This window comes from Bactrocera dorsalis, chromosome 5 (assembly GCF_023373825.1).
Source record: "Bactrocera dorsalis isolate Fly_Bdor chromosome 5, ASM2337382v1, whole genome shotgun sequence".
NCBI classification, from domain to species: Eukaryota; Metazoa; Arthropoda; class Insecta; order Diptera; family Tephritidae; genus Bactrocera; species Bactrocera dorsalis.
The window spans coordinates 48,836,868-49,085,297 of NC_064307.1; the positions used below are offsets into that span (position 1 = coordinate 48,836,868).

A 248,430-nucleotide genomic window follows, 5' to 3' on the forward strand; every position below is an offset into this window, starting at 1 on the left:
GACAAGACGCCCGAGACAGTCATTGGCAAAAACGGCAAAGGCAGTAAATGTCCAGGCGACAACAAGTATAAACAGAAGAGGAGGGTAGGCGGTCAGGCATGAATGCATTATAGTGTTTTTTGATATACTGCTGGAGAGCTGAGGTAACTGTATTGATAATGCAAGAGCCTGCAACCAACTATGCCAACTGAGAAAGCTTGAAGCCACTAGCAGGTATTTATTTATGGGCATCCACACGACCCAGCGAGTAAGGGTAAATTATGGCAGAAGGAAGTTCTGGTTGTTAGTGGCAACTAAATTGCAATAGTGCTTTAAAAATGGCTGAGTGCTTATTATGTGGACTGTGCTTGCTAAACAGAATATTCGAGCATCGTAAATGTAAAAATTATATATGGCATTTCTGTGATCTTAAAATGCTGGTATTAAAGAGTTTAATGCAAAAACTCGTTCGTTCGCCAAAAAATTGCTTGCTCAATTTTTTTAGAGATTAGGGTTTAAAACCAGACTAAAGTAAAAATTACCACGTTTACTGCGTCTGCAATTACTTTTTTATAGTTCATTGACAATTGAATAATGTATCAGGCACTCGGAAATAGTGATTGCATAACAGTTGGCTAAAACAATAAGAAATAAATCTTTACAAGACATGGGCGAGATTAATTCTAAGCCACGCATAATTTATAGTAGCTGTCTTCACGAATCGTACAGAGTATCGAACAAATGAACGTCCAAAGATAACAAGCGCAGAAATTACCAATCGAAGGTTCGCAATATATATTCCGAAAGAGAGGAGTTATAAGAACGAGTTACTCATGAATTTTATTGCAGTTGTTGGTACTTTTAATTATATAAACAGTTAAATTAAATACTAAGCTAACAAAATTTAATATGTTGCCTCTAAGCCTGTTAGTATTCTTACTTATATACATACATTGCTTAAGGGAAAATATATCACCAATAACGTGAATCAGTAAAATTTGTCATTTAAATCGTGAGATTTTTAGTGCCGCTTGGTTCAGAAATCAGCCATTCGACGCAAAGTATTTCATAGTTTTGCTGAATTCAATTGACATCGGATGTGTAGGATCAGATTTCATGAAAGTTATTCAATAACGATTCGGTGTTTTGTGAAAAGTGATCACCGAAGATTCATATCCGTGAGTTCGGGGTTCTATCTTCATAACTTAAATATTCTGAGAATGTTTGGACGTCATGAAGTATATTCTAATTGATATAATAGGTTTCCATGATAAAAGATATCTAAGAAAAGTTATTCGGACAATGTAGACTTATAAGTAAAGAGTTAGATTTGGGTATATTTGGAATACAATTCAAGCAACGTACCATGATCACTTCTGAGCCTGTAAAAGAGATTTTCTCGCGGAAGTGTTAGTTCAAACAAAGTTTTTTCAACTTTCAGATCAACAAACTGAAAGATTACTCGTCGTACAATATGTATTTTTATAAGATGCGTTCCAAAGTAAACAGGACTTTTTTAAACTAGCGTCCTCTGGTGACGCCATCTATATGCCGACTGGTGCGTTAGAATCTGCTATCTTTATCAATTGTCCAGTGCGATGTGATTTCATGACGTTTCATCAATTGGAATTGAAGTCATTGCGTTTTAAGTGTCAGTATGTCTGTGTTATCGGTGCGAAAATGAGCTCCGAACAAAGAGCCAACAGTAAATTTTGTTTAAAAATTGGTAAAACTTAACCGAAACGTTTCAATTGATGAAACACGTTATTGGCGATGATTGCCTATCCCGTAGCAGTGCGCACGACCACTCGTATATATATATGGGCCAATCAAAATCCGTGTTAAGCGGAAATTCCATGGAAACTGTGCGTGAATTCATCAGCCGAAATCATCATTGAAATTCATAGAAATGGATTAAAATATCTCCAAAACATCGATTTATCGCATGTTCACTGAACGGTTTGCGCACGGTTTTGTTCCGCATAAATTGACTGACGACCAAAAATTGTTCAGAATCCAACATTCGAAGGACATCATTAAAGAGGTTTATTTGACAAAAAATCACAATTTAACCATTAACCACTCCCCGTATTCACCTGATATGGCACCATGCGACTTCTTCCTTTTCGGAAAAATGCATTTGATTATGGAAGGAAATCGTTAGGCAGACGTAGAGGCCATTCAAAAGGCTTGCACCGGAATCCTGGCAGCCATACCGGCCAACGGGCTAAAACACTCGTTCGACATGCTTTTGGACAGTGCAAAAAGCTGTATTGAAAAAGAAGGAAGAAGTTTTTTTTTAAGTCCTGTTTACTTTGGAACGCATCTTGTAATTCAATGACTTTTTCGGGCGATGTGCCCATAACATAATTTTTAAAGACGTTTATTAGGACCTAAAAAATTATATAGAAAATAGCTTAAAAAACAACGATAAGCCAATAAAAGTTACAAAGATTTTGATACATTAATAAAGGGTGATTTTTTAAGAGCTTGATAACTTTTTAAAAAAAAAAAACGCATAAAATTTGCAAAATCTCATCGGTTCTTTATTTGAAACGTTAGATTGGTTCATGACATTTACTTTTTGAAGATAATTTCATTTAAATGTTGACCGCGGCTGCGTCTTAGGTGGTCCATTCGGAAAGTCCAATTTTGGGCAACTTTTTCGAGCATTTCGGCCGGAATAGCCCGAATTTCTTCGGAAATGTTGTCTTCCAAAGCTGGAATAGTTGCTGGCTTATTTCTGTAGACTTTAGACTTGACGTAGCCCCACAAAAAATAGTCTAAAGGCGTTAAATCGCATGATCTTGGTGGCCAACTTACGGGTCCATTTCTTGAGATGAATTGTTGTCCGAAGTTTTCCCTCAAAATGGCCATAGAATCGCGAGCTGTGTGGCATGTAGCGCCATCTTGTTGAAACCACATGTCAACCAAGTTCAGTTCTTCCATTTTTGGCAACAAAAAGTTTGTTAGCATCGAACGATAGCGATCGCCATTCACCGTAACGTTGCGTCCAACAGCATCTTTGAAAAAATACGGTCCAATGATTCCACCAGCGTACAAACCACACCAAACAGTGCATTTTTCGGGATGCATGGGCAGTTCTTGAACGGCTTCTGGTTGCTCTTCACCCCAAATGCGGCAATTTTGCTTATTTACGTAGCCATTCAACCAGAAATGAGCCTCATCGCTGAACAAAACACGCGCGCGAAACACATTTCGAACCGAACACTGATTTTGGTAATAAAATTCAATGATTTGCAAGCGTTGCTCGTTAGTAAGTCTATTCATGATGAAATGTCAAAGCATACTGAGCATCTTTCTCTTTGACACCATGTCTGAAATCCCACGTGATCTGTCAAATACTAATGCATGAAAATCCTAACCTCAAAAAATCACCCGTTATAAAGGAACGTGTTTTTCAATTATAAGGATTTCAATCCATTTGATCCAAGTTGAACCTAGGTCGATCAACCTAAAAATATTGTACTGTATACTTGTTAGGTGTGCTAGCAAATGCAACTTATTCTCATAATTTCTGGCTTCGTATGAGATACCTAGCACTAATAATATAAAAACTAAGCACCTGAAAAAATTCAAAACTAATGGAAGATGGAGCCATGTGTAAAAGTTCACGCAAGTGAGGAAAGTTCTCTGAGCGTCTTTCACTTGGGAGTGGCCAGAAATTATTATTTTACATATGGCTTAAGCAGCTCACGACTTCCGGCCTTTGACCAAGTATCCTCTGGGTAGCCAAAAAACAGCCGTTTGAAGACGAGCTAAAGTGTAAAGGCGACACATCTCTCCCCAGGGTTGTGTGCCGGGCTTGGGACCTTGCACGGAACACAAAACAGCCTCGGATGAGAGACCCCCTTTCGGGTCATTATTTTAGGACATGGATTGGAATGTCCGGTCCATTAATTAGGAAGGTACCGCTGCCCAGCTGGCTGATATCCTCATAAAGATTGGAAGAAATACATTTCAGAGTTATTTCGAAGATTGTTAGACGGGGAATAACTTTAAATTGGTCAATATTAGTGAAAGTATATTCAATTGCGGAATATTTGACGTTGAATTTTTGAGACAAAATATCTAATTTTCGATTTCGTTCAAAGTGAATCTTCGTCCAAAGCAGCACTGATTCAAACACAATTGACTTTCCCGGAGGGTATCCATTACACTTTTGAGTGCCGCTAGCGGTACAATGCTAGCAGATAAATTTGAAGAAGCAATGCAAATGTTGAGAATGCCAAAATGTCTCCACAAAAATGGCACAGAAGCCACGTGTACCTACGCTAGTTCATACATGCAACGTCTGTTTTCACTGTCTGTTAACTTGAATTGGCTGTGAGCAATATAAGACGTCGGAGTACTAGAGGGCACAGCGGGTACAGAGGAACAAAGTGTGCAATGAGATTTCTGCAATGCAAATATTCATTTTGGCAACTTGCCATATGTATTTCCATTCCCAAAATGAATGGGGATCACCGACTGACTGCACAATGACAAAGGAGAGAGAAATTCCGAAAATAAAAGTAAAACACGAAGTATATTCAAATTAATGTAGTAGTTGTCAATTGTGTTGTTGTTAAGTTTGACATTGCATTTTGTTGAAAATTGCGCACACATGCTTGTGCTGAACGAGGTTGATGTGCATCCTGTTAAAGCCGTCCATTACTTGCTGGCTCTGTACATGCATGCATACGTAGACAAGCTTAAATGTGTTTGCTCCGTGTGGTGGCTGCGTTTGTTCCATTTTCCACTCAAAACATTAATGCCACATGTGTACATACGGGTGCTTCTCATGAGGTTTTGCATGTGAATACGTCGTGGTTTCCCAAACTTTTGTATTCGACTAAGGAGTGCGCGGGTTTTTGCAGGTTAAGTGTACGGCCGATTTGTCGGTTCAATGGTTTGACAACAAATACCATTGAATCTGGCTTAGTGAAAATCGCGCTGGAGAAAAGGGATGCCTGAGTAAAAATACAGGTGTATTCCGCAATGTTCGCATTTGAAGAAGTGAAGAGAGAATTGAACTTCCTTGGCAGGTTTGTAATATTAATCGTTGTCTGTAGTTGTTATACATTTGCAATATGTTGTTACAATATATTAGTTTTGTTAACCTAACGGTTCTTTGTATCACCTGAAACTAAGCGATAATATATATAAATGATCAGGATGACGAAATTATAACGGTAAAATGAAAGTGTAATTAAGCACAGGGCATCGCAATAGCTAGGATTCCTGTGGACTAAAACTAAAATGAAAATAGGTAAATTCGGATGATAGTTCCGCCCATGGCCCATATAATGGTACTGTTAAAAACTATTTAAAGCGCGATAAATCAATAACTGAATACTTAAAGATTTTCGAACTTCCCGGCGACTTTATATATCGGCTAATATGTGAGTTGTCTCAATGAAAAGATAGCGTGTTTTAGAGTCATCTTTGTACCTAAAAAGGATAAAATTGGCCGAAAGATTGATCTAGCCCCCAATATAACAGACACATAACATCCGGGTGACTTTATCCTATATCATGGGAAATGGTATGCGATGCACCTTAATGAGTCTCAGGGAACATACTCATGGTATATAGTATGCCACAGATAGATAAAATCTGGTCGATACTAAGTACTCCTAACACCTATGTATGTAAAGGGTGATTTTTTAAGAGCTTGATAACTTTTTTTAAAAAAAAAAACGCATAAAATTTGCAAAATCTCATCGGTTCTTTATTTGAAACGTTAGATTGGTTCATGACATTTACTTTTTGAAGATAATTTCATTTAAATGTTGACCGCGGCTGCGTCTTAGGTGGTCCATTCGGAAAGTCCAATTTTGGGCAACTTTTTCGAGCATTTCGGCCGGAATAGCCCGAATTTCTTCGGAAATGTTGTCTTCCAAAGCTGGAATAGTTGCTGGCTTATTTCTGTAGACTTTAGACTTGACGTAGCCCCACAAAAAATAGTCTAAAGGCGTTAAATCGCATGATCTTGGTGGCCAACTTACGGGTCCATTTCTTGAGATGAATTGTTGTCCGAAGTTTTCCCTCAAAATGGCCATAGAATCGCGATCTGTGTGGCATGTAGCGCCATCTTGTTGAAACCACATGTCAACCAAGTTCAGTTCTTCCATTTTTGGCAACAAAAAGTTTGTTAGCATCGAACGATAGCGATCGCCATTCACCGTAACGTTGCGTCCAACAGCATCTTTGAAAAAATACGGTCCAATGATTCCACCAGCGTACAAACCACACCAAACAGTGCATTTTTCGGGATGCATGGGCAGTTCTTGAACGGCTTCTGGTTGCTCTTCACCCCAAATGCGGCAATTTTGCTTATTTACGTAGCCATTCAACCAGAAATGAGCCTCATCGCTGAACAAAACACGCGCGCGAAACACATTTCGAACCGAACACTGATTTTGGTAATAAAATTCAATGATTTGCAAGCGTTGCTCGTTAGTAAGTCTATTCATGATAAAATGTCAAAGCATACTGAGCATCTTTCTCTTTGACACCATGTCTGAAATCCCACGTGATCTGTCAAATACTAATGCATGAAAATCCTAACCTCAAAAAAATCACCCGTTATATACTAAATATGAATGTATAATGTTTTTCGTTTTCCTAACAAACCTTTTGTCGAATATATCGGCCAGTGTATATATAATTAGTAGCCGGGAGTCCGATCCTCTGGTTGACGGTGCAAGTTGCAGAGTACAAAATGTTCGGTTGCACCCGAACTTAGCCCTTCCATACTTGTTTCAGTTGATACAAGAACACATATTGTATTATTGAACAATAACATGGTCCTCATTTTTATATTCCACGTGTTTACTCCCTCTTTTTGGCTTGTCATCTACGTTTCCAGTTTCTTCGTAATGGACAGGAGACTTTGCAGTTTTTAATGGTCCATTTGGATCCTGCTTCATTAGAAAGGCTGCTTCAAAACGTTTATTATACTGAGTACACATTTTTCTTATTTCTTGGCGCGACGTGACACATTAAAAAGATCGAAAAAATGACTGGTTTGTACGCGTCAGTGATCGCACTGCTATAAGATATTCAAATTTAGCCGAAAACAAAATAGCACTGTGTATATAGAGGATTGTCAAATATCTCCCGCTGTTTTGCTCTTTATTAAATGCTTTATAAAAGTGTTACAGCGATCGGACTTAGTTCAAATATGCGCCGTTCCATCTAGACGAAAACTTCATAATACCCCCCTCGTAGAAGCCTTCTCCTTATATGCGAAGAACTCGGACAGCTACTTTTCAGAAGCCTCTTTTGAGTTCAATTTTACACCAACAAGGTCGTTCGCCATTGACAGGAAAAGGTGGTAATCACTTGACACTATGTCCGGGCTATATGGTGGATGCGATAAAGCCTCAAATCCGTGCTCCCTTAGCTTCTGACGTGGTCTGGCGCTGTCCTGGTAAAATACGACACCCTTCCTGTTGGCCATTTCTGGACGCTGCTGGTTGATCGCCTGCTTCAAGTGGTCCAGTTGTTAGATGGTAGATGGAGTGGATATTTCTCTTCCAATCCCACCAAACACACAGCATAGAATTTCTGACCGTCAATCGGCCTTCGAACACGATCGTTTTCACTTGACATTGCCATATGTGATCCATTTTTTGTCGCCAGTCACCATCCGCTTGAAAAGTGGGTCGAGTTCATTCCGTTTCAGCACCACATCGCAGACATTGAATCGGTCCAGAAGGTTTTTTTTCGTCAAGTTATGCGGCACCCAAACATTTAGCTTTTTTGTGTATCCAGCCTTCTACAGATAGTTTAAAATGGTTTGGTGCCCAACTCCCATCTTCTGGACGATCTCACAAGATGCCACAAGCCAGTGGCCAAGTGCCAAGTTTTCCAAGAAAATAGAAAGTAAATGAACGTAACTCTTTCATTACTTTATCCTTTGCATATAACAATATTTGAATACTGAAAAATGTCTTCTTTAACATCAATGACTATCGACGGTATGATGGAAGCAAGCTTAGCAATGTGGTTAGAGGGTGAAAATTAAAAGTCAGCAGAAAGTAATTTTTTCGAAGACGACGATTATACAGATTCAGATTCTGCGCCGCATTATGCTTCCGATGCTCAAACAGACTTAGCTATTGAAACGGAGAGTTTATTTGAGGATAGTGAGGAGCTGGAAGCTTTTCATGAAGGTGCTGTATCCATCCCTGAACTGTTTGGAGTCTCTGAATAAACGAAGAGCCGCGTTCCTTTACTATATCGGCTCTGCGAGTGGAGGCACCTTATCGTGATGCAGGGGCTAAAGTCGCAAGGCATATTCGGCTCCACCCAATAGAATAGACAAATAGGCCCAGCTAGCTGAGCTGATGGTCGAAAGAACAGTATGAGCAAACTATCTACAAAAACAACAAAAACTGACTTAAACTTGCAAATTGCGGGTAAGAGCAGCGAGCTGCATGTTTAGCTGCCTGGACGCTCTTTCGCGAACCCCTTAACAACAACCCCCCACCTGCAACGAGGTGGGTGAATTCAAAAAAGTTGAATCCAGGGATGAACGTAGAAGGAGGAGGAAGCGGTAAGTCGCCAGAGGTAGCAGAGAGGCTGTCATCGAGGAGATTCGACTCGGATGACTTGGATATTATTTTGATCCATGGATCTTGCATCGGCCTACTTTCCAGGGGAGACAGCCGCAGCAAAACCAAAATCACAATACATGATCTCGCAGTAGCAGATGTCGCAAGAACCCTCAGTGTCACATCATAAGATCATTCGATTTGCACTGAAGGTAAAAGTCAGGACCGACCTTCGATTCGTATCCTTAGAAGTATAAACTGGGCTGTAGCACTCGCAACTTGGAGGAATATAAGCAACACCTAACAACATATAACAAGCAGATTAAGTCCGCGAAGACAAACTATTTCAGTAAATTCTGTGAGAGTGTTTAGCGGTTCTGGTCAAGCAATATATGCTGATAATTTTGGTTTTGTCATATGCTGACTTTAGTAATTAATTAACAGTATTATTGATTCAAATTTTTATAAGATACATCGACTCCATTGACTTTTGTGGCTAGTTTAGCCAACATCTTAAAATAATTCCGAATAAATGCAATTACCCGGCTCTCTTGAAAACCACACATAATTGACACGAGGTTTATCCTCCATACTATGTTTCCTCCGACCGCTAAGCATGTAACCGCCAGCACGTAGGTTTGCTTTAATAAACGTGAGGTTACCAAAGGGGAAGTACGTACTGCAGCATACTCCGCAACAATTTCACACAAGAGTAGGTATTTACCACATGAAGGTATACAATTTATACACACATTTACATGTTATTTAAATAGGTATGTGGAAGCCTGTATTCTGCTTACAACTGAATCCGGCTGGGTGGAGTGATTGTAAGAGGGCTGGTACCTGTCTTGTGGTGAATTACTAACTTTTCTTGCAACCAGTGGAGCCTTGAAGCATTGTAAGCAGATTCTGGGTAGTAAAAATAATTAAAAATGTGTAAATTGTATCCAACATTATTTAAACATGTTCATTTAATTAAAGCATCATATAATTTTATCCTGAAATTAAAGTAGAAATTTTAATACGCTTTAAACTGCAGTAAACACGTTGGTATTTGTGAAAGACTATGCTCATATGTATTCATATCCGAATATACTTGCACTTATACATTCAAACTCACACACTTCCGGCAAGCACGTTTTGCGAAAAACCGCATTGTAAATATTTGCAGAACTCTTTCAAGCGTGTGCACTCACACATACCTTAATACTCATATATACATATATATGGTATGTATATAATATGTATATTCGAAGTAAATAATTTGCACATAGCTTCCCAACCCAGCGCACAATTTCCATATGCGTATACCTGGAATCGGAAGAATGTAGGGTCCCCTTCAGGCATGGGTTTGGTTATTTATTCTCTGGCTGCAACTTTTATTTACGCGATGGCCACAAAAGTTGTTTGTTGTGGCATTTTCATGCAAATCAAATATATATATACATATGGTATAAATATTTAAGTATCTATTTTATCTACGTTAATGAGAATTAGTGGTTTTTGTGGTAGAGTGGATGACAATTATTGCACAGTTGTCAAGTACAAACTTTTAATCTTGAATACTTTTTCATTTATATTCCACCATTCTTTTCAGTTTTAAGTGGAAGGAGAACATGTGGTTTTAAAAGAGTACAGAGGATATGGCCTCTGAAAATAGTATTGGGCTAACACCGGATAATCTTTTCCAAAGGAACTCCAAAACTATGAGAACGCCGTCCAATGGTTAAAATGAGGAGTCCGTCGCTGCTGGACCAAATAAGTGAGGAGATACTGCTGGCCAAGAAAGCAAAAGGGGCAAACCAAAGGAGCTTGAAAAAGATGAAACGGTTAGCATCTTTTGCAACCTGAGCAAAAAAATGAAAGAATTAGAAATGATAATGGCCGGCCAAAGGCATATTAATCAAGCTATGCGCGAACTAGTAAGCAGCATAGTGACATTACGTGCCGAAACGGAAAAATTGGGAAATCAAGCGAGAAGAGTTATGATAGGGAAACCAGCGTAACTACCCACCATTGGAAGAGATGATAATACCCCTAAAAGAATGCGAGAGGCACCAGGCTATCTACCACCTACCAAAAAGCAAAAAAATGTAAACGAAAAGTAGCAATTGTCGTACAGTGGAGCAGCAAAATGAGCCCAAGAGGATAATATGACTAGTCTAAACCCAAGTTAAAGATGGGTAGACGTTGTAAAAAAGAAGAAACTTTCGAAAAGGAAAATTAGAACAAAACCAGTAAGGAAGGGATAAGTTCGGGTGTCACCGAACATTTTATACTCTCGCATTATAAAGTGATAATCGAATCATAATAATTATCTGTCATTTAAATATTTTTTTTATATTGCTGTAAAATTAATTAGATTAGTAGTTCCTGAGATATGGTTTTTGGTCCACAAGTGGGCGACGCCACGCCCATTTTCAATTTTTAAAAGCGTACGGAAGATTTCCTTTTAAGACTTTCATTAGAAACCAGAGGCAAAACACCGATTGTAATAGCGGGTGATTACAATGCTTGGTCAATTGCATGGGCAGCAGATGTACAAATCATCGAGGGCGGGTAATTCAAGAATACCTGAGTCAAACGCACCTAACAATATTGAGCACCGGAACACAAAATACGTACCAAAAAGGGAATAAAGGGAACAAATCTCGTACTCCCGAGAGCCCGAACTTCTTAGCAGAAATACTTCCCGAAAGCGAAGCTGGAAGTAACAGGAGCTCGACTCAGATTTGTTTGAGCTAGTCTGGAGTGCATCAAAGGCAAAAGGTGACGACGCCGCACACTTAGTATCGACAGTGCGAAGGGAACTGGTCGTAGCATGTGATGCAACAAAGCGTAGAACACCACATCACAATAAGCGGCGGCCTGTGTAATGGTGGAATGAGTAAATGTCCGCGCTTAGAAAGCTTTGTCACTCAGCCAGACGGCGTAACCGGAGTGAAACAAACGAAAATCACCTTAGAGATGAATATAAACGCCACAAAGAGCTCCTGAAGCCGGCAATTACCCGGAGCAAAAAATCCTGTTTTGAGAAGCTCTGTGAGGAAGCAAAACATTGACTCTTGGGCAACTGCTTACAAAATCTGTATGTTGAGATTTAAAAATAAGCCGCAGCAACCTGAAGATGCCTCTTTAATGGGAAAAGTCGTCGAAACATTGTTCTCGAGACACGACCGGATTTCCTATGCTAAGCGACGAAACAAAGCTGCAGTTTTACCCCCGTTAGTCACGGAAGAAGAGCTATTGGCCATAGCAAAGAAAATTAAAAAACACCAAAGCGCCTGCGTTGGATGGTATACCAAACAGGACCCTCAAGGAAGCTATAAGCTCAAAACCTCAACTATTCGCTAAAATGTGCAACGCGTGCATAAAGGAAGAGGTGTTCCCCGACGCGTGGTAAGTACAGAATATAATAAGAAACCGCTTGGAGTTAGCAATCCAATCCGGCTTTATAAAAAAGAGATCCACTATTGACGCACTAAGAGAAGTCGTTGATACTGCGAAATGTGCAGTAAGTGGCAAAAGATGGAAAGGTGGCAAAAAAAAGTACTGCGCGCCGATTACCCTGGATGTCAAGAATGCGCTCAACTCGGCAAAATGGGCCCACATAATCAAAGCCCTGGATGAAATACGCGCCCTGAATACCTCATAAACATTATATTGAGCTATTTTTAAAACAGAAGGTTGATTTTTGATACAGACGAAGGTACCAAGAGCTACTCTATCTCGAGTGGAGTACCCCAAGGGTCAGTGTTAGGCCCACTATTATGGAACCTCATGTATGACGGGGTGCTGAAGGGTGCTAAAAACACAGCAACCAACAGAGGTAAAACTAATAGCGTATGCGGACGATCTCAGTGGTAGCAGTGGCCAAACAATTAGCCGACCTAAGAAACAATCGCAATGAGTGCTAAAATGGTCTACGCCATTGGTTCTCTTCTGTGAGCCTCAAACTGGCGGAGCAAAAAGCTGAAGTTTTGCTTTTAAGCACCAGGAAGGTAGAAGAACAAATAGAGCGCACCATAGGGGAGTGCGAGATTACTTCGCAGCCGCAGCTGAAGTATCTGGGAGATTCTAAATTAATATTTAAAGAACACCTGGAACATTCCTCCAGTAAAGCAAACAAAATTTACAATGCTCTATCGAGAATGATGACCAATACAGGCTGTGTGCGTTCCAGCCGGCGATTCTTAATAGCGAAAGCAATGAGTTCCGTAATACTGTACGTAGCACCAGTATGAATTCAGGCAATGAATATAAAAGCGGATGCTAAACAAATAATTGCAGTGCATAGTTTTGCTAGCTTGCTAGCATGCCGCCCATTGACATCCAGGGAGATGAACCCGAGGGTTTATATCATCAATCAGCGCCTAAAACCGTCTCGCCAAAGACAGAGCAGAGGAACAAAAGCATTAGAATGTGGCAGGAGCGTTGGAATTCCTCATCCAAAGGGCTTTGGATCCACCGACTTATACCGGACAGCTTTTATCTGACCCAAATACATAGTGGACATGAGTGCTTTAGAAGCTACCTTTTCAAATTCCACAATGACATTAGTCCGAACTCTTTCTATATGAAGGCTCTGAACATGTACATATTATTTTATTGCCCTCGTTTTTCAAGTACAAGGAAAGAACTAAAAACCACACTCGGTGGTAACTTTACGGTCGATAATTTAACGACACTCATATGCCAGTCGATTGATAAATGGAAACCTGTCTGAGAAGCATCAGAATTCATAATGACAAAACTGAGACTTTTTGAACAGATTAGGCATCCGTCAGTCCGTACATTAGAGGATACTTAAATATCCCACGAAGTAATACTAAATAGTGATTCCATAGGAGAGCCTTGAGTGGGAGTAGGTTAGGTTTAGCCGGACTGCGGCTATAAAAAAAAAAAAAAGGTGCGAGAAAATTTTGAGAACAATCTCTGCGACATAGTTCAAAGGGGCTTAAGCCTAGGGATGGTGCACCACGGTAAGGTTAGTTATCCACCTAGAAAAAACAACCGTGGTATCGAATCTGCAAAGGCTCGCCTGACTTTCTTCCGCCGCGACTGTTCTTCGGAGCGTGCGTGCACTGACTGATCAGTTATCTCAGAGCACCAGGAGAGTCAGGACAAACATTTTTACGCTATTAAATTCTGTGTTAAACTCGGTAAATCTGCAGCAGAAGCGTTTGATATGACCAAGCAGGCTTTCCCAGATGTTGCTGTGAAAATAAGGGGTTTATTGCGGTGGCACCAGGCGTTCTTGGAGGACCGGGTAGAGGCCGCTGATGAAGATCATGCGGGGACACCTGCGACTTCGACAAACACCGACATTATGACTCATGGGCGCAAAGTTTCGGGCTTACCTGAAAACGCCGATGAAAGGCAAGCGTTTTGAGACAACAGAGGGGATCCAAGCAGCATGAACCTCGACTCTCAAGGCTATTCCGAAGAATGTCCTCCGTGACGCTTTCAATGCTTGAAAATCGTGCTAGCAGCACCGCAAAGACGCAGAAAGAGCCTATTTTGAAAGTTTTTAAAGAGTCTGGAGAGTCTGGACAATCCCTGTATGTCTGCAAATATGTATAATTAACGATTACTTGTTTCAGTAGGAGGAGTCTCATGTCACTATGCGATTCAGGGATCACACAGATCTCCAGATATGACTTTTTGACTCCTTTTTCAAGGATTATTTGAAAACCTGCCAATAGTAAAGTTTTTAGGTTGGATATAATACAATACGAAAATATATTTAGGAGAATGTATTAATTCTCTTATTTAAGCGTCTTTAATACCTTTTAGATATATGATTTCGATTGCGTTGTTTAACCAGAAAAAAATTCGACTTTATCATGACTTTACTCGAACTAAATATTTTTTTTCTATCTCGCGTGAAATATTTTCGCAGTTAGCAACAAATCATATTTTGTTTGTGTACAAAAGTTTTCAAGAACACATATTTTCACCATTACAGCATTTTTTATGATTATCTACCAGGTAGTTATGCCGTCCGGCTATGTCCTCAATGTGCATCCTTGCACTTTTGTGAAGGCCAAGTGCATTCTTTTTCGTTGACAAAGCGCACTTTTGCTGTACTCGTACCCTTGAGCAAAGTAACGCTTCACCGCACAAACAAGCGCTGAGCGCAATATATATGTAGCGCCACTCAAGGGAGAGTTTTGCTTTCGCTCGTCCTAAGCACGCGCAAGCATTTTGTCATTGATCGACTGGAGTGGATGAATCAAAGTATAAAAGAATGGATAAGCAATGGAGTGGCTGCAATAAATATTCTCCCACTCTCGTCTTTGTTCAAAGTGCCCGAATGGATTGCAGATTTCAAGCGTTGTCTCTGCTATTCACCCTGCTCATCCATTACTCGTACTTTTGATATTTCTGTGTGTTTTTTGTTACATCTTCCATGGAAGTCATGTTGCCGGTTATTATTGCTATTGTTGTCGGCCGACTGTGTTGCATTATTGTCATTTTTCAAGCGTCAAATACAATCAACAGTCCAACACGTGAGAGTACAATGGCCGCAACATGGAATAACCGGCCAATGGACCACATTGCTCATTGCACATTCACCGCTCGTTGTGGCATTTATCAAGTTGGCAGCTTAATAAATGCAGATTGTCGCATTGCTTAGCTTATATGTGTGAGTGTGTACATCGTCGTATGTTTCGTGATGCACAGCGAAGATGGCAGCTGTCCTCCAAAACCGACACAAGTTTAGTCGCTGTGGTTTCATGCGTCCACTGCAAGTCCGCTAATCATTGTTGTTGTCTGTGCTGCATTGTGGGAGTGCACATATGCTCGTATGTGTTGCTTAGGTGCATAGAAAGCCTTTCCGAATGTGTAAAAATGAGCAATTGCGCTTTTCCCAAAATTATGGTAAAAGACAACACATTGTGGCTGTGAGGACGTTGCAACATGAGTTTACATGCCGCATGAGCAACCAAACAGCATGAACGGGAGAAACATTCTTTGTTGATTTGCATGAAAATCTCAATGTAATGCCACCTTTAAATACAAATGAAGAGAGAATATTAATGAAAAATATAAAGTAAAAGTTGAAATATTGCTGTGCTTGGACATTTAATCATGTGTTTATACAAAATAGGGAAACTATCGCATTTTCAAAGAGAAATACTCATAATCTAAAATATGCTCCTAAAGGAATTACATGAGTTTCAAGCCTTCAAAATTTCGATTTTTTTAATCTTACTTAATTTAATGGCACCTCTAGAATACTGTCTCAGCAACTCAAGTTGATTCTTGCAATAGTGTTGGAGATACAGCCTTGAAAATGTGTACGCTCGAGGTAAGCTATACTCGTATAGGCACTTAAAGCTCTAAGCGCGTTTTCTCGAAACTGTGTCGGTTCTAAAATTATAATTGACCAGGTCTAGAATCAAGGGTTTTTTCAAGTAAAAATATTAAAAAAATCTTGACAATTTTTTTGAATTTTGTTTTGTAAAAAAGGCTGTCAAAAATCAATTTTTTACATTTTTGCCTCCCTCCAATATTTAGTTTATGGTTCTAATTAAAACACGTATATTTTTCTTTTGACTTCATATGATCCTGTAAGTAGTTCTGCTATAAACGCGGGGCACCTTTTTTGCAAGAACCTGTCGTAGTCATGTTAACCGAGTTTTGAATACTTACCGTTTAAATACTATTTTAAATTAAAAGTTTGAATAAAATATTTTATTATGCGAAATTACCGTGTATGGAGTGAAATAAATCCAGAAATAATCCACGAGACGGAACTTCATCCAGAAAGAGTCACTATGTGGTGCGCATTACTTCTTTGAAGAAAACGGTGTAAACGTAGGTATGCTTTTCAATAATGTGTGGTTCCAACAAGAAGGAGAAACAACATACATGGCTGATCGGTTATTGCGGAGCTATAACGAAAATTGAAAACAAATTAGTATCAAGAAACACCACTTCCCGATGGCCACCAAAGTCACCTGACTTGACTGAACCGGACTCTTATTTTAAGGGGTCCTCCTAGCAAGATGTGTACAAAAAGTAGCATTATTCATGCACACCCCACAGTTATATAATGTTTTTAAGTTAGGTCTAATCTCACTATTGTCTCAAATTGATGTCATTTAACATGGACTTAGGCACATTTGTCTTTATGGCCAAACATCCAAGATTTCTTCGAAAGAAATACATGGAAAACACTACTCGTATGTTGTATGAATCTAGATTGTGTTGACGGTATTCAAAAATTATTTGATAATAAAATTCTATTGCACTCTATCGTTTATAAAAATTATATTAGAGAAAATCGATCTTGTGATGATATGCGATCATATCCCACAGACTGTACAATTGTTTTCACAAAACTAATTCAAAAATCTTCATGATACATTCAATTGAAGGAAATATGTTTAATTGCACAGATTTTGTTAAAAAGAAATTAGTAAACATTTTATGATAAATACGGACAATATGTTGTAACTTGGCGGGATGAAGATTTCTAAAATTCGTATACAAATTTCCGATTGTGATTCAAAATTTTCCTTTTTGAATTCTACCGAAGGATTCAGCATTGTTGTTGCTAATAAGGATCTTTTTTGTCTGTGACTGCTTATTCCTTTCCTGAAATGCTGGCTAAATTTAATCATTTGTTGAGGTGGTAGCGCGTTAGATTTTATCACCAAAAATTTAATGCTAAAAACCAAAGCATGATAAAAAAAGATCCAAAAGTTTTTGCTAACAAAATAGAAAAAATAGAAATGTCTTGAGAAGAAGGATGAAAAAAGATACGGGCCTATATAGAGATTACTTTCACAAGGTAAAGGAAAGGGCTCGGAAACGCTCAGAAACTAATTAGGCAACCAACGCAAACGAAAATCTTGATTTCAACAAAACCACCAAAGATGGACAAACAGTCAAAAAGAAAAACAAAAACAACATCCAAAATACCTACTAATTTCACCGAAAAAAACAAAAAATTATTGAAGCCTGTAAAAAATTGCAAAATTTTTGCAAACTAAACAAATCTAAAGTACATTTTTTTGTAAAAATCATCCAAAGCAAGGAATTCTGTTAACTGCGGTTGCAGATATACCCTTCAGAAAAACAAAATATTCCTTACACGAACTTTATTTGGATCAGTCAAGTTGGCATGGAAATTATATGCGATAATGACTAAATCTGAATAACTACTTTCGGGATTGCACCATTGCCTTAGACAATAAACTATTCTAAATTCCCTTGAGGGGATAGCTTATATTTCCATAAATATCCTGTGATATCGCGAAGTTCGTATCTTGAATAGTTTTTGAAAGGCAGCGTTCTAAAGAGCGATCACTCGGAGGTGCAAACATATGTATATAAATGAAACTTTAAACGCGTTTTTCTCGAAAGGACATTTTTCAAAATTGCTGACATCATAACTCAACGAGAAGTTAACCGATTGACTGCAAATTAAAACTTAATATTGTTGAATACATTTGCTATACAATGACCATTTTATACCTAAAAAAAACATTTTTTTTTTTCAAAACTACGCCATTTTGGTAGTTTTTGATATTTTTCAAAGATCGTAGGTCATTGTATAGAAAATATCTTTAAGTTTCATAAACTTTTCAAATTCCTTTGTTTTAGCTACTCATTCGGCCGGAATCATGCCAGCATTTCGGACACGTTTTTTTTGGCACCTCCAAAGAGAGCCCATTTTTCAACATTTTTGTAAAAAAAACTTAAAATATAGCTGAAAATATACCTTATTACTTTCAAAGAAGTTTGAAATATTCAATCGGGTACTTTCTCTTAATAAAATTCACGAAAATCGCCAAATTTTTCATGCACTGGTATAGCCCCTTAAGAGATTACGTCAAATACAGAATATTCCATACAAGCACTTCTGCTTTAGTGGTCCGCTATCGGAAGTTTGAACAAATAGAAAGCTTTTTGAAAATTTCAGATCAATATCATAAATTCTGAGGGAAACGTTCGCGTATACTATATACAGACAGAGAGATGAATGGACATGGCTCGTCCTGCTGATAATATATGAATATACTTAATAAGGTCCCCGACGTTTTCTTTTAGGTATTACAAACTTCTTGCCAAACTTTATATTCCCTGTTCATGTTCGTGTACATCAAAAATCATATGATATCTACATACATATACTCGTATATACAAGGTGCGTTCCAAAGTAAACAGGACTTTTTTGAACTAGCGTCCACTGGTGGCACCATATATATGTCGACCGGTGCGTTATCTGCTATCTCTATCGATTATCCAGAGAGATTTTCATGACATTTTATTAATTGGAAGTGAAGTTATTGCGTTTTAAGTGTCAGTATATTTGTGTTATCGGTGCGAAAATGAGCTTCGACAAAGAGACAACATTAAATTTTGTTTAAAAATTGGTAAAACTTTTACCGAAACGTTTCAGTTGATGAAACAAGCGATGATTACCTATCCCGTAGCAGAGTACACGAGCGGTTTCACTCAAAATCAGTGATCACCGGAAATTCCATCGAAACTGTGCGTGAATTCATCAGCCGAAATCATCATTGAAATTCATGGAAATGGAATTAAACATATCCAAAACATCGATTTATCGCATTTTGACCGAACATTTGGGCTTACGAAAGGTGTGGGAACGGTTTGTTCCGCACAAATTGACTAACGACCAAAAATTTTTCAGAATCCAACATTCGAAGGACGCTTGTGACCGATTATTTGACCAAAAATCACATTTTAATCATTGACCACTCCCTGTATTCACCTGACACCGTGCGACTTCTTCCTTTTCGGAAGGATGCATTTTCCCATGAAAAGAAAGCGTTAGTCAGACGTAGAGGCCATTCAAAGGGTTTGCACCGGCATACTGGTGGTAATACCTGCCAACGAGCTAAAACACTCGTTCGACATGCTTTTGGACCGTCAAAAAAGCTGTATTGAAAAAGAAGGAGACTATTTTGAATAGGATAATTTGATTTTGCCCAAAAAAAAAAACATTTGTTCTGTGTTATTTTAAGTCCTGTTTACTTGGGAACGAACCTTGTACTAATGTTTAGGTTCATTGTAATGAAAATTCCATTCGTTTGTATGTGAATAGCAAAGTTCAACAGTTTTTCAAGAAAAACAATATCATTGATCTTTACGATAAATTTTCCAAGGAAAATTCTCTTCGTTTGAATTTCTCAACATTCGCTTTACTTCAAACAGCTTAAGGCGTTTCACCAAAAGTTTTACATTGTGACACTTGAGCTTGTTTCTTATTTGAAATTTTATTTTTTATTTTTGATTGCTGCTTTATTCCAAGAAAACTGATCTGAAGATTGTCGAAGCAGAACCTGTTGTACATCCAAAGAAAAGGCAGTGCAGTTTAGTTGGGATCACTGATGAAAAAGTTTAGTACGCACTATGGCGCATATTTGTGCCCTTTCAACTCTAGACGGCACTTTACGTGCAATCGACTACTTTCGGTATTAGTTGCGAAAATGTGATAACATCTATTGTAAACGTATATACTCGTATAGGGTAGTCGAAAAAGTATTTTAGTATTTCTAATCAAACTTCAACTTACTTTTTATATTTATAATGAACTCTATTGAACCAAATATGTACCATTTAGGTCCACCACTTTTTGCCATTTTTCCGCTAAAGACATTAGTCCATCAGTGTAAAACTTGTCTGGTTTCTCTGCGAAAAAGTGCGACAAGTAATTTGCACAGGCTTCTCTTGAAGTCAACTTTACTTCATTAAGGGAGTTTTGCTTTGACCGAAACAAATTACCGATGGTGCAAGGTTAGGGCTATATCTTTCATCAAATCTTCCCAGCCGAGCTCTCCCAGTTTTTTCCGAGTTATGAAGGATGCGTGTGGGCTAGCGTTGTGTGATGGAAGACGAAGCCCTTTCCGTTGATCAGTTCTGGTCGATTGCTTGCTTCAATCTCATCAGTTGTTGACAGTAAAATGTAGAGTCAATCGTTTGATCAGGCTGGAGCAGCTCATAGTGGATGATTCCTTTCCAATTCCACCAAACTCTCAGCATAACCGTACGAGGCGTCAATCTTGGCTTTGCGACCATTTTTGAGCTTCACCACACTTGGACCATGATTTTTTTCGCACATTATTGTCATATTGATCCACTTTTCGTTTCCTGTTACTATTCATTTTAGAAACCCCGAATTTAATTGTTTTTGGTTAAATGAAGCTTATAATCTCATCTTTCCAACAATACAATACGAAAAGACTACCCAATACTATACCCTAAAGAACTGATTACAGTCATTGACTTGAGCAAAAAATCTCGTGCAAATATGAAACCGAGGTGCGTTTTGAGTCAAGCAGAGCTTTGTGTACTCTTTGTACAGGAATGTTTCATACTTCTGGGCATTCTCAAAAACTTTCTACGTCAGAATCACTTAGACATCCAGCAGCTATTATAGCTCACAATACTTCCCCTTTTGCTTTCCACAATTTTATAAAATTTTATCGAAGAACATGGAATACATTATATCCCTGATTTTTAAACATTTGTCTTAACTCATCGCCCCAAGTCAAAAATATATGGCATATCTCGACACCATTATAAAATGTGATATTGAAATTGTCGAAACCCTAAATATCATCTTTTTAGGCATTATGAAAGCGCACCAATATATATACATGTTCAAAAAATGAATCCAATTCGCAATAAGAAAAATAAAATCCACCAACCAGCTACGAAACAGTATAATAAGAGTAAAACAGAAATACCAAAAACCCGGCATAGCAATTTCAATTTCAAACTATATGCCACTGAGAAAGAGTTTACGTTAGGTAATTTGTATGTAAGACCAATGAAGTCTATTTCTGAATTTAAAAACGCAACAAAAACTGATAATAACTGAAGTAATTTGAATTGATTTTGACGAAAAAACTTTCAACTTATAAGTTCACTTAATAATTTCGAAAGTTTGATTGATTTGTGTATGCATATGTGAACATAATTGTTCACGATGATCAATTTACATGTGGTTTCGAGATTAAAGAGGCGTCATTTTGACCTCCTAATTCTCTTGAAACGGAATAAATTGATTAACATCAGATTGGAAGAATAATTTGAATTTGGCTCCATATTATTTAACTTTAAGAGAATATAGAGTGAAGAACTACGTTATGTTTGTCTTCTAATGTATTTTTTGGCCTTAACAGGGTCTTATAACTATCTACTTTCCCTACAACGGTTACCAAAGTGACAACGAATTTCAGATATTTACATTACAATTGTAAAAGTTTGTACTTGACCACTTAGACAATGTCTTAATAATATTATGAACTGGGTATGTATTATCAAGTTTGACACAAAATGTATAACAGTCAAAATTAAATGTGGGTAACCATATTAAATATATGTATATCGTATGTATATTACCGATCATCATGACGAGTCCGTTTAGCCAACTTTCAACATAACCTTGATTTTTTACCTGTTTTGACGTGCTTTTTCGGCTTTGACTCATCTTTGCCACGATATTCGGCGGAACGATCATTTGTTTTCGGGTCGTAAGCATAGATCCAAGACTTATCCTCATCAAAATGGTCGATATTCGAACGATGCCAGAAAAATCTCTGATCGTCGATTCTCAAGCACTAATTCCTTTATTTTATTGACGTGTTGATCACCACATTGATAGTGATGGCCGTCCTAGACGTGGTTCGTCCTCAACACGTTCTCGACCCTCTTTGAATAATTTGCAACAATTAAAAACACTCGCTCAATATGCTTAACGTTTCGGCACCAGGAAATTGATTCCACACACAAAATTTAATGAAACTTCTTTCTTGAACGAGTGAAAACTCGTCGTAAAAGACACCGAATGCACTTTACGTAATTCAGAAAGACAAGGATATACTCGTACTAATTAATAATAATTTGATTGGACATTTGGCACCAACGTCACTGACAGTTAAATCAAGAAAAAAAATATTGTGATTAATGTGTTTCCCGGAAAATTTAAATTAACTTCTTTGGTACTAACGGGGTGTGTTAGGTGACTCTATATACCTAAGGCACCATTACAATTATTTAACTTCTTTCAATGCCAAAAAAAGTGCAGAAAATATTAAGGTAAAAATATACTAATGAATTTTGGCCTGAGACGTGACCTGCCTCGCGACGTGTAATTCAATTTGGTTGCATGCTATTGTCTGCCAAATAAAAAAAGTTGAATAATAAAACCTTGAAAAGTTCACACAATATGATTTTGTTTACCGTATGTTGGCAAAGAATGGCAATCGAAAAAAGTGGGGATTTGGTGCGTACGACGGCAGCCGTTCGTTATTCAATTTAACATTTATTTGATAATTTCCGAAAAAAGTTGTAACAAATTGAATTCTTTGCAGGCGGCCTTTACACGTTTTGTTGACGAACATGAAACCCACATCAACACGGCGGGGTCAACAACCACCCACAAACACTAACTGTATGAGCTGTGGGAACTGACCGTCAGTGGCCACAATATCGCGAAACGCTCATGCAGCCATTCGGATCCGTTTAGTCTTAAAATTATTTAAATATTTTATATATCTATGGTAAGTCAATTTTTATATTTATTTGTGACGATTTACAAGAAATCTGTGGCAAAAAATTTACCACATGAATAGTAATTTTTGGTCCATTCGTAATTTCGAATTCGAAAAACGTATGCATATTCTGGTTTATTTAATTTCAGCGCGCCACGAATTTTTTTTGCGCTTTTTTGCTTTCGATCTGGAGAAAATAAACTCGTTTATACTTAATATTTTTATTGAGCAAACTTTTTCATTGAACTCTTCGGAATTCATTTGCTGCCTTTTTGTCGCACTTTCTGAATTCATTTTTGGCTTTCGTTTATTCTGTATTGAATTCCAATATGTAAGCCGGCAGACACAAGAATGGAAATGCAAATCTCCATGCTGTTGGCGATGTTAAAATGAAGCTATGGACTGTGATTGCAAACCGGATTGCATTTTCTGTTTTACATTCCTTTTTTGGCTTGCAACAATTGAGTTGTCCAAGGACAAATGATCAGTTGATCCGATTTTGTCCGCATGAAAAGTTAAGAATATTTGCCCAGAGGATGCTCCAACGCGATGCATAAATATGTTTTGTTAAAAGTGAACTGAAATGGTTTTTTTGGTGGCTATTTTATGTTTGCGACGAAGAGGTGAGGTCAAAAGTGATAACACGGCGAAGAACTGTATTTAACATGCATCAGCTTCTTTGTAGAATATAGTCGGACGAAAGAATGCCCTCCGAATGGAATTTTAGTGTCCTCTGTCCAATCCACAAATAGGGAGAAAGATTAAAGCCCACCGTCAACAAACTGGTTGGGCCTTATCAGTGTGGCTTTAGTCGTGGAAAATCAACAACCAGATATTCACAATGCGCCAAATCTTGGAACCAGTATTAAGTCCGACAACAGTATCAAGCTCGAAATCCAATACAGAATAATTCCAGCTCTAAAAATATTTGACAAAGTGCCCGCCCGAAGAAGCAGAGGAAGACGTCCTTTCCGTTGGAAAAACTAGGTGGAGAAGGATCTGAACTTTGAATCTCCAATTGGCGCAACCTAGCGAAAAGAAGAAACGCTTGGTCCTCCATAATTTTATTATGCTCTGGGCATCAGTCACTATATCACTTTTGAGGGTTCTATAATAGTATGCTCCGGTCTTCAAACAATCTTTTAATCGCCGCATTTTTTCGTAGCATTACTCTTGTCGGCCAGCTTGTCACGCTCTTCATACTCACGCATTTCGGCCTCTTTTTTTATGTCTGCAAATGCAAGCCGAGTAGAAAATTGTTCGGCTGTCTGTTGTGATTGCAGCTTCTCGACGTCGAATCTTCCTTGTGTTTGTTAACATATAGAACACTGGAGACGTATCTTTCGTCTTTCACAACATGATCGATCTGGTTGGTGGCTTTTCGATCCAGAGACAACTGAAATCTAGTACCCCAGATAACCATATTTCGGGGCCTCAACCCATTTGGCGATGTTTCCTAGTGGAGGCTGAATTTACCGACTGTTGTGCCAAAGATATGTACTTTCCTTGCCCACTCTGGCGGTAAAGTCGCCAAGCACGATTTTGACATTGTGGTGGGGGCAGCTCTCATAGGTGCGTTCCAAGCGCTCATGGAAGGCATATTTATGTTGAATAACCTCACTTTGACGCGAATTGCTAGACGTTCCTCGACAGGGGTGAATTCACAGTACTCGGTGATGGAGTCTCTCTCCCACCACGAATCCCACAACGATTTTGCGCTCCTTTATGTGGCCACTGTAGTAAATGCCACATGGGCCTACTCGCATCATTTTGAGAAAGGATTTGGGACTTGCATTGATATAAAATTGTTATCACCCAAGAACTGAAGTCATTGGAGTACTGTTAACATCCTGAATTTGAGTATTTTGCCTTGAAACAACTTTAAACAATAACGGTTTTTTTAAGAAAATCTTCTTCTCCGATGAGGCTTACTTTCGTCTGAGTGGTGCGGTAAACAAACAAAAATATCGATTCTGGTGCGAATAAAATCTACAAATTATTCATGCTACCATTACATTCACCTAATAACTGACAGTTCGGTGTGGTTTTTGGTCTGGAGGCTTCATCGGTCCGCACTTCTATCGTAATGGAGCTGGTGACACCGTTACTGTCAATGGAGAGCGGTATAAGTAGATCAATGATAACCAACTTTTTATGCCCGCAATTCGAAGAAGATGATCTTGACAACATCTGGTTCCAACAATACTTGACTACAGTGTGCCACTGCACGTGCAACAACCAAATTATTGCGAGAAAAGTTGGGAGATTATTTCAAGAAATTTCGACATTGAATTGTCTCCAAGAAGTTGTGATTTAACACCATTAGACTACTTCTTGTGGGGTTATTTAAGTTATTTTGTAATATACCAGACCTTTTCCAAGCCGTAAAAGTCAATATTGAACTGTTATTCATGAGGTATGACTTGATTTAGTGGGAAAACAGGTCGAAGGGGCCATTTGTATGAGATTATTTCCAGAAATTAATTGTATTAATTGCCCTTCATATTAAATAAAAAACATTTGAAGAAAGAATTTTTTTTCTAGATATTATACACTCTTATTGGGAACTCGTGTATAAACTCATAGAAGTGTTGTTCAGCCCCTGGAGGAACACACGAAACATGTGACCCCAATTCAACAAGTATCCATTACTAAGAAATTTTCGTTTAAATTTTTATTTTAAAATGTAAATCCTTAAACTCAAGTCTAATGAGGGTAGGAGTTTAACTTTGTCTAAAGACAATTTCAAATGAATATTAAATTTCGCACAATACTGTAATACGCATTTGCATATAAAGAGCAAAATATACTTTCATCTTTCTAGTTTGACATTAAAGTTGCTATTAAAAACATAGAAAAGCCAAGAAAATATTAAAATAATGGTTCATTATTACTTACTACAGGAGAGAGTTTTAAATTTATAGAACCGTAGAAAACGCTGGCATGAACAGTCTTTAATGTCAACGTGCTTGATTGATAAGGGTTAAAGCATGCAAATAATGTAAGTAATATCCGTCTTTACGCAGCGGCGATTTAGTGCCATCGCATAGCCGCATATAACGGCATAAAAGGTGCTTAAGCGCGTCAGAGTGAAGCTCTAGAAAATATAACGGGTGATTTTTTTGAGGTTAGGATTTTCATGCATTAGTATTTGACAGATCACGTGGGATTTCAGACATGGTGTCAAAGAGAAAGATGCTCAGTATGCTTTGACATTTCATCATGAATAGACTTACTCACGAGCAACGCTTGCAAATCATTGAATTTTATTACCAAAATCAGTGTTCGGTTCGAAATGTGTTTCGCGCGCGTGTTTTGTTCAGCGATGAGGCTCATTTCTGGTTGAATGGCTACGTAAATAAGCAAAATTGCCGCATTTGGGGTGAAGAGCAACCAGAAGCCGTTCAAGAACTGCCCATGCATCCCGAAAAATGCACTGTTTGGTGTGGTTTGTACGCTGGTGGAATCATTAGACCGTATTTTTTCAAAGATGCTGTTGGACGCAACGTTACGGAGAATGGCGATCGCTATCGTTCGATGCTAACAAACTTTTTGTTGCCAAAAATGGAAGAACTGAACTTGGTTGACATGTGGTTTCAACAAGATGGCGCTACATGCCACACAGCTCGCGATTCTATGGCCATTTTGAGGGAAAACTTCGGACAACAATTCATCTCAAGAAATGGACCCGTAAGTTGGCCACCAAGATCATGCGATTTAACGCCTTTAGACTATTTTTTGTGGGGCTACGTCAAGTCTAAAGTCTACAGAAATAAGCCAGCAACTATTCCAGCTTTGGAAGACAACATTTCCGAAGAAATTCGGGCTATTCCGGCCGAAATGCTCGAAAAAGTTGCCCAAAATTGGACTTTCCGAATGGACCACCTAAGACGCAGCCGCGGTCAACATTTAAATGAAATTATCTTCAAAAAGTAAATGTCATGAACCAATCTAACGTTTCAAATAAAGAACCGATGAGATTTTGCAAATTTTATGCGTTTTTTTTTTTTAAAAAGTTATCAAGCTCTTAAAAAATCACCCTTTATTAGCATTTCTTGAAGTTTCAAAGCAAGAATTTTGAAAAGCGGAAAAGTGAGGAATGAGTGAACAAAGAAGGAAATATGAACTGCTTCGTAAGTGCGCAATATTTCCTTGATGAGGGATGTTAAAATTGATTATAAACTCTGCCAGCACTAAATCAATCAAAATCAATGAAAAGCCGCAATTTGCAAAGCTGTTTCGCTAATGGACTTTATTTTCATCGTGGCGTTTGGTTTGGTGTTAAATGCTAAACGTTCGATTCATGAAAATTTTGTTTGGGGTCTTTTAATTGCTCAAGTTGGTTTATGCGATAGATTTATTAGATGCATTTTTGTTCATTCTTTTTTGTGTCCTCAGCATTACCCAACTCATGTGTTCAAACTTCCGATAATTGGCAGCTGTCCGTAGGATCACGTTTCTACTACCATTGAGGTCTATTAGATGTTACCTTCGCCCAGCTTATTGATGTTCACGTCCGACTGTAAAAGGTGACATTGTAGCCATCCCTAAAATCGCTTTGTTAGCGAACCCAAATCATTCGTGGAGGTAGAGAGCGTTTGCCGTCTAGTACTGTCGGTCGCTCTATGAATAAAAGTCTTATGACACACCATGAGTTTGATGAACTATCCTCTAACTCTAAAACTATCTATTATCACAAAATTGTTTACTCCAAAAAATCGCTTCACGTACTTTATTAACAGAAATTTTTTTATTTTAATCATCGTAGTAATAAACATATTTTTTTAACAAACATAATGTAGTACAAATTTTGATTATTAAGTCGTGCGATTTTAGAAAAAGCGATCCAAGTACATTAATATGTTTGTTTTCTTTCAAGTTGATTTTATCGTCCGATTTATCCAACTGTCAAGAAATTGTGGAAATATAAAACCGTAAAATATTACCAATCAAAGTCTTTAGTAATTTAAGTAAATTAAGTCTGTGATGAAGCCAGACAAATTTCATACTCTCTTGCTACAGAGTACAATGGTTTTATTCACCTATCGGTTGTTTGTAATACTAAAACTATATACTAGATATGGAGCTTGTAATGAGCAGAAGCGATAAGTTGAGTGAAAATTGCGATGTTTTGATGGAACATGGTACATGGACTCCTTGGCAACCATGGCAGGCGAAAATACAAAACGCCATTATTTTAAAATTTCTATGGTTTAAATCCTTTTTAAAAATGGGGCTTCAAATATTTTTCGCACAAATCACTAAATCTAAAAATGATGAAAGCTTGTTTAGAACAACTCTTTCAGTTTAATGAACTCAGACGATAACCACTCCTACCTTCGTGGTTGTGACAGCACCCACTTTTAAATGGCATTTCATATCTCAAGAAAGAGAAAGAGCGAAATCGTACTAGAAGCACGCCTTATTTCAATTAATCACAATTTTAGTGTAATTTTCAAATGCCCATATATCACTAGCCGACAATTTTGACATTTTTTTTCTGCTCTGAAACCAAACTTGTTTTTTTATGTTGCTTTGATAAGGTACATATATAATTTGAATATAAAAAAAATTGCTAGGTCCAGGTTAAGAGAAAAATAAAAGTAAAGTTTTTGCAAAAAATATATTGAATATTACAAATTTTTATCCCTCAATTTATATTTTCTTGTACTTTTTTGAACTTCTGCTGTATTGGTAGTCAGGATTATCACGTAAACATATCCAGCAATAGTCTGCCAGCATGCTAGGAGTCCATTTGCCTTGATACCTTTTCTCCATACTCAATATGTCTTGGTGAAATCTCTCCCCATGTTCATCACTGACTGCACCTAAATTGGGAGGAAAGAAATCCAAGTGCGAATGTAGGAAATGTATTTTCAGGGACATGTTACACCCTAAAGCCTGAAAATCCGTCAATAGGCTTGATATGAGTTCTTTATAATCGGGTGATTTGGTGTTACCCAAAAAATTTTTTACAACCTCAACAAATGAAAGCCATGCTTTTTTTTCTAGCGTATTTAGTTTAGAGACAAAGTTTTGATCCTTCATAACTCGTCGTATGTCTGACCCCACAAAAATCCCTTCTTTTAATTTCGCATCACGAAGTCTCGGAAATATACTTTTAAGGTATTGAAAACCTTCTCCCGTTTTATCCATTGCTTTTACAAAATTTTTCATTAAGCCTAATTTTATATGAAGGGGTGGCAATACAATATTCTCGGGTTCAACAAGACGAAGATTGGACACACTTTTCTGATTAGGTACATAGTCTGTTCTTTTTGGCCACTCTTTTTGGATATAGTGTTTGCTTCGAGCTCTGCTATCCCATTCGCACATAAAACAGCAAAATTTTGTGTAACCAGCTTGCATACCTAGTAACATCCCAACTACTTTTAAATCAGAACAAATTTTCCAAGAATGTTTAGCATTTTTTGTAGTAGATTTTTGATATTTTCATAGGTTTCTTTGATATGTACTCCATGCGCTAGAGGTACAGATGGAAGTTCGTTACCATTATGTAACGAACCCGCCTTCAAACTTATTTTCGATGAATCAATAAATAGTCTCCACTGATCAGGTGAATAGGTACAAAACATTTTTTTCATAAGCCCATATACATCTTTGCAATAGACTAGATCGTTTTCTTTTTCAAAGAAATCCACAACACTAATATGTCGTTTCCGATAAGTACAGATTCTTGTCTCTGGATGCAACAAATTCCATTGTTTTAGTCTAGAAGCTAAAAGTTCTGATTTCTCTTTTGGTAAATCAAGGTCACGAATCAGATCATTAAGTTCGCTTTGAGTTATCAGATGTAGCTATGTTGTTGACCTTGTTGGTGGTGGCTCGTAGTCATCGTCGTCAAAATCGGTGGGTCGGAAGCATAAACATCAACACTACTTTCGAAGCTACTACAGCGGCAAGGGGTGACAATCGGCGGCCATTACTTTACTTATGCCCTAGAACTTCTATTGCTACGAATATGGAAATGGCAAATTTGGTAGAAAAGCCGAGCTGTGCCGAACGAACCGAACAAACGATCGCCGATTGTCACCGCTTCGCTTACTACTCGAACAAGGTTGCGTAGATTCATATTGAGCAAGGTTGCGCAACCTGAGTCTATGGCAACCTTTTCCGAACTCGTATAAGAAGTATAACTTCAATAATATTATCGTAATTGGACCTAAGGATTTTTTTTTTATTATTTTTCTAATGATATACATACTAACAGGAACCAAAATATATAATTTTTATTTCAGAGCAAAATCCATTGTCGGCTAGTGTATCTAATACAAAAAATTTCAAACTTCCGGTTGACTTTATAAGCAAATATCCGCCAACGTGTGGTTATGTTAATTACATTTAGGAAGAGTATTTGTGGCTATAATGGTTATTATTGAGTAGTTTCCTCTATTTAAAGAGTTATGTATATCAATATAATAATATAATGAATATCTTATATTAGATCGAACCGTAACATAAGTATGCTCACGTCCATTTACTTTTCTCCTTGTTCCCAATATCTTAAATTTTGCCCCTTTGGTTGATTTTGTATCTCATATATTTCAATGAAGAATATTTCTATTAAATTAGGCAATAATAGAATTCATAGCATATGTCACTAAGCTTGTTTGAGGAATATCAAGCTACTTTTATTAGTTACATTGAACTAATAATGAACGGTTACTGGTTACTCGTGAAATTAGCCTTCCTTATATGTTATTAAGGCTGATCCATTTCGAGATTCGTAACTTTTTTAAAGAAAAGATTTTTTTTGAAGATTTTCTCTTTCAAATATTGGCCGCTGCTACGTTTCAGATGGTCCATCCGTTGACTCAGTTGAGCATTTCGAATGGTAACTGGGGAATAACACGCGTGATGTGTTGCTCGAAGACCTGTATCGCAGCTGGATTGACCGCATAGACTTTCGACCGGCCCAAAACGTGAAGTTATCTGCTCACCGAAATGTACTCTTAATATCTCAATTAATTAATGCGTTATGTGGAAAGTGGCACCGTCTTGTGGAATTCGTCGGGACAATGAGATTCAATTTCAAGCACTAAATAGTCGGTTTTCACAGCATCATTTTAGCCCATAAAGCCCAGCGATGTCGGGGGAAGATAGATTACTACTCAAATTGAAAATGGAAGGTGAATGTCCATTTAATTTCCTTCAAAGTAATCTCCTACCGTTGCAATACACTTATGCCAAGTGTCTTCCAGTCATCATAGCACTTGGAAAAATCCTCCGTCGTGATGGCCATCAGAGCCTTTTTCGATTCAGCTTTTTTATCCTCAATTGAGTCCTCGGAGTGGTCAGGTGAATTTACCGATTCGAAAAACTCGTATATAAAGTATAAGTATACGAGTATATTAAAAATTCACCTTTCAATTTGATCGCAGTAGTATATGCTCTATTCGGTCAAATATTATCCAATAGTGAATGCAGGGTCTCAAGCTGTGTGATGGTGTCGCGAATAGTATGCTGAGTAGGCCGATTATTTGACTATAAGTAAATCGAAGGCTGCGAAATACATTCTTTGCAGAAAGTGAATTTTCGTAGTAAAGTTGAAGGATTTGTAAGCAATGCTCAGGCGTTAGACTTTCCATGATGGAATGACAAACAATACTGAACAAAAATAGCATGACAGCTTGTCACTACTCACGTGTGATCGGTCAACAGAAGGCTGTTGAAAAAACTACTTCTACTTGGATCACCCGTAATATCTCACTTATAGGTTATTGTTTTTTTCCAACTTTTTTTAACACGTTGTCTGCCATGTGGTTTCGATGAAGTCCTTCATCTTGGTAACCCGTATTGTTAAATCCATAACTATCCTCACATTTTTTCTCATAAACCTTGCGGTGCCTTGAAAATTATACTAAATATAATCAAAATCAAATTTTATCGCACAATAAACATGGCAACAATGACATTATTGAAAGTCAAGCAATTTGCAAGATGGCAATAAATGTGACGATATAAAGTTTTGGGAACGCCTTAAAGTTTCTTTTGATTTTTGGTCTTCGAAAATTGCCATAGCATAAAATGTTCGGTTACACGCGAAATTAGGTTCCTTACATGTTATATGTGTATATAACTGTACATTTGCATATCTCGATTAATACTGCGAGAATGGAAATATGAACCACTGCTTTGTAAGACCGTAGGAACAAAAGTTATTATTATTTAATCGTGTATCTACAAACGTATGTATCAAACAGTTCGTCCAATTTTTGATGTTTTGCCTTAACTCTTCTATCCATTTTCATCACGTCTCCGCATTCGCTTTCATTTATTGCCTTGCATGCACCATTCAAGCAGCAAAAGTTACACACTTTACGCAGAAGGAAATTTGTTTCGACGTTGACAAAGCGCTTGCGCTGAGTATCCTCGTTTTTATGTATGTACACATGTATGTATGTATACTCCCATGAAATGGCGCTTGTACCCGACTAATGCGTGTTACTCATACGCCCTGATACCCTGGCCCCATATATCATAGTGCTCATTGCAATAAAGTTTAGCAAAGTTCATTTCTACACATGTTTTTCGCACTTTTACTCGCCTGCACTTTATTTTATGATTATTATATACTTTGTAACCAGTTTTTTGTTGTTGCGAATGTTGCCAGCACTTTGTACATATAATCTTGTTTATCTTTTGTTGCCTTTTGCGTTGTTGTGTTGATGTTTGCACCGCCTCTTCACTAAACACCACATGATTTACTCAACGCTGCACGCTCGTAATGTAATGTTGCGCGGTGATGTAAAGTAATGTAATCAATGTGCAACGTGCCACACAGAAACATGTTGTACGGAATTCTGCTCAAAGCTGTGGCGCTGAGTTCGAGCGTGCAAGCGTTGAAAATGCTCTGTTATACAATGCTATTCCACACCCGCAAATTTTAGTATTGCCATTGTTGTTGTTGCTGTTTCTGTTGCTGTTTGCGCTGTGTAAACAGTGTTTTAGTTTTTTGGGGGCACATGCTTATCACGTTTCAATAGTTTCAGATTAGAGACGCGTGTCCGAACGCTTAATGATGCTATAAAGTGATGTACACAAACAAGTGCCTCCTTTCCCCTTCTTTCGTATATCCATTTGGTGTGCAACACATAGGCTAGTAGAAGGCTAATGGTGTTGCTGCAGGTACAAACGATTCTGTGTTTTTGCAAACACTAAAGTAAACACAGTTTGAACTGTACTTACATAAATATAAGCTCTTGTGTACAGTGGTGTGCAAACATATAGCCAACTCGATAAGATCGTCTAAATTCTACTGATGCCCTGGCAATATCTATTTCAAACCTAAATTTGTATTAGACTGACATTGAAAGTACTTTCATGTTCTCCAATTCATATTTGATAAAGAATTTATCCAAAAGCAATTTTCTATGAGCTAAATTCCGGAGCTTTATAATCGCCGTTATTTAGCAGTAAAGAGCCTATTTGTAAACAGAAGAGGGTAAAATTGCTTTACCAAACTTCAATAGTTTTAAGCAACAAATAAAGCTTACGGAAATAGAGCCTTTCTTCCGACTTTTCTCCAACAATATCTCCTCGAAAAAAAAATGATGATTTCCAATTTCACGATAAATGATATCCTTGACAACAAGAAGCGAGCGGAGCCGCGGGTTTAGACTAGTTTCTTATAAAAAATGAAAGGCAAAAATGCTGTCAGAAACGAATGGGATAATAATGTATAGTGCCTAATAGCTAAGAGCTATAAATCTTAGTTTAAATGTAATATTCGATAACCATTTTATATAAAAAACAAGTAAGGAAGGGCTAAGTTCGGGTGTGACCGAACATTTTATACTCTCGCATGATAAAGTGATAATCGAGATTTCATTATACGTCATTTACATATTTTTTTATTTTGCTGTAAAATTAATTAGAATTAAATTCTGAGAGATTTACCGATATTTTCGATGAAAAATTAGGTTAGGTTAGGTTAGCCACTGAGTTCTTCGTGTTCGATATTAGGGACCTTGAAAAGTTATAGTCCGATCACGACAATTTTTCCACAAGGGATACCTCAGCTCAAATACCGTATTTGTGTAAAGTTTTATTCCGCTATCATCATTGGTTCCTAATGTATATACTCGTATTATACAGAGAAGGCATCAGATGGAATTCAAATAGCGTTATATTGGAAGAAGGCGTGGTTGTGAACCGATTTCACCCATATTTCGTACATGCCATCACGGTGTTAAGAAAATATTATATACCGGATTTCATTGAAATCGGGTGAGTAGTTCCTGAGATATGGTTTTTGGTCCATAAGTGGGCGACGCCACGCCCATTTTCAATTTTTTAAAAAAGTCTGGGTGCAGCTTCCTTCTGCCATTTCTTCCGGAAAATTTAGTGTTTCTGACGTTTTTTGTTAGTCGGTTAACGCACTTTTAGTGATTTTCAACATAACCTTTGTATGGGAGGTGGGCGTGGTTATTATCCGATTTCTTCCATTTTTGAACTGTATATGAAAATACCTAAAAGAAACGACCCTGTAGAGTTTTGTTGACATAGCTATAGTAGTTTCCGAGATATGTACAAAAAACTTAGTGGGGGGCGCGGCCACGCCCACTTTCCAAAAAATTACGTCCAAATATGCCCCTCCCTAATGCGATCCTTTGTGCCAAATTTCACTTTAATATCTTTATTTATGGCTTAGTTATGACACTTTATAGGTTTTCGGTTTCCGCCATTTTGTGGGCGTGGCAGTGGGCCGATTTTGCCCATCTTCGAACTTAACCTTCTCATGGAGCCAAGAAATACGTGTACCAAGTTTCATCACGATATCTCAATTTTTACTCAAGTTACAGCTTGCACGGACGGACGGACAGACAGACATCCGGATTTCAACTCTACTCGTCACCCTGATCACTTTGGTATATATAACCCTATATCTGACTCTTTTAGTTTTAGGACTTATAAACAACCGTTATGTGAACAAAACTATAATACTCTCTTTAGCAACTTTGTTGCGAGAGTATAACTAGCTGACCCCGCAGCCGTTGACCTGCGTGAAATTACATATCGTCACCTGAAATGCAAAATAACGTAACATCAAAAAATTCGAACTTGAGTGTCTTATTGATTACACTTCACTACTTCAAATTACATACAATACGAGGGCTGTCCGATAAATAACCGACCTCAACGTGAAGCTAGCGGCACATCTGAAAAAAAAGTTTCTACTTCAAATTGTGCATATTATAATAACTACTCGCCAAAATTTCAGAAATTTATCTTGCGCAATTATATGTTGACAGTCGTTTTTGTGAGTCTATTTCGGTGGTTTCCCCAAAATGGAAAAAATTGAATTAGCTGTAATTAAATTTTTATTTTTGAAAGGCAATACGCCTTCACAAATCAAAGATGAGTTGGACTCTGTGTATGGTGACTCTGCACCATCGTTTACCACCGTAAAATTTTGGGTAGCTGAATTTAAACGTGGTCGCAGGAGCTTGTAAGATGATGAAGGTCCTGGGCGTCCAAAAACTGTAACCACTAGCGATAACATCGCTAAAGTTCATCAATTGGTACTAGACGACCGTCGGATTAAAGTTAGGGAAATAGCTGACATTATGAAGATGTCAAAAGAAACTGTTTGTCACATATTAAACCCAGATTTGGGCATGAGAAAGCCGTCCGCGCGTTGGGTGCCGCGTTTGCTTACGCTAGACCACAAACGTGCGCGCATAAACATTTCCAGCGCTCTGTTGGCTCAGTTTAGAGGCAATAAGACCGAGTTTTGGCGCCGATTGATAACTGTAGACGAAACTTGGATTCATCATTATACGCCCGAAACAAAAATCCAATCTAAACAGTGGATTGAAAAGGGGGAACCAGCCCCAAAAAAACCTAAAGCTGTGTATTCGTTTGGGAAAGTGATGGCGAGTGTTTTTTGGGACAGCCATGGAATTATTTTTATCGGCTATCTTGAAAAAGGAAAAACTATAACAGGAGCATACTACGCATCATTATTGGACAAGCTAAAGGAAGAAATTTCGAAAAATCGGCCACATTTGCAAAAAAAGAAAGTCTTGTTCCACCAAGACAACGCACCATCTCACACCTCAACAGTCGCCATGGCGAAAATCCACGAATTGCGGTTCGAACTGCTTGACCATCCACCTTATTCACCGGATCTAGCACCAAGCGACTTTTTTTTGTTTCCTCAACTTAAAACTGCGCTCGGCGGCCAGAGATTTTCGTCAAATGAGGAGGCAATCTCTTTCGTGAACTCGTATTTTGTAGACAAAGGCGCCAAGTACTATTTGGAAGGGTTGCAGAGATGGGAGCATCGCTGGGAGATGTGTGTGGAGTTAAAAGCAGACTTCTTATAAAAAAAAAAAAAAAATTGAAAAAGTCGCGTGCATCATGATTAGGTCGGTTATTAATCGGACAGCCCTCGTATATTAAATATGTATGTTCGACATTTTCAAGTTCTGCGGTCAGATATAAACAAGTTTTAACCAATATTAAAATTTTGTTTCACACATGTTCCATTTTATTTCGTGTTTCATTCAAGACACTTTAAATTTCCGAAAATGTTGTTATGTTATTTTGCATTTCAGGTGACGATATGTGTTTTGAAATGAAGAGAAAGTTAAATTTATCATTTCTTTTTTTTTCAATGTAACGCAGCTTGGTTTCTGTTCCGGTGCGTAAATGTACAGAGAAAATAGTTTTCCAACTCGTGAACACGCCAAGTATTTTTGGCCGTGCAAAAACATAGCAGTTCCAAATTTGTGCCATAAATTTCTAGCGACTATCCTTGTGTAATGATGATTGTCATCTCAAATGCAATTTTTACTGGAAACTGAATCCGTTTGAGTTAAAATGGCAAATCAATAGAACTCAAAGGAACTCGTAGAATCAAGCATTCTGCCCCTTGTATTCGATAGGTGCATCATAATCAGTCGGGTTCCATTACACAATTTCGGCGCATGACAGACCCAACTTTGAGACGCAAATAATGCGGTGGCATAATCCACGGCGTCGTCTTTTGAATTTTCCAGTTTAAGTCAACAACATCGGTATTTTTGGCAGCTAACATTGCGCGTACACTTAAGGAATCGCAGTTACGATAATTTGGCCAATATTCGGATACACATTCGTGATGAGTTCATCTTTCGTGAATCGATAAACGGCGGATTGAATTGATATCAAACCATCGGAAGTATCAACCGTAATTGATCCCTTTCCAATTTTTAGTGAAGACGATGTAAAATGTCTTCGGCAATGTCATTTTTGTTCGTATCCCATAAAAGACGCGGATTAAAAGGCTGATATGTCGAAATAATTATCGCGAAAAGCGTGCGAACTTCATTTGCATTCCAGTGATTATCGTTTTCCAGCAATTGTAATTGCTGGCTTGCTTTTCAAAAAGTTGCATATACCATATCATTCACAGTACGCAATGACTCAAATGATGTGGAACCACGTACATTAATCAATAGCAACCGAAGGTAGAAACAATCGTCATTTTTCGGGTGGATTGTGTAAATTCGTCCTAATGCGTTAGATGGTAGCACACCTGGATGTCCATCTACTGGTTGGCCTTGCTTTCTGCGTAAGTATTTCTTCGACGATGCTTTCCATGTACAATATCACGATATTTCCGAATAGAGCAATGTTCTCGCAAATGGATCACTGACGAAAGTTGAGCAAAAACTCGTCAATGTTAATTTTGTTGCTGGCGGTGTTTCCACCAGCTGTATTGTATTCTCTGGGTTGAAATACACTATTTGGCCATTCTCCAAATTAACTGCTAGATGTACAACAGTCGGAAAACGTTCATGAATTGCAAAAGTAAATATCCTACAAAGCGCTTTATTGCAGTTCACGTATCGACCGTATCGTTGAAGACTAATAACCGCCATGTTGCTTCTTTTGGTGATGTACATACAAACGTATTTTATCGATTACACCAAACTGCAATACTCAACATTGATATGAGTTTTGAATGTGAATTAGACAATGATGGTGAATGTGGTATGATCCATGTGTTGTCAACTTCGATATTCACGCCTCTAACTCACGCCATTGGCGTCTGGTGAGCGACGCCAGAAGCGAAGTGGGATTGTGGTGTCCGCAAGTTCCATGAACCTTATTGGTGTTCATCACTTGTATAATACTGTATCTTCTTTCTTTGAATCAGGAATTTCCGCATAATTAAATACTCGTAATTTCATCAATTTGATCTGGTGTAACCACCATCCAAAGAATAATGTGTGCGTGCGGCAAACCTCTCTTTTGCCACTCAACAGAATACATCTACATAGCAACTGACTGCACCATATATATGTTGCTTCAAGATAAAGTCCATCGAAGCTGTTGCTTGCTGATTGACCGCGATGCATAATACCGCACGTATGGCATCGCATTTTGAACGATTTAAATAATTGAAAAACAAAACAAAAAAATTTAATGAAAAAATTTGTATGGAAAAAATTAACTTTTTGGAATTTTTCAATTTTCCGACTTTTCCTGATGAAAGACATACGGGTTTTTTATTTTTAAACCTTCCCCGATTCACACAGAACATTCTCTTGAAAATTTCATCAATATTGGTTTAGCCGTTTTCTTAGCGTTACTAAAAAACAAACATTCATTCGTTTGTATGAAAAAAATAAAAGAGCTGTTTTTAGGGGTTTTCCGGCAATTATTCGAATTTTTTTCTCCGCAGAAACCATCTCTGAACCTCAGCGAACATTTAAAAAAAAAATTATCAAATTTGGTTCAGTCGTATGAAAGTTATGAGCGTACATACATTTTGGCGATTCATTTTTATTTATATATGTAAGTATGTAGATATATACAAGTACAAAGTTTGTGATCTGCAAAATAATAGATGTAACAAAGAAAATTTAAAAAGCTTTTTATACTCTCGCAACAAAGTTGCTAAGGAGAGTATTATAGTTTTGTTCACATAACGGTTGTTTGTAAGTCCTAAAACTAAAAGAGTCAGATATAGGGTTACATATACCAAAGTGATCAGGGTGACGAGTAGAGTTGAAATCCGGATGTCTGTCTGTCCATCCGTCCGTGCAAGCTGTAACTTGAGTAAAAATTGAGATATCATGATCAAACTTGGCACATGTATTTCTTGGCTCCATAAGAAGGTTAAGTTCGAAGATGGGTAAAATCGGCAAAAATGGAAGAAATCGGATACTAACCACGCCCACCTCCCATACAAAGGTTATGTTGAAAATCACTAAAAGTGCGTTAACCGACTAACAAAAAACGTCAGAAACACTAAATTTTACAGAAGAAATGGCAGAAGAAAGCTGCACTCACGCTTTTTTTAAATTGAAAATGGGCGTGGCGTCGCCCACTTATGGACCAAAAACCATATCTCAGGAACTACTAATCTAATTAATTTTACGGCAAAATAAAAAAAAATATGTAAATGACGGATACTTAAATCTCGATTATCACTTTATCATGCGAGAGTATAAAATGTTCGGTGACATCCGAACTTAGCCCTTCCTTACTTGTTATCCTTTAGTTTTCTTCAATTGAAAACAAAATAGCTAATAACAAAAAATAAAATATAAAATTCTAAAAAAAAAATAATAATAAAACTAAAGCAACTCACATATACAAGTACATATGTATATGATTTCAACAAAAATATCAAAGTTTACATTTTACACGACTTAAATGAAACAATTAAATGATATTGTGACCTCAAATCACAAGTCAGGGGCCACTAAAAAATTTTGTCGAATGAAGGCGCATGTCTCATGATAAAACGCACTTGACACCAAAAACGTATTTATGGAAATAAATAATCTTGTTAGTAAATGGAATAGAAGAGTGCTTCGCGACATTGACTACATCGCAGCGGTAAAGAATGTTAAAGTACGGTTACAATTCGTCAGAGAGCGATGTGGAAGCTTGTAATCTGGTCAGTCGAATCAAAATTTAATCGTTTCAGTCAGATGTCAAGATCCAAAGGAATCATGTTACAAAAACAGTGAGGTATGGTGCAGGGGCATCATAGTATGTGCTTGTTTCACATGGTGGTATGTTGCACTTCCACAAAAAATCTATGGAATAATGGCTTGCCGAACGCAACTCCTTACAAATGCAGTGGCCAACCCAAATCCTGATCTGAATCAATACAAAAAATAAAACAATTCCGATCAACACAAACAGGAATAGATAGAATTGATGGAAAGTATGTCAAATATGGTACAAAGTATTTTCAGTATTATTAACCATTTTGCTTAGAATTGAACATCAACTAAATGAACTAAAAGGATAAACAACTTTTTTACGTTTTCACTGGTACATCTATTATTATGCAGATATACAGTGGCGGACAAAAGTCTACATACACCCCCTGTTTTCTTCGATGTGAGAGTACAAAAACTTTTTAGAAGAATGTGTTGATACAGTTTTATTCTAATCTTCTTTCTAATAACAACAAACTTAAAAAATCCGTTAATTAATATAAAACTACAAATTTATGGAATAAAAACTCAAATATTGTGTTGACAAAAGTCTACATACAGTACAAAAATATCTTAATTCAGTGCGAAAAACTTTATAAAATGCTAGTTATTAAGACGTTTTGGTATTTAGTTGGGTCCCCATTGGCATCTATAACTGCTTGAAGACGCCGTGGCATTGATTCTGCTAAATTTGTCAACGCTGCAGATGTAATGCTGTTCCAAGTTCTCAATATGAGCTCTTAGATTATAGCTGATCTAGATACTTTGTGCTTTCTAATTCTACGCTCCAAAATCTCCCATATATGTTCAATAATATTCATATTTGGACTTTGAGGTGGTGTATTTAATTGCCTTGGAGTATAATAAAGCAACCAGTCCTTAACAATTTGCGCCGCATGCATCGGATCGTTATCTTGTTGAAATATCCAACTGGAACCGGGCCCTAAATTATCCACCAAAGGCTTCAAATTATGTTCCAACAGAGACTTATTCTTATAACCGTCCATTTCACCTTCGATAAAGTCCGAATTTCTAACTCCAGAGGCCGCAACAGCTCCCCAAACCATTACGCTGCCGCCACCGAGCTTGAAACTTTTTTCCAAAAATCCATTTCCTTTTCTTTGTGTTTTTTGGCAAACTTTAAACGTAGTTTCCGGTTTTTTCAGAAATAAAAGGTTTGTTCCGTGGTGTTCTACTGTGGAATCCGTTATCGTTTAGAGTTTTTTTTTTATTGTTTTTGGTTGGATACTCATTTGTGACGTACTTACTATGCGTTCGGCTATATTTGGAGCATTTACTTTTGGATTTTGGTATACTTCGTTGGGAATCAGGCTGACGTCTCTACGAGATTGTTTTTTTGGGCGTCCACTGCGCGGTTTATTTTCGTTGGAACCATTATTTTTAAAGTTTTTTAGAATTGTCTGTACTGTTGCTCGACTCAAGTTTAAAATTTTAGAAATTTCACCATATGATTTTTTTTCTTTTCTTTCTTTTATCACCAAATTTCTTACATCAATTGATATTTCATTTCGCGGAGCCATTATAGCTATTGAAATGTTTAAACCACAACTAAATTCAATAAATATCAAACAATAAACATATTGAAATAAAAGAAAATAGCTAACGTTACCTTACTGTTAATATTACAATGTACAAAGTAGGAGATTTGAACTGTATGTAGACTTTTGTCAAAGCAATTTTTGAGTTTTTCTTCCATAAATTTGTTGTTTTATGTTAAATAATGAATTTTTTTAGTTAATTGTTATTATAATAAATATTAGAATAAAACTGTATCAACACATTTTTCTAAAAACTTTTTGTACTCTCATATCAATGGAAATAGGGGGTGTATGTAGACTTTTGTCCGCCACTGTATATACACGAATCACAAACATGTACTTTGTGCTCCCTACTGTAAGTGCTAAAGGAAATAATTTCAATCATTGGTTACTTATTTGACCTGATCTTATTTCAATGTTGTTCAACAGAAAATTATTTAATTTTTTATACTGGCATATTTGCACGTGACTACTTCATTTATTTTTCAATTTCTTCCAATCAGAAATGTCAGTTGAAGCCGCAGTGCCCTCACTATATCTCATTTATTTCTCAAAGTCGTTTGAATGCATTTCAACAGTCGGAACTATCTTTAGCATTTGCTAGAGCGTAAGCATTGGAAATTTTACCTGAAGAAAATCCTAAAAATAATTAATAAAATTATTTAAAAAATGGATTTATTGTGAAAATATTCATAGAAAAATAATTTCTAAGCACATGTCTGCAGACAACATATCTTGAAGTATATTTAATCCAAATAAATTTATACACTGTATTTTAATGAATATAAATGCCATTTTAACGAACACATTTTGACATTCCAATTCCCTTGCTATTTTCAAATTTATATTCATTTATATTCTACTTATGTATATCGAATAAGTAGTGAGTAAAGCTGATGTATTGAATATAGCAACGGTGCAACCAGCAATGTAATTGTTTATACCTAAATATCATCTATGCAAAAATGTCATGAAATATGTTCTAAAATATTTTGCTATATTTATTATCTGCACAAAGGTCACTTTTATCATACAATCTGCTAATACGGGTAATCGAGACGACCCATTTAACCTTTGGCTTATATTGAAATTGAAGCAATTTAAATATGTGGAATGCGGTGCTCGATGTGGTGCCTACAGAGAGGATATTAAATTTCCGATGATGGCTTTATATAGTTACAATGATGGGATACATTTTATATACAAATAAATTTCTAGTAAATTGTCATTAATTATAATATAAGGTCTGGCAAAATATTATTTGTTAACCGCAATTGAAATAATTGTGTAAATGTACTTGCTCCTCATTAGGGCTTTTCTAAATATCATTTATTTCTAGCACAAAGTTCAGAATTCTATATACTGATTGGTATACCGTAAACTCAGGATTAAACAAAGCAGTTTTGAAATAATATTTAACACCCAGAAAGGATGAACGTCACAGTCACTTTAAAATATACATATAAACGATCACGAACGTATAAACCCGTCACGAGTAGATTTAGCCTCATCCGTCTGTCTGTATATGACTCAGTTTTCGAGATATCGGTCTGACATTTTGGGCAGTTCATTAAGTTACTCTCCAATAGAATCTGGAGTCGTGAAGGGTGCCTAGAAAGCCTCTGAAAGCTAGGCTACTGCTTTATATGGAAACCAGTTCAAATTATCCATCAAAAGCGAAGCAAAATAGTTTTTCAAAGGCCAAGCAGCTACTTATGTTTAGAAAAGCTTTCTGCGCTAGTTATTAATTATCAAACCGTTCAATGTTTAAATAGTCCCATAAAAGTTGTTACACCATCTATAATATATACAAAGATACGAATGTTTGCTATATTTGAAACTAAAGCCGACTTTTGTAATATTTGAAACGTTTTAAGAGCATTTCACTTCTCAACACTACATCTAACGGTTGTTAGTTCTATACCACAACAAACATATAAACAAATTTCGTAGCGTTCGTTGCAAATGAACTGGCACTTAACTGACATGATGCACCGCTTGACTATGGCCAGCACTTCCTGCCTCTTAGAGAGCGCAGCCTTTGCCCAGCTAACCTTTCAACAGCTCGGTAAGTGGATACTGCAGCCTCTGTTGGGAGTCGTATATAATCTCTGCAAATTGTCTTCGCCTGCTTTCCGAATCCCCAGCTTCATGCAACCATTGCTGGCGGCAACGCAAAAGCTAAATCCAATATGTACGTTGCGCAGGCTGTGTTGTATTTGTTAATTAGTAGAGTCTAAAGTTGCAGCAACATTGCGGGCAAGCAAATTACAAAACTAAATAACTAACTAACAAGCAGCAGAGGCTACAAATTATAAACATGCACTTATTTAAAATGCTCGCTGCCAGAAAATAACACGCTGCCCCTCTTGCATAAGAGTGCGCGGTTGTTGCAACATGGCAGCTGGAAGGAGCCGAGAGTAAAAAGTCGTAAGCCGGCAAACATAATGTGCATTTAAGGCATTAAAATATGTGCCACGTTCGGAAGTGTGGAAAATGCACAACAACAAGGGCGAAATTTGCTGCCATCACTTGCAGCACCCTGCCTCACGTCTGTTGCATAATTTATAATAAAGACAATATGTTGCTCGAAATTGCAGAAATTAAAATTGTTGCAGCGACTGTGTGCGCTGGTGCGTTTGAGTGCAGCCTTGTGGCATGTGCTTAACTGTAACGCGTTGCACACAAATACTGTATTGCATGTTTGCAGTAACTGTAGTCAACACTCTTCAAATGGCAATGGCAAGTTTATCCATCCAACTTGCCACTGTCGAGCGGTATGTTCCACAGAGAAATATTTAGTGCATTGTTGTGAATCCTGAATTTGACTTCCAATAAGAATGTAAAGGGCTTACGAAGAAAATAAAGGCATTACCTAAGTATGGAAGCTGAAGATAATCGTGCCCATAAAACAAATTGATTTAAGTTTAAAAAAAAGGGAATAATAACAAGTAAGCAAGGACTAAGTTCAACCGAACATTTTATACTCTTGCAACTAGCAAAAATCGAAGTCAGGAAAATACTTTAAGGTGTAAATCCAATGATATAGAGTAAAGTCACCCAGAAGTTCGAAAATCTTTAAATTTGAGAGTATATACATATATAGTTTCAAATATATATATATATATAGTTTCAAACCAATAATCCTAATACCAACACCTCAATTTGGCTTCCGTGACCACCATTCAACAATTGACCAGGTACACCGAATCGCTAATTTCGCTGAAAATGCAATCGATAAAAGAAAAGTTTGTACGGCGGCCTTTTTGGACGTGTCTCAAGCTTTTGACAAAGTTTGGCATACGGGTCTACTGCTCAAATTGAAATACATACATACTACCCAAACAATTTTGTGAAATAATTGCTTCGTACTTAAAAGATAGATACTTCCGCATTAAACAAGAGGACGTATATTCAAACTTGCAACCGAGAGAAGCCGGTGTTCCCCAGGGAGGCGTGTTGGAGCCAATGCTTTATTTGCTTTTTACCAGTGACCTCCCATCTGATTCTAGTTATATGACAGCGACATTTGCGGATGACACAGCTTTGTTAGCAGCTGGAGAGTCAACTTCAGTATCTAGTCGACGAGTGCAGACAGCAGTCAACGCAATTACTAAGTGGGCATCTAAGTGGCGCATCAAATTAAACGACGCCAAACCAATTCATGTCGACTTTACCTTGAAAAATCCGGCATATTGTCCAATTTATATAAATAACATTCCTATACCACACCATAACAGTGCTAAGTACCTAGGTATCACCTTAAATGCTAAGCTACGCTGGAAAGAGCATGTCAAAAAAAAAGGAGCGAGCTTGATATGAAATTTGGCATACTTTACCACCTAGTTGGCAGGAAATCCAAGCTACCAATACAAAACAAACTGTATAAAGCCAGTTTGGGCCTACGGAGCACAACTATGGGGTTGCTCAAGTCAAAGCTGTATTGCCAGCATTCAGCGCTTTCAAAGTAAGGTACTAAGGACTTTAGTTAATGCTCCGGTAATGCTCCAGTACATTAGATCTGCTGACTTGCACCGTGATCTAGGCGTGAATTCAGTGGTAAATGAAATCTCCAAATTAGCAAAGTCTTACCAACTGAGGCTTAGACAGCATGTTAATGAGGAAACTCATCGAAACTGCTGGGCGAGAAATTCGGTTGAAACGCAAGAAGCCTTCCGATCAAGTAAGACAACAGTAGCAGCAAATGTATTTCATTTAGCTTTTAAGTGTCTTTTCTAATTATGTAGACCAGAATTGTTGTTAGTATTTTATTTTTATATACTAGGTACAATGTAAAATAATAATAAAAAAAATAATTATCTTTGCCTTCCTTAACTCGGACTTGTATATAGCAAATCCCATTTTTTGCAGCACCCAGTCATCAGTTGACCTACTCCTACAGACCTTGTTGAATAAACGTCTGCAGGACACTCTAATATCCAAGAATTTTATAGAGGTTTCCCTCTGCCCTTTCAGGAGCTCTCCAGCGCAGTTTTACATGCCGAGCTGAAGGCTTCTACACACCCTTAGATTCCTGTTTAGCATGCTTATATCTTGTTGCTCGTAGAATGGCGTGATGTTGAAATTTCTACTGTGGTATCGGTCTTGTTACTGCATTTCGTCAGTGACGGTTTCATCGTCCTAAAAGCAGCATTCCCACACGGGACAGATTTTGATATCAATTTTGGCATCCCTTCACTTCTTTTCGTCACTTTTCCGTGAACGTTTTTATTTTCATTTCTATTTTTGTCCATGAAAACAGGGTCCCCACTCAGAGCCGCTATCCGTCCCCGAAAAGGTAGCCGCATTCAATGATCCCAAGGCCGTGACAGTAACAAGGACAAGGTGAGGGTTGGCGCACGCTATGAGGCTCTACGTTCAGAGCCGACTAGCGCGAATAAAGAGTCGCCTCAACTTACACCTGCCACAACAATTTAAGGACGAAGGGAGGACGTACTCTAAGGCCAAGGTTTTAACATTAACCCGTCAATCTTTTTGATCAGTATTACCCCTATCCTAAATTCTATAATGCTAATCCTACTCATATTTCAGTTTCACAGCTAAAGTTGTCCAGGAGTTGAAAGGCCGTGAAGGTCGCAAGTCATTTGGTATTTTCCAGGGTGCACCAACTTGGAGACGACCTGCCCTACATCCCAAAATTTAAGCTTAAGGAGAAAAAAACAAATAAATATCTGGCGCACCCTGTATTAATTTCAATTTCCACGGCATTGGTTTGCTTTCTAGTGGATCCTTCTTTCTCTTTGCTGCCAAGTGCAAATTCGAAGAAATGTAAACAACCAATAATAAGTTGTATAAAAATTGTTTATCTCAGAAAAGAAACGTTTATTTCAATAAACTGCCAAATGCGATCGCTATTTGGATTAAATAGCTTCTGAACCCTAGCCAATTTTAAATACAAAACAAGAAAAAACGTTAACTTCGGTTGCACCGAAGCTAAATACCCTTCACAGGTGCATTTCTGTTAGTAACTATGTGTTTAGTTTGGAAGCTATATGCTATAGCAATTCGTTCTGAACAATTCCTTCGGAGATTACATTGTTGTTTTAGAAAATAATATATACCAAATTTCGTGAATATATCTTGTCAAATGGGAAAGTTGTCCATACAAGAACTTGATTCCGATCGTTCAGTTTGTATGGCAGCTATATGATATAGTAATCCGTTCTGAACAATTCATTCGGAGATTACATTGTTGTTTTAGAAAATAATATATACCAAATTTCGTGAATATATCTTGTCAAATGGGAAAGTTGTCCATACAAGAACTTGATTCCGATCGTTCAGTTTGTATGGCAGCTATATGTTATAGTGGTCCGATATCGGCCGTTCCGACAAATGAGCAGCTTCTTGAAGAGAAAATGACGTTTGCGAAATTTCAAAACGTTATCTTAAAAACTGAGGGACTAGTTCGTATATATACAGACAGACAGACGGACAGACAGACGGACATGGCTAAATCGACTCATCTCGACGTACTGATCATTTATATATATACTTTATAGGGTCTCCGACGATTCCTTCTGGGTGTTACAAACTTCGTGACAAACTTAATATACCCTGTTCAGGGTATAATAAGAAGATGATTGCGAGTAAGAAGCTCAACATTTAAGCGCTTATGTTCAGCTATCATTTTGTTTAGTTTTACTATTTGTAAGCCAAGGAGGACATATTCTATGCAAGAGTTAGGAATTTCACTACTGTAAGCTCTCGTTAGTCATGCGATAGTCTCCAGCTACAACTACAACAGTTGCACACACTTTCAGCGGGAGCTTCACTCAACCGTAGCGCTGGTCTACAGCAGTTATCGCCCTTTCAGCACTGCTTTTAGCTTAACTGCGCGTGGATCCGCTTAACAAATAGCGCCAACTTCAGCAGGATTGCCGCACTCGTACACTCTCCCATGTATATACATATTTATATGCGTGTGCGTTCACTGATTTTTACGCCCACTGGCTGCCCACTTCGGTTCTGTTGTTAACAAACGATGCTTATTTTATTTATCCACCTCATTCGCTGTTGTGCCACGCGCTACTAACCGTAACTGCTGTCAATGTCATGCATTCGCTGTATATACCGTTATATTCATCACAAAGCTTACGCACACTGAATATTCGCCTTGACTTGCTATTATTTCGATTTTACTTTATTTAATGTTCGCAACCGAAATTCGCTCTTACTTTGAGTTAAATAAGTACTGAGGCTCCAGTGCAACGATGCAATTTGGTTATGTGGCATTGTTGGTGACACGTTTTAAATCGCTGCAGCGAGCGATCGAAATGTTTTCTCGGTACTCAATTGCGGCATAACAAATGTATTTCTGCTACGGTGCTACGTGGCGTATGAGTGATGCGCAAAGTATAAGGCGCGCCGCTTGTGTCACACTTTGCCTCTCATCTGATGTGCGTGATTGTGACTATGCAAAGAAGTTGCTGTTGTTGGGCAGGCCATACGAAGTGCATTTTATTCAATGGCAAATTCGATTGGCCCTATCGGGGCTGTTGCTGGCAGTGGCAGTGGCGCACAACTCACATGCCACTCTCACAAACAATATTGGATTTCCACGAATTTCGCATGAAATTGAAAAGTGAGTGCCACTTTTTATGCTGTTTTATTTACATGGAAAATAAATATTGAAATACACATACATGCATGCGTTTGCTGTGCATGACACTTTCGATTCGTCGACGCCATTTTCACAGTTATTTATGCAGAGTGGCTCATTCGTTGTGGCCATTTCGTAGAGTTGTTAATAAAACATTTATACTTTTTTTAAATAAATATTTTATATTTACTTTAAAAGCTTCATTTGCTTGCTTTATGTCTCATAAAGGTTGATGTTGGTTTCTTCAAAATGTGTTTGTTTAAACCGTCTATTCCTATAGTGATCACTGATATAGATATTTTCTAAAATTTAAATTTTATACAGGTAATTATTCTAGGTACTTGACCGAGCCTCGCATTTGTTGCATGTCGCAGAACGTCGAAAGGCTGATGGTTTTCACGAGAGCTCTTTTAAAGAAAGAAATGCACTCAAGGAATCGGCATTGCCTATTCAAATCTTTTTTTAAATTTTTCCGAGACTGCCATAAAACCGGTTTGTTCTGTTGTAGCGCGAATAGCGAAGATATCTCACTAGACCAAGTAATCGAGCTGTTTGATGGGATCGAAAAGGTAAATTATTTTCACATGAGTAGGCTTAAGAAAATGAGAAAATAGGTGATTAGTGTCCTGTGTATCTCGGTATGCGAAGGTTTAAGGTGGATAAGTTGAAACTGAAACAGAATCCAGTTTAACGTTACCTGCATCTAACACTGTTTGGATCGACAAGTTTTATCGCATCCAGATTTTTTTCTGCTAATGATTCTAGAGTACAAAACCCATCTCGTAACTTCTACCTCTTTATTCACTCATTCATTTAAAAAACACACCCAATGAAACCCCACAACCGTCACGCCCAATCAATCATACAAGCATTAATGTACAGAGCCCGCTGAATTATTTATTTGAACAGGTGTGCTTTGTAAGCTTTTAAAAGTTATTTGTGTTTTTTACGAGGCAAAGTTTTTCGCTTTCACACCGATTTTGTGGGTCGAGATTTTCCACGGTTTAATTGTAATTTTTCAATCAGCCAAAGGCTTAGCCACAGGCGCCGGTACACAATTTAATGGCGTCGGAGTGTTATATAGGTTTTGTTGTTGCTGTTATTGCTATTTTAGCACAAAAACTCTTAGCCGCTTCAGCAGCCCGTTAGGAGGCTGTGTATACCGTTAACTGCTGTAAATCGAAGCAGAGATTTTGTTTAATGTTTTCCATGAGAAATTACTGCCAACATTTCGTTGTTTATATAAAAGCCGTTCGGGTGTATTTACCGATAAAGACGTGTTGATTAATAACGGTAATATATATATAAATATTTTAGTGTGTGGAGCTATAGGTGCATATTATATGTATTTGTACAGGTGGGCACAGCTGTTTGTTCGGAGCAAAATGATGCTGATTATTTACCAGAAGGTTGGAATGAGGAGGTATTATACTACGCGGAGATTGGGTATTTAAGTATATATGTATATATTTGCATATAAGGAGAACCACATGAAAGGCTGCAAAGACTAGTTTACAGAAAGTGAATCACAGACACATTCGTTAACACAGAGTTGTCATTCGACTAATTGTCATTGCGCCTTGTATAATAAACAACATTCATTGAAGCTACAAAAATTCAGAAATTAAATCTGATCACAATAAATAATAAAAATAGTCGAACTTGTTTCCCTAAGAGCTAAGCCATAGTATATGTATGTCTTCCAATGCGATTTTCCGGTATCAGAAAATAGAAAAGAAGTAATTATACTTGTATGTAGGTCAGGTAGACAAAACCATAATTTATACAGGCAGCCACAAAATCTATTCTTGCATGTTCGATTTGGAAGCACAACTAAACTCATTTGAGACTAATAAAAATTAAAACTTCTCTTTAAAGTGTGTTCAGAAGAGGCCGCTAAGATTAGCGGGCGAGTTATATAAAAGCTCTCTAGTCTATACTGCCACCCGTATGAATATAAAAAACAACGAGAAGGTTGATAAACTTGAAAAGGTTGTATAATAAATGAAAAAAGTATGAGATTTCATACAGAAATTCATTGAAATGAAAAGCGAACCTAATTCTAATATAAGCCTATTGGATAAAACAAACATGCTAGATAGAGCAAAGGAAAGTATTTACTTGCAACGTCGATCACGTTACTTGTCATTTGGAGAACATGCTTCGAATGTCATAATCATTTGTGAGATTCTGCAGTTCTTGCTTCTTAGTATATCGGACGAAAGGTCCTCCTAGAAGGGACGATTAATGAAACCTACACAATGGGAAATAAAATAGGGTAAATGTGCTAACTTGTAGTCAGAATATAGTATGTTGGGAGAAACCGAGCTAAGGTCAAAATTCTTAGTGTCATGTCAGTTTGGGTGTTTTTAGAGCGACCTACTGATAGAGTAATTTGGATAGTTGGTACAACGATAGGTTGGGTGAAGTTAAGTAGGATATCCAAGGAGATCTCACGTGGAAAGAAAAGTCTTAGAGACTAATCCGTCTAACGGAAGAATTACTAGGACGAAGAAACGAACAGAGTTAGCTTCAGCACCTTCCGCACTACTACTTTCTTGGAGAACGGTTGTACTATAAGGAAACTATCATGGCTGGCTAATATGATATCGATTGTTAGCCCAAAACAATTATATTTTTTAATATTTTTAATCTAATTTTTCCTTAGTTTCCACTCTCATTTGAAAGTATTTACTTAACACCTTTCAACCTGCGATTAAACACGACCATTCGCCTCCAAATATAGTAGTGACACTTCAGATTACCATTGTATATGTATAGTATATAAGCTGTTTTCATGAGGCTTTAGGGTTAAATTTATCTCAGCAGAGGCTAGCAGAATGAATAGAAGGAGAAGTAAACATAAAGCGGTAAGATATATGTACGAGTATATACATGTGCTATCTATACAGGCAGTCGAGCAGGTGATCAGGCAACGTCTATAACCACAGGCAATTGCCAAGCGCAAACAGCCGGGAGTTTCGCCCGACGCCGGGTGTGTCATTAGCAAACACTAGCCGAACCGTAAGTGGTAATGGCTGCTACCACGAGCTTACCAAGACGGAGCATAAATTGCGATTTACTTTTATAGGCAATTCGCCTGATTAAGTTTCGAATTTATGACGCTTTTGGTATGCATTAAGGAAATTTAATGAAATTAAGTGTGCTGCGCGAAAGTATGAATATGTAGACACTGCGAGGGGGAAGGAAAAGAGATACACAGCGCAAATAAAATAAACTCAATAAAAACAGATATGTCGAGGAAAATGTGAGCGTAATAACTTTTGCATGATATTGCAAAGCCATCAATTCAATTGTGATAAAAGTTAATGAAGTGTCATTCGCTTAAACGATTTAAGACGCTTCAATATTCATTCGAACGTATTTCAGTAACTCACTGTGCAAGGATGCTACAGGAAGTTCATGCGGAGTTTTTCAACTGTCAGCAGAAAGGAAAAATAGTAATTACTTGGAAAATAAAAGGGGGTAATGTTCCTATATACAAGTATACTTATGAAATGGTTGAATCAATTTTAAAATATTTTCCTGAACGTTTTACGAAATGTATTAATATGATTGTTCTTAATCAAGTTTCGATGAGAAAAGTGCCATACAGAAGTGTAGAAAAAATTGAAATGGGTTGATGTACTAATAATAATACCAAGTAAATAGTAGAAAATTTCGATGGAAATCTGCGATACTTCATACGATATTTTATATGAAGTTAAGCACTTTTAGAATTACCAAATATTTAGTTCTCTGCGCTTATGTCTTCTTAGATGAGATAATGAGGCTGATCTTCAGCCAAGTCGGATCCCACTTGAGCAGCTAAGAATGCAGGGCCATTGTGACGCCAAAACTCCTGTTGAAGAACTGTTGGCAAATATCTTATCCAGCCAATTCACATGTTCAATGACTTCCGAAGCGCTTAAGACTCAGTCTAACGAAACTCCTTCTACAACTTACATAATGTGCTTCCTCCAAAATAGTTGGCCTTATCACATATGCATTAATAAGACTAATTAAGGATCTGCAAGAAAAGAAACCTTATCTTTCCAACCGAATTCGCATGCTATGCTCTTAGAGTAGGTGTGAAAGGAAATCGTATAAATTTCAAAATTACGGCGAATTTTGGCTTTCTCGGTTTCGCTACTCGCGTCGTAAACAAGCAACTGGAAAATACACTAACTGACTTAGAAAATCAACTTTAAACGAACATAACCAAGGTGGTGTCAATCTAGGAAACGTTTTATTTATGAATTTATTAAATTGATTTGAGAACGGGGTCAAATTTGATCTGATGATACATCCATACATCCGTTGATGACCACCATGACAAACGATTCAACGATTATGAATTAAGGGCATGCACCTGGAATGTCCGGTCCTTTAATTCGAAGATCACGCTGCCCAAATGGTTGATGTCCTCGTAAAATGAAAGGCTGACATCACCGCCGTCCACGAAGTGTCGTGTGGTAAGGACTGAGATGAGAAGGTCCTTGTGGCATTTACTACAGTGGCCATATAAAGGAGCACACATTCGGTGTGGTACTCACGTTGGGAGAGAGACTCCGGCGCCGAGTACTATCATTCACTCCGATTGATGAACGTCTAGCCACAATCCGTATCAAAGCGAGGTTCTTCATCCTATCGCTTGTGTGTGCCCACGCCCCTACGAAAAAAAGGACGATAAGAACAAAGATGCCTTCTATGAACGCTTTGAGCGCACCTATGAGAGAGAGCTGCCCCTGCCACGATGTCAAAATTGTGCTTGGCGACTTTAAAGCCAGGGTGGGCAAAGAAGGTATCTTTGGCGCAACAGTCGGTAATTTAAGCCTCCACGCGGAAACATCCCATTGAGGCTGAGGGCAGGGCCCAAAATATGGTTATCTGTAGTACCAGATTCCAGCACAAGAAAATACATCAAGCTACTTGCGTGTCTCCGGACCGAAAAACCACCAGCCAAATCGATCATGTTGTGATAGACGGAAGACATGTCTTCAGTGTTCTAAACGTGCGTACGCTCCGAGGACTCGGACCAATATCTCGTTGCAGCCAAGATTCGCACTCGATTCTTTGCGGCAAAACACGCACGTCAATAAATACAAGGAAGGTTGGACGTTGAGAAGCTGCAATCACACCAGACAGCCGAATGATTTTCTACTCGGCTTGCACTCCTGCTTTCTTAGAGCAGTCGTCAACAACTCGGTATAAGGGAACTATGCGACGATATTTCAAGCTCCTTATGATACCGAGAGTTGAAGAGGGAAGCGAGAAACATTTGCAGACAGAAAAAGAAAAAGGCCGTAATGAGGGAGTATAGAGCTGAACAAGGTGGCCGACAGGAGTAATGCTCGACAGGGGTTGTACGAAAAAATAGTGGCTGCATTTTGACTGGAGCATACTCTTATAGAACCCAAGGAGTATGCATCAGCTTTTTTGCAAAATATGGTCGTATGAAAGCATGCCCAACTCACAAAATGGCAGACCCTACAATCTGCGCTACCGTGGGATAAGCCTCCTCAACATCGCGTATAAGGTTCTATCGAGCGGATTGTGTGAACGATTAAAGCCCACTGTCAACAAACTGATTGGACCTTATCAGTGTGGCTTTAGAATTTTCAAATCAACAACTCACCAGATATTCACCATTCGCCAAACCTTGGAAAAGACCCGTTTTGGGGAAAATAATTCGAGCTGCAGAACTAAACAGAGAAGGTATCAGCTTCTATAAGAGTGTTGGCCTATGCTGATGATATTGAAATCATTGGCCTTAACAACTGCTTTCTGCAGAATGAATAAGGCAGCGAAGCAAAATGGGTCATCACTGTTCACAGTCATTACTTCGAAGTTGTAGATAACACCAACAACAACGTCAGCCTCGAAATCCAACGCAGGATATCTCTTGCAAACGTGCTACTTCGGACCAAGTAGACAATAGAGAAGTAAAGTCCTCTCTCGACGAACAAAAACCAACTCTATAAGTCACTCATTATTCCCGTTCTGCTATATGAAGCAGAGGCATGGACGATGACAACATCTGGTGAGTCGACGTTGCGAGTTTTCGAGAGAAAGGGTCTGTGGAAGATTTATGGTCCTCTGCGCGTTGGTCACGGCGAATATCGCATTCGATGGAACGGTGAGCTGTACGAGATATACGACGACATTGATATAGTTCAGCGAATTAAAAAACAGCGGCTACGGTGGCTAGGTCATGTTGTCCGGATGGACGAAAACACTCCAGCTCTGAGTGCAATCAGTCAACCAGTTTGCTTATAGCAGCTGCTCAAGTCGGTGCACCTCAGTAGTGCGTTCCGATTTTTTTCTCAAAATGTGTACTTCTAACAAAATATAGTTTGCGAAATCGTTGCGAATATTGGAAAAGGCTTACAAATTCTTCAAAGAAGGTCGAGAGATCGCTGAAACACGCCTCGTTCTAGGCACATTTCGAGCTCTTCAATTGATGGAAATATTAAAAAAGTTAAGGATATGGTGCTTGAAATTGTCAGGCAAGTGTAAAAGACATGACAAGAGATGTCGACTTCTCTTGCGAGTGCATTCTAATGATTTTAGTGGATATTTTAGGTATGAAACTCGTTCTTCCCGACAAAGCTGAATTTATTTCAAGAAGAGTACCGTAAAGAGGACTCTTTGGATATACCTGATTATCCAAATCCCGTTGCCTCATACATGGAGAGCATTGAAACTGACGATGAGACATGCGTTTATGAGTTGGACATGCAAAAAAGTGAACAATCATCGGATTGGAGGGGAAAAAACGAGCCGAAACCAAAAAACCATGCCAAAGCCGCACAAAAAGGAAGGAGGTGCTCATTGGTTTTTGTCTATATATAGTATATAATAAGGAATTGTGGAAGAACAATTCATGGATTTTATCGAGCCACAATTCTGACCGTACTTAAAGCCAAAAGCGCAATAAATACCATCGATCAACCATCGTATTCACCAAATTTGGCTCCGCATGATTTTTTCTTGTTCCCCAAACTGAAATTGCTTCGTGGAACTCGCTTTCAGGCTTAAAAAATGTTTCTAGGACTATAAAAATCGTTGCAAATATTGGATCTGGAGGGGATTACTTTGAAGATGAATTTTGATGAATAATTAAATATTTTGAGTTTTATTTATAACTTCCGGGTCCATTTTTGTCACAATGTATAACCTAATTGATCTTGATTTTGAATACAACATCAATAAAATAAGTAAAAACGAATAAATTTGTCACAAATGTTTGCCTTGACTCCTTCGGTGGACCTATTGTTAGAGTATACTCCGTTCTACTAATAGTCCCAATAGAAGACGCCAGGTAAGGCCAAAAATGGAGATCAGAGTGGCAAGTCAAAGTCATCTGTTATCATATCATAAGTTACGGTAACCTAATTTTTTTAGAAACAAACTGAAATATTCGTAGGAAGAAAATATCTGGTGTAATTAAAAATATTGAAAATGAAAATTCGGACACAAATTTAATAAAACAATCGCTAACTATTTTATATACATATGTACATATATAATTTCAGTAAACTAGTTAACTCAATAAGAAAACAATGCATCCCAAATAAACACTTCGCTTGTATATTTAGAAAAATTCTTACCATTTCATAACTTAGTCTTCTACCTGAGACACCAACACACAATTAGTACCATACACCTGCAAATATACCATACTACATAGAACACGCCAAAAACCATTTAGCCCAGCTATTTAGTATTACCTATTAATTAACATAATAAAATATGTCTACGAGCGTTAAAGACCAGCGCTACCTTTACGTATTATCACATACCATTTACTCTTTATACCTATTCTATAATTGCAAAAGTTCAGCATCATTTTTTCTCACACAGACAGCATTATATTATTGCTACGTGCCTTATCACCTTTTGGACTGCACAGTCATCAATAATGACCTACTCAGCAGAACTCATTTTACTACGAATTCGCACAATAATCACTGGACTCAGCAAATTGTACACACATATTATGATATACACCTGTATATATACATATATATATATTAGGGTGGACCAAAAAACGAATATTTTATTTCGATTGGTGTTCTGATTTTTGTTTTGGCTCGACAAATAATACTCTCACGCTATTACTTTCAAATCGCAAAGGCATAACTAAAATCTTACTCTTCAACTCTTATTGCGTAAGAGTTAAGTAAAACTCACTGCATAACTATTATTCTGTGGGAAATAAATAAATGTTATCAATTAGCTCTTATTTTGTAAGCGAAAATTAAAATCAAAATATAACGATTTTTTTGTGAGGAAAAAATATAAATTGAAAATTAATTATTTAACTTTTTTTTCGTTGTCCATCACTGCTACGCTTAGAGGGGGATCCATGGTTCCCCCCCAAAAGTTAAAAGTTATTTACTATTTCCATCATAAGTGAGGCTACGCGAAGAAAAAAACTACAAAAAGTACAAAATTATAAAGTCGCCCCCCTCAAAATTCTACTCTGGATCCGAACCTGGATTTCATTAAAATAATCATATTATATATCTACCTTTAAAACATCTTGAGAGATCTTTTTGTAGAGCATTAAATTTCATACAAAATCTATGATATGATAAGAAATTGAGAGTGAGTTATGAATTTTCTATCTGATAATAAGAAAAAAATAGAAACCGGTGAGGTGGAGGACTTTCCCATTACAATTAACACCTCATAAAAAATATTCTTAGAAAATATTCGACTTTTTTGACCCATCCTAATGTTGATATTTATATACTTTATATGTACATTTACTATTACTGCTTTTGTATTTGCCGGAGAAGGAGAACGAGACAACTTTCTGCAGAAAATTGATAAAATAAGCAAAATTAAAGAAGAACTGCAAAAAAAAAGAAAATATTCTCATGATTCAGCTTGTATGTATGATATTTCCCTGTCGGAAAAAGATACCAAGGCTAAGTTGATTTGCAGTAAAAATAAATAAAGACTGACTGAAGCGAAACTTAGCAGGATGAAGTAACAAATTCGTTAAGGTGGTGAAAATATTGGCATGATCTTTAATTCATAAAATATTGTGTTGTTTGATATTTTAATGCAACTCTTACGGTTTACTGGAAAGGGCGCTGCTCCCTCGTTAAGTTTTACTAGTAACTGAAATGCACTACCTTGTCAATGACTCGAAGCTTCACCTTTAATTTGAACGTTGTAACGGGTGATTTTTTTGAGGTTAGGATTTTCATGCATTAGTATTTGACAGATCACGTGGGATTTCAGACATGGTGTCAAAGAGAAAGATGCTCAGTATGCTTTGACATTTCATCATGAATAGACTTACTAACGAGCAACGCTTGCAAATCATTGAATTTTATTACCAAAATCAGTGTTCGGTTCGAAATGTGTTTCGCGCTTTACGTCCGATTTATGGTCTACATAATCGACCAAGTGAGCAAACAATTAATGCGATTGTGACCAAGTTTCGCACTCAGTTTACTTTATTGGACATTAAACCAACCACACGAATGCGTACAGTGCGTACAGAAGAGAATATTGCGTCTGTTTCTGAGAGTGTGGCTGAAGACCGTGAAATGTCGATTCGTCGCCGTTCGCAGCAATTGGGTTTGTGTTATTCGACCACATGGAAGATTTTACGCAAAGATCTTGGTGTAAAACCGTATAAAATACAGCTCGTGCAAGAACTGAAGCCGAACGATCTGCCACAACGTCGAATTTTCAGTGAATGGGCCCTAGAAAAGTTGGCAGAAAATCCGCTTTTTTATCGACAAATTTTGTTCAGCGATGAGGCTCATTTCTGGTTGAATGGCTACGTAAATAAGCAAAATTGCCGCATTTGGGGTGAAGAGCAACCAGAAGCCGTTCAAGAACTGCCCATGCATCCCGAAAAATGCACTGTTTGGTGTGGTTTGTACGCTGGTGGAATCATTGGACCGTATTTTTTCAAAGATGCTGTTGGACGCAACGTTACGGTGAATGGCGATCGCTATCGTTCGATGCTAACAAACTTTTTGTTGCCAAAAATGGAAGAACTGAACTTGGTTGACATGTGGTTTCAACAAGATGGCGCTACATGCCACACAGCTCGCGATTCTATGGCCATTTTGAGGGAAAACTTCGGACAACAATTCATCTCAAGAAATGGACCCGTAAGTTGGCCACCAAGATCATGCGATTTAACGCCTTTAGACTATTTTTTGTGGGGCTACGTCAAGTCTAAAGTCTACAGAAATAAGCCAGCAACTATTCCAGCTTTGGAAGACAACATTTCCGAAGAAATTCGGGCTATTCCGGCCGAAATGCTCGAAAAAGTTGCCCAAAATTGGACTTTCCGAATGGACCACCTAAGACGCAGCCGCGGTCAACATTTAAATGAAATTATCTTCAAAAAGTAAATGTCATGAACCAATCTAACGTTTCAAATAAAGAACCGATGAGATTTTGCAAATTTTATGCGTTTTTTTTTTAAAAAAAGTTATCAAGCTCTTAAAAAATCACCCTTTACATACGTATGTGGTTAATACAAGGTCTAATTTTCTTTAAAAAATCATTGAGTTGTCGATATGTTAACGAATTTAAAGAAGTAGCGAAATTTATCCAATCCAATCTAATATTTTTTCGGAAAAGTTTTATTCGACAATAAAATACTCTTAATGTTTGAACCGAATGGGGCCATTTTAGTGCCAGGACTTATCATAATGGTCAGAAAGCAATATATTAAAACTCAACTCCCGACAAATAGATATACTTCATTTTTACTTCCACAACTTTTTGTGGGGTCTCTTCCGGAAACCGCGCCTGATCTCAAGCCTATCAGTTTACAATAATTTTTAGCCATTTGGGTATTGAGGGCTTTATGCGAGTAATAAATTTTCCCCCTCTTAATCAGCCACTGTTGTTAGGCTTCGCAAGCCTTTAAATTTTTACTTAAATCATAATTTATCTTTCGCAAATATAGCAAAGCGTCCTGTTTATAACTTCTCGAAGACATCTTGTACTGGTTGTTACCTCTTCTCTTTCTTTCGACGACAACCGCGAACAAAGACCCATAATACAATATTTGGGGCCGAATCCATATAACAAGAATACAATAAGTAAAAAAGTAGCAAAAAAAAAGTTTTGTTGACTTGTGTGATCTTATGCTGAATAAATGCTGACATTCAAAGCCTTGTACATAGTTTGAATTAAATCACGAGAACAAATGGAAGGGTTCCAGGATTGAAATAGAATAGTGGTATAAGAACATTACCAGAAGAAGTTATATAAATTATCGTTCTTTTGGGCTGTGTGCTCTAAGACAGGGATGGGCACATTAGCCCTCAGTGGCATTTTGCCCGTGCGGGCACGAGTGCACATTTTGAGGGCTAGGTGAGGGGATCATCGCGGGCAAACATGAAGAGGGAAGTGAGAGCAACGTTTTACCACTCCATATTTACAAATGAGAGCAACGTATTTTCCACCACCATTGACTGATCTATCACATATACAGTGATGTGAACAAAATAGAAACAACCATAAGGTGTTGTGAAGTTTTAAAATATGCTGTTTTCTTATTAAATAAAATTGTTTTTAGATACATAACATAACATATATATATTTTTTCCTAACAGTGATTAAAATTTCCCACCATGCAAAGGTAAATAAAAACAAATTTTAATGCGAAACTCTAAACTCTACAAATTATGTTTACCCCTTTTTGTTCACACAACTGTACAATTCCGATATGAAGTAAACTTCCACCCTTAAATTTGTGTACAATGTCAGTATTGCCGCAACCACTCTGCGATGAACATCAAGTTACGGAGGAATGTAATTCATTTTTTTCGCAATTTTTCTCAACTTGTTATGCTCTTCTCTCCGTAAACTGATATTCCCCTCATCTAGCACCCGTGCGCACTTTGCTAACTTTGCGGGCTAAAAATGTGCCCATCCCTGCTCTAAGACAAAGGTCATTGCGACAGCGTGTCTGATCACACCTCCATACATATATTAGTCGAATTAGGCTATGGACTACTGCCTTCTCCACCGTATGCAGCGTAGGACTTATCTTTGCTTCTTACCTATTTCTTTTATACGCTATTTTTTATTGAACCATCCACGTTTTCTTCTTTTAAGATTGCTAAAGAATATTGACGGTCCAGAAATTTGGTGGAAATGAAGAGCTTAGCAATAAGACGGGGAAATTTTTTTTTTTTTTTTAAGGAGAAGTCATAAAATGAAAAATAATCATCATTTCGATAAACACTATAACCGTGTTTTACCATCAATAGTAAATATGTTGAATAAAGAAATCAAATATTGTTATGATTTTATAGATTCGAAACAATTTTTTTCCATTAACCAATTGACTAATTTACATATGTATGTATATATAATTTATTATCTCTGCATATAAATGCGTGACAGCAACAATAGACTGCAACGTTGTGACCCACTAACCAAGCAGAAAATGAACGATGCGGCGCGTGAATGGAAATGAAATGAGCAATCAATTGCATTCGTATGCTTTTCATTTATATGCAGATTTATGTATCAATATATAAGAGTATGGTTTATGAAAGTACGGTGTTAAGTCATGTTGCAATTGGGCCAACCTTCTCGCCAACTTGTGGTACAAAACTATATTCGTCTCTTTCTTTTCAGAGCTCAGCTTAACACAAGTGACTCTAAGGCTCATATTAAGTCTCACTTTCGGAGAAACAAAAGAGTATTAACATTTTTTTATAAAATGAGTACCAAAAATTGAGCGAACCATGGTCGAGTAGTAACATGTCAGCAACAAGATTGCTCGGCAACGTAAACCGCTAGGCCTGCCTGCGTGGAAGCTCACGCTGGACGACAGTTGCTATTGTCGATACAAGTTGCACCAACAACAAAAGGAGAGATTAAAAGAAATACTACGAATATTGCAGTCGTTCCAATTGATTTGCAGCACGAGCATGCAATAATTACTTTCAAGTTGCAATTAAACTTAAGAAGTAATTTATTTTCCAATAATGACAAGGGAAATGGAAAAATTAAAAATGTATCACTTTCAAAATGAAACGAAAAAATCAGAAAAAGTATTATTCGTTTTATAAAAACTTTTAATTGCTCGCTGTCATCACTTGTCATATCAACACATCACTTTGCAATTAAGCGAGAGTGGCCGGTGTCCAGCGACAGCTGTGCGTTCTTCAAAAAGTTTACTACGAACTTAGTGCTGACACTTTCACAGCTGCTCTACTCATTTGCTGAGAGAGAGTCGAACTAATGAATGCCGAGCTGACGCAGTATAAATTCTAAAATTATATTATGTTTCTTTAATTTTGGCACACACCCGAATCAGTTTCTTCAAACAACAGGGCTTTGTTTTGCTGTCGCAAAGGTCATTAGATAAACGCAGGCATTACTAAAATCAGTGTTAGAAATGAAAAGAGCTGTCAAGTGAACACCTAACTCAATTGTCAAATATTAGTGATTCTTTGTCCGTTTGTAGTAGATAGGGGCTCTTATTATGTGTTTTCGTTAAAGCTTTCACACGGAAGTTCATCATATTTTCAAAGTTCTTATATTTCAAAATATAGTAATTTTATTCAACAAGCGAATGTTATCAATATATTGTATGTATAAACCTAACCGAGACAAATACATGTTCTTCTTCGTCTTTATTGGTGAGTTAACAACAGCGCGCCAGTCGTCCGTTTTTCGCCTTTTGGCACCAATTGGAAATTTTAATTGTAACCAGATCCTTCCTCACCTGGTCTTTCCATCGGAGTGGAGGTCTTCCTCTTCCTCTGCTTCCCCCGACGAGTACTGTCTCAAATATTCTCAGTGTTGGAGTGTTTTCATCCATTTGGGTGACAAGGCCTAGCCAGCACAGCCGCTGTATTTTCATTCGCCGACTGATCAAAATTTGACTGATCTGTAGCATAAAACAGGACGGGGATGATGGATGACTTCTGGAATTCGCTCTTTGTTTGTCGAGAGAGGACTTTACATCTCAATTGTCTACTCATTCTGAAGTATCACCAGTTGGCAAGAGTTATTCTGTGGTGGATTTCGAGTCTGCCGTTGGAGTTGGTGGTAATGCTGGTTCCAAGATAGACGAAATTATCTACGATTGCGAAGTTATGATTGCCAACAGTGACGTGGGAGTAAACTCGCGAGTGAGACGACTGTTTGTTTGATGACTGGAGATATTTCGTCTAGTGCTCGTTCACCACCAGACCCATACGCTTCGCTTCCTTATCCAGTCTGGAGAAAATAGAACTAACGCGTGGTTGTTGAGGCCAATGTTATCAGTATCATCGAGGTAAGCCAGCAGCTATACACTCTCAGATTGTATCTTCTCTATTTAGATCTGTAGCTCGAATTATTTTCTTCTTGAAGAAGTCGGGCGATATGGTGTTTTCTATCCATTATGATACGGCGTCTTCATCGTGCCTGCTGTTCTTTTGCCAATTGCGAAAAGCAATGTGTTCGGCTCTAACTTGGCAAAGAATAGAGTTAAATTGATAAATTTTGAGAGTCGAAAATGTTAAATCGGATCACTGCCCACAAAATGTCCTTAAGGCGAAAAGTGAAGTGGTAATTAAAGTTAAAGTAAAATTCAAATTTGATACTACAGATCATGAAAGAGAGACGTAAAAGCCATTTTAAAAATTGGATTTTTATTTTGTATATTTATCTCACAAACTACATCTGGAAGTGAACGATAAAAAAACCACACCTACTTCCCAAATGACACAATAATAAATGCCATCTGTTGTTTTTACTTATCAGAATATAAATCAAGCACCAATGAAGCTGTCGGATGAAATTGAAATATTTTGTGCAAGTAACATACGAGTATCTCATGTCTAAGAATGCTAGACAAATACTATATAACTAATCCTTAAGACCTGAATATGAGGGCTATATTGCATTTGGCTGATTTATATTGGTTAAGTTGATTAACATGTGCGATTTTTAATTCAATTAGGAATATAAATGACGGTGGTCGAGTTCCCTGAGATTCTCAAGAATTGAGTATCGAGCCGATTGGTGTAGAGAGGTATGATACCGTTAGAAATACATGAAGCACAAAAATGACTTGTCCTTTAAAGTATCCATTGATTTTGATCTCCATCGTTTACTTCTGAGGTATCTCATCAAACTCCAAAGCACATTATATAATAGTAATGTATTAAGTAAGCGCTTTGCCAACTACATATATTCGCGCACAAAATTTTACTTTATGTCGAGATAATTAAATAAATGAAAAATAGAAAAACATTTTCATTTACTTGGAGGAGCGAAAAAGTAAAAAAGAATAATATTTTTGGTAAACCTTGAACATATTTGCAGCCAGAATGAAAAAAAGTCTTAACTACATACACCCATAGCTTGCAGTAATCTGCTGTTTTCAACATACATATGCTTCCCCAATCATTCTTTTAGTCTCATGAGGCGCAGTCACTGTAAAAAAAAAGACATAAAATAATCAAATTACAGTAAAACATAATCAGCGGTAAACAAGCGAAAATGTTAACGGCAAAAACACCAACATAACAAATTTTACATTTACACTGCGAGCGCTTAATTTGGTTGGCTTTTTCTGCGCTGCTTTCACTTAATTAAAACATGAGTGTTTTAATTCGCTTATTTCAGCCTTCGCAAGCTGCAGCGACGTGCCAACATACACTAAATAAAAACAAGTAAGGAGAGGCGAGAGAAAGATTTTACACACAGGTTGACGGTGTTACGTCCATGGTTAAATTTTTTCACCGGATCGCATGAAATAGTTCCGTGCCATCTTGGGTGCAAAATTGATTTTCTTTGATTTACTTATTTACTTTTGGTACTTTTACTTGTTCTCAACATACTTTAAGTGGGTGTATCAGTACACATGTGGCAGTAGTCCCGTACGCCCATAGAGAGTACCGACCTCCCATGGGTGTCGAAGTTGTATTAATATATCTAAATTTTGCTTGAATTATGGCTTACAGTCACTTGGAATTCATCTCGTCATGACATTCCGATCATTTATATATATGCGACTTTAATCTGCCTTAATTGATTTTAGGAATTACAAAAAAGAAACTATTTTACTCTGTAACAATATGTTGCGAGAGTACAAAAATATATATAAATGTGTAAAAATATATATAATACTCATACAACTATATATGTATTTTTAAATGTGCTTCCAGAAATTTGAAACGCCATTAAATGTTAATTTACCTGTAAGCAATATATGGTGCGTCGGAGCGGATAAGTAACATTTAAGTCCGGAAGATTGTTTTGCTTTTTCCAGCAATAAAATCCTCTGCCCATACTTTCAATACTGAAGGGAATGCAAATATGGTCCACACATGAAAAACCAAAATTTTTTAAGAATTCAATTTATTTCTCAACTCTCTTTCTCCTTTCAGCACCATAGAACGATGCTCCAATTTCTAGAGGGAAATTTTCGTTTTCTGGAGTTTAGCAAGGTAGGCCGCGTCTACTAGCATACGTTTGTTTGCTCATAATATCAAAAGAAGCTTTCCGTCATCGTCTTCAGATCATATATATATATTCCATTTTTGTATTTTTCAATAACCGCAGCTTAATTTATTTCTTAACAGCTGCCAAAACGGATCACTTTAACATATCAACATAAATCTCTTCTGCTTTCCAGAATTACTTATGAACTGGTTTAACGAACACCCTAAATTCCTCATAAGTTTTTATAACAATGGGATTTCGGCTCGTTTGCATAATAACTGTTCTTTCGTATCACTTGAGTAGCACCTAAGCTGGCGTATTATCCCTTTATCCTTTGTCTTACGGAAAGTGTTCGTTGAGCAACAGTCTGGTTCGCTGCCTTGGCATAAAAATCAATGGAAGCTCCAAAAATATGTAAAAATGGAGCCGATAAAAAATCGTTTTTTTTTCTTCAATCAGCAAGTTTCCGCACATACAGAGATGTAGGTGCATATGTACCGTTACACAATCAGTGGCTTAGCGTCCGTTTGCGCGCACCATTTTGTCTCATTCATTATGCATGAATTTGATTTGCTTTGATTGTAACCGAAACCCCGATGCGATTATTGATTCGCCATAAATACAAATGCAAAGACCTCGGCGACACCGCTCCAATATTGCATAAGACTACTAGCTAGCGGCTCGCCTTGAGCTTGCCAGGTACCATAATTTGTCGAAGGTGATCGTTTGTGTGTGCATTTGTATCGTGTCATTTGTCGGGTACACATTTACTTATGTGAATAAGCCGTGTATACAAATACTCCAGTCTTTGATAGCATATCAAATCAATTGTTTGGCAAATTTCCAGCAAATCTGTTTAGGCTGTATTATAATACCCCGTGTGTTGTCGTTTAGAGGAGAGAGGTGGGCGAGGAGTCAAGCGTGCACTGACTCTTTGACCTTTTCTTATAGCTCAAGTGTTGGCTGCCTAAAGCCTTTTTCGGTTAACTCATCTCGTTAAAGATTTTCAACACCAGTGCGTTTGATATTGAGCGCATCCATGGCGGCACATCCTTGGCGGCGAATCCTGCAATTATCGGTCATTTTGCGCTTCAATGAACAGAGTATTGTACGCTCAATTGGCTAGTGTGGTGCTATGTATGTGAGTTTCGTGCTTAAAGCCGGGCTAAACTTTAATTTACTTAGGCCGTGAGCGGCTTACAGAGCGGCATATTTTCAATTTATTCGAAATTTGATGATTGCTATGACTGATCAAATGTATGAAACAAAATACCAATCAATTTAAATTATGACCGTTACTCTCGGAAGTTATTCAAAAATTGTTATAGTAAAATAATCAAAATCTAATTAGTTTATAAGCTTAGATGTACCTAATTCGTTAGCTACTATGAGCAAAAAATAGTAGGAGTCACTTTAGAACCTTAGTTTATTCTCCAAAGTTTTTGTGATCCCACTCAAAGTAATCCCACTTGGCCATAATATACTTGTGCCAACGTTTTTTTTTTCGAAACAGTTGCTAATGTAAATTTCCGGAATAGTCTTCAATGTGCGTAACGATTCACGTTGAATGTCTTCTCCGGAGCGTTGGATTGATTTTGTTGAACAGTCAGAAATCACGCGGTGGTAAACTAGGCGAATACGTTGGTTGCGGCACGATATTGGTTGAAAATATGACGAAAAACTAAAGAAGAATAAATTCAGTATAATTCCGGCCTCTTTTTATACTCTTGCAACCAATTGCTACATAATATTATAGTTTTGCTCTCCTAACGGTTGTACGTATCACCTAAAAGTAATCGAGATAGATATAGGGTTATATATATATATAAATGATGACGAGAAAAGTTGAAATCCGGTTGCCTATCTGTCTATCCGTCCGTGCAAGCTGTAACTTGAGTGAAAATTGAGATATCTCAATGAAACAAAAAAAGTTCGAGTTCGTAGATTACGCCCATCAGACAACTGCCACGCCCACAAATCGCCATTAACCATAACTAAGCACTTAATTAAGATATAAAACTCATATTTGGTATAGGGGATCGCAGTAGCCAGATGCACCTTTAGAAAAAAAAAATTTAAAAAGTGGGCGTGTCCCCGCCCTCTAATAAGTTTAATATATATGTCTCCTAAATCAATTAAGCTCCGACAACCAAATTCGCTCAACACAAATAATATAGGAACTCCTACCAATATTGTGAAAATGGACGAAATTGGATGAAACCCCCGTTCACTCCCCATATAACGGTACTGTTAAAAACTACTAAAAGCGCGATAACTCAATAACTAAATACGCCAAGGACATTAAATTTTACCAACGAGATGGTATGAACGAGCTTTATGAGAGGCGGTGGGAAAATTGAACAATGGGAGTGGCACCACCTACTTTTTGGTGAAATCCCATATCTCGAGACCCGACTGACCGAATTCGACAAAATTTAATACGTTGTATTTTTTTCCATATTTATATGTCACGTTGTGAAAATGAGCGAAATCAGAAAACAACCACGCCTACTTCCCATATGGCACAGTTTTAAATTATACTTTATTCGTTCAGTTTCCAGAACAGAAATCAAGAAGCAATCAATATAACGGGATAAATTTTGCACTAATAATGCCTTTAGTGTATGCCACCTTATGACCAAAAATTGTTCAAATCCAAAGAAAACTGTTCACCCTCCTAGGTACCGAATATTTAGACCCTAGTAACGGGTGATTTTTTTGAGGTTAGGATTTTCATGCATTAGTATTTGACAGATCACGTGGGATTTCAGACATGGTGTCAAAGAGAAAGATGCTCAGTATGCTTTGACATTTCATCATGAATAGACTGACTAACGAGCAACGCTTGCAAATCATTGAATTTTATTACCAAAATCAGTGTTCGGTTCGAAATGTGTTTCGCGCTTTACGTTTGTTCAGCGATGAGGCTCATTTCTGGTTGAATGGCTACGTAAATAAGCAAAATTGCCGCATTTGGGGTGAAGAGCAACCAGAAGCCGTTCAAGAACTGCCCATGCATCCCGAAAAATGCACTGTTTGGTGTGGTTTGTACGCTGGTGGAATCATTGGACCGTATTTTTTCAAAGATGCTGTTGGACGCAACGTTACGGTGAATGGCGATCGCTATCGTTCGATGCTAACAAACTTTTTGTTGCCAAAAATGGAAGAACTGAACTTGGTTGACATGTGGTTTCAACAAGATGGCGCTACATGCCACACAGCTCGCGATTCTATGGCCATTTTGAGGGAAAACTTCGGACAACAATTCATCTCAAGAAATGGACCCGTAAGTTGGCCACCAAGATCATGCGATTTAACGCCTTTAGACTATTTTTTGTGGGGCTACGTCAAGTCTAAAGTCTACAGAAATAAGCCAGCAACTATTCCAGCTTTGGAAGACAACATTTCCGAAGAAATTCGGGCTATTCCGGCCGAAATGCTCGAAAAAGTTGCCCAAAATTGGACTTTCCGAATGGACCACCTAAGACGCAGCCGCGGTCAACATTTAAATGAAATTATCTTCAAAAAGTAAATGTCATGAACCAATCTAACGTTTCAAATAAAGAACCGATGAGATTTTGCAAATTTTATGCGTTTTTTTTTTTAAAAAAGTTATCAAGCTCTTAAAAAAGCCCTTTATGCGACAAAGAGTCTCTAACGAACACAATCGAAAATTTGATAATGTTTATTTCATTTCACTTTTACTGCCAAATTTTTTAAATAGGTGTCAAATTTTAAGTTAGACCTTTTTATTTCGTTAATTATATAAACAATTTATTTCTGTTTGACTGGGATATCGTAAGAAAAAAAAACGACAAACTGCGTTAATTGCCTCTTCCAATTACTGTCTGGTTTACTACACGCTCTGCTATGTGCCCAGCTTAAGACAGGACACATACGCAATTTACACAATTATATTTTCGATTACATAACATATTTCATTTTGTAAAAGCTTTCCCTCCTTTATTATATCAGAAATCATAATAATTTTCTCTCGCTTATTTAATATTATGGCAAAAATATTCTTCTCAGTAATAGCATCCTTCAACTTTTCCAACTATTTATCATATTATGTGAAACTTCTTTTCTTTCATTATGCTAAATTAAGTGCACGGCAGTCATACGTTGTTATAAAGCCAATCACGCATATCCTTACTGTCAGCGCCACTAACGAAAGGAGTCATGTATTTAAGAGGATAAAGGCCCTCATAGCTCAGGGCTTCATGCATACGCTGTCGGCTCGTCGTCACGCAATGAATTTCCCATTACCTACTAAGTCAATACATACATGTGTATTTGCATGCATTTTTCGCGTACGCACGAGCATACATATCCTGATTATCCTTAATCCAGCCACTCGTTCAGTGCGACGCATAAAATTCTTAGAAGCCTCGTTAGCATTTTACTTAGTGAGGAATAATGTGAGAACACATAAAGAAAACGAATAAAAGGCGTGTGAGTCGTAAACGGCATCAAAGCCGAATTGCAAGCTCTTGGCTTGGTGGTGTGTGTGTTGGCCGAAGGACGAATGGATTTACAAATTGATGAAGCCTACAGGCGCTCTTCAGAAAATTTGCATCCGGTTATACAAGTACATTTGTTTGTAGAAATGTATTAAAAGTGAGGAATGACTGGGTTAGAATGGCGCCGAATGAATTTGATTATGAGGCTTCGAATATTGGAAATCATTATATTGAGTATCTTTAAAATGAGAATTGATGTTGAATTTATCAATGGCGAAGTATGCATGGGTACACTTAGTAAGTTACAGTTAGTTTATTTGCAGACTGCAGAAATAAGAATATAAATGAAATGTCATGTACAAAATTTGATTCAAATTGGTCAGACAGTTACTATGATACGGTGCTTCATCTGAAACCGGAAATGCCACACCCATTCTATAAGCGAACGGATTCAAATGAGAGCTTACTGTATTTTAACAATTTCATGCTTCATCCTAGCCATTTGAGATATAAAACTTTATGCAAATTTAATTTAAGGTCTTACCAACAACCATTAGCTGAACAAAACTCTAATACTTTGTACAACATTTTGCGAGTGTATACAAATCCGGTTAAGTACGCGAAGAGAAGTTACGGCAACGGCAAAGATAAAATGCCGGATGTGATGGTGACACGCGCTTCTCGTTCGGTGACTTTCATCGCGCAATTTTAAATAATCGCGCACAAGCAAAGGACCGCTCCGTGTACCATAGGTCCCTATTGCAGTCGTGAATTTGCCTAGATCGTGCAGTTATTGAGCGGCCACAGCGCCAATATAAGCGCAAACTCTGTGTGTGTATGCGTAGAAAGGCTTCCAGCAACTTACTCACTTATAATCTTACCTTCACTCAACCATTATTCCACTTGTCGACCTTTGTATGCGACTGAAGTTGCCGATGCTACCGATGCTGCCAATTTGTTGGTGATTGAACGGCTTTCTCATAGAAAACGCGGCGCACAAAAGTGTTACGGTGAATGAAAACTTATGGCATGGGAAGACGACGTTATGCATGGATATTACAGGAAATGGAAATGGAAAGCGGATAATCGACGAAATCGCTTGTTGAATTGCGAATGTAAAAGGATATGATTGAGAAGGTGCACAATACCGTGAACATTCCAGACTCGGGGCGCGTGTAAAGGATGTTTGAAATCACATTTACCGTGTCCGCGAAAGCGATAGAAGTGAAAAATTCTGAAAGTCATCAGCTTGTTGAATTTTGATGGGTTGGGTTTCTTACAGCGGTCATCCATCAAATGTTGACAATTTTTTTATTAACACACTTTTATGAATAACAATCAACAGAAATAAGGGGAATAGACACAGAGATCGGTCTATACATATAGGCAAGTTAGGCAATTGCCTAGGGCGGTGTTTCGGCTAACTTTCTTTACATATTTTATTACAATAAACTATAAAATAATTTACAAAAATACTTCATTTATTTAATCTGATTATATAGTACATAAATTAAAAATTCATATTTTCGCATTCTAATACAAATGGGCTTGGAGTTAGAGTAGCAACCCCGAATTCGAGGTCAAAATGGATATGTACAGCTAGAGGGGTCCTCCAGAAGTTTACATATATATACATATACTTACCTTTTAATTATAAAATTAAGTGTTGCTAGATAAAAATATATGTGTATAATTCATTACAAATCGAAGAAACAAATAATTACATTTTTTATGCAAAAACTTTAAAAACCAAAGGTCAGCGGCAACTATGTGCATTATACATTTTCTTAATCTGGATAATCTTCTCTATCTGTATATACCCATTTTAATACCGAACTCGGGGGAGGCTACTCTAAAATTTAGCCATCGGGAGTATTGTAAATTGTTTTTAAAGAAGTACCCAGTAATCGTTGTTAACTATATCATGTTCTTCTTCACTGCTGACGTAGGAACAGCGCGCCATTTTGAGACTCCAGGCGAAGCGAGGTCCTTCTCCACCTAGTTTTTCCAACGGAGTGGAGATCTTCTTCTTCCTCTGTTTCCGTCGGCGGGTACTGCGTCGAATACTTTCAGAACTGAAGTGTTTCCAGCCATACGGGCGACATGACCTGACCAGAGCAGCCGCTGTCTCTTAATTCTCTGCCCTATGTCAACGTCGCCGTATAGCTCGTACAGCTCATCGTTCCATCGAATGCGATATTCGCCTATTCGCCGTTGCCAACACGCAAAGGCCCATAAATATTTCGCAGAACATTTCTTTCGAAAACTCGTAACGTCGACTCATCAGATGCTGTCATCGTCCATGCCTCTGCACAAAATAGCAGGACGGGAATAATGAACGAGCTCGAAGTTATGCATGTCAACAGTGACGTGGTTGCCTAGTCGCGAGTGTGACGACTGTTTTGCCCTAGTGCACCACCAGATCCATTTGCTTCCCTTCCTTATCCAGAGTGGAGAAAGCAGAATTATTTTCTCCAGAAGTAGGTAGGTTAAATAAGTCATTCGAAAAAAAGTCGCCTTGTCTGAAACCTCCTTTGGTATCGAACGGCTCGGAGAGGTCCTTCCAGATTCTGACCAAGCTTATGGTATTGCTCAACGTTAGTTTACACAGCCATATTAGTTCTGCGGGGATTCCAAATTCAGATATCGCGGCATAAAGGCAGCTCCTTTTTGGTGCTGTCAAAAGCAGCTTTGAAATCGTGAAGGAGGTGGAGGTGTCGATTCTCTTTTCACGCGTCTTTTCCAAAATAAGATCCAATCAGTTTTTTGACAAAGGGCTTTAATCATACGCTCGATAGAACCTTCTATGCGATGTTTAGGACCTCGGTAGTTGGAGCAGATTGTGGGATCTCCCATTTTGTGGATTGGGCATAGCACACTTAAATTCCAGTCGTTGGGCATGCTTTCGTCCAACCATATTTGACAAAGAAGCTGATGCATTCTCCTTATCAGTTCTTTGCCGCCATGTTTGAGTACCTCGGCCGCCAATCCATTGCTGATTTTTTGTTCTTCAGACGAGTAATTGCTATTCGAACTTCTTCATGGTCGGGCTATGGAACGTCTGCTTCACCGTTATGCCTTCATTGCCCTTCAGCAGGCTGGTGGAGTGTCCCTCCATAATTTTAGTATGCTCTATGCATTGGTTACCAGATCACCTCTGGGGGTTCTACAAGAGTATGCTCCGGTTTTCAAACCTTCTGTTAGTCGCCGCATCTTTTCGTAGAATTTTCGAGCATTACTCCTGTCGGCAGCTTATCGAGCTGTTCGTACTCACGCATTTCGGCCTCTTTCTTCTTCTGTCTGCAAATGCGTCTCACTTCCCTCTTCAACTTTCGGTATCTATCCCATCCCGCACGTGTTGTGGTCGTTCGTAACGCTGTGAGGTAGTCTGTTTTCTTTCCGCTGCGACACGGCACTCTTCGTTGTACTGTTGCATTTTCCGAAAACCAATGGTTTCGGTTGCGGTGGCACCTGTACGTAAGAAGCTTGAAATGCCGTCTAAAAGTTCCCATACACAGAGTTCTTGACGTTGACATGCGTTTTTTGCTGCAAAGAGGCGGGTGTGTATCTTCGCTGCAACAAGAACCCCATACCGAATTTGGGCTCCTTTATATGGCCACTGTAATAAATACCACAAGGACCTTCTCACCTTACTCCTTGTCCCTTCCACCATTTTGGGTGCATGTCCTAAAATCGTTATCCTTAATGCATTTGCCTGGTCGTTATCAAAAAGGGGGTCTCTCATCCGAGGCTGTTTGTAATTTTTCAGCACTCAACCCTGTGTAGGGGTTGTTTTGCCTTCTCGCTTTAGCTCGCCTTCAAACGAATGTTCTTTGGGGACCCAGATCATACTTGGTCAAAGACCGGAAGTCGTGAGCTATTTGAGCCATACATATGTAAAAAATCGTTTCTGGCTGCTCCCAAGTAAAGGACAATCGGAGAACTTTCTTCACTTGCGTGAACTTCTGTACACATAACTCCATCCTCCCCTTTGCAGCTTTACTTTAAATTACACTTAATACCAACGTTGTATTGTTGTTTTTTTTTTTAAGGTGACTTTTACACTATTTTAGTAAAATTGACAAGTTCGCTACTGTCACAGTACTTGCCGGTGGTATTTAAAAGTCAGTTTACTCCATACATATCCAATGCTTTATAATTTGGGGTTTTTAGTAATTTATTGTCGGACTACTTCTTTTTTTTTAACTTGGTTGCCTGTGAATCTGCTTTTGCACTGTCTGCAACTTGATTTCATACTTACAAACAAGGGCTAAAATTGGCAGAATAGCGATTGAAAATATTTCTAAGTAGTCACTTTGTGAAAAAGACTTTTCATTATTGAGACTAACTCAATCCGAGAAGTCGCGCGCAAGCATGCGGATGTTATTCAATTGAAGATCCCGTAATGCAGCTACTAACGGAGAGTGTCCATATTTCATATATGTAGACCACCTGGAACGAAATTCAAACATTTTTAAAGAGCACATTTGCTCCGATGTACTTCGTATACAGTTATGTATGTAGATAGTTACGACCGAGAAGCACCAACATGCAATTTACGCATTTGCTCATTCGCTTCTTCACCATCAATTAATCATTTTGACTTTTCACACTTTCTTCTTCGTTGCATTCATTTAATTTGCACACTCAATGAACTTCCGTTTCTTTTACAGTTTTTTGTTATTTTTGCACCTTTTAAATAATTCCCAGACTTCCCAAGAGATTTCAATTCACAACCTTTCCAGTGAAAGACCGCATATATTAATTGGCTTTACTCTTTTTCTCACCGACGCTGTTGATGGTAAATTTATTGTTGTTGTTATTGACATTTTCACCTTCACCTTCAGTTACCTAATTAAATTAATTATACTCACAGTTGGTTTGACTCACTGGATCTCACCTCATTATTGAATTACAGTTACGGACGTTGTTGTTGCTACTTCGGTGGCTCTTCACATGCCACTGCGACCGCATTTGCTGATTCGGCGTTTTAAATCGTTTAAACGAATTCGTTCGTAGTATTTCCGTATACTGGTGGATTGCTTCTCAGTTATGCTTTTCCGTTTCCTTTTTTCGATTTTGGGTTTTTTCGCTTTGTTGCTTCGGCACCTGGGTTGCTCGCTGCCACTTCGAACATCATTAGTATCGCCTAAGTAATGCTTCCTCATCGTTGTTGCTTATTTGGTTTCGACGTTTTCGTATCTTCTGTCTCCGATTTCCTTTTCCGCAGTCTTCTCAATCCTCTTAACAATTCATTAATTTTCGCAAATTAGACAAAATCTGCTGCGGAGCTTACATTTTTCTACCGCTCGCTTGTTGACCGTCAGCTAAAATTAATTTATTAACGCTGCTACTTTCAAAGGGGCTCTGGCATGTTCCGACAAATATTGTGTACAGTTTCCATCCGTCGTTGGCAATTAGCATTGTGCCTGTTGCTGGCCCTTCGCATGTGATGAATTGCATTTGGTCCTCCGCGAGGGTTCATTTTAAGTATTCTTTTTTCAAGTTTGTAATTTATGTAGCACCTTGTTTTCACTTTTTTTGGCTCTGCCTTTTTATCTAAACATTGTCCATTTTATTTTCATTAATTAATGTCAATGTCCAGTGTTTGACATATTGAGCGCCATCGCCGTTAGCCTTGTCGAACAGCTGGCTCTTGGCCATATTACAGCGCCCGATTTTCTAATGCCAGCAAATGAGCAAATCATGGGAAGCTCATTTATAATCGCTTTTCTACGCCTTACTGCAATCTTCGCTATCTTTTGCCGCAGTATCTGCAAATCCACCGCCTAAAATCTCACCTGTTTCCGTCCCCTCTTAGCATGACCGGTCAGCTATTATAAATTAATGTTTAAGTGGGTAATTGCTTACGAGTGGTAAAGATTATAGGACCGCGATGCGACCTTAAACTTAAGTGGTTATTGTTGCTCGAAAAACATTTCCGCCGCGTAATGAGAGATGTAAAAAATGTCACCGATGTGGCATTAACTAATAGCGATTTTGTAATTACAGCTTTGTTTATAGAGGGCCATAAGTGTTTTTAAAAAGGATAGACGTTGTTAAAAGAAGAAAGAAATCTTGTAGCTAGAATTAATGAAACCTGTAGGCTAGGATCACATTCCTCATATAACGGCTATTTTCAATTCTAGAAAAGTACAAGTACTAGGAACTAGTGTTTAATTGAACAATATGCTTGATAATGACCACCTTTACGTGAAAGCCTCTTTCTCAGAAACTTGCCAACCAATAAACAAATTTGGAACATGACGCTACTCCCACATTCCTATGGTTTTGAAAATGTAATCGGACTTAAGAACGCCTACTTTCCTATATAACCATCTATATTCGATTAGACTCTTTCACTTTGCAGTTCATACTCCGAGAGCCAATGAGATCTACTAAGTTTTCAGAAAAAATGCCTTCCAAGTCCATCTTACACCAAAATCGGACCAAAACTTTTCAAGCTCCGCAAATGCCGAATATGTAGGCCCATGGTTTTCGGTTTTCCGAAAATATCGTAAATTCTGTGAAATATATTATTGAAATTCAGAGAGTATTCTTTTCTGGTAATAATGGGCCGTATTATTAGAAATGGGAAAAATAGAGTCAATACTTCCCCTCTCCTCATATATTCATCGTATTTTAAATATTTTGAACTGTATATACATATGTTAATGAAACTCAAAGACCGTCTCATTCTAATAAAAAGTTGGTCTTTGTGTCACGTCCAAATTTCCTATAGTTTCCATTAAATGAACATTGAAAATATGTGAAACATGACATCGAGTATACTTAAGTAAAAATTTTAATATTCTGATTTCCAACTTCTCACCTGACTTTAAAAATTGTTGGTGAAAATGAGTGATATTTTAATGGAATTAAGTAAACTTGAACTTGATTTAATTTAGGTTTGAATACGAATGCATCCTTTGATCAAAACCTCAAGCCCCTTTTATAATGACTACCAAGCTAATAGATAGGTAAAATTTGTTCTCATATATCCAAAATAAATCTAGCCTGATTAATTGATTATCACATCTATCTCATTTAAATTAAATGTATTGATAAAGATATCTCGGACACAAAGCAAAATGTGATAAGAAAGCTAAGTGAGAATAGGCCACTAACGGGCTATCAAGTGCAACAATATAACAAAATTCATATGCTAGATGTCAGAAACTTAAGATGTAGTTTTTTGCACATCGACCTACTAAATTATTAACTGAAGTAGGTTTTAAAACCTAAAAACATTTCTGCATGGGTGGTAAGCTCGACTATTTTACATTATATTGGTACAATTAATTTTGGGGAAAACACTTCTACCGAATAGGGTGATATTATTCTATGAAGGAGGTGTTTCCTGATTAAAATTTGCTTGATTGACTAATGACTTTGAAATTATTTGGGTTTTCTTACTTTCTTTCTTCCAAAAAATTTCAACTATTTATCACTAAATCTGACACGCGTAGCACATTTTATATTTTTTCATATGCCTAGTAAGTACATAAGTACGCAGATAAATGCTTTGTGTCATGTGTCCGAATTATTAAAAAAATATAGATTCATACAAGGTCTGTCGCAAAAGAAACAGAACTTTGTAAATATAACTGTTTCTGGTGGCACCACCTATTGGTGAGTAAATGAAATAAAAAGTTTGATCTCTATTTGACATTTCGTTTAAGACAATTGGATAACTACAATCGATGTTATCGATCAAAAAGTGACAGCAGCTTTTGGTCATCGGTCGTAAAATGCATTTTGAACAAAGAGCAAATATTAAATTTTGTTTTAAACTTGGGAAAACGTTTACTGAAACATTTCAAATGATGAAAAAAGTTTATGGTGATCAGTGCCTATCCCGTAGTAATGTGCAAGAGTGGTTTAAGCGATTCCAAGAACGTCGTGGGGACCTTTGTGACGATCAAAAGTCGGACCGGCCAAAATCAGTGATTACCCAAAACAATATTGAAAAAGTGCAGGAATTTATTAAGAATGAGCCGAAATCTTCTTTGCGTTACATGGAAATGGAGTTAAATATCACCAGAGACTCCATTCACCGTATTTTCATAGATAAATTGGGTCTACGGAAGGTGTGATCCAAGTTTGTTCCGCACAAATTGACTGAAGAGCAAAAATTGCTTAGAATCCAACATTCCATCAACTCTTTATCGATTATTTGACCAAAAATCACATTTTACCCATTAACCACTCCCCATATTCACCTGATCTGGCACCCTGTGATTTTTACCTATTTGGAAAACTTCATTTGCCCATGAAAGGACACTGATTTGAGGACATTTCGGCTATCCAAAAGGCGACGACCGATATTCTCAAGAGCATTCCGAAAAATGACCTTAAACACTCATATGAAATGATAATTGACCGGGCTAAACGCTGTATCGAAGCACAAGGAAACTATTTTGAATAAAAAAAATATAAGTTTTGAAAAATATAAATTTTTTGTTTTTTTTTTTTAACAGTCCTGTTTCTTTTGCGACAGACCTTGTATATATGTGTACAGTTATGAATTATGATTGGATTTATATTTATGAAAACTGTATGTGATGTGTAGGTAATTGATAAATAAAAGAAATAATATTTAACTAGTAGTGGTTATAAATACATCAAAGCCCCGTCTATATGGGTACGTAGGTATGTATGAATATTTAGCAACGGAAACTACTATCTTTAAAGATAACAAGGGGTATTCAGAGCAGCGTTGTTAATTCGTTAGTCGTGGCTCGGTAATTTTTGACGTGCGTTTTGTTTTTATAAAATTAACAGATTACCGTTTTACCGAGTGGCGAAGTACCATAAAATTGAATTAGCTATTTTGGAACACAATTTACTACACTACTGAGATATACCAAATAGAATGTTCATAGTTTACCATAATTCGAAAGAACATTCCTTGGAATTTATTTCTTGAAGGTTATCTCTTTCAAATGTTGGCCGCAGCTCTGTCTCAGATGGTTCATGCATTGGGGCCAATTTTCGATGACTCGTTCGAATATTCCGACTGGTAACTAATGAATGACACGCATGATCTTTTGCTCCATGGTCTGAATCGAAGCCGGTTTGCCCGAAGAGACTTTAGATTTTCCATATCTGCTCAGGAAAAACGCTAACGGTGTGATATCACACAAATTTGGTGAACAATTGACCGGCCCAAAACGTGAAATTATCTTCTCACCAAAGTGTTTTCTCACAATATCCACTGATTGATGAGATGTGTGAGAGGTGGCGTCATCTTGTTGAAACCAAATGTTGCCGAGATTATGAGCTTAAATTTCAGGCATAAATAGTTGGTTATCATGGCGTGATAAAGATCGCTATTAACGTTTACGTTCTCATCGCCAAAGTAATATGGTACATTGATTCCAATGAGAGTTTTCTCTTTTTCCCCTATGCGGAAATTCTGCTTGTTTACATATACATTGAGCCCCAAATGAACATCATCGCTAAACTAAATTTGGCTCGAAAAAGTCGGATCTTTTCAGAAATTTTCAAGAGCCCATAGAGCGTAGCGCTGATTTAGTTCTTACTGCAAGCTCTATTTTGTACGCTTTCAATTTAAGCTCTAAATGTAAAATGCGCCAAGTGGTTCCTTACGACAGTCCGAGTTGGTGCAAACGGCGCCGAATCGATTCTCCAGTGCTGAGTCTCAAGATGAGTAATGGTGTTGCGAATAGCTCGATAGGCCGATTATGTTGACCATTCTTTACAGAACGTGACTTTTCGTAGTAAAGTTGAACGATTTGTAAACGTTGTTCATGCGTTAATCTTTCCACGATGAAATACCAATCAATACTGAACAAAAATATCATGACAGCTTGATACACCATTTGACATCCGTAGAGAAGATACACATATACATATTTCATTATTCCATGAGATAAGATTTCTTACTAAAAATTACGTCTGTGTCAGGGTTTTCTCAAATATTATAGTTTCTCGAATGATTTGATAATTGTTTAACATTATTTTGTAATTTTTTGCTTCATTCTATTCCAAATTTCCTTTTGTACGAACACATTTGTCAATACCTTTACTTTCCCTTATTTAGTGGTTGGCAATCCTACACCAAATTATGTTTAAGCTATAAAATCTTATCAAATGCGTTCCCTCATAGCTTATGATGGAAAGCTTTCTTAAACATTTTTCATTCATTTTAGTATCATATTAAATTGTTTCGCTAATATCAAGTGATTCGATTGAGGCCGCGCAAATCTGAGACTTTACAAAACTATGCCAGTTAGTTTTATACTTTCGTAATCTTCTTCACTGGCCAAATTATCCATAACTGATGAATTATCATTTTTTGAGGTTTGAGTGAAAGAGAAGGAAAATTCCACACCTACTAAACACTCCATTGCTTGAAATCAATATACCAATTCCATACATTTATCTATTTATATTCACGTGAAAGGGTGAGATAATGTGCTAATAATTAAAAGAATAAATGAGACAAGAAAGCAAGTTATCATAGATAGCTTATTAGCAATTTATTAGGCTACTTCTTTAGTATGACGACTTATTCGACGCAATTGCAATTAAAAGTAAGCAATTAAAAATTGATAAACGAATTGGCTGTACAAACGAAACTGATAACAGAGCGAAGAGCCCAACTAAATTGACGGATGTTAGCGAAGTATCACGAGAATGAAATCGTGCAGAAACAATCTTCAGTAATTTATGCCGAACACTTCAGAAAAACCCCATATATTTATGGTCAAGATCTAATCAAAACGATAGATGTCCAAAATTTAGACCATCATTATCAGCGCGGCGGGAGCATGGAGGGGAAGATATGTTATTATCATTGCTTGTCTACTTGGTATTTAAGACGAGGCTTACTGGCCAAACCGAAATTGGTTAAAATGAAGTTAACTTCGACATTATTGCTGTTGGTCGCTGGCAGTTTCTGCCTCTTCCATGGATGTACAGCCGGTGTGGTTGCTGTACCAGAGGATGTGGTGGATGATTGGAAGTCTGACGATCACATGTCAGAACAGATCAATATATTATTTGAACGCAACTTGTATGTAGAGCCAATCAAAGAAGATGCATCCCAAGCCATTGTGCCTGCTGAAGTTGAAGAAGATTACGTTGAACCAGAACCAATTAGTGAGGTGCAAGATGAGTTAGTACAACCCGAGGTCGACGTAAATGGAAAGATAGAAGGACGTGCAAGTGGTAAGAAAAGACATCTTTTGCAATACATAATTGCATAACCTAATATTTTCCTCCGCAATTAGAATGCAAAGTTACAATCCGTGGTGGTTTGCCTACTCCTCAGCCCCTTTACTTGAAGAGCGGCTCCGAAGAAATCTATCCATATGACACTAAGGGTGTAATGGTTGTGGACGCAGGCAGCACCCTAGAGATGTGGTGTCCCGGCAAGTTTACCACACTCGATACGACCCTCGTTACTGCTACCTGCGTTAGTGGCACTAACTTCAGAGTGGATGGTACCACCTACGCTTTTAAGGAATTGACTTGCAAAGCTTGGCCGACTTTTGTTGCGGAAAAGACTGGCGCTTCGTGCAATGGTGGCATTATGGTACGCGTTGGCTTCAAAATCTCGTCTACTCGTTTCGCCAAGCAATATGAAGTTTGCTTTAATGAAGGCGATGAAGTTACACGTTATGTTCATCACGATTTGAATCCCGGCGCCAATTACTACCAGACAGGCGTGGACCGTATCACCTTCCAGACTGGTGGTTTCTTCGATGGCAAGAATGTCGATAAACTGTACACTCAAGCCACTCAGCTGGAGACCATCAACGCACATTTGGGCGGTGATGCCAGTAAATACTTTGACTCTGCCAAGAATGTTTACTTAGCACGCGGTCATATGGCCGCCAAAGCTGATTTTGATTATGGCCTCGAACAACGCGCCACTTTCCTCTTCATTAACGCCGCTCCACAGTGGCAGGTCTTCAATGCCGGCAATTGGGCTCGTATCGAAGATGGTGTACGCGCAAAGGTTTCCTCTGCAGGTTGGTATGTCGATTGCTACACTGGTGTTTACGGTGTGACCACTCTGGCCAACAGCGATGGTGTGCAGACCCCACTGTACTTGGCGTATGATAGTAACAACAACGGACTGATCCCCGTACCCAAACTGTATTTCCGTGTTGTGATTGAGAAAACTAGCAAGAAGGGTATTGTTTTCATTGGAGTAAATAATCCACATTTGACATTGGATGAGATCAAGAAGGACTATATCCTTTGCACTGATATAGCCGACCAGGTGGACTATATTAGCTGGAAACGTACAGATCTCACTGCTGGATATTCTTATGCTTGCGAGGTCTCTGACTTCAGAAGTAAAGTAACCAATCTGCCAAGTCTTTCGGCCCCAGGTGGTTTGTTGTTGTAAATATGAATTAGAATATTATAAATAAAATTTGAAATATGTATATTTAAATGGAATTTCTATTAAAGGCAGGAATTTGTTCACTACTTAAAGGGTTACATGGGTTTCGTCGAGCAAAACACTGCCTAAATTAAATTTTTACTCAAGCTTTTCATTTTTCCAAAGATACATGTTTTGAAAAGGTTTGGTGAAATGTTCAAAGGAAAATACTTAAAACTCGGTCATTACGACGTCATTTCTGGCAGTTCCTCACAAAAAGTGCCTTCGCGTTGACAGCAAAACTCCTTATACAGTTTTGATTGGATGTAGGATATTTTCGGTCATAAGGTGGCATACTTTAAAATAAGTATTAGTGCAAATTTTTATTCCGTTACATCAATTGCTTCTTGAAAGTGAAATAATCAAATGGAATTTAAGAGGTTATGTATGTATGTCATACTTGAAGTAAGCGTGGTTATAATCCGATTTCGCCCATTTTCGCATTGTGACATAAGAATATGAAAGGAATGCCGTGTACTAAATTTAGTTAATATCGGTAGGTCGGGTCCCGAGATATGTAATTTCTGCAAAAAGTGGCGGTGACACACCCATCGTAAAATTTTTACCCCGGCTTTCTCATACCATCTCGCTGGTAAATTTTAACGTCTCTGTCATATTTAGTTATTGTTTTATCGCGCTTTTAGTAGTTTTTAACAATACCGTTATATGGTGAGTGAACGAGCTTATCATACGATTTCATCCATTGTCACTCTGTCGGTAAGAATTCTTAGAGTATTTGTGAATTTGGTTGTTACAGCTTTGGTAGTTAAGGAGATATGTACATTAGACGTATTAGAGGGCGGCACCACGCCCACTTTAAAAAAAAAAATTGCCCACAGGTACCCCGTGTTACTGCGATCACCTGTGTCAAATTACAGTTCTATATCTTAATTTAGTGTTTAGTTAAAGAACAAGTTAAAGGAAGGATAGGTTTTCTGTTAATGGCGATTTGTGGCAGTGGTCCGATTAGGCCCAACTATGAATTCGAAAGGTCTAAGGAACCTGCATATCAAGTTCCGGTCTAACTCGATTTTTTTCAATCCCCAAGACTATTGCACAGATTAACTTGAGAATTTAGGAGAATATTCTAGATATATTATAGAATTAATAATATACTTTTCTGATATCGTACTATTGCATGGACGGATAGTATCCACATGATGGAAGTCACTATATCAGAATAACTATTACTTGAAGTAGTAATATTATATTTAAACAAAGGACGGACTAAGTTCGGATGGAATCTGGATTTCTACCCGGCGGTTACTGCGTCGAATACTTTCAGAGCTGAAGTGTTTTCGTCCATTCGGACAACATGACCTAGCCAGCGTAGCCGCTGTCTTTTAATTCGCTGAATTATGTCAATGTCGTCGTATATCTCGTACAGCTCATCGTTCCATCGAATGAATATTCGCCGTGGCCAACGCGTAAAAGACCATAAATCTTTTGCAGAATCTTTCTCTCGAAAACTCGCAACGTCGACTCATCAGTTGTTGTCATCGGCGAAGCCTCTTTCCATATAACAGGACGGGATGGATTGGATTTCCAGGCTGACATTGCTGGTGGAGTTTACACTGGTTCCCAGATAGGCGAAATTATCTACGACTTCAAAGTTATGACTGTCAACAGTGACGTGGGAGCCAAGTCCCGAGTGTGACGACTGTTTGTTTGATGACAGGAGATATTTCGTCTTGCCCTCGTTCACTGCCAGACCCATTTGCGTTGCTTCCTTCCTCAGTCTGGAGATATCAATATCATCGGCATACGCCAGTAGCTGATGGATGGTCCTTATCAGTTTTTCGCCGCCGTGTTTGAATAGCTCGGCCGACAATCCATCGGCTTCTCCTGCCGTTGTACTTTCACTGCCATTCATCAGGCTGGAGAAGTGTCCCCTCCATACTTTTAGTTTGCTCTTGGCACCGGTCACTAGATCACCTTTGGGGTTCAACAAGAGAATGCTCCGGACTTGAAACCTTCTGTTGGCCGCCGCAATTTTTCGTAGAACTTTAGAGCATTACCCTCTTCATACTCCCGAGTTTCGGCCTCTTTTTTTTCTGTCTGTAAATTCGTCTTGCTTCCCTCTTCAAATTTCGATATCTAGCTTGCTTTATATATTTTCTCATGCTGAATTCTAGTACTACAGATAACCCTATTTCGAGCACGGCGAAGTTGATCAGTCTTAACCCATTTGGGATGTTTCCTCGTGGAGGCTGAATTTAGCGACCATACTGTCAAAGGTACCTTCTTTGCCACCCTGACGTTAAAGTCGCTAAATAAGGTTTTTATATCATCTTTGGCCACATCATCCTTCTCTTCCGTCGGGGCGCAGGCGGAAATCAGTGATATGTTTAAGAACCTCGCATTGATGTGGTTTGTGGCTAAACATTCATCCACCGGGGTAAATGACAGTACTCGGCGACGGAGTTTCTTTCCCACCATGAATTCCACACCAAATTTGCGCTTTATACTCTAACGAGGACATCAACCACCTGCGCATCGGACATTCCAAATGTATACCTTTAGCATGTCGTAGTCCTTAATTCTTTTGCCATAGTCGTCATCAAAAGGGGGGTCTCTCATACGAGGCTATTTGTTCTTTTTCATTGGTACTGCTTTTTACGTGGCGGGTCCCTGCACTAACCCTGTGGAGGGGATGTTTCGCCTTCTCACTTTAGCTCGCCTTCAAACAGATCTTCTTAGACTACCAGAGGATACTTGGTCAAAGACCGGAAGTCGTAAGCTGCTTGAGCCATATGTAATAGAATCGTTTCTGGCCAGTTCCAAGTGAATGGCGATCAGAAAATTTTCCTGAACTTCTGCACATGACTCCATCCTCCGGGGAACAATGAATGATACATATGTACGCTACTTGTCTCTATGCACACTTCTGTTGTGGGCTAAGTGTTAAAACCCCGGGCTACGTTTGTAGGCAACAAAATCTGCTATTTCAAGCGGTCCGTATTTAGTGTATTATTGTTATCGTGTCAAATAATCAATAAAAAGGATTGCCTTTTGAGCTTTAAAACTTTGATGGACCTTATAGGAATTTTGGTAAAAGCGATTTCATAAGCACCTTACGGCACTTTAACAGTTTAGCGTTTAGTCTGGAAGCCACATTGTTTCATCCTCAATTGTTGCGGGCCTTAATTTTACATACCGACCTTATTGCGACCTTATTCGTGTGAAATTTTTTTTTCAAACGTTGTACGAGTATTAGCGTTCTCCTGTGGTTTCAGTAACACAAGATATTCCTTTTTATCCACAAACCAATTGTGCATCATCTACCTGCATTATTGGGTTACTAAAGCAAAGGTGTCCGTTTTAACTTTCGATCGCCAAAGTTGTTGATGTAAGTAGTTTTTGCTTCGGCGACTTTTACAGAATTTTTGATTGCATTGTTCTCATGTACATATTTTACGTCGAAACCTGGCTGTGAACTGTAAATATCTCTCTCTGTATATCTATTTATTGCTAAATCAAGTTATCTCTCTTTCAACCTTCCAGCCTATTTATTCCTATCCTTCCCTTTTTGCCTGGCTCTCTTCTAATTAAAATTCACTTCGAGAATGAATGTCTTATAATCTTTTTTTTGGAAGCTTAAGTCTAAATTTGTTCCCATGCTTTGATTTAAAATAGTAAAATAGTTTTGCAATAAATTAAAAATTTGAAGTCAAGATAGGCCTTGGAAAAGACAGCTCCGCATTTCTGGTTTAAATCAAAACGTTGGTCCAAATCTGTTCAAGATCTATAATTGGCACATATTAATACTAACTATAACTATATGTGACCTGGTCTACGAAAAGGGAGCTAACGTGCCAAAACTAATTTTCTGGGAACAGCTGTTAAAAATAAACAACTCGTTTCGTCAGCTAAAAACTGAAAATTGATTTTTTGACACCTAAGCCCCCTTTCCGTAGACCACGTCACATATATAGATCTTTTCTAACATCATGAAAGATTTTGTACAGTACTAAAAATTTGTTCCGTCTTCTAATGTGCTCACTTTTTTTCACGACCAACTCTGTAGATAGATTGTATCTACAGGTATGTCTATAGTTGAAACAACATTTCCCTCACGTTTTTGATTATTGTGTTATAAATATATTTTTTTTCTTTCTTTTTTTTTCTTTCTTTACCTTACACGTAGATATTTATTACTACTCAGGAAGATAAGGAGCACAGGCCAAACACTTTACTTTGCCAGCACGCCTCAAGTGTTCTTCACCGTAGCAAATTTTATCACCATAGCAAGTGTTGTTGTAAAATGCTAGCGGAGTTTCCACAATAAAACACGTTTTATTAATAATATATGATACATATATATATTTATTTATTTCTATGTATGTTGCACTGTCTACACACTTTATTGCCATTTGATTATTTGGATTAAATATTACTTGATTTATTTACAAAGCGTGTCTCTTTTATTATTTTTATTGCTATATACTAAAGTAATGAGTTTTAATCATACAAATATTCTAGTGTTTTTGTATTTCTGGTAAGTATATTTACATTTGAACTACATATTTGTAAAAATAAAATTTGCTAAGACTTTCCTACTTGTAAGCTATGGCTATAATACTTCTTTGATACAAATTCTCTGTTTCGCATAATTAATTAGTCTACTTATCAATTTTATTCTCTATTTTTTTATGTGTATATACATGTGTATTTACTTCTTACGATTATTTGCAATTATGAAGACTTGAATGGAAGAAAGGTAGCCATGATTTGTAAGTGTTAACTACATTGATTTGCTTTCATATACATATCTATTTGGTTAGGTTAGAATTAGTTACAGAAAATTTATTGATTTAAATTTTTTCTTAAGTTAGAATAGGTTTAGACTAATATATTTTGAGATTACTTTGCAAAGAAATGAGTTACTGTGATTTTGTAAATAAAATAATCAAATTCAACGAATACATATTTTGTTTTGAAATAGGCTTAGGCTTGATCGGAAAACCGAAAATTTTTATATCCTTTCTATACAAGTGTTCTTGTGGATGTGATGGAGTGTTTAGGTATGGAGCCACAAAAAGGTAAAAAGATGTGCTCTGAAAAAATTTCTGAATAACATGTATTGAATACTGCCCACATCCGCAGAGAGGTAAATGATGGTTACTTTTCAATTTTTGAATTATAGCACACCATATTGCCAAAAAAACCGTAAATAAAGCTTTAAATGTAATGTTCGGAGAGCGAATTTTCACAAAGCTTTTCAACTGCTAAAATGTATATGTATGTAGGTATTGATTTGTGTCTAACTATTTTGTAGAACGAGTCGCTTTAGTTTTCTTTGATTTATTTATTTCTGATTTATTATAATTATTTTAAGTCATTTCAAATTCAAATTTCAAATTTAAAAACTAAAATATTGGTGTATCTATATACGTATTACATTTGTGCCAACCATGAACCCCTAAAAATTCAACCGCAGACAAGAAACGGAAAGTGATGTGCATGCCTAATTTCTATGAATCCCAATCTGTCAAAAATCCAATAAAATCAATCGAAAGTTGTATTATTGACCATGATCATTTCAGCTTATAAAAGTACGTCTTTAAAGCCTTTTAATTTTTAATATCTACTATGGTTTTCTTGTTGTTGTTGCTTGAAGATTTTGTTGTCTTAAAATATATAGTTTGGAACTAAAGAACTAACCTTTTGATTTCCTTCCTAAGAGTTCTATTAGAATAATGCAATAAGCCACATAATATGTTTATTCTTCATTTTATTGATCCTGAAGTGACCAAATCTTATGAAGAAATGGAACTATTGGTTGGATAAATTATTTGTTTTGACAGTTTTTGTTGGCGGTACGATAAGTCAATGGTTATACTCATATTCCACTAAATACCATAACACAATTAATAGATCAGTTTATCAATTTTTAATGATTACGAAACTAATGGTCTATTCTTCTAAATATGCAACCATTCTATGTGTATATTTTCTGCATATGAGTTCTTAAGCAGGGCTGCTCCTGCTTCATGTGGACACAGCTTGTATGTTATTCTACAACTCGTAAGCTTCCGACTCCATGCGAAGAAAGGATTTCATAAGAAACCTTTTAGTAGTAGAAATATTCGAAAGATTCTCGTTACAGGCTGGAAAAATGCTCTTATGTTTTTCTGATCAAAAATCGAAATAAACCTAATTAAGGGGGTAGTCATCGTATCATTTGTCTCCGAGTAATCACTCCAGCAAATTTGAAGAATGCAGTTTTGAGAAGAGGCTGTTTAGAAACAAACTGATGGATCTGATTGAACAGAGCGGCTACACTATAGAACGCTGTCACTCAAAAATTATTAGGGATATCGTTTATTAAGTATGTCATTGCTAATGTTATAACCTAATGAAATCTGAAAAAATTGATTTTAAATTCAACTAGCTGCGCTCCTAAAAGTACACTTCCTTTATTTCAAAAAATTTTGTTATTTTTATAAATATTTATGATGAATGCTTATGAAACTCTTCGATAAAGGCTTTAGACATTGATGTAACTCAAAATGACTTTGTGACTATTTTGAAAATTAAATTTAGCTGCGGAACACTTTTTGACCGCTAAACACAGTTTAATAATTGTTTAAAATGAAATCACAGTAACTTAGCTCGCTTATTACTTAGTTTACATGCTAATGGGAGCTAACTAAATTTAGATTTCAAGTACATAATAGTATCATCGAGTATTTGTTACCCACTCTAACCCGCTTAATATCTGTTATATGCTTTGAACCATATTTATTATATATCTATTTATAACATTGTATATACATATGTACATGCAAGTACAGCTATAAATTACATAAGCTACAATTACAACTATTAGATAGTGTCAATGCTTATTTGTTTTACTGCTATTGTCCTGCGACAGTACATTTTGCTTCTCCTTTTTCGAATCTCACTTTAATGTATGTATGTATGTATATTTATTTATCGTGTCTTAATCTAGAAACTATGTTGTACACAAATCTTATAAGCTTTGTTTGACAACTCTCTCGCTTTTTTCTTTGTTTGGCGTCAACAAAACATAACGGTATAATAATGCTTAAACAATAAGTATTCTGGCAATGTGACTCCCGGCACACTCGCTTTGTTTTACACGATTTCATAGATTACATTCATGCTTTGGTTCGCTAGTATAGAGCCATAAACGCAGTCTGCTCGTAATCACCATTCTTGCTGCGAAATTTGGCTCAGTTCGGTCCAACAAGGGTAAGCAGCTAAAGCTGAAAGTTTTTCGAACACACTAATCCGCTGGCCTCATCACATGGCTCATTGGAATTCATGCAGCACTGTCGAATATCAGCAATTAAACGCGCCGCTTTTCGCGCTTACAACAATTAACCACACAGCAGGATATAAGAATATGCCAAATAAACTCACCACCAACAACATAACTGGTGTTTCAAGAGTTGGTCTTTCGGCCCCTTGCTCGCCGGTTAATACCAGAATTTCGTGTAGGCGGCTTTTGCATATTAATTAGTTCCAAAGCCAAACCCTTTAATGGAGATTTGAATAATGTAAGTTGGAGAGGGGGAAAGAGATTTGCGAAAGGTCAAGAGCTGAGATTAAAGTTGAAAAATCGTTAGTTGCTAGCTAACTATGGTTAAGTTCGAGGGACTTACAGTTTAGATTCAACACATAAGTAAAATTTTGACAAAAATGTTTACCATTTACTACGTATATTATAGTCAATAACATTATTTCTCAGAAACAAAGCGTACATTTCTTCATTTTTCTCAGTTCACTGTTGCTTCGTTTCTGATATTTTCTGACGATCCTAGCCTGTTTTCCTAAATCCCTTATATGTAGGTCCTTAAAGAACATTTTTGATAAAGAGTGCAATTGTTGCCACAAGTAATATTTGAAAATACATAAATATCCAGATATTCTGACACAAATATTACGCATTATTCTAAGAACTTCTTATGCTTGAATAACTGCATTCTTTCCCTTATTTAGTGGTATCTTTCTCCATAAATTTCATTGTTTAGTGCCCTTGATTAGATCACTTTAAATATTACATGGAGGGGTAGTACAGGACATTTGAATACTTTGAACCGAAAGTGCCTAAAAAATTAATCAAGCCTTCGAGAACAAAGCTTTCAAGTTGGTGTGTTCTGTATCGCAGTTTCGACAGTTTCAAGCTATGGTCCCATTGGTGATTGTGAGAAAAAATATTTTACTCGGTTACGATATATTTCCTGCTGTGCTTCAGCTTACCACTGAACTATTTAATTTATTTCCAGTTTTACTTTTAAATATATTTAAAACAAAACGGAACTAATAAAAATAAAAGTGGACGTGTAAAACGAAGTTCACCAGAAGATTGCTTTTGTGCGTGTTTAGCTGAATTTTGCTTCATATTTCTAAGAAACTGTTAAAATGAGAGCTCTCTTAACTCAACCCTCCACTAATAACTTAATATTTGTGGATTTAGCAAATAATGTGTATGTATAACTGTGCGCAGTCCTGTGGTGTAGAACTGGTGCCAACAAAAGCCATTAAAATTTTGAAGGAAATCCGAAAAGCTCGCAACGGAAGTACGTAAAAGTTTAGCATAATGTCAAAGCGCCTAGCTTATCTTTATTCTAGTTATGAAGTAGTTAAAAACTAAATTCTTTAAGAAAAGTATGAGAAAAGTGCTTGAAATGGTCAAATTTTGAGTTAATTATTTTAACTTTTGACTTAACTCAGGGAGATCAATTTGAATGACTCGAAATTAAGTTCTCTAAAATATATTAAGATATATATGGAAGTATTAGCAGTAAAATAATAAAGTTTGGGAAAGTATTGGGCTTGTTGGCGGGAGGGAATTTTTATGAAATATATTGAAGAACAGTGTGGTTTAAAAGGCTGTTCTTTATCTAAAATTTCCTCCATTAGTAGCACTTTTGGGATTATACAAGTACAGTAAACAAATAACCAGAAAATTTGTCAAAGGTCCACCAATAAAAGAAAAGTCACTTCCAAACGACCTTTCTACATTCGAGAAGTGAAGTAAAAGACCCAACATGGGTTAAAGTTCCCACTTCTTCAGACAACGGGAAATAAGTGTCGTGAACGGAACGTCAGTTGGCTGAAAAAAATTAAGGGAACAAGCAGAAACTGTATTCTGAATTTTGTAACTTTTCGTAAACATATTTTACGTAGCACGATGAGTAGAAAATGAAGAGAACCCTTCCTTTTGTCTGCTTTACTCACATTTGATGTTCAGTATTCCAAACGCTTTTTAATCTTTATAAAGCACATATTGAAACGGTTAGTTCATCCGACGAATATATTTCCTAAGTTAGAGTTTTTGAAAATGGTGAACGGCGAATGTAGATCATAATTATGAGGCGCCTGGTGTGAAAACTATGAGCTCAATGATGGCTTAGCTGCGATCGATTTCCTTTTCAAAAGCAAAAGCAAAAGGAAAGGAGTATACAATTTTCATTGCATTCATCCAAATTTAAGATTGAAGATATAAAAATGCGCATTATTCGGACGGAGTTTGAACAAATGTACCGTTTTAGTAAAGCAGCGAGAGAAACAGAAACAGGGAACTGATAACCCCTAGCTAATTCGAACTTTACTTGATTACATTTGCAAAACCTATTAATCTCGATCGAATAGTGGTAATTACGAGGTAGCCCATGACTAAAAAATGCGTACATCTTGAATAAATGGAAGCTCACAAAATTTGAAACACGTAAATCAATGTATACGCAAAACTTTCTACAAAAGTACCGAAACTTGTGCGTATATCTCGACTACAACCAGCAGCACCATTATCGCTATATTCACAGCGCTGTTGACTCGTCGTAATGGACATCGGCGCTGACGCTGAAACTTGCGTTGCCACTTGCGTTGACGTCGCTGCTGTCGTCGTAGCCATTGCTGCTGCCAAATTTGCAACTGTAATTGCTGCAATTCGGCCGCTTCGCCGTCGGCTGTCGCGGTTGCCGCTTCATTATCGCCGACGTCGCCAGCTCTATCGCCGCTGCCGCTTCCATTGTTCTTTCGCGCATTTCCAAAGCAACTACAACTGCACGCCGGCCAATGTCAAACCGACGCCAGCGACGATGTGCTATCATAAGCGACCAGCAACGAATCGTTCTCGTCACTGCCACTGCCCGCGCTACGCTCCGACTCGTTGATCACCTCGAGTCGTGTCTGCGGCTGTGCGATTTTGTACTTGTGATGCCGTTTGTTGATCAGCACAGTGCGTATGTTGTTGTTGCGCGGTCGCGATGAGTGCGTGTGTACGTGCAGGTGTGACGGGCGCAGTGTGCGGTTGCACTGACGTTTCTGATGCATTGATATGGCGCCAAGCATCGTGCAATCGGAGCTATCCTCATCGTCATCGTCATAGTAGTAGTCGTCATAATCGTAATCATCATCGCCGCACTCCAGTTCCTCGTCATCGTCATCCTCATCGTAATCGTCGAAGTCGAAAAAGCAACAGCCGGTCGGTTTGCGCTGCACATCGGGCACGTAGTTGAGGCGACGCTGTTTGCTGTCGCTGCCGCCATTACAGTGATGATATGCCGTCGTCGCTGCTGCCGACGCAGTGGTTTTTGCCTGCGATTGGTAATGGGAGGAGAGGTGATATGTGTGACTACTTGGTAAGCGTGTTTCGACTTGGTGAGAGTCATTGCCGTTATATCTTAGTTCAATTACCTCTGGGCCCTTCCATGTGATGCCTGAACGTACCAAGTTGTAGAATCGCAAAACACCCCACATGGCGAGCACCTGCAAGGGAAAACCAAGTGATAACCTTATGAGATTTATAAAATTTATAAATTTTTATATATTTAAATATAAATATTCATATGTTAAGTTCGCTATTCTAAACTTCAATCGAAAGAAGTTATCTGATTCGTTTTCGTCTTTAAAGGTTTAGTGGACTCATCGATACTATTTGTTAACTTGACATCGAACTAGTTATTTATTGGTTTTTTAACCCAGAAAAATAACTTATACAGAACTATGTACCTTAATATATTATAAAAAATTTATAGACTATTTAGAACTTACGCTGTGGTAGGAAATTCGTCTGAATATTAGATTAAAAATAATATTTTGACGCCAAAAGCTAAACGGTTATGGAAATTTAATGTTATCTATTATCTCGTACCTATAGTCAGATAATGGAAAATATTTTTGGATAAAGTTCTATGCCAAAACTTATTTTTACTATTTTTTTTTTTAAGAATAATGATTACTCTACTTTTAACTATCTAATTTCATTTTTGTAGTTCGATATGTATATCTTCTTCTGCCTCTACAAGTTGTTGTTTCCATAGTCGGAGCATTAGCGTAGCCAATTCTAATCCCAGAATATATATTTTAACCATGGTTTCATTGATTTGGCACATAGTGAGTTAGTTGTGAGCTTGCGTGTCACCAAGTTTGCATAAATATATCGAGTATTCTAATATTCAGGAATCATACTTCCAACACTTTCCTCTGATATCCCAAGCAATTTATTTTAATTTTTGAATGCTTCTAAAATCTTCGCCTCTTGGGCATAAAAAGTGTTTCATTAACAACTGAATTCAAAACTATAACTTTTTCCGAAATACCCAAATCTCATCAACCAATTGCCATGCCAAATTTAGGTGCGTACGTATTTTTTTGAAAAATAGGTATAACTACACACATGGAACGTGACTACCCTTGAAGGAATATAAAAAAATCAAAAATAATTTAATATTATGGCTTTTGTTAGAGGTAGCAATAATTTTTTATACCAAAATATTTTCATTTTGAAATTATTTGAAGGCCTTCTCTTCAGCCTTTAAAGAGTTTGTATATGATGACCAAAAAGTCAAGGGCGTTTATCACGCACACTTGCTTTATTCAATTTGGGTATGTGAGTATTAATATCGTAATAATATATTGTCCCATATCATCATTCACTCAAATCATTAATCAATATAAAAATTGTATGCGCGAAATAAATTAATCACATGACTACACACTCACTCAACGGTTGCTGACTGTCTTAGTGAAATGTTTTCGGAGCCTTACATTGCAATGTCTCATCACTGGAGGTTATAACTACAACTCAAATTTTCATGTCAAATAAAGACGATAAATTATTTCAATGTGATTAATAAAATATACAATGATTGTATAAATAAATATAGCACAGTGTGTGAAAAAATTGTACTCAAAATCTATTACGTAATTTTTCAAATAATTTTTTGCTTAAGGAAAACAAACATAAGTGAAATATAAATAATTTGTAAAGAAGGTGACCGAGCCATAGTACTTTGCATTAGGTCTATACACGACTATTTAAGGTAGTAGTCTGGTAACTTGGGTTCAAAAAATCGAAATTTTTTTTTGCTTAATTTGAAAGTACAATGTCTTGAGAATGTACTGTGAAAGTTTCAGACAGAAATTCGAAATATTTCGGAAGGTATAACGAGTTTCCTAGAGCGCCTCGGAGTCCTCTCTCTCGGAGTTCTGGAACTTTAAACGCGTTTTTCTCAAAACATTGTTTTTATGGTCGCCACGGGTCCTAACTTTTTTTCTACTAAACCGATTGCTTTCAAATTTTAACAAACTGTTCTACACATTTATAGTTCTCGTCGGAACTAACGATAATTTTTTTCCATCCCCAACTTTTTATTTTACAAACTTTTCTTTGCTAAAATAAAAGGACTATTTTTTTCAAAGTCCGCCCTTTTTGTTATTTACACTTAAAATTTAACTTCAGTAGTTCCGACCAGAATGACAGGTCTATAGATTAAGAATAGGAAAGAATATTTGATTTCAGGTAACATCAAGAGCCAAAATCACCCGGGCCACCCACGTGCATTTTTTTTGAGGTTCCAACTTCGAGTGACAATAATAACAGTAATAAAATACATTATTAAATTTTTTCAAATACATTTTTTTATATTCTCAATATGTAAATAAAAACACTCTAAATATTCAAGATAATTCATTTTTACTTTCCTATAAAAAACCACCCTCCAAAGAAGTCACGAAAATAGGCATAAGTTACCACACTACTAGCTCTTACTAAAATCCGTTAAAAGATTAAAACTCTTGCATTACACTGACTATATTATTCTTCACAATTATTACACTATATATAAGGTTTATTTTGGTAAAGCATTCTTAGCAGCAATTTTTATTGCACACTGTACACACATTTCTGCGAGTATGTTATATTAAATGTATCCAATTCTTCCCCGATAGATTGGTGTATTGAAATAATAAATAATCCCAATATTTGCGCAATAAAGGGCAAATCACTAGTGGCTGCAACAGGTGCCACTGACATCAACTGCTGTCAACAACATCATTTCTCAAAGCAACAGCTTTTTCTGCAATTTTTTTTGAAATATCCCGTGTGCTTCATGGACATATTTATATACTCATATTCTATACGCATATGAGTTAGAGATTTTTCTTTCATCTCTGATAACACGTGCCTTGCTCGGAATAGTGCAAACTAACTTGTAGGAAAAAGAGTCAGTTTTAAAAGAGAACGCGCAATTGAAAGAGCGGGATTTTATTTAATTATAATTTTGTTAGTTTTATAGTTCCGGTTATATTCATAATTTGTGAGGCCCATAACACCTTCTGTAGCTTGGTTCAGTGCTGAAACTAGTGTAAGTCTCTGTAGAATCATTAGAAGTAATCAATAAAAATATTTATACTAGTTAGTGCGACCTTGGATGTATGTTGTCTCGAGCAAAGATGCAATTTCTGTTTTAAAATCATATATAAGCACATTTATAGTAATAGATGGCGTTGCCTCATCGAACCCTTAAAGATGGTTGAATATATTCCCAGTTCTTTATTTGTCATATCACATGATGATCTACCTAACATTTATTGCAATTTCACTAGTGCAACTTTTTCCTACAGGGTAGTTCCATAGTCTTTGTGTATTTGAGCAAGTTGGTTTCTGTACATGTCAGCTACATTTCACGCCACACTACACAATATTCCAGCGGAGCGTTCATTCCTGACCTCAGCCCATTTGCCGACTTGACATCACTCAACTAAATCTCACAGAATACACGGGTGGGTAAGTGTGTGCGCAAGTGGATTTGTGCTAACGCAAATCCTCGTGACCAACAAAGCATTTCACAAGCAGCACCAGACATGCATAACTCCCAATGGAAGGCAAATATATAGTATCCCAGAATGTGAGACAGAATAACAAGAGTGAAAGAATGGAGGCTAACGCACAACACTAGTGGAACAGTCATAGAAAGGACAGACGCGCTCATGCTTGGCTTATAAATAAAATAAAAGACGGTGTACAGTAATGTTATACACAATGCAGATGCGGTGCTTATGAATAAAAGTGGATAGACAAATAAACCACGAGTGACCTGTGACAATAGCATTTGTTCTATTACCGCGAGCGAAATCAGCATTATTACGCCGAATGTGAGGGTAGCAATACATTTGAATTTCAATGAAACCTGAACGCAAAGGCATATGATTCTTGTAGTGAATTTACGACAGCGACACCAAATAGGAATTTCTCTAAGGTAATTCAGTTACTAAAATTGTACGAGTAGATCGCTTTCGGATTTCTCTTCAATTCAATTCAATTCTTTATTCTTATTGTTTGAGAAACGTCCTCAAATAAATGATGCTGACCGTTACAAAAGTAGTAAGCTAAGTAAGCAAATTTTGATTAAATAACGATGTTTTTGCATGGAGTCTTTCAAAATATCTTTGTAAATGCACATCTTTCAAAATTTATCACAAATCTTAAGAGAAAAGTGTTAACATTAATTACGAAAAAGTGAAAATAAAAAAAAAAAGTGAAATTGGTTCTTATACCTAGGTTTCCGATAGGGAGTTCGGCAAAGTGTACAATTTTTATACTAGCGCTTCATGTTGCTACAGAGTATAATAGTTTCGAATACCTAACGGTTGATTATATCATCTAAAAATAGAACGTTTTTGACAGATCTCGCATGAGTGGTATCAAGCTGACATATTATATTTGTTCAGCATTGTACTTACGGCTGAACAACGTTTACAAATCGAACAAATTTATTATGAAAATTCACGTTCTGTAAAGAATATGTTTCGAGCGCTTCGCTCAAGATATGGTCAACAAAATCGGCCTACTGGGCGCACTATTCTCAACACCATCTTGAGACCCAGCATTATTGACCACGTCCAGCACGCAGTGAAGAATATATAGCAGCCGTAGCTGAGAGTGTACACGAAGATTGAGAATAATCGATTCGGTGCTGTACGCATCAGCTTATGTTAGAATCGAAGCCGCTCGACTTTCCTAAGCGACACTGCTTCGCTATACGGGCTTCGACGTTTTCAAGCAAAATTTTGTTCAACCGTGAGCGCCATTTCTGGCTCAATGGGTTTGTCGCATTTAGGACGAAAAGCAAACTATTTTGTGAGCCGGTGGAATCATCGACACATATTTCTTTAAAAATAATGCCAGTGAGAACGTAACCAACAATGGCGACCGTTGTCGAGACATGATAACCGACTATTTGATGCCTGAAATTGAAGCTCGTGATCTGGGTGACATTTAGTTTCAACAAGATGGCGTCATTTCCCAAACATCGCACCAATCAATGGATTTATTGATAGAACACTTCGATGAGCAGATAGTTTCTCGTTTTAGCCTGGTCGATTGGCCACCAAGATCGTGTGTTATTATACCGTTAGACGTTTTTCTGTGAGAATATGTAAAGTCTAAAGTCTATCCGAACAATAAACACTCACCATTAAATTTTATTCTTTTATGTTTTTTTCTTTAAAAAAATAAAGAACATCGAAGTGGATCACCCTTTGAGGCGTTTAAGTCGTCTTGGTGGCTACTAATATGTTATAAAGCTTTAGTGTGTTTCTACAGTTTTTAATATTTTTTCTTAAATGTTATAATTTGCTTAGCGCATCACCATAGCTTCTTGTAGGCCGGAGTACTTGTTCATAGTAATTGTTTATAGAACTTGTAGAACTTTATCTACAGCTTAGTAGTTGACTCCTGTTCAATACTATCAACAGCAAGCAACGCGGTACCATCTGCAAATGTGGCTGTTGTGTACTAAAGTTCTCTCCCCTTTGTAGTGGTTAGCCTTGAAACCCAGTGAATAATCTGTGCGTTGAAATCAGTTTTGTGTTTACTCAGTTTTGTTCGCTTCAAATTGGATTTGATGATTTTTAATTTCAAAATCGGTTTGTGACGTGGAAAGTGTCTCCGCATTCATACATACATCAACATTTTCCGATATTAAAATAATTTCGAGTTCATTCTTATGTTTTTATGAGTTGTTGAATTCGTCTTGCTTGTTTCTGAAAGATCTGTGTTAAAATGTAGTTATTGGATATACATATTATCATATTTAGCAGGCATTTAGGCTGCCGCTGCTCTGGTTTTGAACATTCAATGCTCTTATGTTTACCGGAGTACTTAACAAATCTTGGTTATGTACAACAATAGTGATTGGCAATATTTGCATAGCTTTACCAGTTCAATACAAACAAATTAATCTAAGTTTTAGTTTTCCATATTTGTTTTCTATTAAATTGACTTCTTTGTGGCGTTCTAATATGCAAAATACTCTTGCAACGTGTCTTTTCAATTCATTTCATATGACACCTTGCCCATGCTTTTGAATGTGTTCGCTACTTTAAGCGTTTTTAAGTTTTTACATACCGAAATTTGGTATGCGGGGAATAGAAATTATTATTGTTTACATTTTGATTTTTTGACATATTTTAAGCAGGTTGCCTTTTTTCGGAACTCGAGAACAAAAACAAGTTTTAATCATAGAAAAGCGCTTTATTGTCTTTCAAAATATTTTCAACTAGAGGACCCGTCCGAGCTTCACTGTGGCTGATATATTATATAGATAATATTACTAATACCATCTATATGATTTCTATTAGTTGGATTATAACTATTAGTTATTGAGATATAGCATTTTTGTGAAGCAACTTGTGTTATTTTACAAAAAAATGGATCATAAAGAATTTCTGTGCATTGATTTATGCTTTTTTGGGGAAAATACTGTTGAATTTAGGCTCAGGGAAATCCACCGATGAAAAGATATTTGCTAAGCTTAAAGAGGCGAAAGCTCTGTGCAAAGTGGGTGCCTCGCAAGTTCATAATCCAACAAAAACAACGAAAAACTTATTTTAAGAAGTGTTTGAGTGCTCTTTAATCGTAATAAAACCGAATTTTTGCGTCGGTGTGTGACAATAGAAACATTGCTCCATCATTTCTCACTGAAGTCCAATCGACAGTCAGTCGAGGGAACTGCACATGATGAACCGGTTCTCATGCGTGGAAAGACGAAAAAGTCGCCTGAAAAGGTTATGACACCAGTCCTTTGGCATGCACGTGATATAGTACATACTCAACGACTGATTACTGAGCCAGTTATAATCTATTTCACTGCGTATTTGGTCACAGCTCTTTTCCACTATTCCAAATACTTAGCAATTACATTGTTTTTGAGAAAGAATCTGAATTGAACAACTGCTTATGATTTAAAATATAATTTGGTATTTATGAATTGTATTAAATTTTGACTTAAAGAGATGAAAAATATCCTTACCCTGGTTCTAAGCTACCTTTCCACCAATTTTCAGCCAAATCGGTTCAGCCGTTCTTGAGTTATAAATGGTGTCACTAGCACAACTTTTTTTTATACATTTAGATTAAGATCTATTCATTTTTGAATGTGTTTGAATCAATTGTCGAAGCACTTTTGCTACTCTGATTGAGGTATATTTTTTACAATTGGAAATAAAAAGAAGTCAATATGTGCCAAGACAAGACTTTACGGTGCATTACTCTTCACGTCGATATTTTAAGTGCTCTGAAATGCAACCAAAGCGAACAAATTTTTTTACACAGTGAAATGTTTAAGTAATATTGAATGTGTGCTATTCCCACTAATGCCTATAGTTGTTTCAATCTCACGATCTTGACGATCTTGCGATATCAGTTTGCGCACACAACAACTGAACTTAGATGACCTTGGTGAGTTAATCCAAAAATAGTGCTCTTATATCAAAAAGTTCAGAGTATGTACATGTATCGTGTAAAATGTCAAAGTTTAAGTTGTGTGTTCCCAGTTTGCCACACTAGTGTTGCCAAGTTGCGAAATATAAAAGCCAACTTATATACACTGACAAATACGCACAAGGACAGTGGCTCTTCAATACATGCTCGAAATATTGGAACAATGGTATAATATTATGCCATCTCTTGGCAAACCTCATGAATACAGTTATATGTATACCCAATTTATTAATAACAAAATACCAAATAGTACTTCTGTACAATTCTTAAATGTTTAAATGAAAATTGTACTAATATATTATAAAGCAGTTGCTAGTAAATTCGCCAGAGATGGCGAATTAAAGTTGACATGATTCCCCAGCAAAAGTATTTACATTTCGTCCTTCCTGTTAATTTATAATAAGAACATAGTTCCCATCCACACACGTGAGGCTTTAAATTAAGCATAAAATGTCAAATTAGTGCATCCACATTCACAAATGCACACATGCGCATGCACATACATTTGTATGTACTTCATACTCACATAAGTATTTTATAGTGACTGTACAGGGCTTACCGTTATTTTGTTGGCCCAATGTGGGAGTTAATGACCAACTTACTACCAAGCAGACTAACTATCTCATTTCAGTATAACATATTGCGTACACTTATGTATGTCTTGTATATACGTATATACGAGTATGTATAGTAGGTGTGAAGCACTTGATCCAAACGAGCAACGAGTAACTGTATATTTTATAAAATTGCATTTGCATAAGTAAGCAAAGTTAAGCAGCCAGTGGCTACTATAAGCTGAGCACTCGTGTGACTACTAAGCATTTATAAATGCCAGCGTACACATTCGTACATACAAGTAGATAAATGCATTTTATATTTAAGTGTTAAATTTATTTGAATGCTCGCAGCGTTCGCCTTTCGGAAGAGTGGAGATTTAAGCTTAAATTGGGCGGTGTCTTTAAAGTGTTACTTTAAATTATATGCTAATCTAGCTACCTGTTGATCTCTCACAAATTTTCAGTCAGAATTAAACTTTCTCCTAAATCTTCAAAATAGTATATTTTCATAGGGTCTACAACGTTTCATTCAGGGTGTTACACTCTTAATATATCCTGGTCAGGCTATAAAAAACCCAAATACAAATTAAAATTTGAAAACCTTACCCTTCACTTCTTCTTCTTATCTAAACTAAGATCAGTTGTAGTTTATATCATAGCACCCCAAAAAACGAGTATAAGGAGTTAAAGTATATTTCAGTAGAGTCGGTCCTCTCAATACACAACACAAGTACTCTTTTCTGTACACAATAAACCAGAAGTTCATCGCTTAGATGATATTAACGACTTATTCTCTAATTTGTCTGGTTTATTTGCCAAAGCACACCGAACAAAATTATGGATCACTAAACACATATGTTTTTGACAAGTTTTTCGACAAAAAATTTTCTAGGAATTTTTATACCTATGGAAAACAGTGCACCAACAACATTAGACTCTTGTCTGTTCGGCTCAGTGAAATGTTCGGTTATACTCGGGAATATAATTTGATGTAATTTGATGATTAGCTCTTTCGAGGTGACTTTTGGGAGTGTTGATAAAAATATTGCATCCGGTTTGAAACCCCTACTTCTTTGCGTCCGATACGCCTTAAAAATAACCGAAATAAGGGCGTATTATATTATATTATTTGTTCAAAATAGGTAAGAAGTCTCATGGTGACAGATCAGGAGAATGCAGAGGGTGGTTGATGAGAGAAATCGGGTTTTTCTTCGAAAATTCGTTCACTTTTTATCTCCATTTAATTCATGTAGAACAAAACTCATACATCTTACTTTTACCCAAACCTTCAGTTGAAATTATTAAAATAGAATTTTTACTCGTATTTAATCTCTCGTCCAACATTCTCGTAGTAAAATTTGCATCCATACCATACTGATTTCATGGACTTTTTACACGAATTCAGCACCTTAACTGGCTGTTGGATGACCTGGCCTTCATTAAAATCCATACGGACATTGTGTAAACAACGTATTCTCCAGACTAGAAGCGAAGCAAACAACCGTCAAACACGTTTGGTGAATGAACCCAAATGGCAATAATGAACGACCCCGATTTGCACTAAAAAGAAAGAAGATTTGATTCCAACCACGTCGGCGTTATGAACCATATAGTCAACGAAACAAAAAATGCAAAAATTGAAGCAAATTTTGATTTTGATCTTGGAAAAAAAAATCGGCGTGTTATTGCTGACATACGATACCAATTGGTGCAAAAAAGTGGACGAAAATAGGGGCTTTCGGCTTGCGTCATTTGCCCGAAATCATTCTTAAAACATGATTATAATATAATTTATAATAAAATTGAATTCTTGGCCATAACATTAAATTAAATTGCCTTATAAGTTTTCTTGAAAACGTATGTCTACAAAAACACTCTTTACTATACTTAAGTTTCTGCTTTGGGGTCAATATAAATGACCTAAGACACTATTAAAGTTTGTACAAACAAAATCTTGAAAAAGTTTAAATTGAGGAAGGCAAAGGGTCGCAATTACAGTTACCTTTTGTATAACCTACTTTCGTATACCTGCGATTGCGTACTTAAATCGACCCAGTACTACACACTTATATGATTACTCACTTACTCTGCCACATATTTTACCCTTTATTTTACCCCTTACCTTTACGACCGCTACTAGTTAGTATCGCACTGTTCGTTTCTAATGGACTTTTGCTGTAATTAAAGAGTTTAATGTGCCGTTATTGACATTAACTGTAGCCAAGCCGCCCACTTCGTGGCCTTGGGGGCCATTGTGGCTTGTTCAAAAGCTAGCTAAGCGCCTGTGTGTATGCGTATGTGTGCGTGCGTGAGCGCTGAAATGAGTATTCGCTCCCTGTGGGCCTACACACGCACTTTCATACGTGCACAGAAACATGTATGTTCTAGCAAATAAAGGTGCACATTGGCGAGCTAATGGCCATTCAGCAAATGGGTGCGGAATGAAAGTGGAAGCTAAACGCGAGAAAATGAATGGCATTTTGATGTTATTGCACGTGAGATTTTTTCAAATACACTTTTCAACTCTTGTTGTTGATGTAATTTGTGCCGTCGTCTACAGTTCAACAGCCGCGCCAACCAATAGCGAATGTAACACCAACACTTATTGAAGGTGAGAGACTCTGAGAGGCTTTTAATGAATTTGAAATGTGCTTATGGGTATCTAGTCATGTTGATACGATAACGGTTTAATTGAAATATTCGAAAGGCTATAAAAAAGTTTCCGTAATATTGTAACACAAATGTTTTGCTCTCCGGAAGTATCTGTGTTCAGGCGTTCGCTCATCGTCTAAATTAGTCTGTCCCTTTTTATCTCACGTAAATATTTCGGCACTCTTTGGTTTAAAAATTTGTTAATGTTGTTGTCAATTGTCTCCCCGATTAACTCAAATTATAATCAGTTCTTAAAAATATATTTTTCTTGATGAAATCTTTACATAAATATGAGTTTAAAAAATGTTTTTTATATTACCTTTATTTGAAAATTTGAATTTATGTTTAATACAATTAATCTGAGTTTAATTTTCTATATGCATCTCTGCCACAAATTATGCTTATATATGGTATTCTTGAGACCTTATTATGAGTGCAACAATATCCGAATCGACCTTTCTTCAGCCGCTCAGATTTGTATGTTATAATTCAGATTCACTTAGATTTCTGTTTTTGGTGAGCTATGGAGTACTTTATTTTAAATAATTTCCTTAGCGACCTTGGAGAGTCGATTCGGTGCCGTTCGCAGCATTTCGGACTGACGTATAGAGCGACTTCGCACATTTTACGTCGATAAAGCGAGGAAACTTACAAAATATAGCTCCAAGAGCTGAAACCATTCGATCTTTCCAAGCAACTTCGAACTCTAAGAGCTCTTGAAAAGTTCTAAGAAGATCCAAATTTACCGAGCCAAAGTTAGTTTGGCGATGAGGCCCATTTCTGTCTCAAAGGGTATGTAAACAAGCAAAATTGGGACGAAGATCAGCCTGAAGAGTTTCCAGAGCTGCCATTTCTTTCAGAATAAACAACGATTTTGTGTGGTTTATGGGTTGATAGAATTATCGGTCTATATTTTTTCAAAAATCATACCGCTGAGAACGTAATCGGCAATGGCGACCGTTATCGCGCCATGGTAACCAACTATTTGATGCCTGAAATTGAAGCTCCTGATCTCGGCGACATTTGGTTTTAAGAAGACGCCGCCACATCCCACACATCGCATCAATCAATGTATCTCCTTTCTGTGACTTTTCCAAAACTCAAAAGTATGTGCTTATACTACAGCCATTTTCAACGCAACTCAATCGGGGTTTAAGGCATCCAAACATACTAAAATAATAATTCGGAAAGCCTAAGCTCTTCTTGAATGTCTAATCACATTCATTTTCCATTTATTGATATTGATAGTGAAGAATTCCTTATAATTTCTGTCTATTTACCGATTCGATAGATATTTTTTTATTGCTACTTAAAAGGTGAAACACATCACAGTGCCCGGTCTGGCAACATTATTTAGTACAAATGTTGTTTATATTTTTTCTTGTTTATATTTTCAATTTTCTATTTTTCTACTTTTTCGTATATTTATCAACTTTTCTAACACACGAAAACGTCAGCCATAAAGTTTTTAGATTTCGGGAAGAGAAGCGCTTTAATTTTCTTCCAAATTTTTTATATAACGTCAATAATTAGTGCATAATTACAAGAAAAATATAGGCAAAATCTAATCAAGTCATTGTTAATCCATTAACATTCGTATTTGGTCCAGTTTAAACAAAAAATTGAGAAATCTTTGAAGAAGCAGAAAAGCCCGTGTAACAATTTTCAATTGTTATTAATTTTGCAGATAGACTTTTGAAAGTTCAATGTACAAATTTACACATTTCGACAAAAAGCTTTGCAGATTTCTGCGGCACAAATTCGATCTTGCCGTGGACGACTGCGACGTCTACTCAATTTGGCATTTTTGTCCAGGCACTCGTTGGAGAGCGATCAAAAACTTTTTACTGGAGAGTTCGCTGTGTCAAGCTGAGTGGTTTCCTGTTATCTATTGGGTGGTGCTGGCGATCAGCACGCTTGGATCGGTAAGAGGATGTAGAGGAAAGAGAGAAAGTCGAGAGATAAATGAAATTTAATCTCTCGTTAGTTTTATAGTCTCAGTGAGTTTACCAGCCTTTATTGGGGTGGACGCAAACGTGTCTCTATGTGGCGCTCTCGTAAATACTATGTCATACCCTATTCGGTGTTGCGAAAATGTCGCCTGGTTGGGTCTTTGGTGATGCTCAACGCTTGGTTGCTGCTTTGGTATGCAGTTATTAATGTGAGTATTTGGATATGTACTATATATCCTTTTCAGAAATATTGAAATTAAAAGTTGATATGAAGTTAACTGTGGTGTGGCCTTCTCGAAACAGAATAATTTGGTGGTTTTCAAAACAACAGCAGCGGAAGAAATTTTTCTAAGTATCATTAACAGTTGGTCAGTTCGCGAAAGACCAAATAACCTCATATTGCAATCATAAGTCATACAGTTCTATGTTTTGGGAAATTATTTTGAAACTTTCCCTTTTATATAACATATTAAGTATGGTAGATCGGTTTAGAGCACTTTGAATGATCCCTTTTTCATTAAGTCTAATACAATTTTTATATACCTCCACTTCAACTCATATCCGTTTTCGAAGGATACTTCAGAGAAGTTCTAAATTATTCTCTTTTCCGCTGTTACAAAGTAAGTCAGTATTTATTTTACTCTAACTTTTTCTTCATGACCTCAGCTAATATGAGATATTAATAACGAATGGGTATCGATGCTGAGATTTTTATTCACTCCTAAATCTAAATTATTCGGTGTATAATTAAGGATCGGGTTCAATTATAAGACATGCATATTATGGCAAGTACAGGACTTTTATAAAAATATAATAGGATCAGGATGAAATAGTTAAGTTAATAATTGATAAGATAGCGGTATATTAACTTAGATATCTCTTTATCAGTACCTAAGTTTAAATCTACATATGTAGAGCCAGTTACTTGAGGAATCTACTATGGTAGCACTCCAGTTACTTCCAATAGCCTTGTAGAAAAGAGTTCTTATGTAATTTTACTTAGTGACATTTATTTTGATCATTTGTCACTCAACACCGAAAAATTCTCCTCACTTTTGGTGTGTGATAATCCTTTACTTAGAGAGGTGATCCATATAGTGGTTTCTTTTTAAAACATACATAGAAAATGTTTGATCAAAAGGACGGAAAGTATTTATTCCATTTATAAAGTATAAATGTCAAATCTATCAATTCATCTGAAAATCACATTATTTCCAATATGTTTACAGATTTTAACTCAAACTACTCTACTAATTCTACTAATTCTCTGTTTTCCTATCAGCACGTGCTCTGTCCGAATACTTCAATTAACGCTCCAATCATTTCTGAAGAAGACGTCTTACTAACTTAAATGAGTTAAAACCATCTTTTAATTACGGTCCATATATGATAAACTCATGTTTCCTGAAAAATTGTGCCAAATAGATCTTCTTGCCTTTGACAAGGGTTTTTAATTCCTCTCCTAAAGAAGGTATATTTCCTTTAATATGGAAACAGTAATTTATAATCACTTTGTATAAAAGTGGATTAGACCGTATAATATAGGGCATTGCAAAACTATCAGTTATACCTAAGCATTTTGAAGTTATCATTGCAGAACATAAAACTTGTTCGATGTCTCCGTTAATTTCTTATTCTCAGCATGGATGTCGTAAAGAAAAATCTACTTTAACAAATTTACTTGAATTTGTAAATCATGTATCATTGGATTTTAGGAAACTCAAGCATACGGATGTTATATACACTGACTTTAGCAAAGCTTCCGATAAAGGAAATCTCTCGACTCTCGTACATAAAGTTGATCTTCTGGGTTTTCAACCACACTTTATAATAGAACACAACGAGTGATATTTTAAGATACTCTTTCAAATTCAATTAATGCCTTTTCAGGTGTTTCACAAACACGAATTCTCAAATATTTTATTATATGCCGACGTAAAGCTGTTTTAAATCATATACTTCAAACATACTTAAATAATTTGGTTGCTTGGTCTGCTAGAAATGATTTTCTATTGAATTTCAAAAAAGTAAGATCTACGAGTAATGTACAAAGTCTCGATATTCGCTTGGTCGTCAATGATCTGAAGTGTTAATGAAAGATTCGGCATTCCATAAAGTACAAACGCTACAGCCCCATCTTAAAACAGGCTTGACAATGACATGATTTTACGTATCATCTTGCTACCTGCTAAATCACAATTCCAAAACTCTTACCAAATTATCAATCTTTCAGTCTGTTCACGACTTCAGATTCTAATTTTGTAATTAATATAGCTGAGCAGATAAAACAAGTCTCAGTTTAATTCGGTTTATATGATTCCACAGAATCTTTTCCAAAATTTCCACTAGGAAATAGCTACGGTATGCCCCCATATAATTAAAAAGACGGTAAAGCCATAGTGCTGACACATATTTCGAATAATTTCTGCGATCATAAACCTCCACTTTAATAAATATAAAAATAATTTCAACCAGCCATGTGTATCTTCACTAGAAAATACAAAAAGTTATAAGAATTTTAAATCCTCTTTCTATCAGAATACACTGGCTTTGGAATGGCCCTTGTTTGGCTTCAAAAATTAACTGGATTTAACCAAACTATTATCATGACTAACGACCACGTCCATAACTAGGTATATACACAGAAGGTATACAGATACACGAACGCAAATATTGAAGCTCATCTCCACACATGTATGTACACATGACTTACTTTGGCCGCGATATGAATATTCATTTATTTGACATTTCAACTTGTCAAATGTCATTTGACTTGCAGATCGGAATGCAAATTTGTCAGCAATTGCAATCAGAATCGCCAGAATGCCAGCAGCTAACTACGCCACAGACAGTTAGCGTAACTGTGGCGGTTAGCAGAAAAATGTGTCAGCTTCCTGTTTAATGCCGTCACTAGAGCGTTGCATGTTGCATGCAGTGACGCGAATCGCTTCGGACGTTCAACATGATTAATGTGCCCGAATAGTGCTATACAGCAGCACATACATACATATACCTATAAGTACACATATCTAAATGAATACCCAAAAGCAACCCAAAAGTGACTCACATGCGACACCTCTTCACCAACAGCATGCCACCTCGCCAGTGTATCCAACTAATCAATGACTATCATCCTACCATAACTGCGCGAAAAAATCAGAAATGTCAAAGTTGCTTATGTGTGAGGGATTTGGAAAAAAATTGTTTCACTTTTTGTGCTTACTCCTGAAAAATTGTTGGTGAAAATTTGAAATCTTCGCTGACCCGTCTATCTCCATGTTAAGGTGCGGCACAAAAATACTAAGCTTTTGGAATTTGTCCACTATTTTGGCACAGTAGACCGAAGTTGGTGGCCTTTCTGGTTTACTGCATTTATAGTCGCAACTCACACCATTTTAACCGTGTTAAGTTCGCTTCACATACACTAAACTTACAACTTTAACTTAACTATTAAGAATAGTTATACAGTTGCAACATGTTGCACAGAGGATAATACTTTTGTATCATCAGTGTAATTGAATTTAACGGTACAGATAATACCGCAGGCTTACATATGATGCGGGCCAAGAGTTCCATAGCGCACCCTACATAGTAGACTCTCATAACTCAGCAACTGCGCGTTCCATTTCAGCCAAATTTGATAGAAGTGGCATGATATGCCATATTTTGAAAATGGACTAAATCATACCAAATTTCCTGCTTACTTCACGTATAACATTATCTTAAATTCGTGCAGATATTTTCATCTTATAATAAGTCAATCAATTATTAAAGAAGTTATCAAAGTAGACCCCAGCACTAACAGTATTATCAGGTTGCTAACTCTATTCAAATATGGTTCCCAACAATTTATTAATTGTCAAGCTCGCAGATACTGAATATATGAAAATTTGCTCAACACATAGACTTTATAACCAAGATATCGGCGAATTCGTGGAAAATCACAAACAAAGTGAGTCAGTACCCTGTGCTATCAATAACTTGGTCTGGTGCTACAAGCGGATAATTTAAGGGGGTATTCTACTCTAGAATTTAAAAAAAAAATCGATTTTTTTTCATATATTTAAAGTTTAGACCCTTAAGAACATATCCTTCAAAGGATTTTTAAAAAATAAAATTATTTTAAGAGCTACAGTTACTTTAGTGACGCAGTACCTAGCACGGTAGGTAGGTAGACTCACTTTTTTAATCGCGTTTTTCTCGAAACTATTTTTTCCACACGGTACCGGCATTATCTCAAGTTCTATACAACAAATTTACTTGAAATTTTGTGTGAAGTTTCTTTATATAATCCTTTATCTTTATATAACTCTTAATCCTTTGTTTTTAATATTTAAAAGAAAAATCAGGAATTTCAAAAAAAAATGATTTTTATTTTCAGGCAGTCGCCATTTGTCCAAAAAATTTTTTTTCGTGTTCCCTGAGGTAGGGACTATAACAGTATCCTTAGTGATTAAGAATTAATTTTTTTTTTTTTTTTTCAGACCACTAGGAGAGTCAGGATCAATGTACCAGGATGCGCCATTTTTTTTACACCTGTCTCTCCCCCCTTCTAATTATTTTAATTTTTAATATTTTTTTGTAAAATTTTTTTTCGGTATTCTTAAGATATCAATAAAAACACCATAAAAAAGTGGGTAGTAAAAATATGTATGTTTGGTTTTTTTTTTAAATAAAATTCAAAAAACTGCCCGAAATTTGATTTATAGAGTAGAATACCCCCTTAATATTTTCAATAACCCCAATATACCTAATTTCATGAGTTTTATTACTCTTGTGACCTTATGTCACCTAAAATGTGTATATTCAAGTGATTTGTTGCCGAAAAGGTGTGAAATTTTTACATAAACCGCCCTGGCCGGTATTCTCATATGAGTTAGTTTGGTTGAAAGATACGTGCTCGTCTATCAGTCAAAGTGTAAGTTATCTTGACCAGAATGAAGTATTTTATTGAGCATACTTTTGTTTAATAAAAATAAAAGAAGCAGCCGATCACGATCTTGGCTCGATCCCGAAAATATCGGTCAATATGCAGGATGTTTTCACGAACTTTAGATTTTCCCTACTTGTTCAAAATATCTATTTTTAAGCCGCCTCGAAATACTAAACGACACGTTATTGTAAATTTTTAAAACTTGAAAATTTCGGCTCTGGCCGAACTTAGCGCCTCCTTACTTGCTTTGAGTTATGTTCGTTTTTGCTATTTTTCACAGTTTTCACATTCATCACTTTTTCTTTTCCATTTCTTTTCGCCCGCACAGGTTTCGCCAGGTCACATGACGCCTTGGCTTACCATCAATATGTTTGTGTTGAGCTTTGAACTGATGGCTTGGCTGGTGGAGGTATTGGTTGGCGCCACCAAATTGGATCTGCACACGCTCTTCACCTTTTGCCTCCCGGTGGCGAATTACTTGTTTGTGCGTTGTGTGCGCAATGTTTTCCAGAATGCCATCGAAACGAACGATGTCGACGATTTGCGGCTGTGGAAGCGTGGCTTCAAGTGATTTCATAGTGTCGTGTTTATATCCCTGTAGACATACATATATTTGCTTACATAGCCGGGGAAGCAGTGTTACCCATATATTCGTGTGTATTTGGTCACTTTCTAGTAACTGTATATTTCATTTTGTTATTTGTATGTGTAACCGAGCAGGGTCTGAATATAAATGTTGTGAGGGTCTTTGCATATTTTCGATAATAAGTGTAAAAATTTTAATGAAATAAGTGAAGTGTTCAAGAGCGTTGCTCAAATGGCAGCACTCCAAAGGTGGAGGGTATGGTATAAGTTTGAGGTTAATTTTCGGAATTTGTTATTTTGCTACTTTAAATAAATATGATCTTATACCAAGAACTTTTTTTCTATTCTAAAGTGCCTTTTTTGAAGAATTTACTGGAATTTGGAAATGGTATTTTAAATTTACTACTTATTTATTTAGATAACTGCTAATATAAATTGCATTCATCAAAGATGGATCATTACGATTTTTATATCTCTTGTTATGAATGCTTCTGAGGGTATCAGTTACCATCTGACCCATATATTGGCGAGTATGATATATATTGCCTTGAATGCACTCGTAAAGTTTGGGTTTGACTTACCATAATTTGGAAAGGTGATTTCGTTATACCTTCAACAAAATATACAGCCAAGACAGAATTTTTCCCGTCTGGAAATTATCAGACGTGGGTGAGCGACTCAAACGAGGCAAGCTTTCGACGACTTCGCGATCTATGCTCACATTGCGGCTTAAAAGTGTGCTAATTTTTGATCAAATGGGAAGCAATTCAGTAACTGTCTGTAACTGGCCTTTCAAAAGTTATATACTGGAATCGAGTAACGGTACTGAAGATATTTATAAAAGTCCCTAAAGAAGCTGAAAACCCTTGTCTTCAAGCAAGTTTGTTTTATTTGGTGGTCTTCCTGCGTTGGCAAAAAGCGGGTTAAGTTAAGTAGTCAGCGTCTGATTTTTGTCAAGAAATAAGATTCGTTTAGCGAGTGGTATGATTCATGTAGAAGTACTTTCCGAAATATATCACTATTACAATTAGAAATTATAGTGAAAATAGTGTTAAAATTGTTGTTCATGTATGTATATGTGCGACTATGTGTTGTAGCAGCGTCACTCGGCGCTAACTTACTGAAACATTTAATATTAATTCTAATGTAATGACCTTTGTATACTCTACTGAGACCAATCTTTTCCCTACCGTTGTTAGTTTAATTGCCGTTGTAAACATTTTAAACTAAAATGTAATATTAAACAACAATTGTAACTGTAAGGAAAATTTACTCCGCTTCAGTTTCTAACCAAATTAAAAGTTAGCGCCAACTTCTATTGTCGAAAGGTTGTAAAAACTATCATTCGCCACATATACCGATGTTCATATGTACAGCCACCTTAAAACATGCAACTTTTAACCTTGTATGGCCGTTTCTCCTCCCTCTTGTAGTGGTTTGTAAAAGACATTTGTAGCCATTCACGACCGAAATAGTACTACACTTGCAACATCATTCCACCCCACCCTCATGCTGCACAATAAAGTGTGGTGGTCTCTAGGCATGGAAGCCACAAGCCCTAATAATGGTTAGTGCAGGAAGCATTGCATGGAATTGTGGCTAAAAGGATTTAAAAATAGGAAACAAATGTTTTAACTTTGGGGTTGTAGTTTTTCCTGTTGGCAGCTGAAACGAAACATTGTTGTTATTTTTTTATTTCACACACTTAATGACCTATTAAGAGTACGAAATGAACTGATTTTGGCAAGCGGAAATTGCGGAAACTCATAAATATCATTCATACTTATTAATATTATAAATGTGTATATAAATCTGATTCATTGTACATAAATGCTTATTATATAATTATTATTAAGAAGACATATTTTTACGGAGTGAGCAAAATTCGTTTGGATTCAACCCAGGTCCAAAAGAATGGACCCGGTTAGGTCCAATACATGGAATGAATGGATCCATCTTAAAAAGGCAGTGGGTCCACACGTTATGTGACTCCATGCTGCCAATGCGCATTTGCGACATTAGCCTTTACTGCCTTGCAACAAAATACTTCGATGGTGCCAAGATGCTCAACTAAGTAAGATTCTCAGATCTTTTTGATGCTTCAGTTTCTGCTGAGATGTTTTCGGAGGAATCATCTCTGCAGTCGTTTGCTGTAAGCAGACATGCTTTCCATGAGCATCGAGAGGTCCTTTCAGATACATACATATATGCTCAACATACAATGAGAACTCCGCGCATCTAATATCCCTTCTCGGACCTTACCCCTTCGCACGTTTTCTCTGCCTGCTGTTAGATAATTTCGAAGACAACATACGGGATCCTTATCGTTCAAGCGGCGATAAGATAACCACAACAAAAACAAAATGTGTAGACTGCAGGAAATGCCTCCTTAGACACAAGTACATGTAGGAATACATTCTGAGCAACAAGCTGCAAGAAGAGCTATAGAAATACACAAGCAATCGCAGGCGGAAAGAACTATTTTTCCAGAGATGCAGGATAAAAGCTTAAAACTACTACGTAACCGAATCGTCAAAACAACTAGTGCTGAAATTCCAGACACAGAAAAAGATAAAAATCAGTTCAGTTTCCCGTTAAGCTCAGCTTCGCTATCACTACAAGAAGAGCATAAGGGCAATCATTACAGGTAGCTGGAGTGCGCTTGGAAAATCCATGCTTCACTAATGGTTAACTACATATATGTATGGAGTGAAATATATTTTAACTTTTTTTGTAGTAAATTATTTCAATAAAGCGAGTTTTCAATTTCTGAAAATGCATTATACTTATACTAATTTTTATTAAAATATATTTGACATTTATGGAGGTAAAACTAGTCTTTATTATAAGTACTTAGTGGAAATGATGATGTTGGGTTAATGAGTATGAAGTCAAAGCCTAACGTGAAATGAAATTGTTTTACTTGTTCATAATGATTTACGTAGATAGTTTCTGAACGGTTCAGACAATAGGTAAGTATCTTTCGAAGTTGAGCAGCTATAAAACATATGTCTTTTATTATAGCAAATTATATTTTGTTTTTCGATTTGAACACTTAATTTACAATTAATAACTTCATAACGGAGGCACAATGTGAAAAGGCTGAGTGCATTTATAATGATACAAATAATCATAGCAAGTAAGGAAGCGCTAAGTTCGGCTGCAACCGATCATTTTATACTCTTGCAACTTGCTGGAATCAAAGCCAGGGAAATACCCTGTGATGTAAAACGTCATCTAGAGGATCGGAATCTAACCAATTTTTTATATAAACACATCATATATAACTTGTACATTAACATACATACGTACATACAGGATATTCAGCATAATATTTGTTAGAAAAACCAATGTATAATGGAGTAATTATAAATCAGAAATACTGGTAATAGTCATATGGGGGTTAGGTGAAGTTTTCGGCCAATTGTATTGTTTGGTACAATGATATACTATTATGAGTCAAATATGTTCTGAAAATTTTATTGATATTGGTCTACAACTTTGCTTCCGCCGTTTTTTTTGTAAATTTAAGGCTTTATTGTATAAAAACGGTCCAAAAGTGTTTTCCCTTATTCCCTCAAAAAGCAATGCTTAATTAACACACGAAATGCTTTATGATCCATTTTTTTGTAAAATAACACAAGTTGCTTTACAAAAATTCTATATTTTTTAATACCTAATAGAAATCATATTGGTGGTAGTAGTAGAGTAATAGTATTATTACGGGTCCTTAGCCGCACTTTTCTTGGAATTTAAAAAGAAAAGCAAAATTTCCCGAACATGTCGAGAATTCGGCTCAAAAATTAACATTTTCAGTTGAGAATACGTTTGGGATGCAAACAGATCTCTACAAATATTTTGTTGGGTTAATGTTGACACAAATGTCCAAGATCGATATAAAACGATTTAATCGGCCAGTGCTTGACCCTAGAGACATAAATTGGAAAACGGCGGAAGTTGCAGACTAATAAATCAAATATTGGCAGAGATATTCACTATAAAATCACCAATAAGTTCGAAAATCTTTATATTAGGTATATGGCGGCTCAGGGAAGTATTGACCCGATGCCACCCATTTTGGATACACAGAATAACTACTGCAGGAAAAGGATTCTATCTGCATTTCTATTGCATATTTCACACATTGACCGACATTTTCGAACATAAGTCAACTGTAGGTACTGGCGTCCCCATATTCGGTACCTAGGGTCTTGCACAGTTTTTGTTGGATTTGAACAATTTTTTGTCATAAAGTAGCACACACTAAAGGCATTATTTGTGCAAAGTTTAATCCCATTATATTAATTGCTTCTTCATTTATGTACTGGAAAGTAAAAGAGTCAAGTGGAATTAAAATTGTGCTATATGGGAAGTGGGCGTGGTTATTATCCGGTTCCGCTCATTTTCACAACGTGACAAAGGAATATTAAAATAATGTCACATTCCAAATTTTATCGAAATCGGTTTGTCGGGTCCAGAGATATGGGATTTCCCCAAAAAGAGGGCGGTGTCACACCCATCATCCAATTTATGCCACGGTTCCTTTAAAGCCTTATCATACCATCTCGACGGCAAGTTTTTACGTTTCTGGCCCATTTAGTTATCGATTTATTGCGATTTTAGTAGTTTTGAACAGTCCCGTTATATGGGGAGTGAGCGGGTTTCTCAACCATTTTCACACTGTCGGTAGGAGTTCTTAAAATATTCGTGCTAGGTGAATTTGGTTGTTGTAGCTTTAGTGGTTTAGATATGCACATTGAACATATTAGATATTTTTTCCCATAGGTGCCCCTGTCTACTGCGATCATTTGTGTCAAATTACAGTTTTATATCTTAATTTAGTTCTTGGATATGGCATTTTATATGTTTTCGGTTAATGGCCATTTGTGGCGGGCAGACAGACAGGCAACCGAATTTCAACTTCTCTCTACATAACCTTATATCTATCTCCCTTAGTTTTAGGTGATACGTTCAACCGTTAGGTGAACAAAACTATAATACTCTTTAGCAACTGGTTGCGAGAGTATAAAAAACTATGCTTATATATATGTACATTCAAATTGCATGATTTATTACTAACAAAACCATCACAACAGGACCTAATAAATGTATGGCACATAAGCTAAAATAATTTTCATTCGAAATTCAAATCATATTATTTGCCATTTTGCCTGTTCCCTTTCGAAATTGTTGAAATAAAATTACAAATTGGGAGCCGGTGAGTAAAAGTTGGCAGATAACAAATTTGTTTAACTTTTAAATGCAGAAATATTGTATTATGCATGTCTTCATACTTACATTAATCACTGCACGAAGTATGAAGAAGGCCACTTCCGCTTTGCACATTGCATCGAATTGCTAAAAAGAAGATTGGAAACAGCATAATCACTCTTAAAAAATACTTTGCACCTAAAAATAAATTTGAAGTTTAGTGTCAATATTTACGTGTGTGTTCACCTCAATCATGTATGTACTATATGTAAAAATGTATATTAAATCAAACAATCCATTGATGTACAGTAACATGAAAGCAAAAAATGTGAATACTCAGAAGGGTGGTAGTGGTGACTCTTCTTCTAACAGTACTACAATATTCAAATTACTTAAGTTAACAGCTTAAAATTAACGAGTTACCAACTAGATTTACAGATGAAATTGTTATTTGTTAGATTACACAGAATTTGGAACAGAAATGAGCCCCAACACAAAACTTATTCCTATTGACTCTATCGACCACATTAAACTACTCCCAAAATAACTCTCATATGGAATATTCGACCCAAGTAAAGCTTTTGAATGGCCCGTTTCTGCCAATAGGTTTCTACGAGAGTGACATTATTAAAATATATTCAAAATAGCAACAAATTATAGAACCAACCGGTATATATTTGACCTCAATCAATAATTATAACCATATTAAATCACGCCTTCAATTGAATGTTAATTTGATAAATTTTTTTCTACATAAATAAATATGTATGTACAAATACCCATATCAATTATCATCGTAATGAATGTTCATTTCGGGTATATTGATTAGAAACTGTAGTATTTAATGTATGCAATGTAAAGGATCGCAAATGATCCTAAACTAATAACAGATAAGAAATAGTTGTGTATGCCGTTGCGAACACTTTTGTTTAAGATACATATGTATGTGTACATGCGGTCGTTATGTACAGTAGATTAGTACTAAGATATGTGTATGCACTGTGCATGTGGTGCATCCTAAGGAATTCTATAAATAAAAGAGCTTTGGGCAACCAGAACTGAGTACTGTTTTAATCTTAAAACCTTCGCGTCGCTTTTACTTTACAGTCTCGGTGCACCATTTCGGGCGGATTTTCGGCTCTTGTGTGCTAAATGTTTTCATCGAGCTCCTCTAGTGTTGCTGGTTGACGGGTGTGGACCTTTGATTTAACAATCGTCTCCCTTGATCCTTGTGGCCTTGTGACTGGGTGAAATAGTGGGCGCAGCACCGTCTGTTTCCAATTTTAGTATCAGGTTTCGCCTGAAAATTCCAACTTAGTCTGTAGCAGAAATTTCTACATCTCGACACTCAAAAAAATCCCGATCGGAGGTCAACCACATTTTACTTAACCTATCCAAAAATTCTATAAACCTTGGATGACGACCTCAATACATTTCTATCGAAGCTAACGTATTCCCTGTTCTTTTCTTTTTGACTATTTTGAGTATTTTTTTCTATTAGCTTAAGCAAAGCACTTAGTAGCATTTCCGCACACTTCGCGTGAACACTTACTGACTCACAGACCCAAAGACAATGAGCCACTTTAACTTTTCACTTTCGTTTCGAATCAATTGTGAATGCAACTGAATTAACACTAAAAATAACTGCAACAAAACAAGTACGAGTATTAAAAACAAATTGAACTCGCACAAAATGTGAAAAATCTGAGTTATGCAGAAAGTTCGTCAGCGACAATAACAACAAATCGACATGCACTCATTGCAAATTGTTGCAATGCCAGTGGAGTACAGTTATTCGGTTGCAGCACTTGTGAGAGGGACCGGAAAAAAGAAACTTTGCACCAACTTTCTGTACGCTAAAAGCTTTAAAATATACAGGTGACTGAGTGGGTGGAAAGTGAGTGGGATTCGAAAAAGTGTGTGGGCCACCACTTCTGAGTATTGGTGAATTCAAAAATTGGTTTGAGGAGGTGGCTGGGTAGTTGCATGGAGCCGCGCAGGTAGCTCAAAGAGTAAATAGGGACTGAGGTGTACACACATCTACTGCAATAACGGCAGCGAACCACCACAACAAGCAATGCATTTGAATTTCGCTCATGAAAAACTTTAAACATTGTTGATGGTGAATACCGGATTTACATACACACATACCTTAAAATAAATTATGCGCAAGCTTGACAGAAATAGCGTGGAAGTGACAAAAATGCAAAATGCTTGTGAAAAAACTGACAACTCCTGGAAAATTTGTAAAATATGTGCAAATATATTTTGGTTAGCCGGCGGAAGATTTGTTGTGGCACTGCCAGAACACTGTTATTTAGGTTTAGCGACATGCTTTGACCAAATATATGTAAAGAACTGCGCTAGTAGACATACTCGTACACTAAATTTCGCAGAGGTAGCTATTTGCGGTAAAATACATCTTTTTTCGCAAATTTAAAATTTGTAAAAGACGAAAAGTTTGAAGTCTTGTATTAGGTATAAGAGAAATAATGGTAGTATGGACTTGATTTTTTCTTATTTTACTACATATTATTAATAGAAAAGCATGCTTTCTGAGTTTATTATAGGTACCTAACGTCACCAATATATACATATGGAGTACAGTCAGCCGGGTGTTTCGAACTACTATATGGTGACTAGTGCAAGTTTTTGTTTTATTTTATAAAAAGTAAAAACTATTAGTAGTGGAGTAGGCAAAGTTAGTCCGGAGATATGTGATTTCAACTAAAGGTTTCCAGCGCCCGGTCATCGTTCAATATTGGCTCCTATAAACCGTGTTTGCACCGTCCTTGTAAAAGTTAATGCCTTTGACGTATTAGGTCTGGTTCATCACATTTCAAATCATTTTTAATTATTTATTTAAAACCAAATATGCCCCGACCTAATACTTATAATTCCTTGTACCAAGTCACATTATTGAATATTATTGTAATGCCGAGGAACATATTTAATAAGTATTATTAAGACTTCTCAATTTTTACTCAAGTCACAGCTCGTATAGACGGACGAACAGACGAACAGGTAGACAGTCAAAGTCAATCAAATTTGAACTCGTCTCATCACCTTGCCATATGTATGTATAAATCAAAAAACGTGATTTTTGAGTTAATGGTGCAGAATTGTTGGTTAAATCATACTTCATGTTGAGTGAAAAATTCATATGAATATCTGTTATATGCTCCGCTTGAGAAGAGGTGTAAGGTTGGAGTCACCGTGTAAGGTTGTAGTCAGTTGAAAATTTTAAACGCGTTTTCTGGAGAATCGATTCTTTTTACTTATGCCGGTCTTGCAGCAAATGAGCGATATGTATTAAAATTTCACTTGAAGAACATTGGAAACATATCATATTTCCTATCAAAACATATATTGTGTATTACTGAAATCAGATTATCTAAACAAAATGAGGTATTCCGAAGTCTTTGGTGATTAATTATTACTTAACTTAAAAAAAATGGAGAAAATTTGTGTCTTTCGTACAGAATGAGCGAAGTGTTTTCCGCCGAAGTTAGAAGTTTCCAATAACAAGTCAGAAGATCTGAAAGTTTAAAACTAAAGTTGTTTCGAGGATATAAATTGAATTAAAAACTGTTACAAAAAGTACCGGGAAATTGTAAATCAAACACAAAATATTTAATCATTTATCAAGATTTATTTTATCGTCTTCAAAGCCTCACCAGATTAATACTACAATTATGCCAACGTAATACTTTTCACACTTGGCCTTATCTTTTCAATCGACTGAAAGCGGGTTCAACTGAGCGGTAATTTCAGTTTGTGTAACAAGAAAAATCACTGGTAGCCACATCTGATGAATTCATTACGGGTTTGGCTTTAAATTCGGTACCAATCCGAAGCGTTGGGCCATTATCATCGTGTAAATTTCTTGAATTGTTCTTCTTCGTTTTTTCCCTCCATTCCGATGTTTGTCGACTTGTTTGCAAGTTAAAATGTGTTATAATTCTTTCCGTGAATGTGGGAACGATCAAGCAAGTTCAAAGAGACCTGTTTACGGTACTCGTTTTGAAAAAAAACCCAGTTTTATCGGGACGACTTCGGCATCAAAGCGTTTTATACGCAAAACATCCACCAAAATCACTCGAACCTGACCTGACGATTTTCAATCCTTCTTTTTTTTAATATTTTCATCAGTTAAAGAGGTCGAAGTCGTTCTGAACGAGGCATGTCTTCAACGATCTCTCGGCCGTCTTCATAGGCTTTGTTTGACATTTTTATCCATAGGAAAAATAGCAACGCACTGCTGAGGTGTACTTAAGTGGTTACATGGGTTTACGGATTTCAAAAAATCGACATTTTTAAATTCTACCACACCTTTAGAATATTGTCTTAAATTTTCGGTTGATGTTGATCCGAGTAATAGTTTCGGAAACTTTGATTTTTAACTACATAACCGATATTCAGGAAATTTTGCACAAATCTTTGAGATATAATTTTTAAAGACTTGGAAGAAACATTTTTTTCGATTACAACTATTTGAAAAAAAATTTGTCGCGAAATTTAATTTATTTGCAAAATGTTAGCCAAAAATCGAATTTTCAGTTTTTTCCTTAGTTTAAGTTCTTCGATATGGTTTTGACTAAAATACTTATTTTTGCTCTTTAGATGAATTAGAATTTTTTTCTTAATTTTATATGTTTGTAACAATAAAAAATTCTAATAAAGTGATTAATTTATTATATGAGAAAAAAATTGTTGGAAAAAGGCTGTTTTTTTCACCGAAGAAACCCAGCAGCTGTAAACAAATTCGTTGACAGATGGCACTCATATTTGCCATAGTACTAAAGAACATACAGTTCATATAAATTTTCCGGGTGCTTTTTTGTCAAAAAGTACATTGCAGTTTTGAACTAATATTATTTTCTTCCGACCTTAATCTGACAAGTGTCAGCTGCGAAAAAAATTCACAGGTGAAAAATATTTCATATTAATAAAAAAACTTTCTATAAATTTAATATAATAATTTTTTTCAATATTTTTGGCTGAATTTTTCTTGGGTAATTGACTAATAAAAATTTTTAAATATCCCACAAAGGAATGCAAAATGTCACCACATTAGAATAACAAAAACTTTTAAAAAGAATTTGAGGCATGCAAATTGATATTATTTATAATGTAGTGAAAAGCGCTTTGTTTGTATGAGAAAAAATTGAAAATATTCGCTGTCAATAGAATTTCAGTTTGCTTTTTCAAATTGCGGTTAATTAAAAATATTTCAAAGCGAAAAATTATAATATTTTGACCAAATTATTATAGAGTTTTTTTGCTTTCATATTGATTGTAAAATACTCAAGTACTGTACACATGCATTTGGTTTTACAACAAAGAATTTCGCTTTCGCTTTCATTCGGCAAAATTTTGTTGCAAAAAAACACTTCTCTGCATGCATATATTTCTCTATTTCTTCTTGCTAGGAACTTTGCTTTGAATTTGTAATTCGCTAAATTAAAAATCAGACTATGAAAACGAAAGAATAAACTGAAATATGCAAATGTAACGGCGAATGGCGATGCAAATGCAATGCATGAAAGAATCTAGACGAATCAAGGCCAAAAACAGCAAGTACAACAAGCACTGAGTGAATTCAAACAAAAGTATGCGATAATCAGCAAAACAAAGTGCTAGCAACCATTCACTGCCCTTCCTCCTGCACCTCTGCCACTTCAAGACCCTCTCCCCTTCTCCTGCGTTATCAGTTGAGTAAAGAAATTTATGCAGTTTCCTTTGTACGCATAAAAATCGCTGCTGCTCGCCGTTCGGCAAACCAGAGGGCCAGAGTGCCTCAGTGCATTATTATGTAAATTTTTATTTTACAATCTTCACTGCTTGTTAGCATCAAATTGTTGTATGAATTTGTTGAAGCTTGTTTGCACCGTGGCTCCCGGTCCTTCGCGTACACGTCCGCCGGTGGTCAATAAAAACGAATGAATGAATGAGTGAACTCAATAAAAATTATGAATTGTGTTGCATACATTAAGGTGTATCAATTGTTGTAGCACGACCGACTTACTGACCTTATTTACATGGTCTCGTAAAACATTGGAGTAGACCATGGCCACCGCTTCCAGCGCCATAAACGTGATGTAGCCAATTATCCATGGCACTATGAGACCAGGGTTCTCCTGCAAGAAAACGAAAAAATTTGGCAATTTATTACGATATTAAGGGATCATTTCCATAAAGACATAAACACACATTTTTATATAGGTATTTGGTGGTGTGTATATAAGTTTTTGCATATAGTGAAGCCATTTAAGCAAGTTGAATAGTCATCCTGCAAATTTAATTCGGTTTTGTTCCTACATGTAATTTAAGCAACAGAGAAAATTGTCAAAGCCAATAGTATACCAAGACCCGTAAAAGAATCGGATGTGTTTCGAAAAATATCGGTGAAATCTGAATCCGACCAATTCGGGCTTTTGGAAGGAAAATTGCGCAGTGAAATGAAAGGGAGCTTTAATGATATGGAAAGTGACAATGAAGTGACTTATGACAATGACATTAAACATTGATTTAAGTAATTCTAAAGTGGTTACACATTCCTTTTCGATAAGCCCACGTGCTCCAGAACTAGCTACAAGGGACGATAATAAAACAAACCGCATTGCCTGACCGCTGATATCTGAAACTGTAGGCATCTCAAAAATTGTTTGGTTCAAATACTGCGGCGTGATTGCTTTCGAATTTCGGACAAAATGTAGAACCGCCAGATCACTTTTCAGCAATGTTTGATGCTATTTAAGCTCAATCTGAAGGTTTTTCTGCACAGTTAAGGGATTGCCGATAACACATGTACTCGTATTCACTGGTACACACCAACTCCGAAAAAGGCAAATAATGTTGGATCACCTAGTATATGATAGTCTGGTAGGAAGACAAAAGGTTTGACATAACTCTATAGAAAATAGAACTGTACTCATCGAATAACAGGGAAATGCAACATACCTGGTACAAACTGCTAGTAGACTGGAAGTGCATTTAAAACAAGTAAGGAAGGGCTAAGTTCGGGTGCAACCGAACATTTTATACTCTTCCAACTTGCAAGAATCAAAGCCAAGGAAATACTTTAAGATGTAAGACGTTAGAGGATCGAAATCCAAGCAATATTATATATACATATACGACACGTTAGCTCATTTTCATTGAGATAACTCACATATTTGCCGATATATGCGGTGCAAAGTCATCCGGAAGTTCGATTATCATTATATTAGGTATATGGCGGATAAAGGAAGTATTGGTTCGTTTTAACCCATTTTTAATATACCGACATATCATTGCCAGAAAAGTACTCGTACTATCCCTGAATTTCAATTATATATCTCATACATTGAACAGTATTCTCGATCAAAAGTCAACTATAGCTACTGGGGTCCTAGGTGCTTGAACAATTTTAGTCTGATTTGAACAATTTTTGGTCATAAGGTGGAATACACTAAAGACATTATTCGTGCAAGGTTTAATTTCGTTATAATAATTGCTTCTTGATTTGTATACTGGAAACTGAACGAATCTAGAGGAATTTTAAATTATATACTATATGGGAAGTAGGCGTGGTTATTGTCCGATTTTGCTCATTTTAACAACGTCACATAGGAACATATGTATATGAAAAGAATGCCACGTACCAAATTTTGTCGAAATCGGTCATTAAGGTTCCAAGATATGGGATTTCCCCAAAAAGTGGGCTGTGCCACGCCCATCGTCTAATTTTTACCCGCCCCTATAAAGATTTATTATACCATCCCGGTGGAAAATTTCTACGTCTTCGACGCATTTAGTTATTGTTTTATCGCGCTTTTAGTAGTTTTAAATAGCACCGGATTATGAGGAGTGAACGGGGCTTTCATCCGATTTCATCCATTTTCTCAGGAGGGGTTCTTGTAATATTTTTGTTGGATGAATTTCGTTGTTGTAGTTTTAGCCGTTTAGAAAACATATACATTAAACTTAATAGAGGGCGGGGCCAGGCCAACTTTTTCAAATTTTTATGCCTACAGAAGCCCCTTGCTACTGCGATCCCCTGTGCCAAATTATGGTTTTACATCTTAATATAGTGCTTAGTTATGGTATTTTATAAGTTGCCGTTAATGGCGATTTGTGGGCATGGCAATGGTTGGATTACGTAAATCTACGAAATCTTAATTTTTTTTGTACTAAGGAATCTTCAGTTACAGGGTGCACGGTCGGACGGACAGATAGATAGTCAACCGGTTTTCAACTTTTCTCGTCACCCTATATCTATCTCGCTTAGTGGTGAACAAAACTATAATAATATGTAGCAACAGGTGGCAAGCGTATAAAAGCAGTAAAATTTGCTTCGATATACAGAATGATTATGAATGGTAATTATAGGTGCGTGGGAGTGGCGCCTGTTTTGATTATAGAAGAGAAAATAATTAATTAGTTACTGATTTTGTGAAAGTAGTAAAACTGATGCCAAAATGTGTCTTAATGACTATTGACTGGGGTTCCTTGCAAGCGGGATAGTCTTTCATAAAAGAGTTACTTATGGAACAAATTTACTGGCGTAGAAACCGCATACAAGTACTAATGGTACTATAATATCCTATAGGCTAAGTATGCACCGAAGACGATGGTTCTCATTCGAAACTCAAAAGTGGCTGTTATGGACAAAAGTTTCAAAAAATCCACGAAATGGTTTTGGATGGATCAAATTGGTTGAAATTATTGAAGGTCTAGGGATTGCAAATTTGTCATTAAGGCTGTAATACTGAAAAGGAAGTATTTGAGACCCTATAAAAATAAATATAAATGATCAAACTGAGTTGATTTAGTCATGTCCGTCTGTCCGTTTCTGTTTATCGGCCTGAAGCACCATCCTTAGCATACTATTTTTGGCTTGATAACAAAATGATTTCAAAGAAGAGATAATCTTATTAAAATTTAATAAATTTGGTTTGGTTTTGGATATTCGGATTTATAAAACGACTAAAGGTGCTGTGAGATGTAAGTTATTCTATCTCTCCCATAATAGCATTGTGACTATGCGATGTTTTTGTTACATAATCTGCAAATGTCGCAACTAATTTATGAAATATTTAAATTTAAGTAGCAACCATGAAAACCTAAATGCCAAAGACTCCAGATACGATTTATTGCAGTGACATTGCAGTTTCATTTAATTAAAAATTAATGAAAACCCTCTAGTGAGGCAAATTCCTGTAGAAAGACAGACTGTCCTTCTTTAGTTTACTCGCGCGCATACACACGCACATATATCATTCCCCAAAGCACACATACGAGCACAAGCACACGCACACACATTAAAATAACACATGCGATTATTTATACTGCGCCATTGTCTAACAGCAAATACGCATTTGGAAAAATGTTTATTCAATGAGCACCGCTCCTCGCCACCAGCCATTGCACATTCACACACATACATACGCTCTTATGTATTAGCGTCTGCACGCTGCACGTTGATAGCAAAACAAAGCGAGGCGACTTTTATTCGTTTAATGATCAGCACTCACACACACACATTCACAGCGCTCACCGAGAATCTCGCAGTGACTCGTCGCCATTTGAATATGTGCACATGTCCGTGCGTGTGTGTGTGTTTGAATCCTTAACAGCTTTCCTGTTTCTCATCGTTTGCTGCTTATTTTCGTTGGCTCGTTGGCTGGCTGACTGCTCGACTATTTGGTTTCCTGCGGATTGCTAATGCTATTGTTCGAGCGTGTAAGTGCGCGCATGCCTGTCCCCCGTGTGTACATGTGTGTGTGTGGGTAGCCAGCGATGTGGCCTGTGTGCCTCGGTCTAGTGGCGGCGGCTAGAGTGGCGTCTTGTTGATTTACTACACGTGTGCTGTGAGCATGAGTGCGTCTACTCTGAACATAGGAATGTCTGCTACCCAAGGCTCTAACTATGCTAGCACGTAGGAATATTGTTACGCACACATTCACAGGCACATTTGAATTATTAATTTATATCTACGCCGTTTTTGCTTTAAGACTAGTGCTGAACGTGTGCTGTCAGAATGTCAGCTAACGCGCTCATGAAATCTAAAATGATTATAAAAACTTTTTATATCATACGCGCCTATAAACATACACGTATAAAAGTGTATGCATACTTATATAGTATACGGTAAATATGATAAAAATATTCTCAAACCTTGAATAATTCCTGAAAGTAATTTGCATAAATATTATTCAGTAGAAATAAATATTTGAATAAAAATAGCTTTCTTAAGCGAAAACATTAATCATAACTACAGAATTGGAGTTAATGGAAAGTTTTGAAAATTCTGGCCCACTAATGCCAGTTCGAAATTATTTATGTGTTAAAAATTAAGTTTTATGTTGTCCTTCCAATTATAAAATACACTTGACGATCCAATGTGCAACGAGCAGAGCTATTTAAGTAAGCAGCCGAGGAACTTATAAAACTATTATCCTGATATTTTCAGATAAAAGTATGTCCGTTGAGTCCACAAATAGCCTTACGGCCAAAACTCAACAACCAACTAACATTGAATCAGCTTACATATTAATGCTTCAATAAAGGAGTTCTTATCCCCTTGCAGCATGTTGCTACAGAGCCACTCGTTCTTCTTTTTCGCTGCTTGGCGCCAATTAGAGAAGCGAGGTCCTTCTTCACCTGAACTTATAGTGGAGTGGAGGTCTTTCTCCTCTTTTGCTTCCCCCGGCGGGTACTACGTTGAATACTTTCAGAGCTGGAGTGTTTTCGTTCATTCGGCCGACATGACCTAGTTATCGTAGCCGCTGTCTTTTAATTCGCTGAATTCCATTTTGGGGAAATCACCGAAATAGACTGACAAAAACGACTGTCAACAGATAATTGCGCAAGATAAAATTCTGAAAATTTGGCGAGTAGCTATTATAGTATGCACAATTTTAAGTAGAAACTTTTTCAGATGTGCCGCTAGCTTCACGTTGAGGTCGGTTATTTATCGGACAGCCCTCGTATACTATCTCATACAGCACGTCGTTTCATCAAATGCGATGTTCGCCATGGTAAACGCGAAATCGACCATAAATCTTTCGCAGAACCTTTTTTTCGAAAACTCGTAATGTCGAATCAACATGTTGTCATCGTCCATGCCTCTGCACAATATAACAGGATGAGTGACTTATAGAGTTCGTCGTCTTTGTACGTCGAGAGAGGACTTTACTTCTCAATTGCCCACTCCGTCCGAAGTAGCACCTGTTGGCAAGAGTTATCCTGGGCGACGACTGTTTGTTTGATAACAGGAGATATTTCGTCTTGCCCTAGCTCCTTTTAATGCTGTCGAAAGCAGCTTTGAAATCAATGGTGTGAAGAGATGGTGTGCGTCGATTTTCTTTTCACGGGTCCTTTTAAAGATTTGACACATGGTGAATATCTGGTCGGTTGTTGATTTTCCAAATCTGAAGCTAAACTGATAAGGTCCAATCAGCCCCCGCCGCTTTTTTGTTCATCAGACGAGTAATTGCTAATCAAACTTCTTTATGGTCGGGCAATGGAACGTCTGTTCCATCGTCATCGATTGGGGAATCGGGTTCGCCTTCTCCTGACGTTGTACGTTCACTGCCATTCAGCAGGCTGGGTGTTCCCTCCTGTCGGCCAGCTTGTCAAGTTCCTCATACTCTCTTACTTCTCTTTTCGTCTGAAATTGCGTCTCACCTCCCTCTACAACCTAGTGGTAGTGCTATAGCGCCTACTGCGTATGACTCATACAATTAATTTTTACTTTCAGGAATATACTCTCACTTAATCAAGATATTGTAGTGATGCACTGCCTATTTGGATGCAGTTTATTCTATCATTTCCAATATATAGAAATTGCATATATCTGAGACTGAATCTGTTTGCAATTGTGCACACATATTTATGGTTGCCTTAAGATAAGTGAAGAATGGCAATCCCAGAGAGTGGTAAGACCGAACTTCATCGTTAATACCAAATTATAATTTAATTTTTGTATCAACACTGCAGCTATTCATCCATTTTTTGTTAGAAACTGCGTTTGGCTTGTTATGAATGCTTGTGCGTCGTTCGCCCATAATCTAGCAAAGTAGCCTCAATTCCTTGGCGATACAATTATCAATGCGATTTTCTGTTGTGATATTAAAAATGTCTTACCGGTTACACATAAAGCGTCATAAAAAACCACTTTGTTCAGTAGCAAGAATCAGTGTAATCCACCAACTTTTACAATAGCTATGTGTTGCTGTATTATTGGGTAGTCGAAAAAGTCTATTCGTAGTTTGTCAATAGATGTCGTTGCAGTATTATGTCTCTGATGCTACCAATAACATTTCGTCATACCATATAGTGTTGGAAAGGTTCTCACCTTAAGCTTCATTTAACCAAAAAATTAAATTCGGGGAAATTGAGTTACAGCTGTTCAATGAGTGAAAATAATGAAGAAATTTGCTATATTTTTTGAAATTTTTGTATAGAAAAGGGAAGAATGCCACGCAAGCCACGAATGAAATTTGTGAAGTTCAAGGAGATGATGCTGTATCAGTCGTATAGCACAACAATGGTACGCTCGCTTTCGTTCTGGAAATTTCGATTTACACTGATAGAATAATGTCGCTGGCGGAAGAATGGCAAAAAATTGTCGATGAAAATAGTACATATTTGGTTAATTATTTATTATTATAAATACAGTCAAAGAAATTAAAATTTGATTAAAAATACGAAACGGCTTTTTCGACTACCCAATATTATTATAAATAAAGTAAAAAAATATTAAAATAATTCTTACGAATATAAGTTCTGAACAAATGGTTATGATTTAAAATATAATTTTGATATTTAAAAATTGTATTGAATTGTAACATAAAGAGATTAAAAGTACCCTGTATTCGTCTCCTGGTTCTAAGCTGCCTTCCCACCAATTTTCAACCGTTCTTGAGTTATAAATAGTGTAGACAATTAATATCACCAGACATAAGACATTAAGGTGCTTCTCAGAAATCATTTGTGAAAATAAAACAATTATGTATAAATTTGAGTTGTGTCGTTTTTGAGTTTTAAATGCAAAATTTTGCACTTGCTAAAAATTTCACACAAAATCTGCTTCGTAAACTGTTTGCGGCACAAGTTGTTGTTGTAATACAAGCCATCAACAGCATCATATGCATAAATATTTGGGTTTTTGAAAGAAATTTGCATTTTCATTATCGTCAATAATCATCAACGCTGCCACTTCGTCATAACGAAAGTCATGGCAGAAGCACAAATGCGAAGTGTGAAAAAATAAAAGAAACGCCTTCAGCCGCATTTTGTAAATGTGTGTGGATGTGCGTTGACAGCCATGAAGCGCTCGCATTTCTTTTACGAACTGTTTGTGTTGTGTGAAAGCTGCAAAAGCCATTCAGGCAATTTGAATAGCAACATTTGGCATTGCTTTCACATTTTGGGCATTTCTCGAAAATCATATAATATCATATATGTATATGCTTAGCACACACACACCTACATTAAATACAAAAGCAACAAACGCTCTGGCAAATCCGCTTGCGTGAGTGTATTGGTGTGACATATTTTGCATTTTGCCTGTGAGTGCGTGTGTGTGTGTGTGTGATGTAGTGTCGACATTGGCATTCAAATAAACTGTCACGCATTTGGCATTTTCATGTGACTTTTAGCCAGCCCTTGCTCCCATTTTCTCTCCTACGGCTCACGTTCTTTGGCTTATTCCAATTTTTTCTATGCTGTTTTGTAGGGGTGCGTTTTTGGCTGTATGTGTGTGTGCATGAAATGTCCCTGAAACTGTAAACATTTGCTTGGCCTTCCGCACACACACTCTCATATGTAGCGGTTATGTGTTGTTGTTTTTGTTGGTGGGGGCGTGTGTGTTGTCTACACGTGTTCCGCTTTATTTGGTCTGATTTTAGGCGTGAAACTCGTGTGAATGCATGCTTGTGCGTCTGAATAAATGTGTCATTGCGCTGAGCTTTTGACGCAAAAGAGTTGTAGGAAATTCGGCGGTTCGTAAAAGTCAAAAAGTTCTTGCTTTTGCTTGAAAGATAAAAATTTTGTGTTTATCTTAGAGATCTGAGTGTTTAAATGACGCTAGTAAATGCTTCTAAAGCCAACGCACTTACCTTATAAATTCCGAATATTAACATCACGCTCAGCACTATCATGGACATTTGTGTGCCGATAATGGCGAAATAGGCTATTTGAACACCTGAAAGAGAAGAATTGGACGCAAAAAATATAATATTTATCATATATTTATATTATATTTTATTTCATATTTTTTTCAAATCATGAGAAATTATTGTTTTTATGTAAATAATCGAGTATTTTATTTTCAAAGATTTTATATATACTCTGTTTATATAAAAACAATTAATTTATTTCCTTACCATTTGTGGTTATTAAATTTTCTTTAAAATAAATTTCTGTAGTCACAAGTATTTTCAATATTTTTTAAGTTACAGTCTTTCAAAGAGTAGGCATCAGTTCAGTCAGTTATCTTTAACTTTATATGATGGTGAGACTTTCGTTGCAAATTTATGCTATTGAACGTTTTTGAAAATCGAATGATGCCGGTAATACAGTTCATACAAAATATGTTTTTTTTCAGTATTGGGTTCCCAACGTTTGAATATTTCCAAATTTATAGTTTACTTATAAGTCCCATTGTGGTCTCCAGTAGCAATATTCAAAATAAAACCAAGCGACAACTCACAGATTGAATAACCTGTTTGTACTCATTCTTCTCAACCCAGCTGCGATTGTTTTTTTAATATAGTATACTGTCTGTTCGAATATCATTGAACATGCTCATATTAAAATAGTCGTTCTTTACAGGCATGTTTTATATGACATTGCATGTCTCTTCGAACTGAGATAATAGCTGGCAATGATTTTTTATTCTAAGAATTGAATTTACCAACATTTTATATTGTGGAAAAATGCATTAAGACAATAATATTGGAATGTCAAATCTCTCCCGTCCGTTTTTTTGTCTTTTGAATTTCGCGGCTATGTATAAAGCGCTACGGCTCGTATCTGGTAATGCTATACATCTTTGAAAGGTCTTGACATAACCTACAAAACAACGCTGTTTACGACATTACATAGACATGTAAAAATGGAGTTCACTAACGCCAAAATGCGGGCTATTTTAAAGTTTACCATCGTTAAGGGCAAATCCGCTAGAGAAGCGTTCTATGAGATTAATGGTATTTTGGGGGATGGTACTTTATCACTTCGAATTGCGGAGAAATGGTTTCGACGATTCAGAGCAGCTGAAAACGACAGCATGGATAAGCCAGCCGGCATCAAGGAAAACATCGAGTTAGACCGGCATGTGGCATCTCGTGACATCGCCCAGAAAATGGGAGTCAGTCACCAAACTATATTAAACCATCTGCAGAAGGCTGGATACACAAAAATGCTTGATGTTTGCGTGCCGCATAATTTGACGCAAAAAAACCTTGTGGACCGAATCAACGCCTGCGATATGCTGCTGAAACGGAACGAACTCGACCCATTTTTGAAGCGGATGGTGACTGGCGACGAAAAATGGATCAAATATGATAATATCAAGCGAAAATATTCGTGGTCGCAGGCCGGTGAATCGTTCCAAACAGATGCTCCCATATAGTCAGACGCTTAATTCTACCATCTACTGCTAACAACTGGACTGCTTGAAGCAAACGATCCACCAGAAGTGTCCGTAGTGGCCAGAATTGGCCCACAGGAAGGGTGTAGTATTCCACCAGGACAATGCCAGATCTCGTCAGAGACTACGGGAGCCCGGAAATAGCGCCAAGTGCTTACCACCTGTTCTTGTCCATGGCGAACGCCCTTGTTGATGTAAAGTTGAACTCAAAAGAGGCTTGTGAAAAGTGGCTGTCCGTGTTCTTCGCAAATAAGAAGTGGGGCTTCTACGAGGGGTTATTATGAAGTGTCCGTATAGATGGAAACAGATTAACGAACGAAACGGCGCATATTTGAACTAAATCCGATCACTGTAACACTTTTTATAAAACATTGAATAAAGAGAAAAAGAGTGGGAGATATTTATTTAACAACCTAATATGTGAGAAAATTCCAGGTAGATGTAATTAGATCCATTTTTATTCCAAATAAATTGTAATATTTTCGGGAAGATTGTTCACTGTTCACTTCTTTCCTGAGGAATGTACATATGTGTTAATACCAAGAGTACTTGTTGTCTTATAAAGAAATGTTAAAATTTAGAATCCAAATGTACTTTTTCAATGTTTTTTCTCAGGCATGGTATTGAGTGCTGAAGTTCTTATTTCTTAACTTTCTTCGCTATTGTACGACTGCTCGATAAGACGAAAAATTTGTGGATTGGTCTTTTAGCGTGTTGGTGAACAAGTTTAGTGTCACAACTCGAAAACAACCGTCACTTGCTGGATGTGTTAAATAACTTTTCTGGTAGGTTGTGTGTACTCTTCTCTTAAAATTACAATATATCCTTCTTTGCTATTGTTTGTCGGAATTTTCCACAACTTTCTTTGTTTTCAACAATTGTGTTGGTTTTCCCAAGCCTTTTATTTCTTAAAATTATCTTTTAAAATCTGGTCGCTTCATCCTCATCTTCAAATATTCAACTATAACTCCTATTTTCCATATTTCTCCAAAATGCCAAGGTATCAATTTAGTTGAAATCTCAGTTATTGAATGTTCAAGGATTCTTCTCCAAATTCATTTTCTGAAATAAGTTCTTCACCCCGAAGAGAACTTTTGCTGGACATGGTAGTTTCAGCCTACCCAGTTTTTTCCGCTGTTTAAGAAGAAAGATATATGGTAGATAAAATTTTGAAACTTTCGTAGTTTTTTTTACTTTCATGTCAAAGCGGTAAAGAATTTCCGGTTTTTATTCGATAGTAAATTCATCTAACAGCATACCACAGTAAAAAGAAAAGTAATTTTGGGATCTCCTTCTTGTAATCTCGTTTTACAACGTTTAAACTTCTCGAAATACTCCGCCGTTATTTCAAAGTACAATTTTTGAACTTCAAGAGAAAATTTTGTTTATAATTTGTGTGAACTTTGTGCATCTGAGAAACACAATTTTTAAAAGCTTGATGTTATCACTATTATTATTATTATTTTGATGAGATCTATTACTTTTCAGAGCCGTACAATTTTCTCTTTGAATATGGAGATTTTTCTCATTAAAAGGTTATCCGATTCTAACTGGGTGTCTTCCCTTGGTTTTATCGTAGTGACAGAACACTGTGTTTAGTTTCTTACTAATACGACTTAAGTGATCAATTTAATAGGCAGGAATATACACCCGTCTTACAATTTTTTGTTTGGAAGACTTTTTTTTAATTTGCCTGTATTTTTACAAATATTATTTCGTTTTCTAACCTCGTTGTAGGTTCAATAGGACCAAATGTCTGAACTCAATGAAAAATCTTTAAGCTCTTACCCCACATATTCTGCTTACTGTTTTTAAAATCCGAAATCTACGTATACACTTTTTCTAGTATTCTGAAATGCTTTATTGGAGGAATCAATGGCTATCAATTGGAAAATGGAAAACACCGTATATGTGCAGTAAATATTCGTTCATAAGTTGAAATACATAAATGCATATGTATACAAGATTTATATTTTAAATCTGATGCTCTTAATAATTACATTAATACGTATGATTATATCTGCAATAAATTGGTTCAAATGCTGAATTCTTGATAGTTAGTACATATGTTTCCAGATCATTAAATTTATCTCTTCCAAAATTTAGCTGGGTAAGTAGCGATCCACAATACCTATTTCTACTGAATACATAATATTGCGTGCGGTGCATTAAAAATTTGAAAACACTTAATCAATTCCAGCTGACTATTATCACAGGTCCGTTACACTTCAGATTTCACTTTTCAAAGTCCGTAGAAAACAGGCCGAGTGTCGGAACTGACGAAAGATTAATTATGTTTCTTCCAATCGAATTTCATTAGAGCAGCACATTATTCTCACGGAAGTATTACAGACTTATGAACCTCTTCTCTATTTTGTATTAGTATTTTTATTTTCAAATAGCGCTTGAGTACATATTACAGAAAATTTCATATAATTGTTGAGTGGCTTCTGTGGTAAAACTTCGCAACAGAGCAATTAAAGAGTTTCTTCTTTGTTCAGACAAGAGTGTTAAGTCTTTTATTGCACTTGTCGCTGAATTTGCTTAACTCCTCACTTATGTATTTAAAATGAACCCTAGATAATAACGGTCACATGAAACTTGTGGGCAACGCTTGACAAGTTTTTCAGTCGGCTGTCGGTCAAGTAATGCGGACATTGCTCCACCAATAGACAGTTCTCTACTGCATATCGCACATAAATTGACAATCGGCTTACAAAACTTTGGCCAGTTTATGTTAAGCTGCCGCTTATGGCATCACTTGAGTGAGAATTAGAGCCTATAAGACCAAAAGCTCTTCATGGAGAGGTATGAAATGTGTATATAATATATGTGTATATATATATATATGTATATATATACATAAGATTATACATGTTTATCCGTGTGTGGCAAATAAATTGCATATGTGTTGTATATACGAGCGCCCAAATGGACTGAATTCTTTATTCCGCCAAAGGTTAAGTAAATAAATATGTTTTTACGGTTAGCCAGTTAGCTGGAAGTGAAGTGAATTTTAACCTGTTTTATATATGGAAGATTTGTGTAGATGTATACTTACCATAGTAGACATCCTCCAACGATTCTACCTTGCGCATATTCACATTTATCCGCCAGGAGTAAATCAAAACAATCAGGAGTGACATATTCTGCAAACGAAAGCAACAAAAACAAATAAATACTCGCAGTTGTGTGTTAAAAATTGTTACTCAGATGAATAATTGCAGCAAATTATTAATGAATCATTAAATCCACTCATATCATATCGGTCATAAAAGTCACTCATACGCCCCACACTATTTTTCCTTTTTTTCTGTATAATTGTAAGCTGCCGTGCACAAAAGAGGCAAAAGCAAAGGTGAAACGCGCGTGAGCGTAAAACCATTTATATCTCGATTTTTTGATACACTTAATTAATTTAATTGATGTCATTAATGTAATTAACGTATCACAATAAGCCATAAATTATTGAACACACAAATGCAAATGTGTACATACTCTCATAAACACGAGTATAAATGTATGCATAGAATGTGTATATATTAGGGTGTGTCAAATATAACTTATTTCTTTGACTTTATACTCCACAAAATTGCTAACAGTTAAGAAAATTCTCTTCATGTTGGAGCTTTTAAGATTAATATGAAGGTCCTCCGCTTTTCCTTTTCCTCGTTTCTCGTTGTTATTGAAAAGAAAATGCTTAAATCAGTATCGTTCTTTAAACATATTTGTAGGAAATCGATTGTCTGTTAAAGTTGTTTTAGAACCCATACGGTTCAAAAGTTTCAAAGGCAACAAATTAGTTTTATCCGCAAGTTATGAAATTTATGAAAGTAAAATGCGCCTTTAAATAAATAAACTTTACCTTTGGATCATGATTTTGAACGGTGAGGTTCATGAACAATTTTCAATAGTACGGAAAATAAGAAAAACATACACTTCGGCTGCATCAAAGCTACATTACCATTAACGGGCGCTTTCCCTATAGCACAAAAGGGTATAAAAGTGTCTTCCTCTTTATCTTAATCTTGATTTTAAGTTTCAGAGTCAGAGGACGGATATTGGTTGCGGTAAAAAAGCAGCTCTTGGGAAGAAAATGACTCGCGAAAATTTTTACACCAATTTTTCAAACTCTGAGGGATCAGTGCGCGTATCTGCAGACACAGGGGCATGACCATATACTTGTAAAGCGATTCAGCTCGTCATGATGCTATGAATACAAGTTATTTAAAGGCTCACCGAAGCTTTCTTCTGAGTGTTACAAACTTAATATACCCTCTTTAAGATATATTTTTACCCACCCTAAAATATACATATATTATATATTCACATAAGCTGTCACAACTGTGCTGATGAACATATTATAAAACATGACGGCGAATGGACGCGAGTTATGTCTTTGTTTTGTAGCATGAAAGGTGAAGAAAATCGCTTTACGACAACACTGAGTATGAACTGAATAATTGAAATAACTTTGTTTAAGTCGCCATTGAAAAAATAACCTAAAAGCTCTAGTGAAGGTCTTTTAAAATGAGGGATGAAGAAATAGTTGAAAGGACGAGATTTCTGTTAAAGCTATTTTAATAATATTTATTTATATTTTTCTTAAAAAATTATGATATTTATTTATAATAAAAAAAAATAATCACGGATAGCGATTTAACGCTATTACTCCAAAGGAGATTCACGATCTTATTTTTATGAGAAATATAATCTTTCATAAATATAGTTATATGAGCAGACATCATATTGCTGTTGTATGTAGTTACAATCGTTGTTAGATTAAAATAGTTATTTGAGGTAGCCGAAGGAAACGTAGAAAGCGAAAATGTGCTATGGCAAGGAGTACAGCAAATCTTATAGTTGTAAAAATTAGTGAGATTGCGGCAACAAACGCAATTTAAATTGATTTTGTTTTGGTTTATTCCAGGTTGATTTTCACCTACATTTATATGATAGAAATCACAAAAGCGTGAGGTTTTACGGCATCACTCTTTCTCAACTACTGTATTTTTGGCTTAAGTTCATAGAAAAAACGCCATTTGACAACAATAACAACACTTTCGTCTAAAACTTGCGGTTTTCGTTTTAGCAGCTTCAGTTTATTCCACTTACTGATTGCTGCTCATAGAAATTATGTCCTCACAAAAATATACTATAAAGTATTATGAAATATATGTACTATGAAAAAAAAATATTGGCATTGTGTTGCCTCATAAGTTTATTCGTCCTGCCGTAAGCTTAAATATTTTAACAACCTGATAGCGGAATTATACTAAAACATCCAATATGAAATTTTGGGTCACGATAGAAAGTTTGGAGAACCTTTACCAGACGTCGACATGGAAGCAATTGCACTTGAAGGATGGCTAAACGCCAGTGATGATTTTACAAAATCACAATTTTATTTTTAGCGCGAGTCAGAGCCAGAGCTCAACATACAGGATAATTTACCCAGAAGAAGAAAAAAGTCACGTTTTAACCGCAAAATTAAAAAATTATACTTAAATAGGGGTAGGGTATTATTAAAGAAAGTGGAAGTACTAAGTTACAATAATAAAGATGAAACGTCCAATATTTTGGCATTATTGGTTCGAAAATTTCATCATATTGAGCGTTTGAAATGAATTTCGACTATCGGTAATCGGGACTGTAACTTATGAAAATCATGCTGTAGTTTTAAAGTAGTTTCTAACAAAAATTTATATAATTAAATCTTACGATCTACACGGTTAATTCACCGACCCAATTTTTTATATAATTTGAATACCAGAAATTAATTTTATAAAGTGATGGACTTATAGATTCTTGAAGATTGTACATACGAGTACTCTGAATATGGTTAATTGGTTATCCTAGAAAGATAAGTCTAAAAGTTTAAAACTCACTAAATTAGAAATTGTTCAGAGCACACTTCAACAGCTTTTCGTTGGAATCATTATAAAGGTCATTTCAAAATTCAATTAAAACCATAAATAAAATTCTGAAAATCCATACATGGTATTTTGCGCGGATTCTAAAGGTGTCAGAATCACAATCAACTTTGTAGTTTTGACACGCTCCAATTACGCAACGGATTAAATAAATTCGTCAAAATTATTCACATTTCGAAACAAAGCCATCCGATCACATGCCTACCGTATTATGTGTTTAAATAAAAGCAAATATTAAATAATAAATAAAAATGCAAAATTCACGTGCAAAATGCAACAGTTCCATTGTCCCCTAACACACTCCCATACACATACATACGCGTGTATCATTGTGTTCGCCGCACCCGGAAAGTCTACAAAAAAGACATACACAATGTCAGTTACCATATATGCCACATGCCACACGCCACGCGTATTAAAAGCGCACAAATTTAATTTAATTTTTAATGCCATTTACGCGCTCTAGTCGGCCCGGCGGGGCGTATGCGTGATTTTATTTCGTTGTTTGGCTTTGAGCTAAATTCATTTTTGTTTCGCTTATTTGTGCTGCGGCACAATGTCACGCAGAGATTTGTGCTTGCTAAGGTGGCACCGATTGCTGCTTTTTAGCAGAGAATTATATTTTGAGAGAGATGTTATATATTCCAAGGTCTTGCCGTCTTGATCTATCAAAGTATCGGTATCGGAGCAGGTTGTTGTTAATCTACGCTGCTCATATTGAGGTTTCAGGGCTTTTAATTGCAAGTCTATCTGTTTCTGTGAAGCTTCTTTTAAGAACCATAAATAAAATATTTATTGGAATTACGCGTATTCAGAACCAAAACCATTATATAACTTTTCCAAAGACAATCGCAAGAAGTATGTATATAGCTTGAAGACGCGGGCTAACTTCAGTGTTCGAATACGAAAAAAGCTAAGTATTTAACATGCGGCAAAATTTTTGTCTTGCTAGATTTAGTTACATATGTGACGGATCGGAGTAAATTGTCTTTTTGGGAACGTTTTCTTTCCTAAAACAAGGGCTCCACCATATCAGTGGAAGCCTACAAAACAGGACCTAAAGTAGACATAAGTTGGAGAACGATGATTAAAATTTTAATACGAAAATAAATTGGTATGACTCTCTTTAAAACAAACAATTCACAGTGCCCTTCAATGGTAAGAGACGGAGATTTAGCTATCAAAACAAGAATCACTGGGAATGTTTCAAGTATGTTTTAATTTTAATTCATTTAGAGATCAACTAAACCCTACTATAATAATGAATGTTTTGTTCAATAGACTATCAGCACACCAGACATCAAATTCTTGAATGGAATTATTTAATGAGTTCTTACAGCTTGTAAAGTTTCAAAGTCATAACACAGTTACGGCAGAAGCATAGCATGAAATAAGAAGAGCGAAAAAAGTTTCGCTAGAAAAATGTACAGACCACAAAATGTTACCCAATACCAAGCAACATTATCAGTATATGATCACAGATTGGCAAGTGGCATATAGCCTCTAAAACCAAAAATTAATATACATATTAACATGTGCATACACGGTGGTGTAAACTCAGGCGGTAGCTGTATCCATAAATGGACATAAAATAGAAAAAAATCTAATTTTCAACATGATAGCAGAGGCTTCGAAACGCTGCTCCCGCAAAGGCAGTACAGTTTGTTTTTGGCCAAGACATGATTTTACTTCAAGTGAAAAAGCGTTAGGGGCTTAAGTCTTAGTTTCAGCAGGAAATTTTGCTAACCAAACTGAACATTTGTAGCTTTTAAAGAATTGACAAGATAGAAGACACAACAAAGTGAGCAAAACTTAAACTAAATAATTTGGCCATTAGAATTTGATCTGTTTTCCTAAAAGCACTAAATTCGAGTGCTAGAGTAGCTACACAAAAGAGATTTTAATTGTTAGCCATTAATATTTTCAATAAAAGGACGAGTCAGTTCGAACTTCGTCAAGGTAGAAATTCATAACAGTAAAATTTCAGACATACGATTTTTAAGGGGGTATTCTTGTCTAGAAATTAAAAAAATCGAAATTTTTTTTGTACATATTTTTAAAGTTTAGCTATTCAAAAATATGTGTACCAGAGGATTTTTCAAAATTCAAATTATTTTCGGAGATATAGGCATTTTTCTGACCCGGCATCCAAACTGGTTCGGCCGGAACGCGAAACTTTAAACGCATTTTTCTCAAAACTGACTTTTTCGGAACGATGCCCACGATTTCTCAGGTTCTGCTGGACCGATTTACTTGAAATTTTCATAGAGTCTTCATTGTAGGCTTGTCTATGGTTGGAACTAGCCCCATCCCGAAATTTTTATTTTTATTATTTTTAAAAAATTCGAAAGTGTCAGAAAAAGTGATCCAAAAACACTTTTTTTTAGGCAGTCGCCATTTTGTGAAAAAAAATTTTTTTCCACTTTTCCGTAGTTCCGACCATGGCGACATCATTCTAGATTAATAATAATTTTTTCTTTTTGGTTTCAGATAACTAAGAGGGTTGAAATCATGGGAATGGTCACGTGGAAATTTTTAGAGACCCCCCACTTCGTCAGCTCATAATTTTTGAAATTTTTTTACTTCTTTCAGTTTTAATTTTTTTCTCTACTCTTCTAAAATTAACAAGTAACTAATAAAAAAATGAATAGTAAAAATATTAATTGCCTTTTTTTTACGACACTTTAAAAATTATCTGAAATTCATGCTTCTAGACTAGAATACCCCCTTAAGTGGACCCTACTACAGCACTCTAACCACGTTAAGCCTAAAAAATTGCCAACATCCCCTTTCAGTCTCGCCTTTTCACGCATCACTCCAGCATGCTTAATTTCCTTGCTTTGTTTCAGCTGTAATTCAGTTGAATTTTTATTTTTAGCTTGTGCTGCGCTGATTTTTTTCGCACTCGCTTCAAATTATACTCACAATTGTGTAAATCGCGCTTGTTAACGCCAAATTTTTCGCATGTAGCATGCGACAACATCCTGTCCCCGTTAGCGGTCCATATGGATACAATATCACCGATTTCATTTTCTCACCAGCGCCGACGCCAACACCAACGCCGGTCGCCGCCGCCACAACACACGTTTTATGCTTGGCTTTCATTTTCATATTTTGCTCACAGGTTTGTTGTTGTTATTTTTACTGTTCGCTTTTGTTTTTGTTTTTTTGGTGTCCTTGCTGTCGGATATTATGCAATAATAACGGCACTATGGCTGTAGCATGCGCGTGTTTCACACACCTTTCGCAGCCACTAATAGGTTTTGTGTGAATGTTGTAGTTGTATTTGCATAACGCTGTTGTAAATAGTGTTGCTGTTGTAATTTGGTGAGCGCTAGCGGTTTTTAGCATGAGTCATGCGCCGCAAAACTGCCGTTGGTTTTATGTAACTGTACGTGCGTTGCTTTGTATGCGCCTTTAATTCGCTTCAATTCTCGTTTAATTTTCTGTTTTATTTTGATTGTTCTGCTCTATGACATGCCTCTGCAATTTGAAGCTGCTTATTTGTCTGTTTGCCTGCGGTTTATCGCTTTGCAGCTATGTTACGTATACGCCCTGTCCTACCATGCAAATGATGGAAATTTGTAGATCACTTAGTTCTTCATATAAATGCCAGCAGGTTTTACATGGTTCTCAATAATTTTGACGCCTGTAAAGAGAAACATTTTTAACTTTTAAAATATGTTGTAGCCGTTTTCAATAAAACTAATTTGCGTACTAATAAATAGTTTAAAAATGCAAAGTTTAAACTACCATGAATTATATTAAAATTTTCGTGGAAATTTATTTAAGATTTCTATCACCATAATTGCGAATAAGCCGTCGTTTCGTTAACCTGGTTGCTTTCGAAAACTTTCTGAGGCAGGCAATTATATTAGATTCTCTTAATGATAAAAAGTTAAGAAAATAAACAAATCTAACAACAACAAACCAGACCTTCTGCAGCCGTTTCCGTATCCACCAGTTAACCAGCGCTTCTCCGGCGATTTTCAAAACCTGTCACAGAAGCTTTGGCTCTTACTACAACTGTCTTTGTTTGTTACGACTAATACAAATGCAATCATAGCTAAATCCTTTTATATAAAATAACCAAGACGCGGGCGAAAAGGGTCGCAGTCAGGGTGGACATTACAAATTTTGATTGCGCATTTGAAGTTTTATTGCGTATGACTATGTACTAACACTTTGCTTGGTGTGCATACAAGTAAAATCGAAAAATCGTGACCTTCGCTGAACTCATAATAAAATATTTTTATTTGCCAGTCTTGTGTTGTTTCCTTTGCCAAATAAAGCCTTGAGGCTTTTCATTTTATTGGAATTATGAAAAGTTTTCCCAGCTCGATGTTATTATTTACTTTAAAGCCTCAACAATGCATTGTTGTTGCAAGGCTTTCAAGTTTTTTTTTAAGCCTTCAAAATGCTTAAGCTTTAATATATCGACGTGCTCTTCTCATTGGTCTCACATATAGTTGGGTGCGTTACCAAGCTTTGGAAGTCTTCCATCGATGGAAGGTTTCAAGCAGATTATTAGCTAACAGATTTAAGACTTGACTGTGGGAGTCAATTTAAGAGGCATCTTCTGTCGAGTTTTGGTCATGATATGTTCTGTTGTGACTGCAACAAGAGTCTGCAAATAATTTTGACGAATTTACAGTCCTCGTCCGAATAAAAGTTTGGGTGCAACAAATTACTTATCAACTGACTAAATAATTACCTGGTTGAGATTTTATTGAAGTAAGATGCTGGATTAATTCGGCTGAGAAATTAAAAAGTAATCTATAATTGATCATTTGTTGACGTTGTTATCTATGCCTATATCAATATTGGAACTCGCTCTGCTATGGAAAGGAATAACGACTTTGCTGGTGCGATTAAATCATGAAAACGTACTTTCTGGTAAAAATTCGCAATTGGAAAATAGGGAAGATAAAAAACAAGAAATTAAAAAAAACAGTCAATGTAATTGGGCTTCGATTTGAATGTTACAGGCAATATTAATTTTAACTTGGACTTCTAAATACACACCTTGCGAACTACTGAGGAAGTACCATAGTATCAACACCACAAAAATATTATCAATGACAATGGAAAGAAATATTTGGTCTACAAGTAAAAAATTATGTATGTATTTCTAATAAGTAAAAAATTTAAAAAAATTTCAGAAATTATAAAATAAGGTAACCTACTACTCTTTGAAAAAAGGACTAATATTTTTGGCTGGTGACTCAACCTGAGCAGATCAAAGCTTGAGTTAATCGTTTAATAGAATATTCAGTGACTCATACCTAAAATTATGTAAAGTGGTTCTTAAAGGAAAATTTCGAAAAGCGTATGACTTTTGATTCTCACAGAAATCTCTTTTCTAAGGGGCATGGTCACCGTAGCGTGTACAAAATCATCTTCACATTGATAAATTTTTTCGGAATACAAGTATAATAATTTATTTACCGAACTAATGAAACACTTGTCAAGTTTGAACCGCAAGCTGGTGAAAAATTATTCTTTTCAGTTTACTCAAATCATCTTGGAACAAAAAAAAAAAGCCGTTAATCTACATAAGAATACCCATAGAAGTAAGAACGTAAGAAAATTTAAAAATATTGATTTCTTCAAAACATTTGAACAGAAACTTCAATTTTTAGTTAATATTAAAAATAAACTTTGAATCAACCGAAATTTCCGTACGTACTTCTAAGCAAAGTAGAATTCTTAAAATACGCTCCTAGAATTAAGCTAAGTAGTTTTGAGAAAAACGTATTTATTTATGTAAAGTGTAGTTTACATCCACTCCGTTGGAAATACCAGGTGTAAAAGAACCTGTCTTGGCAGTTATAGACTATGGGTCCGATCTAAGCTCCTTACATTTTTTCGGAGGTTGTGCGACTCGGATTTACGAATGAAACGATTCGGCGTATTTTACGTCCAGATCTTATATTGAAAGCATACAAAATCCAGTTTGTGCAAGAACTGAAAACGCTTGACCAGCTCAAGCGACATCGATTCGAGTTTCGAGCCAAATTTTGTTCAGCGATGAGGTCCATTTCGGGCTCAATGTATGTAAACAAGCAAAATTTCCGTATGTAGGAGGAAGAGTATCCTTTAGATATTCAAGAGCTGCCATTTCATCCAGAATAACAATGGTTTGGTGTGGCTTGTGGGTCAGTGGAAATATCGGTCCATATTTCTTCAAAAAAGTCATGTTAAATGCAATCATTATCGTGCCGTGGTAACCGACTATGCCTGAAAGCTCGCGATCTCGGCGACATTTGTCGCACATCACATCCAATAATGGATTAATCGAGGGAACACTTCGGTACGCACATAATACGTTTTGGGCGGTCGATTGGCCACCAAGATCGTGTGATATCACACCGTTAGACTTATTCCTGTGAGGATATGTAAAGTTTAAAGTCTACGTGAAAAATACGGCTTCGATTGAGATCTTGGAGCAAAACATCATGCGTGTCATTCGCCAGTTACCATTCAAAATGCTCGAATGAGTCATAGAAAAATGGATTCAAGAGATGGATCATCTAAGATGCAACCTCCGCCAACATTTAAGAGATATAATCTTCAAAAAATTAATGACAAAGGATGTTCTTTCGAATGACAATAAACATTATCCTTAAAATTTGAAGTTTCTGTGTTTATTTTAAGTAAGGAATCTCGAAATGAAAGTTTAAGTCGTTGCTCTGAGGCTGTTGTTTCATTTACACCTATCCAAATATGATTATTGACAACTTTTGTTTTTAGCTCAGTTAAGACTTTGTTCTAAAGAAGAGACACGTAACACTGCCGCAACTTTGATTTACATGGAATTTGATAAAAAAAATTTAACACTTAGATTAATGATCTTTTTTAAACGGTCTATTCGCTTCGAAGAACGTTTCACAAAGAAAAAATGTGTTTCTGACTTGTTTTTAATATTCCGTCAGAAGAGTTTGTGCTTATGAGGATTTTATCTTTTCTGCAGCCCCTTTATGTTTTACCGTTGCAGGGTGCTCCTTCACATTAAATGTTTTTGTAGCCGTGACAGAGTAATAACAAAATTTGCAGAAGAGCACAGAGCGATTCGACTTACATAGGTTAGGTTAGGTTAAAGATCGCACGTTGCCAGCTATGTAGTCCTTTGTAAAGACTTTGAAAAGAAAAACTTCTGTGTTCGAACTTATAAATTAGCAAAAGATAGTAGCCAATACAAGGCACAGGCGTTTAATTTCCACTCCCTCCAGTTCGTTGGGATATCTGAAGGTATGCGCTTCCAAACCCGGGACAACGTCCGGTGTGTTTGACGTGGGTAGCTGCTGACCTTGCCCGACGGCGCTCAAAAGCAAAGTGGATCAAATCAATGCGTTGATTAGCGCACTGAAAATGCCAGGAATTTTCAGTACCAATTGACAGAGTGGAATGGACACACTAACCACCTAAGTCGGGTCCGCAATTAAATGCGACCAATTTTCTAACTCCGCCCCACAAAAACACCCCGACGTATCCGATGGGTGCCCAGACTCAGACAAAATCTGAAGTCTAAGTCCTAACCCTATCATCTAGAAGCCTCTTGCTCCCTAGAAATCCCTCCTTCTACACATCATCGTCGGAAATCCAGTAGTTCCACAGCAATGACACACTGAAACCCCTTCCTAACCTGAATGCAACAGCACGCTGTATGACAATCAGGTCAAGAGGGGGCGCACCTAATAAATCCTGCATCGCATCCGTTGAGACGGTGCGACATACAGGCAAACAAGCAAGCATCATACAACGCTGTATTGGGAGGAGTTTTTGAGACCACAAGACAATCGTGGCTGCCTCCCACCATACAGGAGCTCCATATGTGGCACAGGCCACAAACAAGCCACGATATATGGTGCGAACAGCACCACGTCCGAGACCCCAATCGCTCCTCAAAATACGTCGTATTTTGCCTACGGTTGCTTGCAGTCGCTCTTTCACATTCGCTAAGTGTGGAGTAAAACACATCCTTTCAATCATGGTCAACCGCAGATATTTAACTTACGTCACATATCTGATGCTGATTCTATTCACACGGACAATCGGTGGACGAACCGGCGACAATCTGCCTTTCAGCAGCATTGCCACCGTTTTATCCACCGATATGTCGCCTCCCGCCCGCTCTAATTCAGACTGCGAGCGACCTTCAAACATAAGAAGAAGGTCATCCGCATACGCACAACACTTACAGAGTGGCTCAAGCTGCCTAAGCAGAGAGTCCATCATGAGATTCAAATATATGAACCACAGATAGAATCCTGCGGGCAGCCACGAACCACTCCGATCTTCACACTCCCATTCATGTCGACTAGAAAGGCCTTTCTGTCCGAAAAGTAGCTTCGCCAAAGAGTAATTTCCTGACAGCCAAGCTCCTCTAGCCGTTGCGCCACTCAATGGCAACTTAGGTAATCAAACGCCCCCTTGAAGTCAACAAACATGCCAAGAACATACTTGTTGACATTCTCCCTAACGACATTCTGAACAAAAAACCACGCGTCCTCAATACTGCGTCCTTTCCTGAACCCAAACTGCCTATCCGACCACATAATGTGCGTTAGCTCCTGAAGCCTTTCCACCATGACTCTTTCCAGCACTTTTCCAACTACTGGAATGAGACTGATACCCCGATAAGAACGAGGATCACACCTGATCTTATCAGGGGATCCCAGGAGAGAAACAACCCTAGCACTTTTCCACTCGCGTGGAAAGTATCCCTCCCATACGCACTTATTTTTAAGGGCCTCCAGGTATTCGGAAATGAACTTCCATAACACATCTCTCCGTTCAAACCATCAAAGCCTGGGGACCGTTTGGACCTAACCAGGCCAAAGGCGTACCCCAACTCCCCATCATCTAATGGAGGGACAGGCACCTCTTGTGCTTGAGGTACCTGCACCACCGACCTAGGAAAGAACGCACCTAACAGAACTCCCGCACACTCTCTCCACGATGATAACAGAGTGTCACCGTCGCGAAGAGAGGTGACATCCTCCCTCCTACGACCCCGGCAGATCCTATAGACCTGACCCCAGGGGTGTCGTTCCTATTCTCTCTCACGAAACTCCTCCAATCTTCCTCTTTACTTTTCACTAACATCTCCTTACACTCCCTATTCGCACAACAAAATTCATACCTAAGCTGGGTCAGCCAATCAGAATTGGACCGTCGGGCGCGTTGAAACTTTCGCCTGACAGTCCTCCTCTTTAAGGTTAACTCATGCGTCCACCATTTAATTTTACTAGTCTTATAACTTTCACACCTCCTAAGTAGCCTATCATTTAAACCCCGCACTACCTCATATAGACGCGCAATTTGCTCATCAACCCCCAACTCCTTAAACTCTCTAAGCGGTATACTAACTACGGCTTCCCTAAGCGAGAGCCCATATTGGTTCCAGTCAGTACCAGTGTTACGACATCGCCGCAATGGACTCTCATAAGGCGAAGGAAGGGATTGAGGGGTAACCATAATTATGAATCAAATTATGGTCACTCAATCTCCACCCTCCCTTAACCTACCATCTAACGCTGAAAGACCTACTTGCTGCCTCATTCATAAGCGTCACGTCAATATCGCTCACGCCCCCAGGCCCATCGAACGTATATCATTCGCCATACCATTCAAAATGTGGAGGCTATTAGCCACCACCCATTCGCTTAATGCCTCGCCTGGACTGTGGCTTTAGTATCCAGACGAATGCCGGGATACCTTACTAAACCACATCGAGGACGAGGCATTCGCATCCAACCCTAGGATAAATGGGCTACTACCCGAAAGTAGTAGTAGCTTATCCATGTAGCCCAGGTAGGGCTCTAGGGGCTCGCTATATTTACAATGTATACTAGCGACAATCATCCCACCGAACTCCCCTTCTACAGCTACACATATACCCAGTTGTGAAGAATCCACAACTATGCAATCGTAGCGTGGATTATTCACAACTATTGTGGTCAGTGAAAACCTTAAAACCCCCAGGAAGACCCCGAACCACACCATTGGTGGCGTAGGGCTCCTGGAGTAGAGCAATACCGCACCCACCCTCAACCATGCAACTCCCCAACTCACACCTCACGGCATAGGAGCCCTGACAGTTTAGCTGGATGAACCCGGGACAGTAAGATCTGGTACAGCAAGAACGCTAATAGAGCACTGACCTGTTAAAATCCCTAAAACTAGTGGGAGGCTAGCCTTGTAATCACGCTGGTAATCAGCTGATCGATACCTAAGCTTTACCACATTGCCAGATGTATTTGGACGCGTAATATTGCTGCCAGAAAAGATTGGTGTATCAACTGAATAAAACAATCGTTTGTATAAACAAAATAATGACTTTTCTTTTGTTTTCGAATAAAATGTAATAATATTCCTTAATATGCCAACTTTTTGAAACATGCATTTCTAAGCAAATTTCCGCTCTTGTTATAACATGCAACCCTTTTTTAAAGGAATTAACCTCATCTTCACTATTTACTACAGAGCCTGATAGTAGTGCACAGAGGAACTTCCACACATTTACAGTTACTAAATTCCACAACTCACAGCGAAAATGCGGTAATTCTACGTGTTCACACCTCAATCGGCATATTTGCACTCAAAAGCGAAACACAAATAGCAACTAAGCTGCACCTTTTCGTCTTAGATTGAGCCACGCATTCTCAATGCGGATCACGAAGCTTTTCAGTACGCCTTTATACTCGCTTACACTTGTAGCTTAACGCTATTAATTCAAACCCACTCACATGCACGTCTGAAATGAAACCCACGAAATATGTGCTCTTGAGCCCGACACGATGTATAATTGGCCACACAGCTGCCACTTGCAACAATTTGTTTCGAATTCACCTGCGTTCGCCTTGCCGAAAACTTGAATATTTTACACCTTCGCTCGATAAACTTTGAACTTTCCCACCTTCGCCGTACGCACACACACACACACACTTAAGCACCTGGCGAATATGATACGTGGTTAAGCAAACGCTGAGAATAATACATGCATAACAAATTCAAAATATTTCCGTAAAGGTGTGTGTGTGTAGGCGTTATTGAGCGAATTTTCAACTCTGACAATTTGAATTTGAGTTTCCAATCAAAACTACAGACACACGTGACTGGCGAGCAAAAGACTTTTTCGCAAATTGCTTGCACTACATACCTCCACACACTCGCAGTGCATACATATGTACATATACATATGTATAAATATATATATATTCATTCCATTTGACTGCCTCGATTAACGCTTGACAGCGCAAATAGTGTTGGAAGTGAACTAAGTCGAACCATTGGCACTGACAGATAAATTGGCCATTTGCACATTGACAACTTCAACTCTTTTTCTAATGCCAACAAACCGTGACGGTGGCTAAAATTATTGCTGCAAATTTGTAAGCTGCCGGATTGATGTTGACAAATATAACGGCACATTTAAAAAATACCTACATTAGCCCCACCGACGAGTGCCGACAATATGAAGACTTCTATGTGCGAATACGAGTACAAACATATTTGTTCCGTTATTCAAATGGTATTTATTTGTTTAGCGATTTAGTGAATATTTACATTTCATTGCCCAAACGCTCTTGACAAATTAACAGAATACCCTGAACAGCTGCTGTATGCCTACCGGCAAAGGATATGAACATTCGTACATACTGTAGTTCTACGTATATCCTGGAACAAGAATAATAAATATAGGATGAGTTCGATGTGAGTCCACGAGGAACTTTCAAGTGACCAATGGCACTTTTAAACTTGTGTCTCTTTTTTCGCACTTATCCCATAAATAATTGCTCTCTGCACCGGAGAGTTTACAGTATGGAGATAATTGCCATTGATAAACTTTTTATCCTATTATAATGTCCACGGAAACACCAGGCACTTTCTAAACCATTAATCTCCAATTCTACTCTATTTAGTAACTAGTTATATTCTGAAGTACTTGTCGGAGACTCACTCCTTCCAAATAATACCGAATAGGTATCAGTCCGGGGTTAATTTCTTTAAAGACTACCCGCACTATTTCTCGCAGTGTATGTTATATATAATATTAAATAAATATATTCATATATGTATATTTGCCCAGCTTAATGCCATACCTACAAGTGTATGAATGTAACTTGGTATTCCCCAGCGCTTGAGTAATTATTGTTGCATGATGTGACAAATTCAAATTCAAAATTGAATTTGTCTAAAATAAATTTCAATTCGCACAGTTTATATGAATGTGTGTTAATTACATTTGCAGTTCGATGAAAATTAAGTGACCGTGCTCGCAAGTCCTCAGGGAAGTGTTGTGGTTTTAGAGAGCAAATTTTACTCACGTAAATATTTATATTTTCTATATTTTTTAGACAGAAACTGGTGGCGAAAATATTTAGAATAAATAAGGCAGTGTTTATTTTGGAGGACTTTAACTCCTCGAACTCTGGAAGAGTATGATCTTAAAAGCTCGACCATTTCGAAAGGTTCATATAAGTCGCATATAGGAATACATTTAGTATGTTGTCATGACTGTTCGTTGTATTTATACATCAAGGTTTCGAGGTCCCTTTTTTGGAAATATTTCTTTGAATACCAAGTTTAAATTTATAAAATACTTATGTACGAGTATAATATAATAATAATATTCACACTGGGAGTAGAGCTCATGGGCTGGAGAGCAGATTGCCTGCGATTTTTTTATTACGTGAAATCTTCACTAAAATTTTTCCTCCTTTCATGGACCATGTATCAATGGAGTTTAGAGATAATAACTTTATTATCATGTCGAAGTTCATATAGAAACCATTAAAATCGTATTTAAATGTTATGAGGAATCCTAAAGTTACCTTGTCGTGGCTACTACTGTGGATTTCCGTTTTGCTTTGTGGTACTTATTCCCTGTAACTACAAAAAATAAGTAAATATTTCATGTGCATATTTTAAGGGGCGTGAATTTTGGTATTGGTGTGGTCAAGTAAAGTCATAAATTGACCTTGAATTTAAGGAGATTCACACTGACTCTTCTCGACCGACCGTTCCCCGATAATGGGTTTAACGGAGCAAATACATTGTTGCAATAACTTATGAGCCATTACTGCTGGGTGTAATTTCATCAAACTGAGATAGAGGAATATCGCAACAATACGAGTAATAAAAAACATTTATTTTTGTGGATTTATCTATAAAGCAAACTAGGCGCCAGAAAATCCAAAACATTGTTTAAATAAAAAAACGAGTAGTCTGAGTATATGGATTGAATTGTCATTGACCAAGATTTTAAGTCCACGGCCAATCGATGCAATCTTGTACTATACATAAATATTAGTTATCGGTTTTTTGTTATGTTCGAATAAGTCAACGTTTCACAGATTATCTAAATTATTTCGCATACAAATTATGTTATCAAATCAAAATAAAGCACTTATTATTTAATGTTATAGTCAAGGATTTGTCTTTATTATAAAGATAACTGGTTTGCCAGAGTGCCGAATGTTCTCTTCCAAGACGTCAAATGTTTCGGACTTATCTGCGAAGACATATCCCACAAAAAATTGTTCAGAGATGTTAAATTTTACGATTTTGGAGGTTACGTCACAGGCCCAGCCGCGAGATAATCCATTAACCGACTTGTTGCAACCAAAGATCGACCACGTCATCATCCTCCAATTCTGGCACGAAAAAGTCATTAATTATATCCGACTTCATTTTTGAAAATATGGTCGAATGATTTCCTCTGCCTATAGAGTACACCAAGCAGTGACTTTTTGTAACGGCGTGTCAACTTCTGACTTGTGTATTATCATCTCTCAAAATGGGACAATTTTGTTTTTTTTTAACGTACCCATTCAACTAAAAGTGTGCTTCATCTCCGAACAAATTGGTATGGGCTTGTTTGTGGTCTACTACTTGCGGACATGCCGTCCGAGCGGAACTTCTGAAGAGGGTGCCCTACGTACTAAACCCTTAACTATAGCTTTTTAGTTTTTTCCTTGAGGAACCGCTGTTAGGGATTTCTTCACAAGGATAAGCCGATTGGCTGCATCTTTATAAATCTATTACACCTGGCCCATTCTCTCATTTATTTCATACTTGTTTAGATCGAATCATATATGAACATTGTATTCCCTATGGTCAGTCGCTCTGTTACTCGTATACATAAATTGCTTTATCTCCGTTCTTTTACCTTCATAACGCAGGCACACAAAGAATATGTGCAACGCATTTTCACCCCAATTACCACAGAAAGAGCAGTCGGATTCATCGTCGTAGCCTGTTTCCTCCTACCCTTTGTCGTCTCAGCCCAGCTTGCCACTCGAAATAACTTGTTTGTTTTTCCTGCTTCATTTCTTCGGTCTTTAAGCGTCTATCAGCACTTTCGGTTTTGTCAAAGATTCATTTATATTCCATGGCCATTTTATCTGAAGGCATTAGGCCTACCATCGCTGCAACCACCTCGCGAGATGCTGTCCGAAAAGCGCGACTAACCTTGGTTGAGCTTAGCCATTAGTTGAGGATTATAACTACGAGTATGTAGGCGATATCCACCTAATGTTTATAAGGGTTATCAAAAGCCCTTTATTAAATTGACAATTACGTAGCGAAGCCGTTGAGAACGTTAACTCATCTTATACCTTGTTAGAACTATTGATTAAAATTAATATGTTTAACTGAATTACTAATAGTCTGTTAAACATGGTGCACATATTTGTCAATAAATCTTAGACAAAAATGTTAAAGAAGTGGTGGCCATATATAGAACTTTTGACGAGATGCTCACAAACGGCAATAAATATGGGTGGGGTAAACTTTGCGAAGAGATCTCAAGAAAAGCGCCAGAGGAACTAAGATCTTATTCTTTCTTTATTACTTTCTGTATTAGACTATTTTCAAGTGAATAATGATAGTGGAGATCAACAACATTAATGCGTATTTTAATGATGCGGACAAAATGGAATATGTTATACAAAATGTTAATCTGTTCGTTAATTTCTTCATTATAAGTTGTCGCATGTAGCATCTATATACAGTTAGAATTTTCAAAAAATCGATTTTTTTTTTATTCCATTTTCTTAATGTACATATATTTAAGAATACACAAATTTCCATAAACAATACACAATTTCATATCGTTCCGCTGAATAATTTCAATGTTACACACAAATTTAAAAAGGCGTTGCAGAGTGCTTGTAAGTGCATTCCAAACTTTTAAATGCGTTTTATCAAAATGGTGTTTTCAATGTCGGTGTCCAAATGTACTTAAAAACGGATAAACCGATTAAATACGGCAAAAATCTTCTTAAATATATTTTTAGTAATTTATGGAAGATTTTTTCTCACCGATAAATATTCATTTTTAATAATTTAAAGCCGAAATTTTGGTAAAAGATCCATTTTTTTAAAAACCGCCATTTCGTAAAAAAATGTATTTAGCTTATTCCTTCAACTAATTACTAGATTTAATCTTACTTTACCTAATAATTGTTTGTTTGTTTATTTTCAAAGGATTCAGTTCAGAGATATAGAGCTCACCGCAAAATGTCTTTTTGAAAAGGAAGTTCTGGAAAATTCGTTTTCTTCGGGCTTCTAACTATATATAGCCCTTTTAAAAGTTACGCCTACTTCCATTCCACATAAATAGGCTGCTTTCAAAGAAACGGTAGCCAAACACTTATTATATTGCACAAATCCATGAATGGAGAAATAAAGAGAGAGAGAGCAATTCAGGAATATTTATTGTTATCCCTTGCCCTTTGTTTTCTGTAATGGCCGCCCAAGGTCAGGTATGGCGCATACCTGCGGTACAAAAAAGAAAATAACTAGCGAACATAATAGTTACCTTTTGTGCAAGAATTAATCACCTGCAAGAAATTTCCTCCGATTAAGTTAGTTTCTACCTGCAAGATTCGCTATATAAACGACGCTACACTGAACTACCATATCATTTCACTGAAGAAATAATAAATCATTTCAGTCTTCGCTAAATTAAATATAGATAAGTAAAATAAAGTAAATACGAGTAATAACTTCTAAATAAGTAGTAAGAGCACCACTGAATTACTCAATGGCTTTCTCATCCAATTCCAAGAGCAATATGCAAAATTACAAGTTTAATCAAGATAATGAAATTGGTCACAAACGACTGTGCATGACACCCCTGACCAAAACGCAAGAAAAGCGACGTGTGAGTAATGTTCGTGGCAATAATCAGCTGAGCTACACAATCTCTACTCGACGCGTGCCATTGAGGCATACGTTTATTAGACAAAGATCAAACTTACCGGCTGAAGTAAAGTTCGGGCAACCCGAAGAATTTTGTGAAAAGGCAGAAAGATACCTAGACGAGTGCGAACCAGTTTGCAATTTAAATAACCTTGTGAACGAGGCTTTGAAAGAAAAAGACCCGCACTTTGTGTATAAAAACAAAGTGAAGTTGGCCGACACCAAAATAGGTACCGCTTTTTATCCGAAAAATAAATTTGATTTCGAATATTCGTTTAAGCGATACCTCTCTGCTGAAAATCACGGGATTAAACGCAGAAAATTAGACCCTGTTGACACGAAGGAAAGGCTTTCCGGTAACCGCTATTGTCTGAGTAAAAGAAAAACCACAATGACACGGTTGAAGAGAAGCGAATGCACCAAGGTTGTAGCGGAAAAAAAGAATGTTGCGGTTATAAATGCTGGTGCTGAAAACGTTGAAGAGCTGGGTGGTGCCGATTTGAAAAAGTATTTTGATATCCTTGATGAGCCCGTGACGAAAAGTAATATTCAAACTCAAGCGCCTAAAGTTTATGCCACTCCAAATGCCGAATTCAAAGTTGTCAGACTGAACTACAATAACTTTACTGTCGTCCCCGTTATGAATAATGAAGCCGTGATGAATAAAAATGTATCGTTAAACGGATTGACCTCCACCAAAATCAAAGAGGCAGCGAACTCGACTTCCAAAGATGTCAAAATGAGTTATAATAAATTGAAAGTCATCCCTATTAGAAAGGCCAATGTTGTCCAAAACAATTATAGCAACTTAAATGTTGTCCCTGTTACAAATACCAAAGCCGTATTACATCAGTTCAAAGCGAATCAAGTGCCGAAAAGCAAAAGCGCTACGAATGCCAATTTCAAAGGTGTCCAAAAGAATTACAATTCTTTGAACGCTGTACCTGTTAAGAATAGTGAAGACGTATCGGATTACTTCGAAGCGACCGAAGTCCCCAAAAGCAAAGGCGCATCGAATGTGAATTTCAAAGTCGATACCGATAGCGTTGTAGTTAATAGGAATTTCCCAGAGAACGAAATGCCGAAAAGTAAGAGCTCCACGAATATCACTTCCAAAGTCATCGATGAGCCAAGCGATAACTTAATTATCGTTCCTGAAGCTAATAACAAAGGAGTATTGGATCACAAGTTGATAGAAAATGAAGTGTCAAAATGTGAGAAAGCTCAGGACGTGAATTTCAAAATTACCGCAGGGTCAAATAACAGCCGTGTAGTCATGGACCAATTCACTGCCGTTTCGGAGGACAACATTATAAACAAAGCTGAAGTGAGTGAGAATGATCTGTTTGCTAGCAGGTTCAACGATATTACAAATGACGAGTTTGACATAAATTTGGATTTCCTAAACGAAATGAAGGATGACTTCAGTGTAAACTTCGATCAGCCCACAAATATGGTTGAGCATTCTAATGCCAATACACCAACTATTTGGGACACAAACCAGGATTCAAAGAGAAATACCTATTTGGAAACGTATTCAGCCCTAGAGGAATTCAATTCCTTTATCAATTTCTAGAATAAGCTTAGTTTTAATTGTTTGTGATCGTTCTATGAATTTTATTGTTGTAAAAAACTCGATTATATATTGTATAGATTAAACCAAAAATAAAAGGCTTAGAACTGTTTCACTTAAAATATATTTATGTTTATTTAAAAAGTTAAACTTTTATTTGAATTTGCCAAGGACAGTTAACTCGACGGGTTTTCTAAATTCTTGTAACAAGGCAGCTTTGGTTTTTAAAAAATCTAAATAAAATTAGGTATCAAAAATGGTTTCCATTTTTTATCGAATAAAAATACTTTCATATAAATTTTATTATTGAATCGACTCACATAATTTAAGCGTAACAATAAGTTGATTAGTGCATTAATAGTAACGGAGCATCTCGACAGGATAAAATTATGTTATACTAACTGTATTGCCGTGCATATTGCCTGTGGAGACTTTTGGAAAGCAATATATGGAATACTAATTAGTATGCCATATATTGAAAGCAATAAGCTGTCACTTCAGTAGTTTGATAACGCAGTTCTCATTTTTATGAAAATTTCGAAGAGGCAACATATCGCATTTACACATATGCCGACGGCATTTTCATTTCGGTAATATTAAATTTATTTATTTATTTATTTATAATAATTCATATAACAAAAGTAGTTTTTTATATAAATACATAAACGCAGCACTGGCTACGAGGCCTTCAGCCGATATTAAATTTAGTAGAGCGACACATTTTCAAAACAACATTTTTCCAAAAAATTAAAATTTAGTTTAATATTGTTAATTTACAGAAAAATTATGCAAAATGGGTTGGGAATGAGCGAAGTTTTAAACTTATACAAGCATAAATCAAAATATCATTGCTCACTTTAAATTTTAAAATTTCGCCGCAATTATTATATAGTAGTTCAAAAACATGATCTCTTATTTTTCCCAGAAATACATTTGTAAACAAGTAAGGAAGGGCTAAGTTCGGGTGTCACCGAACATTTTATACTCTCGCATGATAAAGTGATAATCGAGATTTCATTATCCGTCATTTACATATTTTTTTATATTTGTTTCTGTAAAATTAATTAGATTAGTAGTTCCTGAGATATGGTTTTGGTCCATAAGTGGGCGACGCCACGCCCATTTTCAATTTCTAAAAAAGCCTGGGTGCAGCTTTCTTCTGACATTTCTTCCGTAAAATTTTGTGTTTCTGAGGTTTTTTGTTAGTGGTTTACCGCACTTTTTGTGTTTTTAAACATAACCTTTGTTTGGGTGGTGGGCGTGTTTATTATCCTTTTTCTTCCATTTTTTAACTTTTTGTGTAAATCCCGGAAGCAAACGACTCTATAGAGTTTGGTTGACATAGCTATAGTAGTTTCCAACGTATGTAAAAAAAACTTAGTAGGAGGCGGATCCACGCCCACTTTTCCAAAAAAATTACGTCCAAATATGCCTCTCCCTAATGCAATCCTTTGTGCAAAATTTCACTTTAATATCTTTATTTAACACTATATAGGTTTTCGGTTTTCGCCATTTTGTGGGCGTGGCAGTGGGCCGATTTTGCCCATCTTCGAACTTGACCTTCTTATGGAGCCAAAAAATACGTGTACCATCATGATATCTCAATTTTTACTCAAGTTACAGCTTGCACGGACGGACAGACGGACGGACGGACAGACAGACATCCGGATTTCAACTCTACTCGTCACCCTGATCACCCTATATCTGACTCTTTTAGTTTTAGGACTTACAAACAACCGTTATGTGAACAAAACTATAATACTCTCCTTAGCAACTTTGTTGCGAGAGTATAAAAAGGATCTTTCTCCGTTTTTATTTTCCACATAAAAGATTTAAACAGTTCAAGAGCTCAAAACATGCGCTACATCAGCTCGAAAAAAGGCTGGTGAAGGCGCGTTCGACTGACTGGACTGAAGGATACGATTTTCGTTGGTGTTAAGATGACTTTGCAGTATCGTCAGGTATTTTTGCCGGGTCTTCTCACACATCTTTAACTTTTGTATTTAAAGATCCTTATACATATTCGCGCATATACCACGGTGTTCATGTTAGATCTCGTAGGTTTTTTGATTGGAATTATTGTATAATTCCATGCATAATAATTGTATACCATACATCCATATTGGCTTCATGGCTGAATTGTACAAAATGATTTTATGCTCCACGCATAGGTTTCACTTTTCATCCAAAAATAGATTTAGGCTGAGGTTTTAAATTTTGAGGTGGTGTATTTTTGCAGAAATGTGTATCTTTCACTGTTGGACATGTTTCCGTCTTTAGAGGGTGATCCCACGCCCATTATTCAAGCTCCCGTCATCTCTTCTATGCCATCGCGGTTGTGAAACTCAATACTAACGGATCATTTATTCTGTGAGTTGTCACACTTTTAAAATTTTCAAATTCAATTGTTATATGAGGAGTGTGTCAAGAAATGCAAGTTTGGTTGAGTCAGCTTCTGTGGCTTGGAAGATATGTATGTACATTTAGCTCACTCCCACTTTAAATCATTTTTTAATCCCACATGTGCTTCTCACCAATGCGATCTCCAGCACCAAATTACAGTTTGTATCTAAATTTAATGATAAGTTGTGACATTTTTTACGTTTTCGTTTATTGGCTTTTCGAGGGCGTGTCAGTGGTTCATTTACGCCCATCTACGATCTCGTAATTTTTTGTACTAAGAAATCCGCATACCAAGTTTCATTACGATATCTCAATTTTTTCTCAAATTACAGCTTACAGAGACAGATGGACGGACAGACAGTCACTCGAGTCAACTCATTTTATCATCCACATTATTTAGGTACAAATAACTCTATATTTAACTCTAATATTTTTAGGTGATACAAATAAAATTGAAATAAAGTTCTACCTAGAAACTAATGCAGCAGTTTCAGCGTTTCTGATTCTGACGTTCGTTGCACTAGAAGCCTTATAGAATAATCTGATTCTCAGGAACATAACTGTATATAATTTAAGCCAAGTGGACACCATTGTGCAGGTGTATATTTAATAACTGAAAATTTAACTGAAGTTAACTGACCAATATATTGCAAATTGAACTTTACATGCTTAAAGTCATTGTTTACTTTAAAAGAACAATTTCATACGAGTTCAGAGGCCTGCTGCCTCGTTCGCCGTTATTGCAATTGCAGGCAGTGTAAATATTGAAATGGTGTCTCTGCCGCTCTTCAGTCGGCTTGTAGACATTTAATTTGAAATTTTTGATTGCCTTGCCGAAAGACCACATGGCAATGGAAAATAATATTTGCCTGCAAAAAAGATGGTCCGCAGCCAGATTGCCCTGCGGTACAGTAATATTTAATGATTTAAAATTGGTTAAATGAGTTTTCCTAAATCGATATTTTGGAGACTTAAAGATATTAGGGGTATTCAGACCAGCCTTGTTAATTCGTTAGTCGTTATTCGGTAGTTTTTTACATGTATTTTGTTTTTGTAAAATTAACAGACTATCGTTCTACCGAGTAACGAACTATCCATCTGGCAAGCTTGATAATTGTTTCGTTACTCGGTAATATCACATCAGCTGTTCTCCTGCTCCTCTGTACATCAATTTAAAGTACTTACCAGTAATAAATTTGATCTGCTCCACATAATTTTCAATTAAATGACTGACAATTTTTGATTTTGCACTTTGTTGAGGCATTTTTACTCTTTACAATACTAATTGCATTCATTATATTTAATAGAATTAAACTATTTCTAAAAGTATCAAAAACTTTTGTGCATCATACACCAAAATATATTTATTACAAATAGTATTAATTATAATAGAATACATCTATTTAATCAACTTAATCAACTGAATCAGCTGCTTCGGAATAAAATTTACCATACTACAGAGGTAGAACAAAAAGTATGTTCACAGTTAAGCCTTTTAACGAAGTATCAATTAACGAGTTACCAAATTAACAGGCTTCGGTCTGAATACCCCTATTATAATTTGCCTTTTAATTGATGTTGCATATACACGCTAAATAAGCATACTTCAAGCAATTTTGTCACAAATTTTTAGACTGTAGTCTCATTCAAACACTATCAACAACCGTTAATATTTTATTATCATACGACATTTTAATATTCGTCTGACTATAACTCACGTTTTATGACTTTGGGAAAGAGAAAGAGAGAAGGACAGATTTACAATCTAACGGTATATAATTTCCAAGCCACTATGTTACTGATACATTATTTTTACAACATGCCACCCACAATTGTGTACACAACCGAAAACTAGGACAAAGACGAGTAGAGCATAAAACGGAGCTTAGCACCTCATGTCCCAAAAAGAAAATAACTTTCAAAGTAACACTGCTATGCATACACTTTATGAGCTTTACTGTATGAGGTGTGGCGTGTACGTATGTTGTTGTTAATATTTCACTGCTCCCTGGAATTTACGACATCAATTGCATTTGCAATAAAGTCTTGTCCCACTGTGGGTGCAGTGCAATGCATTGAATTTGTGAGGTTAGTATTTTCTTTTATTTGAAAAAATGGTAATTGAACTCCAATGAAATATAGGTGAAAAAAAAGTAAATTGGCAAAAAATAAAATTACGAATTTCAAAGCTTATATACATTTTGTTGCTGCACGGAAACTAATAACGTAACAGGAGACAAATTTACCTTGAAGCCGGGATGAATTATTGATCAATTCCGTTTAATTGATATTTGTACATATGGATATAATTTCAGGGTTATTAATCTGATACCTACCAGATATTTATCAAAAAGTCACAATTCACTGCAGCATTCCCAAACCCATTAAAATTCATTCCAACTATGCTGCCAAGACATGTCGATACTGTTGTTAAAGTGCGTTCTTTATTGCAATGAGCATTTTATTACCGTTTTTATAGCAGTAGGTGGCAGCAGAGAAACCACGACTAGGTGAGTGGGCACAAAATTAAAAGAGCCAGTGAGAAATACGTTAGCACATCTTTGAATTAGGATCAACATCTTTGCACCCTAATGTCTTTAAATGGCATGCAACACTTAAAAGGCCTACAGAATTTTTACGATTGATTTCTTGAAAATTCAAGTATAACAGAAGAACTGAAAGCACTAATTAGAAAAGGATTTGGTTTTTTAAACTTTATGGAATAAAGACGATAAAACGTTTCTATGTCTGCATTTGAATGTTGCTCTTATTTTATTTTACGTGCCCAGTTCAAAGTCGCAGCTGTTGAATATTAGCTGATCCGTTGGGTAATTTTTGACCAAATTTCGAATAATGATAAAATTACTGATTTTTATTATATGTACTCGTATGTATAATTAAAAGCAATGTAATATCGTTTACTTTGCTTTACAGCTTTTTACTTTCGATGATCCATTACTATTTTACAGTGATTGATCTATGCTCATAATTCTATGTCTCTTATACCATACATGTTTGTTTATGATGTTATCGGTGGTTCCAATTAAGTACTTCCTACAAATTCATCAATATACTAGAGTTACTGTTCCTCAGAAAATATCGCGGTTCTAACGGGTGATTTTTTTGAGGTTAGGATTTTCATGCATTAGTATTTGACAGATCACGTGGGATTTCAGACATGGTGTCAAAGAGAAAGATGCTCAGTATGCTTTGACATTTCATCATGAATAGACTTACTAACGAGCAACGCTTGCAAATCATTGAATTTTATTACCAAAATCAGTGTTCGGTTCGAAATGTGTTATTATCGACAAATTTTGTTCAGCGATGAGGCTCATTTCTGGTTGAATGGCTACGTAAATAAGCAAAATTGCCGCATTTGGGGTGAAGAGCAACCAGAAGCCGTTCAAGAACTGCCCATGCATCCCGAAAAATGCACTGTTTGGTGTGGTTTGTACGCTGGTGGAATCATTGGACCGTATTTTTTCAAAGATGCTGTTGGACGCAACGTTACGGTGAATGGCGATCGCTATCGTTCGATGCTAACAAACTTTTTGTTGCCAAAAATGGAAGAACTGAACTTGGTTGACATGTGGTTTCAACAAGATGGCGCTACATGCCACACAGCTCGCGATTCTATGGCCATTTTGAGGGAAAACTTCGGACAACAATTCATCTCAAGAAATGGACCCGTAAGTTGGCCACCAAGATCATGCGATTTAACGCCTTTAGACTATTTTTTGTGGGGCTACGTCAAGTCTAAAGTCTACAGAAATAAGCCAGCAACTATTCCAGCTTTGGAAGACAACATTTCCGAAGAAATTCGGGCTATTCCGGCCGAAATGCTCGAAAAAGTTGCCCAAAATTGGACTTTCCGAATGGACCACCTAAGACGCAGCCGCGGTCAACATTTAAATGAAATTATCTTCAAAAAGTAAATGTCATGAACCAATCTAACGTTTCAAATAAAGAACCGATGAGATTTTGCAAATTTTATGCGTTTTTTTTTTAAAAAAAAGTTATCAAGCTCTTAAAAAATCACCCTTTATAACGCCTTTTGCGCCAATTGAGCTGCAATATTTTTGTTTCATAGAGGCACTAACCGAGTTGAGCTTCATTATAGAGAGGTCTAGTTTAAATTTTACCATTATATATAAGTATAACGGACCCCTTTTTGAAATACTTACGCCTGCGCAACGTTTACATATCTACTTGGCGCCGTTTACGTCGAGATCTTAAATTTAAAACGTAAAAAAATACAGCTTGTACAAGAACTGAAGCCGTTCGACCTTCCCAAGCTACATCGATTCGCTTTATGGACTCTTGAAAAGTTTCAAGAAGATCAGACGTTTCATTGCTAAATTTTGTTCTGCGACGACTTAACCGTCAATGGCCATTGCCCACCAAGATCCGGCTTTGATTCAGGCCTTGGAACAAAACATGATGCGTGTCGTTCGCCGGTTATCAGTAGAAATGATCAAATGTAAAAATGGGATGAGACCATATACTATATTTTATAGCGCAAAGGCTTTGTCCCTCAGGATTCAGTTTTAATTTACTATTTAATTTTACTCCTGCCTGAAATGTCATTTGCTAACAAGCGTCTAGGTACACCGAAAAAGAAAAATATTAAAACAACTTGTCAGAACAAAATAGTTATGCATAATAAATTAAGGAAAATTGATCCAATACAATAAAACTAATTTAGAAAACCAACAACTTTGCTCTTCTCACAATCACCAAGGAGTTCTGTAATTACCTGTAATAATAGTTCTCATCAAATAGTGAGCCAACTTTTGGAATTTTTTATACGTTAATTACCGTCTCATATACATATGTACATATACCGTTATTAAGTGATGTATATGTATAATTACACGCTCACACAGATTTAATGAGTCATGATTGCGACACGAACTAAGGAATTTGCTCTTCCCAACTTAACTAACCGCACGATTGCTACTTGGTGGTATTCACTTAGTACATTAGGGTTAGGCATGCCAACAACAATTTTCCCTTCTGAACTATGTCAAGTATTTATTTGTTTATTGGGGTGTGTATGCGAGATGACCAATATTATAAATGACCTTGCAGGCTGTCAGAAGTAATAAAGAGTCGTCACAGTTATACGTGTGTGAATAAAGTTAAGGAAAGACATAAGTATGTAAGGGGTAAAGGGTATATTACATACATAATATAATATGTACATGTGTGTAGGTTTGATCGAAGATACGAACTTAATAGTTTCTGATAAAGAAGAACACACAAAGCTCACAAATACAGTTAATAATGGATATAAAGATATATGAAATGTATATATACATATGTGTATGTATTATATCACATACTCATACTCACATATATAAGACACCCAGAACTAAAGACATTAATATGATGAGTGACAGCGAAGGGATAATAAGAGCGCTCAACATTTGACATGCCTTTCTCTGAGATATTCTTTGGGGTTTCACTTTGGCATTCCGCAAATTATTTCAAGCTGATTATGTAATCAAAACACAAACTAGGCAAATGCATATGGCAGAAACGTAATGATGACAACTACAACAACAATCGCAACATCGAGTACAATTCTCCTCAACAAAGTGGTTTTGGCTTAAATTTTTTTGACAAGCTGTCCAGTTCTTTCGATTTTGTTTTACGTACATACAGCACATTAACACAAGACTTGCTACAAATGACCAAAAAGGTCTTCTACCCGACAAATGAAGTGAGTTTTTCTAATTGGAAATTGTTGGCCGTGTATTACTAAATAATTCTAGATAATTATAGAGGCGACCAGGGTTAAGCCCGGCTATTGAATTAATGTAGAATGAAAACCACTAAATGAAGGGAACTGTGCCACAGTTGCTACTAGTTACATATGGTATTTGGCAAATGGAAATTGAAAAGGTATACTTGTACGACAGAATGTTTTAGGGAACACTTTTAAGGCACAATGTATAGCAGTTTATTCTGCACAATGAAATGTTTTGAGATATTAATTTAATTTGAGAATTAAGTAATTGCCTCCGTTAAGCAGAGCTGAATAAATTTTAGTTATTCACTCCAATATAACTTCCATTTATAAGGCTCTAATGAAAAATACGGATATGAGTTCGGGGAAGCCGAACTTTACATTTACACACATATATATTTGTGGCCTATAGGGCTATGGTAAAAAATAGTGGTATAGTGTATCAACTTGTTTTTAAGGTATACTACATCTAAGAGTTTATCGCTAAATTGATTGGCCACACCTTCCAAACCTGGTTCGTTTTTACTAAATTGGAAGTTTCTTTTTCCCAAAAGTGAAGAGATATAACGGTTTTATAGGAGACTCTCTACCAAAAAAGTTAAAGCAACTAGATGTTGACCACGTTGAATTCTTGGAATAACATTTTTGCGTCATTTGGTATGGCTGATTTATTCAATAACCTTGACATGATTTTCTGTTTTCTTAAGGGGATTTTTGCCAATGCATTCGCAAACAGTTTTAAGGGTGGAATTGGTTCGAACAACTCGGAGACGACCATTTCTTTTTTTGTCATCAACTGTAGCCGTTTGGGAAAAACAATCAATAGTAAAGTAAACATAAGTCCTCATAAGTGAGGGAGGCATTCACATCAGCCTAATCCGAGAACCTTGGATGAAAGACGACACGATTAAAGGATTAAACAGCAGAAAATACAAAATCTATTACAAGCAAAGTGAAGGTAAATCAAGGACATGTATTATTATCAAGAAAGATATAACCAATACACATATACCCATTTATTTGTCCCGACCATGGCACAGCCGACTACATGGTGGTAAAGGAGGAACAGAAAAGTAGCTTTTTTCTGGTGTCGTATTACGTTCCCCACGATAGAAATGGGCCACCTACAACCCTAGTAAGATTAGCAAAAGGAAACAGAAGAAAGCATATCCTAATAGAATGTGGCGCCAGTGCGATACATACCATATGGAAATGCACCACCACAAACGCCCGGAGTGAGTCGCTATTGTAATACTTATAATTCAAATAGTAGCCAAGCTTTCGTTATGGGAGGAAATCTTGGATCTCACGCTATTAACAGAATCAGATGGACTGGTCGTCGATGGTTGAAGGGTGTTCGAGGAGGCATTTATGTCGTACCACACTTGGATTCTCTCCAGAGTACGCGAGTACTCCCCAATAATATCGCATGGGGTGAATTTACCAAGGAAGACACGAAAAACTTAAAAATCCATCATTGAAAACCCTTTATTGAGAAGTACACAACCAAAAATTGTCAACCGTGTAAAGATATCTTCAAGAAGTAGCAAAAGGCAATTAGGAAAGCAAAGGCGAAAAATAGTCGCTATAACAGCTGTTTCTAAGGTTAGAAAATATATATAGGACAGCATACAATCATCTTACATTCCGAGAAGCTGGGAAAGAGTAAAAATGGTGTTCTTCATTAAACTTGTATATGAAACTAATAAGAAGCCAAGCGGTACATGTAGCATTTCTTCACAAAATAATAATATGTTCAAGTAGATATCCAATTCCAAGAACGGTTGGTCTATACCGAACTGTCGTATTGTCGATCGAGAATATTATGGTCGACCGTCATGGTTTGCTGATTTGGAGTTGAGGATCTTCAAATTTTGGTCAGATACACAATTTTTAGATGAAGCCAGACGAGTTAAAATACCAAATAAAGGAGTAACGATTCCTAATTTAAAACGATTTTTTTTTGCGTTCAATAGGTATAAATGTCGGATATTTGAGAGACGTTGCAGTCGTGAAAACTTAAAAAAAGATAGTGAGAGTAATACTAACATTTTTTCTGTGACATTAAACCATTAACTATCCGATCTGACCTTATATACATCTCCTACGTTTACATATACTATATACTTTCAAATGACTTATGAATAAAGTATTCTTCTTTGAAGCTTAAAAGCTTAAGGAGTTCGATTATTTTTTGTTTACTAACTCTATTTGCGCTTCCACTATTTCTCTTCCTGTTTCCGGTACTAACTCCCCATAAAAAGTGAAGTTTATGAACACAATTTAATATTATCTTTAAATAGAGTGCTGAAAACATTTATGTGTGAATAAAAAACTCTAAAAAATAGAAATATCATAGTTAAGGCAGCCACTGAAGTAATCGTGTAAATGGCACATGGAGTCCTCATCCTTCTACTTTCTTATAAATACCCAGCTCTACAAGTTAACCTTTCTCTTTTTGGACTTTATCCATTTTTTCTTTGGCTAATACTTATTGCACAACTGAGCTGGTCATTCCCTTATTCCCTGCCGCATGGTAGAGTAGTTGAAGGCAGAGAGGAAAAATGGCGCGTGTGTCATCCCTATCAAGCACACACACCCAAACAAGCATATGTACTTGCTTGAGGCAATGAAATAGTAATTTACTCGTTTGTTCACACATTACACCAACAACGTCCCAAACACCATTCCACGCACGCACACACGCATACACGCACCCGTTCGCCCAAATAAGCACACACTTAATGATAGCCTTGTTTTCTTTGTCCGCCTTCGCCTTCTCTCCCATTGCTTGAGAAGATCCGATATTTACTGTTTTTCCTTATTTTGTTCGCTTTTATGGTTGTTTGTGTTATATATTTGACAATTATATGGGCAGTGGGGCGGTTGTATAACTGTTCACACAGTTGGCCAGCTAGCTGCTTGGCCGGCTCCCTGCGAGCTTTAAAGAGACATTACAAAAAAGGAAAATAAAAATAAATGAAAGGAAATAAGTGCGTGGCTTTTGGAATGTCAGCAAATGAAAATCTTATTTCGTTTGTAAATGAAAAAGAAATTGGACGGCAAAGCTCTCGGACTTAACATAAAACTACTGACAGTTCGCATGGCTTTCTTGTTTGAAATTAAATTGCTTCGGTTAAAGAAATTGCCTAAAGCTTCGAGGGGCCAAACGCAAAATGAACAGCTAAGCTTGGCCTGAGCGTTTTGATTATAATTTGACATGGCGAAGTCTGCTGCCTTCCTTTGCCCTGGCCTGCTTATTTTAATTAAAAAATGTCGTATTTTCTAGTCATTTATGGAAATTCATTTGTATCAGTTATTAAATTTTTAATGAGATTTTAAAGTTTTTCTTTCAATGGCCTTGAAACATGTCTTATAATGAGATAGTATCAACAATTGGACCATCTGAATGAAGCAGGAGCTCATAAGCCGCCAGCATTGGTCAAACGGAGAGGATTGCGCTCCATCAGGATATCATAAATATGGATAGTGATTCGCCAGAAGCTTTCGCAAATTTGTTGGCAGATTCGTATAGCATTGACAGACGGCAGCGTTAATCTGGTTTAACTGCATTAATCCGGATTAATTCAGGAGTTAGTGAAGATAACTCTGTTGCTAAATCCCATTTAATCCTCAAAATTTTAGAGAGTTAGCTGCAGTTTCGCTGGCAACATTTTAAAAAATGGCCAATTTTATTCTATTGCAAATGAAAAACAAGCAACACTGAAGCTGTTTTGAAAATTTGCATTAATAAAACAAGAAGTTTTATGTTATGATAGAGTTTTAAAAATAACGTGTGGATATCTTTTTGTAATAAAAAATGTTTTTTTTTTTATAAAAATGGCAATTATTTGTTTACAAGAGTTTCAAACTCCCATAGCTGCCGTCTGTCACCTAAAAATTTGGATCTGATTAAGTGCCAGTTAATCCGGATTAACGCTGCCATCTATCAAGGCTATTATGCACCCATCTTATAGTCCCGACGTAGTACCATGTATTTGTTTCCTACTCCGTTCTAAGACGGATGGTATTTTCGCTGAAAAAATCGCTTGTGAAAATCGATTGTACCATTTCTTTGCCAATGAAAATTAGGACTTGGATGCAAGCAGCTTCAAAGTTCAAAGTCATCGAACAAAATGGTTAATCTCGTTCGGATCACGGAATCTGTTCGAAGACAGCTGGTAAAATTTTTCTTTCTATTTAGATTTATAGTAACGCAGTTTTTTCTCGACATTCTTATAAATTAGAAGGCAGATGGTGGAAGGAAGCCCACAATTTTTTAAAGCTATGATGGATCATGCTCTCCTAGTTGCTATGACAAAAAGTAAAATTCTGCGGTCTTTTAAAGAACTGTACGATTGCTTGATAACCGATGGTACTTGGTTAAAATTTATTTGTTGCCTAAATATATATATACAAATACCATATTTAATTAAAGTCGTTTGCTTAATTTAGTCCTCAATGAATGTACTCATTTATTAATTTGAAATTGAAATACTCAATTCATTTGTGTGCACCGAACTGCCCTCGCTCAAATTGGCTTCATTGACAGCCAGCTCTCTCACTCTGCAGAGCACTTCAGCTTAAAATGTTTAAATTGCCTCTAAAGTAGCACTTAGCCATTTAAATTTCAATTTTCACAGCCAGTGGCCACTTAAAATAATTGGTGTGATTATTGTGACTGTTTCTTTATTATTTTTTCACTTTTTTCGCAGAAAATTTCAAGCTCTCTCGCCAAGTATTTGTTGTTGCATGCAATTAATTCATCATTAGTGAGTGAGCTGAGAGTTGTAGTGCCCGCGGGCGACATTCCACGAAAACCACAATTCCACTCAAAATATTTCACTGGCGTCGACTGCAAACTGGGCATTGTCATGCAAATCTTTTCAATCGGCTTGGGCCTGAAATGTATACCAAAAAATGCTATGATGACAAAATGGCTGATAATGTTCGAAATATACTGCCAACTAAAATCGTACGGGATAGCCAGCCAGATAATTAAGTATGGAAAATAATAAACATTTGTTTGTCTCCCTCCAGGGCTTTTCGTTGGTGCCAGCGGCTTTCCTAATTGAAGGCAGCCAACAAGAGTGAACACAGTCATCGGAGCTAAGAGGGCCAAAGGAACGAAAATACATATGTAAGGAACAGTTAGAGCAAGAAAAACATCCAAGCAAAAACGCAGTCGCCAGTGTAAAGTAATAATTTAATATTCGATGAAAGCATAAAGTCGCTACAAAAGTGAAGAAAGCAGAATACCACAGAATGACTGTCACAAATCTAGTATTTTTGGCATGCACAAGGCGCGCTGAGCTGAGCCAATTGAAACTATGAAGAAATTCATTTAGGACTCACTATTAGGTACAACTTTATATATACAGAAATATTCGAGACCGACTCGATAAGTACTTAACCTCACCGTCCAATGGTGACGTTATGACTTTACGACCATTGTCGCAACATGGATGCAGTTCAATGAAATATAGCAGTAATTCAGTGAACTGCATCTGCGAACCTACCCTACTGCCCGATGGCTACACACTCACTTTGTGACCGTCGACGAAATATGAATCCTGCGAACCTACTCCGAAAAGGGCAGTGACTGTCCTATCGGCCAAAAATGAGATGGCTACTCTTTTCTGGGATTCATATAAAACGACCACTATGAGAAGAGCTCTACTATGTCGGAATAATAAGCCGATTCGATGGCGAATTGCAAAAAAAAAAAAAACGGAAAGCTATCCACCATTTTCTACAGATTTCTATTCGCGCGGCTTCTTTTCTTCTTAATCTAGAAAAGGTTCCTGTGTTGGTAGAAAACCGGGTTCAAGAAGAGATATACTACAAGAACTCCGTATAATGGATTAAACAAGTTGGAGATTCACTGGGTCCGGTGTATCGAGCTAAGAGCAGATTTTGACAAGAATGAACCCCATTTTTTTATTGTGTGTTTTTTATGGAGGCTAGTACTTATCGTTCCGCCCTCGTATCTGTACATAGCCCACTGAGTAGCACGAAAAGCGCAAATTGGTTGGTAAGCAAGTCAAGCAGCAGTTATGAAGTTGAAATTTAGCTGCCGGCACATTGTAAGATATACAAAAGTATGGCAACACAACAGTCGGAGAATATGCAGTTCGAAATGACGAGCACAACACTAGTGTGTGCAGTGCCACTAGAAACCACGCAGACCATTCAAAACAAACTGGAACCGCATCATCAACATGAACTAGACGCCTCTATGCTTGTGAGTTGCTTAGTGCTAGTAAGTAAATATATTTTATGAGTAAATGAAGAGGCAAACAAGCGAGAAAGTCTGTTTGCGATACAAATTTAATTTTAACGAGGCAAACGAACGAGCTGCCCCAACCACAGGCCACTGGTAAGCACATAAAAATATATATACATTTGTATGTATGTTTATGGATATGTAGGTAAATGTACTTATGAGGAAATTCTTTTGGCTTGATATATGTTGCTACAGGGTCATGTCATTAAAAACTGTAGGTTTTAGAAATAACGAGTTTCTTATGGATTAACTTCACAGTATTCCATCTAACATATTGCCGTGATGTGTCCTTCAGCAGAACCTATTTTTTCTAGACTTCGGGTTTACCTCGAATTCTACAGCACTTCCACTTCAAAGACCTTCACGAATATTCAGATTTTCTTTGCGTTTTTGGTATATTTTTGAAATAAAACCATTAGATAAAAAAATTCTTGCAAAAACTCTAAAAAAAATCGTATGAAACTCTCAACATTATAACTCGGCTAAGGCAAATCACGCAGCATGCTCTAGAAACATCTGAAGATGGTGAAATTGTTCTTGCCTTGTATACTTGTATAATATGTAAGTAAGGATGGTAAAAAGTAGTTTCTAGAATTGTCGGGTCAACGTAAGCGGTGCAGAATCAGATTGATATCGGTTCAAAGACCGTCAGCTCAGCAGAATTTACGGAAATTATTTGGGGAATTCTTTATTTTGCGAAAAAAAAAATATATTGAAGGAAGTAACCTACTAAATTTGCATAGGAAGGTTCCTCATACTAAGTGGAATTAATAATCAGGTAGGTAGGTAGGAGTGCAGCCCTATCGGGCTCAATTAGCACTGATGTGCCATTTTGGTACACTATTCGTAGAACCTCCTGTATCTGCTGTTACGTTCCACCTTCTCTCTCAAACCATTTTGAGGTTTCGATGAAACTACTTATGTCCGATATGCTTTTGGTGGAAATCCATTCAAGGTTTGGTGCTTGGTGGATTTCGAGTGTTTTGTGTCGGATCTGTGCCAGAGCTGGACATTCGCAGAGAAAGTGGAAGATTGTTTCCTTGTTCCCTGCTACTCCGCAGCCACGGCAGATGTCATACCCATACCCATACCCGTACATACCCATTTTGGACGCATGTTCCCCAAAAGGTCAGTGCCCTGTTGTGGTAGCTGTTATTCTGTAAATACTTTTTCTTGACCTATTTAATAGGTCGTTGGTTCTTTTCCTGTCGTATGTTGGCCATAATTGTTTAGTTATGACGCATTTTGTAATGATTTTCCACCTGTTGTTAGCAATTTGTTGAAATTGTCTATTGATCTCTCCTTTGATCGATCCTAGCGGGCTCGGTATGAGCTCCGCCTCGGATTCATTGAGGAAAGCTCCTGCCTTTGCCAACTCATCTGCTTTTTCGTTACCGAAAATGTTCCTGTGGCCGGGAACCCAGATCAAGTTTAGCTGGAGCTTGTCTTTTATTGAGCTTAGTGCTCTCTTGCAGTTGTGAACTATACTGGAATTTGTCATGGGTGAAGACAATGCCAGGAGGGCCGCCTGGCTATCCGTAAATATAGTTGCTTTATGTATATTCCCGTGATTTTCTAATAGAACTTCGCAGGCTTTTTCTATGCCTAGTACTTCTGCTTGGAAGATGCTAGCCGAGTTCGGTAGACGTATAGAGAGAGATATGCCCAGATCAGCGGAGAATACCCCCGTGCCCACTCCGCAGTCCATTTTGGACCCGTCGGTATAGACTGAGGTGGTACCCTCCTCTGCAATTGAACCTCTTCTCCATTCTCGTCTAGATGGTATCCTCACCTGGAAGTGTCTATTGAAATCCAGCTTTGGGAGAATGTAGTCTGATTTATTAATAGTGAGCTTGTTTAGGATTACACTATGTCCGTAGTTCTGCTGATTCCAACCTCCCAATTCTTTTATTCTTATCGCCGCAATAGCTGCTGTTTTTTGAATAAAAATTAATAATCAAGGTCGCGCAAGAAATTTAACTGCTATAAGGTCAAATAATGCGACAACAATGCGGTTTTTAAATTATCAACAGTAACGGAAATAATTTCTGTATTCTAATAATCAGGGATTGAATTCAATTGAAGTATAGAGAATCAGAAGACAATGTTTGGATTGATCATCTTGAATATTAACGGAGTCCCGAGAATGGATTTTTTACACAAAAGCAGTATTTTGAGCAGACGGTTAAGCACATCTCGAGTATTGAAGATATGAATCAATATAATAATAAATATTTTAGATTATTTACTTCGTTGTTCCTTAAAACGAGCACAACTTAAAGCAACATATTATTGAATAGTGAAATGTATTCTTAAAGACACGAAAACTTACTCCTTAAGCAATAGTTGTGACTACTATGCGGCAATGTGAAGAGCTCTTGCTGCTGCTACCTTGTATAAAAATTATTAAATAAAATATTAAAGCAACTTCACCGACCATGCATCACCGGTTGCAGCCAACAACCACAAAAAGTGTTGTGCAAATAGCAACCAAATTTCCGAGAAATACACGAATATTAACATAGATGAAGAACTGAAAAGCAGCTGGAGGACATAAATGCCAACCTTCCTTAAGGTCATGCCACCAAAGTCGACTTGCTCCACTTGAAGCTACTTGCGCTTCCGACTCTTGGGTTTATATAGTCAATTTGTATGAATCTGCATATTTACCTGCGTCTTTCGACTTATACCTGCATATCTATATGTGCATGTCAATATGTATACTGCTTGTAGCTGCAAACTGTTTGGGGTATGTCTCAGCAATGTTGCTTCCAGCTAGTTTCAGGCGATGCCAGCAACTCTAACACTTGGCTGAATACTCGAGCAACAGCCAAGCGCATTCTTGCTTGCTTCCCGAGTATGTTTTTGCTTATAGTGGCTTATCCACTGTTGCTATTATATACTAGTTTAGGTGGTTTTGGCTTTCGGCTTCTATTTCACAATTTAAATTAAACTCGAAAACTTCTTACTTAAGTAAATATTTGTAAAATTAATAAAGCGCTTAAGGAACGTGGAGCGTGGAAAAAAATAATTTGGGTACTGAATCAACCTTTTTTTCGGTAAATAAAAATAAAAGTAATATATCCGGTTTTCGAAGTTAGCTTTCAAAAAGGAAATATCTGCTTTCGAATTCCAAAATTTAGCTTATTATTAACTTATTATTTAACGAGTTTGGCAAGTTGAGGCCGATATCGTAAGGAACCCAAGTCACCTGTTTCTGAATAATTAGCAGCACACGCAATCGCTTTGATATGGCTTGGCGGGTGACTCCCAATGCTGAAGCCAGCACTTCCTGCGTATGACACAGATCCTGATCGAGTTATGTCTCCAATTCACCGTCATCGAAGGTTTTTCTCTTTCCTTCACGCAGACAATCACTTCTATTGAAATCGCCGTTTTTTAGCGACAAAAACAATCGTCGCACGTTGTTTGGCTTGAGGCATACCTCCGTAAACTTTGCGGAGTTGCCTATGTGCTTCAGCACCTGATTTCTTCGACTGAAAGAAGAAAATCAACACTTCTCGAAAGCGACGATTATTTGGCAAAAAATCCGACATGTACGTACAACCAAAAGTATATAGCACATAAACTAAGTCACTAATGTGGAAACACAGATCCTTTGGCAAATGTCTAGATGTCACGTTTTGGATATGTCAAAATCGATAATATTTAACTGCTGGAGTCATTTTTTGACAAACGGCGGAAACTTAGTTGCGCAGCAGCAGAAATGTTAGTTATATTATTATGTAAGTTACTATAATTAAAATATTTTTTTTTTGTCACTTAGCCTAAATAGTCGTTTGCTAGGCTCCCATTTCGGTATGATTCTAACCCCATAAGTTTCGAAATATTTCATTCTAGACATATTATTCTAAAAAAACATCTAGAATCCTTAGTCTTTAGCATTCCCATAATTCCAAATTGAAAAATACAAAAATTTCCATTTTCTAGTTAGTTCAGACAACTTGTTCTGTCAAAATTCAACAGATATCATTGTACTTTACTCTAGGAGAATTGGAATGTTGTTGCTTTCAAACTTTTCGTTTCAAAATTACTTCCCTATTTACACACACATACAAATATCAGCCGAAAACTCGCTGTGTGAAGTAGAAAATACAATGAGAATAAAATAAGTCACACTGATTGCAGGACAAAACAACTGACATAAGTATCATCATTACGTAACTACAAGACAGCAAAGGACCCATGATTATTGCCCTATTGATGCTTTGAGCATTTGGCAGATTAGCCAAAACATGGAGGCAATGCATAGCCATGAACTTACTTAATTTGATGGTTGTTGTATTTGCCTCCTTTTAAGTCGAAATTCAGGACTCTGTTTGCCAGAAGCCTGGCGGTCATCATGTTCGTCCAAATTGCCAAAGTATTTCCATTAAGTTCTGCTAATTTAGGCGATCTCTTCTGTTCGGCGGGTTGTGTTAGTTTCGCTTGAGGCGTGCAAACTTTGGCTTGACTTTTTAACTGTTCCTAACAAAATACTGCCACGATTTCACTGGCAAAGGATAACGAAGCGAGTTTGGGAACTCGCCAACAAATTTAACTGTTGCTGTATATGTATATGATTTTGTATATGTATATGTGTTTGTATATGTACTATATAAGTGCAATAAGTAAATATTATAAATATAATAAGTAGCATAGATGTGGAAATAACACGACTTTTACGGTTTTTTTGGAAGAAGAAAAGCAATATTTAAATTGAACTTGTTTTCTGAGATTTTTTATTGCAAGCAGCGATTTTTTTTTTTAATTTTTATAATACTTACTAGATTTCCCATATAATTCTCATGTATTTCCATCCAGATTCCTAAAAATGAAAAATATATATATAGTATATTAAAGGTTAAAAATAGAACAGTTAATTCATCACACATAGTTATATATAACAAGTAAGGAAGGACTAAGTTCGCGTGCAACCGAACAGTTTATAATCTTGCAACTTGCAAGAATCAAAACCAAGGAAATACTTTAAGGTGTAAAACCAATCACACAGAGTAAAGTCAGCCGGATGTTCGAAAATCCTTATGTTAGTTATATAAAGCTTAGGCCAAGTTTGAAATTTATCTATTTTAAGCAGAAAGATACACTGTGATGAGTACAACACGCTCTCTCATTTTTATTGAAATAACTCAAATATTGGCCGATATACTTATGCGGTACAAAGTCACCCCGAAGTTCGAAAATCTTTATATTAAGTATATGGGGGCTACGGGAAGTATTGGTCCGATTCAACCCATTTTTGACATATACGAGGTATGACAATTAAGTAATGAGTCTGATTCTATAAAAAAACATATATTTGAAAATTATTCTATAACTCTGTCATCCCCTTCAAAGTAGTCCCCTTGGAGCTATACAGCGATTCCAGCGCGTTTTCCATGCTTCGTAACATTTCTGGAACGCGAGTACCCTCGTCACGGCCGCTTGGATGTCCGTAATCGACTCAAAATGGATTCCTTTGACCACCGATTTGGCGCTGAGGTCGGCGCGTTGTCGTGATGAAGGATCCAGTTACGAGCGATGTCTGGGCGCACCCTGTTGATTCGTTTTCGCAATCTTTCGAGTACTTGGCAATAGTAGGCTTGATTCACAGTTTTCCCCGGTGGAACGAATTCTTTGTGGACGATTCCAGGGCTATCAAAAAAGGCAATAATCATCGTTTTCACCTTCGACTTGCTCATGCGAGCTTTTCTCAGGCGGGGGGCGTGCGGAGACAACCATTGTGAGCCTGGGCACGACTAAGAGCACTATCACCATACACACTTACAATTTTAGCGTACGTTTCCGAAGCTGTTTCGCCCAATCTGTCGCAAAATGTTATCGCGACGCGTTGCTCTTGATTTCGTTTTTCCATTTTCGTGACGAGCACTACAAACACACGTCTACTCAACTTGACACAGCAGGCGAACAAAACAAGCTAGGATGATGGTACATATTGTATATCAATAAGGAGAAGAAGGATGCCGGAAAAAAAGAAAGGGAATTTCAAGGTTACAGGTTTACCACAAGCGCGGCAATAAAATCAATCTCATTACTTAAATGTCAAACCTCGTAATAAAAACATACCATTATAAGAGAAGTATTATTCTTTAATTTCAGTTATATATATCACATATTAACCGACATTTTCGATAGGTCTAAATTTTCGGTACCTAGGAGCTTGAGTTTTGGTTGGACTTGAAAAATGTTTGGTCACAAGGTTAAAATTGTGACAAATCGTATGTACAATGTGACATACGAATGGTAGAAGAATGCCACGTACTAATTTTGTCGAATTTTTACACCAGCTCCCATAAAACTCCCTCATACCATCTCGGTGGTAATATTAAATGTCTCTGGCGTATTTAGTTATTAATTTATCGCACATGAAGTACTTTTTAACAGTACCGTTATATGGGGAGTGACTGGGGTTATCGTCCGATTTCATCCATTTTCACACTGTCGGTAGAAATTCGTATAAGATTTGTACTCGGCAAAGCTGGTTGTAGCTTTTTAAGTGATTTAGGAGATATGTATATTAAACTCGTTAGAGGGCGGGGCCACGATCATTTTATCAAAAATTTTGCCCACAGGTGCCCGTTACTACTGCCATCCTCTGTACCAAATTACAGTTTTACAATATATCTCAGTTTCGAAGGTTATACTTCAGTTGATTCAAAGCGTTCTCAAAACCTTCTACTAACATGGCTTCATGAGCAAATCTGCCTGCAATCAAACCTACATAAAATATAAAGCGAGACGGAATATATGTCATATGTCGTACATTCGATCCGTAAAAAATGTTCATAAATCTTGTCTCCCCTCCACAATGCGATTCGGTACAAAGCTTATAAGTCATTCTTGGTGACGTTGAAGAAGAGAAGGGAGTGCTGGAATATATTTCAAGATTTTACTAAAAATTACCATACTTAGAGGAAAGTACAATTGAAATTGGCAACCAAATGAGCGACTTGAATTCAATTGGTGAATTGGAGGTCTTAACTTTAATAATTCTCACTCACTAATTCCTCATATACATATATGTAGCTCTTCTCAATTCTAAGCATAAATGCAAATATTCTTCTAAGCTGAACCAGTCCTTTTTATTTATATTACAAATATTTTCTTCTGAACTTCACAGCTGCCCTAAAGAAAATAGAACACTTGTTGCTATCAATTAAAAAACTTTCGTGCCAAAAATTCACATATACATAAGTCTATACTTATTATATACATTTACTTGCATATATGTATATGTAACACTTTGTATATAAATATTTGTATAGTATTAGAGCTATATGCATACATACATAAATGTGCATCTCTTACAAGTAGCTTACTATATATAAAATATCCACCAGCACTCAAGCCTTGCCTCAGACTTGAAGAAGAGTAGTCGCATACACACGCACAGAAAGCAACTTAATTATTGCCAACAACAACGTGGACGAGGACAAGGCATGAAATGTTGACGCTCGTGGTGTCTAGGCTGCTAATGATAGCCCGATTGTGTCAGCTGTGAATGGCGGGTTTTTGCTGACAGACAGGCAGACAGCTGATGGCCTTGAGAGTCTCTTCAACACTTGTCGCTCACGTGCTTCAACAGAATGGCGAATTGCGACGACGATCGTTAACAAGACTTATTTTTTTTTGTCAAATTGAGAATGTGTGCGTTAATGTTGCTAATTGCTGTTAACATTGTGTTGCAAGGCACATGAGTTGAATGATAATTGTAATGAAGGTGAAATCATTTCTGAGGTCGTATTGAAAGTGGAAGGTAATACGTAATATATACTTATATTTTAAGTCTAATGAAGTGAGAAAAATAATACAGGTATAGCAGTTAGTTCGTTTGTAATTGTGGCAACGCTAACAGAAAGAAATTTATTGTGGTTTAGAACTTTAAAGAGACCAAGGTGTTCGGTGTCTACACTTCCTGGTTAAGGAAGAGGAAATTTTTGTTGACAAATTATTAAAAGACTTTAATGATATGCTACTCGTGCAGAAAACTAGCCAAATAATAACATAAAAAATGTTCTCTGGAATTTTTAAATTTTTTGAGGCCAATAATGAAACATAAAATTTTCAGCAAATTATCTCCGCCCCCTAAAAATCTTTTACGCTACATAAAAAGAATCATACTTTCGCAGGTATGTATTATTTATCATGTATTATATACATAATACCCGCAGAATTATTTTGAGCGCAAAAATATATTTTGTAATTCTTTCATAGGTTTATTGGCAATAAGCTGACCTTCAGTCGCAAAAGTTGAATAAGAGAAGCAAGTGAACCGAATTCATTTGAGTGAATCGAGTTCAGCATAATTTTCTTGCATTCACGGACTTCTTCTTGCCCCGATAGAGCTTTAAATCTCTCTGCTCTGTATTTATTGTCACTGCACTTTCGCTGCTTGTCAACGTCTTCGACTTTAATTTTGTTGCTTTCTCTGTGTCACTTTCAGCATTTCGTATTTACTTGCGTTCCTTACTTTGCAGCAACAACAAGGACAGGATACAACAACGACGCAGCAGAGTTGCTACTTCTCAAATGTGGGCGGTATGTGTCCGTCAATGTCTGGCGCGCTGTTTGTCAACACAATTTTTACGACACTTGCCAGCTTTTGTATGCGTTAAATGTTGCGTATACGCCATGTAGCACCCACTCTAAATCAACAATGAAGCGCAGATTCGTCAGCGAAATAACTATGAAAGCGAAATAGCAATGGCATTTTAAACACCCGCGCTCCTTAATACTTCCACAAAATGTCTGTTAAATCGCTTTAAATATTGGAGGACTTGTTGCATATTTGAAAGTGCTATTATTGCTAAATCGTTATGCATTTTCAAGTTCAATAAGCAAAGCAATACAGAACAGCCACAAAAGTGCCATAAATACTTTTGTTTTTTGGCTCAAAACTTCTGCGAAAAAATGCAAAGCCGAAAATAGAAATAAATACAACTTTCGAGGAAGAGCGAATGCAATAAATAAGACAGCTCGGTGGAAGAAGCAGCTTGGCGGAAGGAACAGCTTGGCGAGTAGCGTTGGGGTTATTTGTTTTTAAGTCAAAATTTTTTGTTTTTTTTTTACAGTTTTGGATTTCATTTTTATGCTGCGAATATTGCAGAAGTTTAATTCAACCGCTATGAAATTAGTGAGCGCACATGACTTAATGGATCTCATAAAATTTTAAATTTATGCACGAAAAATGCGCCAGGACATGCATAATGAATAATTTAAGGCTCAGCAATAAGACACAGCAATAATATAAAATAATTGTTTGAAAGCAAATGAAGGTCAAAGTTACGGATACAATGAAAACATATAAGAAACTTAAGGTAATTTTTTCAGTAGCCTTTTTTAGCAGATCACGCGTGAGTCGTCTCAAGCTGTAATGTTATCTTCTCCATTGTTTGAAAGTTTATTACTGAAATTCAGGTTCTGTAAAGAATGTGTTTCCCGCGCTTTGCTCAATTTATGTTCAATATAATTGGAATATTGAGCGTACTATTCGCAACATCAGGGGCCCTCTTGAGATCCAGCATTCATTATTGGATAATACGAATAGCAGCCGTAGCTGAGAGTGTACACGAAGATCCACGCCGTTCGCACTAACTCGGTCTGACGTGTGGAACGACTTCGGGCATTTTACGTCGAAATTTTAAATTAAAAGCGTACAAATTACTGCTCGGGCAAGAACTGAAACCACTCAATCATCCCAAGCGACTTCGCTTTGTTCTATGGGCTCTTGAAAAGTTCCAGAAGATTCGATGTTTTCCAGTCACATTTCGTTCAGCGATGAGGCCCATTTCAAGCTCAATAACAAGAAAAAAAATCTGGATTTGTGGAGAAGACCAACCTACTTTCATCCATCCAGAAAAAACAACAGTTTGGTGTGGTATTTCTTCTAACATGATGTCGTTGAGAACGTAATCGTCAATAGCGACCGTTATCGCGACATGATAACCGATTATTTGATGCCTGAAATTGGAACTTGTGATGTCAGCGACATTTAGTGTCAATAAGACGGCGCCACTTTCCACACATCGTACCAATAAATGGATGTATTGAGAGAACACTTCGGTGAGCAGATCTTGGTCATCAAGATCGTGTGATATCACATCGTTAGACTATTTCCAGTGGCGATATGAAAGTTCCGCTTCCATTCAGGCCATGCGTGTCATTCGCTAGCTATCAGTCGAAATGAGGATGAACCATTTGAGATGTATCCGCTGCTTATATTTGAAAGAGATAATCTTCAAAAAATAAATACCATTCTTTTGTTTATTACTTTCGAATGATAAAAAACATTGGCCATTAAACTCGAAGTTTCTGTATTTTTTCTTTAAAAAAGTAAAAACTTCGAAATGGATCACCCTTTATTTTAAATAACGGTATATAATAAAAGGTTGCAATCGAAAATGCTTCGAACAATCACTTGTTCACCATGGTACATGCGTAACGAAAATAACCATAAAGACCTTGGTATTCCTGTGGTAAAGAAAGAAGTAGTTGATAGCAGAATTAAATATATATCTAAACTCCGAGATCACCCAAACCCTTGGCTAATTTTAGTGTTTTCGATGGCATTATAAGTTGACGCTGCTTTGCACAGAATAACACTGTATATATATGTCCTTGTAATATTGTACGAGTATAAGTGCATCAACTAACTCAGGCGAGTCTGCGACAATCCAAACAATTGCAAGAACACGCGTTTTTATAGAAATGGCTTCTTTGCAATGACTTTATGTGTGCGAATGTGTCTCTCGAACACGGGAGAGTGGTTTGTGAGTAGTTATATAGTCATTGAAAATACTAAAACGTCATCACCATTGATACTTAAACTGGATGACAACATTGGCGTCAAATACGAAGTGTAATATAAAATGTGTAAAGTACATATATGCAAGTATAAAATTCTACGGACCTAGAACAAAATTAACATTAAGCTCGCGAAAATCTAGATTACTCCAGCAATCAGTCGTAAAAATATACTTTTTTCTATTTTTTGGTTGAATTGAAAATCCGCTTAAGACATAACGAGCTAACCCTAAGCTGAGACAGGCGAGTTCAGCTCACTTTACAAGAAATATGAATAGAAAAGACCTTCAAAGTAATTCCTACGATACATTTTTCATAAGCAATTTTTGGGATGGCCCTAACCAAATTTTATTTTATCAGATCGACTGAAAACGGATTCCACGCAGCGACAACTTCAGTTTGGGGAACAAGAAAAAATCGCAAGAACCCAAATCTGGTAAATGCGGTGGTTGATCGACGGCATTCATTGCGTTTTTATACTCTCGCAACAAAGTTGCTAAAGAGAGTATTATAGTTTTGTTCACATAACGGTTGTTTGTAAGTCCTAAAAGTAAAAGAGTTAGAAATAAGGTTATATATACCAAAGTGATCAGGGTGACGAGTAGAGTTGAAATCCGGATGTCTGTCTGTCCGTCCGTCTGTCCGTCCGTCCGTGCAAGCTGTAACTTGAGTAAAAATTGAGATATCATGATGAAACTTGGTACACGTATTTCTTGGCTCCATTAGAAGGTTAAGTTCGAAGATGGGCAAAATCGGCCCACTGCCACGCCCACAAAATGGCGGAAACCGAAAACCTATAAAGTGTCATAACTAAGCCATGAATAAAGATATTAAAATAAAATTTGGCACAATGGATCACATTAGGGAGGAGCATATTTGGACGTAATTTTTTGGAAAAGTAGACGGGGCCCCGTCTCCTACTAAGTTTTTTGTACATATCTCGGAAACTACTACAGCTATATCAACCAAACTCTATAGAGTCGTTTCTTTCAGGCATTTCCATATACAGTTCAAAAATGGAAGAAATCGGATAATAACCACGCCCACCTCCCATACAAAGGCTATGTTGAAAATCACTAAAAGTGCGTTAACCGACTAACAAAAAACGTCAGAAACACTAAATTTTACGGAAGGAATGGCAGAAGGAAGCTGTACCCAGTCTTTTTTTAAAAATTGAAAATGGGCGTGGCGTCGCCCACTTATGGACCAAAAACCATATCTCAGGAACTACTCGACCGATTTCAGTGAAATTCGGTTTATAATATTTTTTTAACACCTTGATGACATGTACGAAATATGGGCGAAATCGGTTCACAACCACGCCTTCTTCCAATATAACGCTATTTTGAAATCCATCTGATGCCTTCTCTGTATATACATTAGGAACCAAAATAAAAAAAATATGTAAATGACGGATAATGAAATCTCGATTATCACCTTATCATGCGAGAGTATAAAATGTTCGGTGACACCCGAACTTAGCCCTTCCTTACTTGTTGGGTTTAAACTCGGTCATCGTGTAAAATCCATGAATAGCCAAGTAGAACTCCACATTGACCGTCTTTCCCTCCGGAACTCTGGAGCACCAAACCACGTATATCAAAAAAAAAAAAACCAAAACCAATTAGTGTTTTTTTTTGGTTAGCAAGTCAAACTCATACGCCTATGTCCCATCGACAGTTATAATGTTTTCCATGAATATGGGATCGGAATTCGCACGATCAAGCATGTCCAAAGAGACCTGGTTAAAGTATTTTTTTTGGAAAAAATCAGTTATATTGGGACGAGTCGAGCAAGAACGGTTTCATACCCAAAATATCCTCCAAAATCATTCAAACGGACTCGCGACAGATTTCGAGCTTTCTTGTCATCTCTCCAACACTTGCCTGATGAGTTTCAAGTACCATATCCTTCACTTTCTTAATATTTTCAATACTTGAAGAAGGTCGTCCAGAACGAGGCATGTCTTCAACGATCTCTCGACCATCTCTGAAGGCTTTGTACCACTCGTAGGGTTGTGCTTTTGATAAAACTGAATCACCATTAACCTCTTCCAATATTCGCAAAGATTCCGCATACGAAATTCGGTTAGAAATACAAAATTTGAGGCAAATTCTTGCTTCGATATTGGTAGCCATTGTAAAAATCGCAATTTTCTACTGAGGTGTGCCGAGTTAAGCAGCTGCAAACTAACCTGTCAACCAGTCGCGCCCATATTTGGCATAATATTTGAGAACAGTCTTACCAACTTAGAAAAATTCATTTTTTTGGAATCTAATTACAATTTCCGGATTCCATTTTGTCACAATGCATATTCGGAAGTTTGCTTTAATTGACGAATGTCGACTGCTATTCCAAATAAACTTCAGTCGGAACAGACTCGCATCGCTTTTACTAAATTACGATCTCTATGACAATTCTTCGGCAAGACTTGGGCTGAAAATTAGTTTAAGCAAAAAATGCATTTACAAAAAATTTACTCATCCAACAAACATTTTAGTATTATTCTTAAAATTCTAGATAACAAGTACAACAACTTAGCCAATAGCCAACCAGCTAAAAGTCACTGCTTTTATTTAATAATAATTTTATTAATTCTTCTTGACAAAGTTCCACTTTCCCCTCATGATTAAACTAGCAGACTTCCTACTACTAAGTTCACGGCTCATGTCGTGTTTAACGAAATCTAAGCAACCAATTTGTCAGCTTAAAATTTTGAGAGATTTTCTCCACTAAATTATTTAGAAAGCCAGGATGTGGCAAGTAGCTGCATTTATTATTAAAATAACCCAAATTAATAACTATATGATGGCTAATAACCTAACGACGTCGTTAAAGCACGACAGCAGCCATTATGTAAGAACGTGTCTACAAGCATATACTATACAGATATGTACATATGTGCAGCGGGTTTAAATGTGTGCCAAACGGGAAGCTCCCGCTGCTTTAGGGCACAGCACGTATGCGATTTGTTTAAATTTTTTAAACTGTCGGATTTGGCGCATCCGCTGACACTTTTAAGCCGCCGACACGATGATAAGCAGCGCTTGCTAAGCGTCAAGCAAAACAACCGAGAGCAGAGAGCAAATTGTAGCGCCACGAGAGCGACAGAGGCAAAGTTTATGTGTGGAAATAAGCGCAAAAAGTCTGGTGAACTCGAGTTCTAGCGGATTTATAAACATATGCAGCACACACACGCACACACATGTTTGGTTATATGAATTTATAACAACTGCATATGCTTCGGGAGTAATTTTCCGCCCACTAAGCCGGCAGCTTAGCGGAACCTTTCGCTCGAAACAACTTTGCAAATTTGTTATTCTTCAATAAAACACACACATGTGTTGGTGTGCACTCAAAAATCTGCATAACACGCTCCGTTTCCACCATTATTCGTGTTAGCGTGTGTGTGTGTGGGTGTGGATGTGCATGGGTTTGTGCGAAATTTGCTGCTTTCAGGTGGCTCAGCGGATTTCGTAGGTGCGCAGTAAACTTTTCAAGCACTCGACAGCTCACACCCACGCACACACACACACACTCGCGTCGCGGAAAATAGCAGCCAAAAAGTGCAGAAAAACAGGCGATTTTTTAAAAATTCAGTTAAGCAGCACATTTTGTGGAACGCCAACAACAACACATAAGCCGATGGCAAGTTATGAAGATTCACGTGAGTTTCGACAACAAATTCCGTTGTGTGCTGGTATTTGTTGTAGCGTTCGTGCGTGCTCCACTGTTGTATACTTGCTTATGCCACGCCCGCAAGTGTAACTAATGCTGAACTGCCGTGACATTGTTTTACTTTTCAAATAAATTATTTGCATTCTCCAAGGCGAGCGTCTGTGGCATTGTCTGCCAGCGCGTCATTGTTGCAAGCGCTTACTTCCTTGTATGTGTGCGTGTGTGTGTGTGCATCTTCTGGTGGCTTGCTGTGTGTCATTCTGTAATCTTCTCATTCGTTTATTTATTTTATCACACATTGTTGGCGTTGTTGTTGGTTCTTTGTCGTCGTGATTGGCGAAAGTTTTCAATTTGCTTGTGCTTACGTGTTGCGAACATTTTTTTGTTTCGGTGGTAAACATGCAACCTTGATTTATTACAATTCATATTTGCTGCGATAAAAGTTTCATTGTTTTACTTTTCGGTGAATTTTTATCAGCGCATAGAATTTAAATCTTAAATGGAAACTTTTTGAGGTACACAATGAAAGAAGAATGAAGAGAAATACTGTGCTTCGTACAAATATCTAAGGTCATTGTCAATAATTTTCTCACACAAGTGCGTGAGAGTCCAATCGGTTATTATTCAACAAAGCTAGCTACTCGCTTTTAACTAAATCACTGGGTAACATTTTATGATCAACTCTTTTACGCTCAACAAAACCTATAAGTGGCTCATAACCACTTTCGATTAAATCAGAGAACCTCAATTCATACAGTCGCATTAGTTGTCATGGAAGATCACATCAAATGAACTTAATTCACCTCTTCATTATGATTACTATATCATATTTAAAATTATCCTATATTTTTCAAATCACATTCTGACTCTTAGACATCTTCCGACGTACTCAATTATGCCGAGGGAAAGCATCTATAAAATATTTGTAAAAATTAAAGGTTCTGCCAATTGTTTCCCAATGGGGACATCACTATAAAAATATAATTTTTGTACTCCTACAGAGTATAATAGTCTTGTTCACTTAACGGTAGGACGAGTGTGGAAAAGTTGAAATTCCTCAAACAGTATGTTTTCTGTCCGTCCGTGAAAGCTGTATTATTACAAAAAAATTAAATAAGAGAAATTAATTGGACAGCTAACGTGAAAAGACACATCTCGGGACTTGTTCCACCGATGTCAACCAAATTCAGTAAACGACGATTATGACACAATTTTGTGTTACAGGGCGTAATCTAATTACAGCCACGCTTTTTTCTCACATAACACAATAAAACAAAATATAATATAATATAATATAATATTCTATAATAGAAATCTTAAGTATATATATGTATGTATACACACAACTCTAATGAGAAAAACTCACATGAAGGCAGAATTTGAAAGACCTCCATGCCGTTATTAAATTTCCCACTTATTCGACATTGAAGTTAGACGAGCAAAAAGCAAGCGCAGCTGTCGCAACAAGATATCTATATATGTATATATTATAAACGTGCAACACCCTCTTCTGGAAGTTTTATGAAGAGTTAAGTTTTTGAAAAGGCATTGTTGCAAAGGTTGCGCAATAAAAACGTGCAGCAAGCAGCGCTATAAATTTATAAAGCAGCACGCACACACAGTCGGCACAGCACAGGAAGGCAGTCAGTCGGAGCGGAAGTTGGCACCGGAAGACGCTTGTCATTCGTATTGCGCAAACTTTGTGTCACTGCTTTCAGCCCCATGCACAAAAAACGGCAGCGGCAAAGCAGCCACCACCGCTGTCAGTGCTGTTGACACGACACTATCAGCCAGCTGTGTTGGCGCCGAGGAAATCGCAGAAAAACGCAACCAACTTTTTGACAAGTCAAGTGCAAGTTGCAGGCAGCGGCTGCTAGTTCCGTCCGCTCTCAAGTTCGTCTGCGTGCATGCAGGTGATGTGCGCGGCTGCGAGCGCGGAGCGGAAGGTTATGCAACTAACGGCAATTGCTTTTTAATGTGCGTCATTTGCAGCAAGTGTTTCGTTGGTCCCTGAAGCCTGTTGCATTCTTCGGCTCCTGTGTACTTAGTTTCTTGTTTAGTCGCACTTTTGCCATTGACTGTAAAGAATTTTGTGCAACAAATGTGAGCAGAAGTTGTTTTATTATTCAGGAGAAGTCTTGCGTTTAAAATTTTTCTTTGAAAAAGTTTGTCTTCTAGCGTACTAGGCTGCGTACACGTAAAATCCTATTGTTATTCTGAATTTCCAAAAATATGTAAGTTGTGTTGTATTCGAAGTTTTGTCGAAAATACAAAGCATTGCAACACAACGTTAATTTTATCACCGAATCTTAAATAATATAATATCAAATATTTTTATGTAGTTATCTGATGAACATATCTACATTCTAAATAAGATTGGATGCGCCAGTGCAGTGGCAAGACGTTTCTTGCAAATTTAATTCTTGCTAAAATGAGACAATCAGGGAAGATAGCGATAGCAGTTGCTTCGTCAGGAATTCCTACAACTCTTCTAAAAGATGGAAAAACTGCTCATTCTTAAATCTTGAACAACAATCAATATGTTCTATCCACAAAATTGGGCATCTTGATTAACTATTTCAAGACGCCTAATCGATTATGTGGGATGAATGCACCATGAGCCATAAAATACATATAGAGGCCGTGGAGACTATTAAAAGACCTTAAAAGCTCCTCTGCTCTCATGGGCGAGATACTTTTGTATTTGCTGGAGATTTCCGGCAGACTCTTCATGTCATTAGATATCATCAAAGCATACCTTATATCGTCGTCCTTATGAACTCCGATTGAAAATATATTTTCAACAGCAACTGCTTAAACTTGGGGAAAGAACTTTTCTCATTCCAAATTTAAGCAGTAACTGTAAACTCTCCTGGATGAGTTTTTAGGCCAAATAGTCCATAATATAAAATTTTTAATAGATGCAGTACACCCTAACATCGAGAATTTAAACGAAAAGGAATTTCATTGCCTGTGTTCTAGAGCAATAGTGCCACCCAGAAATGATAGTGTCAATGAAATAAACGATCAGTTATTGAAAAAGAAAAAATGCAAACCGATAAACACCGTTACTAATATCGAAGACGCAGTCCATTATCCCCAAAAATTTTTAAATTCATTAAACACTTCAGGAAATGCCACCACTTATGCTTTTGAAGAATTTAAGTCCTCCAAGCATGTGCAGCGGGACGAGGCTGCTTATTAAGGAATTGAAAGACAATTTAATTATAGCAACCATTACCACCGGCCCAGCAGCTGGTCAATTAACTCATATACTGAGGATTCCAAGTGATCTGCCATTCCCATTTAAACGGCTTCAATTTCCAGTGAAAACATTTTTCGTACTAATTATAAACAAATCCCACGGCCAGACCAAGGCCAAAGGATTGACCTACGAAAAGATTGTTTTACTCATGGCCAATTGTATGTTGGTCTATCACACGCCGGAGGTCCTGAAAGTCAATTTATATTGATGCCATAAAATAAATTTAAATCAAATATCGTTTACAGGAAAGCTCTGACTCAATAAATTATTTTTGCCTTTAAAAAAAAAAATAAAAATAAAGAAATATAATACTACAAATATACTTTCATTTTCGAATTTCTTTCATTTAACAAATTTTTAATGACCCCATGCAAAAACGAGAAATTATGGGTGGGAGAGTGTATACAAAATTATAACTTTTGAAATGATTGTTTAATACCCGTGTGAAGCCGGGGCGGGCTGTTAGTATTATATCAATTTGTTTATCTTTACATACAAAATTTTTGACAAGAAAGCAGCATGGAATCGAATATAGCTAAAATAGCACAGAACTTTAAAAACAATAGAACAGCAAGCAGGTCTAATAAAGGACAGTATAAGTGGGGTGATTTCCTTAATGAAAAAACAATACGAATACTTACATAACTGCTCTAAAATCGAGAGTATAACATTGGTGATCTCTTACGATCTCTATTGTTAGGAATGATTTTTAATTTGCGATTAAGAGTCTAATATAAAAGTAATTCAAAAACCCGAAACCTTCCAACAACCAAATGTATGTATGTGTGTATCGATAAGTTCTTCTCTAAATAAGAAAATTCTCGCGGTCGCATAAGATCTAGTTGTGCTTGCTAAACACACCAGAAATCTATAAATCAAAAAAAGACTCAGCACATTCTCAATTTGATGCGATCGTGACAATGGTTGCCTCATTTGCGAACTTATGTTTGCTGTTTGATAATGAAGTGACAATGCTAGTGTTGCCGCTCTGCTAGCGAAGTGAATGTTTAAAAGGCTACTCTTCAATACGATACTCCTACAGGTACCTTAACGTCAAGCACTTCTGCTTGAATAATGCTTCAGCGATTCAGTCACCTGAGACCATGCTTGACGAAAAGCTTTTTACAGAAAACTGTCCTTCGAACCTTCTCCCAAAATTTTGAGTTATTATTAAAAACGCACGTCCTCTCTTAGTCAATGATCCAACCACAAATCTTCCTCCATATGTGGGCAAAGATAATGCCGCCAGGACATCTCTGCGATGCAGTATAGTTTATATTTTTAGGACTCAGTTAAATAAATATAAAATTTCAGAAATTTTCTCAGTTAAAACTCTTTCATGTACCCAGCTTCTCTAAGTTTTATACTCACTTTCGAGCAATATGGTACATTTGCCGGGTATATTCACCGGTGCTATGTGTACGAGGTGTGTTCAAAAAGTATAGCGAATTTTGTGTTTTTTCAAAAATTATTTATTTATTCATGGATATCTATTTTGTCCGATTCAAAGTAATCCCCATGAGATATTATACACTTGTGTCAACGGTTTTCCCAACCTTCGAAGCACTTCAAAAAATCATTTTTTTTCGTCAAGAGAAGCGTAACGTCGTCCTTTCATGGGCCTCTTCAGTTTAGAGAACAAAAAAAAGTCACAGGGGGCCAGATCTGGGGAATACGGTGGCTGCGGCATTATTAGTGTGTTGTTTTTGGCCCAAAAATTGCGCAAAAGCAACGATGTGTGAGCAGGGGCGTTATCGTGGTGCAAAAGCCAATTTTTGTTCCGCCACACATCTGGGCGTTTCTGGCGGATTGCTTCGCGCAAATTGCGCATAACTTGCAGGTAATATTCCTTATTGATCGTTCTTCCCTGTGGCAAGAACTCATGATGCACCGAGCCCCTGCAATCGAAGAAAACTGTCAGTTACGATTCGCGATACTTTTTGAACGCACATCGTATGTAGAATAACATTGAGCTTTTGCTGTTATGAGATGAACTATTTTCACACTTTCAAGCTTCTTAGCAAATTCAGCGAATACGTATATGACGTCTGTGATTTTATACTCCCTGATAAATAAAACATTTCAGGTTTACTTGGGTTGACGAGAAGTCGCAGAAAAAAAGCCGCTTCTATCCGCCCAATTTGATACCAAGTTGACGTACCCTAAGGTTTGGCGGTGGTTACATACTCTTCTTTTATCATAAGAGCAATGCAAAGTAGGCTATCACTAATTGAACCCGAAGGAGCTGCACTCCTATCTACTTACCCAAACTCTTCTCAATCAAGTCAGCAGTTAGAGGTCATATCTCGAAAGTTGAAAATACTTCTAACAACAATTCTGATAACATAAATGTAATTCTCAATTTAGTTGCAAGTCCGTCACTATTTTGATACAGTTTTAATATTACAGAAAGATAAAAACTTTGATTCGCAAAATCTCTTTGTCGCATTAACGGAAACTTGACTGCACAACTTAGGCGACTTAGCTGCAGTTGAGCTGAATGGCGGCAAATCACTTGACACAGCATAAACCACATAATTACATGTATATGTGCACGCGTGTGTTGTGTGTGAGTGCTGGTCTTGGTCTGCCTCGCAAATATCCTGTTAGCGCTCATCAAAATCCGCAAATCCATGTGTAAATGTCAACAGTTGGTAATGCTGTGGTGCGCTGCATATAATTCCGGGCTGAGCGCACAAATATACTCATCTATATACCCAACTCCTCCGGCGTGTGCGCAGGCAATTGCAGGATTGCAGCATGTTAGTTGTAATACTACAAAATGTGTAGGTGGCAAGTGCTCAAAACGTGCAACGCAGTAATTGTAATACTTAGCTCAAACAGTGCACATTTCATGCAACAACAATGGTCTATTGTAATAAATCTGAGTTAACGAACAGACAATGTTCAGACATATACTCTATATGTGTAAGGAAAATGCGTTATAATCATGGCAATAATGGGTGTTTAATTAATAACTTTTAAGGAAGGCCTGAGTTGACGGCAACCGAATGTTGGATGCTCGGGTATATTTGAGGAATTATGGGCGCCACATGTTGATCATTTCAGGTGGCAAATCCAAATCCGAACGATATGGTCAGGAAACTATTAAATTAGGTGTATGAGCGAGTTATAGGAAGGACTGACCAATTGCGGACACTTTTGGTACCAAATCATATTATGCTCAAAGGCATTTATTTTAATTTTCTTAACTTAAGCGCTACAGCGTTTTTTTTTAATAAATTGTTATATCTATAATCATGCTTGTTCCTCTTGTCCAAAATACTTTTCTTGTCTAATTTCGAATCTTGTCCGCAAAATATTTGCGAAAAAATAATTGTACATTCGGAGATTGCAGGAATGTCTATGACAATCACGTACGTTTTTGGTTGGTCCTTGAAATAGATGCACCTTACATTTCATTGTCTTGCTATTTTTTAATTGAGAAAGTATTAAAAATAAACAAATAACTTGTTTTCGAGCTACTTTTAAAGTAAAAATTAGCAAAGCTACTGTTCCGAGCTTATTGAAAAGCAGTTTTGTTTTCATTCCCAAGAACTATTCAATCGAAATATTGCCAAACAGATAAAACGCAGCTCCAAAACCGTTGATAGATATTTAAATGATGCAGAGGCATATGGAAAACGCTTTAAAGGAAAATGGAAAGCACTATCTGAACAATCGGTATACAAAATTGCAGCTAAGATTAAGGAATTATTCGGAGTAAAAGCAAGCCTTTCAACTATTCAGCGTACACTCAAATGTGCAGAACTACTAAAGCGTCTAAAAATAAAAAAAAAACCTTAAAAATGAACTACGAAATAAAACATGATATGTACTGTTCAATCTGACATTCGTCTTAATGATTGGCATTCAGTTGTCTTTATTGATGAAACACTTTTAAATTTAAATATCCCTGATGGCTTTCAACACTATTATCCCGATTTGCGAAATGAGCTACCACAGCCGAGAAGGTGGAGTCATAGTGTGGGGTGCCAGCACATTTTGTGGAACAATTGACTTGATTTTTATTAATCAGAAGATGAACGACGATCGCTTCAAAACATTTTTGGAGTCCGTATTTTTAAAACTAAGTGATCTCTTTGGCCCAATTCCTTAGATTTTTCATTAGGATAATTCTCATATTCATAACGCTTGAGTAGTAAAATCATTTATTTCGAGTCAAAAGCTGATTTTATTTACTTTTGGCACAAACATTTTCATATTTGATAAATGGGGGCTGCAAAAAATAGAAAATTTAGAGCCTACATATCATACAGTATATTTTTTTAAACGACAAAGAAAAATTATAAATTTATTCGGTGTATATCTTACAAATGAAACCTAACCAAACCTAACCTCACCTAATATTATGCCTTTACTGCAGTTGCCGTATTCGAAAAAATGCTGCCGAGTTTAAATAATTTGGTGGAATATGTGATAAGTCCGAGAACGTGGTTATAGAGAAACTATTGTTGTGAGAACAAGCTTATTCCACTGAATTGAAATCGAGATATATATTTTATGCAAAACTTGTTCTGAACTTTATGTCTACTATTCATTGAACTGAAATGTTTTAAAAGGCTTCTTTAAATTTCAATAAGTTTTAATACCCATTTATATATACTTATATCTTTATAAATATATTTCTTGTGTGCGTGTGTATGTCACTGAACTCCTTCTAAACGCCTGGACCAACTTTAATGAAATTTTTTGTGTGTATTAAAGAGAATTCAAGAATGGTTTAGATTCACAATTTGGTTCACCGCAAAAATGTTTTTTGCATTTATTTTTCATTTGGAAAGTTTTACATTGGATCCGGTAGACTGCGCTACCATCGCAGTATCAAATATTCGAACTTTAAATGTACGTAAACGTGTCGGTGCCAAGTAAAAGACAACATCTGTGCTCTAACTTTATTATATACCTGCTAGCTATTGGAGAGAACAAGAATGCAAGTTGCTCTCATAACAAGCAAAAATGTAATGGGGGCGAAAAGGTAACGGGCACCACGAAGGCACTTTAATAAATAACTAAAGTGTTGATAAAACGGTCTATTGTACCAGTAATTTGAGATATACAGAAATATTTTCGAAAAATTGCACAGAGCAAGGAAATATTGAAAATGAAACAACGGACGATTTCAAACTGTTCCTTCCTCAAAAATAATACAGTTGCTAAATATTGGGAATGGAACTGTAACCAAATACGCAGTGCAATGGATCATAACCGGTTCAGTAATCAGCCGATAAATATTATTCCACGTGCTTCCCAAAGGAATGATGCCATAACTTTGGCAGCCGACTTTATCATCTTTCCACGCTTGAGGACCGGTTCATCATGTGCAGTCCACTAAGCTGACTGTCGATTGGACTCCGTTGTGAAATGATTGAGCCATGATTTTATTGCCACGCACCGACAGAAATATTCGGATTTATTACGATTAAAGAGCATTCAAGCACTCCTCAGAATCAGAAATTTGTTGTTTTAGTTGAATTTTGAGCCTGTGCTGCACCCACTTTGCACAGAGCTTCCGCCTCTTTAGGGCGTTCACTTAACAAATCCCTTTTCTCCGGTTGATTTCCCTGGTGCAGAATACAAATTTAACGGTATATTTTTCCCAAAAAAGCAATGATTTATTAACACACTTAACTTTATTAACACACGAAATCCATTTTTGATTAATTTGTGGCAAACTTGCACAAGTTGCTTCATCCAAAATGCTACAAGTACATCTCATTAACTAATAGTTCCTCAGTTGCCAAATTTGTAAACGGTTCTTTTAAAGGTAGGCGCTAACTAGAAATCATAGAGAAGGTATTAGAAGTACCATTTATGTATCAGCCACAGTAACGCGTGGCTATAATAATTTTTAATTTGCATATATTTACAAGTAGACGTATGCAGTCCATTAAATCGTGAAATGTTTATTCATAATCTTTGTTTGAAAAGGTCAGAGGTTGATTTGTTTACTTATTTATTACCTATTTTTATATTTTTCTCGGAATTATCCGAATTTATTTATATATTTAGGAAATAACCGAAAATTTATTTTAATAAGAAATAATTGGGTACCTCAAATCTTCACTTCTCTCTTTTATGTTATAATTGGGTACGACTTATAGATATTGCATTTGCGCTTCATAAACACCAAGAGTTTCTTTCTAACTTCAGCGAATCAACATAAAAGCAGAGGCAAGAAGAGGAAAAATACAAGAAAAACTTTCTAACGTAAATGCAAATTTCTCTGTCTTATCAATAAAAGGCTGCTGTATATTTAAAGAGTTTAGAGATTGAATGTGAACCGTGCAAATATGAATGAAAAAGAATTTTAAAAATTTACGTTCACCATCTAAAGGAATGTGTACAAATATTAATACATGGTACATACTAAAGACCGATGACTTGCGCATTATGTAATTAAATTATTAATATTAAAGATTAATTCCAATTTTTTCAATACTTATTTTAAAAATTAAGGAAAGGTTAAATTCGGGTGTGACCGAAAATATCATACTTCTACAACTCTTCGGAATTTAAGTAATATTTTTTCATAGATTGAACAATATTTTCGAAAAAAAACGTTCGCAATTGGAACTGAGTTCCTCATATTCGGTATCTAAGGGCGTGAACAGTTCTCATAAGCTGTGCTACTTTACTCGACATACTGGAAAGTGAGATAACCAGATGGAATTTCATTTTGTTTTATACAAGTAGTAGTCGTAGTTGTGATCCGATATTGCCCATTTTCGGACATAGGGATGTCAAAATAATGTTTTTTACCAAACTTGGTCGATATCGGTCTAGTAGATTTTCGATTATTGGCGTTTAGAGGGCATGGCATTGGTATGTATATACTCCTTCCTTTTTCTAATTATTTACTGATGTTACAGCAGACGGAGAAACAGACAGTCACTCGTTATTCAACTCGTGTTGTCATCAAGATCATGATTTAACGAGATTAGTTTAAGGTGATACGCACAACCGTTAGGTGAACAAAACTCTTATACTTTCTGTAGCAACTTGTTGCGAGAGTATAAAAAGAATATTCATATACTCTTTTAAGCGCATTCATATGTACCTACCAACTACCTTGTTATATACATTTCACCACATTACCACCAATTCAAAAGCAATCATCAGGTAAACCAAATTATCTTGCTTCAATCGAAATTGCTTAAAAAATTTAATTTAAAAGATTAAAGAGCATTTTGTCATTAAATTAAATTATAAAATAAAATGCAGATTGCAAACGAAATTGCGTTCACGCATGCCATCATATTTATAAAATCAACTTTAATCATACGCCATGATGAACAAAACCTTTGCAGTAAAATTCCTCAAAATATTTAAAAGTTTTCCATACAAGCACTGGATTTTGATTGTTCAGTTTATATGGCAGCTATGTATATGGTATGGTAGTCCAATATCGGCGGTCTCGACAAATGAGCAGTTTTTTGGGGAAAACAAGCCGTGTGCAAAATTTCATATTGATATCTAAAAAACTGAGGTACAAGTTCACGTATATACAAACAGACGGCCATATCTAAATCGGTTCACCTCGTTATGATGTTCGTTTGTATACGTACGACGTGTCCTTATGGGCTTCGTAACAAGCTTAATATACTTTCAGGGTATTAAAAGTGAAAATAATAATATCAGCACCAAAATCGAATAAAGATATTTATAAGCAATTTTTGTCGAAGCTCAAATGCACTTCGGTATATGTGTATACATATACATATTTTTATAGCAAAGTACACTGTACGATAAGAATGTTTTATAACACATTTACATATTAATTGAATTTGTAGATTTATTTGTTTATTATTCATTTATTTGTTTTCCAACTACCTCTGAGGTTTTCCGCAATTTTATCGTTGAGGCATGAATGTATAAATGAGCAAAACAGATAAATCATTTGAATAGTGTCCGTATGTAAAATATTATACAACCCCACAATTGGTCACTACAACGGTATCTCAATCAAGATATCAATCAATCAATCAATAATTCAATTTTTTGTGTATTAATCTACTTTCTAGTTGTAGTATATACATATGTATAGATATAGTACGGTAGTTTTGCCGATTCAACTCACACATGAAGAAATTGATTGCTTAAATACCGCGCCTAATGATATAACTGTTTCGCTCTTAAACGCGCACTAAACTCATTTACCGCTTATTTCCTAGTCGCAGCTAATACTTCTGAAAGTAAATTGAGCAAATAATTCTTGCGGCTTACTCTTTTGACCCTGTGTTGGGTCTATCATTAATGCAGTTTCCCCAAATCGTTCAGTCAGTTTTCCAATGCTCGCAACGGCAAATCAAATCGCCACAATGTTTTATCTTATCAATTTGGCTTCGATAAGTACATATGTACATATGTAACCCAGTACTCATGGACGTGGTCAGCGCGATAAGTCATTGACTTCTCAATCGCAGTATTAAAAACGCAACACTGCGTTAAGCAGCTGATATATTTTTTTATAGCAGGGGGAAGCTAACCTTCTCCCAACTCAAGACTCTCACTTCTCCCCCGAAACCACTGGTTAAGTAGTACTTCATAGAGTTAAGTATTACTTCGCAGATGATTAGTTGATATTATAGAGTTCCAAATGTAGTAAATTTAGCTAAAATAAAAACGAAGAAGATTCAAATAATATAAATAATAAGGGGGGATTGAGAGATGGAAACGCCTAATTTGATTCAGGAGCAATGACGAACAGTTTTTGAATAATATATACAAAGAGCTTGCACAAGATATAGAAACTTAGCCTCAGATTACTCAGATTACCAAAAATATGCAATAATTCCTGACACATTACATATATAAATGGTTAATTTCTTCTTTAGAAATCGTGTTTGAAAAATATTGTTAAAGTTTCTAGTCATTAAAAGTTAGTGACCTAGTTATTCCAACGGTTCATGGCTGCGAACGGCATTGATATAAAGACCCTTAAACGTTATTTTTTTACAACAAATAATATCACAATCAGTAGACTTAAGGCGATATATAAGTATGGTATATAAATATATAAAGTGAATGTTGAAATAATCTCAATAACACTTACAAACCTCACCTCACAATGACATTTCCTCTCTAAAACTAAGTATAAGTGCTTCCAGACCGTCCTACATTTGAAATACTCTACAATGAAATCATAATAATAAAAGACCCTGAAGCTTATTTAAAGTCATGTAATAAAATATTAACATATTGCTCAATATAATTCCAAAAAATCACTGACTCACCAAGACGACCTCGTACAAAAGGTATGTACGTCTACGTATGCAAATACTTATTTATCTTACCATTTATCTATTTAGCAATAATGACGTCTACTTCCGATTTCATATCCAACTTTGTTGTGTTTATTGTTTTGTTCATTAGTTCTGCACTGGCGTCAGCAATAAATCTCTTCAGCGCACATCTGCCGCAATTGCAATATTTATGCGAAGGCAGAGGGCCGCAGTGGCCAGATAAAAATATACATTTATTTCGGCTGATGGTAGCAAAGGCAGAAGTTCGAAACAAACTTCCAAACAGAGACGAATGAGTTCTGTATAACGATTATGTGATCGCTACACAAGTGTTTGATAAACTAGGCAGTCACTACGTTACCAAAAGTTGGGCCCAATCCCCTCAAATCATCACATATAAACAACAAAAGTGTGGCTCAGCTATTATTAAAATGGCGGCTATGCGATTAGTGTGTAAATAATGTGCCACAACAAATGAGCAGAGTACCCAAGGTGTGCAGACGCTTCACAACTGGAATCTCATTTCGGTAGCTGCCTCCAACGGCAAGGTCGTAAATTGTACTTAACGGTTTTTCATTGCAAAAGTAACGGACTGTTGTTACCTTAGCGTTTCTTTTCTTGACAGCGTCTTTGTGTATACCGACAAGTGTTTGTGTGTGTGTGTGTAAATTAAAGATGCATTACTGCGAAATAATTCTTCCAGTTAAGCAGCTGCGTATAAGTGAATAATTAATGAGAAATGAAGAAAGTGTATAAAAAGTGCAGCGAAACGAAGAAGTTAAACGGAAAGTAAAATAGCCTGAGAGAAAAAACATTTCATTTTGGCCTGAAGTAACGCGTTTTTAATAATGCGAAATGTAGAAGTGTAAGGAGTTAACTCTTTTATTACAAAAACATGTACAAATAGTTTTTAAAGGAAAGGAGTAAATGTCTCTAAGGTGAGTACTTAATACTGAACTATTGTGTTCTTAATTAAAAATTCAAAATAAAAAAAGAAAATAGAAAATAAAATTCAAAGTTTTACTGACTGAAATTAAACTGCATACCGCAAAATTGCAAGAAAATTGAAGAATATAAAGTGTTCCTTAATATCATAAACAAAAAACGTAAAAATATTATCCTTAGCCATTTCATGAACAATTTTTGATAACTTCATTATTTCGCACCATTTAAGATTACAACAAAATGACATTCTGTGCAGAGTCATGTATTTAGCCACAAACCTTACCCACTATTCTCTAGTAAAGATATGCCATACACTTTAAAGTCGACAATGTATTTTGAATGTAAACTAACTATAACTTCCTTTCGGCTGACTTCTGAAATCCAGCGGATTTCATCTAAGAACATGTCCTGGCCTCTTTTGAAAATTATTATATATTTTGCCAATAAATTTATTGAGCAATTTAGTGATTCGATCCATTAAGAATTCACAACTTTTTGCCAGAGTAATTGGTGTTCAATCTACAGACATATGTTTTTAATTACTCATATAATATAAGTCTTAGACCTAATGAAATCAAGAAAGTTAAAACAAGCTTATGAGTATTAAGAGAAAAAACGATAACTCATTTTAGTTCCGTAAAATTTTGTCGAAACAAAGTTTAATAAGTATACCCAAGGCGTTGTTCATAATTTTAAAATTCATAATTTATTCTTCAAAATCAATGTCAACCCCTTTAAAAGGATCCCCTTGGCTGCAATTGACTTGTGACAACGTTTCTTCCAATTCTCGAAATAGTTGTTAGAGCCAATTTTCGGAATAGCCTTCAATGCGCGAAGAGACTCATGTTTATTGTCTTCAATTTACTCAAAGCAGTTTTCCCGGAGGGATCGTTGGAGTTTGCTGAATAGCTAGAAGTACCACGGAGCTAAATCAGGTGGACACGGTGGTTGCGGCACGATATTGGTTGAAAATTGGCGCAAAACTCACGAAGAATCAATGCAGTATCCGGCGGTGCATTATCCTGATGCAAAAGCAAAGAGTTTTCGGTTTTTAATTTCGGCCTTCTTTTACGAATAGCTTCGGGCAAATGACGCATAACATTCAAATAGTATTCCTTGTTGATAGTTTGGCCGGTGGGAAGAAATTCGGTTTTCCGGCTCCGACTCACCTTTGCCACGCTATTGTTTCCGAGTTGTTAGCATAGATCTAAGACTATTCGCCAATAATAAAACGTTTTATGATATCCTTGTAGTAGGAGGACATTATTTCACAGACGCTGACGTGAGCTGTTTTTCGAAAAAACTGGTGCCAATCGTGCTTTCACTTTTCGTAAGCCCAAATGATCATTCAAACTGATTTTCACTGATTATCCCGATATTCTAGCGATGCCAGAAAAATCTCTAACTGTTAATCTTTCTTTTATTTCATTGAAGTGTTAATCATGAGTTGATGGCCGTCCTGGACATAATTCGTCGTCCACGTTCTCGACCCTCTTTAAATAATTTGTACCAATAAAAAACACTCACTCGCTACAAAAAATAAACCCCGAAGGCCTTTTCCAACATTTTGAATGATGCGGCAACAGAAAATTGATTCCGCACACAACATGTAAGGGAAATTCTTTGAAATTCGCTCTCTTTATGTACTTCAGAAAGACAAACGTATATTACACACATAGTCATACCAACTTAGGAAAAAAATATTTCGACGAAATTTATTTTTTCGAATTTTCGCGTGAAATTTATTTTTTGTTCACAGTAGTCTATGACAAATTAGAGCTAATTGTTCATCAAACTAATTAAATTAAATAGTGATTTTCGATCTTGGTCAGTTGAAAGATCATAAGATAAATTACGTCACGCAGTAAGTACCAACTAAGCACCAATCAACATTCGCTGGATTTTGAAAAACAATAGTTTTCTAGATTAGATCATTGGAAGAGGTGGAATACCTTACGTCTCAATCGGCTAAAGACTGATAATTCGCATTTATTCTTGTTAGTGTGATATGATGACTTAATGCCGCTTTACTTAATTCTCCCTTTCCTTAAGAGAAATATTGTTGTTTGTGAAACCATAAACTTAAATGGTTCCGTTTCCTTCTACATACACCCTGTCAAGTATCGGGAATTTATAAATAAAACGAAAATTGTTCAATCATCAAGAAAATGTATTTTATCGCCTTCAAAGTAACATCCATTTGAAGCGATGAACGTGTGCCACCGCTTCTTCCAATCGTCAAAACATTTTTCATAGGCACTTTCCGGGATGGACTTCAGCGCTCACGTCAAATTTGTTTTAATGTCTTCAAGTTAGTCGAAGCGTGTTCCCCGAAGTGGATATTTCAGTGTGAAGAATAAGAAAAAGTCACAAGGGGCGAGCCATATAAGGTGAATACGGTGCTTGCTCAATGATATTTGATGAGTGTTTGGCCAAAAATTCATTCACAATGATGGCTTTGTGCGATGGTGCGTTATCATGATGAATAATCAAATTGTTGGCCCACAAACTCGGACATTTACGACGGATAACGTCTCATAAGGGCCTCATAACACCAAGATATCACTCTTTCTTGACGATTTGACCAGTTGGAATGTATTCATAGTGGACGACACCTAAAAAACCTTGTACCGTGAAACTAAGTTTTCTATTAAATTTGGATTTGACCATGACGGATTCATAATCTCTTCAATTTATTAATAATACACTATGAAATTTATTATACATACTACTAAGTCGATATCTTGCTCAGAACTGAATCATTCTCAATTATATATGAAAACTCAGAGGTATTGGATATACTTTACACAATCTTGCTAGATAAGTGATATTCATTTTATAGGTATATAACTAATAAATTCTCCCTATTTATACATTTGTTGTAAAAAACTATGATTCAATCATGCCCGTGCTGAACTCATATCCCATCAATAGTTTATTTAGGTGTAAGCACATAAAAATCTGCGAGCGTAAAGTAAATAATTTTATTTGAATTTTTCTCCTTTTTGAATTCATATTTTATGCAAATATTTGGAAAGCAAATAAAATATTATCCAAATTGTGGTAACATAAGTACATAAATGCCTAAATAAACGTTAATTAATTGTGGGTTTATAAATAAACTTCATAAAATAAAATAATATACTTTCCATAAATATTTTATGATTTCATTTCATGTACATTAGGGTGAGAAAAAACAATTAACCTATTAAATTTCATTCATTTTTCCCTTTTCCAAGCTTTTAAGTATACAAACTTGTGAACAAATTTTTTAATTTCTTCCCCTGGAATGGATTTTTTGGAAACTTTTAGTATTTTCGTAAGTTATGCGGCTTTTGATCGAAATTACGTATTGTAATGGGAAGCTTTGAGTACTCATCTACGCTTTTCAAAGTTAGCTAAGCAGCACTCCTTTCAGAGATTTTTTTTCTATATTTAGGTTTATTAAATCTCTTAACTGTATACCATAGTTAGTTGGCTCACCCTAACAAATATACAAACATATCGCAACATTTAATATTTTTGCATAAAATCAAAAACGTACAGAGCAAAAAACAACTCAGCTATAATATAAACCGTTATGTAATATGATTATGTATGTTTGAAAATACTTTGCTTCGTCTATTTTTGGCTCTATGAATTATTTCGCAATATTTTGTTGACATAGGCACATTTCATAAATTCTATTGGACGTTAGTCAATATTTTATGAACGCATAATTTGTTGTTATCACAGCACACACAGCAATTAGTAATGTGCCGCCGAGTCCCATTTGTGACCACCAATTAGCGGGAAATGTCACTCATCAATAGCAAAATTGCCACAGAAAAACCGCAAATTTCGCACACAGAGGACACCTGCACTAAATTAATTTCAAAATTGAAAAGTGACGGCTGGGGAATAAAAGCAAATTGTGCAATGAATGCGAGAGTGTTCCTTCTTCTACAAAAGTGTTTAATGCTAAAATTAACGTTTCCTTTTTTGCTTTATAAAAGGCAGAACAGGAACACGACGGAAGACTGGTGGGAGACTTTCAGTCCATCGTTTTAGGCTCATCCTCGTAGTATTAAAGAATTGGTGTAAAAATTCATTATTTTTATTAATAAATATTTTAAACAAATGCGAAAGGGCTAAGTTCGGGTGCAACCATACATTTCATACTCTTGCAACTTGCAAGAATCAAAGCCAGTGAAATACTTTAAAGTGTGAAACCAATCATATAAAGTAAAGGCAGCCGGATGTTCGAAAATCCTGATATTAGTTATATAGGGCCTAGGCTAAGTTTTCGCTCAAATTTATCTATTTTAGGTACAAAGATACACTCTTATGAATAAAACACGCTCTTATTATTTTCATTGGGATAACTTACATATTGGGTACAAATTCACCCGGAAGAGCGAAAATGTTTACATTAGGTATATGGGGGCTAAGGGAAATATTGGTCCGCTTCAACCAATTTTTGACTTAAATACATACCATTATAAAAGAAGGATTATAACGGGTGATTTTTTTGAGGTTAGGATTTTCATGCATTAGTATTTGACAGATCACGTGGGATTTCAGACATGGTGTCAAAGAGAAAGATGCTCAGTATGCTTTGACATTTCATCATGAATAGACTTACTAACGAGCAACGCTTGCAAATCATTGAATTTTATTACCAAAATCAGTGTTCGGTTCGAAATGTGTTTCGCGCGCGTGTTTTGTTCAGCGATGAGGCTCATTTCTGGTTGAATGGCTACGTAAATAAGCAAAATTGCCGCATTTGGGGTGAAGAGCAACCAGAAGCCGTTCAAGAACTGCCCATGCATCCCGAAAAATGCACTGTTTGGTGTGGTTTGTACGCTGGTGGAATCATTGGACCGTATTTTTTCAAAGATGCTGTTGGACGCAACGTTACGGTGAATGGCGATCGCTATCGTTCGATGCTAACAAACTTTTTGTTGCCAAAAATGGAAGAACTGAACTTGGTTGACATGTGGTTTCAACAAGATGGCGCTACATGCCACACAGCTCGCGATTCTATGGCCATTTTGAGGGAAAACTTCGGACAACAATTCATCTCAAGAAATGGACCCGTAAGTTGGCCACCAAGATCATGCGATTTAACGCCTTTAGACTATTTTTTGTGGGGCTACGTCAAGTCTAAAGTCTACAGAAATAAGCCAGCAACTATTCCAGCTTTGGAAGACAACATTTCCGAAGAAATTCGGGCTATTCCGGCCGAAATGCTCGAAAAAGTTGCCCAAAATTGGACTTTCCGAATGGACCACCTAAGACGCAGCCGCGGTCAACATTTAAATGAAATTATCTTCAAAAAGTAAATGTCATGAACCAATCTAACGTTTCAAATAAAGAACCGATGAGATTTTGCAAATTTTATGCGTTTTTTTTTTAAAAAAAGTTATCAAGCTCTTAAAAAATCACCCTTTAGCTTAATTTCAATTATATATGTACATCACACATTGACCGACATTTTCGATCAAAAGTCAACTATAGGTACCGGGGTCCAAATTTTCGGAACGCAGGGCCTTGAAGAGTTTTTATGGGATTTCTAAATCACCTTTTGATCATAAGATGACACACACTGAAGACATTATTAGTGCAAAGTAAGTGTGTACTAGAACCTGAACGAATCACGTGGTATTTAAAATTGTATTATATGAGAAGTAAACGTGGAGGATGGAGATGTGTAGAAGTTCACGCAAGTGAGGAAAGTTCTCTGATCGCCATTCACTTGGGAGTGGCCAGAAACGATTCTTTTACATGTGACTCAAGCAGCTCACGACTTCCTGTCTTTGGCCAAGTATCCTCTGGGTAGCCTAAGAACATCCATTTGAAGGCGAGCTAAAGTGAGAAGGCGAAACATCCCCTAAATAGGGTTGTGCGCTGGGTTTTGCACCCGCCACGTAAATAAACACCCCTAATGAAAAACAACCAACAGCCTCGGATGGGAGACCCCCTTTTGATGACGACCATGGCAAACGAATTAAGGATCCCCAATCGATAACGCTGGAGCAGACGTTCCATTGGATTAGAATTTAAGTGTGCTATGTCCAATCCATAAAAACGGAGACCCCACAATCTGCGGCAACTATCGTGAGATAAGCCTCCTCAACATCGCGTACAAGGTTCTATCGAGCGTATTGTGTGAAAAATTAAAGCCCACCGTCAGCAAACTGATTGGACCTTATCAGTGTGGCTTTAGACCTGGTAAATCAACAACTGACCAGATATTCACCATGCGCCAAATCTTGGAAAAGACCCGTGAAAGGAGAATCGACACACACCACCTCTTCGTCGATTTCAAAGCTGCTTTCGGCTGCCTCTATGCTGAGATGTCTGAATTTGGTATCCCCACAAAACTAATACGGCTGTGTAAACTGACGTTGAGCAACACGAAAAGCTCCATCAGGTTCGGGAAGGACCTCTCCGAGCCGTTCGATATCGAACGAGGTTTCAGACAAGGCGACTCCCTATCGTGCGACTTTTTCAATCTGCTGTTGGAGAAAATTGTTCGAGCTGCAGAACTTAATCGAGCAGGTACAATCTTTTATAAGAGTGTACAGCTGCTGGCGTATGCTGATGATATTGATATCATCGGCCTCAACACCCGCGCCGTTAGCTCTGCTTTCTCCAGACTGAACAAGGAAGCAACGCAAATGGGTCTGGCAGTGAATGAGGGCAAGACGAAATATCTCCTGGCATCAAACAAACAGTCATCGCATTCGCGACTTGGCTCTCACGTCACTGTTGACAGTCATAACTTTGAAGTTGTAGATAATTTCGTCTATTTAGGAACCAGCATTAACACCACCAACAATGTCAGCCTGGAAATCCAACGCAGGATTACTCTTGCCAACAGGTGCTACTTCGGACTGAGTAGGCAATTGAAAAGTAAAGTCCTCTCGCGACGAACAAAAGCCAAACTCTATAAGTCGCTCATAATTCCCGTCCTGCTATATGGTGCAAAGGCTTGGACGATGACAACAACCGATGAGTCGACGTTACGAGTTTTCGAGAGAAAGGTCCTGCGAAAGATTTATGGTCCGAGATGTACGACGATATTGACATAGTTCAGCGAGTTAAAAGACAGCGGCTAAGCTGACTAGGTCATGTTGTACGAATGGATGAAAATACTCCAGCAGTACCCGTCGCGGGAAGCAGAGGAAGAGGAAGACCCACACTCCGTTGGAACCTGGACCTGGCTTCGCTTGGAATATCCAATTGGCGCCACATAGCGAAGAGAAGAAACGACTGGTGTGCTGTTGTTGACTATAATCGCGTAAGCAGTGTCTACGTCAGTAAAGAAGAAGAAGCGTGGTTATTGTCTGATTTCATCCATTTTCACAATGTGACATGGACTTGTCAGAAGAATACCGTGTACTAAATTTTGTCAAAATCGGTTTGGTCGGGTCCTAATTTTTGAACCGGCTGCCATAAAGCCCACAAGTACCAGATTACCGCTTTATATCTTTAGTGCTTAGTTATGGTATTTTATATGTTTTCGATTAACAACGATCTCTGGGCGTGGCAGTGGTCCGATTGCGCCCATCTACGAGCTCGAATTATTTTTGGTACTTGGAACTTGTATACTAAGTTACAGCGTGCACGAACAGACGGACAGACAGACAGACAGTCAAGCGGATTTCAGTTTTTCTCGTCATCCCGATCATTTATATATATATACATATATAATTCGCTTAGTTTTAAGTGCTACATACAACCGTTAAGTGAGCAAAACTATAATACTCTGTGGCAACTGATTGCAAGAATTTCGAAGAGAGAGTCGAAGTTTACCCAGAGCGTTTAGCTGTTTCCAAATTATTAGAACTACCTATTACGAATTCATTGGAATGTGCTCAGTAGTGTCGAGAATATCACTGCCGCCAACGCATCAACTGAGAAAGACCCAAATTAGTATTTCATACGTCGTTCTCAAGCGTTGGTCATCTCTGTGATGTCGTTGTGACCAATTTTGTGAAACGATCCTTACAAGATCAAATTGATGCAAAGAATTGGAGCCTCTTGACCGCCAGAATCGTTCGTGAATTGGGCTGAGAAACAGCTTGAAAATGATCCGGAAATCATCTTCAGCGATGAGGCGAGTTTCTAGGTGAATGGCTTTGTCAATAAGCAAAATATGTATTATTGGTCAGGCAACAATCCACACGTATTCCATGAGTCACCATTGCATTCCGAAAAAATTACGGTTTGGTGCCGTTTGTAGACCGGCGGCGTCATTGAGGCCTACTTCTTCCGTGATCTTCAAGACCGTTACTGTGACTGCGAATCGCTACCTCAGCTGCTCACTGACAACTGAATATTTTTTGGAATGATTTGAATTTGGACAATATCTGGTTTCAACAGGACGGCGCCACAAGACACACAAGGAATCTCACTCCTCGATAGTTCGACTTGAAGCCGTTAAGCTATTTCCTATAGGACTACGTCAAGTCTATGATCTATGCCAACAAATCAGCTAAGATTGATGAACTTCGTTCGAATATCGAACGAGAAATTGCAGCAGTATCGGCCGATTTATGCTTGAAAACCTTCCAAAATTGGGTTCAGCGTCTGGACTTCTGCAGCTGTGCCCGTGGTGGCCAATTCCGTTGGTATTCCAAATCGTTTTTTATTGAAAAACCTGATTAAGCAAAATAATTGTTTTATTTTTTATACTCTTGCAACATGTTGCCACAGAGTACAATAACTGTTGCATGTATCATATAAAACCAATCGAGATAGATATATGGTTATATATATGTAAATAGTCAGGGTGACGAGACGATTTGAAATTCGCGTGACTTTCTGTCTGTCCTTCCGTACGTTCGTACTTGAAATAACTTGTATAAAAATTAAAATATCTTCATAAAAGTTGATATACATGTTTCTTAGCAAAAAAAAATAAGGTGGAGTTCGAAGAGCTAAATCCGACCACTGCCACGCCCATAAAACTCCATTAATCGAAAACGTATAAAAGGTCATAACGAAGAACCAAAGAGAACCTGTGGACATAAAGTGTTGATAAAGTGGGCATGTCCACGCTCTCTAAGAAGTTGTAGGCATATGTCTCCTAAACCAATGAAGCTACAATACTACAACAATTTCTACCGACGGTGTGAAAATTAATGAAATCGCATGATAACCTTGCTCACTCCTCTCATAACGGTTCTGTCAAAAACTGCTTAAAGGGCGATAAATGAATAACTAAATACATCATACGCCTTAAATTTTACCCGCAAAATGGTATGATCAGTGAATTAATGAAGCCGAGTCAAAATTGGGCGATGAGCGTGGGTGAAAATGGGCTTTTAGGCGTAAACGCATATCTCAAGACTCGCCCGACCGATGTCTAAAGGCATTCTTATATTACAGTGTGAAAATGGACTGGCTACAATCACGCCTACTTCCCATAAAAACAAAATTTTAAACGCCATCTGATTCTTTCTTTCGAGTGTACACATTAAGATGCTAATAATATAATTAAATAAATCTTCGCACGAATAATGCGCTGAGAGTATGCCACGTTATTGCCAAAAATTGTACAATTCGAAATAACCGCTGGAACTCCTAAGTACCTAATATTTGTAACACAGTACTTATAGTTGACATTTTACAACAAATATCGACAAATATTTAATTGAAATTAGTATACAACTTTTCTGACAATGGTATATTCAGTACATAACACAGGAGTTTATTAGTTGCAAGTTGCAAGAATATGAAATTTTTGGCTACACTGTATCTGAGGTTTACCTGGAAGTACTTCAAGCGATGAGGCATTTATTACATGTCATGGGGAAATATCTTACAATAGTACAATCGTCTGAAATATTGGCTTGCGTTTGAGCTTGAAATAAAGAAATAAGTTATTTATATGCAGAAACGCTTCTTGGGAATCCAGTAGGTTGTTTATAACTAAAACTCATAGTACAGATGAACTACCCTAACTCAAATCACCATAATTCAGAAAAAACTTCGAGATTTAGAGATTTCGAGTTATGGAAGAAAATTTGTATAAAATTCGATTTCTAGTGTTAATTCAAGAGTTCGAGTTATGGAAATTCAATTGTATATAGCGATAAAAATTACTGCTTTTCACTTTGTGTATAAACGAAATATGGATTTATATTGAAATAAATTCCAATAATTGTAAGAGGGTAATAATATATACATCCGTATCACGAACAACTACCAGACATAACTGACTTCTGAAATAGCTGCTGATAATGTAGCTGCTATTTGCTAGTATTTACTACCAATACGTATTTGAAGACCCTTCGCAAAATTAACGCTCACGAGAAAACTCGTAGCACAATTAATCATCTAAGTATTTCAATAAAAAAGAGCTAATGATGTGCATCAATTATGTTTTAAAAATAATGCAATGTCCTACCGTTGTTTGTACGTTCATTACCACAACCATTATGGTTCAATTAAAACAGCGCCGAAGGCTCATTAGAAATTCCGTTAAAAGTTAGTTTCGCTGGAGAAAATAAAATAACCATTGCAACAAACAATGTAACCTTATGTCTTCATTACTGTCCACTAACTTGGAGCTTTTTTATCATAGTTCATTTTTTCAACTTTTAATAACAGTTTTTTTCCAAAGTACCCGCTAGAAGTAATGAACTTTTTATTAGATCGGTAAATTAAGGGAAAAGTTGCGCGAAAATTTTCGTTAACTCAAAATTAGTTTTCATTTAGCTTTATTTGATATATTTATATATGCACATGTATATATACTGCCCGCTTGCATAGCTGACTGGATCACAGGTTGGCAGCAGCTGCACCAGCTTAATATCGCGAGCAATTTATGTAAAGCATTTCACCGCCAATAAAGTGCAGCGTGTGTACTCGCGCGCTCACGAAGGCGCATAAAAACAAGCACAGCAAAATCGAAAAAAAGCTTTTATGGCAGCCATTCTTGCATTCACTGCTTTCCTTACGCTTTATGGCGCAAAAGGCATCGAAAGTCTCCTCGGAAGTCCTTCACTACTTTCATTTCCCACTTTAAGTTTCCGTTGCTGCACTTCAATTTCTTTTAATTTTCTCCTTTTTCCATCATTTCCTTTGCGTTGCCGCTTCAAAGTATGTTTTGTGCGCTGAGCTCTTTCCCGACACGGCGCCCTGATTCATACACTACGCACCCACCTGGTATTGCCCCACCTGTGTTTCTGGTGGCACTAAAATCAACTTTTTCATACCTCAAAAAAAAAATACAACAAAAAACATGCAAAACGCAGAGAGGCGTATCAAAAAGAAAGTTAAATTACAATAACACCATTATTTAAGCAGCGCTGTTTAGTTGTTGTTAGCAAAGCTGGTTGGCACAATTCTGCATTGCTGCGGCAAATAATAAGTTGCGAGAGGGTTTCGTTAGAAAAAGTTCTCACTTATTCTGTTTCGAATTTAATCAGAGTTCATAATTATGAACATTTCTCTTTCTTGTTTTATTCTCTTACTTACTTGGCATATTTTCAAAATAAAACTTGAAGTTGCGTAAATGCTACCTTTCACAAAATAGTCACGGTTTTCTCAGACAGAATTACCTACAAATACTTGCCTTTGAAAGAGTCCCTTCTGAGACTAAATATATTGATATAGTGTTATAACAAATCTCTTAAACAATGTGAAAATTAATGAAATCGGATCATAACCCCGCTCACTCCCTATATAACGGTACTGTTATAAGCACCCGAACCATTAAATTTTACCACCGAGATGGTATTAGACGGCTTTATAAGAGCCGGGGTTACAGTTACAGTTAGTTAGTTAGTTAGGGCGTGACACCGCCCTCTTTTAGGTGAAATCATTAACCAGCTCCACTGATTTCAACTAAATTCGAAACATAACATTCTTATGATATTCCTATGTTACAGTACGAAAATGGGCGAAATCGGACTCCGACCAGGCCTACTTCCAACATACTTGTAAAAAAATTTTGCTCCATTTGATTTTTTCACTTTCTAGTATACAAATCAAAGTGCCTTTGAAGTGTGTCACCAAAATTTGTCTGATTCAAATCACAACTGTTGAAGCCCCTAAGCACCGAATAACTGGACCACGGACTTAAAGTTGATTTATGATGGAAAATGTCAGTCAAAGTGCGAGATATATAATTGAAATTCAGAGAAAATTCTTCCTCATAGTAGTATGTCTGTGTATTAAAAAATAAGTTTAATCTGGTCAGTACTTCGCTGAGCCCCGTTTTACCTAATATAGAGATTTTCGAACTTCCGGGTGACTTTATGCTGGATATATCGGCCAATGTTTGAGTTATCTAAAATGAAACCTTATATCCAATATGTCGGTCAGAGTACGGGGTATATATAGTATGAATGTACATATATATATATAACTGCTTAGTTTTCGATCTTTTGGTTGACTTTTTACACCTTGTGGTATTTTCATGCGTTTGATTCGTGCAAGTTACAAGAGTATAAACAGTTTGGTTACACTCGAACATAATCCTTCCTTATTTGTTTTTGTTTACATATGTATATGGGGTATTCCATACCATTGACCACTTTTGAACCCGACCCCTTTAGATTTTGCTGAAACTTATCCATCCTTTTCTACCCTTTGAAAAACCTTTTTGAGAATTTTTTCAAAATTTTTTGTCCAACTTCAAAAAAGTTATGAATTTTGCTATTTTTTGCTAAAAAATGGCTTTTTTATTTTCAAATAGCCATAACTTTTGTAGAAATTGACTTTTGGGGACCTTTTTTTTATTTTTGTTTTTGAATGAACTTTTCGAAAAAATATACGAAAATAATTTAACCCGATCAAGTATATAAAATAATCGGTTTCTTTTAAGCAAAATCATCATTTTTAATAAAATCCTATATGTATTGATTATACTGTGAACAAGGCCATGTGGAATCGCCAGTCATTGCGGCTACTTTTTTAGATGATGGGCGACATTGTTGAGAAAACGTTTAATCAAAATTTGCCACGAGCGCGTGATATTCTTGACAACAATGCAATAAAGATATTATGCCATATAACAATTGATGTAGTTTTACTTTTTTCAATTCCCTCAATGCACTTTTTTACGAAGTCACACTAAGTGTGCTCTTAGATAAGCAATTCAATAACCGTTTATGCCAAACTGATAAAAATATTTGGTATTTCTTTTTTCACCCCAAATAGATTACTTAATTTAACTCATGTTATAGTGGGTTCAGTTACCTAAGTACAGGGTAGGCCATTTAAAGTTGACCCATCTGGCAACGCTGTAACTTTTAACAGCGCTGACAAATCGGCTAATGTCATACCGCGTTAGAAGCGTCATTCGAAGACAATTTATACCATGGAACAGTACACTCCAAAAGAACGCGCTGAAATTGTTCAGCTTTATATTCAAAATAACTTTTCAATTGTGTTAACTCAACGTGCGTTTCGCAAAAAAAATAAAGTGAAAAGTGCTCCAGTTAAGAACACAATTAAGTCTTTATACGCAAAATTTGTGAACACCGGTAATCTCAGTAATGCCAGTCATGCATCCAGACAACGCACAAGACGTTCTGATGAAAATATCGAAGCTGTACGAGCCAGTATTGAGGAGACTCCATCGACATCGAGTTATCGCCGCTCTCAGGAATTAGACATCTCTCGCACCACTCTCCGACGCATAATTCATAAAGATTTGAAGATGTTTCCATATAAAATTCAAATGGCACAAAAACTAAACCCAGCTGATTATCCGCGACGCCTTAATTTTGGCAAATGGGCCATCGAAATGGCTGAAAACGATTGATATCGAAAAATGGTGATTTGACGTCACCAGACTTTTATTTGTGGGGTTATTTGAAATCCAAGGTATACGCTAATAAGCCAAAGACCTTAGCTCAACTGAAAGCCAACATTCGACGTGAAACAGCCGCCATATCATCCGAAACATTGGCCAAAGTCATGGAAAATGTCGAAAAAAGAGTGCATTTAGCTGTCAAAGCTAAAGGTGCCCATTTACGCGATCTAATTTTTAAACATTAGCTGAAACAAATCCCCTTGGACCAAAATAAATTATTTTTGAAATGAACAAAAAACATTGTTTTCTTTTGTTCTTTTTTTTTAGAAACAAATGGGTCAACTTTAAATGGCCTACCCTGTAGTTTGTATGATTATTTCAATTTTACGCTGAATCTGACGAGATTAAAACCACACAAGAGTCCACCAGTTTGTCTTAGCCATGAAATAAATATTTGCATATATAACAATTTAAATATGTGGTGAACAAGATTTGAGGAATATTTCGGCTTCAGCGTTATATTTCGTTGAATTATTAATATCTGAATACAAGCTCAGAAAACCCATGCTGTATACCTACAAAGCACGAGTAAAATTTTGAATTGATCTGGTGTGCTGCAGCCGTAAGAAATTATATCGGTGAAAAGGTTAAATCAAGTTTCTGATCATAGTTCCGGTTTTTCTAAACGGACAACAAATTAATTCTTTAGTTTACTCTCTGATCAAGTCCTTATATTTCCTAGAAATTTCATCAGAATATTGCTAGCATATTTATTCTAATCATAGTAATTATCGACCATATGCCATAGTGTAATGGTTAGACTACTAGCGCTCTTCAAGTATTGAATTTAGACGCTTTTTGACTTCATACCGTCATCAATTGCAAAACTTTAACAACAACAGCAATAATATCATTAATTGCTTCGGCAAACAATTATGGAGTCTGTAAATGAAAATAAATCCAGATTTTTCTAAAAATGTAAATATTTGCTTTAAAAAATATTCCTGTAAATTTAATTTGAAGCGGGATCCTCAGAAACTTAGCAAATATTAAATCAACGTGGCGATTAAGATATTTTTCAAATATTGTAGTTAAAAAACATAAATACACAAAACCACAATGGTCAACAAATGGCCACAGAGCTGCATTAAATTTTGCCGCATAATCCAAAGAAAATTGTTCATATACTGTATATAAATTTATAAATATGTACATACATACGTAAATATGTACATAGATTAACGTGTTGTTTTCCCTTCTCACTTACAAATACACATATTTGTTCATACATACATAACTGTATACATACATATATACTTCAACCATTGTTAGACATCTTCATATCACACGAAAACTAAATTAATTGAAATATAGATACAACATGCACGCACACATATACTTACAATTGCATATACATACGAGTATTTTGAGGCAAGCAGACAGTCTTGTAAGTAGGCGAGTTTCACTGGAATACAATCTGACCTTTGCTCCACATTTTACCACAAGAATGCAGCCATACACCCAAACAAACATGGCTGTATACTCGCTAAGCACATGGTGTGGCTTGTATATGGTACTATTATGCATACAAGCATATGTATGTATGTATGTTTGCCGAATATCTCTTTTATTGCGGCTTACTGTGTGGACGTGTGGCTATGTGCGTCGTTAGCCCATTAACTTGAATTATTTAGGCGGTTATGGCGCATCTGAAATGCCTGTCATGGTCAGCAGCTCTGTCGCTACTAAATACCTACAAAAGGCCAGCACATTTTAATGATAAAAATGTGAGCTACACAACCATACGCACGCTTAGAAACATGCATACTCTAACAGCCACACACTCATATAAACATGCCAGCACGCATAGACGAGGCCTAGTAATTTGCAGATTATATTCGATATAATGAAAATGGACGATAAGGGGTCATTTTTGGCGGAAAATAAATTAAGCCTTGCTAAATATATTAAATGAGCTGACCAAAGAGTGTGGGTTTTTCTGCAAATACATGTATGTATGTATATTCGTCAGCGCTTATCAGCAGCAATGCGTATTAATTATAGAGATAATGTTTATAATACGATTAAATAGACTTTTCTGTGGGAAAATAATCTTGTAATATCAATAGCTTCAAGCACTTCTAAATTAATTTAAATGCGTAGCCTAAAATTATGCAATATGTTACGCTAGGGGTTATTTTAGGAATGATAATTTAAGTGTACTAAACTGTCAAGTGTGCACTTTGGCGCTTAGGGCAGTCCTTAGTGGTTTTGTCATTTGTTACGTTTTCGAATTGAAATTCATTTTAATGGATTTTGAGGTTAAGCGTATTTATTTTATGTTACAAAATAAACAAAAACCAGCTTGTGTTGTAGATATTCTTAAATCGATACTTTAGTTCACCCTATATTTTAATAATACGAATACTGGAAATTATTACCAAAAACTTTTTTCTCTTTCCTTCTTTGTTTACATATTTGTGTTAAACAGACTTTAAAACAAACAGTAGACAATACGTGTGAATAAAGGCGGTTAAGAGAAAATGCGCATAAACTTTTCTAGATTCATAATTCATAACAAAAACAACGAAATTTTCATCCGAAGTAATACGCACACGTGCGGAATTAGCAGGGTGATGAAAAGCAAACAACTTTTAACGTCAAAATCTAAAATTGCTCAACTACAGAAAGGAAAATTCCAACAGCTCAGATTTAGAACTATAAGTAATACATTTTTATGAATTTCATTATTAAGTGAAAATAATTTAGAGTTTTTTTTTTAAGTTAGGGTATGCCAATTAGGTACAGCTGAACAGGCAGGGCGAAATGAGAACGACGAAATAGTTCGTTTAGCTCAAAATTTTATCCAGAGGATTTTTAAAGAATAAGTATAAATTGGCTTGATAAGCGAGCTGGAATATTAAAATTAAATTAAGACAAGAGAAAAGAGCGCAAATGGATCCCTTCAAGATCACTAAGAATAATATGCAAAGTATTTCATCACGATTCGAGAGCGTAAACCGTTAGACATAATCACCATCATAATATTAAAATATATTTTTTTTTAATATAGTTTCAACTAAAGGAAATTATGATCATGTCCAGGCATCCTCCATTAAAACCTAGTATGCTTTGTAGGTGCTCACGTAGTAAAAGTTTAAAATTCCGAGCTTGAGCTTCCGTATCTCTAGAGTAAACCAATTTATCTTCGTATTACTACTTATTTATTTATGAAACTCTTCTTACTCCTTTTCCGACTACTTGCGTATGAAATTTTAAGACTTTACACAGAATTATGGTCATATGGTGTTTTGACTACGAATTTCCTACAAACTTAGTTAATATGCATTAGACATGCAACGCCTTCCCAGCAAATTGTGTTATTCATCTTTTTCCCATGAAAAAGGTCAAACTCACTCATTTCGGTTTCAAAAAGTAAGTACGTACAAGTTATGTAAGTATATGCAAGTATTCAGCACATATTTTCTCTCCTCATTTGTATACCGGTCAGTCACATTTGGCTAGATCTTTAAGAAAACATCTTCTGCCTTTTCATGTTTTAGGCGAACTTACTGTTTCTACAATATTTAATTCATATCCCAATTGAGCCCCGCGCCACTTTGCTGGTCTGCCGAGAAACGAAGACACGAAGTAGAAAGTAGACAGTACATGAGGATAAGTAATTCATAAATAAGCGACGGGTATTTGCGCAATTGGGGGCTGCTGCCTTGGAGTTCACTTGCAGTTTGACATTTCTGCCATTTTCTTCCCATCCACTCATTCATAGGAGACAAATAATACAGTCATAGTGGATTTTTGTGTTATATTTTGCTTGCTGCGTAGTTCCATATGTATTCATCAGTAGGTATTTATTTGTCTGTCTCACATAATGAAGAGTGATGTGTTTTACAAAATTTAACAGATTGAAAGTGATTTCATTTGAACCCATATTTGGGGTCAAACATACTGCTTTTTAAGTAATGAATTGTTTGTTTGACCTAGAACAGATATACCGCCCGGCTTCTTTTTATTATTTGTGAGCTACTTCTTAGCGCAAGATGTTTGCTCAAGCTTCGAACAGGCTCTCAATCCGCAGGGTTATAATGCCAACAATATACATAATCAGTTGACCATAGTTTGCATAAAATCTGTAAGCATATCTCTGTTTTACCACCTTCACCTTTATTCTTTAATATAAAGTTAACCATCTTTATCCATAAATTCTGAAAAAGGAGGCGTGGTCCTGCCTTCTTATAGTTTAATGTACATATCTCTCAAACTATGCATGGTGAAATAACTCAATTCGCTCAACATATCAAAATGAAGTCGGAAGGCATTCTATCCGGCATCGAGATGGGCAATCAGTGTCACCGCATTTTGACGCAGATGTCAATGAATTTTTTATTACAATGATTCAATTTGAAATGTCAGACGGCACGCAATCTTGTTGAAATCTGTAACATTAAATGCGTTTTTAAAATATTTAAAGACAGATCTTAATCTCAATATTGATTTCTGTTCACTTTCAATTTTTGGTTACGCAATTTCATAAATCTCGAATAGTTAAATTCCATGAGATGCCCTTGAAGTTTGTGTGTTGAAGCTTGAAAAATTTCCTTTTAACTCTGTGAAGACTAAACATCTTCTGTGTCATCCAAAAAGTTTGCTAAAGCGGTGTATTTGAGTGTTGTGTTTCGTCGACTTTGACTGCTATGCTTTGTGGTTACGTATGAAGATGGAATTTGAAAAACCAACAAAAAATTAAGCGTAAGGAAAAATGGTGAACTCTTTTTAGGCCTAAAATTGATGTCTTATAAAGAAATATTGTAAAGTGGTGGAAACTATAAAAAGAGAAGAATAGTAAAGGGTGATTTTTTAAGAGCTTGATAACTTTTAAAAAAAAAAAACGCATAAAATTTGCAAAATCTCATCGGTTCTTTATTTGAAACGTTAGATTGGTTCATGACATTTATTTTTTGAAGATAATTTCATTTAAATGTTGACCGCGGCTGCGTCTTAGGTGGTCCATTCGGAAAGTCCAATTTTGGGCAACTTTTTCGAGCATTTCGGCCGGAATAGCCCGAATTTCTTCGGAAATGTTGTCTTCCAAAGCTGGAATAGTTGCTGGCTTATTTCTGTAGACTTTAGACTTGACGTAGCCCCACAAAAAATAGTCTAAAGGCGTTAAATCGCATGATCTTGGTGGCCAACTTACGGGTCCATTTCTTGAGATGAATTGTTGTCCGAAGTTTTCCCTCAAAATGGCCATAGAATCGCGAGCTGTGTGGCATGTAGCGCCATCTTGTTGAAACCACATGTCAACCAAGTTCAGTTCTTCCATTTTTGGCAACAAAAAGTTTGTTAGCATCGAACGATAGCGATCGCCATTCACCGTAACGTTGCGTCCAACAGCATCTTTGAAAAAATACGGTCCAATGATTCCACCAGTGCATTTTTCGGGATGCATGGGCAGTTCTTGAACGGCTTCTGGTTGCTCTTCACCCCAAATGCGGCAATTTTGCTTATTTACGTAGCCATTCAACCAGAAATGAGCCTCATCGCTGAACAAAACACGCGCGCGAAACACATTTCGAACCGAACACTGATTTTGGTAATAAAATTCAATGATTTGCAAGCGTTGCTCGTTAGTAAGTCTATTCATGATGAAATGTCAAAGCATACTGAGCATCTTTCTCTTTGACACCATGTCTGAAATCCCACGTGATCTGTCAAATACTAATGCATGAAAATCCTAACCTCAAAAAAATCACCCGTTATATGTATGCATAAGGAAAATTAAATTGTGAGAAATACCCTCCCGAATTTAAGATACGCATTTCATATACATATATGAATTGTCAACATTTTCTACTAATATTTTTCAACTTTTAGAATTTTTGGATGTACTTCAGGTTTCAGTAATAATAATAGTTAGTAAAAGTGAATCGTGATGAAGTCATCATTTGTTCATTAAAGTCTTTTTGTATCAACTAGCTCAAAACTTCTGTTAAATAAAATTTAATTTATCTCCCAAAGCAGCGATAAAACAGCTTTAAATTTTAAGAGTACAGTAATTTTGCGACTGCGACGGTAGGGGTCAAACCACCACCATTTACTAAAATGACAAAAGCAGCTGTACGTGATGGAAATTTGCTTAGCTCAATTTGTAATCAGGACATCTCAAATACCCCACAGATATCTTAGCATATCAGTAGCAAATTTTTCTCTCAGATTTCGTGAGTAGTGTAATATATGCGGAAGCTAAATAATGCGAATAAAACAAAATTTCATTTTTTTTCAAATAGTTGTAATCGAAGAACAAAAATTCTTCATCCAAGTCTTTAAGAATTGTAACTCAAAGACGTGTGGAAAAGCTTATGAAAATCGGTTGATGAGTTCTCGATAAATCTTGCCAACCGACTTCAACATCTTCAAGAAAAAAGCGTTTAAAGACGGCGCACAGCGGGTAAAAGGCGGAAAAAATATGTAATTTTTAACTATCTAATTTTAACAAAATTTCATTCCAGTAGTGTTTCTAGACAATGAATATAGTTTAATTTATGACGTATTTGCGAATTGACATTTCACTGACATAACAAGGGTATTTTTAAAGTCAAATAAAAATATAACTCTTGAAAATTGTGAAAAATATTGAGAAACATATGAGAACAGACGTATGGGGTTTCGACGTTTTAGGCAATAAGAAGTGACTTTAAAGTCTATCCTAATATATATCTTAATATATAAAAATCACGTGTCACGTTATTTGTTTGCGATGGACTCCTAAACTACTGAACCGATTTTAATGAAATTTTTAACACTGTGAGCAGTTTAGTCCAACTTGAAAGATAGGATAGTTTATAACTCTCCTTATAGTCGCATTATTTATTTATTGCAAATTATATGTTTATTATTAGCAAAGAGCTATCCACCAGTTGGTGGCGCTAACAGCGGTATTGAGTGCGGTATGTTACAGTAAATGGCGCTACAAACATTAAAAACATTGAATGAAAATGCGTTGTTAGAAGTTTATATTATTTGTGGTAAAGTTATACGAGTCTATGACTTCCAAAAAAAAACAAATAAAAATTGGGCGGGGCGAAGTTCGCCGGGTCAGCTAGTTATAATATATTATAAAATAATTATTTTCATTTCATAGGCCTAATTCATGTCAATTTTGACAAAGTTTTAAAATAAAACCATTTTTAAATACTTTTACATAAAAATTATACTTTTGACTATTAGCTACGTGTATTTACATAGTCTAGTTAGTCCTAATATTTTATATACACTTTAAGGGATTTAATATAACGAAAAAATGAACTGCGGATACGTGCGGATAAGGATCAAAGATAGCTTTGAACGGTTGTTGTGTTGTTCACATATTGATAATTTAAAGTAGCGTTTGTGTAATTTCGAAATTCGTTGTGTAATAAAAACCTAATAGTTCTTAACAAGTGTAATTGTATAAATATATATTGCAAATAATATTTCCGTTTCCATAAGTAATCGACAGCTTACTGAAGAATTTATTCGGTGCGGCCAAAAAAGTGATATGTTGACGCAGTTTTTGAGGGATAAATTCCCTTCTTTTAGTGAAGATAAAGTGAAGTTAATTTTAGAACAAATTAAAAAAAGGTACATACATAAGTTCATTCAATTTAAAATGGAACCAGTGCCACAGGAAAAAAAAAACATACTATTTAAAATTCATTCTGTATGGTTGGATAAGAATTTTACTGTAGAGATAGTTGATAAATTATTACCCGGGACTTCAAATAAACGTAGTTTAATTGCTGGACGGCCGGTAAAGAAATTTGAAGAATGTAGTCAACGGGCTAAACGTTACAAGGTCCAACAACTTCGAGATAAGTACTCTGAACAAGAATTAAAGGCCGCAGCTGGATCAGTAGCTATTAAGAAGACATACTTAGATTCTCAAAAAGCGTTGGCGGTGTTAATTGATGCACAGTTATCAAAGCATCAGTATGAAGTTGTTCGAAAGGTGCTTAAAGACTTCGGATGTGATGTGTTGCCACCGTATTATGGAGTTCGGGAGGGAAAAAAGCATTGTTACCCTGAAAATATTGCTATTATACCAATATCTGCACAAGTTGATTTGCAAAGTTTACTTGATCACACAGCTAAAAGAATTATTTTGGCCGCCGAGAACTTCACAAATCTAGATCATGTTCCAGAAATAATGACTCTAACATCGAAATGAGGTTGTGACGGTTCGTAAAATCAAAGTCAATACCTTCATACCTAACGAATTTGATGGTATATCTGATACAAATTTATTCATGGTATCTATGGTGCCTTTAGTGCTTAAAACTATAGACCAAACAGACACGTTATGGAAGAACTTTAGGCCTTCTTCCACAAAGTTTTGTCGGCCGATTCAATTTGAATATGCCAAAGAAACCGCAAACCATACTAAAGAAATTTTCGAAAGGATACAGGAAACCATAAGCAACATATTGCCAATATTTATGACTATAAAGGACAAGGTTATTGAAATACGTCACAATCTTTTATTTATCATGATGGACACAAAAATAGCTCAAGCAGCAACTGGTTGTAAAGCATCATCTGTCTGTTACATATGTAATGCAAGCCCTAAAGAAATGAACAACCTAGAATCCGTTGTCAAAAAATCATGCAATCAGGAAGCAGTTAAGTTGGGAATTTCTCCCTTACATGCTAGAATTAAAACAATGGAATTTATTTTACATATTGGGTATAATTTGAAACTTTAGATTTGGATTATGATGTTAAAAAATTACTTGTTGAATAAATAATTAATAATATATGATCATTTTTGAATATTTATTGGTTATGTTATATGGGAGGTGGGCGTAGTTGTGGGCGGACTTGTTTCATTTTTAGAGAAATAATAATTTTTATTGATTCAAGTCCGTTTGACAATTCTTAACAGTCTAGCTGTGATAACAGTGAAAATATTGCAACTTTTGTGATTATATTATATAGGAGATGGGCGTAATTGTAGGCTTTATTTTTTCTGGACAAGCTTATATTTACAAAATATTACACTGTAGAAAATTTTGTTACTGTAGGATGATTTTTGATTTTTGTGTTATATGGTGTTTTTTCATCTAATTTGGCAATATGAGAGATGTGTGCCAAATTTCAAAGCCCTACCTCGATTCCTTCTATTTTTTGCCGCGGCTTGTATGAAGCGGCACCACTGTGCGGCGCCCTTAGCCTAGCACAGGTTCACAAAGCTGTATCTCCGCAACTATTATATAAACTAGGTACTCGTATAACCAAATGTGCTAAAATGGCTTCCTTCAATGTTAAGTTTTATGTTACAAATTTTAGACAAAACAAACGCACGAACTACTCTCAAAATAATTCGCAAAATTTGTAACTACTTATATATAGGGTGATTTTTTAAAAGCTTGCTAACTTTTTTAAAAAAAAAAACGCATAAAATTTGCAAAATCTCATCGGTTCTTTATTTGAAACGTTAGATTGGTTCATGACATTTACTTTTTGAAGATAATTTCATTTAAATGTTGACCGCGGCTGCGTCTTAGGTGGTCCATTCGGAAAGTCCAATTTTGGGCAACTTTTTCGAGAATTTCGGCCGGAATAGCCCGAATTTCTTCGGAAATGTTGTCTTCCAAAGCTGGAATAGTTGCTGGCTTATTTCTGTAGACTTTAGACTTGACGTAGCCCCACAAAAAATAGTCTAAAGGCGTTAAATCGCATGATCTTGGTGGCCAACTTACGGGTCCATTTCTTGAGATGAATTGTTGTCCGAAGTTTTCCCTCAAAATGGCCATAGAATCGCGAGCTGTGTGGCATGTAGCGCCATCTTGTTGAAACCACATGTCAACCAAGTTCAGTTCTTCCATTTTTGGCAACAAAAAGTTTGTTAGCATCGAACGATAGCGATCGCCATTCACCGTAACGTTGCGTCCAACAGCATCTTTGAAAAAATACGGTCCAATGATTCCACCAGCGTACAAACCACACCAAACAGTGCATTTTTCGGGATGCATGGGCAGTTCTTGAACGGCTTCTGGTTGCTCTTCACCCCAAATGCGGCAATTTTGCTTATTTACGTAGCCATTCAACCAGAAATGAGCCTCATCGCTGAACAAAATTTGTCGATAAACACATTTCGAACCGAACACTGATTTTGGTAATAAAATTCAATGATTTGCAAGCGTTGCTCGTTAGTAAGTCTATTCATGATGAAATGTCAAAGCATACTGAGCATCTTTCTCTTTGACACCATGTCTGAAATCCCACGTGATCTGTCAAATACTAATGCATGAAAATCCTAACCTCAAAAAAATCACCCTTTATAAGTATTAAAATGGTTGAACTGTTGTTGTTCTTTAATTCTTTTATTTAGATCCGTTTTGTTTTAATTTTCGTTTCTATTAAATAGCAATAGCTTTCGGACAATTGAAAATATATATATCGAAACTATTAAAATATACGATTATATATTTATGATATATGAATTGACGTCTAGCTCTCCATGTTACGTATACCTGGAACAAAGGTACTTAATATGAAGTTTGTGATTCCCAGAAAGAAACATGAAGACCTAATATATACATATGTACATAGTGATGAGCAATACCGGTGGAATGTTTGTCAAATTTAACTTGGCATTTTTAACTAAAGTATGCAGTTCGTACATTGCATTTAATTCTAGCATTTTATATTATATAAAAATTGAACTATGCAACCCTTTTATTGTGTTATCTGGAACTAAGAAAATAACAGAGAAATTGCAAAAATAACCTATGTTAGTAAAATAATCGTAATTTCAATGCAAAAAAGAAATAAGTTGGCGTCTTCGGGCAACCCTAGCGGTTGACCAAGGATATTGATTGACTCCGATGCTCGTCATAAGAAACGGTTAATTCGTAAAAACTCCAAACTAACCCCTAAGAGGCCACTTAAGTCATTAACAAGCCAAACAGTGAATGGACAATGGAAATAAAAATATTGCTGCACGAGTCCAGTTCTGCCAATACCCCAAAAATTGGTCAGTTGAGGAATGTAAACGGGTTAAAATATCTGATGAAAAGAAAACCAATGATTACCTTTCTGAAAATGCTGTGGGCATGTGGTGGTATAATGCTGTGGACATGTTTCACTTGACGGAACGTCGGTCCAATACACAAGATAGACGGAATAATGGAAAGAAGATTATCTTAATATTTTGCAAACATATTTGCATGGGTTTGTTGACAAGTGTGCATACCGACTAGAGGAAAACGTATTTCAGCATGATGGAGATCCTAAAGATATGGCTGAAATAGTGAAAAAGTGGCTTATCAAAATCTTAAATCAACAATTTAGAACTTTGAAAGGTGAGCACAAAATCCGGATCTCAGTATAATTGAGAATTTGTGAGCTATCGTGAAGGGAGCTCTGTGCCAGCATGATTATCCACCAAAAATATTTAAATGAGCTTTGGGAGTGGGTAAAGATAGCCTGGACAAATGTAACACGATCGAAAAATTTGTGGAAAATTTTCCCAAAATGAATAAATAATTTTACTATGAAATTATTGGTTTATGTGTCCTTTTCTAATTTTTTGTATTACATTAAATTTAAAGGAATAAATAAAGTTTAAAATTTAAAGATTTCAAGGAAACCGTATTATTTCTTTGTTTTTTTAGCATTTTATGTAAAAATTTTATAAACATCCGACCGGTACTGCTCATCTCTGTATATAAGTGACCAGCGTGACGAGCTGAGACAATGTAGGCATGTTCCTCTCTCTGATAACTATCGCATATAGTTGCCATGCCAACTGATCAAAATCAGTTCATTAGCCTACAGAAGTCTCCAACTATAAAGCCCGCCACTAACTTTCTCAAGTCCAAATCTCCATGCTCGCGTTAATTTCAGTCATTAACCACCACATTTCGCAGCCAGCTCCATCGAAACATGTGTGTGCTTGTGAGCGCAATTTCGTGCACATTATCCGCTTAACTTTTATGCCAAGTAGACATGAAAATTTTCGGCCAACAACCGTCCAATGGAATTCTAGCTGAAAAATATCAGCCATCGACCACAGAGTGTGCACGAGCCGCCAAGTATAGCACTAAGAGAAAATAGTGTAAACTGTAAACTGTCAGGTTGTTAACCTTCATGACTTTATAATTCGCATTGCGTACGAAAAATAATTTGCAGCTCTTCAGTATGTGCAGAGCTGCGGCGGTTTGCAGGCGCGATTTAATATTTGCTTTGAACGCCATTAAGTGGCCGGCGGGGCGATGACGAAATGCGTGGACTTTGTGTGGTTGTGCGGTAAAAGGTGGCTTTTCTAATGAATAAGTAAAATTTTAATTATTAAATGCCGTGGGAATTGTAAAAGTTTAATCTGCCTAAGAGTCAGCTTCAATAAAGATAAGCTGGTCTGCGCTCAGCTGTAAAGCAATATAGTTAATTGAAATAAATTTTCAAATGGTAGTGATTTAAATTTAAATTATGTTTTGTGAAAGGTCTTAGGCACACAAATAAATGAAATATTTATGAATGTCGGCGGTGTACAGCAATTTATTATAAGTAAAATATTGAATTTTTTCCCAAACACCTGTGAGATTTCTCTAAAATATTTGTATGTACACATCGGTGCGTTGCTTAGTAAATTCAGCCAAGCATTAAATTGAAAATTAATTTGCATCCTACGCCAACTTAAATTACAATTTTATAGAAACCTTAAATGGTAGCACGCGGCGTATGAGTAATGCTCTGCATACACATGACGAGACAGCAAAATTCTTTGGATTTTTCAAGCGCGCATATCAATTGTCGCCAGCTTTTTACTAGCCAAACAAAAATTATATCAGTGCTTAAATACAAACAACTATATTTACGCGTTTATAACGGCACTGCAATGCAATGGTGTCACCGTTAAATGTCTTGCGGCTATAATGTATGGGTAAGTTTGATGTTTTAACAAACTTATGTGTGCTTTATTAATAATTTTTCTCATTAATATTGGCATTCTTTTTGTAATAATATTTCCCTCATAAAATTGTGATATTGCATCAAAAGTTAAAATTCGTCATCATCCCAGTGAAAATGTTGCGTATACGTCATGTCACACCTTTGAGTGGGCTCTCTCACAACTTCATATTTAGCTGCTTCATATCATATAGTGAGAATGCATAAAATATAAAAAGTTAAGTAATATAATACTTATATTTCTCGTTAAATATTTTTTGTTCTGATATGGAGAGTAGAAGTACATAATTGATAAAATTGAACGAAACTTGATTATAAAAAGATCTGCACAAAGAAGTTATTTATCTAATGATATTAACTATATTTCTTCAGAATTACAAACATATTTTCGACAAGAAAAATCTCTATTAAGTGCATGCATCTTAATACCCAAAATAGTATATACTCCCTATACTTCTAGCAGAGTTTGAGGACATTCAGATTGTTCCATTTTGGCGCAGTTTTGCTTGGATAATATAGTCTGTCTGTCTTTATTATAGCTTTTTGCATGAATATGTAAGGAAATGCTCACATTGCAAATACTTGTTAGACTGGACTAAATAGGGGCTCGTTTAAGCCGATTGCAATCTCGCTATGGAATAAGTTTCTGCTTACTTGTTGAGCACATTATTGTACATACATACATATTTGAGTACACACTACACAAACTCTTTAATCACCCAAATCCTCAACATTCTTATAAGTCTTCTAACTAATAGGAAACAATTAAATTTAAAAATTTCACATTTTCAAATCTGTTCGAATTTATAATTACAATAAATCGCTAGATTACCCATCCCAGAGTGTATGCACCTGCAGCTCAACTCGATGAAATCGTTGAACAACAAAAAAAATGTAGATTACAAGGTCCAATGCATTTCATAGATGTTACAATTCCGTTTATAAATATACTTCACATGTATTTAAAAGATTTAAATATATATTCAGTTTGGTCGCAGGAATTTGGTTTTTGTTTCCGCCATTAGATGAATCGAAATAAGTCAGTACAAATTCGATACAGTAGCGCATATTTTAATAATTTTCTCGCATTATTTTTCTTTAGCTGCACAGAGGGGATGCTCTTCTTGGGGCCACAAAATCTAAAATAATCTTCTGTAACTTAGTACTGAAGGGTTAAGTAAAGTACTTTCGAAAAGTCAAAACTATTTATTTATCTTGAAGTAAACTTCAGGGCTTCAAAACAATATAAAATTGGTAACATATTGGAAAAAAATGTATTTTCCAATCTGCAATGGTATAGAAGTGTTCGGATTAGTTGGCTTCGGCATTTTTTTGTAAGGTTTGCTGTTATCATAGCATTCCTAACATTTTACTTCACTGGAATTAGGTTCTTATCCCTCTGCACTTCATACGATTATGGACTTTGTCTATCAGCTACTCAGCGCAATTTTACAGCAGAAACAAACATTTACAAACCTTCGTATAACTTATTATAATTTTAGAACTAAGTAACATATTGATATTGGACTGTTATGAATTGGTTGAGATCGAGAAATGTTTATTTTCAAGAAAAGCAATATTTTATTGTTTATAATTTTGCAGAGTGTGATACATTTTAAAGCACCATCGTAACCGTACTTGTCTGACACAAAACCCGTCGACATTTCATGAATATATATCTTATTAATTTTGCAATATTTTGATATGATTTCTTGTGCTATGACACTGCCGGTTTTATTTTGATTTTATCCCACAGAATTTGACTGATTTTATTAAAAATATTTTCATTTTTTTTCTTGTTTTTATTATCAGACAAAATATAACGTTCAATTCTGACTTTAAAACCATTTACTAACCATTTTTCGACTTTGTAATTGTAGAGCTAGTCATCCGGCATAGGCTTGTGTGAAGAGATTCCTTCATCTATGCCACGAGCGGCATAAATTCAGGCAGCTAAAATACTATACTCAATTCTGTTATGCAAAGCCTCAAAGTATAAACACATTTGTTAATGAAAAACACCGTAACAACGGCATACACTAATACGCACACACAAATTTTCATAAATAGTAAAATAGCAAAGTTATAGCAAATTAAACTAAAACTACGACTTTCCGTGCATTTACATAAAGCTCACACACACACACACATGTATAATTAATTATACTCACAGAGCTTGCACGAGGAGCAATATTGTTGTTGCCAGCAATTATTTATTTATATAGCCGCTGGCATGCGGAATTAATTTCATAATTAGTTGAGCTGCAGTTGCAAATTAATTTTATGAGCACGAGAGTGTCGTGTAAAGTGCAAACTAAAATCGATTTATGTATTGGAAATAACGGTGTTTCTTTCACATATATATTTTTAGTAAACATACAAGTTGCTTATGTGCCACTACACCAACAACAACGTTGCCACCAAACCATTAAGCCGATTGGCGGTGATTTTGTTGCCTTAAAACCGGCTATGCCTCACTGCATCACCATGGCTTTTGTTGCACGCTTTGCTATTGTTTGTGTCGACAAATTCACCAATTCGCCTTCTTTTATAAATTCCTTTGTCTATTTGTTACATTTATTTGGTTGGCACACATACACAGATCCTAATTGCATTGTATTACTTTCGGCTAAATTTGATCGAGATTGTATCCTTTTTTGCCTGCCACACAAACAAAACGAAATTAAACCGAATAAAGCCAAAACTTGGCGCAAACTTTGTTATTTGCCAATTGTATTACGTTCACTTGCACGGAAATAAACACACACACACATACAGGCAGTAACACACAAACTTGTTTGCTTCACTTTCACCGTTATATTTTGCCGGTCTCGTTTGACGCTCGCTTATATTACTTGTAGTTGCTGTTGTTGGTTTTTACTCTTTCATTTAATTTCGTATATTTTTGGCATGTCGCCTTTGCCGCTGCTCTCAATTACACTGCTGCCACTCTCGGCCACCTTCACTGCCACTTCCGTTCTTAGCCAATCTACCAACACAGAGGAAAGTTGAGTGAAAATCTTTTGAAATTTCCAGCCACGTTCTGTTCGCATTGAATTGATAACGTTGACTGAATCGCGTTCGGCTAGAAGGTTTACTTTTATTCGCTGTTGCTGCACGCGTTTGTTGTAGGATACTTTCGTCAAGCTTTTCGGCACAAGCGAAAGCTCTCCAAAAGCATTAGGGTGACCTGGCAGCCTTACTAATAGGACGAAATATATGAGCAGCAATATTTGAGCGTCAAAAAGAGAGCATAAGTTGCGTTTAAGAGAACATAATTTTGCAAACTTTAGACCAGTTAGATTTGTTCAAGTACACTAACAACAACTACCAAAGTAAATAGAAGCACCGTGCAAATTTGATAGTTACATTCAATAGATTAAACACTTACAAACCTGTTAAGTTGTTTAGATATCTGTGGAGATCAAAACTCTATTCTCAATGATAATTCTGTCTCCAAGATGAAATACCCAAAAATAGGCTGAAACTTCGGAAAATCCCTCAAGCTACTTAGTTGTCTCCGGATTGAACATCTCGCCATCAAATCAACCATGTATCCAGTCTTCTAGACATGTACGTTTAGAGGGCGCCAAGTTTCGACTAGGATTCCTGCCGATCCGAATGTACAATCACAACAGGCAGCAGTTTTTTACTTGACTTACACTCATGCTCTCTGAGAGTAATTATCAGCGTCTCGATATAAAGGAACTATTGGATGGTATCTTAAGTAAACGGCGTAACTTTGCCAACCAACTATTGTAATTTTCCACGCTTTGGAGCAGGTGCATCGTGTGCGTTCCACTCAGATGGCTGTTGATTTGACTTCACAGTCAAATTGTGCAGCCATGTTCAATCCATTGTCAAATATCGATGCCAAAACTTGGGGTTATTAATCATATAATCATCAACTCGACGCTCTTTTTGGTTAAAACTGAAGTCGCGAGCACCCACATTGCACAAAGCTTTCTCACACGCAAATATTCATGAATGATATGATCTACACGTTCATTTTATATCTTAAGAGTGCCTGTTATCTGGAACAACTTTACTTTTCGGTCATACAAAACTATTTTGTGGACTTTTATGATGTTTTCGTTGATAACAACCTCATTTTGGGAATCCAGTGCGTGCACGATCTAAGACGTTCATTTCACTTCATCTAAACATACCAACCCTTGATGATTAATTTTCGTGGGACAGTGTCCAGATACTGCTTTTTACTTGGCGGGTCTCAAGCACATCGCACAACCCTGGGATGATTCACTTTCTCACTTTAGCTGGCCTTTAAAGCCAGAGGAGACTTGGTCTAAGACCGGAAGACATGAGCTGCTTGACCAATATGTTATAGAGTCGTTTCTGGGCACTCCCAAGTGAATGACGTTCAGAGAACTTTTCTCACTTGCGTGAACTCTATCCCCCAAACTAACGTTGAGCAAAATCAAAAGCTCCGTCAGGGAGGATCTCTCCAAACTGTTCGATACCAAACGAGGTTTCAGACAAGGTGACTCCCTATTGTGGGACTTCTTCAATCTACAAGTATTGCTGGAGAAAATAATAAAAGCTGCAATCTTCTATAAGAGTGTACAGCTGTTGGCATACGCGGATGATATTGATATCATTGGCCTCAACATCTGCGCCATTTGTTCTGCTTTTTCCAGACGGTTACGAAAGAGGATAAGGCGATATATCTCCTGCCATCAAACAAACAGTCGTCGTCTGTTGACAGTCATAACTTCGAAATCGTAGATAATTTCGTCTATTTAGGAACTAGTATAAACACCACCAACAATGTCAGCCTCGAAATCCAACGCAGGATAACACTTATCCACAGGTGCTACTTTGAATTGAGTAGGCAATTGAGAAGTAAAGTCCTCTCTCGACGAACAAAAACCAAACTCTGTAAGTCACTCATAATTCCCGTCCTGCTATATGGTGCAGAGGCATGGACGATGAAAACATCTGATGAGTCGACGTTACGAGTTTTCGAGAGAAAGGTTCTGCGAAAGATTTATGGTTCTTTGCGCGTTGGCAACGCGAATATCGCATTCGATGAACCGATGAGTTGTGTGAGTTATGTGACGACATTGACATAGTTCAGCGAATTAAGAGACAGCGGCTGCGCTGGCTAAGTCATGTCAACCGAATAGATGAAAACGCTCCAGCTCTGAAAGTAAACGAAGCAGTATCCGCCGGGGGAACCCAGTTGGAAAGACCAAGACAAGACCAGGGTTAAAGAGTATGCAGAAGCTTAGTAAATGAGCTACATTCTGTGTTATTCATCTCCACGCTGTTGTTGGAACCCAGAAATAGTTTATTATCAGCTTCCTAATATATATCTTATGGTCAGCAACCGCTCTGAAAAAACCGAATGACTTATCGATTCACTACGATTTTACAAAAAATCTCCACCCCATGATTTATCAAGTGGCATGTATGTATAAGGAAAATCACTTGCACCGAACGCCTGACTACACCAAACCAAAAAAAAAACAAAAACTGTCAATGTCGAGCTGAACAGAGTGTTATGAAAGCATTTCCGCTCGTATGCACCGTTATATAGTTTAATGCAAGCGGAAACGGTGTCGCTCCTCAACGGCTACGGCACACCAACTACAGTTATGTAAAAATAAACACACAGTAGCTGACAAGCCGAGCAAAAGCAACTCACGCAGAAAGTGGCGAGGGGGAGACTGAAATAAAATCAAGACAAAGCAGCGGCAAGTGTGAAGGCATACAATGTCGACCGGGGGAAGTGAGCGGCAGTGAAGCGAGATTAAAGTAGCAGCATGCAACACGACAAAGGGCTTCGCAAAACATGCATTTGCAGAGGTCACAGGTGCAGCAGCGCAGGGGGCGCTACATAAACATACACGAGAGCGCACGCGAGCATGTAGTAGATATTTTGTTGTTTATGGGTAAAATATATAAATGGATGTAGGTATATAAGTGTGTGTGTGTATGCAAGAATGCAAGCGCTTGAACTTCACTATTGAGTGCAACAATAAAAGTGCACGGAGACTCACGAAAGGTTGAGCTTCACATGTAGTACACACACATACATCCATACGTGCTGATAGGATAGAAAAATATCGATTTGAATATTAGATGAGCTGACAGCGCCTGACACCGACACAACTCATCAGTTTGCTCATACGCCAATTTTGTGTGGAGAGGTGATAGTGGCGGCTGGAAAGTGAAGGCAACAAAGGCGGCACAATAACTAACCAACAACAATAAAACAGCCAATAGTTTCCTTCACCCCTCAATCACTTTCACTCACCCACCGTAGAACGGTGCACTTTCATTCGCAGCAAGTTTCAGTTCAGTTCGCCAGGGTGTGTTGTGCCTGGCTGTGTATTTGTGTGTGCATCACATGTGCCTGTGGTGTTCGCGCAAATTGGTTGCACCTTTGTAACGAGACCGCAAAACGTCCTCGCCTGTGGATTTTGCAACAAGCGTTTATTTGAAAGACGCTCGACTGAAGACTAGCGCTGCGTAATCGAAGACCGCACATAACTTTGCAACAATTTGTTATTGAACTTGAAAGGTTACCTGCACCACTCGTTTGTTAACCAACGTAAAGGTGAAGCGTATCGATTATTTACGCTTTATACTGTGAGCTTTAGTTTTGGTTTTAAACTTCAATGGGCGCCATTTCATTGATTTGAAACGGAATCCTTAAGTTAAGAGGATAGATTTATGGCTATTTGAACTAACAACACCAAAGATATTTCTGTTCCATCTCAAATTTCTAATTGTAACTCTAATATTACCATACAATAAGACTTACATACATATTAGTTAAATTAAAAAAATATTCTGAAGTATATTGTAATCGATTTTATTGATAGAATTATAATAATTTTTGAACGCAATTTCCCTAATGAACAAGCCTCATAATAGTCCGATGTACGATGTGCCTACAAATTTTCGCTATGATATGAACTTATATTTAGTGGTCAAATAAAGAAGCGCCAATTCGACTTACACTCCTGCTCTCCGAGAGCAATTGTCAGCAACTCGGTATAAGGGAACTGTGGGAGGGCATTTAAAGCTTCTTACGTACAGTTGCAAAAGAATCATTGGTTTTCGGAAAAGTCAAACGATCAGCTAGTACGATAAGGAGTGCTATGTCGCTGCGGAGGAAAAACAGACTGCCTACCTCGCAACTTTACAACCGACTACAACACATGCGAGTTGCCAGTTTTGCAGACAAAAACAAGAAAAAACGTTAACTTCGGCGGCACCGAAGCTAATATACCACAGGTGCATTTCTTTTAGTAATTATGTGTTTACATAAGTAAATCTTAAGACGCAACCGGCCAGTGGTTTTCATCCAAAGGAAAACATTTTACTGGTTTTGATTTTTCAGTTTGTATGACAGGTTCTGTTATCCGACCTGCAAAATTTCTTCAACTATTGTATATGCTATAGTTAACCGATCAGAACAATTTCTGCAGAGATTACATTGTTGCCTTGGAAAATAACCTGTGCCAACTTTTGTGAAGATACATTGTCAAATGTGAAAGTTTTCCATACAATAACTTTATTCCGATCGTTCAGTTTGTATGGCAGCTATATTTTATAGTGATCACATTATGGCCAGATCCGACAAATGAGCAGCTTCTTGACAAGCCAATAATGAATAAAATATGTGTTCATCGTTGAAACAAGAGCACATACAATGCTTACAAGAAGAAATTCGTAATCTGGGTATTCGAAAATATCAAAATTGTATAAATACCTATGGAAAAATTTCTTAGTTAACCCGGCGTCAATGTGGCTACTAAATAGAACTTGTCCGTTGTGGACGAGTGTATTATTTTACCCGTGGGCATTGCTGAACACTGAATAAATGTTATGCAATACTAGTATGCTACATTAAATAATTGGCTAATAATACGTATTACTTATAATAATTTATTAAAAAATCAACAATACAATCAAGCAAAAAAAAAACTATTTATTTTGAGATCAATCAATTTTAAAATCGCTCGGGTATCAGATACCCGGCAACAATGACGCCGGGTTAAGTAGAATGCAAACTGAATTTTTGCCTAATTTTTGAATTTTTGCAAGGATGCATAATTCCCATGGTATTCAGTGTAGGAAGGGCTTATTACTTTCCTTAAGCCTTTATTAAGCCAACGATTTTTTAGTTAAACTAAAAAAGTTTAAAAAAAAAGTGTCAAATTCTACAATTTTTTAAAACTTGGAAAAAAAATGGGTTTTTGCCAGAAAATTTCCACTTTATGTTGTTTAAAATATGTTCAAACACGACTTTTCTTAGTTTTAGTTTAAATAGAAGATAATTTAATGCCAAAGACAATAAATTTTGCCCCAATTCGATCCGATATTAATGTTTTTTTACTATCTTGCCCTCCAATTCAGTGAAATCGTAAAAATGAACCGAGAAATCGCGCGTCAAAGTTTTCGCTTTCTGCCTTATCGCTCATATATCTGCTAAACTCTCGGTCACTATTTTCCTTCTAGCTTCGAAAATATTTCGAATTTTCATCTATAACTTTGAGAACATTTTCTTAGGTATTTTCTAAAGAGATTTAAGCAAAAAATAAATAAATTTTTTGAAGCTTCTAAATCAGGGGGGAGCCTTCATTAAGCCATTCGTTTTTTTTTTATTAAAAACACTTTCTTCACATACTAGTCTCAAATATACTATACTAGCAAATACCCGGCGTACTTTGTTACGCCGCAAAAACTGAAACGATGAGGGTATTGGAAAGAGTTTAATGTAGTTTAAAATGCAAATAAAAGAATACCTTTATTCGTACATGTAAACACACATACATGAGTATAATGTGTATCTTATGTTAGACTTACAAATATTTACTACCCATATTTGAATTAATTGCAAACACTTTCAAATTCATTAACGTTATAAATAATTTGTTTATTAAATTTTTTTTTACAGAAAAATTAAAAATAGATAACAAAAAGGTAACAATTCAAAACTCTTACTTAAAATAAATAGGATTGTATAGAGTAAATATTAATTCAAGATATGAAATAAGGTATACTATAATTGATGTATTTTGGAACAATAACCAAAAAGGATATATTTTAATTATTAAAAACTTTAGTGAATACAACATTTTTTGTTTTATTTCCATTGCCAGAAATGAGAACAGTTTGTTTTGCGGGGAACCAATTCGTGACAGAGCCACATACATATAACTGACCGTGAGAAAATACTTCGTTTCGAAGATCTATGCCAACAGTATTAAATGTTTGCCCTTGGGACTTATTAATGGTCATCGCAAAACACGTCTTAACGGGGAACTGTACTCTTTTGAAACTAAATGGAAGATCTGTAGGTATCATTGGTATCCGAGGGATCATTGTGCTTTCGCCTGCTGCAGGTTCGGTTAAAATGTTTGCTTGAATGATATTAGGCATCAAGTGCGTTATCTTCAGTCGAGTGCCATTACATAAATTGGGAGGCTTAAGATTTCGTAGAAGGATTATTGGCGTACCAATTTTAAGTTCTAGTTGAAATGGAGGTAGTCCCGAGGGATTAAGAGAGTTAAGAAACTCCGTTGGATAGTGAACAACGTCTCCTTCATCTGTCACTGTGTCAAAAGAATTGTAAATTTTATATTCTGATAATATTCTTTGACAAACGGCTTTGTTGATTTCGTCTGCAGCGGAATTCGTCGAAGTAATTATAGCTCACTCATATAACCACTTAGAATCTTTGTGGTGCAAATTAATAATATCTGGATACACGTTATCAATAAGTTGGTCAACTGTTCTAACACAGGTTCCTGCAACATCTGGCATTGTTACATAACTATCTTTGGTGACAGATTTCCAACCGTTACCTATTTTAAGTAGGAACTCTGCAAACCGATTGGATGGTCCAGCTCCACAAAGATTTATTCGCATATTGGCAGTCAATTTAAATTTTGGTGTTGCGTTCGGCGCCGGCAATAAACTCCCAATAACGTGGTAAACTTGTCCATGTATTTTAAACGTTGGCATGAAATTACCCTCCCTAATTTCATTACCACCAAACGAAGTCACAACCATTGCATTTTCTTATATTTTTTTTTAAGTGACAGGACGACTGATGCTCACCTCAAAGCAGCGCTTTGATTGTCAGCGAAGGCTCACCTATATGTCTCACTTGCATGTCACTTGCTACAACACAAACCTGGTGCCTCTTTCACCCACTTTTTAGCCTTACAAAAATTGCAAATGCCATTCATTCGACCAATGAATAAAAGGGAATGGTCCAAATAATTACAATCCTGTCTATAGTTAAACGCTGATTTGAAAGCAATCGCCCCTTGTCTATTCTGCATCATTTGCAACCTTACATTCTCTACGCGATTTGCACTCTCGTCGACCGTCTCATTTCATCTTAGCTGAATTTGCCGTCTATTCGATGAGGATCTAAATAATTGAGATTTTGCTTTTGGCATCTCTAAAAGCTTTTATTGTAAAAACCGTATATTTATTATTAACCAAATTAGTTTCGCTTAAATCTAATCTTTACCTTTTGATTTAAAGACAATGAATTTCCAATTTTACTCTACCATTTGCAGAATACGATCATAAATACAATAAAGTTAGAAGAAACCAGCAAGTATTTCGCAGACACACATGAAAACCACATTACATCTTAATATTTGATTTTATTGGTTTTTGGATGTTCCTTACGGAGAGCGTTCTGTTTTTATTTTCAATGTGCTTTGTTACAAAAAAGTACAAAGACAATGAGAAAAGTAATTCAAGCAACGGTGCGTTGCTGCAAAATAAGTAGCTGTAAAACAGAATAAAAAAGTTGACACTGTATTTACATAACTACATACATGCATACATACGGCAATTTATGCGAGCATTTGATTGTGCTGTTTAGCGTTATTTCACTTGTTCTGCGATCATTTATACAGGTATCCCTCGAATAGCACGGTACTTGAGTTGCACGAAATCTCGAATAGCACGGTTAAAAATTGCGACAACCCTCGAATAACACGGGGTTCGAATTACACGAAGCCGCGAAAATTCCTTTTAAAAATTGAAATTTAAGGATCCTCTACCTCTTCAAGGAAAAACAAATCAATCTTTGGAGAGTGACTGTGGTTGAACATATGTAATTTAAAAATTATTGCGTTTATAAAGTTTTACCTTTTAAATTTCAAATAACACGATTTCGAATAACACGGAACCAATTAACCGTGTTATTCGAGGGATACCTGTATATGCAAACTTTTTTGCTTTGTACTTTACTTCAATAAGTTATGTAGAAAAGATGTGAGAGATGGAAGAGAGAGTGCATACATATGTACATATGTATGTACTTTACTTCATTACGTTATGCTGGAAAAGATGTGCAGAGATGGAAGAGAGAGAGAGTGCGTGCCGCAAACGATAAAGGGCACACGCACACACACAAAGCGCGCTTCGCTGTAGACTGCGTTTGGTGAACGAAAAACCTTATGCTTGCAATATTTTTGGTTTTTCAAAAACTTCAAACCGAAAGAAAAAGGATTTGATTTCGGAAAATTAAAAAAAAAAGTATACCACTCGCGAGCCTAGAGCAAATGCTTTATTTAAAAAAAAAAATTATAAAAATCGCTTCAGAACTTTAGGAGATTAGCCGTTACAAACATTTTTCATATAAGCGATTTTATATAATTAGTATAGATGCGGGAGAAGCAATACTCCTATAATGATTGACTCCGCATTAAGATTTTGATAATACAATTCTGAATTATGTCTGCCCGTGCCCGTGAAGAACGATCAAGAGGAAGCTAAATACACAATTTAAGCAAACAGCTCAGAACAGATGGAATTCCACAACCAATTACAAGATGGTGAAATATATGTTGCCAAAATATCACAAGAAAAAAACAAATGAATTATTACAATGTACAGGAAAAGCGCGCTAAAAATGGAAATACTTCATAACAATATTTGCCGTAGCTACGAGGAGAGTAAAGAAATAGTTCTAAACATTCCCTGCGAGTGCCCAACTCTATCACAATCGCTGAAGAACTATTGGAACCCATCAGGTGCCAAACCTAAAACACCTATCTGCAGAAAGCAGTAAAGCAGGAAAAAAGTTGTTACATTGAGGATCGAACAAAACAATGAAACGACATAGTAATACTTAAAGGTCTTATGGGTAGTGTATCAATATGGTGCAGTTTAGCGCTAATTGGGCCCGTGTTTAACACTCTTCCTACTTTCCTATGCATACAAAGACTCAATATTTAAATATTTCTTTGGAGCACATTGAACAGAACCACTTGATTTCCCGCCAGATTTCCTTTAAATATTTATTCGCTATTTCGTGCATGAGGTAGTAGATATATAATTTCCTTAGAGCCGTTGGAGTAGCTTTCTAAACTCAGACAAGTCTAACTGCTTTGGTAAGTGGTTAATAAAAATAACAGCAAACCAGAAAAAAGTACGGCCTGTGTGTTAACTTTGACTAAGTTCTGTGAATTCGTTTAGCATTTGTATCACTAACTGATTCTCAGTTTGAGCAAATACTTTCTCTATCTGAACGTGGCAAATATAAAGGGCATGGATCATTTCCGAGATATGTATGCACCTCTATTTTCTTATTAGCAGCTTCTGAAGATTTTTTTCAATTTGTTCCTTCAGATAGAGGCAATAGTGTAGCCATATTCGCTTCTTTAAGCTTTTATTACGCTATACTTTTTAAAATAAATTCACCATTCTTTTAGGCTGCCAAAAACCTAATATGTATTCGGCGGCAGTGAATTTAGTTCTAGAGCTCGTTTCCTTAATTCGCATTTTCCTCTAGTGAGCGTTCTGCGATGAATACAGACAAACCTTTGACTCGAAAAGCGGATACGATTGAGACACTTTTAATCCATTTCACGCTCAGGCGAGTCGCCATTAAGGCGCACAGCGGTTAAAACAGGATACCACAGCGCTTGAAGTAATACACAATGGGCATGGCAAAGCATAAAGCTCGCTCGAAACGCATAAAATGCTAAACGGACGGAATTGTCGAAAGGATCACAATCGTTTCGTGTTGATTCGCTTCGTTAAACAAACGCAACGGTAATATGTACAAAGGGCGATTTACATTTAAAGGCAAATTACAAAAACAAATAGAACTGTGAACATTTAAAATATCAACAACAACAGCAAAATCAAAAGAAAAGCGTAGTATATATAACGAAAATAAAATTGGGATAGTGAAAGTTGCAGAAAAAATATGCAGCAAAATATACTTGTAATGAAAGCGGGTACGAATGTAACAAGACTCGTTTACGCAAATCGTCCGGTGTTAACTCGACCCAAAATTTATGGCAACGTCGGCAATAAGCGGCGGGATCCACTTAAAAATAGCAAAATATGCTTGAGACCAAGCAAAATATGGTTCGCTAACTCTTCACTAAATTACGCTGCGGCAGCGCTGAGTAAACACCCAACAACACACACACATGCAAACGCTGTATGCAAATGAAATAGACACGGTTAAAAATGGCGAAAAAAGCGAAAATGCGAGAAAGGAAACATCAAAGCCAAGCAAATTGCAACAAGCAACAAAAAGCAAAAAACGGAATCCCAACCGTACGCCTAACGGTATGCTGATATACACTCATACACACGCAAAACGTACACGCATGGGAGTCGCTGGAAAAAAATAAAGCAACAATTTTAGCGAAAGTGATGAGCTGGCCGAGGCGCCTAGCGGTATCTGTCGTCGCCGAGATTTGCGCTCACTTATGAACAAATTAAGTTAATATACGCTTATGCGGCAGTAAGCAAAAAGCTGGGCAGTCGGATTTTCTTCTTGCAGATTTTCGACTGAGTTATCCCGAATGAAAAATGCAAAAAACGAAATGAGTGATGAGTAGGTCTTTAACTGTGTTAGTGATAAATTGTCGTGTAACGTGACAGTGTGGACGAGGAGAGCCTCGGATTATAACACGCATGCATACATATTTACAGAAGAAATATAATATAAAATGAAGTAAAGGAAAATCTTAAAAAATAAGTAAGTCTTACAGATGCATTTCTTATAGCCACTATATGTATCAGTAAGTCTAACCACGTAACCGTCCAACGATTTGCATCCCAAGGAAACTGCTTTGCTACGAGGGCTGCTATATATATTTTTGGCCTAATAATGAAAATAGGCATATTTATCAACGAAAATGTTTTTTTTTTTTCGTTGGATTTGGCTCGTCTTGGAAGACCCACACGGTCGTTTGCTGTTTTGTTTCGGGCTCATACGCATAGATCCATGATCACCTGTCACCTGTGACGATATTATAAACGTCTTTTGAAGCACCGCGATCGTCTTTTTTCAGCATTTCTTTACACCAATCCACACGAGCCTTTTTTTTGAGCGATTGTCAAATTGTGCGGGATCCAACGAGAACAAACCTTTTTTACGGCCAGGTGTTCATGCAATATCGAATGTATGCTGGTGGGAGAAATGCATAGGCATGCCTCTATCTGAAGGTATGTTACATGACGGTCTTGCATTATCAGTTCACGAACGGCATCGATGTTTTTGGCACAACGGCTGTTTTTGGACGACCATCACGGAATTCGTCTTTGAACGAGCGTCGGCCACGATTGAATTCGTTTTTCACAGTGCTATAGGATGGTGCTTCATAGCCATACAAAGATTTTAGTTCATCGATGCACTCTTGTCGTGATAATCCACGAATATTCACGAGTTAATTCCATTTTTTGGCCGAGATGAATTTTTTAATTCCCTGTAAATAAAACAATTCACGATTAAATGACAAAACGTTCTGAGTGATGTTATGCTAAAAAATGTCAAACTTTCCAATGGAAATGTCAGATTGCACCTGGCAACACTTAGTGTTGCCTAGTCCAGAAATATACATATATAGCAGCCTATGTACATATAAACAACCTTCAAATCGAAAAGAGGTTTTTAACATAGATAAAAAGAATAGTTTTAAAAGATATTTATTTTACAAGGTGTTTTCGATTTGTACAAGATGTTTTCCAAAGTAAACAGGACTTATAAAATAACGGGGTTTTTTCGGCAAAATCAATTTATTTTATTCAAAATGGTATCCATCTGCTTCAACACAGCTTTTTGCATGGTCCAAAAGCATGTCGAACGAGTGTTTTAGCTCGTTGGCCAGTATGCCGGCCTTTTGAATGACCTCTACGTCTGCATAACGCTTTCCTTTCGTGGGCAAATGCATTTTTCCGAAAAGGAAAAAATCGCACGGTGCCATATCAGGTGAATACGTGGAGTGGTTAATGGCTAAAATGTGATTTTTAGCCAAATAATCGGTGGCAAGCATCTATCGATGAGAGCATTTTTTGGTCGCCAGTTAATTTGTGCGGAACAAACCAGTCAAAATGCGATTAGATCATGGACTTTTGCCACACAAAATGTTGAAAGCCTAATCGTGGCACATCAAAACCTGAAGTGAAGGCCCGTTCGAGCTCAAGAAACCAATTTTAGACAATCGTCATCAGAGGGGAGAGTCACCGTAAATGAAGCATTCATCAACCGATATTACCCGTCGACAATAATACTCTACTTGGTTATAAAAATCGTTTGTGATAATGGTATTACCGGTTCACCATAGTGGTCATTCTCCTAAATATTCATAGTATAAGAAACTGTTGGAATTCAAAATATATTTTAAGGGAAGCGAATATTGTTGAAGATCGATTTTGCCTGCTTCCAACCTGAGTAAAGGAAATGAAAACAAGAAAAAACGTTAACTTCGGTTGCACCGAAGCTAAATACCCTTCACAGCATTTCTGTTAGTAACTATGTTTCAGTTTCAGTATAATCCGTTCTGAACAATTTTTTTGGATATGACATTGGTGCTTTAGAAAATAATATATACCAAATTTCGTGAATATATCTTGTCAAATGTGAAAGTTTTCCATACAAGCATTTGATTCCGATCGTTCAGTTTGTATGGCAGCTATATGTTATAGTGGTCCGATATCGGTCATTCCGACAAATGAGCAGCTTCTTGAAGAGAAAATGACGTTTGCAAAATTTCCAAACGATATCTTAAAAACTGAGTAACTAGTTCATATATATACAGACAGACAGACAGACGGACGGACGGACGGACGGCCAGACAGACAGCCGGACATGGCTAAATCGACTCAGCTCGACATACTGATCATTTATATATATACTTTATAGGGTCTCCGACGCTTCCTTCTGAATGTTACAAACATCGTGACAAAGTTAATATACCCTGTTTAGGGTATAAAAATCGAAATTAATTTGGTTTAGTCTATTCAAGAGTTTATGAGAAATAAATTTCTCCCAATGGTGGACAATCGCATTCTCGTAGCGGACTGCAGTCTTCTTGTCTTTAATTATGTTTTTTTTTAATGTTTCCACCGACGGCGGTTGAAACTTAGCTGATTACAAGGTATCTGTATTAAAAACTGTAATGTAATCACGCCTAATAATAAATAACTTTACGCTCACAAATTTTTTGAATTTTGTCCAAAGTTATCGCTTTAAGAAAATACATAGGGACAAAAAAGTACGTGTAAATTGTAAATAAAATGAAAAATAATTAGTGATTCAGCTATACATGTATATTTGGTCGCTTTCAAAGTAATTGCTACCAGATGTAATACACTTATTTCAACGAATTTTCCAGTCCTCAGACAATTTTTCATAAGTAGTTTTTCGAATGGATCCTTCAGCGAATTTTGTTTTATCTCTTCAATGGACTGAAAACGGATTCCACGGTGTAGCAATTTCAGTTTAGGGAACAAGAAAAAATCGCACTGAGACAGATCTGAAATATACGTTGGTAGATCGGTGGTATTCATGGCTTTTTGGCTTTAAATTCGGTCACAATTGTGGCTCCATGATTGGTGCATTATCATCGTGTAAAATCCATGAATTGTTCTTTCACAATTCCGGTTCTCACCTAACGCCTCAATATGGCCAAATAGAATTCCTTATTGACCGTCTGATTCTCCAGAACAATTTCAAAATGCATCAAACCACGAACATCGGCATTGGCGTGTTTTTCTGGTTTTCTCCTACATTCCGATGACTGTTGACTTGTCTGCATGGCACAGTCATAAACCCATGTCTCATCGGCAGTTATAATGCTCTCCATGAATGTGGGATAGGAATTCGCACGATCAAGCATATTTACGGTACTCTTTTTGAAAACAACTCAGCTTTTTCAAGACGATTGTCGTGCAAGAACGCGTTTAATATCCAAAGTTTTAAACGAGGCATGTCTTTAACGATCTCTCGACTGTCTTTGAAGGCTTTGTAATACTCGTAGGCTTGTGCTTTTGATAAAACTGAATCACCGTAAGCCTTTTCCAACATTCGACAAGATTCCTAACACAAAAATTGAGTAGAAAAACAAAATTTTAGACAAATTCTTTGTTTGATATTTTTATTCATTGTTAAAGTAACTGCCTTAAAAAAAACTGGTTAGCAGATCGTGCTCATATTTGGCATAGTAATTAAGGACAGTCCTACCGACTTAGGAAAAAATCATTTTAACAGGGAATTTAATAACAATTTCGGCGTGTTTTTTTCTCAATATATATTTTTTACTGACTGTATTATTTTTACAAAAACCAATATTAACACCTATGGAAAGTACTTATTTTCATTATATTTACTACAACATTGCACCTCAAACTGTCTTATATGCTCTAAGTACTTTCACTGTGAGCCTAAAAGTATGCATGAATTTGTTCAGAGAAAAAGTAATTAATAATTACAGTAAAAAACACACAATTTGCGTCTAACAATTACCAACCGATATTTGAATTTTGAGACTTACATATGAATATATAACCACCCGCAAGGAAATAAAAGCCATAAATTTCTAAAATGTATGTAGGTTATAGAAAAGGGTTTCATTTCGCGTTATTATCTCCAAGCTAAAGTACTACATGTGCATTTATTCGTACAAAAGTTTTGGCACACTATAAATCTAATATGCGGGATAGTACATACATACGAGTGCATACACAAGCTTTGAAGCGCTTAATTTCGCTGTATTTTCAGGCGTTAAACTTTTTCCCATCATTCCTGTGTCACTTTATGTTATGCAAATGAGTTCCTTTAGTTTACTGATAAATCCACTTTTGCAAAAAGGACACTTTCACATAAGCTCCAACACAACGGGTGGGGGTAAGCAGGCAGTTGAATTATTCGCCTTTTAGGATTGATTTGGGTTGCCCACAAGAATCGTTAAAAGTCGGCCATCTTTACATAAATGATGAAGTTGATAACGGAGCTGTCAGTGTTGATTTCGGTGTATAAACAATACAAGAGGCACAGTTATAGGTCGCAATTTCATTTTATCTTCTAAGAGTTTTGCTTTGGCGAGTATGCCTTAACCTCATTTTTTATTGTTCAAATGAGATTTGTTTTACAGCAGTTTGTGCGTTATTTTAAATGGATTTACATAATGGCAACAATAATTTTTTTTTTTTATTTTCTAGCTTTAAAAATCGGTCAGACAAAAGAGTATTTGCCTATTTGAAGCGTTTTACTTTTGAGTGATTGACATTTTTGCGTTTGCGGTTACATACATACGCATAAATTTAAACGAATGACTGACACATAGCAAAAGTGAATGACACGGAATAAATGTTTGACAGTTTTTTAGGTTAGGTGGCTAGGGAATAATTGAATTTATCCTCAAACTGCTGTCATCAAAATGGGAATTCAATTTATTCAGTTTACATATATTTCCTTGTTAGGTTTCATTATCGGTTTTATTATAAAAATTAAATGAGTTGGATCCAATTTAAAATTTATCTAAAGTGCCAACGTATTAATACTAATTTACAGGACTTAGTAACATACCTCTTGGTTCCAAACTTGGAATAATAACAGGAAAGATTTTTGATTTAAAGTAACAAAATATGCAAATAAGGTTCTTAGTGAATTTGCCAAAAATGACAACTCTACTACACGGTAATGAACCTAAAGAACTCTTTCCGGAACACTTATCGCAGTCTCTTACATTTAAAGTGAAGCTCCCTACAGTTGCGCATATATTTTTTTATTTTCTGTTTTTTTCGTGTGACGCCAACAATTTTTAATTTATATGAAAAATGAATGCTCTCGAATTACTTGACAGATGGTTAAATTTAACGCAAAACTACAAGTAAGGTTAGACTGGCTGTCTGCCAGGTGGAGATTCAAATTAATATGAGCGGAAGATTATGTCGTGAAGACGCCAACGCTTTCTACGAAGTTTAATAAGTACATTTTATCTTCCTTCCGATAGATGTACTTCAGCCAGTCCCTTGAACTGCGAATCTCCTAGATATAAAAGCCGATTTCTAGATAAATTTTGAACTGGTTCGAAAGCCAAGTGGGTGGCGCTTTTGGCAATTTCACCAGCTATTTCCTTTCCCAAAACGCTTTTGTGACCTGGAACTCAGTTTATCAGTATGTGGAGCCGTTTTCAGCAGACAATATATCTACTGCCTTTCTGCTTTTAAGGACATTTTCTGAGGCAATGCGAAGTGAGGTTATTGATATAATTGCCACTCGACCTATCGACCTATATAGGTTGACATCCTCATTTTCATATCTTTAAATCTACTTATTTAATTCATGTTTTCACAGGTTAATATTAAGTTTGTTTATTTCTAAGTATAGATTCGCCCTTTTTAAAATGTCATGATCTGTAATTTTATTGCAGTCAGTAATGTTCAATTTTATCATGTAAAAATATAGCCAAGAACAACGTTTACGCATATTCAATTTTACTATCAAAATAATAAATAATTAAGAAAATCATCTTCATGAGGCTAATTTTCATTAGAACCCACAAATTATTCATAAAAAACCATTACATTCACCTAAATTGACAGCTTAATATGGATCATCGGTCTGTAACTGGTAGCACCGTTACAGTCAATGGAGAGCGGTACAGATCGATGATAACCAACTTTTTATACCCGCAATTGAAAGAAGTTGATCTTAACAACAACTGGCTCCAACGCGACGGGGCTACATACCACACAGCCTTGCAACAATCGAATTATTGCAATAAAAGTTTGGAGATTCGATTATTAGTGACATTAAAAGGCCTCCAAGAAATTGTGATTTAACGCCATTACACTACCTCTAGTGGGGTTATTTGAGGCCATTGGTCGTGAGCAGTAAATCAGACTCTCTTCAAGATTTAGAAATCAATATTCATGACATATAGTATGACTTAATTTCATGGAAAAAGTACTATAAAATTGGGTTCATCCAATTTGTTCATGCAAAAGAAGTCGTGGAAATCATATAAATGATGTTATATTCAGAACTTAATTGTATCGATTGTACTTCACATTTGAATTTCTTTAAAAAATAGTGAGATTTTGTTTTTAAGAAATCATATCTTTCTTATTGGAAAACACCATATTAGTACAACTAATAATTGAACCATCCCCTTCAACTTTACATTGCTATCCTATGAGGTATACTACTACATATAAGCAAAAATGAATAAGGCTTTGTTCATAATTTTAAAATTATTGATTTATTCTTCAAAATCTATGTCATCCCTCTCAAAGTAATCCCCCTTAACCCAAATACACTTGTGCCAACGGTTTTTCTAATCCTCCAAACAGCTGTTAAACTCAATTTTCGGAATAACCTTCAATTTAATGTCTTCACTTGACTCAATATGGTTTCCACGGAGTTGACGTGTTTGGTGAATAGCCAGAAGTCACACCAAGCTAAGTCAGGCTAATACGGTGGTTGCGGCACAATATTATTTGAAAATTTGGTGAAAAACTAATGAAGAATCAATGCAGGTCATCGTGGTGCAAAGAATATAATTATCTGTCCATAATTCCGGCATATTTTTATACTCTTGCAACCAGTTACTACAGAGTATTATAGTTCTGTTCATCTTATACCACCCATTAAATTTTGAGATATCTTGATAAAACTTGGAATGTGGGTTCCTTAGTAGAAAAAAAAACCACGAGTTCGTAGATGGGCGTAATCGGACCACTGCCACGCCCACAAATCGCCATTAACCGAAAACATATAAAGTGCCAGAACTAAGCGTTAAATTCAGATAATTTGGCTCCGTGTTCGCAGTAGCAAGGGGCACCTGCGGATAAAAGTTTTTGGAAAAATTGGGCGTGACCACTTCCTCTAACAAGTTTAATGTACATATGTAACGGGTGATTTTTTTGAGGTTAGGATTTTCATGCATTAGTATTTGACAGATCACGTGGGATTTCAGACATGGTGTCAAAGAGAAAGATGCTCAGTATGCTTTGACATTTCATCATGAATAGACTTACTAACGAGCAACGCTTGCAAATCATTGAATTTTATTACCAAAATCAGTGTTCGGTTCGAAATGCTTTTTATCGACAAATTTTGTTCAGCGATGAGGCTCATTTCTGGTTGAATGGCTACGTAAATAAGCAAAATTGCCGCATTTGGGGTGAAGAGCAACCAGAAGCCGTTCAAGAACTGCCCATGCATCCCGAAAAATGCACTGTTTGGTGTGGTTTGTACGCTGGTGGAATCATTGGACCGTATTTTTTCAAAGATGCTGTTGGACGCAACGTTACGGTGAATGGCGATCGCTATCGTTCGATGCTAACAAACTTTTTGTTGCCAAAAATGGAAGAACTGAACTTGGTTGACATGTGGTTTCAACAAGATGGCGCTACATGCCACACAGCTCGCGATTCTATGGCCATTTTGAGGGAAAACTTCGGACAACAATTCATCTCAAGAAATGGACCCGTAAGTTGGCCACCAAGATCATGCGATTTAACGCCTTTAGACTATTTTTTGTGGGGCTACGTCAAGTCTAAAGTCTACAGAAATAAGCCAGCAACTATTCCAGCTTTGGAAGACAACATTTCCGAAGAAATTCGGGCTATTCCGGCCGAAATGCTCGAAAAAGTTGCCCAAAATTGGACTTTCCGAATGGACCACCTAAGACGCAGCCGCGGTCAACATTTAAATGAAATTATCTTCAAAAAGTAAATGTCATGAACCAATCTAACGTTTCAAATAAAGAACCGATGAGATTTTGCAAATTTTATGCGTTTTTTTTTTTTAAAAAGTTATCAAGCTCTTAAAAAGTCACCCTTTATATCCTAAAGTAGTCAGGCCACAACAACCAAATTTGCCAAGCTCGAATATTATAAGAACCCTACCTACATGTTACCTTTTGACCAAAAATTGTCCAAATCCAACCAAAATTGGTCAAGGCCCTGGGTACCGAATATGTGGACCCCATTGTCTATAGTTAACTTTTGACCGGTCAATGTGTTAAATATATAATTGAAATTCAAGGATAATCCTGCTCTGATCCTGCTCGTATGTATTGCAAAAATTGGGCCAAGGTGACGTTATACTGGATATATCAGCCAATATTTGAGTTATCCCAATGAAAATAAGAGAACGTGTTTTATTCATAACAGTGTATCTTTGTGCCTTAAAGATATAAATTTGAGCTAATTCATTTGATTAATCCAATCCCTAATCACGTTGTTTAGAGTGTATATAAAGCATCCCTCGAATAACACGGTTAATTGGTTCCGTGTTATTCGAAATCGTGTTATTTAATACTAATAATTCATACAATTTTTGAGATACCGTTCCGTGCTATTTAAAACCGTGCAACTCGAAACTCGAGATCCATACAAATTTGTACATTTGGTTCCAAAGATAAATTAAGAAAACATTAAAAATAAGAACAAATTTTTTTTATTTTTAGTTATAAAATTTCAGTTATACAAAAATAACAAAATTCATTCAATTTAGAAAAGTGAAACTTAAAAATTTAAAAGGTAAAATTTTATAAACGCAATAATTTTTAAATTACATATGTTCAACCACTGTCACTCTCCAAAGATTGATTTGTTTTTCCTTGAATAGGTAGAGGATCCTTATCAATGGACATTTTGCAAACCTAAGAATCTAGGATAAAATTTCAATAACTGTACAATATAACTAAAGAAACCTTACAAATCTTCAACTAAAATATCTTTAGTTGTACATATGTACTTTGGAAAGTTTAAAACACACAAACAGTGGGTCGAAAGAAAATTATATTCAATTTTTAACAAGAATTTTCTCAACTTCGTGTAATTCGAACTCCGTGTTATTCGAGGGTTGTCGCAATTTTTAACCGTGCTATTCGAGATTTCGTGCAACTCAAGTACCGTGCTATTCGAGGGATACCTGTACCACATTTACAAATGTAGTATTTCTTGCATGGAAAATACTACAGTATTTGGGTAGCTTGAAGGGTCGAACAGGCGGACTGTTTAGCATTGTCTTGGCCAATAAGGCATGCCAAATTTCGCAAAAATGTCTCATCAAAGAAAATTTCCATTTTAATCGATCCCACGAAATGAACAGCTACTTGAAGGGAAGAGAACGTGTATAACGTGGCTTAATCGGCACAAGTCTTCCATCCTTCTGGATATTACATACATCGTAGTCAACTTAATATACCCCGTTTATGGTATATTTACATTAGGCGTAGTCATCCTTGTGTTGTATAAGCTCAAAGGCACCCGTTTTGTGCTCACAATAATCACTGGGTTTGACCATCGACGAGAAGATTGTAGCTGTTCAAACTTTTATTACCCAACCCATCCGCTTTGAGAGCGCTTTTTGCGCGGAAAATCCAATATACATACTTAAGTATTTGTATGTTTTCGAAATTATCGATTTTTAGTGATTTTACACATCTGACATCATTGCTCAATACCACCATTATACAACCAGATACATATGTATGTATCTGTCAGCCGACCAGCTACAATCGGTGTTAACTAAAAGCGATGGCAATAATTAAACAAAAATGTTTACCTGCAACAAATAATGTACGAACAAGCAAATCAACAGACTGTTAAAAGGTGCAAACGCAGCGATCCGATAATCGAACACACAAAACTATGCAAAGCATGCGAAC

At 36.6% G+C, this 248,430-nt stretch overlaps 3 protein-coding genes across 4 annotated transcripts; 2 read left to right on the forward strand and 1 right to left on the reverse strand.

The window, feature by feature from the left end:
- The first annotated feature begins 80,494 nt into the window (after nt 1–80,494).
- On the forward strand, nt 80,495–82,077 carry LOC105223789 (uncharacterized). Its single transcript, XM_011201638.4, has 2 exons — nt 80,495–80,840; nt 80,903–82,077. The coding sequence occupies exons 1-2, from the start codon at nt 80,525–80,527 to the stop codon at nt 82,027–82,029; spliced, it is 1,443 nt and encodes a 480-aa protein (XP_011199940.2). The 5' UTR covers nt 80,495–80,524; the 3' UTR covers nt 82,030–82,077.
- Nucleotides 82,078–86,215: 4,138 nt separating this feature from the next.
- On the reverse strand, nt 86,216–227,575 carry LOC105223791 (uncharacterized). Of its 2 annotated transcripts, XM_049458438.1 has the most exons (9): nt 226,669–227,575; nt 174,585–174,625; nt 140,494–141,217; nt 134,697–134,784; nt 130,104–130,189; nt 122,028–122,135; nt 116,083–116,142; nt 92,737–92,808; nt 86,216–92,637 (listed from the first exon to the last, which is right to left on the reverse strand). In XM_049458438.1, exons 3-9 carry the CDS (start codon nt 140,677–140,679, stop codon nt 92,119–92,121), a joined length of 1,119 nt encoding a protein of 372 aa, XP_049314395.1. In that variant the 5' UTR covers nt 140,680–141,217; nt 174,585–174,625; nt 226,669–227,575; the 3' UTR covers nt 86,216–92,118. The 2 variants fall into 2 exon arrangements, with proteins under 2 accessions (XP_049314395.1, XP_049314394.1); XM_049458437.1 differs by having other exon boundaries at nt 86,216–92,808.
- On the forward strand, nt 104,646–111,390 carry LOC105223790 (uncharacterized). Its single transcript, XM_011201639.4, has 3 exons — nt 104,646–105,239; nt 105,302–105,475; nt 110,528–111,390. The coding sequence occupies exons 1-3, from the start codon at nt 105,021–105,023 to the stop codon at nt 110,768–110,770; spliced, it is 636 nt and encodes a 211-aa protein (XP_011199941.1). The 5' UTR covers nt 104,646–105,020; the 3' UTR covers nt 110,771–111,390.
- Nucleotides 227,576–248,430: the final 20,855 nt, after the last annotated feature.

Bases quoted from the DNA above. Each gene is read 5' to 3' on its own strand.
- LOC105223790 (XM_011201639.4), top strand. From the start codon at position 105,021: ATGTACAAATTTACACATTTCGACAAAAAGCTTTGCAGATTTCTGCGG. The intron at 105,240-105,301 runs GTAAGAGGATGT...ATCTCTCGTTAG, and splicing joins CGATCAGCACGCTTGGATCG to TTTTATAGTCTCAGTGAGTT. The intron at 105,476-110,527 runs GTGAGTATTTGG...TCGCCCGCACAG, and splicing joins TTTGGTATGCAGTTATTAAT to GTTTCGCCAGGTCACATGAC.
- LOC105223791 (XM_049458437.1), bottom strand. From the start codon at position 140,679: ATGAAAATGAAAGCCAAGCATAAAACGTGTGTTGTGGCGGCGGCGACC. The intron at 134,785-140,493 runs GTGAGTATAATT...TTTCGTTTGCAG, and splicing joins CAAGCGCGATTTACACAATT to AATATGTCACTCCTGATTGT. The intron at 130,190-134,696 runs GTAAGTATACAT...CTTCTCTTTCAG, and splicing joins GTTGGAGGATGTCTACTATG to GTGTTCAAATAGCCTATTTC.
- LOC105223789 (XM_011201638.4), top strand. From the start codon at position 80,525: ATGAAGTTAACTTCGACATTATTGCTGTTGGTCGCTGGCAGTTTCTGC. The intron at 80,841-80,902 runs GTAAGAAAAGAC...CTCCGCAATTAG, and splicing joins GATAGAAGGACGTGCAAGTG to AATGCAAAGTTACAATCCGT.